The 288,358-nt window shown below is 47.9% G+C and overlaps 1 protein-coding gene across 2 annotated transcripts; it reads left to right on the top strand.

The window, feature by feature from the left end:
- The first annotated feature begins 64,934 nt into the window (after positions 1 to 64,934).
- On the top strand, positions 64,935 to 268,694 carry atp2a3 (ATPase sarcoplasmic/endoplasmic reticulum Ca2+ transporting 3). Of its 2 annotated transcripts, XM_072589319.1 has the most exons (21): positions 64,936 to 65,159; positions 97,606 to 97,623; positions 108,068 to 108,150; positions 128,169 to 128,270; positions 131,653 to 131,791; positions 147,060 to 147,140; positions 152,483 to 152,568; positions 156,919 to 157,383; positions 190,897 to 190,985; positions 200,666 to 200,768; positions 209,180 to 209,311; positions 219,452 to 219,574; positions 223,841 to 224,059; positions 228,821 to 229,156; positions 232,399 to 232,619; positions 235,020 to 235,222; positions 237,315 to 237,400; positions 240,614 to 240,747; positions 244,416 to 244,533; positions 246,400 to 246,517; positions 261,978 to 268,694. In XM_072589319.1, the coding sequence occupies exons 1-21, from the start codon at positions 65,042 to 65,044 to the stop codon at positions 262,022 to 262,024; spliced, it is 3,021 nt and encodes a 1,006-aa protein (XP_072445420.1). In that variant the 5' UTR covers positions 64,936 to 65,041; the 3' UTR covers positions 262,025 to 268,694. The 2 variants fall into 2 exon arrangements, with proteins under 2 accessions (XP_072445419.1, XP_072445420.1); XM_072589318.1 differs by lacking the exon at positions 261,978 to 268,694 and having other exon boundaries at positions 64,935 to 65,159; positions 246,400 to 251,524.
- The last annotated feature ends 19,664 nt before the right edge of the window (positions 268,695 to 288,358 follow it).

The raw sequence follows: 288,358 nt of genomic DNA, 5'->3' as shown, positions 1-288,358 counted from the left end.
AACACACTCTCAACTTCCTCCTCCAGGAACATTCTCCCACTCCCTCCTCCTCCAGGAACACACTCTCACCTCCCTCCTCCACCAGGAACACACTCTCACCTCCCTCCTCCTCCAGGAACACACTCTTACCTCCCTCCTCCTCCAGGAACACACTCTCAACTCCCTCCTCCTCCAGGAACACACTCTCTCTTCCGTCCACCTCCAGGAACACACTCCTACCTCCCTCCTCCTGCAGGAACACACTCTCCCCTCCCTCCTCCTCCAGGAACACACTCTTACCTCCCTCCTCCTGCAGGAACACACTCTCACCTCCCTCCTCCTCCAGGGACACACTCTCACTTCCCTCCTCCACCAGGAACACACTCTCACCTCCCTCCTCCTCCAGGAACACACTCTCACCTCCCTCCTCCTGCAGGAACACGCTGTTACCTCCCTCCTCCTCAAGGAACACACTCTCAACTCCCTCCTCCTCCAGGAACACACTCTCAACTCCCTCCTCCTCCTGGAACACACTCTCACCTCCCTCCTCCTCAAGGAACACACTCTCACCTCCCTCCTCCTCCAGGAACACACTCTCACTTCCCTCCTCCTCCAGGAACACACTCTCACTTCCCTCCGTCCTCCAGGAACACACTGTCACCTCCCTCCTCCTCCAGGAACACATTGTCACGTCCCTCCTCCTCCAGGAACACACTCTCACCTCCCTCCTCCTCCAGGAATACGCTCCCACCTCCCTCCACCAGGAACACACTCTCCCCTCCCTCCACTTCCAGGAACACACTCTCACCTCCCTCCCTCCTCCAGGAAAACACTCTCACTTCCCTCCTTCACCAGGAACACACTCTCAACACCTTCCTCCAGGAACACACTCTCAACTTCCTCCTCCAGGAACATTCTCCCACTCCCTCCTCCTCCAGGAACACACTCTCACCTCCCTCCTCCACCAGGAACACACTCTCACCTCCCTCCTCCTCCAGGAACACACTGTCACCTCCCTCCTCCTCCAGGAACACACTCCCACCTCCCTCGTCCTTCAGGAACACGCTGTTACCTCCCTCCTCCTCCAGTGACACACTCTCACCTCCCACCTCCTCCAGGAACACAATCTCACTCCCTCGTCCTCCAGGACCACACTCCCACCTCCCTCCTCCTCCAGGAACACACTCTCACCTCCCACCTCCTCCAGGAACACACTCTCCCCTCCCCCCTCCTTCAAGAACACACTGTCACCTCCCTCCTCCTCCAGGAACACACTCTCACCTCCCTCCTCCTCCAGGAACACACTCTCACCTCCCCCCTCCTTCAGGAACACAATGTCACCTCCCCCCTCCTCCAGGAACACACTGTCACCTCCCCCCTCCTCCAGGAACACACTGTCACCTCCCTCCTCCTCCAGGAAAACACTCTCACCTCCCTCCTCCACCAGGAACACACTGTCAACTCCCTCCTCCTCCACCAACACACTCTTACCTCCCTCCTCCTCCAGGAACACCTTCTCACCTCCGTCGTCCTCCAGGAACACACTCCCACCGCCCTCCTCCAGGAACACACTCTCAACTCCCTCCTCCTCAAGGAACACACTCTCACCTACCTCCTCCTCCAGGAACACACTCTCACTTCCCTCCTCCTCCAGGAACACACTCTCACTTCCCTCCATCCTCCAGGAACACACTGTCACCTCCCTCCTCCTCCAGGAACACACTGTCACGTCCCTCCTCCTCCAGGAACACACTCTCACCTCCCTCATCCTCCAGGAATACGCTCCCACCTCCCTCCACCAGGAACACACTCTCCCCTCCCTCCACTTCCAGGAACACACTCTCACCTCCCTCCCTCCTCCAGGAAAACACTCTCACTTCCCTCCTTCACCAGGAACACACTCTCAACACCTTCCTCCAGGAACACACTCTCAACTTCCTCCTCCAGGAACATTCTCCCACTCCCTCCTCCTCCAGGAACACACTCTCACCTCCCTCCTCCACCAGGAACACACTCTCTCCTCCCTCCTCCTCCAGGAACACACTCTTACCTCCCTCCTCCAGGAACACACTCTCACCTCCCTCCTCCTCCAGGAACACACTCTCAACTCCCTCCTCCTCCAGTGACACACTCTCAACCCCCCCCTCCTCCAGGAACACACTCTCAACCCCCTCCTCCTCCAGGAACACACTCTCTCTTCCGTCCACCTCCAGGAACACACTCCTACCTCCCTCCTCCTGCAGGAACACACTCTCCCCTCCCTCCTCCTCCAGGAACACACTCTCACCTCCCTCCTCCTCCAGGGACACACTCTCACTTCCCTCCTCCTGCAGGAACACACTCTCAACTCCCTCCTCCTCCAGGAACACACTCTCACCTCCCTCCTCCTGCAGGAACACACTCTCACCTCCCTCCTCCTCAAGGAACACACTCTCACCTCCCTCCTCCTCCAGGAACACACTCTTACCTCCTCCTCTAGGAACACACTCTCACCTCTGTCGTCCTCCAGGAACATACTCCCACCGCCCTCCTCCACCAAGAATACACTCTCACCTCCCTCCTCCTCCAGGAACACACTCTCACCTCCCTCCTCCTCAAGGAACACACTCTTACCTCCCTCCTCCTCCAGGAACACACTCTCACCTCCCTCCTCCAGGAACACACTCTCACCTCCCTCCTCCTCCAGGAACACACTCTCACCTCCCTCCTCCAGGAACACACTCTGACCTCCCTCCTCCTCCAGGAACACACTCTCACCTCCCTCCTCCAGGAACACACTCTCAACTCCCTCCTCCAGGAACACACTCTTACCTCCCTCCTCCTCAAGGAACACACTCTTACCTCCCTCCTCCAGGAACACACTCTTACCTCCCTCCTCCTGCAGGAACACACTCTCACCTCCCTCCTCCTCCAGGGACACACTCTCACCTCCCTCCTCCTGCAGGGACACACTCTCACTTCCCTCCTCCTGCAGGAACACACTCTCACCTCCCTCCTCCTCCAGGAACACACTCTCACCTCCTTCCTCCTGCAGGAACACGCTGTTACCTCCCTCCTCCTCAAGGAACACTCTCTCAACTCCCTCCTCCTCCTGGAACACACTCTTACCTCCCTCCTCCTCTAGGAACACACTCTCACCTCTGTCGTCCTCCAGGAACATTCTCCCACCTCCCTCCTCCTCCTGGAACACACTCTCACCTCCGTCGTCCTCCAGGAACACACTCTCACCTCCCTCCTCCAGGAACACACTCTTACATCCCTCCTCCTCCAGGAACACACTCTCACCTCCGTCGTCCTCCAGGAACACACTCCCACCGCCCTCCTCCAGGAACACACTCTTACCTCCCTCCTCCTCCAGGAACACACTCTCACCTCCCTCCTCCTCCAGGAACACACTCTCACCTCCCTCCTCCTCCAGGAACACACTCTCAACTCCCTCCTCCTCCAGGGACACACTCTCAACTCCTTCCTCCTCCAGGTACACACTCTTACCTCTATCCTCCAGGAACACACTCTTACCTCCCTCCTCCTCCAGGAACACACTCTCACCTCCCTCCTCCTGCAGGAACACACTCCCACCTCCCTCCTCCTCCAGGAACACACTCTCTCTTCCGTCCACCTCCAGGAACACACTCTTACCTCCCTCCTCCAGGAACACACTCTCACCTCCCTCCTCCTCCAGGAAAACACTCTCACCTCCCTCCTCCTCCAGGAACACACTCTCACCTCCCTCCTCCAGGAACACACTCTCAACTCCCTCCTCCTCCAGGAACACACTCTCACCTCCCACCTCTTCCAGGAACACACTCTCACCTCCCTCCTCCTCCTGGAACACACTCTCAACTCCCTCCTCCAGGAACATTCTCCCACCTCCCTCTTCCTCCAGGAACACACTCTCACCTCCCTCCTCCAGGAACACTCTCTAACCTCCCTCCTCCTCCAGGAACACACTCTCAACTCCCTCCTCCTCCAGGAACACACTCTCTCCTCCCACCTCTTCCAGGAACACACTCTCACCTCCCTCCTCCTCCTGGAACACACTCTCAACTCCCTCCTCCAGGAACATTCTCCCACCTCCCTCCTCCTCCAGGAACACACTCTCACCTCCCTCCTCCAGGAACACTCTCTAACCTCCCTCCTCCTCCAGGAACACACTCTCACCTCCCTCCTCCTCCAGGAACACACTCTCACCTCCCTCCTCCTGCAAGAACACGCTGTTACCTCCCTCCTCCTCCAGGAACACAATCTCAACTCCCTCCTCCTCCAGGAACACACTCTCACCTCCCTCCTCCTGCAGGAACACGCTGTTACCTCCCTCCTCCTCAAGGAACACACTCTCAACTCCCTCCTCCTCCTGGAACACACTCTTACCTCCCTCCTCCTCCAGGAACACACTTTCACCTCCGTCGTCCTCCAGGAACACACTCTCACAACCCTCCTCCAGGAACACACTCTCACCTCCTCCTCCAGGAACACACTCTCAACTCCCTCCTCCTCCAGGAACACACTCTTACCTGCCTCCTCCAGGAACACACTCTCAACTCCCACCTCCACCAGGAAATCTCTCACCTCCCTCCTTCACCAGGAACACACTCTCAACTCCGTCCTCCTCCAGGAACACACTCTCACCTCCCTCCTCCTCCAGGAACACACTCTCACCTCCCTCCTCCTCCAGGACCACACTCTCACCTCCCTCCTCCTCCAGGAACACACACTCCCCTCCGTCCTCCTCCAGGAACACACTCTGACCTCCCTCCTCCTCCAGGAACACACTCTCACCTCCCACCTCCACCAGGAACACACTCTCACCTCCCTCCTCCTCCTGGAACACACCCTCAACTCCCTCCTCCAGGAACATTCTCCCACCTCCCTCTTCCTCCAGGAACACACTCTCACCTCCCTCCTCCAGGAACACTCTCTAACCTCCCTCCTCCTCCAGGAACACACTCTCACTTCCTTCCTCCTCCAGGAACACACTCTCACCTCCCTCCTCCTGCAAGAACACGCTGTTACCTCCCTCCTCATCCAGGAACACACTCTCACCTCCGTCGTCCTCCAGGAACACACTCCCACCGCCCTCCTCCACCAAGAACACACTCTCACCTCCCTCCTCCTCCAGGAACACACTCTTACCTCCCTCCTCCAGGAACACACTCTTACCTCCCTCCTCCTCCAGGAACACACTCTCACCTCCCTCCTCCTCCAGGAACACACTCTCACCTCCCTCCTCCTCCAGGAACACACTCTCACCTCCCTCCTCCTCCAGGAACACACTCTCACCCTCCTCCTCGGGGAACACACTCTCACTTCCCTCCTCCAGGAACACACTCTCACCTCCCTCTTCCTCCAGGACCACACTCTCACCTCCCTCCTCCTCCCGGAACACACTCTCACCTCCCTCCTCCTCCAGGAACACACACTCTCACCTCACTCCTCCTCCCGGAACACACTCTCAACTCCCTCCTTCACCAGGAACACACTCCCAACTCCCTCCACCAGGAACACACTCTCCCCTCCCTCCACTTCCTGCAACACACTCCCACCTCCCTCGTCCTCCAGGAACACACTCTCACCTCCCCCCTCCTCAAGGAACACACTCTCACCTCCCTCCTTCACCAGGGACACACTCTCACTTCCCTCCATCCTCCAGGAACACACTCTCACCTCCCTCCTCCTCCAGGAACAGACTCTCACCTCCCTCCTCCTCCAGGAACACACTCTCACCTCCCTCCTCCAGTGACGCACTCTCACCTCCCTCCTCCTCCAGGAACACACTCTCACCTCCCTCCTCCTCCAGGAACACACTCTCACCTCCCTCCTCCAGGACCACACTCTAACCTCCCTCCTCCAGGAACACACTCCCACCGCCCTCCTCCACCAAGAACACACTCTCACCTCCCTCCTCCTCCAGGAACACACTCTTACCTCCCTCCTCCAGGAACACACTCTTACCTCCCTCCTCCTCCAGGAACACACTCTCACCTCCCTCCTCCTCCAGGAACACACTCTCAACTCCCTCCTCCTCCAGGAACACACTCTCACCTCCCTCCTCCTCCAGGAACACACACTCTCACCTCACTCCTCCTCCCGGAACACACTCTCAACTCCCTCCTTCACCAGGAACACACTCCCAACTCCCTCCACCAGGAACACACTCTCCCCTCCCTCCACTTCCTGCAACACACTCCCACCTCCCTCGTCCTCCAGGAACACACTCTCACCTCCCCCCTCCTCAAGGAACACACTCTCACCTCCCTCCTTCACCAGGGACACACTCTCACTTCCCTCCGTCCTCCAGGAACACACTGTCACCTCCCTCCTCCTCCAGGAACAGACTCTCACCTCCCTCCTCCTCCAGGAACACACTCTCACCTCCCTCCTCCAGTGACGCACTCTCACCTCCCTCCTCCTCCAGGAACACACTCTCACCTCCCTCCTCCTCCAGGAACACACTCTCACCTCCCTCCTCCAGGACCACACTCTAACCTCCCTCCTCCAGGAACACACTCTCACCTCCCTCCTCCTCCAGGAACACACTCTCACCTCCCTCCTCCTCCAGGAACACACTCTCACTTCCCTCTTCCTCCAGGACCACACTCTCACTACACTCCTCCTCCAGGAACACACTCTCCCTTCCCTCCTCCTCCAGGAACACACTCTCCCTTCCCTCCTCCTGCAGGAACACACTCTCAACTCCCACCTTCACCAGGAAAACTCTCACCACGCTCCTTCACCAGGAACACACTCTCACCTCCGTCCTCCAGGAACAGACTCACACCTCCCTCCTCCTCCAGGAACACACTCACCTCCCTCTTCCTCCAGGAATATGCTCCCACCTCCCTCCACCAGGAACACACTCTCCCCTCCCTCCACTTCCTGCAACACACTCCCACCTCCCTCGTCCTCCAGGAACACACTCTCACCTCCCCCCTCCTCAAGGAACACACTCTCACCTCCCTCCTTCACCAGGGACACACTCTCACTTCCCTCCATCCTCCAGGAACACACTCTCACCTCCCTCCTCCTCCAGGAACAGACTCTCACCTCCCTCCTCCTCCAGGAACACACTCTCACCTCCCTCCTCCAGTGACGCACTCTCACCTCCCTCCTCCTCCAGGAACACACTCTCACCTCCCTCCTCCTCCAGGAACACACTCTCACCTCCCTCCTCCAGGACCACACTCTAACCTCCCTCCTCCAGGAACACACTCCCACCGCCCTCCTCCACCAAGAACACACTCTCACCTCCCTCCTCCTCCAGGAACACACTCTTACCTCCCTCCTCCAGGAACACACTCTTACCTCCCTCCTCCTCCAGGAACACACTCTCACCTCCCTCCTCCTCCAGGAACACACTCTCAACTCCCTCCTCCTCCAGGAACACACTCTCACCTCCCTCCTCCTCCAGGAACACACACTCTCACCTCACTCCTCCTCCCGGAACACACTCTCAACTCCCTCCTTCACCAGGAACACACTCCCAACTCCCTCCACCAGGAACACACTCTCCCCTCCCTCCACTTCCTGCAACACACTCCCACCTCCCTCGTCCTCCAGGAACACACTCTCACCTCCCCCCTCCTCAAGGAACACACTCTCACCTCCCTCCTTCACCAGGGACACACTCTCACTTCCCTCCGTCCTCCAGGAACACACTGTCACCTCCCTCCTCCTCCAGGAACAGACTCTCACCTCCCTCCTCCTCCAGGAACACACTCTCACCTCCCTCCTCCAGTGACGCACTCTCACCTCCCTCCTCCTCCAGGAACACACTCTCACCTCCCTCCTCCTCCAGGAACACACTCTCACCTCCCTCCTCCAGGACCACACTCTAACCTCCCTCCTCCAGGAACACACTCTCACCTCCCTCCTCCTCCAGGAACACACTCTCACCTCCCTCCTCCTCCAGGAACACACTCTCACCTCCCTCCTCCAGGAACACACTCTAACCTCCCTCCTCCAGGAACACACTCTCACCTCCCTCCTCCTCCAGTAACACACTCTCACCATAATCCTCCAGGAACACACTCTCACCTCCCTCCTCCTCGGGGAACACACTCTCCCCTCCCTCCTCCTCCAGGAACACACTGTCACCTCCCCCCGCCTTCAGGAACACACTGTCACCTCCCTCCTCCTCCAGGAACACACTCTCACCACCCTCCTCCAGGAACACACTCTCACCTCCCCCCTCCTTCAGGAACACACTGTCACCTCCCTCCTCCTCCAGGAACACACTCTCACCTCCCTCCACCAGGAAAACACTCTCACCTCCCTCGTCCTCCAGGAACACACTCTCCCCTCCCTCCTCCTCCAGGAACACACTGTCACCTACCCCCTCCTTCAGGAACACACTGTCACCTCCCTCCTCCTCCAGGAACACACTGTCACCTCCCTCCTCCTCCAGGAACACACTCTCACCTCCCCCCTCCTTCAGGAACACACTGTCACCTCCCTCCTCCTCCAGGAACACACTCTCCCCTCCCTCCTCCTCCAGGAACACACTCTCACCTCCCTCCTCCTCGGGGAACACACTCTCACCTCCCTCCTCTTCCAGGAACACAGTCTCACCTCCCCCCTCCTTCAGGAACACACTGTCACCTCCCTCCTCCTCCAGGAACACACTCTCCCCTCCCTTCTCCTCCAGGAACACACTCTCACCTCCCTCCTCCTCGGGGAACACACTCTCACCTCCCTCCTCTTCCAGGAACACACTCTCACCTCCCTCCTCCTCCAGGAACACACTCTCACCTCCCTCCTCCAGGAACACACTCTCACCTCCCTCCTCCACCAGGAACACACTCTCATCTCCCCCCTCCTCCAGGAACACACTCTCACCTCCTCCTCCAGGAACACACTCTCAACTCCCTCCTCCTCCAGGAACACACTCTTACCTGCCTCCTCCAGGAACACACTCTCAACTCCCACCTCCACCAGGAAATCTCTCACCTCCCTCCTTCACCAGGAACACACTCTCAACTCCGTCCTCCTCCAGGAACACACTCTCACCTCCCTCCTCCTCCAGGAACACACTCTCACCTCCCTCCTCCTCCAGGACCACACTCTCACCTCCCTCCTCCTCCAGGAACACACACTCCCCTCCGTCCTCCTCCAGGAACACACTCTGACCTCCCTCCTCCTCCAGGAACACACTCTCACCTCCCACCTCCACCAGGAACACACTCTCACCTCCCTCCTCCTCCTGGAACACACCCTCAACTCCCTCCTCCAGGAACATTCTCCCACCTCCCTCTTCCTCCAGGAACACACTCTCACCTCCCTCCTCCAGGAACACTCTCTAACCTCCCTCCTCCTCCAGGAACACACTCTCACTTCCTTCCTCCTCCAGGAACACACTCTCACCTCCCTCCTCCTGCAAGAACACGCTGTTACCTCCCTCCTCATCCAGGAACACACTCTCACCTCCGTCGTCCTCCAGGAACACACTCCCACCGCCCTCCTCCACCAAGAACACACTCTCACCTCCCTCCTCCTCCAGGAACACACTCTTACCTCCCTCCTCCAGGAACACACTCTTACCTCCCTCCTCCTCCAGGAACACACTCTCACCTCCCTCCTCCTCCAGGAACACACTCTCACCTCCCTCCTCCTCCAGGAACACACTCTCACCCTCCTCCTCGGGGAACACACTCTCACTTCCCTCCTCCAGGAACACACTCTCACCTCCCTCTTCCTCCAGGACCACACTCTCACCTCCCTCCTCCTCCCGGAACACACTCTCACCTCCCTCCTCCTCCAGGAACACACACTCTCACCTCACTCCTCCTCCCGGAACACACTCTCAACTCCCTCCTTCACCAGGAACACACTCCCAACTCCCTCCACCAGGAACACACTCTCCCCTCCCTCCACTTCCTGCAACACACTCCCACCTCCCTCGTCCTCCAGGAACACACTCTCACCTCCCCCCTCCTCAAGGAACACACTCTCACCTCCCTCCTCCTCCAGGAACACACTCTCTCTTCCGTCCACCTCCAGGAACACACTCTTACCTCCCTCCTCCAGGAACACACTCTCACCTCCCTCCTCCTCCAGGAAAACACTCTCACCTCACTCCTCCTCCCGGAACACACTCTCAACTCCCTCCTTCACCAGGAACACACTCCCAACTCCCTCCACCAGGAACACACTCTCCCCTCCCTCCACTTCCTGCAACACACTCTTACCTCCCTCCTCCTCCAGGAACACACTCTCACCTCCCTCCTCCTGCAGGAACACACTCCCACCTCCCTCCTCCTCCAGGAACACACTCTCTCTTCCGTCCACCTCCAGGAACACACTCTTACCTCCCTCCTCCAGGAACACACTCTCACCTCCCTCCTCCTCCAGGAAAACACTCTCACCTCCCTCCTCCTCCAGGAACACACTCTCACCTCCCTCCTCCAGGAACACACTCTCAACTCCCTCCTCCTCCAGGAACACACTCTCACCTCCCACCTCTTCCAGGAACACACTCTCACCTCCCTCCTCCTCCTGGAACACACTCTCAACTCCCTCCTCCAGGAACATTCTCCCACCTCCCTCTTCCTCCAGGAACACACTCTCACCTCCCTCCTCCAGGAACACACTCTCACCTCCCTCCTCCTCCTGGAACACACTCTCAACTCCCTCCTCCAGGAACATTCTCCCACCTCCCTCCTCCTCCAGGAACACTCTCTAACCTCCCTCCTCCTCCAGGAACACACTCTCAACTCCCTCCTCCTCCAGGAACACACTCTCTCCTCCCACCTCTTCCAGGAACACACTCTCACCTCCCTCCTCCTCCTGGAACACACTCTCAACTCCCTCCTCCAGGAACATTCTCCCACCTCCCTCCTCCTCCAGGAACACACTCTCACCTCCCTCCTCCAGGAACACTCTCTAACCTCCCTCCTCCTCCAGGAACACACTCTCACCTCCCTCCTCCTCCAGGAACACACTCTCACCTCCCTCCTCCTGCAAGAACACGCTGTTACCTCCCTCCTCCTCCAGGAACACAATCTCAACTCCCTCCTCCTCCAGGAACACACTCTCACCTCCCTCCTCCTGCAGGAACACGCTGTTACCTCCCTCCTCCTCAAGGAACACACTCTCAACTCCCTCCTCCTCCTGGAACACACTCTTACCTCCCTCCTCCTCCAGGAACACACTTTCACCTCCGTCGTCCTCCAGGAACACACTCTCACAACCCTCCTCCAGGAACACACTCTCACCTCCTCCTCCAGGAACACACTCTCAACTCCCTCCTCCTCCAGGAACACACTCTTACCTGCCTCCTCCAGGAACACACTCTCAACTCCCACCTCCACCAGGAAATCTCTCACCTCCCTCCTTCACCAGGAACACACTCTCAACTCCGTCCTCCTCCAGGAACACACTCTCACCTCCCTCCTCCTCCAGGAACACACTCTCACCTCCCTCCTCCTCCAGGACCACACTCTCACCTCCCTCCTCCTCCAGGAACACACACTCCCCTCCGTCCTCCTCCAGGAACACACTCTGACCTCCCTCCTCCTCCAGGAACACACTCTCACCTCCCACCTCCACCAGGAACACACTCTCACCTCCCTCCTCCTCCTGGAACACACCCTCAACTCCCTCCTCCAGGAACATTCTCCCACCTCCCTCTTCCTCCAGGAACACACTCTCACCTCCCTCCTCCAGGAACACTCTCTAACCTCCCTCCTCCTCCAGGAACACACTCTCACTTCCTTCCTCCTCCAGGAACACACTCTCACCTCCCTCCTCCTGCAAGAACACGCTGTTACCTCCCTCCTCATCCAGGAACACACTCTCACCTCCGTCGTCCTCCAGGAACACACTCCCACCGCCCTCCTCCACCAAGAACACACTCTCACCTCCCTCCTCCTCCAGGAACACACTCTTACCTCCCTCCTCCAGGAACACACTCTTACCTCCCTCCTCCTCCAGGAACACACTCTCACCTCCCTCCTCCTCCAGGAACACACTCTCAACTCCCTCCTCCTCCAGGAACACACTCTCACCTCCCTCCTCCTCCAGGAACACACTCTCACCCTCCTCCTCGGGGAACACACTCTCACTTCCCTCCTCCAGGAACACACTCTCACCTCCCTCTTCCTCCAGGACCACACTCTCACCTCCCTCCTCCTCCCGGAACACACTCTCACCTCCCTCCTCCTCCAGGAACACACACTCTCACCTCACTCCTCCTCCCGGAACACACTCTCAACTCCCTCCTTCACCAGGAACACACTCCCAACTCCCTCCACCAGGAACACACTCTCCCCTCCCTCCACTTCCTGCAACACACTCCCACCTCCCTCGTCCTCCAGGAACACACTCTCACCTCCCCCCTCCTCAAGGAACACACTCTCACCTCCCTCCTTCACCAGGGACACACTCTCACTTCCCTCCATCCTCCAGGAACACACTCTCACCTCCCTCCTCCTCCAGGAACAGACTCTCACCTCCCTCCTCCTCCAGGAACACACTCTCACCTCCCTCCTCCAGTGACGCACTCTCACCTCCCTCCTCCTCCAGGAACACACTCTCACCTCCCTCCTCCTCCAGGAACACACTCTCACCTCCCTCCTCCAGGACCACACTCTAACCTCCCTCCTCCAGGAACACACTCCCACCGCCCTCCTCCACCAAGAACACACTCTCACCTCCCTCCTCCTCCAGGAACACACTCTTACCTCCCTCCTCCAGGAACACACTCTTACCTCCCTCCTCCTCCAGGAACACACTCTCACCTCCCTCCTCCTCCAGGAACACACTCTCAACTCCCTCCTCCTCCAGGAACACACTCTCACCTCCCTCCTCCTCCAGGAACACACACTCTCACCTCACTCCTCCTCCCGGAACACACTCTCAACTCCCTCCTTCACCAGGAACACACTCCCAACTCCCTCCACCAGGAACACACTCTCCCCTCCCTCCACTTCCTGCAACACACTCCCACCTCCCTCGTCCTCCAGGAACACACTCTCACCTCCCCCCTCCTCAAGGAACACACTCTCACCTCCCTCCTTCACCAGGGACACACTCTCACTTCCCTCCGTCCTCCAGGAACACACTGTCACCTCCCTCCTCCTCCAGGAACAGACTCTCACCTCCCTCCTCCTCCAGGAACACACTCTCACCTCCCTCCTCCAGTGACGCACTCTCACCTCCCTCCTCCTCCAGGAACACACTCTCACCTCCCTCCTCCTCCAGGAACACACTCTCACCTCCCTCCTCCAGGACCACACTCTAACCTCCCTCCTCCAGGAACACACTCTCACCTCCCTCCTCCTCCAGGAACACACTCTCACCTCCCTCCTCCTCCAGGAACACACTCTCACCTCCCTCCTCCAGGAACACACTCTAACCTCCCTCCTCCAGGAACACACTCTCACCTCCCTCCTCCTCCAGTAACACACTCTCACCATAATCCTCCAGGAACACACTCTCACCTCCCTCCTCCTCGGGGAACACACTCTCCCCTCCCTCCTCCTCCAGGAACACACTGTCACCTCCCCCCGCCTTCAGGAACACACTGTCACCTCCCTCCTCCTCCAGGAACACACTCTCACCACCCTCCTCCAGGAACACACTCTCACCTCCCCCCTCCTTCAGGAACACACTGTCACCTCCCTCCTCCTCCAGGAACACACTCTCACCTCCCTCCACCAGGAAAACACTCTCACCTCCCTCGTCCTCCAGGAACACACTCTCCCCTCCCTCCTCCTCCAGGAACACACTGTCACCTACCCCCTCCTTCAGGAACACACTGTCACCTCCCTCCTCCTCCAGGAACACACTGTCACCTCCCTCCTCCTCCAGGAACACACTCTCACCTCCCCCCTCCTTCAGGAACACACTGTCACCTCCCTCCTCCTCCAGGAACACACTCTCCCCTCCCTCCTCCTCCAGGAACACACTCTCACCTCCCTCCTCCTCGGGGAACACACTCTCACCTCCCTCCTCTTCCAGGAACACAGTCTCACCTCCCCCCTCCTTCAGGAACACACTGTCACCTCCCTCCTCCTCCAGGAACACACTCTCCCCTCCCTTCTCCTCCAGGAACACACTCTCACCTCCCTCCTCCTCGGGGAACACACTCTCACCTCCCTCCTCTTCCAGGAACACACTCTCACCTCCCTCCTCCTCCAGGAACACACTCTCACCTCCCTCCTCCAGGAACACACTCTCACCTCCCTCCTCCACCAGGAACACACTCTCATCTCCCCCCTCCTCCAGGAACACACTCTCACCTCCCTCCTCCTCCAGGAACACACTCTCACCTCCCTCCTCCTCCAGGACCACACTCTCACCTCCCTCCTCCTCCAGGAACACACACTCCCCTCCGTCCTCCTCCAGGAACACACTCTGACCTCCCTCCTCCTCCAGGAACACACTCTCACCTCCCACCTCCACCAGGAACACACTCTCACCTCCCTCCTCCTCCTGGAACACACCCTCAACTCCCTCCTCCAGGAACATTCTCCCACCTCCCTCTTCCTCCAGGAACACACTCTCACCTCCCTCCTCCAGGAACACTCTCTAACCTCCCTCCTCCTCCAGGAACACACTCTCACTTCCTTCCTCCTCCAGGAACACACTCTCACCTCCCTCCTCCTGCAAGAACACGCTGTTACCTCCCTCCTCATCCAGGAACACACTCTCACCTCCGTCGTCCTCCAGGAACACACTCCCACCGCCCTCCTCCACCAAGAACACACTCTCACCTCCCTCCTCCTCCAGGAACACACTCTTACCTCCCTCCTCCAGGAACACACTCTTACCTCCCTCCTCCTCCAGGAACACACTCTCACCTCCCTCCTCCTCCAGGAACACACTCTCACCTCCCTCCTCCTCCAGGAACACACTCTCACCCTCCTCCTCGGGGAACACACTCTCACTTCCCTCCTCCAGGAACACACTCTCACCTCCCTCTTCCTCCAGGACCACACTCTCACCTCCCTCCTCCTCCCGGAACACACTCTCACCTCCCTCCTCCTCCAGGAACACACACTCTCACCTCACTCCTCCTCCCGGAACACACTCTCAACTCCCTCCTTCACCAGGAACACACTCCCAACTCCCTCCACCAGGAACACACTCTCCCCTCCCTCCACTTCCTGCAACACACTCCCACCTCCCTCGTCCTCCAGGAACACACTCTCACCTCCCCCCTCCTCAAGGAACACACTCTCACCTCCCTCCTTCACCAGGGACACACTCTCACTTCCCTCCGTCCTCCAGGAACACACTGTCACCTCCCTCCTCCTCCAGGAACAGACTCTCACCTCCCTCCTCCTCCAGGAACACACTCTCACCTCCCTCCTCCAGTGACGCACTCTCACCTCCCTCCTCCTCCAGGAACACACTCTCACCTCCCTCCTCCTCCAGGAACACACTCTCACCTCCCTCCTCCAGGACCACACTCTAACCTCCCTCCTCCAGGAACACACTCTCACCTCCCTCCTCCTCCAGGAACACACTCTCACCTCCCTCCTCCTCCAGGAACACACTCTCACCTCCCTCCTCCAGGAACACACTCTAACCTCCCTCCTCCAGGAACACACTCTCACCTCCCTCCTCCTCCAGTAACACACTCTCACCATAATCCTCCAGGAACACACTCTCACCTCCCTCCTCCTCGGGGAACACACTCTCCCCTCCCTCCTCCTCCAGGAACACACTGTCACCTCCCCCCGCCTTTAGGAACACACTGTCACCTCCCTCCTCCTCCAGGAACACACTCTCACCACCCTCCTCCAGGAACACACTCTCACCTCCCCCCTCCTTCAGGAACACACTGTCACCTCCCTCCTCCTCCAGGAACACACTCTCACCTCCCTCCACCAGGAAAACACTCTCACCTCCCTCGTCCTCCAGGAACACACTCTCCCCTCCCTCCTCCTCCAGGAACACACTGTCACCTACCCCCTCCTTCAGGAACACACTGTCACCTCCCTCCTCCTCCAGGAACACACTGTCACCTCCCTCCTCCTCCAGGAACACACTCTCACCTCCCCCCTCCTTCAGGAACACACTGTCACCTCCCTCCTCCTCCAGGAACACACTCTCCCCTCCCTCCTCCTCCAGGAACACACTCTCACCTCCCTCCTCCTCGGGGAACACACTCTCACCTCCCTCCTCTTCCAGGAACACAGTCTCACCTCCCCCCTCCTTCAGGAACACACTGTCACCTCCCTCCTCCTCCAGGAACACACTCTCCCCTCCCTTCTCCTCCAGGAACACACTCTCACCTCCCTCCTCCTCGGGGAACACACTCTCACCTCCCTCCTCTTCCAGGAACACACTCTCACCTCCCTCCTCCTCCAGGAACACACTCTCACCTCCCTCCTCCAGGAACACACTCTCACCTCCCTCCTCCACCAGGAACACACTCTCATCTCCCCCCTCCTTCAGGAACACACTCTCACCTCCCTCTTCCTCCAGGAACACACTGTCACTTCACCCCTCCTCCAGGAACACACTCTCACCTCCCACCTCCACCAGGAACACACTCTCACCTCCGTCGTCCTCCAGGAACACACTCCCACCGCCCTCCTCCAGGAACACACTCTCATCTCCCGCTTCCTCCAGGAACACTCTCTAACCTCCCTCCTCCTCCAGGAACACACTCTCACTTCCCTCCTCCTGCAGGAACACACTCACACCTCCCTCCTCCTCCAGGGACACACTCTCACCTCCCTCCTCCAGGAACATTCTCCCACCTCCCTCTTCCTCCAGGAACACACTCTCACCTCCCTCCTCCTCCAGGAACACACTCTCACTTCCCTCCTCCTGCAGGAACACACTCTCACCTCCCTCCTCCTCCAGGGACACACTCTAACCTCCCTCCTCCAGGAACATTCTCCCACCTCCCTCTTCCTCCAGGAACACACTCTCACTTCCCTCCTCCTGCAGGAACTCACTCTTACCTCCCTCCTCCAGGAACACACTCTTACCTCCCTCCTCCTCCAGGAACACACTCTCAACCCCCCCCTCCTCCAGGAACACACTCTCACCTCCCTCCTCCAGTGACGCACTCTCACCTCCCCCCTCCTCCAGGAACACACTCTTACCTCCCTCCTCCTCCAGGAACACACTCTCAACTCCCTCCTCCTCCTGGAACACACTCTTACCTCCCTCCTCCTCCAGGAACACACTCTCAACTCCCTCCTCCTCCAGGAACACACTCTCACCTCCGTCTTCCTCCAGGAACACACTCCCACCGCCCTCCTCCAGGAACACACTCTCAACTCCCTCCTCCTCCAGGAACACACTCTCACCTCCCTCCTCCTCCAGGAACACACTCTCAACTCCCTCCTCCTCCAGGAACACACTCTCACCTCCCTCCTCCAGGAACACACTCTCACCTCCCTCCTCCTCAAGGAACACACTCTCACCTCCCTCCTCCAGGAACACACTCTCACCTCCCTCCTCCTCAAGGAACACACTCTCACCTCCCTCCTCCAGGAACACACTCTTACCTCCCTCCTCCTCCAGTAACACACTCTCACCTCCCTCCTCCTCCAGGAACACACTCTCACCTCCCTCCTCCTCCAGGAACACACTCTTACCTCCCTCCTCCTCCAGTAACACACTCTCACCTCCCTCCTCCTCCAGGAACACACGCTCACCTCCCTCCTCCTGCAGGAACACACTCCCACCTCCCTCCTCCTCCAGGAACCCACTCTCTCTTCCGTCCACCTCCAGGAACACACTCTTACTTCCCTCCTCCAGGAACACACTCTCACCTCCCTCGTCCTCCAGGAACACACTCTCACCTCCCTCCTCCTCCAGGAACACACTCTCACCTCCCTCCTCCTCCAGGAACACACTCTCACCTCCCTCCTCCAGGAACACACTCTCACCTCCCTCCTCCTCCAGGAACACACTCTCAACCCCCTCCTCCTCCAGGAACACACTCTCACCTCCCTCCTCCAGGAACACACTCTCACCTCCCTCGTCCTCCAGGAACACACTCTCACCTCCCTCCTCCTCCAGGAACACACTCTCACCTCCCTCCTCCTCCAGGAACACACTCTCACCTCCCTCCTCCAGGAACACACTCTCACCTCCCTCCTCCTCCAGGAACACACTCTCAACCCCCTCCTCCTCCAGGAACACACTCTCACCTCCCACCTCCAGGAACATTCTCCCACCTCCCTCTTCCTCCAGGAACACACTCTTACCTCCCTCCTCCAGGAACATTCTCCCACCTCCCTCTTCCTCCAGGAACACTCTCTAACCTCCCTCCTCCTCCAGGAACACACTCTCACCTCCCCCCTCCTTCAGGAACACACTGTCACCTCCCTCCTCCTCGAGGAACACACTCTCCCCTCCCTCCTCCTCCAGGAACACACTCTCACCTCCCTCCTCCTCGGGGAACACACTCTCACCTCCCTCCTATTCCAGGAACACACTCTCACCTCCCTCCTCCTCCAGGAACACACTCTCACCTCCCTCCTCCAGGAACACACTCTCACCTCCCACCACCACCAGGAACACACTCTCACCTCCGTCGTCCTCCAGGAACACACTCCCACCGCCCTCCTCCAGGAACACACTCTCATCTCCCTCCTCCTCCAGGAACACACTCTTACCTCCCTCCTCCAGGAACATTCTCCCACCTCCCTCTTCCTCCAGGAACACTCTCTAACCTCCCTCCTCCTCCAGGAACACACTCTCACTTCCCTCCTCCTGCAGGAACACACTCTCACCTCCCTCCTCCTCCAGGGACACACTCTTACCTCCCTCCTCCAGGAACATTCTCCCACCTCCCTCTTCCTCCAGGAACACTCTCTAACCTCCCTCCTCCTCCAGGAACACACTCTCACTTCCCTCCTCCTGCAGGAACACACTCTCACCTCCCTCCTCCTCCAGGGACACACTCTAACCTCCCTCCTCCAGGAACATTCTCCCACCTCCCTCTTCCTCCAGGAACACACTCTCACCTCCCTCCTCCTGCAGGAACACACTCTTACCTCCCTCCTTCTCCAGGAACACACTCTCACTTCCCTCCTCCTGCAGGAACACACTCTTACCTCCCTCCTCCAGGAACACACTCTTACCTCCCTCCTCCTCCAGGAACACACTCTCAACCCCCCCCTCCTCCAGGAACACACTCTCACCTCCCTCCTCCAGTGACGCACTCTCACCTCCCCCCTCCACCAGGAAAACACTCTCACCTCCCTCCTCCTCCAGGAACACACTCTCACCTCCCTCCTCCTCCAGGAACACACTCTCACCTCCCTCCTCCTCCAGGAACACACTCTCAACTCCCTCCTCCTCCTGGAACACACTCTTACCTCCCTCCTCCTCCAGGAACACACTCTCAACTCCCTCCTCCTCCAGGAACACACTCTCACCTCCGTCGTCCTCCAGGAACACACTCCCACCGCCCTCCTCCAGGAACACACTCTCAACTCCCTCCTCCTCCAGGAACACACTCTCACCTTCCTCCTCCTCCAGGAACACACTCTCAACTCCCTCCTCCTCCAGGAACACACTCTCACCTCCCTCCTCCAGGAACACACTCTCACCTCCCTCCTCCTCAAGGAACACACTCTCACCTCCCTCCTCCAGGAACACACTCTCACCTCCCTCCTCCTCAAGGAACACACTCTCACCTCCCTCCTCCAGGAACACACTCTTACCTCCCTCCTCCTCCAGTAACACACTCTCACCTCCCTCCTCCTCCAGGAACACACTCTCACCTCCCTCCTCCTCCAGGAACACACTCTTACCTCCCTCCTCCTCCAGTAACACACTCTCACCTCCCTCCTCCTCCAGGAACACACGCTCACCTCCCTCCTCCTGCAGGAACACACTCCCACCTCCCTCCTCCTCCAGGAACCCACTCTCTCTTCCGTCCACCTCCAGGAACACACTCTTACCTCCCTCCTCCAGGAACACACTCTCACCTCCCTCCTCCTCCAGGAACACACTCTCACCTCCCTCCTCCTCCAGGAACACACTCTCACCTCCCTCCTCCAGGAACACACTCTCACCTCCCTCCTCCTCCAGGAACACACTCTCACCTCCCTCCTCCTCGGGGAACACACTCTCACCTCCCTCCTCCAGGAACACACTCTAAACTCCCTCCTCCTCCAGGAACACACTCTCACCTCCCTCCTCCTCAAGGAACACACTCTCACCTCCCTCCTCCTCCTGGAACACACTCTCAACTCCCTCCTCCAGGAACATTCTCCCACCTCCCTCTTCCTCCAGGAACACACTCTCACCTCCCTCCTCCAGGAACATTCTCCCACCTCCCTCTTCCTCCAGGAACACACTCTCAACTCCCTCCTCCAGGAACATTCTCCCACCTCCCTCTTCCTCCAGGAACACACTCTCACCACCCTCCTCCAGGAACACACTCTCACTTCCCTCCTCCTCCAGGAATACATTCTCACCTCCCTCCTCCTGCAGGAACACGCTGTTACCTCCCTCCTCCTCAAGGAACACACTCTCAACTCCCTCCTCCTACTGGAACACACTCTCACCTCCGTCGTCCTCCAGGAACACTCTCCCACCGCCCTCCTCCACCAAGAACACACTCTTACCTCCCTCCTCCTCCAGGAACACACTCTCACCTCCCTCCTCCTCCAGGAACACACTCTTACCTCCCTCCTCCAGGAACACACTCTCACCTCCCTCCTCCACCAGGAACACACTCTCACCTCCCTCCTCCTCCAGGAACACACTCTTACCTCCCTCCTCCAGGAACACGCTCTCACCTCCCTCCTCCTCCAGGAACACACACTCTCACCTCACTCCTCCTCCCGGAACACACTCTCACCTCCCTCCTCCACCAGGAACACACTCTCACCTCCCTCCTCCTCCAGGAACACACTCTTACCTCCCTCCTCCAGGAACACACTCTCACCTCCCTCCTCCACCAGGAACACACTCTCACCTCCCTCCTCCTCCAGGAACACACTCTTACCTCCCTCCTCCAGGAACACGCTCTCACCTCCCTCCTCCTCCAGGAACACACTCTCACCTCCGTCGTCCTCCAGGAACACACTCTCACCTCCCTCCTTCACCAGGAACACACTCCCAACTCCCTCCACCAGGAACACACTCTCCCCTCCCTCCACTTCCTGCAACACACTCCCACCTCCCTCGTCCTCCAGGAACACACTCTCACCTCCCCCCTCCTCAAGGAACACACTCTCACCTCCCTCCTTCACCAGGGACACACTCTCACTTCCCTCCGTCCTCCAGGAACACACTGTCACCTCCCTCCTCCTCCAGGAACAGACTCTCACCTCCCTCCTCCTCCAGGAACACACTCTCACCTCCCTCCTCCAGTGACGCACTCTCACCTCCCTCCTCCTCCAGGAACACACTCTCACCTCCCTCCTCCTCCAGGAACACACTCTCACCTCCCTCCTCCAGGACCACACTCTAACCTCCCTCCTCCAGGAACACACTCTCACCTCCCTCCTCCTCCAGGAACACACTCTCACCTCCCTCCTCCTCCAGGAACACACTCTCACCTCCCTCCTCCAGGAACACACTCTAACCTCCCTCCTCCAGGAACACACTCTCACCTCCCTCCTCCTCCAGTAACACACTCTCACCATAATCCTCCAGGAACACACTCTCACCTCCCTCCTCCTCGGGGAACACACTCTCCCCTCCCTCCTCCTCCAGGAACACACTGTCACCTCCCCCCGCCTTCAGGAACACACTGTCACCTCCCTCCTCCTCCAGGAACACACTCTCACCACCCTCCTCCAGGAACACACTCTCACCTCCCCCCTCCTTCAGGAACACACTGTCACCTCCCTCCTCCTCCAGGAACACACTCTCACCTCCCTCCACCAGGAAAACACTCTCACCTCCCTCGTCCTCCAGGAACACACTCTCCCCTCCCTCCTCCTCCAGGAACACACTGTCACCTACCCCCTCCTTCAGGAACACACTGTCACCTCCCTCCTCCTCCAGGAACACACTGTCACCTCCCCCCTCTTCCAGGAACACAGTCTCACCTCCCCCCTCCTTCAGGAACACACTGTCACCTCCCTCCTCCTCCAGGAACACACTCTCCCCTCCCTTCTCCTCCAGGAACACACTCTCACCTCCCTCCTCCTCGGGGAACACACTCTCACCTCCCTCCTCTTCCAGGAACACACTCTCACCTCCCTCCTCCTCCAGGAACACACTCTCACCTCCCTCCTCCAGGAACACACTCTCACCTCCCTCCTCCACCAGGAACACACTCTCATCTCCCCCCTCCTTCAGGAACACACTCTCACCTCCCTCTTCCTCCAGGAACACACTGTCACTTCACCCCTCCTCCAGGAACACACTCTCACCTCCCACCTCCACCAGGAACACACTCTCACCTCCGTCGTCCTCCAGGAACACACTCCCACCGCCCTCCTCCAGGAACACACTCTCATCTCCCGCTTCCTCCAGGAACACTCTCTAACCTCCCTCCTCCTCCAGGAACACACTCTCACTTCCCTCCTCCTGCAGGAACACACTCACACCTCCCTCCTCCTCCAGGGACACACTCTCACCTCCCTCCTCCAGGAACATTCTCCCACCTCCCTCTTCCTCCAGGAACACACTCTCACTTCCCTCCTCCTGCAGGAACACACTCTCACCTCCCTCCTCCTCCAGGGACACACTCTAACCTCCCTCCTCCAGGAACATTCTCCCACCTCCCTCTTCCTCCAGGAACACACTCTCACCTCCCTCATCCTGCAGGAACACACTCTTACCTCCCTCCTCCTCCAGGAACACACTCTCACTTCCCTCCTCCTGCAGGAACTCATTCTTACCTCCCTCCTCCAGGAACACACTCTTACCTCCCTCCTCCTCCAGGAACACACTCTCAACCCCCCCCTCCTCCAGGAACACACTCTCACCTCCCTCCTCCAGTGACGCACTCTCACCTCCCCCCTCCTCCAGGAACACACTCTTACCTCCCTCCTCCTCCAGGAACACACTCTCAACTCCCTCCTCCTCCTGGAACACACTCTTACCTCCCTCCTCCTCCAGGAACACACTCTCAACTCCCTCCTCCTCCAGGAACACACTCTCACCTCCGTCTTCCTCCAGGAACACACTCCCACCGCCCTCCTCCAGGAACACACTCTCAACTCCCTCCTCCTCCAGGAACACACTCTCACCTCCCTCCTCCTCCAGGAACACACTCTCAACTCCCTCCTCCTCCAGGAACACACTCTCACCTCCCTCCTCCAGGAACACACTCTCACCTCCCTCCTCCTCAAGGAACACACTCTCACCTCCCTCCTCCAGGAACACACTCTCACCTCCCTCCTCCTCAAGGAACACACTCTCACCTCCCTCCTCCAGGAACACACTCTTACCTCCCTCCTCCTCCAGTAACACACTCTCACCTCCCTCCTCCTCCAGGAACACACTCTCACCTCCCTCCTCCTCCAGGAACACACTCTTACCTCCCTCCTCCTCCAGTAACACACTCTCACCTCCCTCCTCCTCCAGGAACACACGCTCACCTCCCTCCTCCTGCAGGAACACACTCCCACCTCCCTCCTCCTCCAGGAACCCACTCTCTCTTCCGTCCACCTCCAGGAACACACTCTTACTTCCCTCCTCCAGGAACACACTCTCACCTCCCTCGTCCTCCAGGAACACACTCTCACCTCCCTCCTCCTCCAGGAACACACTCTCACCTCCCTCCTCCTCCAGGAACACACTCTCACCTCCCTCCTCCAGGAACACACTCTCACCTCCCTCCTCCTCCAGGAACACACTCTCAACCCCCTCCTCCTCCAGGAACACACTCTCACCTCCCTCCTCCAGGAACACACTCTCACCTCCCTCCTCCTCCAGGAACACACTCTCAACCCCCTCCTCCTCCAGGAACACACTCTCACCTCCCTCCTCCAGGAACATTCTCCCACCTCCCTCTTCCTCCAGGAACACACTCTTACCTCCCTCCTCCAGGAACATTCTCCCACCTCCCTCTTCCTCCAGGAACACTCTCTAACCTCCCTCCTCCTCCAGGAACACACTCTCACCTCCCCCCTCCTTCAGGAACACACTGTCACCTCCCTCCTCCTCGAGGAACACACTCTCCCCTCCCTCCTCCTCCAGGAACACACTCTCACCTCCCTCCTCCTCGGGGAACACACTCTCACCTCCCTCCTATTCCAGGAACACACTCTCACCTCCCTCCTCCTCCAGGAACACACTCTCACCTCCCTCCTCCAGGAACACACTCTCACCTCCCACCACCACCAGGAACACACTCTCACCTCCGTCGTCCTCCAGGAACACACTCTCACCTCCCTCCTCCTCCAGGAACACACTCTCATCTCCCTCCTCCTCCAGGAACACACTCTTACCTCCCTCCTCCAGGAACATTCTCCCACCTCCCTCTTCCTCCAGGAACACTCTCTAACCTCCCTCCTCCTCCAGGAACACACTCTCACTTCCCTCCTCCTGCAGGAACACACTCTCACCTCCCTCCTCCTCCAGGGACACACTCTTACCTCCCTCCTCCAGGAACATTCTCCCACCTCCCTCTTCCTCCAGGAACACACTCTCACCTCCCTCTTCCTCCAGGAACACACTCTCACCTCCCTCCTCCTCCAGGAACACACTCTCACTTCCCTCCTCCTGCAGGAACACACTCTCACCTCCCTCCTCCTCCAGGGACACACTCTAACCTCCCTCCTCCAGGAACATTCTCCCACCTCCCTCTTCCTCCAGGAACACACTCTCACCTCCCTCCTCCACCAGGAACACACTCTTACCTCCCTCCTTCTCCAGGAACACACTCTCACTTCCCTCCTCCTGCAGGAACACACTCTTACCTCCCTCCTCCAGGAACACACTCTTACCTCCCTCCTCCTCCAGGAACACACTCTCAACCCCCCCCTCCTCCAGGAACACACTCTCACCTCCCTCCTCCAGTGACGCACTCTCACCTCCCTCCTCCTCCAGGAACACACTCTCACCTCCCTCCTCCTCCAGGAACACACTCTCACCTCCCTCCTCCTCCAGGAACACACTCTCAACTCCCTCCTCCTCCTGGAACACACTCTTACCTCCCTCCTCCTCCAGGAACACACTCTCAACTCCCTCCTCCTCCAGGAACACACTCTCACCTCCGTCGTCCTCCAGGAACACACTCCCACCGCCCTCCTCCAGGAACACACTCTCAACCCCCCCCTCCTCCAGGAACACACTCTCACCTCCCTCCTCCAGTGACGCACTCTCACCTCCCCCCTCCACCAGGAAAACACTCTCACCTCCCTCCTCCTCCAGGAACACACTCTCACCTCCCTCCTCCTCCAGGAACACACTCTCACCTCCCTCCTCCTCCAGGAACACACTCTCAACTCCCTCCTCCTCCTGGAACACACTCTTACCTCCCTCCTCCTCCAGGAACACACTCTCAACTCCCTCCTCCTCCAGGAACACACTCTCACCTCCGTCGTCCTCCAGGAACACACTCCCACCGCCCTCCTCCAGGAACACACTCTCAACTCCCTCCTCCTCCAGGAACACACTCTCAACTCCCTCCTCCTCCAGGAACACACTCTCACCTCCCTCCTCCAGGAACACACTCTCACCTCCCTCCTCCTCAAGGAACACACTCTCACCTCCCTCCTCCAGGAACACACTCTCACCTCCCTCCTCCTCAAGGAACACACTCTCACCTCCCTCCTCCAGGAACACACTCTTACCTCCCTCCTCCTCCAGTAACACACTCTCACCTCCCTCCTCCTCCAGGAACACACTCTCACCTCCCTCCTCCTCCAGGAACACACTCTTACCTCCCTCCTCCTCCAGTAACACACTCTCACCTCCCTCCTCCTCCAGGAACACACGCTCACCTCCCTCCTCCTGCAGGAACACACTCCCACCTCCCTCCTCCTCCAGGAACCCACTCTCTCTTCCGTCCACCTCCAGGAACACACTCTTACCTCCCTCCTCCAGGAACACACTCTCACCTCCCTCCTCCTCCAGGAACACACTCTCACCTCCCTCCTCCTCCAGGAACACACGCTCACCTCCCTCCTCCAGGAACACACTCTCACCTCCCTCCTCCTCCAGGAACACACTCTCACCTCCCTCCTCCTCGGGGAACACACTCTCACCTCCCTCCTCCAGGAACACACTCTCAACTCCCTCCTCCTCCAGGAACACACTCTCACCTCCCTCCTCCTCAAGGAACACACTCTCACCTCCCTCCTCCTCCTGGAACACACTCTCAACTCCCTCCTCCAGGAACATTCTCCCACCTCCCTCTTCCTCCAGGAACACACTCTCACCTCCCTCCTCCAGGAACATTCTCCCACCTCCCTCTTCCTCCAGGAACACACTCTCAACTCCCTCCTCCAGGAACATTCTCCCACCTCCCTCTTCCTCCAGGAACACACTCTCACCTCCCTCCTCCAGGAACACACTCTCACTTCCCTCCTCCTCCAGGAACACATTCTCACCTCCCTCCTCCTGCAGGAACACGCTGTTACCTCCCTCCTCCTCAAGGAACACACTCTCAACTCCCTCCTCCTACTGGAACACACTCTCACCTCCGTCGTCCTCCAGGAACACACTCCCACCGCCCTCCTCCACCAAGAACACACTCTTACCTCCCTCCTCCAGGAACACACTCTCACCTCCCTCCTCCACCAGGAACACACTCTCACCTCCCTCCTCCTCCAGGAACACACTCTTACCTCCCTCCTCCAGGAACACACTCTCACCTCCCTCCTCCACCAGGAACACACTCTCACCTCCCTCCTCCTCCAGGAACACACTCTTACCTCCCTCCTCCAGGAACACACTCTCACCTCCCTCCTCCTCCAGGAACACACTCTCACCTCCCTCCTCCTCCAGGAACACACTCTCACCTCCCTCCTCCACCAGGAACACACTCTCACCTCCCTCCTCCTCCAGGAACACACTCTTACCTCCCTCCTCCAGGAACACACTCTCACCTCCCTCCTCCTCCAGGAACACACTCTCACCTCCCTCCTCCAGGAACACACTCTCAACTCCCTCCTTCCCCCAGGAACACACTTTCACCTCCCTCCTCCTCCAGGAACACACTCTCACCTCCCTCCTCCTCCAGGAACAGACTCTCACCTCCCTCCTCCAGGAACACACTCTCACCTCCCTCCTCCTCCAGGAACACACTCTCAACTCCCTCCTCCCGGAACACACTCTCCCCTCCCTCCTTCACCAGGAAGACACTCCCAACTACCTCCACCAGGAACACACTCTCCCCTCCCTCCACTTCCAGAAACACACTCCCACCTCCCTCCTCCACCAGGAACACACTCCCGCCTCCCTCCTCCAGGAACATTCTCCCACCTCCCTCTTCCTCCAGGAACACACTCTCACCTCCCTCCTCCAGGAACATTCTCCCACCTCCCTCTTCCTCCAGGAACACACTCTCAACTCCCTCCTCCAGGAACATTCTCCCACCTCCCTCTTCCTCCAGGAACACACTCTCACCTCCCTCCTCCAGGAACACACTCTCACTTCCCTCCTCCTCCAGGAACACATTCTCACCTCCCTCCTCCTGCAGGAACACGCTGTTACCTCCCTCCTCCTCAAGGAACACACTCTCAACTCCCTCCTCCTCCAGGAACACACTCTCACCTCCGTCGTCCTCCAGGAACACACTCCCACCGCCCTCCTCCACCAAGAACACACTCTTGCCTCCCTCCTCCAGGAACACACTCTCACCTCCCTCCTCCACCAGGAACACACTCTCACCTCCCTCCTCCTCCAGGAACACACTCTTACCTCCCTCCTCCAGGAACACACTCTCACCTCCCTCCTCCACCAGGAACACACTCTCACCTCCCTCCTCCTCCAGGAACACACTCCCACCGCCCTCCTCCACCAAGAACACACTCTTACCTCCCTCCTCCAGGAACACACTCTCACCTCCCTCCTCCACCAGGAACACACTCTCACCTCCCTCCTCCAGGAACACACTCTCAACTCCCTCCTTCCCCCAGGAACACACTTTCACCTCCCTCCTCCTCCAGGAACACACTCTCACCTCCCTCCTCCTCCAGGAACAGACTCTCACCTCCCTCCTCCAGGAACACACTCTCACCTCCCTCCTCCTCCAGGAACACACTCTCAACTCCCTCCTCCAGGAACACACTCTCACCTCCCTCCTCCTCCAGGACCACACTCTCACCTCCGTCGTCCTCCAGGAACACACTCCCACCGCCCTCCTCCTCCAGGAACACACTCTCACCTCCCTCCTCCTCCAGGACCACACTCTCACCTCCCTCCTCCTCCAGGAACATGCTCTCACTTCCCTCCTCCTCCAGTAACACACTCTCACCCTCCTCCTCCTCGGGGAACACACTCTCACTTCCCTCCCCCAGGAACACACTCTCCCCTCCGTCCTCCTCCAGGAACACACTCCCACCGCCCTCCTCCACCAGGAACACACTCTCACCTCCCTCCTCCTCCCGGAACACACTCTCCCCTCCCTCCTTCACCAGGAACACACTCCCATCTCCCTCCACCAGGAACACACTCTCCCCTCCCTCCACTTCCTGCAACACACTCTCACCTCCCTCCCTCCTCCAGGAACACACTCTCACTTCCCTCCTTCACCAGGAACACACTCTCACTTCCCTCCGTCCTCCAGGAACACACTCTCACCTCCTCCTCCAGGAACACACTCTCACCTCCCTCCTTCACCAGGAACTCACTCTCACCTCCCTCCTCCTCCAGGAACACACTCTCACCTCCCTCCTCCTCCAGGAACACACTCTCACCTCCCTCCTCCTCAAGGAACACACTCTCACCTCCCTCCTCCTCCAGGAACACACTCTCACCTCCCTCCTTCACCAGGAACACACTCTCACCTCCCTCCTCCTCCAGGAACACACTCTCACCTCCCTCCTCCTCCAGGAGCACACTCTCACCTCCCTCCTCCAGTGACGCACTCTCACCTCCCTCCTCCTCCAGGAACACACTCTCACCTCCCTCCTCCTCCAGTAACACACTCTCACCTCAATCCTCCAGGAACACACTCTCAACTCCCTCCTCCTCGGGGAACACACTCTCACCTCCCTCCTCCTCGGGGAACACACTCTGCCCTCCCTCCTCCTCCAGGAACACACTGTCAACTCCCCCCTCCTTCAGGAACACACTGTCACCTCCCTCCTCCTTTAGAAACACACTCTCACCTCCCTCCTCCTCGGGGAACACACTCTCTCCTCCCTCCTCCTCCAGGAACACACTCTCACCTCCCTCCTCCTCCAGGAACACACTGTCACCTCCCTCCTCCTCCAGGAACACACTCTCCCCTCCCTCCTCCTCCAGGAACACACTCTCACCTCCCTCCTCCTCGGGGAACACACTCTCTCCTCCCTCCTCTTCCAGGAACACAGTCTCACCTCCCTCCTCCTCCAGGAACACACTCTCACCTCCCTCCTCCAGGAACACACTCTCACCTCCCTCCTCCACCAGGAACACACTGTCAACTCCCTCCTCCTCCACCAACAGACTCTCACCTCCCTCCGTCCTCCAGTAACACACTCCCACCTCCCTCCTCCTCCAGGAATATTCTCCCACCTCCCTCTTCCTCCAGGAACACACTGTCACTTCACCCCTCCTCCAGGAACACACTCTCCCCTCCCCCCTCCTCCAGGAACACACTCTCACCTCCCTCCTCCAGGAACATTCTCCCACCTCCCTCTTCCTCCAGGAACACACTCTCACCTCCCTCCTCCTCCAGGAACAGACTCTCTCCTCCCTCCTCCTCCACGAACACACTCTCACCTCCCTCCCTCCTCCACCAGGAACACACTCTCACCTCCCTCCTCCAGGAACACACTCTCTCCTCCCTCCTCCTCCAGGAACACACTCTCACCTCCGTCCTCCAGGAACACACTCTTACCTCCCTCCTCCTCCAGGAACACACTCTCACCTCCCTCCTCCAGGAACACACTCTCTCCTCCCTCCTCCTCCACGAACACACTCTCCCCTCCCTCCTCCAGGAACACACTCTCACCTCCCTCCTCCAGGAACACACTCTCACCTCCCTCCTCCAGGAACACACACTCTCAACTCCCTCCTCCTCCAGGAACACACTCTCAACTCCCTCCTCCTCCAGGAACACACTCTCACCTCCCTCCCTCATCAGGAACACACTCTCACATCCCTCCTCCAGGAATACGCTCTCACCTCCCTCCTCCTCCCGGAACACACTCTCACCTCCCTCCTCCTCCAGGAACACACTCTCACCTCCCTCCTCCAGGAACACACTCTCTCCTCCCTCCTCATCCACGAACACACTCTGACCTCCCTCCTCCAGGAACACACTCTCACCTCCCTCCTCCAGGAACACACTCTCACCTCCCTCCTCCTCCAGGAACACATTCTCACCTCCCTCCTCCTCCAGGAACACCCTCTCACCTCCCTCCTCCAGGAACACACTCCCACCTCCCTCCTCCTCCAGGATCACACTCTCACCTCCCTCCTCCTCCAGGATCACACTCTCACCTCCCTCCTCCTCCAGGATTACAATCTCACCACCCTCCTCCCGGAACACACTCCCACCTCCCTCCTCCTCCAGGAATACACTCTCACCTCCCTCCTCCACCAGGAACACACTCTCACCTCCCTCCTCCACCCGGAACACACCCTTGCATCTCTCCACCATTGCTGGGAACACCCCTATGCCTCCCTGTGTTGCTGCTGGGTGATAATCCTGCCATCGCCATGGTGAACATCTCGAAGCTGTCTGAGTGTCTCCACATGGCAAACCAGTGTAAAGGAAGGGATAAAGGCAGAAAGGAGGAAGTAAAAGTGTCATTGGATGGAGCGGGTGAGTTCCAGTCCGGAGCCTTCAGACTGCACTGCCGCGTCCTCCCCATTTCCCAGTTGTCTCCCTTGGCTTCCTTGTAGTTGGTTTGTTTCCCTCGTCAGGCCTCACTGACCTGAGGCCAATCAACGTTGGAACCCACAAGTCACCTCCATGCCAGCTTGGGGTTTTTGTGCTGGTCTCGGATGTCGATGGGATGAAAGCACATTTAGCAGATTTGCCTTTGAAGAGCACACAACCCGCCCTTTACAACTCACAAGATCCTTCTGAATTAAACCGAAATACCACGAGTGTGAGAAATCTGCAATAAACACAGGGAATGCTGGATCAACTCAGCAAGTCTGGCAGCATCAGTACAGAGAGAAAGAAAACCAGTCAGTGTTTTGATTTGCAGTGTGACTATTCTGCAGTGATCAGATATTCTGAGGTGAGGTATGGAGGCACTGCAGCAGCTGATTTGCTCCAGATCAGCTTGTGACTCTGACCAGAGAATGTATATTACAGAGCTGTTAGTGCTCGGCTAGCAGAGAGGAAACTCCTGTGTCATTCTTCAGGTAGCACTGTGAGATCTTCTTCAACTTAAGGGGCAGTCAGGGCTTTGGCTACAAATCTTATTCAGAAGACCCTACTCCCGGGAGAGGGGTTACCCCCCCCCACCACCACCCCCCCCCTCCCCCCCCCCCCCCCCCCCCCCCGCCGGCCCCTCCATCCCAGTCTGACCCCAATGCTCCTGCACTGCAATGTCAGCCAGGCCTCAGTGCTGGTCTCCCAGGAGGGGAGCTCAAACCGACAGCCTTCTGACAAGAGGGAATGGGAATTGTTTCGAAGAGTATTCTACAGGATGTAAACTTTCTACTTAGAAAATAGACAAGCTCAACTAGCTTCTCCAATTGGCAAGTTTGACATACAGGGAGAGGCTGGGGCTGTTTTCCCTGGAGCGTCAGGGGCTGAGGGGTGACCTTATAGAGGTTTACAAAATTGAGGGGCATGGATAGGGTAAATAGACAGAGTCTTTTCCCTTTGATCGGGGAGTCCAGAACTAGAGGGCATAGGTTTAGGGTGAGAGGGGAAAGATATAAAAGAGACCTAAGGGGCAACTTTTTCGCGCAGAGGGTGGTACGTGTATGGAATGAGCTGCCAGAGGAAGTGGTGGAGGCTGGTACAATTGCAACATTTAAGAGGCATTTGGATGGGTGTATGAATAGGAAGGGTTTGGAGGGATATGGGCCAGGTGCTGGCAGGTGGGACTAGATTGGGTTGGGATATCTGGTTGGGTTGGACCGAAGGGTCTGTTTCCAAGCTGTACCTCTCTGTGACTCTGTGGTTGGTGTGTTGTATTGTATAAGAAATACACTTCCCCTTTGTTATTATTGGAAACGTTCTCTTTGTGTTAGAAACAGGCTGGGTCCCTCCTGCTTTTGAATAAAGCACCATTTCCTTTAACCAGTGGAAGGTTACACACCCTGCTCATAGCTACCTTTGCTTTATGTCCACACCAGTGAGCTTTTTGTTTCTGGGATTTATTGCATCTTTTGCCATGATCCAGCATTAGTGAGGGCAGGTACAGAGTGCTACAAAGATGCAAGCAATTATTATTATAGCATAGGCCTTTGCCATTGAAAAACAGCTCAAGGCATTTCAACTCAAACAAACACAGAGCCACGTTCAGGAGGTAACAGGCCAGGCAGTGAAAACTTGTCAAATGGCCCTCACGGAGGACAGGGACAGTGAGGGAAATAGTTTTCCAGAAGGAATTCCAGGCTTGGAGTCAAGGTGGTCTCATCGAAGGAGGAAGTCATCAAAGGAAACTGAGGGTACAGAACCATTTGGGGGAGAGGGGGGGAACGTCTCAGGCATTGTTAGTATTTCAGGTTCAGATGTCTCTGGGGTTTTGGCAGCTTTTCCCCCGAAGATCTCCACGTAGAGTCCAGATGATTGCATTGTTCGTCAGGAAGAGGGAAGAGTAAGTCATGGACGGAAACTGTTTCAACTGTTTCTACTTCCAAATGCCAAAACTAACGATCCCAAGCATGTTTATAAATTCGAAACCCACTTTCTCTCCATTCATAAGGAGAACAAAGTCCCTGAAAACTTTGATTCATTTGGTGCCTTTAAATTAAGGCTGACTTATTATCTATTAAAGATAGACTTATTAACAATAAAATTAGATGCTATTTTCTGGGGGGGGGGGGGGGGGAATTAGGAAGGAAATAGGACAATGAGGCCCCCGCTGTGGCTCTGGACTCTCAAGGAGATGGTTCTACATTGAAGTCCCATTCTGTAAACTCATGGATCAGATTTTCAGCATCATGAACAGGAAATGACCGATCTCCTTTCTAAGGTCCACAACCCTGCATCATCACATCACAGGGAGACAAAAGGGGGGTGTAGGGATGGAGCTGAGAGCACCACCCTCCAGAGGCAATTTGGTAGTGACCATGGGGAACAGAGGTGACAGGGTGGCTCACCGGTTAGTGCTGCTGCCTCCAACACCAAGGGGTCAGGTTCGACTCCACCCTCGGGCGACTTGCCTGTGTGTGGAGTTCGGCACCTTCTTCCCCGTGTCCGCATCGGTTTTCTCCCACAGTCCAAAGACGCGCGGGTGAGGTGGGTTGTCCAGGGGAAATACAGGGACAGGGTTGGTTCTGGGCGGGAGGGTTGGTTCGGACTCAGTAGGCTGATTGGCCTGTTTCCACAACATCGGGATTCCGTGACTCGAGATAAATGGTGGGGTTCGTGGTGAGAAAACCAGCCTCAGTTCTTTGAGAATTTAGCCAGTTTGTTGAAAAAGCCAGGTGATCTCCCAACCAACATCAACTAGTGCACCCTCTTACTACCTGTCTTAGCTGTAGACCAATGTATCTCTGTTGTTCAGTAATCACTTTTACACATAGAATTTAATTTCTTTCCTAGTGATGAGCATCCACTGGTTCTGAAGGAGTCCTCTGGATGGAGACTTGGTTATTGTTACTGAATGGATGGAGCCACAAGGAAACCATTTTCAGTGGAAGACTCACTCCTCCCATCTCTTGGCAAAAGTGTTGTTGAGTTTCATTGTGGTTTTCTCTCGGTGAGACTGAGAGAGATTTCTTGTCTTGATTCATTAACTACCTATTCTGCCCACAAGAGACCCCCCCCTCTCATTGGCTGCGAGAATGTTCCACCCATTCCCCATGGGTGGAGATACTTGTCAATGCTGGGGCATTCTGGGATTCCTGGTACTGGCACCTGGATAAGCTTTGTCAATCTGGAACTGCCCCACACAATTGGAGACATTGGCCCTGGACATGACAAGTAAGGGGGAATTGGTGCTCATCCTGTGCAGTCAGGCATTTGGACATTCAGCTGGACAGGGTGGGGCTGAGAAGGCTCTTTGACCAGGCCTGGCAGAGAAGGCCAGACAACAGACTGGGCCAGCTGGTCCCAGGTTGTCACCAAAGTCAACTCTCTATGCTCCTTTACAATAGCTCACACTCAACTTATTTCTGCCGTGGGTGCTGGGGAGTAGGTGTTGTGAGGGTGTTGGGGAGTGGGTGCTGTGGGTGTTGGGAGTGGGTGCTAAGGGTGCTGGGGAATGGGTGCTGTGGGTGTTGGGGAGTGGGTGCTGAGGCTGTTGGGGAGTGGGCACTGAGGGGGTTGGGAAGTGGGTGTTGTGGATGCTGGGGAGTGGGTGCTGAGGAGTGGGTGCTGAGGGTGTTGGGGAGTTGGCACTGTGGGTGTTGGGGAGTGGGTGCTGTGGGTGCTGGGGAGTGGGCACTGAGGATGCTGAGGAGAGGGTACTGAGGGTGCTGGGCAGAGGATACTGAGGGTGTTAGGGAGTGGATACTGAAGATGCTGGGGAGAGGGTACTGAGGGTGCTGGGGAGTGGGTACTGAGGGTGTTAGGGAGTGGGTACTGAGGGTGTTGGGGAGTGGGCACTGTGGGTGTTGGGGAGATGGTACTGTGGGTGTTGGGGAGTGGGTACTGAGGGTGTTGGGGAGTTGGTACTGAGGGAGCTGGGGAGTGGGTACTGAGGGTGTTGGGGAGTGGGTACTGAGGGTGTTGGGGAGTGGGTACTGTGGGTGTTGGGGAGTGGGTACTGAGGGTGTTGGGGAGTTGGTACTGAGGGTGCTGGGGAGTGGGTACTGACGGTGGTGGGGAGTGGGTACTGAGGGTGTTGGGGAGTGGGTACTGAGGGTGTTGGGGAGTGGGTACTGAGGGTGTTGGGGAGTTGGTACTGAGGGTGTTAGGGAGTGGGTACGGAGGGTGTTGGGGAGTGGGTACTGAGGGTGTTGGGGAGTTGGTACTGAGGGTGTTAGGGAGTGGGTACTGAGGGTGTTGGGGAGTTGGTACTGAGGGTGTTGGGGAGTGGGTACTGAGGGTGTTAGGGAGTGGGTACTGAGGGTGTTGGGGAGTGGGTACTGAGGGTGTTGGGGAGTTGGTACTGAGGGTGTTAGGGAGTGGGTACTGAGGGTGTTGGGGAGTTGGTACTGAGGGTGTTGGGGAGTGGGTACTGAGGGTGTTAGGGAGTGGGTACTGAGGGTGTTGGGGAGTTGGTACTGAGGGTGTTAGGGAGTGGGTACTGAGGGTGTTAGGGAGTGGGTACGGAGGGTGTTGGGGAGTTGGTACTGAGGGTGTTCGGGAGTGGGTACTGAGGGTGTTAGGGAGTGGGTACTGAGGGTGTTGGGGAGTGGGTATGAAGGGTGTTGGGGAGTGGGCACTGAGGGTGTTGGGGAGTGGGTACTGAGGGTGTTGAGGAGTGGGTACTGAGGGTGTTGGGGAGATGGTACTGAGGGTGTTGGGGAGTGGGTACTGAGGGTGTTGGGGAGTGGGTACTGAGGGTGTTGGGGAGTGGGTACTGAGGGTGTTGGGGAGATGGTACTGAGGGTGTTGGGGAGTGGGTACAGAGGGTGTTGAGGAGTGGGCACTGAGGGTGTTGAGGAGTGGGTACTGAGGGTGTTGAGGAGTGGGTACTGAGGGTGTTGGGGAGATGGTACTGAGGGTGTTGGGGAGTGGGTACTGATGGTGTTGGGGAGTGGGTACTGAGGGTGTTAGGGAGTGGGTACTGAGGGTGTTGGGGAGTGGGCACTGTGGGTGTTGGGGAGATGGTACTGTGGGTGTTGGGGAGTGGGTACTGAGGGTGTTGGGGAGTTGGTACTGAGGGAGCTGGGGAGTGGGTACTGAGGGTGTTGGGGAGTGGGTACTGAGGGTGTTGGGGAGTGGGTACTGTGGGTGTTGGGGAGTGGGTACTGAGGGTGTTGGGGAGTTGGTACTGAGGGTGCTGGGGAGTGGGTACTGACGGTGTTGGGGAGTGGGTACTGAGGGTGTTGGGGAGTGGGTACTGAGGGTGTTGGGGAGTGGGTACTGAGGGTGTTGGGGAGTTGGTACTGAGGGTGTTAGGGAGTGGGTACGGAGGGTGTTGGGGAGTGGGTACTGAGGGTGTTGGGGAGTTGGTACTGAGGGTGTTAGGGAGTGGGTACTGAGGGTGTTGGGGAGTTGGTACTGAGGGTGTTGGGGAGTGGGTACTGAGGGTGTTAGGGAGTGGGTACTGAGGGTGTTGGGGAGTGGGTACTGAGGGTGTTGGGGAGTTGGTACTGAGGGTGTTAGGGAGTGGGTACTGAGGGTGTTGGGGAGTTGGTACTGAGGGTGTTGGGGAGTGGGTACTGAGGGTGTTAGGGAGTGGGTACTGAGGGTGTTGGGGAGTTGGTACTGAGGGTGTTAGGGAGTGGGTACTGAGGGTGTTAGGGAGTGGGTACGGAGGGTGTTGGGGAGTTGGTACTGAGGGTGTTCGGGAGTGGGTACTGAGGGTGTTAGGGAGTGGGTACTGAGGGTGTTGGGGAGTGGGTATGAAGGGTGTTGGGGAGTGGGCACTGAGGGTGTTGGGGAGTGGGTACTGAGGGTGTTGAGGAGTGGGTACTGAGGGTGTTGGGGAGATGGTACTGAGGGTGTTGGGGAGTGGGTACTGAGGGTGTTGGGGAGTGGGTACTGAGGGTGTTGGGGAGTGGGTACTGAGGGTGTTGGGGAGATGGTACTGAGGGTGTTGGGGAGTGGGTACAGAGGGTGTTGAGGAGTGGGCACTGAGGGTGTTGAGGAGTGGGTACTGAGGGTGTTGAGGAGTGGGTACTGAGGGTGTTGGGGAGATGGTACTGAGGGTGTTGGGGAGTGGGTACTGATGGTGTTGGGGAGTGGGTACTGAGGGTGTTGAGGAGTGGGTACTGATGGTGTTGGGGAGTGGGTACTGAGGGTGTTTGGGGAGTGGGTACTGAGGGTGTTGGGGAGTGGGTACTGAGGGTGTTTGGGGAGTGGGTACTGAGGGTGGTGGGGAGTGGGTACTGATGGTGTTGGGGAGTGGGTACTGAGGGTGTTGAGGAGTGGGTACTGATGGTGTTGGGGAGTGGGTACTGAGGGTGTTGGGGAGTGGGTACGGAGGGTGTTGGGGAGTGGGTACTGTGGGTGTTGGGGAGTGGGTACGGAGGGTGTTGGGGAGTGGGTACTGAGGGTGTTGGGGAGTGGGTACTGTGGGTGTTGGGGAGTGGGTACTGAGGGTGTTGGGGAGTGGGTACTGTGGGCGTTGGGGAGTGGGTACTGAGGGTGTTGGGGAGTGGGTACGGAGGGTGTTGGGGAGTGGGCACTGTGGGTGTTGGGGAGTGGGTACTGAGCGTGTTAGGGAGTGGGTACGAAGGGTGTTGGGGAGTGGGCACTGAGGGTGTTGGGGAGTGGGTACTGAGGGTGTTGGGGAGTTGGAACTGAGGGTGTTGGGGAGTTGGTACTGAGGGTGTTGGGGAGTGGGTACTGAGGGTGTTAGGGAGTGGGTACTGAGGGTGTTGGGGAGTTGGTACTGAGGGTGTTAGGGAGTGGGTACTGAGGGTGTTGGGGAGTGGGTACTGAGGGTGTTGGGGAGTGGGTACTGAGGGTGTTGGGGAGTGGGTACTGAGGGTGTTGGGCAGTGGGTACTGAGGGTGTTGGGGAGTTGGTACTGAGGGTGTTGGGGAGTGGGTACTGAGGGTGTTGGGCAGTGGGTACTGAGGGTGTTGGGGAGTGGGTACTGAGGGTGTTGAGGAGTTGGTACTGAGGGTGTTGGGCAGTGAGTACTGAGGGTGTTGGGGAGTGGGTACTGAGGGTGTTAGGGAGTGGGTACGGAGGGTGTTGGGGAGTGGGTACTGAGGGTGTTGGGGAGTGGGTACTGAGGGTGTTGGGGAGTGGGTACTGTGGGTGTTGGGCAGTGGGTACTGTGGGTGTTTGGGGAGTGGGCACTGTGGGTGTTGGGCAGTGGGTACTGTGGGTGTTTGGGGAGTTGGTACTGAGGGTGTTAGGGAGTGGGCACTGTGGGTGTTTGGGGAGTTGGTACTGAGGGTGTTGGGGAGTGGGTACTGTGGGTGTTGGGGAGTGGGTACTGAGGGTGTTGGGGAGTGGGTACTGAGGGTGTTGGGGAGTGGGTACTGTGGGTGTTGGGGAGTGGGTACTGAGGGTGTTGGGGAGTGGGTACTGAGGGTGTTGGGGAGTGGGTACTGTGGGTGTTGGGGAGTGGGTACTGAGGGTGTTGGGGAGTGGGTACTGAGGGTGTTGGGGAGTGGGTACTGAGGGTGTTGGGGAGTGGGTACTGTGGGTGTTGGGGAGTGGGTGCTATGGGTGTTGGGGAGTGGGTACTGAGGGTGTTGGGGAGTGGGTACTGAGGGTGTTGAGGATTGGGTACGGAGGGTGTTGAGGAGTGGGTACTGAGGGTGTTGAGGAGTGGGTACTGTGGGTGTTGGGGAGTGGGTACTGTGGGTGTTGGGGAGTGGGTACTGTGGGTGTTGGGGAGTTGGTACTGAGGGTGTTGGGGAGTGGGTACTGAGGGTGTTGGGGAGATGGTACTGAGGGTGTTGGGGAGTGGGTACTGAGGGTGTTGGGGAGTGGGTACTGAGGGTGTTGAGGAGTGGGTACTGAGGGTGTTGGGGAGATGGTACTGAGGGTGTTGGGGAGTGGGTACTGAGGGTGTTGGGGAGTGGGTACTGAGGGTGTTGGGGAGTGGGTACAGAGGGTGTTGAGGAGTGGGTACTGAGGGTGTTGAGGAGTGGGTACTGAGGGTGTTGAGGAGTGGGTACTGAGGGTGTTGGGGAGATGGTACTGAGGGTGTTGGGGAGTGGGTACTGAGGGTGTTGGGGAGTGGGTACTGAGGGTGTTGAGGAGTGGGTACTGAGGGTGTTGGGGAGTGGGTACTGAGGGTGTTTGGGGAGTGGGTACTGAGGGTGTTGGGGAGTGGGTACTGAGGGTGTTTGGGGAGTGGGTACGGAGGGTGTTGGGGAGTGGGTACTGTGGGTGTTGGGGAGTGGGTACGGTGGGTGTTGTGGAGTGGGTACTGAGGGTGTTGGGGAGTGGGTACTGTGGGTGTTGGGGAGTGGGTACTGTGGGTGTTGGGGAGTGGGCACTGTGGGTGTTGGGGAGTGGGTACTGTGGGTGTTGGGGAGTGGGCACTGTGGGTGTTGGGGAGTGGGCACTGTGGGTGTTGGGGAGTGGGCACTGTGGGTGTTGGGGAGTGGGTACTGAGGGTGTTGGGGAGTGGGTACTGAGGGTGTTGGGGAGTGGGTACTGAGGGTGTAGGGGAGTGGGTACTGTGGGTGTTGGGGAGTGGGTACTGTGGGTGTTGGGGAGTGGGCACTGTGGGTGTTGGGGAGTGGGTACTGTGGGTGTTGGGGAGTGGGCACTGTGGGTGCTGGAAACAGCTGCCACAGAAGAGTACAGCCTAACCCCATATAATCATAGGCCACTTAGCCCCTCTACACTGCTCCCCCTTTCAATCATGCGATTGATTTTAACCTCAACTCTCCATTCCTGTATATCCCTGATAAGCTTACATCCCCCTTGGTTATCAAAAATCTATCAACCCCTCCCTTAAAAATATTTGAAGATTCTGCATTTCGTCCATTTGGAGCAGGGGAGTTCTAAAGACTCACAACCTCCTGGGAGAAATTATTCTGCTTTGTTTCTGTCTAAAATGGGTGACCCCTTATGTTTAAACTATGACCCCTAGTTTGAGATTCGACCACAAGAGGAAACATCTTTTTGTCACTCATTCGGTCAACAGCACCTCGGATATTAACACTCCAGAAGATACAGGCCCGGGGCTGTCTAGTCTTTGCTGATAGGGCAAGTTGCTAATTCCAGGTATTAGTGTAGTCAGGCTTCCCTGAGCTGCTTCAAACATATTACTCGCCTTTCTTAAATACAGTGACCAGTACTGTCCACAGATACAGTTTCACCAGTGCACTGTATAACCAAAGCATAACCTCCTTGCTCTACGTTCAATTCCCCTCGCAATAAACCAGAACAGCTCTCCTGATTGCTTGCTTTGCCTGGAGACCAGCCTTTTATGGTTCATGCACTTGGACACCCAGATCGCTCTGTGTCTCAGAGTTCTGCAACCTCTCACCATTTAGTTACCATGCTTCTCCTTTAGTCATCCTGCCGAAATGGACAATTTCATGTTTCTCCACATTGTATTCCATTTACCAAAACTTTGCGCACTCACAATCTATTTTTTTTTAATTCCCTTGTGGAATGTGGGCATCAGTCTCATGGCCAATGGTTGTTACTTGTCCCTAATTGATCTTGAGAAGGTGGCATGAGCTGCCTTCTTGAACTGCTGTAGTCCACATCTCGGTCTCTTGTAGGCTCCTGTGTCCTCTTAACAACACGCTTTCCTATCTACCTTTTTGTCATTAGCAAATCTAGCTTGGTCCCTCCTTCTAGACCATTGAGATAAATTGTAAAGGGGTGGAGTAACCAGCACTGACCCCTAAGGCACACAATTTGTGACATGCTGCCAGCCTGAGAAATGACCCATTTGCTGTTAGCCAGCTAATCTTCTACCCACGTCGATATGTTACCACCTACATCATGAGCGTTTGTTTTCTACAATGACCTCTGAATGACCAAATCCTTTTCCTACATTCTCCCACGCACTCACAATAGGAACCATCAGGTAGCAATCAGACTTGAGAATTGGGTCGAAATTTTCCAACTGGCGGTTTGAGATGTTGAGACTCAGTCGTGGACAGTTGTCCACTGACTAAGAGATAAGGTATGTTTGCAGATGACGTGTGTATTCCACTCACTGCTCTTCCCTTCGGAAGAAGCTCACCAGATCAAGGTTGGCAAGAGCTGATTGGCGAGCATCTGGACCAATTGCAGGCTTTGAAGGTGGAGTCCTATTTTGCCAGACGTTTAGAAAATGGAAGCTTCTGGATCATTAGGAACAGCACCAGAAGCTTAATATTTGTGAAGGTTTAATGATAGGAAGGTGAATTTTCTGTTTCTCAGTTTGAGTAGTGCTGGGAAGGGCGTTCTGGTTGAGAGTATTGAGGGCCTGCAGGTAAGGGTAGGGGGTGCCTACCTATAGCCATACTCGTGCCCACTATCTCTGCTCCACAATGGGGGAAATGGAAGTGCCCTCCTAACCTGGCAGTCAACAAGTGTGGAGCTGGATAAAGCCCAGCAGGCCAGGCAGCATCGAGGAGCAGGAGAGATGACGTATTGGATATAAGCCCTTCATCAGGAATGTGGAGGGGAAAGGAGGCTGAGAGATAAACAGGAGCAGGGGATGGAGAGGGGCTGGGGCTGGTGGGAGGTAGGTGGCATGGCGATAGGTGGATGTAGATGGGAGATGATTGTGATAGGTGGGTAGGCAGGGGGGAGTGGCTCGGTGGGAAGGAGGATGGACAGGTAGGACAGGACAAGAGGATCAGTGCAATCAACAACAACATATCACCACTACACCAAAAACAAAGCTGATAACGTAAGTCTCATCTCCTCTTTTTAATTGTGCTTTGATCCAAAAATATTATGCCTTTTCTGCCTATGTTTGCTGTCCACCATATTCCGAAAAGATTGGTTATCTTCACACCATTTGCTGCACCTGTCTGTCTACTTTCATTAGCTGGTGTACAAGGACACCCTTTGTAAATCCACCGTTCCCAATATATCACCATTTAAATAATGCCCAGCCTTCCTATTTTTTCACTACAAAGTGAATAATTTCATATTTAGCCATGTGATATTGCATCTGTATGTGTTTGCCCACATACTCCCGTATCTAAATCACCTTGAAGTCTCCATGATGTGGAAGGGCACAATGGCTATCCTGGTATCAGAATCAGTTGTCCTGTGTCCATTGACTAGGAGTAAGATATGAATGGGTGATTGACAGCGTGATCTACCAGCCCTTAGAAATAGGATATATTGACAAGTTCTCAGAGAAAGAGGGTAGTCCTCATCATACAATCCCTACAGTGAGGGAGCAGGCCATTCAGCCCATTGGGTCCACACCAGCCCTCTGAAGAGCATCCCACCCAGACCACTCCCCCATCTTATACCTTTAACCCTGGATTTCCCATGGCCATTCCACCTGAACCCGCACATCGTTGGACTGTGGGGAGGAAAGCATAACGGGGAGGATGTGCAAACTCCACACAGACAGTTGCCTGAGGTTGGAATCGAACCGGGGTCCCTGGTGCTGAGAGGCAGTAGTGCTAACTATTGAGCCACCGTGTCACTCCCCAAACAAAGTAGTTCCTTCTTCAGATCGAAGAAAAACCAAATAGTCCACCAGCTGCTTTCGCCACTGAAATGTATTACAGCTCACATACTCTCCTCCCAAATCACCTCATGTATTATATATGAACTTCGAATTCTTAACAAATGTAATAAGCTATCTGAAGATATGTTGCGAATGACCAATTGTAAATATTGGGTAACTGTGGTTATAAATCTCCAAAACCTAACAATGTATAAAAGATGAGAAGCAGCAATAAGGTTCAGAGTGATCGGAAGCTGATGGATGGGTAAGGAGGAACAAAGAGGCAGGTAACAGGGAAAGATGTTTGGTTGATGCCGAAGGTAATGGCTTTAATATTCCCAACACAAGTTGTGACTCATCGAGCTCTTGATATGGACAAGTAGACTGATGACAAAGACCAGTCGAGAGTTTCCATTGACATCAGCACGTCTGTGAAAGTGGATGACTGAACATTGGCCGATGTGATCAAAATAAACTGCCAAAGAGCTTAAAATGCAATAGGCATGAACCCAGCCCGGGCTTCGCCTCGCAAATTTAAACCGACACGGTTTTCGTTTCCAATCTAAGGGAGAGGAAACTCTGAAACAAAACCAGAAAATGCTAAAAGTCTGGAGGTGGGGGTGAGCTGGGGTGTTAATCAGCATCTGAAGAAGGGAAGCGGTTCTGGTCATTCCAGCTGTGAGTATTTCATCAGATCCAAAGATCGAAGAATGGAAAAATTAACAAGAGAAAACTTAGTGCGGGAACGAATTACAAGAAGAGGATTAATGTGTGTAGGACATTCAAAAATTAGGCAAAATGATTAGCAACAATACATAGGCAAAGAAAAGGCAAAGTGGAACTAATGTACAATTTAGGAGAGACTAACAAAAATAAAATGTTGGTATGGAAGAAAATATCTCGTGATTAATCATTGGAACATGAAGGCAAGACATTGTGAAGAAAAACAATAGATCTTCAACCAGGACTAAGATCCTTTGAGTTACTGCAGTGACCAGTGTTGGGGAGGGCATGGGGTTCGGGATTAGGGAACATATATATTGGATTATGAGAATTGGAAAACTGAAGATTTGGGTTATTGCTGGGTTGCAAAGGATTTACCATGTAAGTTATTTTCACGTAAAAGTCAAAATGTCAAAATAACATGGTGGCTCAGTGGTTAGCACGGCTGCCTCACAGCGCCAGGATTCGATTCCAGCCTTGGGTAACTGTCTGTGTGGAGTTTGCACATTCTCTCTGTGTCTGCGTTGGTTTCCTCTCACATGTGCAGGTTAGGGTGAATTGGCTATGCTGAATTGCCCACAGTGTTAGGTGCATTAGTCAGGGTAGGGGAATGGGTCTGGGTGGGGTACTCCTTAGAGAGTCAGTGTGGACTTGTTGGGCAGAAGGGCCTGTTTCCACACTGTAGGGATTCTGTATTTTAAAAAAAACTTTGGGTTGTCCACTGTTTATGAAAGCCATGAGGCTTTTAAAAGAAAAATAAGAGAATATTTAATGGCCATGATTACTGGACAAACAGTCTGAAACTTTGGAAGGTGCCTAAAGCTGAGGGCTGCCTAGCAACAGCCTCTGATGGAACAGGCTCAAGGGGCTGACTGGCCTACTGCTCCTATGATCTGGACTTACAGTTTTCCACAGACTTGAGAGTTCTTCAGTTGTGGAGAGGCTTGCAAGGAAGCAATACTACCTCTCTCTCTCTCTCTCTCTCTCTCGCTTTCCTGTTCTCTCTCAGTGAGTAACAATGTAACGCTTAAAGAAAACCAGCTAAAGAATTATCTCAATGTTATACTTGCTGAGAATCAGAGAAAGCTCCGTGAATTGTTATCTCTGATCTCCTCATAAAACCACACTGTCAACTCAGTAGTGAGGCCTCTATCTCACTGATCTCCCGCCTGAACCGTGGTTGTTGCATTACTCTGAGGCTGACTGCATGGTCATCTCATTGACATGAAAGCAAAGGACTGTTAAGGTCATCTCATTCTACCCTTTCAGTCTGGGTCCTTGATCAGCAAGGTTTCCCTATTTTCCACTTATAATTGTTCCACAGTGTTATTTTACCTTACCATGTCTGTGTATGACTGTGGGTGCATGAGTGTTTGGGGGAGGGGCTGTTGGAGGATTTAGCAGATGCAAACAGAAGCATTAAAAATAACAGGAGCAGGATTAGGCCTCTCCACTCTTTGAGCCTGTTCTGCCCTTCAATATGATCATGCCTGATCATGACCCACCATAGAGTCATAGAGATGCACAGCACGGAAACAGCCCCTTCGGTCCACGCCGACCAGATATCCTAACCTAATCTAGTCCCATTTGCCAGCACTTGGCCCATATCAGGTCCACACCCCACCACCAGCCCACACCCCACTCCCGGCACCTTCCCCTGCCACCGTAGGAAGTGCAAAACCTGTGCCCACACCTCCCCCCCCACCTCCGTCCAAGGGCCCCAAAGGATCCTTCCACATCCCAACAGAAATTTACCTGCACTTTCACCAATGTCATTTACTGTACCCGTTGCACCTGATGTGGTCTCTTCTACACCGAGGAGACAGGACGCCTATTCGCTGATCGTTTCAGAGAACATCTCTGGGACACCCACACCAACCAGCCCCACCGCCCCGAGGCTGAACATTCAACTCCCCCTCCCACTCCACCAAGGATATGCAGGTCTTGGGCCTCCTCCATTGCCAAACCCTCACCACCCGATGACTGGAGGAAGAAAACGCCTCATATTCCATCTTGGGACCCTGCGACCTCACGGGATCAATGTGGACATCAATAGTTTCCTCAGTTCCCCTCTCCCCACCTTACCCCAAACCTCGAACTTGGCACCACCCTCCTGACCTGTCCATCTTTCCTCCCGCCTATTCACTCCACCCTCCTCTCCGACCTATCGCCTTCTCCCTCACCTTCATCTACCTATCGCACTCTCAGCTACGTCCTCCCCCAGCCCCACCCTCCTTCCATTTCTCTCTCAGACCCCCGGCCCACAACCCTCATTGCTGATGAAGGGCTTTATGCCTGAAACATCGATTCTCCTGCTTCTTAGATGCTGCCTGACCAGCTGGGCCTTTCCAGCACCACACTCTTGACTTGGCCCATATCCCTCTAACCTTTTCCTATTCATCAGTATTCTGTTCCCACTTGCTCCCCATACCCACTGATCCCTTTAGCCTTAAGAACTCATTGAAAACAGTCAATGTTTTAGCCTCAACTGCTTTCTGTGGCAGTGAATTCAATTGACTCACCGCTCTCCAGGTGAATAAATTTCTCCTCATCTCAGTTCTAAATGACCTACCCCGTACTGCTAGACACTGATCACTGATCTCTCTGGTCACTGGGGACATCCTTCCTGCATTTTATCTGTCTGTCCTTCTTTGAATTTTATAGGTTTTTATGATTTCCCTCAGTTCATTCATTTAAAGTCCAGTGAATATTCTTTCTCTTCATAAGTCAGTCCTGCCATCCCAGTCTGGAAAACTTTTGTGGCATTTCCTACGAAGTCAGAACATTCATCCTCAAATAAGGAGACCAAAACTGCGCACTATGGTGGGGTCTCACCAAGGCCCCGTATGAATGCAGCAACACATTCCTGTTTCTGTGTTCGAATCCTCTCACTATGATGGCCAACATGTCATTGCCTTCTTCACTACCTGAGTTGAAAGAGTGTGGCGCTGGAAAAGCACAGCAGGTCAGGCAGCATCCGAGGGGCAGGAGAATCGACGTTCGGCCCTTCATCAGGAATGAGGCTTGTGGGGCGGCGGGGCGGGCTGAGAGATAAATGGGAGGGGGGGTGGGGTGTTGGGGGGTGGGGGGGGGAAGATATTTGGGAATGCGATAGGTAGATGAACTTGGGGGATGAAGGTGATAGGTCGGAGGGGAGGGTGGAGCGGATAGATGGGAAGGAAGATGGATGGGTAGGAGCGAACTGTCCATCAGGTGGGACACAGCTGCCATCTTTTACCCACTCGGTCAAGAAAGCACAACAATGCCTCTACTTCCTCAAGAGGCTCCCAAAATTTGGCATGTCTGTAAAGGCTCTTACCAATTTTTACAGGCCCACCGTAGAGAGCATTCTATCTGGATGCATTACAGCTTGGTGTGGCAACAGCTCTGCCCAGGACCATAACGAAACTACAGAGAGTTGCGAACACAGCCTTTAAAAGCAGTCCATCATCCATTCACTTCATCTTTACTTCTCACTGACTTGGAAAGGCAGCCAACATCCTCAAAGACCCATCCCAACCCAACCCGGTTAAAATCTCTTCCAACCGCTTCCATTGGGCAGAAGATTCAAAAGGTTAAACACACATACCAACAGACTCAAGAACAGCTTCTTCCTTGCTGTTATTAGGATTCCAATTGGACCTCTCAAATTTTAAATTTAATGTTGATCTTGCTGTTTGTGCACTTTCTCTACTGCTGTAACATTGTATTCCTTGTTTGGTTATATTATCCTAATGCACTTTGTATGGTATGATCTGTCGCACCAAAAGAGAAAATGCTGGAAAATCTCAACAGGTCTGGCAGCATTTGTAAGGAGAGAAAAGAGTTCTTTGCTCTCCTTACAGATGCTGCCAGACCTGCTGAGATTTTCCTGCATTTTCTCTTTTGGTTTCAGCTTCCAGCATCCGCAGTAATTTGCTTTTATTTATTATTTATTTTATGATTTGTCGCACTGCTGCCTCACAGCGCCAGGGTCCCAGGTTCGATTCCAGCCTCGTGCGACTGTCTGTGTAGAGTTTGCACATCCTCCCCGTGTCTGTGTGGGTTTCCTCCGGGTGCTCCGGTTTCCTCCCACAGTCCAAAAATGCGCAGGTCAGGTGAACTGGCCACGCTAAATTGTGTTAGATGCATTAGTCAGAGGGGCGGTGGGTTACTCTTTGGAGGGTACTTGTGGGGCTGAAGGACCTGTTTCCACACTGTAGGGAATCTAATGTAATCTAAAACACAACTTTTCACGGTACCTAGGTACATGCGACAATAATAAATCAAATCAAATTAAATCATTCAGCTTGCACAAATCACACTGAGGCATCTTCTGGGTTCCCCTCACAGTTCACCTGCCCAGCCAGCTTTGTCTAGTAAAATTTACATCTGTGTAATAGGTTAGCTGATTACCAGCTTTGCCTCATGTTGAAAGCACATTTTTGTCTTATTTTTGAGTTAATTGAAGAAACCTGATGAAAGTCACTTATGTTCAAGACAGCAATGACAAAAAGAAGCAAATTGACCATTTTGGTGATTAAAGAACATTTTCGCAATGGCTTGTGGAGCAGTGAGGCTTGATGCTCAGTGCACTTCAATCAGAGACGGACTTCAGGTATGTCTGGGACTTCTTGGATGCAAAGAACACAAAATGGAGCTGAAATATTGGTAAATGGTGAAAGATAAATCGATAAATTTCTCATATTGTAAAAATAAGATGACATTGGATGTAGCAAAAAAATTTCTTCAAGGTGAAGGAGATAATCCCTAACTGGTTTCCAGGATTAAACTGAGGCTAAACTACAGAATTGGTGACTAGGTTAAAAGAGAAAATTCCTGCAAAAGCCCAGAAGGCAGAGATAATAGAAACACTCGGATAGCATTTAGGATTGGCGGACATACAACAGAGACCAGGTACTCCAAATAGTGAGTCATGAGAGGTAGTTTTGATTGAATTAAAGTTGAAGCGATTTGAACATGAAAAAAGAAATGAAGTAACTAGAAGTAAAATTCCAAAGAGCAGAGAAAGGAAAGAAGGCTAGAAGTGACGTGGATGGAAAAGGAATTAGAAACAAAGAAACTTGAACTTAAACAAAAAGAGAACATCAAAGCCAGGAGAAAGAAAAAGAGAGAGGACATAGGCAACTGGAACTGGAGTTTCAGGAGAAAGCAAAAGATAAAGAGAGGAAAGTGAAACAAGAATATGCAAACTAGTCCAAAGGTGTGCAGGCTAAGTGGATTAGCAATGGGAAATGCAGGGTAACAGAGATACAGTGGGGGACAGCTCTGGGTGGGATGCTCTTTGAAGGGTCAGTGTGGACTTGATGGGCTGAATGGCCTGCTTCCACGGTGTATGGATTCTATGATTTCTATATACATTGACTTAGAAGGCTGGAGATTTTTTAAAGAAAAGAAACCCCAGCACAAAGGAAGTTTCTGATGAAATCAAATTTAGATGTAACCTAAAGTCCAGTAAGGAAATATTTACATTTCTACAGTAGAATGCTGGTCGTGTAAGGGCCCACATATTTCTCCTTTGTACACAGCAATGGAAGTCAATATTGTTACAATACCAGGGGAGTTCTGCAGGATGGAAAAATCAAGCAGAGCACATTTTGAGCTACGCAAGACAAGATTGCTGTTTGAAAAGGGATACTTTGAGACAAAGTGGCACCAAAATACTTTGACTTCAGCAAAGACCCCCTGACGACAGCCCTCTGATTGACTGAGCTGCAATTTGCTACAAAACTGGAAGGGGAGACAAAAATATCCAGCGCTTCAGGACTGAACTGAACAACTCTCTCTCTGCCCATCTGGGTGAAAATGCATAGGTCCATGAGATCAACTATCCAAGTTAAGAAAAGCTATCTTTTTTCAGGCAACAAACAGCATTTCGTTATTGCTAAAAAACTAAAAGGAGATGTGAGAGACAACTTAACCTAGCCCTCTCATCTACATTTCTGATTTCAGAATTTTGTTCCCATCTACATATTTTTTCTATTATCCCAAACTGTTACTGTTTCATCTGACTGTTATAATCATGTAATAATGTGAGAATTTGGGGTTTGAAAGGGGTCTAGTTTACAGTTTATTTGCATAGTAGCAGATTGACAATCCTTTCTTTGGATTTCCGATGTAGAGAAGGTGTTTCCATGAATGTGAGAACGGTGAACTGGGGGAATATAGTTACAGAATAAGGGGACGGTCATTTAAAAGAGAGATGTGAAAGAATTTATTTTCCCAGGGGTAAGGAATATCTAGAAGTTTCTGAACCTAAGAGTTAGAGTTATAGAGATGTACAGCGTGGAAACAGACCCTTCGGTCCAACTCGTCCATGCCGACCAGATCTCCCAACCCAATCTAGTTGCAGAGGCTAGACCACTGACAGCGTAATAAAAAAGGCAAAAGAGACATTTTTTTTGAAATATTGAGCAGTTGAGAGCAATGAGGTGTGCACAATAGTAGAGCTGAGGTATAGAACAGACCATCCACGATCCTATAGAATGACAAGGAGATGAAGGGCTAAATGGCTGACTCCTGATACTGATTCTTGTTTGTTAAAGGTAAGTGTACTACAAAAGTAGATTTATTTTATGCCTCTGATGTGAGTTGCTTTTGTCAATCAGGCAAATTGGTCACTTTGAATTTTTGTAAAGACTTGTGGAACAGTGGGTCCTGATTGTCAATGCACTTTCCCAGTTAAATCATGACAGTACATTGTGTAAGAGTATGACTAAAAATGAAAGCAGACCACCCCAGGATATGTCCTTACAACAATAGATATGAAACTTGATTTCCATAAGTCATTTCTCTGAGCACAATTACAGCGAAAGTCATGGTGGAAAAAATTAACTTGTTCATTTATTTTATAGAAATAGAAATACAGTCAGACCAATGCTTCAACTACATGTCTAAATATTTTTCAAGACACAGTAAATAAATTGAGCGTAAAACAGTTGTTCTACTCTGTTCCTCTTCCTTACCATCTTGAGGAGAGACAAACAGCAGCATTCAAAATAGCACTGGACGATTTAAAACTTCACACGCAAAGTTGAAAAGATGGGTGGACAGGTATACTGAAACAAGAACATTTCAAACAGGAGCTGAAGGGCTAGTGTTAACATCTTTGCAAAGCTGCCATCTGAAAGCGTGGTTCAGTGACCCACACAAGGTCATTGTCGGGGTTAGTAAAGTGACTCATCTGATAGATACCCCAGATTGTAGGAAGGAAAAATAGTCATGCCACGTGAAAGTATCAGGATCATGGAGAGGAGGATAAAAAGGAGCAAGGATAGTGGAGGATGATGGAAACAGTCTGAGTGAGGTAGAAAGAGATTTAGCGAAATCATAAAGTGAACCTCTGATTAGCCAACACTGAAATAGTAGGATAATTAGACAAAATCCAGCATCTGCAGTCATTGTTTTTACCTCATTGATTTTAATCCTACTGCGAATCCTCTTGCAAGGATGTCTGCCTTGAAGAAGTTTTCCTCCCCTCTCTACAAGAATCTCAGGGAGTCCCTCTCCCACTGCAACTCCCAGGTCATTTCCTCTGCTCTGAAGCTCTTCAACCATGTCGTGAAACAAACTCGGTACCACAGCCACATTTGCTTCCTCAGTGCATGCCTCCGTAACCAACTCATCCCACACGGACTCCGGACCACCTTTAAACCAGCAGAGTTCGGACCCGAACAGGACAAACAGTACAGACTACAGATTCAAAAACACCAGCAACAGTTCTCCTTCAAGATCCTCTGCTCCACGCTTGCAGCAATGCGCCGGCACCTAACCTGACTCCTTTTGCCCGAAACGTCGATTTCGCTGCTCGTTGGATGCTGCCTGAACTGCTGTGCTCTTCCAGCACCACTAATCCGGTAATTAGACACCGTAATCTTGTGTTTAGAAGGACAAAAGAAAGATCTAACAAGGTTACTAGCAGAGCTTGAGGAAATCTATAGAGATACAGCAGAATATACAGCCTTGACCAGAAATGACATGGATGTAGGGAAATCAGTACCAAAGCACCCGAGAGAGCAAGACCGGGGAGGTAACGAGATTTCCACAACGGCATTGGTCTCCTCTTCGAGATATCTTTAAAATCAAGTTTTTGGGAGTTCCTTTTGTGCAGGGTTGGAATCCAGTGTCACTAATCGTGCGGGTGTGTTAGTTGTGATGAAATGTGTCACTGGAACTGTTTCCCAAGGTCCATGTAGACCATGGAGCAGAAACTACAAGAGTCAGCATTTAGAAACAAAATGATTTCGCTGCTGGGGGCTGTGCAGGCAACTAAAACAGTGTGTTCAGGTCCAGCTCTGTACACAGACTGTACCACACTCTCTGTCCTGTCTTGTGGGGTCACACTTGAATAGATCCAATTTTCTGAGAGGGTAGCCTATGTATGTTATATAAAGAAATGTTGCCTGATGGAACCTAGCCAAAGCAGTTGGAATATCAGGGGGACACTGCTGCCTCACAGCACCAGGACCCCAGGTTCAATCCCACCCTCGGGCAACTGTGGGGAGTTTGTACATTTTCCCCATGTCTGTGTGGGTTCCCTTCGGGTGCTCTGGTTCACTCCCACAATCCAAAGATGTGCAGGCTAGTTTGGTTGGCCATGCTAAATTGCCCATTGTGTTCAGGGACGTGTAGGTTAGATGTGTTAGCAAATATAGGAGAAGAGGGGGAAGGGGAACGGGTCTGAGTGGGTTACCCTTCGAAGGGTCGGTGTGGACTTGTTGGGCCAAACGGCCTGTTTCCAGACTGTAGGGATTCTATGGTATTCACATTGGTCTTAGTTCCCTAAACTAATGGGTCTTTTACATGATGTATAATTACCGAAAAAATAGTGATCAAAACTGATTGCACCTAATTCTGTGGTTAGAAGATTATATTGATTGGGTTGGCAGTAGATAATTCTTTTTTAAAGAGTGATTCACTGAAGGGCGATGGGCAAATACCAATGATGCCATGAGTTAAAGAGATATCGACTTCGGTCATATCAATGGGATTACTGTGTAACAATCTTAAATGGTGCTCCCACACTACATTCCAAAGATTTATAAACCCAGTCGTGATGGGCACGTACAATTGTGTGGCTTACTTAGATGACGTAATAATGTACAGTAACAACTGGGAAGAACAAGTAACCCGATTGGAAACCTTATTTAAAAGGTTACGCATAATTAGCCTTGTAGTAAGTGAGCGTAATTTCCCAAGGAAACATTGTCGGGTAAGGGTAAGTGTTGCCAAAAACAGTGAAATAAAGGCTTCGATAGAATTGTCCATTATTAAAGCTAAACAGAAATTGTTAGATATTTATGGATGTGCAGCTTTTAATAACAATCTGTGCCTCACTACAGCACAATAGCCTCACATCTAAGATTCATTCCAAAATCTGGCAAAGGTAATGTAATTGAAACAGTGCTTTTGGAAAACTGAAGATAAGCGTGGAATCATAGAATCCCTAGAGTGTGGAAAGAAGCCATCTGGCCCATTGAGCCAGCACCAAACCTGCAAACAGCATCCCACCCAGACCCAACCCCCCACTCTATCCTCATAACTTTGCGTTTAACATGGCTAATCCATGCAGTCTGCAGACTACAGGACAATTGGGCATGGTTTATTCACCTAATCTGCACATCTCTGGACTAATCCTAAAGAATGAACTGGTGTTGGCTGCTCCTGACTTCACCTTTGAAACTGAAACTGAATTTGAGGTGGCTGTGGTCAGATTGCAAGATAATGCATCCAGCAGTGGAGAGGTAATGGCCTACTGGTATTATCAGTGGACTGTTAACCCAGAGACCCAGGTAACGTTTTGGGGATATGGTTCGAATCCCAGCATGGCAGATGGTGGAATTTGAATTCAATAAATATCCAATGATAACTGCAAATCAGTTGTCAGGAAAACCCATCTAGTTCACCAATACCTTTTAGCGAAGAAAACTGCTATCTTTATCTGGTCTAGCCCACGTGTGAACAATGAAGAGTAACAGTAGGGGACTTTTCTAAAAGAAATACTATACAAGGGAATAGGGAGCTCCAAGATTGATCCTCTTCCTTCAATATTTTGTAACTTATGTCCTTCACAAACACTAAAAAACCACCAATTTATTCCAATCATTATCCCTGAGCTTTATATTGAAATTTAAAGATCAAAATACTAGATTACTTAATTGGAGATTGCTACTTCAACCTTGTTTTTATTAGTTTTAACACTGGAAAAGATAATAATTACAGAGGCACTATTAAGAATACATAGAACATGACACAATGACGCTAAAATACTTTGGAGATTACCAGATGGCAAGAAATTGTACAAATCCGATCTAAAGAGTGAATGAGGATAAATGAATGTAATTGTTTGCATGTGATTGTATCTGTGTTATGTTTACAATGTAGTGAAATACATTTTGAACTGATGTTTTATCCCCAAAGGTGGAGGCATTTTGAGAACATTTACAGGCACGGCCCCCCCCCCTCCCCCCGTATGCATGAGGGTTCCATTCCTGAGAACCCCTGCAAATGACGAAATTTGCGAGTGCAGAGCTCATTAAAAACAGGTTAAAAATCATGGCTAGGTGAGGTTGCTTGCGTACATTGAGTTTTGATGCTACCTGTACTTATTTCTTGGCACGATTAGGCGAACTCGTGAGTTGTGATTTTGCAGATACAGAGGGTTTACTGTAACTACATTCATGGATTATGAGAATATGGAAGATTTTGACCATTCATGAATTGCGAAGGATTTTATCATGTGACTATTTGGGATTGAAGAACTGGGGGTGGTCTGCTATTTACAAAAAGCCAAGTGACTTTGGATGAAAAATATTTTAAAGAGAAATCTCTACGAATCAGTGTCTCATGTACTGTAAAAGCTGAACTGTTCAATCATATGTGATATCTAGGTCAAACTGACCTTCCGCCTGAAGTGAATGCCTATCATCTTTCTATGGCCAACTACAAAGTGATCTCATTAACAAGGAACTGAAACAACTGTGAGACCTTTACTTTATTCTACACTTTTAATTCAGAATCTTCAACAACAGTGTCTCACCCTGTTAGTGTAGAAACACATGGGATTTAGGATATATAGTTTGGCTGTGAGTAGCACATAAGCAGTTTAGTCACATGCTTTAGGAATAAGGTAGTTACGAAGAAACAAGCTATTGATGAGATATTTGAAGAGAATTGTAGCCAGCACTTATTGTTCATGGCGGAAGAATCAAAGAGAAAAGCATTGACTATTTTGGCAATTAAATTAGATATTTAAACATCTAGGAGAGAGCAGGGAGCAGTGGGGCTGGGATTCCAGTGTACTCTTGCTCACAGAGTAGTAAGACCGTAAGACCGAAAGGCATAGGGAGCAGAAATTAGGCCATTCGGCCCATCAAGTCTGCTCCGCCATTCACCCATTCTCCCACTTTCTCCTATAATCCTTGATCCCTTTGACAATCAAGAACCTATCTGTCTCTGTCTTAAATTTACTCAATGACCTGGCTTCCACAGCCTTATATGGCAGTGAATTTCACAGATTTGCCACTCCCTGGCTGAAGAATTTTCTCCTTATCTCTGTTTTAAAAGGTCTTCTCTTTACTCTAATGCTGTGCCCCCAGCTCCTAGTCTCTGCTACCAACAGATACACCTTCCCAACATCCACTCCGTCCAGGCCACTCAGTATTCTGTAAGTTTTAATCAGATCCCCCCCTCGTCATTCTAAACTCTATCGAGTATAGTCCTAGAGTCCTCAGACATTCCTTATATGTTCAGTTTTTCATTTGTGGGAGCATTCTCGTGAACCTCCTCTGAACCTGCCCCAGGGCTAATACATCCTTCCAGAGATATGGGGCCCACAACGGCGCACAATACTCCAAATATAGACTGACCAGATCGTTATGGAGCCTCAGAAGTACATCACTGCTTTTATATTTAAGTCCTCTCAAAATAAATGCCAACGTTGCATTTGCTTTCCTAACTACTGACTCAACATACACGTTTACCTTGACAGAAGCCTGGATTAGAACTCCCCAGTGTCTTTGCACTTTAGATTCCTGAATTTTCTCTCCATTTAGAAAATAGTCCATGGTCTACTCTCCTTACCACAGTGGATGACCTCACACTGTCCCACAACTTGTCACTGAAGGACGGGTGGTTTGGGGAGATGGGGTGAGGCTAGTGTGTGGGGGACAGAGGAGTGATGAGACGGTGAATGGGGGGATGAAGGAGTGACGGGACAGTGAATGGAGGGATAAAGGAGTGACGGGACAGTGTATGGGGGATGAAGGAGTGATGAGACGGTGTATGGGGGATGAAGGAGTGACGGGACAGTGTATGGGGAATGAAGCAGTGACGGGACGGTGTATGGGGAATGAAGGAGTGACGGGACAGTGTATGGGGAATGAAGCAGTGACGGGACGGTGTATGGGGGGATGAAGGAGTGACGGGACAGTGTATGGGGGATGAAGGAGTGACGGGACAGTGTATGGGGGATGAAGGAGTGATGGGACAGTGTATGGGGGATGAAGGAGTGACGGGACAGTGTATGGGGGATGAAGGAGTGATGGGACAGTGTATGGGGGAATGAAGGAGTGATGAGACAGTGTATGGGGGGATGAAGGAGTGACGGGACAGTGTATGGGGGGATGAAGGAGTGATGAGACAGTGTATGGGGGGATGAAGGAGTGACGGGACAGTGTATGGGGGGATGAAGGAGTGACGGGACAGTGTATGGGGAATGAAGGAGTGACGGGACGGTGTATGGGGGGATGAAGGAGTGATGAGACAGTGTATGGGGGGATGAAGGAGTGATGAGACAGTGTATGGGGGAATGAAGGAGTGATGAGACAGTGTATGGGGGAATGAAGGAGTGACGGGACGGTGTATGGGGGGATGAAGGAGTGACGGGACGGTGTATGGGGGACAGTGGAGTGATGGGAGGGTGTATGGGGGACAGTGGAGTGATGGGACAGTGTATGGGGGACAGTGGAGTGATGGGACAGTGTATGGGGGATGAAGGAGTGACGGGACGGTGTATGGGGGATGAAGGAGTGACGGGACAGTGTATGGGGAATGCAGGAGTGATGGGACGGTGTATGGGGGATGAAGGAGTGACGGGACGGTGTATGGGGGATGAAGGAGTGACGGGACGGTGTATGGGGGGATGAAGGAGTGACGGGACGGTGTATGGGGAATGAAGGAGTGATGGGACAGTGTATGGGGGATGAAGGAGTGACTGGACGGTGTATGGGGAATGAAGGAGTGATGAGACAGTGTATGGGGGAATGAAGGAGTGACGGGACGGTGTATGGGGGGCAGTGGAGTGATGGGACAGTGTATGGGGGAATGAAGGAGTGACGGGACGGTGTATGGGGGACAGTGGAGTGATGGGAGGGTGTATGGGGGACAGTGGAGTGATGGGACAGTGTATGGGGGACAGTGAAGTGATGGGACAGTGTATGGGGGATGAAGGAGTGACGGGACGGTGTATGGGGGATGAAGGAGTGACGGGACAGTGTATGGGGGGATGAAGGAGTGACTGGACGGTGTATGGGGAATGAAGGAGTGACGGGACGGTGTATGGGGAATGAAGGAGTGATGGGACGGTGTATGGGGGATGAAGGAGTGACGGGACGGTGTATGGGGGATGAAGGAGTGACGGGACGGTGTATGGGGGGATGAAGGAGTGACGGGACGGTGTATGGGGAATGAAGGAGTGACGGGACGGTGTATGGGGGAATGAAGGAGTGACGGGACGGTGTATGGGGGGATGAAGGAGTGACGGGACGGTGTATAGGGGGATGAAGGAGTGACGGGACAGTGTATGGGGAATGAAGGAGTGACGGGACGGTGTATGGGGGGATGAAGGAGTGACGAGACAGTGTATGGGGGGGTGAAGGAGTGACGGGACAGTGTATGGGGGGATGAAGGAGTGACGGGACAGTGTATGGGGAATGAAGGAGTGACGGGACGGTGTATGGGGGATGAAGGAGTGACGGGACGGTGTATGGGGGATGAAGGAGTGACGGGACGGTGTATGGGGGGATGAAGGAGTGACGGGACAGTGTATGGGGAATGAAGGAGTGATGGGACAGTGTATGGGGGAATGAAGGAGTGACGGGACGGTGTATGGGGGGCAGTGGAGTGATGGGACAGTGTATGGGGGAATGAAGGAGTGACGGGACGGTGTATGGGGGACAGTGGAGTGATGGGAGGGTGTATGGGGGACAGTGGAGTGATGGGACAGTGTATGGGGGACAGTGGAGTGATGGGACAGTGTATGGGGGATGAAGGAGTGACGGGACGGTGTATGGGGGATGAAGGAGTGACGGGACAGTGTATGGGGGGATGAAGGAGTGACGGGACGGTGTATGGGGGGATGAAGGAGTGACGGGACGGTGTATGGGGAATGAAGGAGTGACGGGACGGTGTATGGGGAATGAAGGAGTGACGGGACGGTGTATGGGGGATGAAGGAGTGACGGGACGGTGTATGGGGGATGAAGGAGTGACGGGACGGTGTATGGGGGGATGAAGGAGTGACGGGACGGTGTATGGGGGGATCAAGGAGTGATGGGACGGTGTATGGGGGAATGAAGGAGTGACGGGATGGTGTATGGGGGAATGAAGGAGTGATGGGACAGTGTATGGGGGGATAAAGGAGTGATGGGACAGTGTATGGAGGGATAAAGGAATGACGGAACGGTGTATGGGGGACAGTGGAGTGATGGGACGGTGTATGGGGGACAGTGGAGTGATGGGACAGTGTATGGGGGACAGTGGAGTGATGGGATGGTGTATGGGGGGATGAAGGAGTGAGGGAGGTGGGTGGTGTGGAAGATGGGGTTTGGGGGAGTGGGAGATGCGGTTTGGGGGAGTGGGGGATGGGGTTTGGGGGAGTGGGGATGGGGTTTGGGGGAGTAGGAGATGGGGTTTGGGGGAATGGAGGATGGGTTTTGGTGGGGTGGGGGATAGGGTTTGGTGGAGTGGGGAATGGGGCTTGGTGGGGTGTGGGATGAGATTTGGTGGAGTGGGGGATGGAGATTGGTGGGGTGGGGTGATGGAGTTTGGTGGGGTGGGGGTGGGGTATGGGGTTTGGATGTGTGGGTGACTGTGTTTGGTGGAGTGGGGGATGGGGTTTGGTGAGGTGGGGGAGTGGGGGATAGGTTTTGGGGGGTGGGAGGAGTGGGAGATGGGGTTTGGGGGAGTTGGGGCTGGTGTTTGGGGGGTGGATGGAGAGGGGGTGGGGTTTGGGGAAGTGGGAGATGGGATTTGGTGGGGTGGGGGATGGGGTTTGGGGGGGTGGGTGGAGTGGGGAATGGGATTTGGGGGGTGGGGGATGGGGTTTTGGGGAGTGGGGGTGGGGTTTGAGGGAGTGGGGGATGGGTTTGGGGGTGGGTGGAGTGGGGGATGGGGTTAGGAGGTGGGTGGAGTGGGGGATGAGGTTTGGGTGTGTGGGGGATGGGGTTTGGGGGTGGGTGGAGAGGGGGATGGGGTATGGGGGTGTGTGGGTTTGGGGTGTGGGGGATGGGATTTGGGGGAGTCGGGGATGGGGTGTGGGGGTGGGTGGAGTGGGGGATGGAGTTTGAGGGTTTGGTGGAGTGGGTTTGGCGGAATGGGGGATGTGGTTTGGGGGGTGGGGGAGTGGGTTTGGTGGGGTGGGGAATGGGGTTTGTGGGGTGTGAGAGTGCGTTTGGTGGTGTGCGGGATGGGGTTTGGATGGTGGGAGATGGGTTTTGGTGGGGTTTGGGGAGGCGGGGGAGTAGGGGATCTGGTTTGGTGGGGGGGTGGGGGTTGGTGGGGTGGGGGAGTGGAGGATGGGGTTTGGTGAAGTGGAGGAAGGAATTTGGTGGGGTGGGGAATGGGGTTTGGTGGGGTGGGGAGATGGAGTTTGGTTGGGTGGGGGTGTGCGGTATGGGGTTTGGGTGAGTGGGTGATGGGGTTTGGTGGGAGTGGGGGATGGAGTTTGGGGGAGTGGGGGATGGGGTTTGGGGGGTGGGAGGAGTAGGAGATGGGGTTTGGTGTTTGGGGGGTGGCGGATGAGGTGTTTGGGGTGGGGATGGAGGTTGGGGGTGGGGGTGTTGGTTTGGTGGAGTGGGAGATGGGGTTTGGGGGAGTGGGAGATGGGATTTGGTGGGTTGGGGGAGTGAAGGATGGGGTTGGGGTTTGGGGGGTGGCGGATGAGGTGTTTGGGGTGGGGGATGGGGTTTGGGGGTGGTGGATGAGGTCTGGGGGGTGATGGATGGGGTTTGGTGGAGTGGGGGATGGGGTTTGGGGAGTGGGGTTTAAGGAGAGTGGGGGATGTGGTTTGATTTTGAGTGGGGGATGGGGTTTGAGGGAGTGGGGGTTGGGATTGAGGGGTGGGGATGAGGTTTGGGGAGTGTGGGGTGGTGTTTGGTGGGAGTGGGGGATGGGGTTTGGGGAGTGGGGGATGGGGTTTAGTGGGAGTGGGGGGATGGGATTTGGAGGAGTGGGGTTTGGTGGGAGTGGGGGATGGGGTTTGGGGAGTGGTGTTTGGTGGGAATGGGGAATGGGCTTTGGGGAGTGGGGGATGGGGTTTCGTTGGAGTGGGGGGTGGGGTTTGGGGGAGTGGGGGTTGGTGTTTGGGGGTGGATGGAGTGGGGGATGGGGTTTGGGGGAGTGGGGGATGGGGTTTGGGGGGGAGTTGGAGATGGGGTTTGGTGAGGTGGGGGAATGGGGAATAGGGTTTGGTGGAGTGGGGGATGGGGCTTGGTGGGGTGTGGGAGTGGGGGATGAGGTTTGGTGGAGTGGGGGGTGGAGGTTGGTGGGGTGGGGGGATGGACTTTAGTGGGGTGGGGGGTGAGGTATGGGGTTTGAGTGAGTGGTGGATGGGGTTTGGGGGAGTGGAGAATGGGGTTTGGTGGGGTGGGGGAGTGGGGGATGGGGTTTGGGAGGAGTGGGGGATGGGGTTTGGGGGAATGGGGGTTGGTATTTGGGGGGGATTGAGTGGCGGATGGGGTTTGGGGGAGTGGGAGATGGGGTTTGGGGGAGTAGGAGATAGGGTTTGGGGGTAGGAGGAATGGGGGTGGGGCTTGGTGGGTGGGGGATGGGGTGTGGTGGGGTGGGGGAGTGAGGGATGGGGTTGGGGGGAGTGGGGAATGGGGTTTGGGGGGTGGGGGATGAGGTTTGGGGGAGTGGGGGATGGGGTTTAGGAGAGTGGGGGTTGGTGTTTGAGGGTGTGGGTGGAGTGGGGGATGGGGTTTGGGGTAGTGGGAGATGGGGTTTGGGGGTGGGAGGAGTGGGGCATGGGGTTTGGTTGGTTGGGGGAGTGGGGGATGGGGTTTGGAGGAGTGGGAGATGGAGTTGGTTTGGGGGTGAGGGTGGGGGTGGGGTTTGGGGGTGGGGGTTGGTGTTTGGTGGAGTGGGGGATGGGGTTTGGTGTGTTTGGGGGTGGGGATGGGGTTTGGGGTGGTGGGGGAGTGGGTTTGGTGAGGTGGGGGATGGGGTTTGGGGGAGTGTGGGATGGGGTTTGGGGGAGTGGGGGATGGGGTTTTGGGGGGTGGGGTGTTGGTTTGGTGGAGTGGGGGATGGGGTTTGGGGTAGTGGGGAATGGGGTTTGGGAGAGTGGGAGATGGGATTTGGCGGGGTGGGGAAGTGGGAGATGGTGTTTGGGGGGGTGGGGGATGGGGTTTGGGGGTGGGTGTCGTGGCGGATGAGGTTTGGGGGGTGTGGATGGGGTTTGCGGGAGTGGGGGATGGGTTTTGGGGGTGGATGGAGTGGGGGATGGGGTTTGGGTGTGTGAGGGAGTGTGTTTGGTGGAGTGGGGGATGGGGTTTGGGGGAGTGGGGGATGGGGTTTGGGGGAGTGGGAGATGGGATTTGGTGGGGTGGGGGAGTGGGGGATGGTGTTTTGGGGGGTGGGGGGATGGGGTTTGGGGGTGGGTGTCGTGGCGGATGGGGTTTGGGGGATGTGGATGGGGTTTGGGGGAGTGGGAGATGGGGTTTGGGAGAGTGGGGGGTGGGTTTTGGGGGTGGGTGGAGTGGGGGATGTAGTTTGGGGGAGGGGGGATGGGGTTTCAAGTGGTGGGGGAGTGGGTTTGGTGGGGTAGGGGATGGGGTTTGGGGGAGTGGGGGGTTGGGTTTAGGGGTTGAGGATGGGGTTTGGGGGTGGGTGGAGTGGGGGGGTTTGGGGGGTGCGGGATGGGGTTGGGGGAGTGGGGTTTTGGGGAGTGGAGTGGGGGATGGGGCTTGGGTAAGTGGAGGATGGAGTTTTGTGGGGTGGGAGGATGGGGTTTGGTGGGGTGGGGGGTGTGGGGTATGGGGCATGGGGGAATGGGTGATGGGGTTTGGTGGGAGTGGGGAATGGAGTTTGGGGGAGTGGAGGATGGGGTTTGGGGGCTAGGTGGAGAAGGAGATGGGGTTTGGGGAGGGGGGGGTTGGTGTTTGGGGGGTGAGGTTTTTGGGGTGGGGGACGGGGTTTGGGGGTGGGTGGAGTGGGGGATGGGGTTTGGGGGTGGGGATGGGGTCTGGGGATGGGATATGGGGTTTGGGAAGTGGGGGGTGGGGTATCGGGGAATGGGGGATGGGGTTTGGGGGAGTGGTGGTTGGGACTGGGGAGTAGGGGATGGGAGAGTGGGCTTTGGGGAGAGTAGGGGATGGGGTTTGGTGGAATAGGGGATGGGGTTTGGTGGAATGGGGGATGGGGTTTGGGGGAGTGGGGGATAGGGTTTGGTGGGAGTGGGGTGTGTGGTTTGGGGGAGTGGGGTTTGGGGAGAGTAGGGGATGGGGTTTGGTGGAGTGGGGGATGGGGTTTGGGGTGAGTGGGGGAGTGTGGTTTGGGGGATGGAGTTTGGGGGAGTGGGGTATGGGGTTTGGTGGGAGTGGGGGATGGGGTTTGGTGGGAGTGGGGTATGGGGTTTGGTGGGAGTGGGGAATGGGGTTTGGGGAGTCGGGGAGGGTGTTTAGGGGAAGGGAGTTGGTGTTTGGGGAGTGGGGGGTGGGGTTTGGTGGTGGAGTGGGGGATGGGGTTTGGGGGAGTGGGGATTGGTGGGAGTGGGGGATGGGTTTTGGAGAGTAGGGGATGGGGTTTGGTGGGAGTGGGGGGTGGGGTTTGGAGAGTGGGTTTGCTGGGAGTGGGGAATGGGGTTTGGGGAGTGGGGGATGGGGTTTCATTGGAGTGGGGGATGGGGTTTGGTGGGAGTGGGGGATGTGGTTTGGGGAGTGGGGGATGAGGTTTGGGGGAGTGAGGGATGGGGTTTGGTGGGGGAGTGGGGAATGGGGGTTAGTGGGGGATGGGGTTGGTGGGAGAGTGGGGGATGGGGTTTGGGGGATAGAGTTTGGTGGGAATGGGGGATGGGATTTGGGGGAGTGGGGGATGGGGTTTGGGGAGTGGGGGATGTGGGGTAGTGGGGTGGGGGATGGGATTTGGGGAGTGGGGGTGGTGTTTGGGGGAGTGGGGATGGGGTTTGGGGGAGTGGGAGATGGGGTTTGGTGGGAATGGGGATGGGGTTTGGGGAGTGGGAGATGGGGTTTGGGGGGGAGTGGGGATGGTGCAGTGGGGTTTGAGGGATGGCGTTTGGTGGGGGAGTGGGTTTGGGGGATGGGGTTTGGGGGAGTGGTGTTTGGGGGAGTGGGGGATGTGGTTTGGTGGGGATGGGGTTTGGGGGATGGGGTTTGGGGAGTGGGGTTTGGTGGGGGATGAGGTTTGGGGGCGTGGAGGTTGGGGTGGGGGTTGGGCTTGGGTGTGTGGGAGATGGGGGAGTGGGCTTTGGGGGATGGGATTCGGTGGGGACTGGGGTTTGGGGGCATGGGGAATGGGGGAGTGGGTTTTGTGGGATGAGGTTTGGTGGGGGATGGGGTTTGGGGGAGTGGGGGATGGGGTTTGGTGGGGGATGGGGTTTGGAGGGGGATGGGGTTTGGTGGGGGATGGGGTTTGGGGATGGTGCTTGGGAGAGTGGGCGATGGGGTTTGGGGATGGGGTTGGGGGAATGGGATTTGGGGGAGTGGGGGATGGGGTTTGGGGGAGTGGGGTTTGGGGTTTGGTGGGGGACGGGCTTTGGGGGATGGGGTTTGGTGGATGGTGGGGTTTGGGGGGAGTGGGTTTAGGGGATGGGGATTGGGGGCGTGGGGTTTGGGGGATGGGGTTTAGGCGATGGGGTTTGGTGTGGGATGGGGTTTGGGGGGAGTGGGATTCGGGTGGGGTTTGGTGAAGGATGGGGTTTGGTGGGGGATGGGATTTGGGGGGATGGGGATTGGTGGGGGATGGGGTTTGGGGAGGATGGGGTTTGGGGGATGGGTTTTGGTGGGGTGTGGGGTTTGGAGGGGAGAGGTTTTGGGGAAGGGTTTTGGGGTTGGGATCTGGTGGAGGATGGGGTTTGGTTGGGGATGGGCTTTGGTGGGGGATGGGGTTTGGGCGGGAGTGGGTTTGGGGATGGGGTTTGTGGGATAGGGTTTGGTGGGGGATCGGGTTGGGGGAATGGGTTTGGGGAATGGGGTTTATTGGTGATGGGGTTTGGGGGGAAGTGGGTTTGGGGGAGTGGGGTTTAGGGGATGGGGTTTGGGGGATGGGATTTGGTGGGAGATGGGATTTGGTGAGGGATGGGGTTGGGGGGAGTGGGTTTGGGAGGAGTGGGTTGGGGGGATGGGGTTTGGAGGGGGATGGAGTTTGGGGGGATGGGGATTAGTGGGGGATGGGGTTTAGGGGGATGGGTTTTGGTGGGGTGTGGGGTTTGGAGGGGAGAGGTTTTGGGGAAGGGTTTTGGGGTTGGGATCTGGTGGGGGATGGGGTTTGGTTGGGGATGGGCTTTGGTGAGGAATGGGGTTTGGTGGGGATGGGGTTTGGGGGGAAGTAGGTTTGGGGGAGTGGGGTTTAGGGGATGGAGTGTGGTGGGGGATGGGGTTTGGGGGATGGGGTTTGGGGGGAGATGGGATTTGGTGAGGGATGGGGTTGGGGGGAGTGGGTTTGGGAGGGGTGGGTTGGGGGGATGGGGTTTAGTGGGGGATGGGGTTTGGGGATGGGGTTTGGGGGGATGGGGTGTGGAGGGGATGGGGTTTGGGGGGATGGGGTTTGGAGGGGATGGGGTTTGGGGATGGGGTTTGGTGGGGGATGGGGTTTGGGGGATGAGGTTTGGTGGGGGATGGAGTTTGGGGGAGTGGGGTTTGGTGGGGGGTGGGGTTTGGGGGAGTGGGGTTTGGGGGGATGGGGTTTGGGGGGGGATGGGGTTTGGGGGGATGGGGTTTGATGGGGGGTGGGGTTTAGGGGGCAGAGGTTGTGGGTTGTCTCATGTGGGGGAGGGTACTGCAGTGAGAGCCCCTGAGAATGAGGCGGGGGGGTTGCCCATGGCAACAGGGGAGCCAATCAGTAACTCCCTCTGAAACATCATGAGGGCGGAGCTTGTCCTGGAGAATGGGGCGGGGCGATGTGTGAGGAGGCGGGGCCAGTCGAATGAAGGTACGTGGGCGGGGCCTGAGTGTGTTGGGCGGGGCCTCTGTCCCGGGGTACATGTCCGTGCTGAGTGGGCGGTGCCAGTGCTCGGTGGGCGGTGCCTGTGTTCGGTGGGCGGTGCCTGTGCTCGGTGGGCGGTGCCTGTGTTCGGTGGGCGGTGCCTGTGTTCGGTGGGCGGTCCCATTGCTCAGTGGGCGGTACCAGTGTCTGGTGGGCGGTGCCTGTGCTCGGTGGGCGGTGCCTGTGTTCGGTGGGCGGTACCAGTGTCTGGTGGGCGGTGCCTGTGCTCGGTGGGCGGTACCAGTGTCTGGTGGGCGGTGCCTGTGCTCAGTGGGCGGTACCAGTGTCTGGTGGGCGGTGCCTGTGCTCGGTGGGCGGTGCCTGTGCTCGGTGGGCGGTCCCATTGCTCAGTGGGCGGTACCAGTGTCCGGTGGGCGGTGCCTGTGCTCGGTGGGCGGTACCAGTGCCCGGTGGGCGGTACCAGTGCTCAGTGGGCGGGGCCTGAGATACCTCCTCCGTCGAGGCAAACACACCTGCGGCTGAGAGCGGAGCAGCCGCCGGAGGAAGAGCAGCTGCAGCCGGAGATCCCCCGAGTCCCCCAGGAGCAGGCAGGCTGCCGGCAGCATGGAGAAGGCACACAGCAAAACGGTGGAGGAAGTTCTCGCTCACTTCGGGGTGAATGAGAACACAGGCCTCAGTCAGGAGCAAGTGAAGCTCAATCTCGAGCGATGGGGGCACAACGGTGAGTGTGTGAGGGGCACCCTTGGGTGTCTGAGGGAGACGGGGCACCCCTGGGTGTCTGAGGGAGATTGGGCACCCTTGGGTGTCTGAGAGAGATTGGGGCACCCCTGGGTATCTGAGAGAGATTGGGCACCCTTGGGTGTCTGAGAGAGATTGGGGCACCCCTGGGTGTCTGAGGGGTGGGAGCAGCTATGAGTGACTGAGGCGAGAGAGTGCACCCATAGGGGACACTGGGATGGGGGTACATCGAGAGGTGGTTGAAGGATTGAGTGCACCCATAGGTGACCAGAAGGGCACTGCTGGGTCATTGAAGAAGGGTGGGTGGGTGGGGGGGATCCGTATCTGAATGAGGGACAGTGTGCCCAACCCAGTGGATGGTTGGAGAGTGGAGATCTGCTCGGTCAGTGAGTATCTCCCAGTGAGGGTTAGAGCAACCAGTGAGGAGTGAGGGTGCACTCTATGATGAGGAAGGCTGCGTGGAGGGGGGGGGGTAGTTTTTTTCAGTGGGATCCTGAGGGGGGGACAGAAAGCAGACAAGATGTTGATAGGAGAAGCCAGTGAACAAGTGTGCTGTGAGGGGAGGATGGTTTGAGGGAATGGGGGGGGGGGGTGTTGAGTTCCCAACCCAGGCTGAGCCAGCAGCCCAATGGATCGTGCTCCTCACCCATTTGCCTGTCTCCAGGCGCACTCTCAGCTTGTTGGCTCACTCTATGCCAGCAACTTCAGTCAGAATCGGAATTCATCCTGATCGGGATCTTACAACACTGTGTGTTGAAGGGAGAGAGAGAGAGAGTTTCTGATTGTTTTGAACAGACAGTGTTTGTCACTCTGCACAGAAACATCTGTCTGGGTCAGTGGAATGTCTGTAGTTTAGACTGACCCCAGTGTTAATTCTCCTGCACGATGGATGATCATTTTTTTTCGATATATTTGCCTTTTTTCTGTCGACTCAAGGGCGAGTGACAGGACTCTGGGCGTGTGAGGTGCCTGTCATTTCTGTCTGCAGATCCTGGGAGATCCACTCAGGGTGTGAAGGAGATTGAGCAGGTCAGCTTTGGAGGTCTCGACATCCTGGGCCAGGGAGAGTTAATACAGGGCGTGGCTTTAACTGGGTCTTTTAGGATCGTTTAACCAGTCAGTTACCAGCATGAGACCAGCCCTAACCAAACCAAACATCTCAATGAATAATAATCTAGTTGAGTTGTAATGAATGCACCCAGAATCACCCTTTGCAGGATGTGACAGTTTTAGTCTTGGGTAAGATTTAAAATCTTGATTTCTGTGACTGAAATTTGCTCCACTGTCAGTTCATGTTAACTAGGAAAATAACTCGTCCATATGTTTATTGTGGGATGGGGGAAGGTGTGATGAGGGGTGAAGTTCAGTTCCCTGGGAATTGTGTTCACTGTCCTGCCTTCCCTCCCTAGCCCCCCGGGGATGGGGGGTTCCTTTTACAGCGTACGGACCGAGCCTAGTGCACCTTACCGAGGGGCTCACCCTGGCCCACATGTGGACAACCGCCCTATCATTCCAACTTTTCTCTTCACCGTGACAATACACAGACACCAGCGCCTTGTCTTTTTTTTCCCCTCAAACAAAATATTTTGTTTTTCTATTTTAAAAAAAAATCTTCAAAGTTAAAATGTAACACGCAGCTGACGATGCATTTGGTGCGAATTATTTTGTCCCCCTCTGGGCTGTGGGAACTGTAACGTTATAAAGTGCAGCCTTTGCTGGGGGATCCTCTTTAATAATGTATGTAGCGTTCTGGGTCTGGGACATCCGTCCAGGTAGCAGGGCTGAGGGGCAAGGGAGGCTATCACTTGCAGGCGAGATTAGATGTTGCTGAACACATGAGCCATGCACCTCTTTCCCCCCTCCCCCCGACCCCCTCCCTCCTGTACGCGGCTGACTGCACCTCCTTCTGTGTAACAGGATGTTAGGAGGGCTTCTGAAATGTTGATGTCGTTCATTTGAATTCGTGTTTACTGTCTTTAACTTGTCAGTGCCGCTGCACTGACATACTTTCCACTGAAGTTTTTTTAAAAAACTGGCCAGAAACTACAGAGCACCGGGTCTGGAAATGCAGCCATTTGTTTGATATTATTCCAGGCATACTGAAAAAAGGGTGTGTGTGTGTGTGTGTGAGAGAGAGGGGGGCGGAGGGTGAGGCAAGAGAGGAACAGAGTTTAGAACAAACACACAGCCCTCCCACTGCAGCCAAGTTAATGCTAAACAAAATTTACCCTTTAAGGAAGTGTTTACTAACACCAAGTCTACGCTGTCCTGTAACCATTCTGTAATAAAAACAAGGAAGTGCCGATCCTAGAAACCTGAACCAAAATTGCTGGATCAACTCAGCATCCGTGAGGAGAGAGAAACAGTTTCTTGTCCAGTGATCCTTTTCCAGGAACTGCAACATCCAGGAGGTGTATCTTAAAGTAGCAGCAACAATGGAGTGTGTCACCGTGCACTTTCCAATTACAGTTTGGTACATTAGAGATATTAAATCTGCTCCAGTCAATCTTGTAGCCATTTTGGCTTCTGTTGGACCTTGTTCCAACATTATCAACCGTCTTTGAAATGCAAGGTCTGGTTTCTTGGATCATGTATGATTTTTGCCACTGGCTGGACCTCCATACCTTCCCCTCTCCTTCCCTTGGCTGCTTCACCAGAAGCTGCAGCAGCAGCAGCAACATTAACCCCACCGAGACACGGGAGCGGGGAGCTAGTAATACTACAGCCTAAAGCTACATGTTGATCTGTTTGTGACCAGTCAAAGAAGCCACACAGCCAAATTTCTGCTCAGAATTTGCAGAGGTCTTCCAAATTGGAATTTTATGGAACAATTCCTTGGCTGGGTAATAGGCTGTAGAAGTTATGAAGCAAGACTGTTGTGGAATTGGACACTGAAATCAAGGATGTGACAGCAGTGTTAGAAACTGGAGTTAAGATAGAGTTGAGCTATGATATATTTGAACAGTTCTGAGGGACTGAATGTCCTTCTCTTCATATCTTTGATTTGCTTTTATTTAAACTACATAATTCTGTTTGCAGACATTAAACTTAATTGTTTAATCCGATCATTCAAACACTAATTTCCTCCTTTTTTTCCCTTAATTCAAATTATCAGGAAATTGTATTAAGTATAAGTTACCCTGGAAATATCAGGCTCATTTGTAACGTTAGGATTTTAGGATTAGAAAACTCTTTCTCTTCCCCCCCCTGCCCCCGTATGTGTGCTGAGAGCATGGTTTAGAAGCTGAAGTTATCATGTAATGGCAGATTGCCTCATTTCCTGTAGATTGTGGTGAATTTATATAGAAAAAACAAACTTCTCTAAGGCGACGATAGCATCTGGAGAGAGTCTCAGCGTTGGTATTAATCTGGGTTTTCAGAGTGGACTAATGGGGATGGACAGTGTCTGAATGAACTGGATTAATCACTTTAAAATAACCGATTTCTTGCCTGGTTTCTACTGATTTAAATGGCAGTGCCTGAAATCAGTGAGAAAAGCTCACAGAGCTGTACACTGGGACCTGTTGAGGCATCTCACAGCATGAGAGAAAAAAAAAATCTAAGAATAGAAGCAAATTGCTCATAATTCTGCTGCTTGGCAACAATTGAGAGCATAGAAAAGAGAGTTTTATCAACATTATATAATCCTACGAGGTGAACGATCTTTCTGAAAGTATATCATTCTGACCAGCTTGTCAGCTTCTATTGCCAGGAAGCTGCTGGTACCTTCTTGTTGTATTACTCCCTTCAATCATTTGTAATTACTTTGCACCTTTTTAATGTGGCAAAATGTCTAAGGGCACTTCAGAGAAAAGCTGACAAATAAACACCAAACCAAAGAGGGGGGATTTAGGACTGGCGATCAAAATCTTCTGAGGGATGTGACAAATTAGAGTTGGGCTTTTACCTCGAGTGTACAAGGTCCAGATATATAAATGCTGCCACTAATGAAAAGGCAAGGGAACTGGGGCATTTGCAACAGACTGAGCTAGACCTGTTAGGAGGGATGAGACGCTAGAGAGAGATTTGTGAGGACTGCAGAGTGGAAACAAAAGCCTCTCTGGTTTGGGAGTCTGATCAGTAAGACGATGAGTGAGTGGAACATGATGCATGTTGAGATGTGTGCGGCAGACTTTTGGATCATCTCACTGTTATGGAAGTTGTGAATTCACCCTAGAGAGCAAGACCGGGGAGGTAACGAGATTTCCACAACGGCATTGGTCTCCTCTTCGAGATATCTTTAAGATCAAGTTTTTGGGAGTTCCTTTTGTGCAGGGTTGGAATCCAGTGCCACTCATCGTGCGGGTGTGTTAGTTGTGATGAAATGTGTCACTGGAACTGTTTCCCAAGGTCCATGTAGACCATGGAGCAGAAACTGCAAGAGTCAGCATTTAGAAACAAAATGATTTCGCTGCTGGGGGCTCTGCAGACAACTAAAAGAGTGTGTTCAGGTCCTGCTCTGTACACAGACTGTACCACACTCTCTGTCCTGTCTTGGGGAGTCACACTTGAATAGATCCAATTTTCTGAGCGCATATGGATGGTAGGCTGCTTCAGCAATTTTCATTAAACAAATCTGACGCTCTATCAAAACTAAGAGGGGCAGAGTTTGAAAAGAGTAAATAAACATCAGGCAGTGATTCATTGTCATTTGGAAATGCTCACGATTCTCCAGCTGTAGATCTGGAACAACAGTCAATTTGACAGTGTGGGCCCATCTCTCTGGTTGATTCTGATACAAAGAGTGGATCAGTGTTACTCCCTAACCCACAAGTAACCGGAATGATGTTCAGTGTGGTCCATCACTCTGTCATTCACTATAACTGGAGACTCTCACATAACCTTTGTCCCTCGAGTAATTTGCATGCTTCCTCCTCTTGCTCCCTAGGTAACTGGAAACTCACTTTTGTTCCCATGCGCCAACAAAAACATTTGCTGCATTTTAAACCTTGTTCTTTTAGATTATAAATTGAGTGACATTCCCAGGAATGCGAATATTTTGCTCATCTGAGGAACTGCTTCTGTTTAAAGATAGTGCTGTGGACTGGCGCATTGGGCTTGGGGAGGGAGAGAGAAGGATGTTGTGATGGGAGAATGTCCATCTGTACCAGATTGTGAGGGTACTTGGAGGGTGCTGGGACTGCAGATCTTGAGAATATATCTGTTGGTATTTCACAAATTGGAGCAACCCTCAGGAAAGTGGGGAAGCCTGTACCTGTGACTGTATAGAGTTCCTGCAGTGCGGAAGGCTGTTCAGTTGATTGAGTCTGCACCGACCCTCTGAAGAGCATCTCACCCAGTCATAGACATGTAGCATGGAAACAGACCCTTCAGTTCAACTCATCCATGCCGACCAGCTATCCTAAATTAATCGAGTCCCATTTGGCCCCTATTTAGATTCTGATTAGATTACGTTCCCGACAGTATGGAAACAGGCCCTTTGGCCCAATGAGTCCACACTCACCTCCTTCACTGTCCCTAACACTGGCAGTTTTGGTGTCATCTGCACGTGTAGTTTGGAGGTAGGAAATGAACAGAGAGATAGCGATTAAAGATGGGAAGAGTGAAGAATTGGAGCTGATTGGAGAGATGGAAGCGTTGGTGTCAGAGAGAGAGAGAGAATACATTTCTCCTTCCTTGTGTTTTCATTCTGTGTCTGTGTGTCCCCTTTGCCAAACGTTTTCCAATCTATCCACGTGATTGAACTTTCTCGTCCTTAGAGCCACCCTTGTTTCACCATCTCTGCCTTCACATCCGTCAATATTATACCTAGAACATTACCTCATGTCCCTCTTAAGAGGGGTTGTTTTGAACAGAATGTAGAATGAGTGTCACTGCTGGAGAACTGAAACTTAGTAAGAGTTCAAGACGGAGGGAGCAACTAGCAGGCAAGTCTCCTAAATTGCTTTTTAATGCAGTGCTATAAAGGAACCATTAGAGTGAAATGCACATGAAATTTGAGCAAACAGATGGCCCAAAGACCAACAAGCATGAATTCTTTATCGCACAACATCGTGTCATCACAAATGAGAAATTAAGGTTGTGCAAGGAAGGTACCATATTTAAATGGTATTAAACATGTGGTTTACCTCTGGTTGAGAAAATCCTTTGTCTGCCTGATCTTTCTGCCTATGAGGTCTCCTTTCCCTATCAATACTCTTTTTGTCCAGAGCGGGGCAGTTTGACTGCTCCAGCTGCTCTCCTCAGGGCTTGGTCTCGCTATCGCCATGTGTTGTTGGGTATCCTCTTATGTTTACATAGCTGCGAATGTTAACCATGAACAAAAGCCTTTGTCACAGATATTGTTAATAGACCTCAATATCAGCCTGTTCAAAATGCTTGATGTGGAATATAGCAGCGCTATTTTCCCCACACAGGATTTTTCAACCAGCCATGCCTACAAGGTCTTTGAGGGTTTTCTATTTTTGCTATAGCATTATGCAAAGCAGACCTTATCCATCTGAGTTTCTTAAGAATTGGTAAGCCTGCAGGGATGTTTTTATCTACTGTTCAATCTTGGCAAATTGCTGAGGCGAGTTTGCCAAATAGCGTGGCGATTATAGTGGGATCAGGATTTCTATGAACTGGGATCAAGAGAAAACATTCCTAAATCCTACTGGTAAAGCCCGTTCAAACAACTCATTCACCAAGCAAGTGTCAGCCAATCCGGGGAAACTGAATGAAAGCTGATGCACGAGCTATTTACCAGCTTTGACGGACACAGCTTTGTGTGACTGAGTGGTCACCCACTGGGTATAAAATGGGAGAATGGACAGGAGTTGTTCTCTCAGCACGGCCGGGCAGATGGGATGAGTGCAGACAGTGAGTGCAGCTCCTCAGGAAGAAATGGATGAGATCCATCTCTCAAATCGCTCACCACCTGCTGACGATCTTTGTGGCCAGAAGTATTTTTTTTAACTGAATACTAACTGTGACTTGCAGTTCCTTGAAATATAATCTTGGGGTGTGTGACTGACTAAGATTAGCACTGCCTATCATTGATATGAAAATGGTCAGTTGTGCAGTTATGTAGTGCCTATCTGGGATATTCTGAAGTCGTGCACAAGCCATGAAGTATCATGGAGGTGTAGACACTGTATTAAGATTGGGAGACACTGCAACAGTAGATGTCCCTAACAATAAAGTGACAGTTCAGGTGATCTATTGGAGTGATATTGATTGAGGGATCAATATTGATCAGAACACTTGGAGAAACCTCCCTGTTCTTGTTCGCATAGTGCCCTTTGGATTGTTTCAGTGAGTCGGACAGTGCCTTGATTTAATGCTTGGTCTCGTGGTTTCTCTGACTGTGTGATACTAAAATGGTGTAAATCAAGTAGCTCTGAATCCAAAGGAGAGCAGGAGTGGTCTACTATTGATGCCATGATTTGGAGGTGCCGGTGTTGGACTGGGGTGTACAAAGTTAAAAATCACACAACACCAGGTTATAGTCCAACAGGTTTAATTGGAAGCACTAGCTTTCGGAGTGACGCTCCTTCAGGTGATAGTGGAGGGCTCAATCGTAACACTATCGAGCCCTCCACAACCACCTGATGGAGTGTCGCTCCGAAAGCTAGTGTGCTTCCAATTAAACCTGTTGGACTATAACCTGGTGTTGTGTGATTTTTAACTTTGCCCACACACATGCATCAATAGTACAATGAGAATTCCTCTCTCTTCGGTTTGGCAATCTTCTAAAGGAAGTGGAGCCTTGTCAGTCATGACCTTGCACTCTCATGGTTCCTTCATAGAATTGTAGCAATAACCAAAGGGAGAGAGGCCATTTGGCCCATGCTCCTGCTATTGTGAAGCTGGAGATGAAGACTGGTGCATTGTGTCTCAGATCCCCCCCGTGCAGAGCCAAGGGCTCCTGTCTATCCAACCCCAGCAGTCCTGTTCCTCGTTCTGAAGAAATCCTACTGAACCTGAGATGTCAACTCTGACAGGAAAAACAATCAGACCCGCTGAGTTTCTCCAGCAACTTCTGTTCTCTCCCTCATCCGCTGTCCCTGTCTCATTGGAAGATGAGTAAGGAAACTTGTATTTCTAGATAATTTTAATTAACCTGGTCAAACATGTAGACAGCCTGCCACTGTGCTACAAGAGCTCCAAGAACTGAATGTGACAAGCTTGCATTTCTATGGTGAACGGTGATTTAAAACGATTTTGATAAGTCACTTCATTGTGAATGCTGCTAATTTCCTAATAGCTGCTTCCAATGCATGAGTTGCTGCTTGGTGTAATTATTTTAATGGGCCAGTTCAGATGTGTTGTGACAAGGTGGGAGCTGAATCCAGACCTTGAGTCCAGAGGTAGGGACGCTACCACTGTGCCACACAGGCCTGAACTGATGTACCCCAGCCTGAACTCTTGAACAAAAGGCAGTCAGCAAAGAGGGGCATAGCGTCTCTGCAGCATCTTTCAGAGTTGCCCAAGGAAGTGCTGTTGGGAAGGTGGATGTCAACCAAGTGAAAGCAGCAGCCAAATCCCACAAACCGTAGAATGAACGGTTATAATTACCTGTAACTCCATGATGCTGACTGAAGGGCAAATGTTAGCTGGCGGCACTGGGGACACTCGACCTGTACCTCTCAATATTTCTGCCGAGTGTTTGTCCCCATCTTCTCACTGACCTTCACAGATAGGAAAAAGACCAATTCCCAACATCCCATCCGCTCGATTTCAATTTACTTTTAAAAGAATATCGATACTTTAGTGTGTCCTCTGGAGTTGACCTTTTAACTCTGCGAGTGGGAGGTGTACGGGAGAACAGGGAGGGGGAGAGAGCCTGCAGTTGAACAGCTGGTTCTGTAGATCAAGCCAGAGGGAGCTGATGTAATCTCTCTCACTCCTAGACTGACCTGCTGCATCCAGGAGTGTCGTGAATTTAAATGACCTCCCAGAAGCAGCAGATTGACAGGGACGCTGAAAGGTTTGAGGCAGAAGTTGAGAGTTGTTCAAAGAGCTGGGGGAGGGGTCTGGGATTACAAAACTTGATGATTGCCCCATTGCAATCAATAGCATCCCCTATGTCCCAGCCCTCTGCCCATACTCTCAGTACCAGGGTTTCCTTCTCTGCCGAGACTGGGGGCGGGGGGGGGGGGGGGTGGGGTGGTGAGGGGTCTGCAGTAAGGATGTGACAGTCGAGTCTGACTGAAACGATGAGAATCTGGCTGTCACTACTTGGAAGGTCCACGATGCAGGATATTAAACTGACAGTGCCTCCCAACCACTGACCAAAGGGCAGGGAGACAGATGTCTCCAGTTCGGAATGGACACTTCTCAGTGGGGAATGCTCACTCGTTTTCATTGTCACTGTCAGATTAACATTGACTACAGAGAAGGACTAATTGTTATCTCGTCTTTTAACGCTCCCCACCCCACCTTGGAAATGGGATAGTGGTGTTTTGATAAGTGTGCACTGTTCCAGTGTTACAGGTGGGAATGGATCTGCAGTAATGGTTTGAGTGGGGACAAAAGATAGCTGGAGCATTGGAATTATTCACAGAATTGGGGCGATTCATTCCTTTTCTATGTGTAGAGTTGCACAATTATGCGCAAATTGCTTTTAAAAGTACACTCCTTCCCCGAGTGTATAATTGTCAGCCTTGCATCAGTGCATTAGAGAAGTCACACCTGTAGGAGAAAGTGAGGACTGCAGATGCTGGCGATCAGAGCCCTGAAGAAGGGCTCGTGCCCGAAACGTCGATTCTCCTGCTCCTTGGATGCTGCCTGACCTGCTGCCCAAGTCACACCTGTAACCCAGCCTGTCCATTGCGCCAACATATTGTAATCGGGTCAATTAACCAAACCAGTCAAATATCCAGTTGATGAATGAACCAAAAAATGCCAACAAAGGATGAATATGCTGCAAAGTTCTTTTTTTAAAAGAAAATACTAAGCTGCCATCTTTTAAACCAGAAGGTTGTGATGCAGGAGTGGAAGTGTTTGAGAACTGGAACAGAGAAGCCAAGTTCCTATCCTAGCATGACAGAGAAACTTGGGGAAGGGGGAGGTTTCTGTTGGTTAAAATGATTGAAGGTGGCAGTGTTTAGCTTTAAAAGAGACAGCTACTATTTGACTCAGTTATGAGCAGAGACTGCTTAAAGAACTGTCAGAGCAGGCAGGATCTGTGGAGAGAGGGGAAACAGCAGTAATGTTGCAGTGAGATGAGCTTTTCATCTGCAAAGTTACTGCCAGGTCAGCTTTCATTGCAGATTTGCAGGATGGATGGTAGTTTGACTTTGTAATTGGGTAATTGATTTGCTGTAGGTAAGGAAGCCTGTCTTGTGTGCCCAGTGTGACCTATGTGATGCCAGCCCCCTCATCATTGACGCCCTCATTGTGTTAACCTGCTGTTCCTGGGGGCACAGAGTTCTACCAATGAGACAAAGTCAAAGTGACCGGTGAAAATGTTTAAAAGCTGACTTTGTTTTCAATACACTGTTTTGGTTTTTTCACCCCAGGTCACTGTGAACAGAAGGAAAGGTTTCCTTATCCCTGGCAGTTGTGGGGCCCATGCCTTAGGATTCTGTTCCTAAGCTTCTCTGCCTCATCCCATTTGTTATTGAGACTCCCAGCCTGACCGTGAGGCCAATATGCTTGGGAAGAACTTCATTATTTTGCTCGCACAGCTTTCTTCCTTCGTGTATTCCTTTTCCCATTATTTCAGGCTCTTGATATTGGTAAGTTGAATCAAACATTTGACACACACTTCCAATGTCAGGTAAGACTCTAACCCAGACCTTCTGGCACAGTGTTAGAGACACTGCCACTCTGCAGCAAGAACCTGTTATGAGTTGTCCCTTGTCCATCAAAACACTTTGACAACCGTGGGATCCAACCTTTTGCCTCCATTTAAGAAGGGAGTCTTAATCCAGTACCTTAGACTGCTCAGCCGCACCAACCAATCAGGCAACCAACCTGTGCAGAGATATGACATACCTCTGGAGGGATACTTAGAATTCATACAGTGTGAAAACAGGCCATTTGGCCCAACAAGTCCACACCAACCCTCCGAAGAGTAACCCACACAGAGCTGCTCCCCTACTAGTCTACATTTACCCCAACCTACACATCCCTGAACACTACAGGCAATTTAGCACGGCCAATTCACCTAACCTGCACATCTTTGGACTGTGGGAGGAAACCGGAGCTCCCAGAGGAAACCCACACAGACACAGGGAGAGTGTGCAAACAGTCACCCGAGGCTGGAATTGAACCCAGGTGTTGTGAGGCAGCGGTGCTAACCACTGAGCCACTGGTTGGTGTAGGGTTATGGAGAGAGCAGGTTGGATTGTTTCAGCACAGATTCAATGTGCCTATGGTGTAAAATTCTAATGTTGAACATATTTTAATAAAGCAAGTTTACAGCCGAGCCCCATGGAACTGATTTGAAACCAGTTACTCCTGGCACAAAGTCCTGTAAAAATGGGATATGTGTGACATCCACCTAGAATGAACACCTTGTAAATAAAGGTTGAACTACACAAATTTGTTTGCCGATGTTGGAATTAACATTTGACACTGCAAAGGGCAGATAATTTCTTCAATGGACCCCAGCATTTGTAATCTTTAAGAATCCAGGTTGGAAAAAACACGAGACAAATACCTACATGCTCAGTTGGAATATTAGGTAAAACCTGAAAGAACTACAGATGCTGTAAATCAGAAACAATTACAGACCTTGTTGGAAAAGCTCAGCAGGTCTGGCTGCATCTGTGAAGAGAAATCAGTTAACATTTTGGGTCCGGTGACCTGAAATGGCCTGAGGAAAGACCCGAAACATTATCTCTGATTTCTCTCCGTAGATGCTGCCAGACCTGCAGAGCTTTTCCAGCAATTTCTGGTTTTGTCAGTGGGAATACTGCTTTGAGTTCCAATGTTTGGCTGTAATGTTGGTGGACCATGATTCATTCAGTCACCCTGTGAATAATCAAGTCATATTCTGTGTTTGTGGAGCATTCGTTCTGAGCTGTCTCTAGAAGCACACTAATTATGGAATTTATACTGTACATATTATTTAAGAACTGTCTACATATACATTGGTTACAGGAATTGCACAGAGGTGAACAGAAATCCACTTCAGGAAATTTCTTCCTGATTTAAAATTGAAACATCACTGACCTGCTTATCTTAGTTAAAAATCACACAACACCAGGTTATAGTCCAACAGGTTTAATTGGAAGCACTAGCTTTTGGAGCGATGCTCCTTCATCAGGTGATTGTGGCTGAAAGCTAGTGCTTCCAATTAAACCTGTTGGACTCTAACCTGGTGTTGTGTGATTTTTAACTTTGTACACCCCAGTCCAACACCGGCATCTCCAAATCATGCTGATCTTAAGATGTGGTGTCACCTTTGTGTAGAAAACAGCAGCCACGAGAGTTGAGATGCAAAGTAGTTAACAGACTTGGCTAAAACAGCTTGGAACCTCCACCTTTCTCAGAGTGTTAACTCCTGCTGGGTTTCACAAGTGCCGTTGGATCTCCTGCATCTTCCCCCCCCAACCTCCAGGCACGTATTAACTAGGTCGGCAGGGTATTTGTCGCTCACAAAACATCCACATGGGCACCTCATCCAGCAGGGAATAACGATAGGATTTGTGTCCAGGAGCAGGGATGTCTTTCTGCAATAGTGCAGAGTGTTGGTGAGACCACACCTGTGTCTGACCAAGAGTGACCTAGCTATGGAAGGAGCACAGCAAAGGTTCGCCAACCTACTTCCTGGGATTGTGGAACGAATATGTGAACAAAGACTGTCTGTCTGTTAGGGCTCTATTCACCGGAGTTTAGAAGAATAAGGGATTTCTCTTAGAAACCAATAACACCCCAACAGGACTGGGTACGGTGTTCTCGATAACAGCTCGGCCATTTAGGACTGAGATAAAGGGAAATATCCTCACCCAGGAAATGGTGAGCCCATGTGGGATTTTCTGCTGCAGAAAGCAGTTGAGGCCAAATATTGAATGTTTTCAAGAAGGACACTGATATAGTTCTTGGGGTTAAAAAGAAATGGGATATGGGGGAGAAAGCGGGAACAGGGATTGGAGTTGGATGATCAGCCATGATCAAAATGAATGGTGGGTCAGACGCAATGGGCAGAATGGCCTACTACTATCTCTGTTTCTATAAGATGCAGAGCAGACTGGGCAGTCTAGCTTCAGTGTAATGGCACGAATTGTAGTGTTTCATCTATATGATGAATGTGGCTATGCTATGGCACCCAGAAACGCTGGGAGTACGATTCAGTTTATGAATAAAGATTTTGGTCAAGGGTGTCGATGAAGGATAGAGGCCCTGCAGGCTTGAGGGATAGTCTTTAGATGAGGGTCTTCACAATTGCACCTCACCTCCCCACCTCTCAGCCTCCAAAGTAAGATGACCGTGACTTGAGTGCGTAACTGGGATACATTGGAGTGCTGCGCTGTTATCTTTTCAGATAAAAAAACCTCTGCTGAACATGTAAAGTTCTACCCTACAGTGTGTAGAATGTGGAGTGAAGAGTTAACTGTATCAATGCACTGACTGCAACCGAACCTGTACATAAGGTTCCACGTGATTGATGTCAGATCATGTGGGATGGAGGCTGATGGAAAAGATTGACCAAGCTTCCCAATATAGTTCATAGGCAATAAATGCTAACAATTTGCACCAGTATTGTGTTCTGTACTCCTATGTCTTCTAGTACTAGAAGCTCTGAAAGACATTGCTAAATATTGGAGCAAGGAAGTTATTTCCACGTCTTGGCTAGTATTTATTGCTCAGCCAGCAGTAATTCAGACCCTATTTCATTGTTAATTGTAGCAGTATTTTTTGTGTATAATTTCATTGTCTCATTTCCTGTAGTGACTGCATCTGTGTGGCTAGTTCTGTTGCTGGTTGTTTTGAGATGTTCTGAGATTCTGAAATCCACATACAGTATTTTGTTCCTGGTCTGTGCTTAACCTTGTTTTTTTTTGTTTTTGAAGAAGAAATCTTTTGAGTACTTTCCTGTTCCAAGAAGCTCTTGATTTGTTCTTTGGCATTGTCCAGCAGACACAGGGCAGCCAGCAGTTGGAAAGGCAAGCTGCAAACAAATTCAAATGAAGGAGGGGGGGGGAAGGACAGATGGGTGGAGAAACATTCCTGAGCAAGGCTCGAGCATTCGTGTGTTCAAGTCCTGAACAGCACCAGCAATCATAACCCTGAGGGCTGCCGGCAACAGGGAAGGAAAACAAGCAACTGATGGAGATGGGATGGGATTCCCTGGCCCAGGCTTGTACGGAATCCCTGAGCCAGTTAACCAATGCATGCCATAACTTGCTCTGGGTTTCAACTCTGGCGTCTATTGAATTAGGTTACAAAAGGCCGTTTCTTTTGTATGAGTGAGTACCTAATTTGTTTTCTTTGTGACTGCATGTTCGCAGTACACAATGTAGTACACATGAAAGGTAGAAATTTGATCCCTTTTGGTTTTTAACATCGTGCTGACTTGTTATGGCGCACACGTGACCAGCCTGTAACTGAACCGTTCTGCACTTGCACTCCGACTGTGTTAATGATTAACGAATGCCTCTAGAATTCTGATTGGAATTAGAATCCCTACAGTGTGGAAACAAGCCCTTCGGCCCAACAAGTCCACACTGACCCCCACCCAGACCCATTCCCCGACACAGATTGTTCTAGACTTCCCCTGACTAATGCATCTAGCCTACATTTCCTTGAGCTCTCTGGGCAATTTAGCATGGCCAATTCACCTGACCTGCACTGCTTTGGATTGTGGGAGGAAACCCACACAGATACGGGGAGAATGTGCAAACTCCACACAGACAGTTGCGCGAAGTTTGGGAATTGAACCCAAATCCCTGGCGCTGTGAGGCAGCAGTGCTAACCACTGCTGCCCCATTAATGTTCCTCTTCCTTTCTCTCTCTCTTTGCATCAGTTGTCACTCTAGAGGATTCAAGTGGCAATCCTGCTGTTGCTTTAAATCGCAAGTTGGAAGAGAAAACAGGTCTCAAAGTTACAATCACCAAATTGGACAAGTTCCTAAGTTTTTAAGGGCATCATCCTCTCGTTTTTAAACAAAGTGATTAGTGAAACAATGGTTAGTGAGTTATGTGATGCTTGTAATTTTCCACAATTCCCTCGATGTGAGGAAAGTTCCACCAGAATGGAAATCAGCAAATGTAGCAGCTATTTTCAAAAGGTCGGGGTGGGGATGTGGGGCAGCGGGTGAGGAAGCAGGACACTACAGCCCAGTTAACTTGAGGTCCGTCAAAGATAGTGCAAATCCATATTATAGACATTATCAAAGGACATTTTGAAAAGGTCTGGGGTAACCAGACAGTCAACACCATCTTTGTGAAAAGAAAATGTACTGAAGGCATAATCAGTCCTAGAGATCTACAGCACAGAGAAAGACCCTTCAGCCCATCGATTCTGCGCCTGTCATAAACAACCACATCTAATCCCATCTTCCAGCACTTGGCCCAGAGCCTTGTATGCCTTTACATCGGCAAATGCACATCTAAATATGACTTAAATGTTATGAGGGTTTCTGCCTGTATCACCCTTATGGGTAGAGTTCTAGATCCTCCCCATTCTCTGGGTGAGAAAGATTTCCCTGACATTCCCTCTAAACCTTCTGTACCTTACCTTAAACCCATGCCCCCACGTCATCGATCCTTTTTTTTTCCCTGTCTACCCCATGCACGTCCCTCATAATTTTATACATCTGTCATGTCCCCCCTCAATTTCCCCCCTGCTCCACAGAAAACTACCCAGTCTGTCTATTCTCTCCATTACTGATACACTCTGCCCAAGCAACATTCTGTTAAATCTCCTTGGCCCCTTCTCCAGTAACATCACCCCTAAAATATGGAATCTTTCAAAGGAGGAGATCGATAGATTCTTGATGCTTCTCCAAGTGAAAGGTTACTGGGGTTTGGGCACAAACATGAAGTATCAGATCAATCATGATTTGTACTGAATGATCGAGTTGGCTTCATGGGCTGAATGGTCTCTTTCTGCTCCTAGCTCTCATAACCGTTTCTTGAGGATTCGTCTGAGCTTTCAGACTCTAAGTGGGTAAATATTGAGGGTGATGGGAGGGTTGGTTCCACCAAGAGGTATGAGAGGATAATCAAATGGACTCCCAGTGTGTAAGCTGAAAATGAGTTGCTGGAAAAGCGCAGCAGTCAGGCAGCATCCAAGGAACAGGAGAATCGATGTTTCGGGCAGGAACCCTTCTTCAGGAAAGTGTGTAAGCCAAGTACAGAGGGGATCAGGTGTGTGTGTCTCTCTCCATATATTTAATGTCAAAAGGACTGTTAATTTTTCTAGAATCTTCTACAAGGATCTATGACCCATTTAGTTTTTCAGTGCTGATGTTATTATGCATCACTGAACAAATTGGCTGAACTGAGCACCAATGAAGTCTCCTACTCTCTCCATGAACCCAGCGGGTAGTTAGGGTCTGGAGTGCACAGTCTGGAAATGTGGTGAAGGCAGGTTCAACTTTGGCATTCACGAGGACTTTGGATGGTGATTTGGATAGAATGGTGTGCGGGGATCTGGGGTAAGGGCAGATTAGGTACTCGAACCTGTGCAGGCACGATGGGCTGAATGATGTCTGGCTCAATTCGGTGAACTGTTTCTGGTGTGTGTGTGTGTTGGAACGATGTTGTAAAGTGCTCTCTCCAAACAGAGGAGAGCTGGTCCTGGGGAAAGTGAATTGTCCTTTGGATGTCCTGGATGATCCCTGGCTTTGGTGGGTTGAGGAAGGGGCAAAGGGGTGGCAAATGAATGGCAATTTATCTCCGATCCAAAGGATCCCTGTAAATAAAGTACCAGAGCCATTCATTGCTGAAAGGTTACAGCAGCCCGTGAGCAGAGCCTCAAACAGGAGGGAATGAAACTTTAAGTATTCATTTAGCGGTGGTCAAAATATCATTTCAATGTTTCAACCCACTGCCTTGTCCCTTGAACTGAATTTCTACACAAGTGAAGTGCGTGTTTGGGTTCTAATCAGTGTGTTTATAGGTACACAATCGAAGGTTAGGGTTGGGCTGCATATTGAAATTTCAAAGTTAGGTGGTAAGATGGCGATGGTTATTCTTAGAGAGTTAAACCAATTGTGATCCCTGTCTGATGGGCACTTCCCCTCTCAACCCCATCCGCACCACCACCTCTGCTCTCACTAAGGGGCGTGATAATATTCAAGTCTTGAAATAGGGTCATAGAGTCATAGAGATGTACAGCATGGAAACAGACCCTTCGGTCCAACCCGTCCACGCCGACCAGATATCCCAACCCAATCTAGTCCCATTTGCCAGCACCCGGCCCATATCCCTCTAAATCATCCTTTTAAACTTTGCGATTGTACCAGCCTCCACCACTTATTCCATACACGTACCACCCTCTGCGTGAAAAAGTTGCCCCTTAGGTCTGTTTTATATCTTTCCCCTCTCACCCTAAACCTATGCCCTCTAGTCCTGGACTCCCCCACCCCAGGGAAAAGACTCTATTTATCCTATCCATGCCCCTCATGATTTTATAAACCTCTATAAGGTCACTCCTCAGCCTCCGACACTCCAGGGAAAACAGCCTCAGCCTATTCAGCCTCTCCCTGTACCCCAAATCCTCCAAACTTGGCAATGTCCTTGTAAATCTTTTCTGAACCCTTTCAAGTTTCACAACCTCCTTCTGATAGGAGGGAGACCAGAACCGCACATAATATTCCAAAAGTGGGTTCCATAGCAGGAAAATGCTTTGGAAGTACTGGGCTATCCTCTCATAGTCTTTTATGAGCTGTCTGGTAATTGTTGTAAGAAATGTTTTGCCCCAATACTGTTCCTAACATTGGAGTTTCTCAATGGGGGGGGGGGGGGGGAAGGAAGAGTCCCATGTGATATTTTAGAGGGGGGAAACATGAGCCAATGAATGGACTTCAGACAGACCAGGTCTGAGGAGTTCAGTGGTTTGCTTCTATTTGAAAGCATTAGTTACTGAGTTAATATACTGTGGGTTAACAGGTAATGAGATTCACTCCCAAAGCATGCAAAGGAGGTTTGTTTACCCTGCTGGACTGATTCGACGAAGTGATATCAAGTGACCATCTGTTCAATTTACAATTTCCCTCCTCCTGCCTCATGATGGTAGCCACAGTATCCCCAATCCGTCATGCTTCAGAAACTCCTCTATCCACCTTGTCATCCGACCGGGACTTGTTCATCCTCAAATATTCATGGCACCAATATTTGTTGGCAACCTGGGATTTGAGGCCCAGACTTTGATCCTAAGAGGCAGTAGCCAAGCCCCTGACCTCTCTCTGTAAGTAACTGCACATTGCCAGCCCTCCTTCCTCCAAGACGAGTTCCCATGTAATCCTGGTTCTGCTGCCAGGATACTTTGACAAAATTCCTGCTTTAATCTCTGCTTCTCTCCAGTTCAAATATAGCTCATCACTCACCCAAGCTGCTAATGCCACCTCTATCATTGAGTGATACAGTAGTGAAGTGGTTTTGATAACGGATTATCCACATGCTGCAGCTGGGACTGAAGCTTGTGTCCATTTTGTTTTGGTGATGGGATTTGGGCATTGTTGAGAGGGCCAGCACTTATTGCTGATTTCTTGTTGAGATGGGTTAGGGTTAGCTCCAAGGTTAGGATTCAGCTTAAGCATTCTCCTTGAATCACCGCAGTCTTTGGGGTTTCAACGCACCCTGAGTTGTGTTAGGGAGTTCCAGGGCTTTGACCCAGTGGCATTGAATAAACGGTGGTACCATTCCTTGTCAGGGTGATGTGTAGCTCTGAGGAGAGCCTACAGGTACTGGTGCTCCCATGCCCCTGTGCATCCTTTCCCTCTGGGGAAATTCTGTTTGAGACTTTGGTGAACTGCAGCAGCACGTGGTGTAGGTGGTGCACACCTGATGGTAGAGAATCTCTCCTGGTCTTCTGAGGTACCCAGTCCCTCAATGCAAAGCTCTGCCTGTACCCTGGTGCAACCCTCTCTCTGGAACTTGTTCTGCGTTCAACTCCCCCCTTCTCCATGTCAAAGCTTTCTCAAACTTGATCTTACTAGCAAATTTATTTGCTTCCTCTTCGAAAGTCTGCTTTTATACTTCCTTGACACATTAAAACTACTGTGTAATTTCAAACTAGCTAAAGTTTCTCCATGTGCTATTTGTGGAGTGCTCATGTAATGTATTTTCGGTCATATTTCTGCATTCTAAAGTGGTTTAATGTATTTTGAATCCTGTAGCAGATCTATGGTGCCACTCCTTTTCAGTCAGAGCACGTGCTATTTGGTTTGAATGGAATGCGAATCTTGACAGTGTGCGAGGGTAAATGTCACAGGAAGCAAATGTGCAGAGCGTGCTGAAAAAAAAAGTCATGTTGTCGACATGTGCAGATGAGTGCAAGGCAAAGCAAGTCAGGAAGGTCAGCTTTCAGACGGTCACCATGGGAGAATAGGGGATTAATTTGTTGGCGAGTTGACTCCATTACTGTCCACAACCCAACAGGGAGCTACATACTGTTCGCGCACTCAGGTAATTCAGAAGCTGGGTACGGCTCAGGCGTTTTCCTTTCTTTGCAGAGATTTGTTCCGAGTGTGAAGGTGCACTGCTTCTGGCAATCATCAAACAAGCAGCACGGTGGCACAGTGGTTAGCACTGCTGCCCCACAGAGCCAGGGACCCGGGTTCAATTCCTGCCTCAGGTGACTGTCTACGTGGAGTTTGCACATTCTCCCCGTGTCTGCGTGGGTTTCCTCCCACAGTCCAAAGGTGTGCAGGTCAGGTGAATTGGCCATGCTAAATTGCCCGTAGTGTTAGGTAAGGGGTTAATGTAAGGGAATGGGTTTGGATGGGTTGCGCTTTGGAGGGTCGGTGTGGACTTGTTGGGCCGAAGGGCCTGTTTCCACACTAATCTGTTACCTGCTCAGCTGATTGTGAATTGGTTGTTTGTGTTGTGAGTGCACTCTGAATTGACCAAGTGCTCCACATCTCGGAATCCTATCCAACGGACATCTCATTTTGGATTTCTGATTGCAATCCGGTTGAGTTAGTAATCGACCGATTTATGGACAACTGATGAATGTGCTGTTTAACTCCAGCAGTCAATCGCTGTGATGTACCGCATCGAATAAATATTTAAATATCTGCTTCAAACCTGCACCGTAATGGATACAAGATTGTATGCAAGGCAGGGTGTGTTTTTTTGGTATGGACAACGGTGTCCTGTTAGTGAGGAATATACTTAGATAATCACTGCATAGTAGCAACGTGAAACAGTTGCTCAACTGTTACTCACAGTACCTTGGTCAATCTCATGGTACTCTGGAAAGAAAAGGTATCCCAAATCTGAACAATGGATTAAGTCAGTTATTTTATGTTTTGTCTTGGAATCATTGACTGGGCCAGAATGTATTGCCACCCCTTGTTGACCTTGATGGTGGGCTTCCATCTTGAACCATTGCAGTCCATGGGCTGTAGGTTGACCTACAATGCCCTTAGGGAGGGAATTCCAGCATTTTGATCCATCACACTGTTGTGTTGACTTGTGCCTTGTCAATGAAGGCCTTAGTGTATTTGGGGATGAGTTACTCACCCCAGAAGTGAAGGTGAGAAGGTGCTGCTGCAGTGGTAATGTCAACTGGACAAGTAATCCAGAGCCCTGAGATCAAATCCCACCATAACAGCTGGTGGAATCTAAACGAAATGAATAAATCCACAATATAAAGCTTGTCTCGCTGATGGTGATCATGACAATGATTGTTGTAATAACCTATCTAAATATCCTTTATAGGGCAGGAAATCCTCACCTGATCTGGCCTACATTTGACTCCAGACCCAGAACAATGTGGTTGAGTTTTAACTGTCCTCTAATATTGCTCAGCAAGTCACTCCGTCCAAGAGATGTTTGGGATGGGTAGTTGATACTGACATTGCCTGTGCCTCCCACATCCCACACAAGATGAAAGAAGCCCTGCTCTTTGTAGCCGCAATATTTATATCCTGTTGGCCTGACACTTTCTTTCATTCCTTTTTTGAATGACTCCTACCGCTCTGATGTGACATTTCTTGTAAGAAGCTGCTCCCAGTCCACTTTGGCCAGATCCTGTCTTGTCATATTAAAACTGGACCTCCTCCAATTCTGAACCTTTTACTTCTGCATTTTAGTCCGTTTCCATGATTACCTTTAAGTCTATCTCACGCTCTCAGTCCCTGCTCACCACCTCATTTATCCTTCAGTCATTTCAAGTAAAGATTCAAGACCTCAATCAGGTCCATCTATCAAATAGTGCCTGCCAGGAGCTTTTGAGGGGGGTGTGGGGTGTGGGGGGGGGGGGGGGGGGGGAGGAGGAGAAGAGGTGTGGGGTGGGGGGGGGAGGAGGAGAAGAGGTGTGGGGTGGGGGGGGGAGGAGGAGAAGAGGTGTGGGGTGGGGGGGGGAGGAGGAGAAGAGGTGTGGGGGGGGGGGGAGGAGGAGAAGAGGTGGGGGGGGGGAGGAGGAGAAGAGGTGTGGGGGGGGGGAGGAGGAGAAGAGGTGTGGGGGGGGGGAGGAGGAGAAGAGGTGTGGGGGGGGGAGGAGGAGAAGAGGTGTGGGGGGGGGGGAAGGAGGAGAAGAGGTGTGGGGGGGGGGAGGAGGAGAAGAGGTGTGGGGGGGGGAAGGAGGAGAAGAGGTGTGGGGGGGGGGGAAGGAGGAGAAGAGGTGTGGGGGGGGGGGAGGAGAAGAGGTGTGGGGGGGGGGAAGGAGGAGAAGAGGTGTGGGGGGGGGAAGGGAGGAGAAGAGGTGTGGGGGGGCGGGGAGGAGAAGAGGTGGTGGGGGGGGGGAAGGAGGAGAAGAGGTGTGGGGGGGGGAGGAGGAGAAGAGGTGTGGGGGGGGGGGGAAGGAGGAGAAGAGGTGTGGGGGGGGGAAGGAGGAGAGAGGTGTGGGGGGGGGGAGGAGGAGAAGAGGTGTGGGGGGGGGGAAGGAGGAGAAGAGGTGTGGGGGGGGGGGGAAGGAGGAGAAGAGGTGTGGGGGGGGGGAAGGAGGAGAAGAGGTGTGGGGGGGGGGGAAGGAGGAGAAGAGGTGTGGGGGGGGGAAAGGAGGAGAAGAGGTGTGGGGGGGGGGGAAGGAGGAGAAGAGGTGTGGGGGGGGGGGAAGGAGGAGAAGAGGTGTGGGGGGGGGAAGGAGGAGAAGAGGTGTGGGGGGGGGGAAGGAGGAGAAGAGGTGTGGGGGGGGGAAGGAGGAGAAGAGGTGTGGGGGGGGGAAGGAGGAGAAGAGGTGTGGGGGGGGGGAAGGAGGAGAAGAGGTGTGGGGGGGGAAGGGAAATGTTGGAATTCACATTCTCACTTTGAAATGATGGGTGCAGCTTTGAGAATTGGGGCATCTTAATATGAGGAGGTGGGGGAAGTTTCTTTCTGTATTCTTTTGAAAACCCCGACCCATCTGATCTGCCAAAGTTTTGGCCTTGCTTTGGTCATTTATTTTTTTCAGGAAGCAACTTGGAGTTTTCAGTGAGATTGCTACTCAACACCGAGACCTCAATCTCCAGACACAGCAATGAGTCTCCCTCAGGAACTGCTTTAACCATAACTTCCAGGAGTCAGTCTCTTAACTGCGTATCAGAAGTTATAATTATATCATACATCCTGCTAAATGAAATGACCCAAATGCTTGTACTAAATCGGCAAGAGCAATTGGAAGAGAGGAGCATCTGAAAATTATTTTGGATTTTAATGTTTCTGTTAACCTAATTTGGAGAGAGCTCATCAGGAATTTCTCAATAGATGGCCTCAGAATTGAGGTGTCAGGCTTTGACCATGTACTGCCTTGAGTGTTATCAATCAACTCCGTGACATCGATACTTGGTGCCAGGTTGTGTGGGTGGATCGATGACATTTGTCACCCTTTTTGTTTTGGAGTCATCAATAATCCAGTCTGGCTACAAGCAGCCAGACTCCTTGTACAAGGCCACAATGTTCCACTGGTAGATGGTTGATGCTGCATCACACCCACTGGGTACTGACACCGTCAAATCCAGAAACTGCTGGTTTAATGGAGTTGCTCAGAATTGAGGTGTCAAGTAAAATTAAGTCCGGTAGGGCCTTTGAAATGTCGGGGGAATCTAACCCTGATGGGACTTTCTCAAGGGAGACAGTGATCCAGCCTGTGTCCAGCAAGAGAGACACGGAGGGATGAGGAGTCATCTAGAGTCTGCTGAGGGAGACAACGAGGAGAGTGAATGTGGTGTGGGGTCTGACAAGGGACTGTGGGCTGATTGCAGATAATTTAAACTGACAAGAAACTTCCTGGTTGTTACCACTCTCAGGGAGGGCTGGAACCTGGTGAATTAGTTTTTTTTAGTACCTGCAGATTCTTGTCAGTCTGCTAGGTTTTGGGTTGTTGCACTTGGTAATGTCTGGTGTAAAACAATGAGCTTGGAGTTGCAGTTTGCACCTCGATGTTTCTGTCAGGGCATGCCACCAAATGGCTCCCTGTGGGAATGCTCCTGTACACGTTGATACCTCACCATGGACCGTTTGCCTGCTAATGGTTTCAAATGGCAGTGGTCTCTGTCTGATCTGGTTAAGTGTTCATCTGTTTGAAATGCTTTATTTGATTTTCCCATGAGTGAAGGAGCCATGAACAATGATGTTAACAAGACCGGCTTGTTTTTTTATTTTTTAAAAAAAGTGTTATCTTGGTCGGAGTGACAAATCATTTGTGTTTTATCTTGAAAGTCATAAACAAATGACAGTGTTGCATAAAGTGCAGAGGTAGCCAAAGAAGAATTGGTCATTGGAAAGTGAGGATGGAACATTCCTACTGACTTCAGCCCTTTGCTGATAGATTTCACTATTCGTCCCTCCCCACCTTCTCCACACCACCCACCTCCACCGTTAATATATTAGGTTGGGACTGCATGATATCTGCCTGTTTTCCACAGGCTGCCTGCAGATTCTGAGAAAAACATAGTCATACATTTTGTAGCTTTTTGTCCCAATTCTTTGCAAACTACGCAGCAGGGAGGGGGAGGGAAGACACGTTTGGTAGGCAGAGTGTACATCCGGGTGCAAATCTAGTCTGTTCCAGTGAAAAGTCAGCTCTGCAGATTTCCCAACTGGCGCTGGCCAGCATGGGGAGCAGGGAGGGGGTTGACGCTGGAGTTATTACACCGCTCCCAGCTAGCCAGCAATGAGATCATGGTCAGATTTCTTCTCGAGAATTCACTGCTGTGCTGATGCCAAAAGATGCTGGGAAAATGCTAAATTGGCTGTCCCAAGAAATCCAGAGCTGTTTTAATGTAATTTTGTTAACGATGTTCTTGGGTGACTGGTAATCTGTTTAAAGTGTACAGAGGAATGGAATGAAGCAGGTATCGATGGACTGGATTCAGTGATTGAGGATTATACATTGGAAACCTGGGACTGAAGCAGAAGAAAGGTCTGATTTAACACCGAGAGAGGTTCTCACATACACTTAGTGAGTGAGTGAATCAGGCTATCTGTTTTTGGTGGAATGACCAGGGGGGGAAATGGATTTTGGAAGGGTCTGAGTCCTTGGGCCAAGGATAATGTTTGTACTGGAGTCTATGATCGTTTAAATCACCTACTTCACTACTGTCATTTCTATGTTTGGAAAGGATTCCCCATCGCACCTTCAAGAAACTATGAATTAGCCACTTGTGACTGTTAAAAGGTCTCCCAAGACTGGTTCCCCTGAAGAGGATGGAGTGCAAGTTGTTGAGAAAATAAATGAAAGTAGTATCTGTCATGATTTCTGGACATTGTTAAGACATTACAGACAAGGAAAGAGTCAATATTTCTTTAAAATACTGTTACCCTTTTGTTCCAGCTGGAGAGTGAGAGGACGAGAAGCCATGTCAGAATATTAGTCGACTGTTTGCATTTGAATCTCTTAGCCACACCACATTAAAACAAAATGTCTGATTGCACCTATAACTGACAATTGTTGGAGCTTACTGTATCAATCTGGCAAGTTAGCAACAGTGCTAATAATTCAATAATTGGTCCTAAAGCAGTGTCGAACGCCCTTGTGTCTAAAGGGAACAGGAGGCCAACACAGCTCACCATTCTGGTCGTTTCTCCACGTGTATGGTTTGGACTTTGGTTTGGACAGCTCCACTTAATGAGGGTCTCTCACTCTCCATCAGCTGTTCCAGTGACTGGCCCTCCTGTGATCATGTCATCTGTGCCCTCCCTGATCAGGCAGGGAATACAGAGCTAGCTGGAAAATGGGCACGGTGCTCAAGGTCAGGAGCTCAATAGTCCCACTGTTCGATTCCCGCCTGCCCTCACTTGGGAGCAGGCTCAGTGGACTTAATGGTTAAGGAATGGTGAACGTGACGCAGAGACATGGCAAGGGGAAACCAAAATGGCAATGTTACTGATGGTGTAAAAGGCAGAAGTTACTGTTTGAGTGCGACGCAGGATGCTAGTTCAAGATAAAACTGGGGGTGGGAGCAGGATAATAACAGAAGCAAGGTCTGGAGGAGGTCTAAGAATGGTTAAAGCAGATAGCCAACCAGGCAGGAAACATCAGAAATCTTATACTGTGGCCTGGGAACATGGAGGAGAAAAGAGGGTTTAGTCTCTGGGATAGTCCATGATCTGAGTGACCATCACACAGCTGTTGTGGAAACAGAGTCCATCTTCATATTGACAATAAGCTCCATGTTGTGGAGCACTTTCACTAGACTCCAAACAGATGTAGTAACTTAAGTCTGGGCGTTCATATGGCATTGTGGGCCATCAACTGCAACAAAATTGTACTCCAGCACAATCTGTGACCTCAAGGCTCAGCATATCCCTCACTCAACCATTACCATCAAGCCAGGGGATCCATCCTGGCTCAATGGAGAGGGCAGGAGGGCATGCCAGGAGCTGCAGATGAGGTGTCAACCTGGTGAAGCTCCCAAACAGGGCTACTTGCATGCCAAACAGCATAAGCTACAAGCAATAGACAGAGCTAAGTGATCACACAAGTAATGGGTCAGATGTAAGCTCCGCAGTCCTGCCACATTAGGTCAGGAATAGTGGTGGACGAGTAAGCGACTTGCTGGGGGAGGAGGCTCCACAAATATCCCCACCCTCAATGATGGAAGAGCCCAACACCAGTTTAAAAGAGAAGGCTGAAGTATTAGTGACAATCTTCAGCCAGAAGTGCTGAATGGATGCACCATCTCGGCCTTCTACAGTGCTCTCCAGTATTACAGATACCAGACTTTAGTCAATTTGATTCGCTCTACGTGTTATCAGGAAACAGTAGGAGACACTGGATATTACAAAGACTATGGGTTCTGACAACACTCTGACAATAGGACTGAACACTTGTGGTCTGGAACTTGTCCAGCTCCCCCCTGCCCTGGCCAAGCTCTTCCAGGACAGTTACAGCACTGGCATCTACCGGCAATAAAGAAAATTGCCCAGGTATGTCCTGTTCACAGAAAGCAGGACAAATCCCATGCAATCTGACCAATTACCACCCCGTCAGCTGACTCTCGACCATTGGCAGTGTAGCTGATCAGTATTGAGTTCTTAGTGTTCGTCTATGTGAAGGCTTGTACAGAGGATTTCAAGGTGTCCTGAGCACTGCACTCTGCTGCGGCTGTTGTATACAAACTCTGAAGGTTCCTGGTTCAATAGCCTTTGTGCACTAGTTGGTCTGACAGTTGCTGGATTTGGACAGTATTCCTGGGAGAAATGGGATATGTTCTTACTCCTGACTTACTCTGAAGTGATCTGTAGGTGAGAACCACCCTGTTTGAGTTGTTGATAGGGTTGGGTCAAGATTCATTTGATTTCCTCCCTTTTTTTCCCTCTTTTCACCTCCACACCGCACCCCCCCCCCCCCCCAAAAAAAAATAGTTGGACTAGCCTATTCCAAGACATGGAGGGAGGCATCATCTGAAAGACGACAGTGAGACAATACTCAACACAACAGTGTTAGTGATTCAAAACTTGGTGAGAAGGGGAGCTGCTTAAAAGAGAGACGGAGAGGGAATTCTAGTCATGATTGTCAATGGTGAGGTGAAGGAAGAGAGCTGTTTGTGTCTCTACACCCCCTTTGTTGCTCAGAATCAGCAATAAACTTTTCTTTCATAAATTGAGCAAAGGAAAATGAACACTCAATGCTACAAACCCAGTTGATGGAAAATTAGCTGAGGTTTGCAGTTGCCAGAAGGGTTAAGTTTGTGTACACAACTGCACAAACATGCCACCACACCAGTACCAAGGTGCGTGGTGCAGGAGGGGATAGTTCAGTGATAACAGTGTAGGGAGTTCCTGTTACCAGACTGCTGCCCTCATGTCCTGCTTTTTAGTTCGACCATTCCATTGCTGATTGTGTCTGTCTTTAATTTGAAAATAAATCTTGCCCCCCCCCCCCCCTTGAATTAATTTGAACCATTAATATTGCTCACTAGATTTTAGTTGATAAAAGTGAACCATGTATATCTGAGTCTAATAACATTGTTGTATCAGCCTGTTAACCTAGAGGGAAGTGCTGGGAGTCAGCCATGCACTTGCCAGATGTTTGGTGTCTGGGTTCATGTTGAACATCTAAGGCCTGCTTTTGCATTTGTACAGCTATAACAAGCCTTGTTTATATTTTTCTTACAAACCTAAGAGGCATTTGGATGGGTATATGAATAGGAAGGGTTTGGAGGGATATGAACCAGGTGCTGGCAGGTGGGACTAGATTGGGTTGGGATATCGGGTCGGCATGGACGGGTTGGACCGAAGGGTCTGTTTCCGTGCTGTACGTCTCTGACTCTGATCACCGCTTATGGAGCTATAGAGTGTTTTTAACATGAAAACAGGCTGTTCAACCTACCAGGATTGGCTGGTGATTGTCCTTCAGACCGTCCCAGCTTAGTTCAGCTCAGTAAAATATCACAGCTTCTTGTTCACGTCCCCTTCACGTTTCTTTCTCCACTCTCCGTTTCGATGCATGTCTGCTGTCTGTCACTCCCTGGTCAGCAAATGTCATAGTCTCACCACTCTCTCCTGTTCAAGGTGCCTCTCCTTTAGCCTAGGATCCAGGGTTTTACACCTTTTTTTGTGTGTGTTTTAGATTGATGATCAGCTCACCTGCCCAGAGTTGCTGATATGGAAAGATGTTTAGTTTGTTCTGATAGCCGTGCAGGCAAATTTGGTGGTGTTCAGGTGACGTGAGCCTTTTTCTTTCTTGTCAGTGGGATGCGGGTATCATGGTCTGAATCAGCATTGCTTGTCCATCCCAAATTACCCTGGAGAAGGTAGGGATGAGCTACCACCTTGAACCACTGCAGTTCCAGAATTTTGACCCAGCGACACTGAAGGAAGGGTGATACCATTCCATGTCAGCGTGGCATAGACTTCCTTACACAAGGAATTCCATATCATTCTGACTCGGAAATGAATCACAAAGAATATATTGCACAAGGAAGTCTCTGTTAGTTCTGATTTACACATTGTAGGTGTTGGAAAGACTTTGGGAAATCAGAGGGTGAGTTACTTGCTGCAGAATTCCCAGTCTTTGTCTTGTGGCCACAATATTTATTTGGCTGATGCAACTGAGTCTTTTATTTGTCATCAGCAAAGTTGGTGATGGGGGATTTAGAGCCGAAGGCATTAATAGCAGTAATACTCGAGCAGGACTGTATTGGTGTTGTGTGTGATGCCACACTTCCTGGAACTAGGCTGAACTGAGGGGACAAATGTAATGTAGTCCTGCTGAACTGTACATACTTGAGAACTATTCATTTGTTTGCATTTGTCCAGAACCCAGTTGTGACATTTTGCCAGGATTTAGTGGTTGTGATGCCATTGAATGTGATTGGGAGAAGGTTAGATGCTCCCTTGTTGATGATGGTCATTGCCTGACCTCCTTGTTGTGGTATGGCTGTTAACGTAGCACCTATCAGCTACAGCCTGAATGCTGTGCTGGTCTTGCATGCAGCCATAGAGGGTGTGAGCATGTGAGATGTTGTGAATAGTGTGAAACATGGTGCATTCATCAGCGTACATCCTATTTTAGATTAGATTAGATTACTTAGTGTGGAAACAGGCCCTTCGGGCCAACAAGTCCACACCGACCCTCCGAAGTGCAACTCACCCAGACCCATTCCCCTACATTTATCCCTTCACCTAACACTACAGACAATTTAGCGTGGCCAATTCACCTGACCTGCACATTTTTGGACTGTGGGAGGAAACCGGAGCACCCGGAGGAAACCCACGCAGACACGGGGAGAACGTGCAAACTCTACACAGACAGTCGCCTGAGTCGGGAATTGAACCTAGGTCTCTGGCGCTGTGAGGCAGCAGTGCTAACCACTGTGCCACCGTGCCAATCATTCCTGACCTTGTGTTGGAGGGCAGGTCATTGAAACAGCTGAAGGTGGCGTGTGTAGACATCCTGTGAATGGGACAGCATGTGGGAATCACTTCAGAAGCTTCGTTCTTCTAACGATCAATTAATTTATAAAGAAGGCCAACATTAACACTCTCTAATAAAGTAGACCCATGCGAGAAGGACTTGCTCCCAATATTGAGGTGAACGTTTCCAGGGTGTCAAGGAAATGTTTCATTTACATTCTTGCACCTGGTGGTAATTCGGACGTGGAGAATTGACCAAACCAAACAGCCCTTCTTTGCAATTCACCCATTGTGTGCAAAAACTCTTTTTGCAGTCCCCTGATGAGCAGCCCTGTGGGATTGGAGGTCAGTGATGGCAGATATTAGCTTTAGTTCGGATGTATTTTGAAGATGTTTTGCATTTCCTACAAAACAGATTAAGCATTCATTTGTTAAATTGTGACTTCCTGACAGATAAACAACCGTTAGCTAACAATCTTCATGCTAAAGCAGAGCCCATATAAGTCTTAATCCACCAGCCCTGAGAGACAGTTCTGTCTATCGTTTGGTCTGAACTTTTTACTTGTTTATCTAGTTTCATAAATCAATTTGAAGCATGTTTACATTTTCCTTGAATGTTTAGTGAATTAGGAAGCATTTAAATGAATGAACATTGAAACAAATCTCCATCTTCAATGACTGTTATTCTCATCTTGGACAGATTCCTCAATCAGTCTTTGAAGAGCTGTACTGTGGAAGCAAGCACACTGTTAACTGGAAAAGCTCTGTCCCATTTCATACTTAAACACAAATACTCTCTCGGGTCTGTGCAGCTTAACTTTTTCCAAATAAGTTTGCGTTTGTGCACAATTATCCAAGTAACTGAGCTGCACACGTACAAGTGTATGTATGAGGTTCCAGAAAGCATGCAGGGAACATCCATCAGTTTCCCTGAGACCCATTTTCCCCCACATTCCTGATGCCTGGAGCATTGTGCTGGGCTCTCCTCAGGAGATAGACAAAGTGGATGGAAAACCTAAGGCTCATTAGGCAAAAATAAGTTTGTGAAAGTCTTCCCCAACTAACTTGGGTAGCTAGTTCACTGGCTCTGTTGTCCCTGTTCGCAATATCTTGTATTGCGGATCAATTTAATACAATCTGACCTTTTCCGGTTTATCCGGGCAGTGTTCCTGCTGTTTCTCAGGGCCTTCAGAAAGACTCCACAAAATAATATCCTACTCCAAAGGCACCCATCTTCTGGGCTAAGAGCTGTTTGAAACCTAACTCTGTCCTACAGAGCCTGAACATATAACTCCTGAATTTGTTTCAGCTCGATGCATTAAAATAGCCCAAGTTTATATTTCTGTTTGTGAATGCTTCAGTTCTTTTGTATTTATTCCTTTTTATATGTCATTTTTAAAATCCGGTTGAGTTTCAGCAATGAAACATACTTGCTGTGGGTTTTCATATCTTGTCTAACAATTCCATTACAGTACGAGGGGAGGTGCAGCACTGTTAGAGTGCCCCAAATGCTCTCTCTTTAGATGTACAGATTAGATTAGGTTCTCTGTCGTATGGCAACGGGCCCTTTGGCCCAACCCTCCGAAGAGTAACCCTTACCCTATATTTACCCCTGACTAATGCACCTTACAATGTGGGCAATTTAGCCTGGCCAATTCTCCTAATCTGCACATCTTTAGATTCTGGGAGCAAACCCACACAGACACAGGCTGAATGCGTAAACTTCACACAGACAGTCACCTGAGGTTGGAATCGAACCTGGGTCCCTGGTGCTGTGAGGCAGCAGTGCTAATCACTGAGCCACCATGCTGTACAGATCCTGTGCCACTGTATTGGAGGACAATTGTTACTGGAGTTTATGAAGGGTGTCCTGGCTGATATTTATCCCCAGTCAACATGAGGAAAACAGATTATTTGGTCTTTGTCATAGTATTTTGTGGGCGGCATGGTGGCACAGTGGTTAGCACTGCTGCCTCACAGCGTCAGAGACCCGGGTTCAATTCCCACCTCAGGCGACTGACTGTGTGGTGTTTGCACATTCTCCCCGTGTCTGCGTGGGTTTCCTCCGGGTGCTCCGGTTTTCTCCCACAGTCCAAAGATGTGCAGGTCAGGGTGGTTTGGCCATGCTAAATTGCCTGTAGTGTTGGGTGAAGGGGTAAATGTAGGGGAATGGGTGGGTTGTGCTTCGGCGGGGCGGTGTGGACTTGTTGGGCCAACGGGCCTGTTTCCACACTGTAAGTAATCTAATCTAATCTATTGTTTGGAAGACCTTGCTGTGTGTAAATTTACTTCCAACATAACAGTGGCTCCAATCCACAAAACACTTCAAGGTGCTGTGAAGTTGTGAAAATTGAGATGAAAATGCCAGCTTGTTCATTTGAATTCCCTTCCTGATCAGTTGGTCTTGGGTCAGGTTGCATTCTGTTTGGGGAGTGATGAATATAGAAACTCTGTGTGGCAATTCCATTTGCAGTTTTACAGTGCTCCAGTTAAGATAGTTCAAACAGAGGGAGATAGTGGAGAACTGTGTTCAAATGACCAACTTTGTTCCAAGGTAAAAATCACACAACACCAGGTTATAGTCTAACAGGTTTAATTGGAAACACGCTAGCTTTCGGAGGGACGCTCCTTCATCAGATGATTGTCTGATAAACACCTGATGAAGGAGCGACGCTCCGAAAGCTAGCGTGTTTCCAATTAAACCTGTTAGACTCTAACCTGGTATTGTGTGATTTTTAACTTTGTACACCCCAGTCCAACACCAGCATCTCCAAATCATAACTTTGTTCCACACAGTGTTAGTAGGATCAGTAAGTACTGATTGGCTCTTAAGATACCTTCACCACTTTTACATTTTAATATAACCAGATCATTAACTGATTTAACTTGCAGTGAGTATGGCAGTTACCTGTCTGTTATCGGATACAGTTGTCAAATCAATATTTGATAGATAAATGATTTGGAAGCTGCTAATAGGTCGAGAGCCTCCATTGTAAACTCTCTCTGTCCTCCGACACCAATTGTTTGTTGTTTGACTAACTTATTCTTTTTTCTTTTTCTCTTCCATGTTTCATCTGAACCAGAATTGCCAGCTGAAGAAGGTAAATATTAACTTTTCCATTTTGGAATTTTAAATGAACTGATTTTTGAATTGCTTTGGGTTTGCGATGGCCTGTTAATCTCCTTTTGGTGTTTTTGATTTTACTGTGAAGAAAAGATAAAATATGAACAAATTGTTTTAAACAAAAGGTGGATTTTCATACGAGTGTGATTGTTACCAAATAGAGGAGAGAATTGACAAGAAACATTCCCAGTTTCAAGGCTGTCTATACCCAAAACAAAATCCTGAGCTAGATTCCACATTCTGATCCAATGTCAGAATGTTCTCTTTTGACCAAACGTTTAATCATCCTGTCGTGTCTTTTCTATCCTCTGTCTAATCCAAACCCCAAATTGGACAAACTCCTCCATCACTACTTGAGTCAATGCTCCACTCCTCATACCCTCTTGGGGAGTCCAGAACTAGAGGGCATAGGTTTAGGGTGAGAGGGGAGAGAGATAAGAGACCTAAGGGGCAACTTTTTCACAGAGGGTGGTACGTGTATGGAATGAGCTGCCAGAGGATGTGGTGGAGGCTGGTACAATTGCAACATTTTAAGAGGCATTTGGATGGGTATATAAATAGGAAGGGTTTGGAGGGATATGGGCCGGATGCTGGCAGGTGGGACTAGATTGGGTTGGGATATCTGGTTGGCATGGACGGGTTGGACTGAAGGGTCTGTTTCCGTGCTGTACATCTCTGACTTTTATTTATTCTGCTTGCTGTATCTATACTCAACCACCCCATAATGCTCTTGCAGGTCCTCTGCACCTCAGTAAATTGGCCTCTAAAGCTTTAGTCCTCCCTTTTGTCTTTCCATGATTTTTACATCACTTTGCCAAGATCCCAGGGAGGTTGAGGATCATTTAAGACAGTTTGATATCACGGCATGTGATGTTCCTGAGTAAAAACCCCAGTGACAGTGCAATGGAGGCAGTAAACATCGAACATTCCAGCACAGTACAGGTCCTTCGGCCCTCGATGTTGCGCCAACCTTATGAAACCAATCTGAAGCCCATCTAATCTACATTATTCCATTACCATCCGTATGTTTATCCAATGACCATTTAAATGCCCTTAAAGTTGGCAAGTCTACTACTGTTGCGGGCAGGGTGTTCCACCCCCTACTTCTGAGTAAAGAAACTACCTCTGACATCCGTCCTATATCTATCACCCCTCAATTTAAAGCTATGTCCCCTCGTACTAGCCATCACCATCCGAGGAAAAAGGCTCTCGCTGTCCACCCAATCTAATCCTCTGATTATCTTATCTCGTAATTAAGTCACCTCTCAACCTTCTCTCTAATGAAAGCAGCCTTACGTCCCTCAGCCTTTCCTCATAATACCTTCCCTCCAGACCAGGCAACATCCTGGTAAATCTCCTCTGAACCCTTTCCAAAGCTTCCACACCCTTCCTATAATGGGGTGACCAGAACTGTACGCAAAGCTCCAAGTATGGCTGCACCAGAGTTTTGTACAGCTGCAGTATGGCCTCATGGCTTCGAAACTCGATCCCTCTACCAATAAAAGCTAACACACTGTATACCTTCTTAACAACCCTATCAACCTGGGTGGCAACTTTCAGGGATCTATGTACCTGGACACCGAGATCTCTTCGCTCATCTACACAACCAAGAATCTTACCATTAACCCAGTACTCTGCATTCCTGTTACTCCTTCCAAAGTGAATCACCTCACACTTTTCTGCATTAAACACCATTTGCCAACTCTCAGCCCAGCTCTGCAGCTTATCTATATCCCTCTGTAACCTACAACATCCTTCATCACTATTCACAACTCCACCGACCTTCGTGTCATCTGCAAATTTACTAACTCATCCTTCTGCGCCCTCATCCAGGTCATTTATAAAAATGACAAACAGCAGATCCTTGTGGTACCCCACTAGTAATTGAACTCCAGGATGAATACTTTCCATTAGCCACCATCCTGTCATCTTTCAGCTAGCCAATTTCTGATCCATAACACTAAATCGCCCTCTATCCCATACCTCCATATTTTGTGCAATAGTTTACCGTGGGGAATGTTATCAAACACCTTACTGAAATCCATATACACCACATCAACCACTTTACCCTCATCCACCTGTTTGGTCACCTTCTGAAAGAACTCAATAAGATTTACGAGGCATGACCTACCCTTCACAAAACCATGTTGAACATCCCTAATCAACTTATTCCTTTCTAGATGACAAGTCCTATCTCTTATAACCTTTCTCAACACTTTACTCACAACTGAAGTAAGGCTCACTGGTCTATAATTTCCAGAGTTGTCTCTCTACTCCCCTTTTGAACAAGGGGACAACATTTGCTATCATCCAGGCTTCTGGCACTAATCCTGCAGACAATGATGACATAAAGATCAAAGCCAAAGGCTTGCAATCTCCTCCCTGGCTTCCCAGAGAATCCTGGGATAAATTCCATCTGGTCCAGGGAACTTTACACTTTCCAGAGTTGCTAACAACACCTCTTTATGGACCTCAATCCCATCTAATCTAGTAGCCTGTATCTCGGTATTCTCCTTGACCACATTGTCTTTTTGTAGTGTGAATACTGACTAAAAGTATTAATTTAGCACTTCCCATATCATCTCCTCTGTCTCCATACACAACTTCCCATTACAATGCTTGATTGGCCCTAATTTTACTCTAGTCATTCATTTATTCCTGATATACCTATAGAAAGCCTTAGGGTTTTCCTTGATCCTATCTGCCAACGACTTCACTTCCTTAGTAAACCATGGCTCTCGTGCTCGACAGCTTCTCCCTGTCCAGCAGGTACATACTTATTTAGGATCCGCAGTAGCTGCTCCTTGAATAAGCTCCACATTTCGTTTGGACCATCTGCAGTTTCCTTTCCCATCCTATGTGTCCTAAATCTTGCCTAATCGCATCATAATTGTCCTTTCCCCTGCGGTATATACCTATCTCTTTTCATCGCTAAAGTGAATATAACCAAATTGTGGTCACTATCACCAAAGTGCTCACCTGCCTCCAACCTAACTCCGACCTGGTTTGTTACCAAATCCATTATGGCATCGCCCCTTGTTGGCTGATCTACATACTGTCAGGAAACCCTCCTGCACACTTTGGACAAAAACTGACCCATCTGAAGTACTTAAACTATAGTATTCTTTGTCAATACTTGGAAAGTTACAGTCCTCTATAACAAATACCCTGTCACTCTTGCTCCTATCGAGAATCATCTTTGCTATCCTTTCCACTACATCTCTGGAACTATTTGGAGGCCTATAGAAAACTCCCAACAGGGTGACCTCTCCTTTCCTGTCTCTAACCTCAGCCCATTCCACTTCAGTAGACGAGTCCTCATCAAACGTCCTTTCTGCCACCGTAATACTGTCCTTGACTAACAATGCTACACCACCTCCTCTTTTACCATCTTCCTTGTTCTTACGGCATGGTGGCACAGTGGTTAGCACTGCTGCCTCACAGCGCCAGAGACCCGGGTTCAATTCCCGCCTCAGGCGACTGACTGTGTGGAGTTTGCACGTTCTCCCCGTGTCTGCGTGGGTTTCCTCCGGGTGCTCCGGTTTCCTCCCACAGTCCAAAGATGTGCAGGTCAGGTGAATTGGCCATGCTAAATTGCCCGTAGTGTTAGGTAAGGAGTAGATGTAGGGGTATGGTGGGTGTGGGCTTGTTGGGCCGAAGGGCCTGTTTCCACACTAAGTAATCTAACCTAATCTACTGAAGCATCTAAATCCTGGAACCTACAACAACCATTCCTGTCCCTGCTCTATCCATGTCTCCGAAATGGCCACAACATCGAAGTCCCAAGTACCAACCCATGCTGCAGGTTTGCCCACCTTATTCCGGATGCTCCTGGCGTTGAAGTAGACACATTTCAAACCAACTTCTTGCTTGCTGCTGCCTTCTTGCAACTTTGAAATCTTATTCCTGATCTCACTACTATCAACCTCCTGTGTACTCAAACTGCAATTTAGGTTCCCATACTCCTGTTGAATTAGTTTAAACCCACCTGAAGAGCATTATCAAATTTTCACCCCCAGGATATTGGTACTCCTCTGGTTTAGGTGAAGCCCATCTTGTTTGTAGAGGTCCCACATACCGTGGAGCTCCAATGATCCAGGAATCCAAAACCCACCCTCCCTGCACCTTCCCTGAATTTCTGCCTTCGATGCCCATCTCTCTTCCTACCCATGTCATTAGTCCCTATGTGGACCACGACTTGGGGGTGCTCCCTCTCCCCCTCAAGCATCCCGAAAACTCGATCAGAGATATCACAAATCCTGGCACCTGGGAGGCAACACCCCAACTGTGAGTCTCTCTCATTCCCACAGAACCTCCTGTCTGTCCCCCTAACTATGGAGTCTCCAATGACTAATGCTGTGCTCCTCTTCCCCCTTTCCCTTCTGTAGTATGTAGTTAGTTAGTCAGCCTTATATGTGTTAGTCATGTAATGTATTTGTAACTGCAGTAAACATAGATTAAGATCCTATAGCAATGTAAATTGCAAGTGTTTTTAATAAACTTAAGACATCTGTCTTAATGTGAACTCAATCTTCGTGGTATATGTTACATGGGGACCAGTTGGTCTTGGCAGCAGTGTGTGACCCAAGGCCACACCTTCTACTGTAAGACTTCCCAGTTCTGATACTGACCTCTTACTCCCTCCAGCATTCGGAGTCACTCCTTCAGTCATCTGGCCTTCCAAGTTAAGGGCCTCGCTTTGCTGCTCCCTCAACTCCTTCAAAAACCTCCGAGGCATCTATTCTGATATTCTCTTTTTTTGTCCACGTCTCCTTTTTGTTCTTGTGCTTGGTGACCATAATCTTACTGAGCACTCTGGGATATACAACAGTACAGCACAGTACAGGCCCTTCAGCCCATCATGCTGTGCCAAGCATTTACCTTAATCTAAGTTCAACCAAGCCTACCTACCCCTCAATTTACTGCCGTCCACGTGCTTGTTCAGCAGTCACTTAAATGTCCCTAATGTCTCTGACTCTATACCACCGCTGGCAGTGCATTCCACACACCCACCACTCTGTGTAAAGAACCTACATCTGATATCTCTCCTATACCTTCATCCAATCACCTTAAAGTTATGACCCCTTGTGACAGCCATTTCTGCCTTGAGGAAAAGTCTCTGGATATCTACTCTATCTAGGCCTCTCATTACCCTGTACACCTCTATCAAGTCACCTCTCTTCCTCCTCTCCAGTGTGAAAAGTCCTAACTTACTCAACCTCTTCAAAACACAAGCCCTCCAATCCAGGTAGTATCCTGGTAAATATCTTCTGCACCCTCTCTACAACCTTCCTATAATGAGGTGACCAGAACTGGACACAATATTCCATGTGTGGTCTAACTAAGGTTTTATAGATCTGCAGCAAAACCTCACTGCTCTTAAACTCAATCCCCCTGTTAATGAAAGCTAAAACACCATAAGCTGCCTTAACAACCCTATTCACTTGGGTGGCAACTTTGAGGCATCTATGTACGGGAACCCCAAGATCCCACTGTTCTCCACACAGCCAAGAATCCCGTCTTTAACCCTGTATTCAAATGCAACCTTCCAAAATGAATCCCTTCACATTTATCCAGGTTAAACTCCATCTGCCACTTCTCAGCCCAGCTCTGTATCCTGTCAATGTCTTGTAGCCAGCAACATTGTCTACAACACCACTGACCTTCGTGTCATCGGCAAACTCACTAACCCACCCTTTACCTTCCGCACCCAAGTCCTTTATTAAAAACTACAAAGAGCAGAGGCCCAAGAACAGATCCCTGTGGAACACCACTGGTCACCGACCTCCAGGCGGAATACTTTCCATCCACAGACGCTCCCCATCATCTTTTGGCCAGCCAATCCCATATCCAGGCAACCAAATTTCCCCGGATCCCATACCTCCTAACTTTCTGAATGGGCCTACCATGGGGAACCTAATCAAATGCCTTACTGAAATCCATATACACCACATCCACTGCTCGACCTTCATCAACTTGTCTCGTCACATCTTCCAAGAACGTAATAAGGTTTGTGAGGCATGACCTGCCCTTCACAAATCCATGCTGATTATCTTTAATCAAACTAAGAATTTATGGTTATTTGGAAAAACTGTCTCTCAGAATCCTTTCCAGTACCTTACTTACCACTGACCTGAGACTAACTGGTCTGTAATTCCCAGGGATTTCCCTATTCCCTTTCTTGAACACAGGAGCAACATCCACCTCCTTCCAATCAGCCGGTACTACTCCCGTAGAGAGTGAGGATGCAAAGATCATTGCCAGAGGTGCAGCAAGCTCATTCCTTAATTTTTTTAGTAACTTTGGATATATCTGGTCTGGCCCTGGGGACTGATCTATCTTGATGCTTCCCAGAATTTCCAGCACATCCACTTTCATAACATCGAGCTATTTGGGCCTATTAACCTGGTCCACCGTGTTCTCACTCTCAACAATGATATATCGCTTGCTCTTTCTCTCGTGAATACTGAAGCCAAACACTTATTTAAGGCCTCCACCACCTCTTCAGGCTCCAGACACATGTTCCCTCCACTATCGCTGATTGGCCCTACCCTCTCTCTGATCATTTGCTTATTCCTCATGTAAGTGTGGAACGCCTTTGGGTTTTCCCTAATCCTTCCTCCCAAGCCTCGTTCGTGCCCCCTCCTAGCTCTCCTCAGTCCATTTTCTTTGAGTTCTTTCCTAGCTATCCTGTAATTCTCTAAAGCTGTGCCAGAGCCTTGTTTCCTCAATCTTAAGTAAGCTTCCTTCTTCCTCTTGATGAGAAGCTCCTCTCCTCTTGTCACCCAAAGCTCCTTCACATTACCAATCCTTGCCTGTCTCAGTGGGACAAAGTTATCCAACACTCACAAGTGCTCCTTATTCAGCCTCCACATTTCTGTTGTGCGTTTCCTGTAGATCAAATGTTCCCAATTTGTACTCCTCCGCTCCTGCCTAACAGCAGTATAATGGCCCCCCCCCTACCCCCGCCACATTAAATACCTTCCTATCCCTCTCCATGGCCGTGGTAAAGGTGAGACAGTCGGCGTCACTGTCACTGAAATGCCGTCCCACCAAGACATCTGACACCTGGCCTGGCTCGTTGCTGAGCACCAAACCTCTACCCAACTTCCCCCAGTCGCCCTATCTACATACTGAGTCTGGGATCCCTGATTCCTGGAGTCAGGAATATCTCACTGAGCAGAAAATAATTTGGAGTCACTTTTCCCAAATGACTGAACTATTTGCCTGGTTCTCATTGGACTGAGTACTAGCCAGTCAAATTGTGGTGAAGATTAGCCCCCCAGTCTTCTGCAGACTCTACTGGTGACAGACCAGGAGATAATTGTGGTAGCTGAGTCAAGGGAATGATATCAGCAGAATAGAATTCTCTTGACAAAGTAATCTCATCTGCTTCAGCAAGTTAAAACCAGTACTGAGGTGGAACTAGGCCTGTTTGCAATTGTGGAGTTGTTACAGAATTCCATCTCTCCACATCTTTGGGAAAACATGGAAACCAAGTAAATCTCCCATTGCAATTGTAAGTCAGATGATCTCTATAGTAGGAAGGCTGCCTCAGGAGAGTCAGAAATTACTGATTGCTAGTATTCAGTCTTGGTTCTGTTTTGGGGTGGTACGGCTGATGGTGCAATAAGCAAAATCGGTGTTTCGGGCAAAAGCCCTTCATCAGGAATAAAGGCAGAGAGCCTGAAGCGTGGAGAGATAAGCTAGAGGAGGGTGGGGGTGGGGAGAAAGTAGCATGGCTACTTTCTCCCCACCCCCACCCTCTTCTAGCTTATCTCTCCACGCTTCAGGCTCTCTGCCTTTATTCCTGATGAAGGGCTTTTGCCCGAAACACCGATTTTGCTGCTGCTCCTCGGATGCTGCCTGAACTGCTGTGCTCTTCCAGCACCACTAATCCAGAATCTGGTTTCCAGCATCTGCAGTCATTGTTTTTACCTTTTTTTTTAACCTGGTGCAATAAGCAAACCTAGTGTTTGAAAGTAGCACAGGCGTACCTGAGTGGGCCCCAACACTGCACCGACACCCTGGTTAGTTTGATACACTGTCTTTCACCATGCTGTAGCTAGGTGTCTGCTGTTCAGGAACTGGGAACCTGTAGGTGATTAAACTGTGGATGGAGCCAAGTTGTGACATGTACCAACAAGTTCTTTTGAATGTAATTGCATTGAGATCTACAGCATAATCAGGTGCTCCTGTTCACTTTAGATTTGTATGTCTCCCTCAGGATGTGGGTGTTGTAGGCAAGGCCCGCGTTTTATTGTCCGTTCCTAATTGCCTTTGCGAAGACGGGGATGAGTCTCCATCTTGTAACAAAGCGGTTTGTGTAATGACATTATTCCAGCAACACTGTTGGGAATTCCAAGAATTTAAAAAGGGAGAAGTGACTCAACTGCTCCTAATTCTCTGTCAGGGCTGCCATTTGGAAAGCAGCCACTGTGAAGGGAGCTGTGTGCTTCCAGATCCTGCCACTTGTTTCCACGGCAACTTGGGATGGAGTGAGACATGCTGCAGGTCCCAGCTCAGCCTGTTTGGCTGGACTGGAGTCAGGGCTTTGTGGAGCTGCCAAGTGCTGTCAGATAGGTGGGATGATGGGGGGGCACCTCTTTGCAGAGTGTCCTTTAGTGTCATAAAGACAATTAGCTGAGAAAGGTCCTGCACTGAATAATTTAAACGTAAAAGGGAGTAAAAACCAATTTGTCAACTTGTGCATTATACTTTCTTGCATATATTTAGCCACCAGCCTTAACCTGGAGATGAGCGTTTTAATAATGTAAGAGCCAGAATGTGTCTACGAAACCCTACCGCAGTTAATTCATCTCTCTCACACACACACACACACACACACACACACACACACACACACACACACACACACACACACACACACACACACACACACACACACACACCACAGTCAATCTGAGCGATCTGTTGCTGCTGTCAGGGTAACAGGCTCGACATTTATTTTCCACAAAGTGCTTCTTTTTCTTTCAAACCAACCTATTGTTTTACAGACTCTCAACCCGCCACACTGAAGCAGCCACCCACTCCTCTCCCAAGAGATTGACTGCGCAATATTTCATCCAAGTGGTACGATGCTTATGATGTGCATCGTGCCTGTAAATGATTGCTGACTATTGAACTATGGGAGGCATCATTTGTTCCAGTCATGACTTGATCTCCATCCTGCAATCCTTCCACTGGAGGTTGGGGGGGGGTGGGGTGCACTCTGGCTCATTGAAATGTTGCACTTTTATTTTTGTCAAGCTAATATAGGGTCTATGAGTTTGCTCGCTGAGCTGGTAGGTTTGTTCTCAGATGTTTCGTCACCATGCTAGGTAACACAATCAGTGAGCCTCTGGCAGAGCACTGGTCTTCTGTCTCACTTTCTATTTGTGTCTTGTCTTGGTGATATCATTGCTGGTTCTTTTTCTTAGAGGTTGGTAAATGGGGTCCAAATCGATGTGTTAATTAGAGTTCTGGTTTGAATGCCAGGCCTTGAGGAATTCCTCTGTGTGTGTGTGTGTGTGTGTCTGTCTGTCTGTCTGTCTCTGTTTAGTCTGTCCTAGGATGGGTGTGGTATCCTCCTTCATCTATGTGTAAGGATACTAGTGATAGTGGGTCATGTCTTTTGGTGGCTAGTTGGTGTTTGTGTGTCCTGGTGGCTACTTTCCTGTCTGTCTGTCCGATGTAGAGTCTCAAATGTCATATACAAAATACCCTGCAAGGACTGCAACAAACACTACAACAACAGACAGGCAGGAAACTAGCCACCCCAGGATACATTAACACCAACTAGCCACCAAAAGACATGACCCACTATCACTGGCATCCTTACACATAGATGAAGGGCACCACTTTGACTGGGACAACGCATCCATCCTAGGACCGGCTAAACAGAGACACGCATGAGAATTCCTAGAAGCATGGCATTCCAACCGGAACTCTGTCAATAAACACACCGATTTGGACCTCGCTTACCAACCTCTGAGAAAAAGAACCAGAAATTATATCACCCACTACAACCGACCAAGACACACAAATGGAAAGTGAGATAGAACACCAGTGCTTCACCAGAGGCTCACTGATGATGTTACCTAACATGGTGATGAAACATCTGAAAACAAACCTACCAGCTTAGCGAGCAAACTTACAACCTGAGCTACAAATCTTCTCAAAAATTGCAATTAGGTGTCTATGCATTTTCCAGACATCTTCCGGATAACGTTTTCCTCCTGTGTTCCTGAGCTGGAAGTTGATGCCAACATTTGGGCCCCTTGAATGATGCACCCTGCTTTTTTTTTAACCTGCCTGTTGTTCTCCTTCTTTTGAGACAAACTGCAGTTTTAATTATTAAATGTGCCTAATCTGTCAGCCTGTCCACCACTAATGAGTCTTGGTTTCTGTATATTTTCCAGGGAAGTCTCTGTGGCAGCTTGTGCTGGAGCAGTTTGAGGAGCTGCTGGTGCGAATTCTCCTGCTGGCTGCCTGCGTCTCGTTTGTAAGTAACCCCCGTCCCCATCTTAGTTGGGCTCTGTGGCCGAACCTGTGACCCTGTGCTCCCCACAAGTCTCTGAGATCCCAGGCATTTTCTCTTGCTTGCCTGCAGTTTGTTTTACAAGTGCCCTCTTTACTGAGGCTGACTGGGAACACAGGCTCTGAGGAGTGGGGGGGGGGGGAGAGGAAAGAGAGGCTGAACCGTCCTGTCCAACCCTATTTCTCCCCGTGGTCACCTCTGTTCCGCCTTTGCCAACAGGATTCAGCTGGGATTTCTGGAGTTGGAAAAGCTGCAATTGGCTTCTCACCTCCTCTTTTTTCCCCCCCCTCCCCACCTCCCGAACAGTCAGTCCTGAGTGAATCAGGGGTGCATTGCTTGAAAGAGCAGATTCAACTGGAACCTTAAATCCAGTATCAGACAAACATTTGAATGGGTAAAAAAAATTCACCAGGCTGTTAGGACACAGTGGGGGGCTGGGATTAACTACATGTCTCGTTCAAAGTGCCCAGCACAGCTACAATGGTCAGAAGACTCCCCATCAGTGCTATACATTTCAATGAACCTTTTCTAGCTGGCTTCTCACTGAGTAGCATTCAGCTTAGAATCTTCGATTCCCTATGGTGTGGAAACATGCCCTTCAGCCCAACAAGTCCACACTGACCCTGCAAAGAGTATCCCACACGAACCCATTCCTCCACATTTTTAACTGTGACTAGTACACCAAACCTACACATCCCTCGACACTAATGGGCAGTTTAGCAATGCCGATTCACTAACCTGCACATCTCTGGATAAACTTTCTAACCCCAATCTTGGTCAAGTTGTTAAAAGCGGCCCTCCCCAGATTATTACTGTTGCTAGTGGAAAATTGGGTTTGATTTCATGTGAAGCTTGTTCATTCTGCATCAGGATTGAATGTTTTCTGTGCAGGAATTCCTGACTTTGCCTGTCACACTTACGGGTGCATCTCTCTCCGCTATTGCCCAAGCTTTTTCTGTTCATTCATGAGAGGTTGGTGTGACCGGCCAGCACTTACTCCCCATTCCTCATGACCACTTGTAGGGGGTGGTCAGCTGCCACCTTGACCCACCGCAATCCATTTGGTGTGGGAACACCCACAGTGCTGTTTGAGAGGGAGTTCCAGGATTTTTGACTCCGCATCACTGAAGGGATGCTGATATATTTCCAAGTCAAGATTGCGTAACTTGGAGGGGAACTTGATGCCCTTGACCCTGTCCTTCAGGGTAGAAGAGGGTATTGAGTTCAGAAGATCCAGTGAAGGGGCTTTAGGCAAGATCCTGTAGTCAATCTTGTAGATGGTACACGTTGACGCCACTGTACATTAGTAGTGAAGGGAGTGAAAGTTGAGGGTGGATATGGTGCCAATCAAGTGAGCTACTTTGCCCTGGTTGATGTCAAACTTCGAGTGTTGTTGGAACTGCGACCATTTGGGGAAGTGGGGAGTATTCCTGCCTTGTGCCTTAAGGATAGTGGACAGGCTGTGAGGAGTCGGGAGGTGACTGACTTGCTGCAATATTCCCAGCTTCTGATATCCGAGCTATTCGTCGTCTTCCTGTTCTCAACGGAGTGGAAGTCCCGATCTTTTACCTGCATTTCAGATATCCCCAAGAATTCCCTGTACCCTGACTGAGTGACCATTCTCCCCAGTCAAAGTTGGAGGTTGAGAGCCTTGGCTCAAACAGACCTGGTTGGTGTTTGCTCTTCACATCAACAACCAGTAACCCATCATATTTACCCACCTGGCTCCAAATGGAGAAATCTGTAATGTTTGATCTTAATGTTAGTGACCGGTGGGAGATAGAGATGTATGTATTGAGGATCCATCAATGTAATAGCTGCCTCGCTGCAGTGGCCATCCAGGCAGGTAGGCTAGTGGTATGATCACCAGACTGTTAACCCAGAGACCCCGTTAATGTTCTGAGGACCCAGGTTCAAATCCTGCCAAGTCAGACAGTGGAATTTGAATTCAATAAAAATCTGGAAGTAAGAGTCTAATTTATGACCATGAGTCCATTGTTGATTGTCAGAAGAATCCATTTAGTTCACTAATGTCCTTTAGGGAGGGAAACAGCCATCTTCCCCTGGTCTGAATGACGTCTGACTCCAGACCCACAGCAATGTTGCTGACACTCCATTGCCTCTGGGTAATGCTGGCCTCGTCTGCAACACCCACATCCCATGAATCTTTCAAAAAAAGACTATAAGAAAAAGAAAGAGGACCACATGGTTCAGTCCCTCGAGTCTGCTTCATTATTCAGTAAGATCATGGCTAACCTGACATTCCTCATGCCCACTTCCCTGCCCTTCCCCGATCAGGAATCTATCTCCGCCTTAAATGTACACAAGGCTCCACGGCTCCATGGCAAGGAATTCCAATGACCCACAATACTCGGAAGAAATTCCTTCTTACCTTGGTCATAAATTGGCATCCTTTTCATTCTGAGACAATCTCTCATTCTTTTAAACTCCAGTCAGTAGAGTCCCAAACTGTTTAAACCTTGATCATATCAGGGATCATCGCCATGAACTGCTTCCAATGGCATGATATCTTTCCTTAAAGAGACCAAAACTGCTTGCAGTATTCCCAATATGGTCTTACTGGGACTTTGTACAATTGCAGCAGAATTCCTTACTCTTATACTGTCCAACCCCCTTGAAATAAGGCCTAACATTCCATTAACCTTCCTGATTACCTGCTCCTCCTGTATGTTAGCTTTCTGGTTTTTAGGCTTAGCCCAGAAACGATGCCTCTCCTGCTCCTGGGGGGGGGGGGGGGGGGGGGGCAAGGCTGACCTGCTGTGCTTTTCCAGCACCACACTCTCTCTGTCGATTCTGGTTTTTTGTGCACTAGGACCCCCAAGTCCCTTTACGTTGCAGCTTTCTGTTCTTCCGAAACTAACGAGGTCTGTGTTGTCGGAGGTGGTGTGTTTGAGTTGGCACATAAGGAAGGGGATAATGCAGCATAACAGGGGGAAGCCCCAGCACTGCTCAGGCAGATAAAAATCATCCTACTGCATTGTTTGAAGATTTTCTTTCAGGTGTCATGCTCTTTTACACACGAGTGCAATGATTGTTTGGTATTTATGTGGGAGTAAGCTATGGATAAATCAAATACCCTCACAGTAATGCGGATGGCATTTCAAAGTCTTTGTCATACAGATGTAAAGTACAGACCCTTTGGTCCAACTCGTCCGTGCTGACCAGATATCCTAAACTAATCGAGTCCCATATCCCTCCAAACCCTTCCTATTCATATATCCAGCCAGATGCCTTGTAAATGTTGCAATTGTACCAGTTTCCACCACTTCCTCTGGCAGCTCATTCCATACACATACCACCCTCTGTGAAAAAGTTGCCCCTTAGGTCTCTTTTATATCTTTCCCCTCTCACCCTAAACCTATGCCCTCTAGTTCTGGACTCCCCGACCCCAGGGAAAAGACCTTGTGTATTTACCCTATCCATGCCCCTCATGATTTTATGAATGTCTATAAGGTCACCCCTCAACCTCCAACCTCCCCTAAGGATTTGACCAGGCGATAATGGTTTCATGCAGAGGATGGTGCATGTAATGGAATGAGGCGCAAGTGGTAGTGGTGGAGGGAGGTGAAGTTACAACACTTTAAAAGGCATCTGGATGGTTATTTGAACAGCAATGGTTGAGGGGGATATGGGCCAAGTGCTAGCAAATGGGACTAGGTCAGATTGGGATTGCTGGTCGCCATGCGCAGGTTGGATTGAAGTGTCCGTTTCTGTGCAGTATGACTATAAATCTCCTTTTGTTTTCCAGCACATTGCTTGAAATGTAAGATGTGTGAGAAATGAAAGGATTTATCACTGCTCACTGATTTGACATAAGTTGGCTAAATTCTTGACTGGTCTCGTGCTATGGAAGGGTTAATACAGCAGTTCAACTTCAAGCTAAACAAAAGGGACATGATCCTGGAAAGGGCTCCTCTGGGGTTATGAGAAATACTTTGAGATTCATGAGAAAGAATGAGCCCTTGTATGACACACTGCCAATTGGATGAGAGTTGAATTGTTGGGGTTGTTGTGCTCGGTCCCTCCACCCTCATTTGCCTTTGATTTTTTTTTTGAATGACAGGACGATGGTCGTAAGCTGCGTTTGACGTCATTTGTGGAAGTGTATTTTATTATCTGGGTATAGGAGCTATGTCGAGAGCACTCCAAGGTTTTGAATGTGTGAATCTGACTTTGAAAGTCTGAACAATGGGCAGGGCAGAACAGAACGTGTCAGATAGATGGTCTCCGCTCACTCCAAACAAACAAATAAACATTGAGTTTAACTATATCCAAACAAACCCAAATATCTCTCACGTATACAAGACTATATTTACAGGCATCGAGCTCTGAGCTGAACTACACATACTGAGGGTTATTTGCTGGTTGGACAATAGGAAGCTGAGTCCTCCATCAACAACTTTGCAGTCTGGATTTCTTGAAGTTTATTTATTCTTTTGAAAGCCCATCCCGAATTGCCTTTCAGGAGATGAGCTATCTCTTGAACTGATGCAGTCCTTTGAGTGAGGATCACTCTCAGCACTGCTAGGAGGGCAGTCCCACGTTTTGACCCAGTGGTATTGTTGCCAATCAGGATGCTGTGTGACTCCCAAGAGGAACTTGCAAATTGCAGTGTCCTTGTGTTCTTGCTGATCTTGACCTTCAAGATAATAGAGGTCATGGGCTTAGAAGGTGCTATCAAAGGATCCTTGAAGGATTGTTGCAGTGCACCTTGGAGATGGTGCACACTGCTATCACAGTCGGTCAGTGCTGATAGGTGTGGATGTTGAAGGTAGTAGATGGGGTATCTATCAGGTGGGCTGCTTTCTCCTAGATGGTGTCAGGCTGTCTGTGTGGTGTTGGAGCTGCAACCATCCAGGCAAGTGGGCTGTGTTCCATGACCCTGCCTTTTAGATGGTGGACAGGCTTTAGGGAATTAGCAGAGAGTTATGTATCAGAGAATTTGCAACCTCTGACCTCAACTTATAACTATTGTATTTTTATGGCTATTCCACTTCAGATTCTGGTCAATCGGACCCCCAGGATGATGATTGTGGGGGAATTCTTTTGATGGTAATAATATTGAATGACGTGAGGTCCTAGTTTGATTCCCCCTGTTTGATATGTTTTGAATTTGTTAGTTCTCAGTTGTGCCATCCAACATCCCACTTCCCATCAAATTGAAATCAAACTCAAAACCAATTCTTTCCTTGATGCCCCCAGTTCAGATGCTGGTTAATTGAAGAAATGAGTTGATTTATCTGTGCTTCTGAATAAGAGCTCACGTTGTGCAAGGTGTTGTCGCTTGTCAAGCAGCTCTGCTTGTTTGCAAATCCATTCCTTGATCTTGTTCCACTGTATAAACCTGTACCTTCCACACACCAGGCCCCAGATCTCTGCACTCTTTCCCACCCCCCCCCCCCCCCCCCCAAAATTCTCACCTGGCTCTGATTTCTATTGCTTGGCATCTTCACCATTTCCTCCCTAAATCGCTTAAAGCCTATAATATGGCTACCTTCTTTTTTTGGTCATCGCTTGTAATGAACACTTTCCTCACACCAAAGCCAACACCAACCCCCACATCTTTCTCCCCTCTCTCCCTCCCTCTTTCCCCACCCTCCCCCAGCCCCAAACTGACCAAATTTGAAGTTTGTGAATTCCGTAGAGCCTCTATCGAATAGAATTGATGCTGCGATTCACAGTTTCAGCGTTCTGGAAATTTGGAAGTGGCCAGCCTTTCTGACGTTATTACACATGCAGTTTATCCCCTGCAGAAATCGGGAGGGGCGTATCACTGGGTTTCAGCAGTCTGCTTAAGCTGGGACTGTTGGCACTTTTCAGGTTCTTTTCCACAGAAATTACCAGATGAGTTAGAACCAACTTTGAGACATTGCTCAAGTGGGATTAAGTAGCATCCTATTGCTAACGTATCATTCCATTTACATTCTGAATGTTATCCAACTGCCTGGATTCATGAATTGCCATTTGTGACCATTTATAAATGATTGAGCAGTGTCTGGTGATGAGATTGATTGGGGAGCCGCACTGGATACCTGTTTGATGCCACTGAGTTTTAATGGGAAAGTCCAAACCTGGTGCTGATTATTACTGGTTAATCCCAGCTATTGCCTTCTGTCCTGGTGACCAACTGTTTTTTTTAAAAAAAAGCCTGAAATACAGTTTTCCCTAGTTCCAATGGACACCAATTTGCAACCCCTTTATTGCAATGTCGTTACCAATTTGTTCTTGCTCCAAATCTGTGTCTCTGTGCTTGGATTCAAAAGTCTTGTCGTTGAGAAACCTGAAAGTTAATTTTGCGATGAAGGCACCAGAAAATGTTCAATTTTTCAATTGTATTGCAAGCCACAGAAGAATAATGATCTTGAGCCCAGTTCCAGAGACTCATTGTTCAGCAGAATAGCTACTCCTTGTTCACTCCACTTCAATGATGACTTCAGTGTCAGTCTGCCTCACTTTGAAGGCCGTTTTGTTCCCTGTGTGTAATGTGCCCAGAGATGGACGAACAAGAAGGAGAAGAAAGAACTGTGTTCATGGAGTTGGATTGCGTTATTCCCTCCTCTAACTCTATCTTAATTTAGTTCCTTCCCTCATTCCCTGCCCTCTCCTCTACTGGTTAGGTACCTAACCCACCTGGTGGGTAGTGCCTGGTGATTGTTCCTTTTAAGTTGTAACATGGGTGGGGAAGAAAGTGTACCGTGGTTTACAAACGGAATTTGTAGAGTTGGGCTGGCTGTGAGAAATCAAGGATCCTGGTCAACTCACTTAACCCCCGAACCTCAACAGTGGAAGTGGCAAGGATAGTACAGACAAACACGAATGTGAATCTGTGTATTGGTTAGTGCCGTATCAAACCGTGCATTTACCAAGTTAGCTGTTGGGGGACTATGGTGATGACACTGACCGACAGTCTATGAATGTAGAGCCTTCTGTTCAAATATATTTGATTTTTCAATGCTAATGTTATCAGAATGGACTATTGAGAGGAATCTTTTGTTTTTCCTTCAATACCCGTTAACTTACACACCTCACTCTGCATTGTCTAAGTTAAAGTATGAAGATGACATTTATGTTATTGTCAAACGAGCCTGCCAAAACCAAACTTGAAAGCTCTCAAGGTTGGCTGATGATTCACTGTCACCTCACCTAGCCTTTTGTATTCCTATCCAAAATTGTCTCATCTACTCCCACTTCATCTTGGCTCATCCAGTCTCACCTTGGCTTACCCACCTCTTTCACCTTAACTCATTCGCCTCCTCTTATCTGCACAACCATATTTCATCTCAGTGCATTGGCTGTGCAACAATAAGCAACCAACGAGAGCTGCAGGTCAACATTTCAAAGCTTTTACGCGGCGTTCTGCAGAAATAGAAAAGTTACACTACAATAGGTCAGTCGCTTCAACGGGACAATGTTGGAGTTAAAACCCAACACGAGCCTTCCCCACTCTAATTCTCTTTCCTCACCCATAATGCCTCTCATTTTCTGTTGCATTCATGCCCATCCTTTTGGAAACCTAGACGCTCTCTGCATCGATTACTCTAGCTGACACCATGTTCCACATCCTGGCCCCTCATTTTGGAGTGAAGTTTTCTTGACTTGATCAGCTATTATTATGACCTTTGTTCCGGACTCTCTGACAGTAAGGGAACAGCTTCTCCATGTTTTGCTCCCACCCTGAAACTCTTACCTTTTCATGTCAGATGGCTGTCAGTTGTATTGGAAGCAATTGGAGAGGGTTTTAGGGATAGATTTAGAAAAACATGACCTAATTAGGGACAGTTAGCTTTGTACAAGGTAAGTCCTGTCTCGCTAACTTGTTTAAAGTTTGAGGTGATCGATGAGTCCAAAGCAATGGATGTTGTTCACACTGATTTTAGTAAGGCTTTCAACAAGGTCCTTCATGTTAGGCTCATCCAGAAGATTAAGATGCAGGAGATCCATGGTGACTTGGTCACATGGATTCTGAATTGGTTTGCCCATAGAAGATGGAGGGTAGCGGTGGACGGGTGTTTTTTCAGGCTGGAGGCCCATGACTAGTGATGTTCCCCAGGGATCCGTACTCTGATCTCTGCTGTTTGTGGTCTATCTAAATGACTTGGATGAAAAAAATAGATGGGTCGATTAGCAAATTTGCAAATGATGCAAAGATTGATGGAGTTGTGGGTAGTGTAGAAGGTTGTTAAAGGATACAGTGGAATATAGATCAGTTTCAGATATCTGCAGAGAAAGGGTAGGTGGACTTTAATCTGGGTAAGCTGCGTTGCTGCACTTCGGGAGATTGAATGTTAAGGCAAAGTGCACAGTTAATGACAGGACTCTGAACAGCACTGACGGACAGAGAGCGCTTGGGGTTCAGTCTGTAGCTCCCTGAAAGTAGGTAGGGTGGTAAAGAAGGTGTATGGCATGCTTGCCTTTATTGATCAGGGAATTGAGTACAAGAGTCAGGATGTCATATTGCAGCTTTGAGACTTTGGTTAGGCCGCACTAAGGGTATTGCGTTCAGTTCTGGTCACCACATTACAGGAAGGATGTGGAGTCTTTGGAGAGAGTGCAGAAGAGGATTGCTGGGATGCTGCCTGGATTAAAGGCTTATAACAAAAACTTGGGTTGTTTTCTCTGGAGCATCGGAGGCTGAAGGGAGACTTGATCGATGTCTATAAAATTGAGGTGCATCAATCAGGCTGGCGGTCAGAGTTGAAATACCTAACACTAAGGGCACGCATTTAAGGTGAGAGGAGAAAAACTGAAAGGAGATGGAGTTCACGTTTCCTACACTGAGAATGGTAGGAGGGTGGAGCACATTGTCAGCGGGTGCTGGTGGAGGCAGATACGATCGGGGCTTTTAGATAAGCACATGAATCTGGAGAAAGTGGAGGAATGTGGCCCAAGGGCAGGCAGAAGGGATTAGTTTAATTTGGGATCTTAATCTTCTGGAAGGTCTTACCATGAGGGTCTTTGATGAAAGCCTTACTAAAATCCAGGTAGATAACCTCCACTGCTCTACCCAGTCTTGTGGGTTGGAGAGCTCATTCCTGTGCTGTTCTCTGTTCTTTGTATGTTATTACACCCCCCCCCCCACCCCCCCACCCCCCCCCCCCCGCAACCCCACCCCAGCCGTTGATCTTGTTCGGAGTGTTGCTAGTGGTTAATGCACTGCCTCTCCAATAAGTGTACAGCGACCAGGCAGGATGGGTGAAAGGTTAACCCCCAGCTGCTGTTGTCCTTGATCATGTTCTGTGCTGTTTGACCCGTTAAGTGTTTCCAGCACTTTATTTCCATTCTCCGCATCGCCTCTAATCTTTTTATTCCGCAGTGTCGGATGTGGTCGTGGTTTGCGAATTGGGTCCTGAGGAGAATGAGGGGTGGGATGTGAGTGAGTTATTGTGGGAGGTCAAATAATTGGATCCAAGAGAGGTCGGATCGGAATATTTTCCAAATGACGTGACCAGGAAGATGGACCATCAAGCCAATTTTGTGTCCTGCAATAGGCATCAATAAACACAGTGCAAGATGATGAATGGCATACTAACTATTACCCAAAATAGCTAGAGTACAAAACAAGACTGTTACTTTGGTTGTATCGAGTCTCAGCCTGACCCCATCCAGAGCACAATGTTTAGGTTTGACTACCCCTGCTCGAAGGATTGTCAGTGATGGTGCTATGGGTTTTCCCTGGAGTGATACTGGATCTTCAAAGGTTAAATTGTAAATACAGATTGTGTAGATTTTGAGTCAAAATGGAAGGACTGTTTCTGCTTCCCCACAGCGCAGATTGAGTCATTTGTAATTTGATTTTTGAGGCTGTGTTTGAGGAGGAGTTAACATTGCATTTACACTCCAGCTCTGATAGTCTGAACATGTTCAATTGAGTTTAAAGGAACTCGTTTCCTGGAGTGTGTCTGTCTGTGTGTGTCTGTCTGTGTGTGTCTGTCTGTGTGTGTCTGTCTGTGTGTGTCTGTCTGTGTGTGTCTGTCTGTGTGTGTCTGTCTGTGTGTGTCTGTCTGTGTGTGTCTGTCTGTGTGTGTCTGTCTGTGTGTGTCTGTCTGTGTGTGTCTGTCTGTGTGTGTCTGTCTGTCTGTGATGAGCTTGGCCAATGCATGATGGGCAGAGTAAATAATCCATGTTATCACTGTCTAATTTAGTTGTTAACGTTCTCTCTCCCCTCTGGATCAGATGGTTGTGGGTCCATGTCCCACTTGAGAAACACAAAAATGTAAAATCCAGGTAAACTCTCCAGTGCCGCGCTGAGTGATTGCTGGCTGACGTACTGCCTTTCAAATGAGATTTTCACCCAACAGCCTGGCTGTCCCTTCAAGTGGACATAAGGCCCTATAACACTAGTTATTATACATTTTCTAATCCACTTGTTCTGAGCTGTTATTAAGGTGGCTCCGTGGTTAGCATTGCTGTCTCTCAGCATGAGGGACCTGCTTTAAATCCCAGCCTCAGGCGACTGTCTGTGTGGAGTTTGCACACGCTCCCCGTGTCTGCGTGGGTTTCCTCCGGGTGCTCTGATTTCCTCCCACAGTCCAAAGATGTGCAGGTCAGGTGAATTGACCATGCTAAATTGCCCATCGTATTAGGAGCATTAGTCAGGGATAAATGTAGGAGAATGGGTCAGGGTGAGTTACTCTTCGGAGGGTTGGTGTGGATTTGTTGGGCCAAATGGCCTGTTTTCACACTGTAGGGAAATTAATCTAGAATTACACACCTCTGGAGCAGGTGGGACTTGAACCTGGGCCCCTCTGTGCAGAGATAGGGACTGTACCACCGCACCATCTTCTATGGCACTATTTGAGGAACAGCAGGAGAGTCCTTGCCTGGCCAATATTGATACGCGACCTTAAAACAGACTCTGCTTGGTCGTGATCCCCCTGAGCTGTGGGAGATTGCTGTGTTTCCTACAGGGACCACGTTTTAAAAAACCTTCACTTGTAAAGGGTATGGAATAAGAGCAAGGCAGGTGTGAGACCACATCTGCAATATCGTTTAAACCTTTTGGACTCTTGCTTTGAGCAAGAATATAGTTGTTTTGGAATCAGTTCAGTCAAAGTTTACTTGATTCACCCAAGGATGAAACGCCTAATGCCTAGTTTGGGTCTATACCTGTCGAAGTTTAGAAGAATGAGGAATGATCTTTTGAAACTTTAGATCCTGAGGTGGGGGGTTGAAAAGGTTGGATACCAGGAAGGTGTTTCCTTTTGTGCAGGAGGCTCAAATTAGGGGACATTGTTTAAAAATGAGGGGTGTCCCTTTTCAGACTGAGAGGTCCATTTTTTTTTTCCCTGAGACCATCTTGAGTGAGGAATTCTCTTCCTGGGGAAAGCTAGTGGAGGCTGTACTTTGAAATCCAGTCACGGTTGAGTTAGAGTTTTGATGGCTAAAGGCAGCTGAGGGTTACGGTGATGGCAGACAGGGAAGTGGAGTTGAGCTCCCAATCCGATCAGCCATGACCACCTGAAGGCAGAGCAGGGTCAAAGGGCTGTGTGGCCGACTGCTGCTCCAATGGAGCATCCCGTGAAAGACGCCATCTGAACGAAAGACGCTATTTTAACCAAATGTCTCACCAGCGTGATAGAGTCCAGGGAATCTCACTGGTCCAACAGCATTGCTGATCTGAGATATCACTGAGAGGAATTGTGGCTACGCACACATTTAACAGGCTGGCCAGTTCCTTTCCTGGATTAGTGGTGCTGGAAGAGCACAGCAGTTCAGGCAGCATTCAACGAGCAGCGAAATCGACGTTTCGGGCAAAAGCCCTTGATGAAGGGCTTTTGCCCGAAACGTCGATTTCGCTGCTCGTTGGATGCTGCCTGAACTGCTGTGCTCTTCCAGCACCACTAATCCAGTATTTGCTTTCCAGCATCTGCAGTCATTGTTTTTACCTCCGTTCCTTTCCTGGCTTAGCAGATTGTTGCTCTATGCTAATAATACCACACCAGTATCCCACACTGAGAAACACCAGCAGCAGATAGAGAGACAGACTTGCTCATATCTTAGTTCAGTCAAGCTCCACGATCAGCTTCAGCAAGACAAGTTTCATTGTCCAAGACGTTGCCATACCACCACCCATCGGCAATGATAATGTTGCTGTTAGGTCACGTATTTAAACTCCTCGAACACCAGCAAGCTGTCCCTTGCTGCTGAAATTAACATGTATCTCACAACCTGCAGCTGGAATGTCTTGGCTGAACAAAGTGTGGAGGAACAGGAACCTGACTCGGGGATTTCACTTGAGAGTCTACAAAGCCTGTGTCCTCAGCACACACCTGTACAATGGTGAGACAAATGTTAAGCCAGAGAAAAAGCTGCACAGTTTCTGGCTTCCCTGTCTGTCTCCAATTATATCTGCAACATCTATTATGGTGACCATAGTCCCAGGAGACCATAGGACTGCTCTTTCATGAGATAGACATGATTTGTGATGAGTTTAACCTGAAAGTCATCGCACCTCAGGTGAGGTAGAGAACAGGGCCCTCTTCTGTGGGAATTGAATTTCAGCATCATTTGGCAGTACAAGGTCACTCCTTACAATCCTGAAGGATGCTAATTCCTTCAGCATACACTCATTGTAGAATTAGCAATGTCCAGGTGGATTACATTCATTGGATGGATGTTGGCTGAATACCTGAACTGACGAAAGGGTCACAATCTCCACACGAAGAGCACATCCAAGCAAGATGTAAAGATGGTGGATGCTGACAAGTGGTAGATGATCTCTGACCATCGTGGCTTTGGCTGGCTGACTGTTGGGAAGGCTGTTGGAAGAGCTGAGAGATCCTGAAAAGCTCAGACAGAAGAGAGTACAGAGAAAACAGGGTGTCAGCAAATTGTGCACCTTCTCTGCCCGCTGCCGTCCTCTACACCCAGTACAGCAGAGTCTGGCACATCAGACATTGAGGGTCCTGAGCCTCATTGGCCAAAGCTAAACAGAGTCTAGATTAGAGTGGTGCTGGAAAAGCGCAGCAGTTCAGGCAGCATCTGAGGAGTACTGCTCCTCGGATGCTGCCTGATCTGCTGTGCTTTTCCAGCACCACTCTAATCTAGACTCTGGTTTCCAGCATCTGCAGTCATTGTTTTTACCAAAGCTAAACAGAGTTGGCCAGTAAACCAAACTGATAGGAGGTGGACACTTAAATGACCTGATGAAAGTAGAATGCAAAGTGCTCCACTGCTGGTCTCAACAAACCAAAATTACCAAGTTGAGCTACTTTGCACTGAGGTCGCTTGCCCGAAACGTCAATTTTCCTGCTCCTTGGATGCTGCCTGACCACCTGTGCTCTTCCAGCACCACTTCTCCAATATCTGGTTTCCAGCATCTGCAGTCGTTGTTTTTACCTTTTACTGAGGTCTGAGAGCCTACTGTGTGAGGCCTTTTGCACGGTGTGTGCAATTGTTATCTTACACCATCACTGATTTGTAATTACTTGAGCCAGCTACTTCTCTCTGGAGGGAAAGCAGCCGATGGTCTGTCGTATATGTCTGCTCTGGCCACACCCAGGTCTTTCAGAGTCCAAGCTGTTTCTGAGTGCATCAAGTTTACCAATTCTTAAGTTTTGTTTTAGATTACTCAGTGTGGAAACAGGCCCTTCGGCCCAACAAGTCCACACCGCCCTGCCAAAGCGCAACGTACCCATGCCCCTACATTTACCCCTTACCTAACACTACGGGCAATTTAGCATGGCCAATTCACCTGACCTGCACATCTTTGGACTGTGGGAGGAAACCAGAGCACCTGGAGGAAACCCACGCAGACACGGGGAGAACATGCAAACTCCACACAGTCAGTCGCCTGAGGCGGGAATTGAACCCGGGTCTCTGGCGCTGTGAGGCAGCAGTGCTAACCACTGTGCCGTCCAAGGCAGTTATTGGCTGGAACCTTCAGTCCTGCTTTCCTTATTGAAGCAATAGCAAATAGTCTCTTCAGGGTGTTCTGTGTGTATAAATGGACAATGGTTTCCTGTCCAAACCCCCCTAAAAACAATAGGTAGTGTGTAATGGCAGACTGATGACAAAATCTGGTGGGTGGGCTAGGGGACTAGGACATGGGAGAGTTCAGACCCTAAAATTATTGAACTTGATTTGGAGTCCAGAGGGCTGCAGGGTCCCGAAGTAGCATATGAGGTGGTGTTCTTCCAGCTTCTGCTGATCTTGGCTGGAACATTGCAGTCAGCCTGAGACAGACACACTGGCCAGGGAAACAGGGTGGTGTGTTAAAGTGGCGGGCAACTGGAAGCTTGGGTCTCTTATGCAGGCAGAACATAGATGTCTGCAAAGTGGTCACTTGTAGTCTGGCAGCCCTCTGAACTCTATATAGAGTTTAATAATTTTAGGGCCTGAACTCTCCCATGTCCTAGTCTCCTACCTCACACACAAGGCCTTATTATCACATAGGCAAAAGTGAAGGTTGGAGATTAGAGTCTAGATTAGAGTGGTGCTGGAAAAGCACAGCAGGTCAGGCAGCATCCAAGGAGCAGGAAAATTGAAGGGCTTTAGCCCAAAATGTTGTTTTTTTTTCTTTTCCCCCCCTGCTCCTCGGATGCTGCCTCACCTGCTGTGCTTTTCCAGCACCACTCTCATCTAGACTCTTATTATCAATTGTTAGCCATTAACACCTATTCACCCTCCTAACCAGATTATTGTCCACTCCTTTGTGTGTCCAGGAGCTCTTCTCTCTCTTTGGGCTCTATGTCCACCTATCATTTACCCCTTACTTCTCCCCCCCACCTTCTCCCCACCCCCCGCCCCCCCGATCCAGTCTTCTGCATATAAACTGCCATTTTCCTCGCTAACATCAAATCTGAGGAAGCGTCACTGGACCTGAAACATTAACTCTGATTTCTCCTCGCAGACCTGCTGAGCTTTTCCAGCAATTCTTTTTTTGTTAGAACATTTGCTCTCTGGGAGATTCACAAGCATGGACATGGACACATAACAAAGACTTTAGTCCTTAATAACGTTAAGATCATAGCCTGGTCTACCTACAATTATCATTTAGCAGAATGTAGTATTAATGTATAATAAATGGTGTTACTGTGAAGACCAAGCTGGGAGGCAGTGTTTGACTTTGTCTTGTCTGTCTTTAAAGAACTCCAATTTAATGCAGCAGCAAATCACACAATGAAAGATGGGCTAGACGTTATCTCCTACATAAAATATGATTGTATGATTAAGCATCACTTAGTTTCCCTGGAGCCACTGATGAGGAAAACTGTTCCCCTGCAGAAAAGACAACCAGCTAATGTTGTTCGTGTCCTTTTGGTTGGATCTGGACTTGAGTCATTTTAAAAAATTCATGAATGAGATGTGGGTGTCACTGGCTCAGCCATCGTTTATTGCCAATCCCTAATTGTCCAGAGGAAAGCTAAAAGTCAACCACAATGCTGTGGGTTTGGAGTCACACGTAGGCCAGACCAGGTCAGGATGGCAGCTGGGAGACAGTGAGGATTGCAGATGCTGGAGATCAGATTCGAAAAGTGTGGTGCTGGAAAAGCACAGCCGGTCAGGCAGCGTCCGAGGAGCAGGAGCGTCGACATTTTGGGCAGAGGCCCTTAAGGTTGGCAGTTTTCTTTCCTCAAGGATGTTAGTGAGCCAGACGAGTATTAACAGCAATCAGTGGTCATTGCTGAAGCTATGGTCATCATTAGACTCTTACTTCCAGATTTATTTCATTGAATTCTAATTCCACTATCTACTTTCTGGTCATGTTTAGAACCTGGGTCCCAGAACTTTCCCTGGATCTCTGGTTAAATTGCCCAGTGGTAGTACCTCTAGGCCATTGCCTCCCCTGTGACATGATGACCCAATGGTAATCTATTTTAATTTATAGTCATTCAGAGATGGGAGATGGATACCTCATCAGTGACTGTGGTGCAGTGACTGGGTAAGGGCTAAGCAATAGCCTGATGTTAAGTTCAGTTTTAGCACCCAGACTGTTCTGCTGGGGCAGGGGAAGCTGAAGTTATTGCCATGCTTGTATTTTTCCCCCCAGTCATGGGACTGATCCCGCTTCAGACTGCAGTCTATCCTCTAGGCCTCTCCTAAACCCCTGCTCCCCCACAGCACAGGCTGCTGTAAATCCTGGTCACCTGCAGCTTCCTCCAGGCAGCTTGCGGAGCACCTGAACCCGTGTCTGGGATGGGTCAGGGAGGGGTTTCAGGAGGCCTCGTTTCAGTCAGGCTCTGATGTTGATGAACTTTGCCTGGTGACAAAAATTGGTCCCTGGTCCCTGGGCTCTGTGTGAAGCTTGTGTGCGGCTTGTTGTAGAATCCTTTCCTAGCAGGTCTGATTACTATTTACCTGATTCACTTCCGCCAGTCTATGTCTCGCTGTGCTGGCCCCAGGAGACTGGAGAAAGGAGGCGGTGAGTTGTGGAGAGAAGCTGGAGGCTCCACATTTGGATCTGTTACTTGTTTAGTGCATGGCCTGACCGTGCCTGAAATAAAATGTTTGGATTGTGATAGGATCCCTTTGGGATAGGGATTTGTTAAACAAATTAGTGAGCAAATTGATGAAAAATGAGGTGGATTCTGAAGTGCTTTTGATGGGAATTGGATAGATTCATTTGTTTGAGTTTTGTATTTGTTTCCTTGTTAACTTGGGGACTACTGAAGTGTGAAGGGGGGGAATTGGAAAACGTTTGACTAACTTTAGTCGTGTCACCACATGCAGCCTGTCACAATGAAACCCACAGGGGAGAGTCAGAGCTGGACAATTTATCTTTCAGTAAATACTGAAGAAGCCTGCAATCTTTGTGACAATGTGGATGACTTGTCAGCTGAGTGACTTTGCCTTTACGCAAATTTGAGCTTCTAAATGAAGCAACATGCAAATTCAAACCCCACAGTGTTGGTGGAGAGTGAGGCACATTGCACAAGGTCTCTCTCTCTCTCTCTCTCTCTCTCTAGATCACACCATGTGAGCTTGAGTTAACCATCTGTTGGCCGTATTGAAATAGTTAACCGTATTACTGAAGAACGCTCAGTCATCCGAGAGATGGGCACACTTGCTGAATATTCTTTTATTCTCAAGAGCAGATAAGAGATGGGCAACAAATGATGGCCTTAACAGCAACCATGCATCCCAGGAAAGAAGCTAGGGTTAGGTTTTGTTGGCCATTGGCCGCATGTTTCCCGCCCACTCCACTGGGTAGGAGTCTTGTCTCCAGGAGCATGCATGTGTCAGTTATGATCTAACACAACAGCCTGAACCTCCCCAAGTCTTCGGTGTTCAAACTTGTCAGGAAGTTGGTCCTCTGAATGTGTAGACCCTGTAGTATGGTATATCCTATCATTCCATCTGGATCTCTGTCCGTCCCCCTGCCCTGTGCAGGAGCCTTGGCAACACTCATGCCTTCGTGAAACCTTGCAGTAAGGATGTGTGGGTCAGATGTAGTGCCTTGGGGAATTGCTTGGGTATCCTCTTACTGCCCTCTGACTGGAACTCTCGTTGGTGTAACTGATGGAAGTGGACCTAGGCTCCTTGGTTTCTCTGAGGCCGTTCTTCCAGCTGCACGTTCTATCTGCCTGCCAACCTATCACATTTCCAACACCTGCATGGATCTCCTGGGAAAGAGGGCATCCGTGTGCAAGTGAGGCCCCAGTTCAGATCTGGCCTCCCTCTCTCTCTGCTCTAGGAAAGCCAGAGAGGGTTAGAATTGCAACCTGACAACATTGTCTGCAATTTCCTGCCCCCTCCCAGCCACCACCACCCACTGCCAGTGTAGGGGATATTCAACTAGTTATGCCTGCTCCCCCCCCCCCCCTCTCCCGTTACCCATTCTGACTCCCAGAATGATCCCATCCCTCCACACAGTATTGGAATGTCTAGAAGGGAGCTTACTTGTCACAAAACTCACAAAGAGGAAAATTGGCCAACTGTGTGACTGCCACCCGGGTGGCACAGATTGGACATATTAGCGAGAGACACGTTAATGTTAGTCAGAAATAGATAGTTCCTTCACAAGCTCTTTGTTTATTATTTATTAATTAATTTATTAAAATGTGTGTTTTATTATTTCGGCACATGGTGAAGCCAATCTGAGCACCACTAACCTACATGACTGACCATTTAGTGTCTCTCTTTGCTGAAGTTCCTTGAAGGGGTGTTGGGACTGTCAAACCAAGAGATCTCTCGTCTCTTCCTGAGGTGGCACTATAGGATCTTCTGCATCTGCCTTAGGACGGCACAATGATATACATGTCACACCTGACATGTATATGTGTCTGTCCACACGCAGGGCGTTTGATGACTGTACCATGAGCATTTGTGTCAGGGTAGATGTGGTGTTTTGTCTCCTCTCCAAATTACTCTCCATTCGAATCTTGGTGTTCACTCCATAACAGGGAGGTTTGTTTTTCTTTTTGGCTTCTTTGTACCTTGCAGACTGAAATGTTCTGTCAGTGGTACTTTTTCAAAGCCATGTTTACAGCTGGTGACACATCTGAATGAAATGAAACTCATTATAAAGAAAGAGCCTGAAGTGAAACAGTGTTTGACACTCCGTGTGCTCACTGAGAGCAGTGTACAACGAGCTGTGTAATTTATCATCAACCCTGTGTCGTTTTAATTGAGTTGAGTGTCCTTTTGAGCTCTCAGCTATTGTACTCCTGAAAATGATAGGGAGCCTCATCCCATTACTTTCCCTGCCCCCTCTCTCCTAAACCAGCAATATGACCTTGGTTACAAAACCGTGTGTGCTGATGCAGTTATTGTGTGTTATCTCAGTGACAACCCGGTTCAGTGTTGTACATAGATCGTGATTTCGTTTATTCTCTATTCTAATCAACAAGAAAATATCTGAGCTCTGTGCTGGTTAATCATCACAAAAGTACACTGGCTGCAATTTCAGCAAGTCAGAGGCTAGGAATCCTGATGTAAGTAACCCACCTCCTCACTATCCAAACCACATCCATTAGCTGAGCTGAAAGTGTGTTGCTGGAAAAGCGCAGCAGGTCAGGCAGCATCCAAGGAACAGGAGAGTCGATGTTTCAGGCATAAGCCCTTCTTCAGGAATGCCTGAAACGTCGATTCTCCTGCTCCTTGGATGCTGCCTGACCTGCTGCACTTTTCCAGCACCACACTTTCAGCTCTGATCTCCAGCATCTGCAGTCCTCACTTTCTCCACATCCATTATCTATAAGGCACAAGTCAGGAGAGTGTGATGGAATACTCCCCACTTGCCTGGATGGATGCAGCTCCAACAACATTCCGGAAGCTCGACACCATCCGGGACAAAGCAGTTCACTTGATTGGCACCACGTCCATCATCTTCAATGTTGATTCTCTTCCCCACTGATGTACAGCGCGCACCTCCTGCAGGATACATTGCTGCGACCTACCAAGTCTTCTCTGACAGCGTATTCCAAATACGTGACCTCCCACCATCCAGAAGGACAAGAGCAGCAGAGAAATGGGAACAAGTTCCTGTTCAAGTCACTCACCGTCCTGACCTGGAAGTATACCCTTCAGTGTTGCTGGGTCAGAATCACCAACTGTGGTGTTGTGTGACCTGTAATCCATGAATTGACAAAGAGTAGCCCCCCCCACCTTGAATGTGATTGGGGAAGGGACAGTCAGTGCTGCCTTAAGTGATGCCCGCATTCCATGATTGAATAGCAGGGGGTGGGGAGGGGGAATGGGAGCAGGAGGAGGAATGGGAAATGGGAGCAAGGGATGCTGGACAAGGGGAAAGGGAGCATGGTGTGCAGGGGGAATCCGGGTGCTGTGGTGGGGGGGGAAACAGTAGGCGTTTGTGAGAAATAGGGCTGGGGCTGCTGGTGAAACCAGAGCTTAACGTACACTGAGGGAGGGTTTGGTTTTGTGATTAAGAGTAGCTTCATCTGGAATCTCCACCTGATCAGAGAGGGTCCTCGGGTTTAATCTGCACCTGTACTGGTTACATGGCTAAGTTGATCGAGTTGAAATCCCAGTGCTCATCAGTCTTCTATCTTGTATTTCAGGTCCTGGCATGGTTTGAAGAAGCTGAAACCATCACGGCCTTTGTGGAACCCTTCGTGATCCTTCTGATCCTGATTGTGAATGCTCTGGTCGGTGTGTGGCAGGTAAGAACTTAACAGCACTACGTTAATCTACTCCTCGTCTCGGATATTCCCACATCCGATTTTAAATCCGACTTTCTCGGAGCAGTCGGCCTGGTGAACTTCCCGAGAGGAATCAAACACGGGTGAGCTATTGTGAGGACCATGATGGAGGGCAGGAGTCCTCCTGTATCCCAGCCTGACCCTGGCCAGGGGTAACAAATCGCTGCAACCTCCACACAGCGTTGGTCCGGACTGAGACCCGAGACTACTCTTGGCTCCAGTGGCTCACTCATACCCCCCACCCATCCACTCACCTCAACCAAAACCACCCAGTGGTTAGTGGTGCTGCCTCAAACTCGTGGGCAACTGTCTGTGTGGAGTTTGCACGTTCTCCCCGTGACTGCGTGGGTTTCCTCCCACAGTCCAAACCGCAGGCTAGGTGGATTGGCCATGGGGAAAATGAAGCATAACAGGAATAGTGTAGGGGGTGAGTCTGGGTGGGAGAGGGTCAGTGTGGATTCGATGGGCCGAATAGCCTGCTTTTCCACACTGTGTAGCAGTTCTACGATTCTAAAACAAAAATGTCTGATTCTGAAAAGACAGCCAACTCTACCTGCAAAAAGTGCTGAAGAACTCAGCAGGTCTAGCAGCGTCTGTGGTGAGAGAAATAGAGTTCACTTTTCGAGTTCAATAACCCTGTGTTAGATCACACTCGGCGTGGTTCTGGTCTCCATGTTCCAAAAGATTTGCATGCATTGCCAAAGATGTGAATAAAAAAAGATTTACGTGGATAGTAACAGAGTTGAGGTATTCTAACTGACAGGATAGGGGTCTCTCTAGCAAAAAGAACACCAGGTAAACTGAGCCCTTACAAACTATTGAACGGATTCACTGGGCTGGATGTCGAGTAAATGTTTCTAATGAGACAGTTCAATACTCAATATAATTAGTCTCTGATAAATCCTTTAATGAATTCAAGTGAAACGTTTTTTTAATCCCCAGAGTAGTCTGAATGTGGAACTCCCTGCTGTTGGAGTGATTGAATAAAGTAGCTTTTCAGAGAAAGCTGGATAATACATGAATGAGAGAGGACGTGAAGACAATGTGGGGAGAAGTGGAACATGAGTTATCAGTGTAGATCAATCAGGCTAAATGGCCTGGTCTGTTTGTGCTGTAAATTCCTTGTAAAAACAAGGAAATTAAAAGCACAATTTTGGGGATATGATGTGACTGGGAGGTAAGCGGTCTGGGTAATAGGATCTTTAGTAGGATATTGGAAAAGGAAGAGTAATGATGTAATCACATCAGAACATAAAAAATAGCAACAAGGATAGTCCATTCAGCCCCTCAAACCTGCCCTGCCATTCTAGAAGATCAAGCCTCAAGTTCTTAAGCTCAAATGGATGAAGGCCTAATCTGTTTAACAGTTCTTTGATAAATCAACACCTTTATCACAGAAATCAACTGAATGAATTATTTTGTACCGTCTCCAATGCCTGGACGACCTTCCTTAAATACAGCGACCAAAACTCTGCACAATATTCTAGGCATGGCCTCCTCAATATCCTTTACAGTTTCAACAATGCTTCCTTATTTTCAAATTTGAACCACTCCAGCAATAAAGGCCAAAGTTCTATTCACCTTCTCGGTTCCTTGCTGCTCACTGTTGTGATGTCGTGCACCAGAATACACTGATTCCTCTTTTTTTTTGGTGTCTCATTTCATTTTGATAATAGTGTGGAGATAGAATCAAAAGGTAAAGTGCATGATCTCCTGCTTTCCTAGATTTAAACCCCATCTGCCTTGTTTTGTCCAACCCATTTTCCAGCCACCTATATCCCCTTGCAGATTTCTTGTGTCCTCATCACAACCTACATTCCAATCTATTTTTATATCATCAGCAAAATTGGATAGGTTACACTCTGCAAGAGTTGATCAAAGGGGTTTAAATCCAAGTGAACTGGTTTGGAGAATTGATGTTTCGGGCGTAATCCCTTCATCAGGAATGGGGCTTGTAGGCTGAGGGGTTGAGAGATAAATGGGAGGGGGCTGGGAATGTGATAGGCAGATGAAGGTGGGGGCGAAGGTGATAGGTCAGAGGGGAGGGTGGAACAGACAGGTGGTGCACACCAACCAACCCCACTGCCCCAAGGCTGAACACTTCAACTCCCCCTCCCACTCCTCCAAGGACATGCAGGTCCTGGGCCGCCTCCACCACCAAACCCTCGCCACCACCTTCCACCGTGGGAGCCTGCAATCACATGGGATCAATGTGGTTTCTCATTTCCCTTTCTCCCCCCCCCCCCCCCCACTACCTTATCCCAGTCCCAAGCCTCCAACTCGGCACCGCCCTCCAGACCTGTCCATTGTCTTTCCCGTCTATCTCCTCCACCCTCCTCTCTGACCTATCACTCCCACCTTCATCTATCACATTCCCAGCTGTCTTCCCCCAGGCCGACAAGCCTCATTTCCTGATGAAGGGCTTTTGCTCAAAACATTGATTCTCCTGCTCCTTGGACGCTGCCTGTCCTATTGTGCTTTTCCAGCAACACACACACTCTCCTCTGATCTCTAATATCTGCAGTGCTCACTTCCTCCTTTGGGAGTTGTTCGCAGACCTCCTGATAGTAGTGATGTAGAGGGGATGGGGTTTGTGGAATTGGGATATTTAGATAGTGATTTTAGAGACATGTAATTTTAATTTTCACAAAATAAAGAGACATCAGCCTGTAAGATGAGTTAATTTCACGGTCAGCATTTAAACTTGTTTTTCTAGATTATTCTTGAATTTGAATTTCACCATCTGCTATGGTGATAGATCAGTTCCCTAGAACGTTACTTGGGTATCTGGATTAATTGTCTAGAGATCGTATCACCAGGCCATCACCAACCGCCCACTGAATTGTATTGTGTTCCAACTTGAGTGTGTTGATCCATCCATCCGTACTCGAGAAATGAACTTGACCACCTCGGAGACCACCCGCACAACAACCGAGCGAGTGCTCTTTGGAATGTCTGCCCCAAGCCCACATGCCTCATTCTTAACCTGGCTCACGAGTGGTTTAGCTACTCGTTCAGGTTTGTAAGACCTGTCTATATTCTGAGTGAGTAATGCAAGATGGGTTTGCTTCAATGACTCCATTTTAAAAGAAACTGAGTTGGGTAACAAATATCATGCTGTTGGATATTGTGGAACTGGATGCTGTCTTGGTCAGTGATGTCTTGCTTGCAAGGCATGTACTTTCAAACGGAAATTGCACCATTGACCTTCCATGGTCTGTGGTATACCACTGGCTGATAAATGCTTCCAATATATTATACCCCTGGGCACAATGCTGCTAAGTATAGTTAATGTCATGTTTAACTCTCTCAGGTAGTTTCATTGTTTGTATCCAATTTACAGGAAAGGAATGCGGAGAATGCAATCGAAGCACTGAAGGAGTATGAACCAGAGATGGGTAAGGTTCACCGAATGGACAGGAAGGCTGTACAGAGAATCAAAGCCCGGGATATTGTACCTGGAGACATTGTGGAGATTGCAGGTGAGTGAGCCCCTCGGTGGTCAACCTGGTGACTGGTGCCTTTGTGCTAATGATCTGTCTCGAGCATCAGTTGCCTATTGCAATCATCGGGCCCTGTGTCAGGATGAAACTAATGTGTGCATATTTAATGCAATTCCATTGTGGCTTGAAAGTTTAAAAGTTATTATTTCAGAACGCAATTTCTGTAGTATTTCACACAAATATATCAAACTGCCCACGTGGACTTAGAATGAGAGAAGCAGCACAGTGCAGAAAGAGGCAAAGGCCCTGATCTCTCCCAGTGACCCTGCATTTACCATGACTAATCCACCTGACCTGCACACCTTTGGACTCTGGGACAAAACTAGAGCACAAGGAGAACGTGCAGACTCTCCATAGAGAGTTGCCTGAAGCTGGATTTGAATCCAGGTCCCCTGGTGCTGTGAGGCAGCAGTGCTAACCACTGAGCCACAGTGCTGCCCTTGGTCAAAGTACTGTGTAAGGTGCTCCTTTCAAGATGCTTCCTCCTTGTCCTGTGATGTGCTGTCTAGCAACTCCTGCTGTCGTTCCAAGGCTGAGGTCATCTAGTTGGGGATCACTATGGGAGAGTGGAGGTGTGTGGAGGCTGGGATGTCAAGATGGGCTGGGGCATTGAGATTGGGTTTAGAGGGGCAAACGTGGCAGTTAATGTCATTCTACATCCTGTGGACCCCCACACTTGTCATCAACCAGGCTGCCGATTCACTGCCCAAAGAAGCTGGCAACTTTAAACATAGTCAGATAATCGGGATAATGCATGTAACTCCCAGGATACTGATCGCTTGCTCCTCTTCCTGATGTGTGGGAACTATTAAATCCATCCGAAGAGAGCACTGCCCAGTGCCTAAATGAGGAGAAGGCACGTGCAGCACTCTCTGGATTGTTAGTCTAGACGCAATCCTGTCCTGTCTCTGCAGTGCCACTTGAAGATACCACCTTCTGATTCACAGGTGAGAGTGCTATTACTGAGCTCCAGCTGGCTCAGTTAGGCAGGACTCTCCCCTCTGCCTCCTCCCTCATGGCACTTAGCAGTGTAACCCCCCACCTCTGCTGCCCCCAGCGCAGATTAGATGCTCTCCTTAGGGATCATCCACAGCAGATCACTTGGGGCTTCCTTGAGATTGATGTTATTTTGGATGCCAACCATTAGAAACCCTAACAGGAGTAGGCATTCAACTGTGTAACCTGTTCCAGCTTTGATCCCTTTAGTTCTGAGAACTATATTTAACTCCTTGAAAACATTCAATGTATTGGCCTCAACCACCTTCTCTGGTAGAGAATTCCACAAGCTTGCCACTCTCTGGGTGAAGGGATTTCTTTTCACTTCAGTCCTAAGTGACCTACCCAAATGATTGTGACCCCTGGTTCTGGACTCCCTGGTCATCAGGAACATCCTTCTTGCATTCACCTTGTCCAGTCCTGTTAGAATTTTCTAGGTTTCTATGAGATTTGTCCCCATTTTTCTAAGTTTCATTCTCCTAACTGAACCAAGGTTCCATTAAAACTACCAAGCTCACGTCTGTATTGTTGACCCGACTTCAGACTACTTATGTTTGCTCTGGAAATTCAAAACTGGCTTCTGTGCCCAAATATTGGGAGGTATTCAAAGGGTTGGGATTTTACTCCTGTAACTGTATTAGCGAGTTTTGAGAAGATTTATAGCTCAGGTTGAGGTTTTGGATGTAGGTTTGCTCGTTGAGCTGGAAGGTTCATTTCCAGACGTTTCTTTACCTTCATAGGTAACATCTTCAGTGGGCCTCAGGTGAAGCAATGCTGAAAATTCCTGCTTTCTATTTATGTGTTTGGGTGTCTTTGGGTTGATGATGTCATTTCCTGTGGTGAAGTCACTTCTGGTTCCTTTTCTCAGGGGGTGTAGAAGTACCATCGGCTCAGCGAGCAAACCTACATCCAATGCAACTGTATGTTTGTGAGTGATACTGGTCGAACCGATGCAGGATTGCATTAGTTTATCATTGGTGCTGCGACTGATATTGTAATTGGCATAGTTCAGGGGTGTGTTTTTATTGGAATGAAGCCTCCAGTGCAGCTGGTAGAGTTGGGGTTATTGAGGGGAACTTTGGACCCATTCTGACATGGCTGGGTTCAACTTGAACTTGAACCCAGCCTTGTGAGCCAGATGTAGGGACTCTACCACTGCACCACATGACCCCGTGTAGTAGGATAGGCTATGTGTAACTAGTGTAAGTTAAGCCTGTGATTGATGTGTATAGTTAGGGCTTTTCTCCTTCTGTTTTGTTGTTTTCTTGTTCATGGTAATTGTGTTATAATGTGGGAAAATTGACTGAATGGTAGATGTAATCAATCCCATAATTATATTGCCACAGATCACTAATTATAGAGAATGCTAAACTGTTGATTCACAGAATAGGTATTAAAGTTAATTGGAAATTTCACTAAAGGCTTATAAAATAACATCATGGTTTTGAAGTATGACATTGTCTTTGCAGTTTCAAAGTTGTGATTACAGGAATGTCTTCCCTATTTGTATTTATCATCCCAATGAGTCAGCACTGTGTGGCATTTGCGAAATGGTCCTGTCAGTTGGAGGGAACGTTGGAACAATGATGGCTCTGTGGATGGTCAAGGGCTTGAAAATGCCAAGGTTTTGTTTTCATTTCTTCAAAGGAGGAATCTTTGAATTAATTTGGGTGTGTGAAGGCATTGGTCATGCTTATTTGTCCCACATGGTCTGATCTGTACGAAACCCTGTTTGTTCAGACTGACTGGAGGTGACCATTGTTTGAGCTTTGCTCCACCGTTGTGCGTCCACCCTAATTTCAATCCTGTCCTCAATTTTTTGTGTTGTTCAACCAAGGATTGACACTGGCCTCCCTCATCTCCCCTCTTTCTCATTCCTCAGAGCAGCAGGAGCTTTCACCATAAGAATCCCTTCAGTGTGGAAACAGGCCATTCGGCCCATCGAGTCCACATTAACCCTCGGAACCACCCCACCACTATCACCCAACCTATCCCTGTATTTCCCATGGCTAACCCACCTAGTCTGCATATCCCTGGGCACTATGGGAAAGTTAGCATGCCCAACTCCCCTAACCTGCACACCTTTGGTCTGGGGGAGGGGACTCCCTCTCTGGGGGAAAAAGTGCACTCTCTACACAGACTGTCTCCCGAGGCTGGAATAGAACCCAGGCCCGTGGCACTGTGTTCAGTAGCAGTGCTAACCATTCAGCCATCGTGCTGCCTCTGTAGGGAATTTCCCTCCCTCCTGTTACCCAGAGACACTGACTGAAGATATGGGTCACGTTCAGTCCTGACATTGGCATTGACTCGCTGCTGAATAGAAGATCTCTTCATTAGTGTGAGGTTCCACTGCACCAACCCATTCCCACTGAACTGCAGCAAAACATGAAAAGCCAGCCTGATCATAAAGTCGCTGTTGAATGAGATGGCGTCTCAGTCCCCTGGGTAGCATGGAAAGACCTGTTCATCTTTTATATTTCCACTATACTGCTGGAGACAAAATATCTTCTGTGTACAATCCTCTATTTTTAGATCTGAGTTGCTAGATCTCTGAGGTCTGGAATGAGGGGGAGGGATGTGCTGAAATGCCGGCCTTGAAGGTTTCATTAGAAATACATTAAAAAGTTAGTGGATTTTTTTTTATAAAAAGGAAAACCAAACTCCATGGAGTAAACAAGTTAGTAACTTGGCAGGAGAGGAGACAGGAAGGAGCACGGGGATATTTACTGAAACCACCCCTCTTTATAAAGGATTTTTGTTTCACTGTTATGGCACCCTCTATGATCATTGTGCTTCTGAGACCATTCCAAGTGTTCATTCCTGCACTCTATCCTGTTTGTAGCTGTATAGACTTTGCTTTGTTTTGTAATGTGTATGCGTCTCCTAGAAGAACCCAGAACAGTGACTGTGAAGCAAAAGTGTTTTTTTTTTGTGTGATTGTGATTCTGACAGGGAGTTGCTCTGGAAAGGAGAGGTGTCTCTCAAATGCATTCTTTTGACCAATGGCCTAAGTGGGTGAAAGGTCATCGCCAAACCTTCCTGCGGCTTTCGGTGGGACAGGCTGCCAACCTCCAAGCCCACGTTTAAGTCCATTTGGTGCTGCTGTAAGGAATAAGGGTAGAGTTGCCATAGTCCTCCCTGATGATAGGGCAGCTCTCTCTCATTACAGAGAGATGGCTGGTGGTGGTTTAACCCGAGGGTCAGGCGAGGTGAGAGGATGAGGAAGACAGTCCTTCATGGTAACCTCGGGCAGTACGGGAATTGGTGTCACGCTGCATCGCAAATCCAGCCAACAGCACTAACTTGGCCCCCTGATAATAAGGAATACTGCAGAACAGAGTAAACTGTGCCCATCAGCCATTGCTGTATCCACAGGTCCTGGCCTAGGGCCCCTGCCACACTGCATCAAAACTCCATCCTTGATTCTCCTTGTTCTGTCTGTCATCGAGCCAGATAACAGCGTGGAAACAGTGCCTTCAATCCAACTCATCTTCAACCTTCAGCGTCAGGGTCATTCTTGCTATTGTCAGTTGTCCTTGGCTATTGGAAGGGAGGACTCTCAAACACAGGAAGGGGCTCTGGCCCACACCCACCTCTCCCCATGGCAATACAAATTCTCTCCCTCTGTCTCGGTAATTACCCAATCTCCTTTCACCGATGCCACACCACCCTGTCAAACAGCACATCCCAGATCCTAACTACTCACTGCTGTGTTTTAAAAAAAGAAGTGTTTTTGCACAGGAATGTGACAATGTGACAATGAACCTCGACGAACCTTCTGTTTATTGAATGTAGAGCAGCCATATGCTGAGAAAGCCAAACCCAAAAAAAGGCTAGCATTTAGTTCGATTGAGCCTCCTTTAATCACCAGGCATCTCATAGTACTTTGGAGCCAATGTGGTACTTCTAAATGTAGTTCGTGTTGTCTTGTAGGAAACACAGCAAGCTCCCACAAAATAGCCATGTGATGATGATCCAGATCATCTGTTTTCATGATATTTTGGGATAAATATTTTCCAGGACACCAGGGTGACTATCCTGCCCATCTTCAAAGCAGTGTGCCAGGATCGTTCCCAGCCTTCGAAGGGACAGGCAGGGCCTTAAGTTAACATCTCACCTGTTCAAGAGAGCACCTCCAACAATATAGCACACCAAGGTTGAGGTTTAGGCTGTAGGTTTGCTCACTGAGCTGTAGGTTTGATATCCAGACGTTTCATTACCTGGCTAGGTATCATCATCAGTGGGGACCTCCAAGTGAAGCGAAGCTGTTGTCTCCTGCTTTCTATTTATATCTTTCTCCTGGATGGGGTTCCTGGGGTTTGTGGTGATGTCATTTCCTGTTCGTTTTCTGAGGGGTTGATAGATGGCATCTAGATCTATGTTTGTTTATGGCGTTGTGGTTGGAGTGCCAGGCCTCTAGGAATTCTCTGGCATGTCTTTGCTTAGCCCGTCCCAGGATAGAGGTGTTGTCCCAGTAGAAATGGTGTTTTTTTTTTCATCCGTGTGTAGGGCTACGAGGGAGAGAGGGTCGTGTCTTTTTGTGTCTAGCTGGTGTGCGTGTATCCTGGTGGCTAACTTTCTTCCCGTTTGTCCTACGTAGTGTACAGCACACCCTCGTTACTGCACGGGAGTATTGTCTTGCGTTTTGCGCTCTGAGTGCGACTCGAAGCGTTAACATTCTGAGTTGGAGTGAGGTGCTGTCCATTGAATCATGGCTTGAGGTGTGCTCCCACTGTTAACCCTCAAACAAAACAAAACAAGTCCACAGCTTGAAGATACCATCCCGGGAGCAAGCCTGTTTTAAAGCTGCAAAAAGTCAGGACAATGTATTTACATTGAATATCTCTCTCAAAGTCTTGTGGATGGAATGCATTTTGTTTTTGTCCTTTGACATTCCAAACTGTTCAGTGAAATGTAGCAAAATTCCCAAGGGTATGGAAGCTGCTCAGACAAAAGTTTATGTTTGACAGTCGATGGGAACATTTCTCTTGCATTTTGAACGCCCCACCTTCAGGATGCCTCCAGTGCTTATGTAATCGTGAGTGACTGCACAGCTCAGATACAGCAGTATCAGGGAATAGCACTCTGCTGGGATGACAGTCAGCTCTTGGGACTGAGGTAGCTGTTACCCAATGAGGCTCTTCAAAGCAAAACCCCGATAGGGAATCCTTCGGAACACCGTTCGATGAAGTGACAGTGCATTCCCCCCCTAGGGTGTCCCATCATAATTAGAAGCTTCCAAGTCAGACAACCCACCGGTTTTGAGTTGGGCCCACATGCCTCAACTACACCCATTCTGCTCAGTTACATCGTGTCATGGGGACCAGGGCATTGTTGGTAGGTTTCTGTCAGAGTCATAGAGATGTACAGCACAGAAACAGACTCTTCGGTCCAACCCATCCATGTCGCTAGCACCTTTTTCAGATTGTGTTGATCGAAGATACAAAATCTCTCCAAGTGCAACAGTGTGTGCTGTTAACAAACATTACGTTTTTAAAAAAAAAAGACCAAATTTGCACTGATGTAGCATCTTCCAGTAACCCCAGGGGGTTACCAGACATTTCAGGGCCAACAGTGTACTTTCTTAAAGCGCAGTTGTGATTAAAATGTTAGAAAATGATGGCAGCCCATGTATGCACAGCAATATCCCACAATCCATGGGGAGAAAAACGGCCAGGCAACTTGTTTCCTTGATATAGACTGAAGGCTGGCAGAATGTAGAATACAGGGAGAACTGGCTCAAAGGGAGAAGACAGAGGGTGGTGGTGGAGGGTTGTTTTTCAGACTGGAGGCCTGTGACCAATGGAGTGTCACAAGGATCGGTGCTGGGTCCACTACTTTTCAACATTTTTATATAAATGATTTGGATGTGAGCATAAGAGGTACAGTTAGTAAGTTTGCAGATGATACCATAATTGGAGGTGTAGTGACAGCGAAGAGGATTACCTCAGATTACAACAGGATCTGGACCAGATGGGCCAATGGGCTGAGAAGTGGCAGATGGAGTTTAATTCAGATAAATGCGAGGTGCTGCATTTTGGCAAAGCAAATCTTAGCAGGACTTAAACACTTAATGGTAAGGTCCTAGGGAGTGTTGCTGAACAAAGAGACCTTGGAGTGCAGGCTCATAGCTCCTTGAAAGTGGAGTCACAGGTAGATAGGATAGTGAAGAAGGTGTTTTGGTATGCTTTCCTTTGTTGGTCAGAGGATTGAGTACAGGAGTTGGGAGGTCATGTTACGCCTGTACAGGACATTGGTTAGGCCACTTTTGGAATATTCTGTGCAATTCTGGTCTCCTTCCTATGGGAAGGATGTTGTGAAACTTGTAAATCTTTTCTGAACCCTTTCAAGGATGTCAGGGTTGGAGGATTTGAACTCAGGGAGAGGCTGAATAGGCTGGGGCCATTTTCCCTGGAGCGTCGGGGGGCTGAGGGGTGACCTTTCAAGATCTTAAAATCATGAGGGCCATGGATAGGGTAAGTAGGCAAAGTCTTTTCCCTGGGGTGAGGGAGTCCAGAACGAGAGGGCATAGGTTTAGGGTGAGGGGCGGGAAAGATTTAAAAGGGACCTAAGGGGCAACTTTTTCATGCAGAGGGTGGTATGTGTATGGAATGAGCTGCCAGAGGAAGTGGAGGTTGGTACAATTACAACATTTAAAAGGCATCTGGATGGGTATATGAATAGGAAGGGTTTAGAGGGATATGGGCCAAATGCTGGCAAATGAGACTGGATTAATTTAGGATATCTGGTTGGCATGAATGAGTTGGCCCACAGGATCTGTTTCCGTGCTGTACGTCTCGGTGACTCTGAGATTGCCACTGTGGTTCTTTGGGGAGTAGCACAAATGGATTGGTTAGATTTTGGCTTATCTTCACATCCAAAAGGGAGCTCTTTTACCAACGGAGCACTCCCTCAGTCTGGCACCGGGAGCATGATTTTGTGTCAATTGTGAAATTAAATATCAAGTGGGACTTGGAGCCTGCATCTTTCTGACTGAAGCAAGATGGAGCTGAAAGTGTGTTGCTGGAAAAGCGCAGCAGGTCAGGCAGCATCCAAGGAACAGGAGAATCGACGTTTCGGGCATGAGCCCTTCTTCAGGAATGAGGAGGATGTGCCAAGCAGGCTAAGATAAAAGGGAGGGAGGAGGGACTTGGGGGAGGGGTGTTGGAAATGCGATAGGTGGAAGGAGGTCAAGGTGAGGGTGATAGGCCGGAGTGGGGGGGGGGTGGTGGGGGGGGGGGGGGGGGGGGGGCGGAGAGGTCAGGAAGAAGATTGCAGGTTAGGAAGGTGGTGCTGAGTTCGAGGGTTGGGACTGAGGCAAGGTGGGGGGGAGGGGAAATGAGGAAACTGGAGAAATCTGCATTCATCCCTTGTGGTTGGAGGGTTTCTAGGCGGAAGATGAGGCGCTTTTCCTCCAACTGCCGTGTTGCTATGGTCTGGCGATGGAGGAGTCCAAGGACCTGCATGTCCTTGGTGGAGTGGGAGGGGGAGTTGAAGTGTTGAGCCACGGGGTGGTTGGGTTGGTTGGTGCGTGTGTCCCAGAGGTGTTCTCTGAAACGTTCCGCAAGTAGGCGGCCTGTCTCCCCAATATAGAGGAGGCCACATCGGGTGCAGCAGATGCAGTAAATGATGTGTGTGGAGGTGCAGGTGAATTTGTGGCTGGTATGGAAGGATCCATTGGGGCCTTGAAGGGAAGCAAGGCGGTGAGGTGTGGGCGCAAGTTTTGCATTTCTTGCAGTTGCAGGGGAAGGTGCCGGGCGTGGAGATTGGGTTGGTGGGGGTTGTGGACCTGACGAGGGAGTCACGGAGGGAGTGGTCTTTTCGGAACGCTGATCGGGGAGGGGAGGGAAATATATCCCTGGTGATGGGGTCCGTTTGGAGGTGGTGGAAATGACGAAGGATGATACGATGTATATGGAGGTTGGTGGGGTGGTAGGTGAGGACCAGTGGGGTTCTGTCCTGGTGGCAATTGGAGGGTCGGGATTCAAGGGCGGAGGAGCGGGAAGTGGAGGAAATGCGGTGGAGAGCATCGTCAACCACGTCTGGGGGGATATTGTGGTCCTTGAAGCAAGATGGAGACATGGTTGACAGCACCAGCCACTGTTGCCTGCCCTACCCAGATATTTCCGGGTTCTGGATTCAATCCAGTTTTAGTGAGCAGTGTGCTGATGCCACAGATCAGAAACCAACAGGACGTGGCAGTTTGGGTAACACCATAGCTGGGGTATTTGTAAATAAAATTGGCGTTTAATAATGGGGCTAGCAATGAAAGTAGGCTGTTTTTATCTCCGAGATGTGTGGAGGTGCTGGTGTTGGACTGGGCTGGACAAAGTTTAAAAATCAACTCGGCAAAAGTGAAAACTGTGGCTGCTGGAAACCAGAGTCTAGGTTAGAGTGGTGCTGGAAAAGCACAGCAGGTCAGGCAGCATCCGAGGAGCAGGAGAATCGACTTTTCGGGCAAAAGCCCTTCATCAGGAATAGAGGCAGGAAGCCTCAGGGTGGAGAGATACATGGGACGGGGGAGGGGTTGGGGAGAAGGTAGCAAAGAGTACAATAGGTGGATGGGGGTAGGGATGAAGGTGATAGGTCAGAGAGGAGGTTGGGGCAGATAGGTGGGAAGGAAGATAGGCAGGTAGGACAGGTCATGAGGGGGGTGCTGAGCTGGAAGGTTGGAGCTGGGGTGAGGTGGGGGTGGGTGGAGAGGAAATAAGGAAACTGGTGAAGTCCACGTTGATGCCCTGGGGTTGAAGTGTTCCGAGGCATAAAAATCCCACAACACCAGGTTATGGTCCAACAGGTTTATTTAGAAGCACTAGCTTTCAGAGCGCTGCTCCTTCAGCTAATGGAGTGGGGTCATGGGACACAACTTAAGCAAATCATCGTGGTGTCATACACTAAGGCAGTACGTTTTGCTATAAATTCTGTGTCCTATGATTCTGCTCCACTAGTTACCTGATGAAGGAGCAGCGCTCCGAAAGCTTGTATTTCTAAATAAACCTGTGAGACAATAACCTGGTGTTGTGTGATTGTTAACTTTGACTCTAACATCGACAGGTTACTGCAATAAGCAATTGTGTTTCTGTAACAGCAGGGAAAATGCTAAACAGTGTGGAGGCTTGGAGCAGGATCTCTGTGTCACACCCAAGCAATTATATTAATTCCCTGAACGAGTTTAGGAAGGAAAATTAGCCAGACTTTCCTGCTCCAGTGACCCCATTGTGGTTTTAATCACTTTGTGCACCTGTGGGCTCATTTCTAATGATTTTAATGTTGGACCTTTTAAAACTCCATCCACTTACTGTTTCCTCCAGGCTTCTCGATTTCCACTGTTAATCTGTCATTCTTACTCACTTTGCACCCTGACCTCCTTCTGGCTGTTGGTGTATTTTTGTCCTCCATGTTTGATTGTGACTGAGTGTATCTGATTGTCAGACCGTTTATAACCATGCAAGGTTCTCCTGCAAAGAAATCTGATTCCACCCAGCGGCTTCTGTGCACACCTTTGTGTGGTTTACCTCCGGGCAGTTCACCGGGGACGCCCAGTGCTGAAACACAAGCTGCTTGGTAAATTCCACTCGGCTGAATCACCAAGAATGAGTGGATTTCCGGGAGTGTCCTCGACAGGTAGAATGACTGCTATTTAATCTATAATCCCATGCCGTGCATGACTGGCTCGCTTACAATTTTGTACATTCATGAGGAACCTCAGTGAGTATCACTCTCACCCCCTGAATCACAGGTTGTGGATTCAGTCTCCCCCTGGTCTATAAGAGGGGAGCTGAGTCTAAGCTGTCACTGCAGTGCGGTACAAACAGAGCCTAACACTGTCAGAGGAGCTGCCTTTCTCAGGGGAGGGGGGGGGCTACAATTGAGGCCCCACCCCAATCCTATGTGGAAAAAAGTCAGTGTCAAAGAAAGGAATCTTTCCTGCTAGGAGGAGAAAGTGAGGACTGCAGATGCTGGAGATCGGAGCTGAAAATGTGTTGCTGGAAAAGCGCAGCAGGTCAGGCAGCATCCAAGGAGCAGGAGAGTCGACGTTTCGGGCATCAGCCCTTCTTCAGGAATCTTTTCTGCTACCCTAACTAATTATTATCTCCCACACACACACACACCCCCACCCCTCCACCAAATCACTGACACTGATTATCTGGTCATTGTGGGAGCTTGCTGTGCACACGTTAGTTCTATGTTTCCTTCATTACCTCAGGACCTACATTTCAGAAGCACTTTGCTACCTTTCTGCACTCTGGGATGTCTGGGATGTGTTGACCCAGGTTTGCCGGCCGCGCCTCGGGCCTGCCCCATGTTAATGTGTTGCTGCTACCCAAGCACGTTTACAGCAGCCAATAGCTCCGCTCTCTGGTTGCCCTCGGAGCTGCTACGCTGTACGTCGAAGGCCAGAAACCAGTTGGTGGTGTTAGGGCCCAAACAATGTCTACCCACCATTCCTGTCGGTGCTGTTGACATGGAACTATTGCAGAGTTGGACATATTCCAGCAGTCTGGTTAGGTTTTGGCAGGCTTTCCCCCCCCCCCCCCCCCCCAGTGACCGCAGGAATATTTGTAGGCCAGCAGCTGATCTGGAATGTGACTGCGAAACCACAGTGGCAGTGCGATTTTGTCCCTCTGCAGAGTAAATAGGTCAGCATTGATGTAGTATTAAAGCCAAGGGCAGCGTGGGGGTGGGGTAGCATTCCTGCTCAAACCGGCTGGTCGACTCCCTCTCGCTTGGTGTCCCCGCCCACTGCAGCCACCCAGTCTTCAGATCTGGGCAAACCCCAGCTTGAGACTTGCTTGGAAGCTGCACTGGTTTGTACGCCGTTCCCAAGGCAGCGCTGCAGTCAGTTCCCCTGTGGCTGTATACATTGCACAGACGTTCCACACATGTTTCCTACTGCCCTGCCAGTATCCTGGGCTGGACCACCACAGCTTGTCATGGGCTGCACCATGAAAAATGACTTATGGCCAGGCATCAGGAGGTTTGGGCTCCGAGCCTGCCCTGGGATTCACTGTACACTGTTCCACAAAAACAAATGGCATTCTCTCACAGCCACCATTTGTTTCCCCCATGTGGAAATTCCACCCCAGTGTGGTTACAGAACAAGGGAATAGGATGTTGGCATCAGTCAGGTTCTGATCGTTAGTGTGTGACGGAGTGGTCTGCTGACCAGCTTTAACAGAACAATGTCTGATTTAGAATTTGACAAACAAGTTTGAGGCCTTTAAGCTACCGTGATAGACAGCAGATGACTTGCATAAGGGATCCTTGTGGTGTTAGAACAAGTTTCCATTGAGGTAAACAGGGAAAATAAGTAGTCATGCCTTTGGCACAGGGATTGGGCATTATGGGTGGCATGGGGTTAAGCAAGTTGGCGAACAGTTCCTTTGCCTCAGGAGGCAATGATTTGATTGAGCCAAGACAGTTGGAATGCAAGTCTTGGCTTTTGCTGTAGCTTTTTTCGCCCCCCCGCCTCTCCCCTTCTCAATTCTCCCCCCACACTGTTGCTGTGAGGTATGTAGGTGTAACATGCCGGAGGTGGGGAGCTTGTAGTTAAGGCACGACTACTTCCATCAGGTCATGTTGTAGGTGATCTGTAAGAGGAACTGTCTTAGTGTTGCCTTTCACTGTGGAGGGTCTGGAGGCCACTTGATTAATCTGCTTCTATGAATTGGCTGTGTAGTCTTGGCATATTTCTGCTTTGCATTTACATAGCGTCTTTGAAGTCTTAAAACAGCAGGGCTTGTTGTTGGAAACCAGTTAGTTTGGCTGAAGGACAATTCTCAAAGACAGGCCTCGAACCCTCTGGGGATATCAGGCTTTCTGGTGAGTGTTATAATTCAGGAAGGCAGATAAAAGCGCAGGTTGAAAGGAACAATCTGAGAATATAACACTGGTGGTGGAGAATGGATGTTTGATTTGATCCTTTTTTAACCTCTGAGGATACCACATTGCTGCTTGTCTATGTGGACTAAGCATTTGTGGTCTTTGAGGGATAATAATCCCTCATGTTTATGGAAAATAAACTCTTGCCTCACATTCCTGGAAGCTAATTTCTTGAAATGAACAATGGACTCCTTTCAAACATGCCAGAGACTAAAATTCACACTTTTCTGATTGGGAATTCCACACTGAAGAACAAAAAAAAAATCTTCTTCCACACTGTCTCAGGTCAGCAATAATCAGCTGCTGAGTTTCCAAGGTAAAAACAATGACTGCAGATGCTGGAAACCAGATTCTGGATTAGTGGGGCTGGAATAGCACAGCAGTTCAGGTAGCATCCGAGAAGCAGCGAAATCTCCTTGGATGCTGCCTGAACTGCTGAGCTCTTCCAGAATGTTGAGTTTCCATCCCATCCCATCCCGGGGCTTGAAAGCTGCATTTTCACACCCTGATCAAACTGGTGAATCACCTGTGAACTGTTCCAAAAGATCAGCTGGTAACAGTGGCACTATCTCTTAGTCAGCCATGTCTGTTGCGCAGGGCTGCACGTCAGCCTGTAGGCTCCAATGTGCCCTGGCTGCCTCAGACACTACTTTGGATGGGCAGGGTACTAAGGGAAGATTAACACCGGCAGGTCAGGTGTGTTTTTTTTGTACAAAGTCTCGTTCCCGTTTCCTCTGCAATGCTTGCTAATCCTTGGAATTTGAAATAGATTTGATAGCATTCTTTGGAAGTGGACTTGCGCTAAAATGTTTTGCTCCCCACGTGTGTATTGTGGCAAAGGGGCAGAGATGTGGTTAATGGGTTACTTATGGCAATGCCAAAGTTTGAACTATAAGCGAAATGGCCACCTTTTATGTTTTGGTTTCTGTATGTCTAACTCCCTTTTCCTGTGGTTCCACAATAAGACCTATTTGAGGAAGCAGGGATGAATTCTTGAGTTTGTGGTTGCTATCAGATGCAGCGACTTTGACTCGATCTCTACAGTGTCATTTAACCTGGGCGATTTTTGAAAAACTTGTTTTGTTTGAAGGGAGTGCTCCTAGATATTGACCTTTTAACCCATTCTTCAGGTTAAAGCATTTTTTCCTTGTATTTTCCAGCTAGAAATCCTTGTGTGTTTTCCTTATTTTAATATGAAAACTGACAAACCAGGAATAGATACTTGAAGTAATATAGTTGCAAGGCCCTCTCCTGTGTGCTAAATTACTGGCCCACATTGCCATCTTATTGGTCGACTGGATCATTTGGCCTTGTCTAAAATATTGACTTGTGAAGTAATGAGATTGTAACAGCCCTACAGAAGTCTAACGTTTGCTTCCTGGTCAGGAAGGCCCTTTATTTTCAACAAATCGCTACCCTTATTTGAAACCGGTCTACATTGCAACAGTTCTTAGGCAATACGAGACCCCATTTGAAACTAAAAGCAGACTACATTGGTCAAGAAACACTCCAAACCTTTCTGTCCCTTGCACTAATCTATTGCCTTCCAAACCATTGGCTGAAACTCATTGTTGAACGAGTCCCAGTCTAAATTGAGCCTGATGAGGACCACAATGTACTCTACTCGGGAACCAGAGCCTACCTGGTGCAGTTACAAGGCTAGGTGCCATAACAGAATAACCGTAGAGTTTATCAGGGCCAGATTTACAAGAAACTAGAGTTGTGAACGCAGCCTAATCCATCTCACAAGCCAACCTTCCATCCCATGGCTCTGTCCATACTTCCCGCTTCAGGTATGTTCTTCCCCACTGGAAGATACAAAAGTGTGAAAACACATACCAGCAGATTCAAGAACAGCTTCTTCCCCACTATTATCAGACTTATGAACAGACCTCTCCTATATTAGCATTGGTCTTTGACTGCACCGTCTCTGGAGCTGTAACACTATATTTCTGCATTCTGTTACCCTGATGTACTTGTGTATGGGGTGATTTGCCTGAGTAACAGGCAAGACAATACTTCTCAGCCGCCTGAATAAAAAATTAAAAATGCTGTCTTGAGGTAATTTATTGATATCTCCAAGTTATTTCCTGGCATCTGCTGTGACTGATTGAGGGGCTGAAAGTATAAAAATAGGACACAGGCCCATGACCGATAGTTTAATGTTCGCAAAAGGAGATTCCATTTGTGAATTTTTGTTGTTATTGCGTTGTCTCAGTTTTCTCCGCGTGGACTAGAAAATAAACATTGACCGTGGGAGCCCTTGCTGAACAGGGGAACTATGTGACATTTAGGGAGAGGTAAATCTTCAATAATGTGCGTTTAATTGGCCTCCATTTTGTTTTCTCTCCTTTTGTCTTGTTCTCAGTTGGAGATAAAGTTCCTGCTGACATCCGGATTATCAGCATCAAGTCAACGACCCTCCGAGTTGATCAGTCCATCCTCACAGGTGAGACTTTCACAGGATGTGCGGCTCAGTCCAGAACCCATTCAGTTCATCAGATGTGAACAGTTCCACCTTTTTATGACTAATTTGTCAAGCTTCATCATTGGGGTCGGGGCACTGGTTTGGATCAGTTTCTTTATATTGACCCAATGAAGATTTGGTGCATAATGTTATTGGTGTCCTTGGGTAGTTCAACATTCAGTACCTCTGTTTCCTACACTAGCGGTACCCTGCTTTGTGTTTGGTGTCAAGTGAATTATATTATGTCAAAGATCATCAAGTGAAAAGGAATGCTTCTCAATACAAGTAGTGTTCCTGCTTATTCCAACATGCTCGGAGCTTGGTTATACAACCCTTTGACACTGGCATGAAGCTCCAAACTGCCTCTATTGTGTCCCCATGTCTCCTATATGGCGCACATTGATATCTGCAAATTATTTCTTGTCTGTTATGACTGATCAAGGTGGTGGAAGTATATATATAAAAAAAAGTCACAAGCTCATGCCCAATAGTTAAATGTTGACAGCAGGTGGCTGATGAAGAAGGGTGGTGTCTCCTCTGAGGGGCCCTTGTGTCTTTTGGTGTTCTGCTTTGAGCACAAGAGTAGCCTGAGAGCTGTGAAATGTTTGCAGGGAGAGCACGCTGAGGGAAGGGTTTGTCCCTCACTTCACCGTAGCAGCTACACCATTACAGACGATTACCATTTTCATCATCCACATGAGTTTGCAAGAAACAGATCATTCATGCCTGATCCAAATCCCAGTCCAGCTTTGGTGTCGATCCTTCAATGTGATTACTATTTTCCCCCCCACCCCATGCTGTTGTTACTGATTATCTCAGATGAGATCATCTTTGCTTTAAGAAAGCCTTTACTAGTATTAAAGTACCTCAAACTTCTCAATTTTTGCAGTTTCCACAAAGTCCTCCCACTGAGACAGTTGTAGATTCAGCTATGTGCACGCAAAAAAACCTGCATTTATCCAGCACCTGTCATGACCCCCAAGATGTCCCAGAGTGCTTTGCAGCATAGACAGTTCTGTAATGTAGGAAGTGCAGCAGCCAATCAGAGTGCAGCAGATTCTCAAACCACAGACGGGTCTGTTTTAGGTCATGGGAGGTTCGCAGCACTAGCAAAGTCAGCATTTATTATCCATTGCCTTTGAACTGAGTGCCTTAATGTGCTATTTCAGAGGACAATTAAGAGTCTCCCACATTGTAGACCTGGAGTCACATGTAGGTCAGACCAGCTAAAGATGGAAGATTTCCTTCACTAAAGGACTATAGTGAGCCAGATTGTTTGTTTTTTTTATATAGCAATTGATAGATGGTAATTCCCACTACCAAGATTAGTTTATATTCTGGATCTGTTAATTGAATTTAAATTCCATCAGCTGCTTTGGTGGGGTTTGAACCCACACTCTCAGACCATTGACCCCCTAGAATACCAACCCAGTGAATGAAGCAAAGTAACATCTACATGAGCTCCTTGTTATCTGCCAGTCTATTTACTTACGGGGTCATCCCCAGCTCCATTTTTGAATTTTGCCGATGTCTCATTCGGGGAAGTATATGGGAGTGGTATTGTGTGTTTTGTTCCCCGCGGAGGTCTATGCGTCTGTCCCTTAACAGGTAATCAATGAGGACTGAGCGGCCCATCTTCCATTCCATGTTGAACTGTTGACCTTACTATCCATGGAGTTCAATGAAGCCGCTCCTTTCTGCCAAAATGCTGGGTGTTAACTGGAGCTGGCATCATGACTTTCTGGCAAGACTTGGTGACTAAGCCTGTCGTGTTATATCCTACTGTTCAAGGAATGTGGAGCAGAATGTGAGGGTGGAATTCCACTATTTAATATCAGCCTTGCGACTCTGGTGATTAGTGAGCAGCTACATATCTTAAACGTTCCAGGGCATTTAATTAAATTGACATTTCTCCGAGTCCATATTTCTGCCTGGGGTATTGTTGATTTGTTACCCAGAGTGGTTGTGTCATAAAGAAGCCTTGATTTGTGGAGATCTGGAGGAAAATGTTAGGCCAGTGCTTTTGTTGTGGCAGCACCTGTGTTACTGCCCATTTCCTGAGACACCCTGCTTGATTAGCAACCGACATCTGATAGGTGGGGCAAGATTGTCCGAGCAAGGGAAATCACGTCCCAGGTATGCAAGGCCGGTTTGACCCATAGCAATCAACCTGTCCAGGTTTGGTTCCACATTCGAAAGACAGGGGTTCCATTTCTGTGTCCTTTTGTGCAGTCCCCTGATCCCCTCCCCTCTGGAAACCCTTGTATATTTTTTTTTGGACAGTGGGAAACCAGAGATAGCAGCAACATATTCCATTTGGAAAGGGGCTGCAAGAGATGTCACTTGCATAAATGAGCTCACCATTTGGCATGGTAGCAACATCAGTGTGAGCCCTGGGAGCTGCTTGTTTTCTTAGTGACAGGCGGAAAATAAATGGTGGCAGGTCTAATGGTTCAGAATAATTCACTGAGCGGGGAGTTGCATTATCCCTGCTCCAACTAGACAAAGTGCTTCTTTGCTCGTTCTTTATTGCTTTTCTCAAATGCCATGGTGAAAGAAACATGTCAGAAATCTGGCGGAGTGTTTTTGGAACCAATTGCAAGAGGGAAGGAAGGTCGTGTCGTTTAGGAGCTCGTTTCTCAGCTCTCCTCAACTTGGAGGCCTCCAGAATCCAACGGCTGCTTCCTGAGCATTTTTTTGATATTTGTTCATGGGATGTGGGTGACACACTGGCCAGCATTTATTACCCACCCCCCCCCCCAGAGGGCAGATAAATATCAACCAAATGGCCACCATTTGACTCCGAATTCTAAATCAATTATTGAATTGCAATTCCACTATCTGCACGATTCAAACTCTGGTCCCCAGAATGTTGCCAGGGTCTCTAGATTAATAGTCCAAAGATAATACCACTAGACCATCGGCTTCCCCATAATATGTGTCACCTTCAGGTTAAGGGAACCGATCTATTTGAGGAGGACAATTGGTCAGGCCTAGTTCTTCAGTCAGAGCCAGGCTGTGAGTGATTGATTGTCTAATTAAACTGACAAGGCTCCTTCAACCGTCCAAACGCATGACTGCTACCATCTAGAAGGATATGGGGGGACACAGCCCCCTGATCATCCTTCTCTGAGGTACACACCATCCAGCTTTTAGCCATGTTGCCGTACCTTCAGCGTCACTGGGTTAAAATCCTGGAAGTCCCTCCCTCTCAGGACTGTGGCTGCACCTTCAACCAAAACAGACTGCAGCGAATCAAAAGGGAAGTTCACTACCACCTTCTCCAGGACAGTTAGGGGATGGTCAATATACACTGGCCAAGGACAGAAGACCCATCAAGCAAGTAGATCAAAGACAGCCTACAGCCATACCTCACCGTACACTCAGGATGCAACGAACCTGTTACTTCAGTAGTGTAACAGCATTTGGGAGTGCAAAGAGCAAATCAGTCTGTGCACAGTACATTAATAAATAACCATGTTGTTAGTTTTTGGTGCTGTTGGAAGTTTTTTTGGAATTAGTCATGTCCATTTAATCCCTATTTTAATGTCTTATCTGAAAGACAGCTGTAATGATTTAGCACACACTCCGTACCATATTTGTGTCAGACTTGGTCACACACTCAAGTGGCATTTGATATAATGAGCATCTGACGTCATGGAGAGCTGGCTATAAAATTAAGCCAAACTGATGCAATGCAAGCAGGAAATTTCCTTCCCATAATCCTGAGACTGAACGTTGGCGATTCTTATTGTTCTTCTTCTTTTTCCCCCCCCCCCCCCCAAAAGTCAACCTGTTCTGCAATGATAGTGCCCCCTCTGGAGCAGGTCCAGGCCTCCTGGCTCACACTACCACTGCACCACAAGAGCTCTACACTCTAGGTTTTGCCTTATTCACTGGCCACAACATGTGTTACCATAAACCACTGATTCATAACTCCTTACCTTCACAGAATAATTGCACATTTCTTTTCAAAATACTGTTCAGCACACAATAAATAAAAACTGGAGGTAGAGGCAGAATGGGGAAATGTTTTAATCTTCAACAGAATTATTGTGCAAGCTGAGAGGGTTCGACGTGCCTCCAGTTTTGAACAGCCATGCGATAGAGGAGCATGTACAGTGCATGGAATAAAAGGGCAGAACTGAGAGATGGCAGAAATCCTACTGGAAGTGAGTTACATAATGGGCCAAAGGAATTCTCGATGTCGGGGTACGGCTCATTCAGTTTACACTGTTACCTGTTCAATCAGTGAAACCCTTGATGAAACGTTAAAAATCAAATTGGAGAGATTGGTACTTAAGGTTTGGTTAAGTGGAATAAGGAAAGGGAAAAATTCATTGGCTGAGCTTGATTGGATAAATGGTCTAGCTCAAAACCACCCTTTGGTTTGATCTCTGTCTATGTCTGTCATGTCTGCTGGTCGTTGAGTTGTTCCGGAAGTTTGTGTAGCTTTAGCAGGACTCTGGCCTTCAGTTCACATTCTCCCTCCAAGATAAACACCTGGATATGAGGTGTGGAGGGTGTCACACACTGAGTCTACCTGATCTCAATGCTGACATTCATGGGACCAGTATTTCATTCCCCAGAATGAATAACCTGTCTTGGAAGGCAAAACAAAATCATAAAATGTAGTTAGGTGAGTCAATGAAAAGAAACACAAATATGGGGTTGGTTACTCTAGGAAGCTCCCTACTGTCAATTGTTCGATTGGTGCCACGTTGTGAAATATTCCTGCGAAAGATTGCTTTGTGAAGTGGGAGGAGTGAATTATTACTTCAAAGAATGCTAACGATATTTAGTGCAAAGGTTCCAAGAAGTGAGAAGCTCTTTTATTTGGCAACTGCAAAGCCAAAGTTAAGGTTGTTAGTTAGGCAGAACTGGTTCCCCAACATTTCCAATTGGAAATTGTTGATCCACGCCTGGTTTGGCATTTACTCTGACTCATTGTTAGCATATCCCGATGGGCTGTTCTGGAATTAACATAAAGAAGTTGCTTATTAATTTCTCATTCTGGAATTTGTCTGTTAGCGTGTGAATTTACACATGCATTCTTCTGTTTAACACCGTGTCCATTCCGAGGTATTAAAGTGGTGAAAGCGTTGTCCTCCCTGTGCTGCTGTGGCTAGCTGTTGTTGTTAGTCATACCCTCATCTCCGTTGGTGATGCCATTAGTGCTTATCCTGGGTTTAATTCCCACGGAGTCTGCAGTGGTTGCACTTGTTCCCTGGATGGCCCTTCGAGATGGATGCTGTTCTCTTTCGTCTCTCTGCTGTCTACGTTTCATGCTTCCTCACGTTTAACTCTCTGATCTCTATGTCTAGGGGAATCTGTCTCTGTTATCAAGCACAGTGACCCTGTACCAGACCCTCGAGCTGTGAACCAGGATAAGAAGAACATGCTGTTTTCGGTAGGTGGTGACTGTGATGAATCCAGTTTTGTTCATGGACCAACAGGGAGAGCTCCCTTGTGCATTTCACACTGACCTTGTTTTCCAAGGTGGACTTTGTGCACTGGGCTCTGTTAATATTTGAGGTTTATCAATGAGGCAACCTATTGAAGGCTGTTGATTGTGTGCACAGCCAGATGTATGGTGCGTTTACAGTACTGCCAGAACGTCTGTACTCAGTGTGGAGGAATATGGAGGAGTCCGGCATCATCTGAATGCAGGTGCAGTCTATTCTGTCCAGTGGCCAAATCCATTTCTGTATATTTATTCTGTACCTATTATGGAGTATGGCTAGGCCAGAACTGGTTGCACATCCCTAATTGCCTTTGAACGGAGTGGCTCATTTTAGAGTGTGGATCAGAATCAACTGCATGTCAGTCAGACTGGGTCAACATGGCAAATTTCCTTCTCTGAATGACATTACTGACTCAGAAGTTTGGAAGCCATGTCAATAGACATGGTTATCACTGACACGACTTTATCATTCCAGGTTGATTAGTTAAGTTCAAGATCCCCCAGCTGCCGCAGTGAGAATTTAACCCATGTCTCCACAGCATTAGGTTAATAATGCCGTGATGGTGTGAATCACATTGCCATGTCCTTCGAAGAAATAACCAGGAAGTGGTGTCTAATGTTGCAGCTTCCATTAATATCGAAGTGTTGGTCAGGCATGGTCTTTGCTGGCAAGGCCAACATTTGCTGGCCACCCATGATGTCCTTGACGCTAAGTGACCCATGTGAGGGTCACTGGCTAGGCAGCTTTTATTGTTCATTCCTGATTATTGTCCATTAAAGGTCAACCACATTACTGTGGATCTGTAGGCCAGAGGAAGTGGTGGAGGCTGGTACAATTGCAACATTTCAAAGGCATCTGGATGGGTAAATGAATAGGAAGGGTTTGGAGGGATATGGGCTGGGTGCTGGCAGGTGGGACTGGATTGGGTTGGGATATCTGGTCGGCTTGGACATGTTAGACCGAGAGGGTCTGCGTGCAGCAGATTTCCTTTCCCATTAGCGATCCAAATGAGTTTTTCCAGCAGTGACTAGCCCATTCCAGCCACGCGACTAGACTATTCCAGATTTTCAATGCAGTCAGATTTCACCATCTGCCACAAGGGGGTTTCGAATCAATGTCCTGAGGCCTTTTGGAGGTGCAACAGTTAGTTAAGAGGGCAAATGGAATATTGTCCTCCAATGCTAGAGGGATGGAATTTAAAAACCGAGGTTCTGCTGCAGCTGTACAGGGTGCTGGTGAGGCCATGCCTGGAGTACTGTGTACAGATTTGGTCTCCTTACTTGAGAGAGGATGTACTGACACTGGAGGGGGTGCAGAGGTTGGTTCCAGAGTTCAGAGGGTTGGCTGATGAGGAGAGATTGAATAGATTGGATGTATACTCATTGTAATTTAGAACAATGAGGGAGGGGATCTTGTAGAATCATATAAAGTGATGAAGGGGAGAGATAAGATAGAAGCAGGGAGGTTGTTTTCACTTTGGGGTGGGGTGGGGGGGGGGTGAAACTAGAACTAGGACAAATAGCCTCAAAATAAGGGGTAACAGGTTCAGGATGGAGTTGAGGAAGGGTTGTGAATCTGTGGCGTTCCCTGCCCAGGGAAGCAGTTGAGGCTTCCTCATTGAATGGTTTTAAGGCAAAGACCGAGTTTTGGACAGTAAAGCAACTAAGGATTAGGGTGAGAGGGCGGGTCAGTGGAGCTGAGTCTACAAAACGATCAGCCATGATCCTATTGAACGGTGGAGCGGGCTCGACGGGCAAGACGGCCTACTCCTGTTCCTATTCCTTACCTCCTTTATGGTAGCTGAGGTTCTGGATTTACTAGACCAGTCACATGTATGGCCACTGCCTTCCCATATGTAACAGAAACTTGGGCAGCCAATATCATTGCTGCAAACCACTACGCACACAGTAATGTGCAGCCATCTGTCAATCTATCTGCTTCACAATACATCACATCCCTCACTCATGGGCTGTCTCTGCCCCTTGCACCCCTAATTGCCCAGATAGCTGTTAAGAGTTGACCATGTTGTATAGGTCTGAAGTCCCATTTGGGGCCAGACCAGTTAAGGATGGCAGTTTCCTTCCCTCAAGGATATTGGTGAAACAGGAAGGTTTTAATGTCAATCAACATTGCTTGCCGTTAGATGAAGTTTTAATTCCAGATATTCTTTTTCAAATTTTGCCATCTGCCCTGGTGAGATTCAACCCCTGTCCCTAGAACATTAGCCTGAGGTTCTGATCTACAAAGTGAATGACATTGCCACTGTATCAGTTCCTCCCCACCAGAGCATGACTGAAAATTCATCCTTAAAAAGAAGAAGCAAGAATTATTCTCCAGTTCCAAAGGAAGTGTTTTCAAAAGGACAGAAACCAAACCCTGCAAATAGGGATGGCAGAGGTGGGGGAGTGCTGGTGATCATAAAGAGTCATTGCACTAAAAACAAGGAGAATTGGGTCATGGGGGTACTGAGGCATTTTGTTCAGCAAATTATAGATGTAGAATTCATTTTATTTTTGTCTGTTTAGGTTTTGATTTGATTGATTTACTGTCTCATGTACCAAGAAACAGCAAAAAGTATTATTTTGCATGCTAGCCCGACAAATCATACCTAATGTAAGTATATTAGAGTCATAGAACAGAATGCAGAATATAACTACAGAGAAGGTGCAGAGAAAGATTAGAGTTCAGTGAAGGATTGAGGCATTGCAGGAGTATGGGAAGGCAATGTAGAGCTGTCTCAGATTACAATCCTAGCTTGAAAGGTTCAATAGGTAGGTGCCTTATGATGGTGGAAGCTGGAATTTATAATGTAGAAGATGGCAAGCTGAAGAATGGCTGATGCCCGAAGCGTCGATTCCCCTGCTCCTTGGATGCTGCCTGACCTGCTGCGCTTTTCCAGCACCATTTTTCAGCTCTGATCTCTAGCATCTGCAGTCCTCACTTTCTGCTCGCTATTACTTTATAATATTCTTGACATCTGTAGAGAAATGGAAGGTTAAAGAATTACTAAAGTGCAGACTGTGGCATTGAAGCTCAGTTAATCTGAGAGAGAGATGTCAGATTGCCAGTTGTCTGATAGATTGCAAGCTATCTTGGTTATTGTGATGCGCATGAAAGGTTTTTTCGATTTGTGGTTCAAATAGGATAAATGGATGGGGAAAGCCTTTTGTGAGAGTGACCTCTGGCATTCAACACTAGCAAGTTATTTTTCTGGGCAAATTGAAATTGCTTTTTTGAAAGGAGTGCATTGAGCATCTTTGTAATTGGGATATACTGGAAACGATGACTGGTTTAAAGGGAAAGGACTGCCTTAGGGGACTGGTGTTGTACAAAACATGTCTCGTTTTACTGGAGTTGGCTCCTGTTGGAATGAAATGAAACTGTTTGGAGGATGCAGCTGGTTTCCCTAGAGTCCACACTGTACTACGATGATCTTGAGGAAGGAGATGGTGTCTATCATCATGGGGCTCGTTGGGAAATTTGAAACTTTCCTTTAAGCATTTCATGTTGCGGCTGTACAACATATTGGTTTGGCCACTTTTGGAATACTGCGTTCAATTCTGCTCTCCCTTCGAGAAGAGGTGTTGTTACCCTTGACAGGGTGCAGAAAAGATTTACAAGGATTTTACAGGGGTTGGAGAGTTCGAGCTATAGAGAGGCTGAATAGGCTGGGGCTCTTTCCCTTGGAGTGTCAGAGGTTGAGGGGTGACCTTATAGAGGTTCAGAAAATCATGAAGGGCATGGATAGGATAAATAGCTGAGGTCCTTTCCCCAGGGTAGGACAGTCCAAAACTAGAGTTCATAGGTTGTAAGGTGAGGGGAAAGATTTAAAAGGGATCGAAGAGGTAACTTTAATGCAGAGGGTGATGTGTGTGCGCGCGCGTGTGTGCGCGCGTGTGTGTGTGCACGCGCGTGTGTGTGCGTGTGTGTAGTATGAGATGTAAGAGGTGATGATGGAGGCTGGTACAATTGCAACATTTAAAAGACATTTGGATGGGTACCTGGGAAATGGAAGGGTTTAGAGGGATATGGGCCAAGTGCTGGCAAATGGGACTAGATTAATTTAGGATATCTGGTTGCCATTGACAGAATGGTCTGTTTCCGTGCTGTACAAATCTGACTCAAAAGGGATCTAACACCAAATCTTTATGAAATATCCCATTGTTTATTGAAAGTTTACATAATACATTGAATGAGAAGTGCCATCCCGATTCCGTTCCCCCTGTGTGGTTTTTAAAAACAGTAGCCAGTCACCCAAATCTTCACCCTCACTTCATTTTGGCTATCCTTTTCAGGGCACCAATATCGCATCTGGGAAGGCGACTGGTATTGTTGTGGCTACAGGAGTCCACACGGAGATTGGCAAGATTCGAAACCAGATGGCTTCCACCGTGAATGAGAAGACCCCTCTCCAGCAGAAACTGGATGAGTTTGGGCAGCAGCTGTCAAAGGTGATATCCCTCATCTGTGTCGCCGTCTGGGTGATCAACATCGGGCACTTCAATGACCCGGTCCATGGCGGCTCCTGGGTCCGAGGAGCCATCTACTATTTCAAAATAGCGGTGGCACTGGCTGTGGCTGCCATTCCTGAGGGCCTACCTGCTGTGATCACCACCTGCCTAGCCCTGGGCACTCGGCGCATGGCGAAGAAGAACGCCATTGTGAGGAGCCTTCCCTCGGTGGAGACATTGGGCTGTACGTCAATCATCTGCTCCGACAAGACTGGAACACTCACCACCAATCAGATGTCCGTCTGTAAGGTAAGACAATGACCGATTGTGTCCTGCAGGCCGAGAGCTTATTGGATATTTACTCAAGATCAGGAGGCAGGTATTAGACCGTTATCTTGTCAGCACTGGTTCAACAATTATAGACAAATATCTGGGGGAGTTGAGGGAAACAAAATCTGTCGTGATCACATTCTACCACTCACTGCAGCTTTCTGGAGTTTGATTTCAGCTGTCCACCACAGCTCAGTTGGCACACACTCATCCCTAAGTCAGCACATTGTCAGTTCAAGCACCGCACTAGAGACTTCAGCACGTTATTCTACATTGCCACCTCCGTGTACTCTCACAGGTGGTATCTTGCAGGTAACATTTTAAACCAATGCCAACCCACCCTATCAGTGGCTGTAAAAAGATCCCCAATGGTGAACTCTGGATCCCATGCAGCTGTAAGGGAGTCCTCTCAGTTTATCCAGAAACCAGCATGCCCTGAACCAGACTGTCTGGTCACATATTTGACTCTGGTGAGATCTTGCTGTGCATGAATCTGCCTGCTGTGATATGATGGTGAATACGTTGTAAAAGTACCTCATCAACTGTGAATCGATTTGGGATATCCTGAGATTGTGAAGGACTCTGTCTAGTTGTGTTCTTTCACTGGGTCACTCTCAATGCCTGCCATACTGCTGTGTGCTCGAGTAATTTACTGCAGTAATTGATGTTTGACCATGAAGGCACCTTTCCCAGAGAAGGACATGAACTCAGTTTCTTGCTCCGGGGCAGGAACAGCACCCAATACCCTGCAAGATCTCTACAAAGACATTCGAACAAATTTGTATCTGTTAGTGTAATGTAAGGTATATCATACAGGACATTAGCAAAGCTGAGAATAGGGACATTGATGAGGTAAATTAACTTGGCCAGGATCAACTTTAAGGGGAAAGTGAGGACTTGCAGATGCTGGAGATTAGAGCTGAAAATGTGTTGCTGGAAAAGCGCAGCAGGTCGGGCAGCATCAAAGGAGCAGGAGAATCGATGTTTCGGGAATTCCTGAAGAAGGGCTTATGCCCGAAACGTCGATTCTTCTCCTGTTCCTTGGATGCTGCCTGACCTGCTGCGCTTTTCCAGCAACACATTTTCAGCAGGATCAACTTCAGTTTTAATACTTTTGAGTATTATTGGAAGATGTAAGCAAGATATTCCAAGGTTTTGAGTTCTAAGTTTGGGTTATGAGATCACATGAGCCTTAAACTGAAATGATGGAAATGCCGAAAAAGGAATATTTATGGAAGTTTGTTGGGTCTAAATTGTTGGCCAAGATTTGTAGTTGGAACCAAAGAGAAACAAGAGGGAGAATTTCTGAAGGTTGACTGGTTTGTTGCAGATCAATGCATGTTCTCATCGATTGGACCTTCTCACGTCTTGTGCTGGAGCACATTAAAAGTTTCAAAGCTGTTTTAAAAAAAAACATTGGTGTCAGTCAGTAAATAATTCCAGCAAAGGTTAAATCAGAGGGAGCAGCATTCATCTCAGCAATTCAGTAGCTGTTACCAAAGAAATATTTTATTTCCCTGAAGCTCCTTGTTCAGTCACAATCATAGTGAAGAGCGCCGATCGAATAAATAATAATCATAGCTGGTCCGTGGCTGGGTTCATACTCCAGGCGTTGAGATGAATAATAGAGAAAATGGTGTTCCACAAAGATTGCATTTTGGCAGACTGGACTGATCAGATATGGATAATACTGAGGCAAGAAGACATCAATAAACCGAGTATTGGTGTGCAAATGGATTTTGTCAGCTGGAATAAGAAAGCTGGAAATGTTTTTTTTAAAAAAAAAAGTGGTGCTGGTAATACTGAGTAGGTCTGGCAGTATCTGTGGAGAGTAACACGACCTGTTTCAAGTTGAAAATGACCCTCCTTGTCCAAAGAGAAGTAAAAACTCAATATGTGAATGTTGTTTCTCTCTCCAAAGATGCTGCTAGTGTTGCTTGGTTAGACCTCGCTGGGGAGATTGTATAAGGTTTTGATCTCCAGAATACAATCTGAACATAGAGATAAGAGAGGGAGATGTAGACGAATATCCAAGAACTCCGAGGTTATAAGAACTGAGAGATTATTCTTTCAAAAAGTTTTGAACAGCTGAGGAGGCTAGAGTCTAGAGAATCAAATGTTGAGGGATGGCCTAACAGAGGTCTTTAAAACATTAAGTTTAGCTTGAGAGAAGTGAGGCTCTGTCTGAGGCTGGCGTTGGATGTTTGGAGATTCCCTGGCATTGCTTTCCAGGAGTGCCTGTCCATGCTGTTTTCATGGTGGGCTGCTGAGGATGGGCTCGGTTGCATACTCCTCAGATGATAAAGTGGGCAGGTTGGAAGGCTTTCCTCCTCCTTCGTTTGGATGTTAAACAAGTTCCGGACCTGAGTGTTTGGCATCCTAGCCCACTTCCTCTCGACGACCCCTCCACCTCCAACACCCACCCACCCAATCCACTCAAATCCTCCATTAGTGCCTTCCACCAACAATCTCCCATGTCTCTCTGCCAACATCTGTTCTGGCCTTGAGCCCTGTAATAAGGTTGGAAAGTCTTTTACATGTTTATGAGTCTATCAAAGTAAGCAAACAGCCAATCAAATTTGACTGTTTAAAACATCCTCTTCAAAGCTTATGAAACTATCAATGGGACACAGAACCATTCAAGCTCCCCTTGAAATATCTTTAATATTTATTATGCTATTAAGTGATATAAAATAAACAAAGCACCATCTCTTTCTCTCTCTTTCTCTTGCGCACACACACACCTCCCCCGAAAGAATGATACTCTGAGGTTAAAAATAACACAACGCTAGGTCATAGTCCAATAGGTTTATTTGGAGGCACTAGCTTTCAGAGCTCTTTCAACAGCTGGTTGATGAAGGAACAGCGCTCCAAAAGCCAGTGCTTCCAAATTAACCTGTTGGACGATGAACTGGTGTTGTGTGATTTTTAACTTTGTCCACCCGAGTCCAACCCCGGCTTCTCCACATCATAATATCTCATCTGTGTGAGGGAATAAAATAAACCCCTCTGAACAAAACTGCTAAAATAAACAAACCCCACTTTATCAGGAATCCCTGCTGACCTGAATCACTCAGTAAGGATTCAAGCTTAGCCAATTGTCTACAAAGCCTATAGAGCATGTTAAAGCCTTTGAAGTAGTGGAATAAATGGGCTGGTTAGCCAGTCAATGAAAAGATCAAAACATATGATGCAACTGACCAAGTAAAATCTGAACTTCCATTCTGATTAATGCAGAAGAGCACTTTAACAATTGAGTAATTTAACCTATCGCATCTGAAGACTTCTGCACTTCCACAATGCTGGTCATTTTAATGGATCCTTTCCTTTTGTGATTGAAGCCCTGACATTATGCAGCATTACCTAACGGTCCATTTAGGGAAATTTTAAAAGTGCTGTTAACGAACAGCAGATTCCTGACTGCAGTACAGGCTTCCTCCTCACAAGGACTCCAGCCTCTGGAAAAAGAGCCATGTATCCTCCAGGAGCTGGCCGACTGTCTGGGAACGGCAAGAGATCTGATTTCACCACCGTCCCAATGGTGTGGTGACATCAAGTGCTTCCATAAGACCATAAGACATAGGAGTGGAAGTAAGGCCATTCGGCCCATCGAGTCCACTCTGCCATTCAATCCTGGCTGATGGGCATTTCAGCTCCACTTACCCGCATTCTCCCCGTAGCCCTTAATTCCTCAAGACATCAAGAATCTATCAATCTCTGCCTTGAAGACATTTATCGTCCCGGCCTCCACTGCACTCTGCGGCAATGAATTCCACAGGCCCACCACTCTCTGGCTGAAGAAATGTCTCCGCATTTCTGTTCTGAATTGACCCCCTCTAATTCTAAGGCTGTGTCCATGGGTCCTAGTCTCCTCACCTAACGGAAACAATTTCCTGGCGTCCACCCTTTCCAAGCCATGTATTATCTTGTACGTCTCTATTAATCTCCCCTTAATCTTCTAAACTCCAATGAATACAATCCCAAGATCCTCAGCCATTCCTCGTATGTTAGACCAACCATCCCAAGGATCATCCGTGTGAATCTCTGCTGGACACGCTCCAGTGCCAGTATGTCCTTCCTGAGGTGTGGGGACCAAAACTGGACACAGTACTCCAAATGGGGCCTAACCAGAGCTTTATAAAATCTCAGTAGCACAACGGTGCTTTTTATATTCCAACCCTCTTGAGATAAGAGACAACATTGCATTCGCTTTCTTAATCACGGACTCAACCTGCATGTTTACCTTTAGAGAATCCTCGACTAGCACTCCCAGATCCCTTTGTACTTTGGCTTTATTAATTTTCTCACCGTTTAGAAAGTAGTCCATGCTTTTATTCTTTTTTCCAAAGTGCAAGACCTCGCATTTGTTCATGTTGAATTCCATCAGCCATTTCCTGGACCACTCTCCCAAACTGTCTAGGTCCTTCTGCAGCCTCCCCACTTCCTCAGTACTACCTGCCTGTCCACCTAACTTCGTATCATCTGCCAACTTCGCTAGAATGCCCCCAGTCCCTTCATCCAGATCATTAATATATAATGTGAACAGCTGTGGCCCCAACACTGAACCCTGCAGGACACCACTCGTCACCGGCTGCCATTCCGAAAAAGAACCTTTTATCCCAACTCTCTGCCTTCTGTCAGACAGCCAATCCTCAATCCATCCCAGTAGTTCACCTCGAACACCATGGGCCCTCGCCTTGCTCAGCAGCCTCCCGTGTGGCACCTTATCAAAGGCCTTTTGGAAGTCTAGATAGACCACATCCACTGGGTTTCCCTGGTCTAACCTACTTGTCACCTCTTCAAAGAATTCCAACAGGTTTGTCAGGCACGACCTCCCCTTACTAAATCCATGTTGACTTGTTCTAATCAGACTCTGCTCTTCCAAGAATTTAGAAACCTCATCCTTAATGATGGATTCTAGAATTTTACCAACAACCGAGGTTAAGCTGATTGGCCTATAATTTTCCATCTTTTGTCTTGATCCTTTCTTGAACAAGGGGGTTACAACAGCGATCTTCCAATCATCCGGGATTTTCCCTGACTCCAGTGACTCTTGAAAGATCTCAACCAATGCCTCCATTATTTCCTCAGCCACCTCTCTCAGAACTCTAGGATGTATCCCATCGGGGCCAGGAGATTTATCAACTTTAAGACTTTTTAGCGTTTCTGGCATTATCTCTTTTGTAATGGCAACCATACTCAACTCAGCCCCCTGACTCCCTTTAATTGTTGGGATATTACTCCTGTCTTCCACTGTGAAAACTGACGCAAAGTACTTGTTAAGTTCTCCTGCTATTTCCTTATCTCCCATCACTAGGCTTCCAGCATCAGTTTGAAGTGGCCCAATGTCTACTTTTGCCTGTCGTTTGTTTCTTATGTATTGAAAGAAACTTTTACTATCATTTCTAATATTACTGGCTAGCCTACCTTCATATTTGATCCTCTCCTTCCTTATTTCTCTCTTTGTTATCCTCTGTTTGTTTTTGTAGCCTTCCCAATCTTCTGATTTCCCACTGCTCTTGGCCACTTTATAGGATCTCTCTTTTTCTTTAATACATTTCCTGACTTCCTTTGTCAGCCTTGGCTGTCTAATCCCTTCCCGATAATCTTTCTTTTCTTGGGAATGAACCTCTGTACAGTGTCCTCAATTATACCTACAAACTCCTGCCATTTTTGCTCTACTGTCTTCCCCGCTCGCCTCTGCTTCCAGTCGATTTTTGTCAGTTCCTCTCTCATGCCTTCATAATTACCTTTGTTTAACTGTAACACCATTACATCCGATTTTGCCTTCTCTCTTTCCAGACTGAACTCTACCATATTATGATCGCTGCTTCCTAAGTGTTCCCTTACTTTAAGATCTTTTATAAAGTCTGGTTCATTACATAGCACTAGGTCTAGAATAGCCTGCTCCCTTGTGGGCTCCATGACAAGCTGTTCCAAAAAGCCATCTTGTGAGCATTCCAAGAATTCCCTTTGTTTGGATCCACTGGCAACATTATTTACCCAGTCCACCTGCATATTGAAGTCTCCCATGATCACCGTGACCTTGCCTTTCTGACATGCCTTCTCTATTTCCCGGTACATGTTGCGTCCCTGGTCCTGACCACTGTTAGGAGGTCTGTACACAACTCCAATTATGGTTTTTTTGCCTTTGTGGTTTCTCAATTCCACCCACACAGACTCTACATCATCCGACGCTATGTCATTCAGTGCCATAGATTTAATTTTGTTCTTAACTAACAAGGCAACCCCATCCTCTCTTTTTATAATCCCATTTTTTTATAACCCCATTCAATCTGGGTATTCCCCACATTGGCATCGCAAGACCCCAAATGTTTCCATTTATGGGAGTGCTCAAAATTCAGGATCATAATAGTTACTTATAAATCCAATTACAATTCATGAGGAACCTCTTTACTCTGATAGAGATTAGAATGTGGAGTTTGCTACCAGATGAAAAAGTAAAGATTCAGGTATGTATAACAGGCCTTTGGGAGAAACTCCCTAAGTGCACGAGGGAAGAAGGAACAGAAGAATATTACTAGTGGGGTACAGGACGTTGAATATAAAGTATAAACTCAAGTTTGTCTCTCGTGCCTGTAATGGACATTCTACGGTCCATCAAATTCTAATTTAGCAGTTTGAAAATTTGAATTCAGTTGGCAAATCTGAATATTAAACAATGCCATTAGTAAAAATGATCTTCTATCTGTTAGTCATTCAAAACCCACTAGTATCCTGCAGGGAAGGGAACTTGCTCTGCTGTCTAGATTTAAGCTCTGTATATTTGATATCCCGGGCGATAGCTGATTTGGTTCCGAAATCTCACTTTGTGCGCCGCAGGAGGCCATTCAGCCTCTTTAGCTTGTTCCATTATTCAACGATGACATGCTTGATCTATGACCTCATTCCGTGTATCTGCCTTTGAGATTTATTCACTAATCATCTTGGTTGATTTTTTTAAAAAAAACCTATCAATTTAAGACTGTCCTTTCCTTTCTTTGTTCAATCCCGGAATGTGGGCATCCCTGACTGGGCCAGCATTTGTTGCTCGTCCTTAGTTGCTTTTGAGAGGATGGTGGTGCTCTGCTGTCTTGATCTAATGTTGATCGCTGTTTGCAGAGAAGAATTCTAAACTTCTGCTACTTTGTGTCACAGTGTTTTGTAACTCCCCTCCTGAAAGGCCTGGCTTTAATCTGTCGGATGTCCCAGGTTTTGAGATGGCCAAATCAACACATTACCCCTCTATTTACCTATAAATTTCTCTTCAGATCTTGAAGACTTTGATCAAATTTGCCCTTGACCCTGTAAATTTCAGAGAAAACAATAAGTTTCAGTCATATCCCCGAGCAGTTTGACACTTGAGTTCATTTCGGTAAGTCTACGCTGCTCAAGTTCCTACAAGGTCAATATCTCCTTCCTAAGGTGAGCTCAAGCCTCTAGGTGTGGTATAGCTAATGTGTACCATCAAGCTCCATATATTCCACTTGCCGAAATAAAAGCCAAATGTTTGATTTATTTTCAGGCTCTCCTTGTGACTTTTGTAAGTATCCGTACATTTGGAATCCTGCGTGGCCCCAGTCTCCCCTTTCGCCATTTTGATAATACTTTGTTTCATCCTTTCTCGGGCCAAAATGGATGACCCACCACCACCAAAACCCGGACCCCCCCCCAACCCCTGCCACCCCATTTTCCTATTCATTTAATCGATCGTTATTTGTTTTGTAACTTTATGCTTCCTTTCACAATCCTTAAAATCTGACCAACCTTTTGTACTATTGATAAATGTGGGGTTCTCAGTCTGTTACTCCTTCTTTCAAACCAGGTCAATGATTTGCCTTCAATTCGATAGTCTTGAACGTTAGCCAATGGTCTGTCATTACGCACTTTACTAAATGCCTTAGAAATGTAAATAAATAAATATCCCTATCCATTTCTATAGTTACCTTTTCCAAAAATAAATAGATCAGGTGTGATCTATCCTTGTTGTCCCTCCCTGATGAATACATTTTGAAATGTTCCATTCCCCTGCCTCAGCTATACACTCTGGAGCTTCTCAGCCAGTAGATAGGTATTTATCTCTAACTGGATTAGTGGTGCTGGAAGAGCACAGCAGTTCAGGCAGCATCCAAGGAGCTTCGGAATTGTAGACTGTCCTGCAGAGGGTGGGTAATCTGTGGTACTCATTACCACAGAAGGTTGTGGAGGCCAGGTCACTGAGTGTATTTAAGACAGGGATAGGTTCTTAATTAGGATCAAAGCTTCCAGGGAAAGGCAGGTGAATGGGGTTGAGAAATGTATCTGCCCTAATCGAATGGCGAGCAGATTCGATGGGCTGAATGGTCTGATTCTGCTCTAGTGTCTTAGGGTTACGATTAGGCCTTGAGTTAAGAAACAGCTGTGAAATGATCAGCTGTGCAAGTTGCTGTGTAAATGCCAGTCTTTCATTGTTTTCTTGCATAACATCAGAGCACTGCATCGTTAGATAGGGCAGGAGGCTCCGGTTCAAGCCCCACCTACTACAGAGTCGTCATAATATATCTGTTCGGGTTAATTCCAAGTGCCTACAGTGCTCATGCAGTGCTGCGGAGATTGGAGTTTGTGTGTTCTGGTCCCATAGCTGTTTGTTTACCTGACATTTTTTTATCCCAAAGATAACTGAGGCACGAAGCTGTTTAATGCTTACCTCATGTTTCAGAGCAGTTGCTGGCTGTGAGTGTAGTTTACCTCGGATGTGCTTTGGAATGTCTGAGATTTGGCTAAGTCAGCTTGAAGCTCTGTTTTAAGAGTGAGGGGACCCTCTTTCTTAGCTATTTACATTGTAGTAGTCAGCTCAAAATCTTTCTAAACTCTTTTCCCAAGAATTTGTACGTCAGAATCTGTACCTAGGTACCTTGTACCTCAGTGCCTAAGTTTTCACTACTTGTGAGTGCGTGTGAAACTAAAGCTAATTATTTAATATCCTATTGAAACTCCATTGCCATAATCATTTGAGCTTGGCCTGAAAGTTCCAATACCTCTAAATATTACCCACCTTCCTGAAAGCCTCCCACCTTCCCCCAGCTGGTGCTTGGCAACGATTGTCAAGTGTGAGGTGTGAGTAACAAAAGCAAAACCCACAGGGTCTCTGAAAGATCAAGAAAAGGGCTGCTGCCTGGTTCCGATCTGAGAGTGCAAGTGTGCAGCCATTTCTGATGCACTGTTGTTGAAGCTCATTTGATCCACATCCAGCCAGGCCATTGGCAGCATTCCCCACTCAAAACAAAAACCCCACCTGGTGACGAAGCTGACAGAGGAGGTTAAGATGGCGATGTGATCGGCATGATTTTAGATTAAACCCAAATATTGGGGGGGGCGATCGATTGACACAGGCAATAAAATTGCAAACACCAACTCGAGCAACGGTGAAGAATAAATTGTGTAGCTAGTACAGCGCCACAGTCTGAAGAGTTTTACATTAGTCTCTGGGGTTGCAGTTGCTCCTAGCACTGGCCTTTTAAAAGCTGCAGAACCTGGATTTTTTAAAAAAAAAGCAGTGTTCAGCCATCGGGTGTTCCCTGACCCAGGTCACTAACTCAATAATGGGTGATCTTCCCATCACTCAATCATTACCAATACAAATGACAAGCCACAAACACTCGGCTGTTTAATATTTGAAATGCACCAAAAATAGTCAGAGTTCATTGAACTGTGTGTCAGCATTTAATAAATGATACAATGAATTAATCAATCATGAATTGGGCACTTGAGTATAAGATACCATTCTGGATTAGTGCTGCTGGAAGAGCACAACAGTTCAGGCAGTTTCTGAGGAGCAGTAAAATCGATGTTTCATCAAAAGCCCTTCATCAGGAATACCTATAAGATACCATTACCATTTGTGGCAACTGATGGATTTGGAGCAAGTGTCATGGGCAACGCTGGCATTTGCTGTCCGTATTTAATTACTCCAATAGGATAGGGCTGTTGGGCTGCCTTAAATTGGTCCAATGCAAGCCATGGTTTGCTCTGAGCTGAACAGTATGAAGGTGGATCAAAGTGGCACTGTCAATAGACCAGACTGGGTAAGAATGGCAGCTCCCTTCCCTCAAGGGCACCCACCAACTTGGATTGAAATTCTCAAAATGCCATGATTTGTATACATCCCTGGAACTTATCCAGTGAGATAAGCCATAAACTGTTCCTATTGGTTGAAGTTATACCGGTGCAGTTCAAAATTGAGCTGTGACGGCGCAATGCCCAAATCCAGCTAATTAACAAACAAAGACTGCAGGAGAAACTCAGCAGATCAGGCAGCATCCTGTGGAGAGTGAAACAGAGTTAACATTCTGCGTTTGGTATGACTCTTCACAACTGGAAGGTGTTGGAAAATAGGTGCATTTTTAAATACTTGACACGGAAAGAGGCCCAGTACAGAGGGGGTTATTAATTAATACTGGAGAAAGGAAAAGATGTGAAAAGGGTCTCAATTTAGGTGTGAAAGGGAAAGAACTCGTCCTTTCTACCATTGCTAAGTAATGATGGAGAACAGACACAATGCAGTCGGTTTCTGAAGTTATTGAATTCAATACTGAGACCTAGAGGCTGTGAAGTGCCTAAGCAGAAAATGTGGTGTTTTTGAGCTTATGTTGTGCTTTGTTTGAACAACATAGCGGAAATGTTAGCACGAGAGCAAGGGGGTTTATTGAAATGGCAAGCAACTGGGCGGTCAATGTCATTCCTAGGTAATACTGGAAATGAACTCTTTCTCTGTCCACAGATACTGCTGAGTTTCTCCAGCATTGTGTGTGTGTGTTTCAGATTTCCAACATCTGCAGTATTTTGCTTTTAATTTACAAGTAATTAACACATGATGGAAAGTGAACACAGGAAAACCCTTGGTCAAATGTGAGCACAGAAATCTATCAGAGGGGGAGGGGCCAAGTCACTGCAGTAGATTTCATAATTAGTTCGACAAAGTCCTGATGCAGACAGGAAGTAACCAGAAGATTTTCACTTTAGGTGCATTGACTGGGAAATCGTGTGATGAATTGGGGGATTTGCCTCATGACGTGTAACTTGCTGTGCTATTTATTTCAGTACTTCTAGCCGGTTAGTTCATCACATGATTCTTGATGCCAATTTGATGCAATGTTTACCTCAAAGGGGCTTACAGGGGGAATGTACTGGGATTTATAAAGTCAATCTTGCTTTAGTGATAGTGCCTGCCAAGGTTAGGGTCATCTATAGTAAATACTTTGAAGACATTGATTGTTGGATCAATGCTGCTTTGGCTGTATTGCAGAAATTGTTCATTCTATTGGGTTTAACACTGCTTATTGCTTTTGTTGCTTCCTTCTGATTGGTTCTTTTAGCTCTCAAAAGCTGGAAGAAAGGAAATGAACTTCCTGCTCCCCTCCTGCTTTCTAATTCAGCATGAAAATTTGCAATACAAATGATCAAGATTAACCTACACTTAACAAACTTAGAGTAGTGAAAGTTTACTTTCATTCCTATGGTAATAAGGCAAGGAATATATAGCTGGAGCTTGACTTTAGCTGAAAGATTTGACTCGTCGTTGGTTTGTGATTTCAGTTCCATCACTCTGCATTCCATAATTTCCCTTGTTCTATTTCAGTGAGCTGGTTGTTGCAGGGCACAGATTTCAAACCACAGCCAGACCCCTTTGCTAATAATGAGGACTGCAGAGTTTCCTGATCCCATTTGTTGCTCATTTCAGAAATCCCAGTAATGGGGTTATCCCAGGGGGGGGATGGCAAAGCAGACTAGTAATCTCGGAAGCCAGGCTAATGCTGTGGGGGTACACCACAGCACCTGATACAGCTGGTTGTGTGCATGGTGTCTGTGACAGCTACCATAAAGTGTCATTTTAAAAAACCCCATCTGGTTCACCAATGGCATTTTAGGAAGGAAGTTCTTGCCCAATTTGGGCGACTTGTGACTCTAGACCTTCGCTTGACCCGTAATCACCCTCTGTTATGGAGTTGAAAATCACTGGAAAGAGAGATGTTTGTCTTTAGTACAAAGTTACAAAGGGGCTTTGTTTATTATCCCATTTGAACATACCTTTAGTACTGCACTGAGGGGCGTCAACCTGGATATGTACTTACATGTCTGCAAAGTGTGTTCCAGGACTGCTTAAGTGGCTATTTAAGGGCTTCAAATGACCTCGAGTTGAGAAGATTGTCAATGGATGTGGAGCAAAGGTGCTTGAGTCGAGTCAAGATCTCGATCAGCCATTATCGGTGGATTCCCATTTGTCCTTGGTCATGTCCATTCTGTGAGACCTCCTAAAGCTGTGAAGCATGTTGAAGACCTGGTGATGACTCCTTGGGGCCAGTATTCAGGTCTCCCTCACTGTGCCACTGGACAAAGAATAAAGTTGGCTTTTTCTGCACTTTTCACCCAGAGTAAACCTAAAACCCGGAACTTGGATGCTGGAAATCTGAACCAAAAGCAAGGAATTGCTGGAGAAACTGAGTAGGCCTGGCAGCATCTGTGGAGACAAAGCACAGTTAACGTTTTGGGTTCAGCGACTCTCCTTCTGAACCTGAAACGTTGATGCTGCTTTCATTCCACAGATGCTGCCAAACGTTAAACATATTGTCTTCAAATGCACTCCTAGCAGGGCAAGGTTTTATATCCAGGAGTTTGCGTATGTAGCAATTTACACTCTGGATGGGGCGGGGAAGGTGAGGTGAAGCGGCGACAGCAAGGACAACGTGGGCAGGGACTGGCATAGGACTTGCTGCTTGTCCCATTGGTTCGAGCATCCGCAGGGAATCTGGATGTGTAGTTGAGATGACCTGGAGGTCAATTTGGCCTCTGCAACATATTGTCGTTGCCATTAGATTGTACTGACTGCAATTAATACATTGCAACAGTGATTACTTCAAAAGTATTTCAAGGACTGTGGAACCTTTCCGAATGTTCTGAGGCCCCAGGGTTGTCATATGAATCCGAGGAGTGCTTGGGAGATGTTTTCACTATCCCTTATGATTTTTCTGAAATTCTTTGTATAAAAACCAGCCAGGAATTTACACTGTGAAAATGTAACAAAACGCTGTGTAAAGTTAATTGATCTCATTTGAAACACAAACTAAAACAGGGCAGCAAGCAAAGGTAAGCTCCCTTCCAATCTGCACAACATCCTGACTTGGAAATATTTCACCATTCCTTCACTGTCATGGTGTTAAAATGCTGGAATTCCCTCCCTAAGGGCATTGTGGGTCTACATGCAGCACATGGACTGCAGTGGTTCAAGAAGGCAGCTCACCCCCACCTTCTCAAGGGGCAACTCTGAGCGGACAATAAAGGCTGGCCTGTCAGTATAGGATGGGAGGGGAAAGGTATAAAAGAGACCTAAGGGACAACTTTTACGCGCAGAGGGTGGTACGTGTGTGGAATGAGCTGCCAGAGGAAGTGGTGGAGGCTGGTACAATTGTAACATTTAAGAGACATTTGGATGGGTATATGAATAGGAAGGGTTTGGAGGGATATGGGCCGGGTGCTGGCAGGTGGGACTAGATTGGGTTGGGATATCTGGTCGGCATGGACGGGTTGAACTGAAGGGTCTGTTTCCATGCTGTACATCTCTGACTCTGAGTATGCCCACATTCTACTCATGAATAAAGAGTACTGTAGTAATTCAGTGCGACTCAGGTTAAAGATATTTATTTGCTTTTCAACTCTTTTTTTTTTCCTTTTTATCCCCCCAAATGACTTCTCTTTGTCTCACTGAAGGCCCTTGAGCCACTACCTCCACTCAATATGAACACTGCACATCTTCAGCCTCAATTCAAACTCTTCTGCTTCTGCGTTGTCTTTTTAGTAAAGGAATGACCCTGCTTATTTGGTCTGGCCTACATGTGACTCCAGACACAGAGCAATGTGCTTGATTCTTAACTACCCTCTGAGATGGCCCAGCAAGCCGCTCAGTTCAGTGGAAATTGGCACGGATAAGTGCATGTTGGTAACACCCTTATCCCTGAAAAGAATGAGCTATACGAATTTCGTCTGCCTACATTATAATTGTATCCCTTGATTCCCTTTAGTGCCCAAATATCCATTGATTGTCAGACCACATTCGGAATATTATGTTCAATTAGATTAGATTCCCTACAGTGTGGAAACAGGCCCTTTGGCCCCACAAGTCCAAACCGACCCTCCGAAGAGTAACCCACCCAGACCCATTTCCCCCTGACTAATGCACCTAACACTACGGGCAATTTAGCATGGCCAATTCACCTAACCACATCTTTGGACTGTGGGATAAAATCGGGAGCACCCGGAGGAAACCCACACAGACACTGGGAGAATGTGCAAACTCCACTCAGACAGTTGCCCGAGGTTGGAATCGAACCCGGGTCCCTGGCGCTGTGAGGCAGCAGTGCCAACCACTGAGCCACCGTGTTGCCCCTTTTTAAAAAAAAAACAAAATGCAGCCCTGGGCACCGTACTTGAGGAAGGATGTTAAAGCTCTGGAAAGAGCATAAAGGAGATTTATTGACATGATACTGATTGAGAGATTTTTAGATACAAGGTAACATTGAGAGAGATTGGGCTCATTCCCCTTGGAGCAAAGACGTTGAGAAGACTAAGAGGTGATTTAATGGAAGTGTTCAAAACTATGTACAATGTTTTTTTACAGTGTAAAGGTGGATATTCTGTTTCCTCTAGGTAATATATCAGTAACTATCAGTAACTAGTGGTCACAATTTCAAGACTATCAGCAAGAGAGCTAGGAATGAGATGAGAAACTTCTTTCCAAATCCTAACAGCTCTGAGGAAAGCACTGTCTGGGAGAGAGGTGGAGGTGGATGCCATAGGAGGTTTCAAAGGGGAACTACAATTATATTTGAAAATGAACTTGGACAGTTAAGGAGATAGAATCCTTTTGAAGATCCAACATTCTATACCTTTCTGGATGAGATTTTCTCTTTTAGTTCTGCTGGTTACACTGTTGGAACCAAGAAACTCTGTGTTTGCCAAAACTACTTTGAGGTTGGTATTGACCCTGACTAACTGTATCAGATCTTCTCAAAGCACTTTTACAATGTCCCCAGCAATTGATTCCCCAAACAAACGCCAGGCTGCCTGTTCTCCTGTTCTCGCTTTCTCTCCTCCTCCCTTTGAACAATAAGGCTACATCAGTTTCCTGGGAGAAGGTGGGGACTGTAGATGCTGGAGATCAGAGTCAAAAGGTGTGTCACTGAGGAGCAGGAGAGTCAACATTTCGAGCATATGCCCTTCACTGGGAATGTCTTAATTCCTGACGAAGAGCTTATGTTCAACATTGACTCTCCTCCTCGGATGCTGCCTGACCAGCTGTGCTTTTCCAGCGCCACACTCCACCTCCACTTCCTTCCAAACCACGGGGCTTATTGTAGAATCGATGGACTTCCAGAAGAAAACCAAATCATGGAACACCCACCGGCTTCTCTTTCAAAATGTTCGGATGTAAGTCAGGCATTTGTAGGATTTTAGTGGCGGTGATTTAATGGCCAATGTTAATTACTTGAAGATCCTCACCATGTTATTTCCAGATCTGTGTAGATCTCGGGTCAACTACGTAATTCTTATGAGGATGGACACTAGTACTTTTTCTGTATTCTTTCACAGGACGTAGACATTATTATTGATGTCAGCTTTTGAGAGTGTGGTGCTGGAAAAGCAGAGCCAGTTAGGCAGCATCCGAGGAGCAGGAGAATTGACGTTTTGAGCATATGCCCTTCCTGATGAAGAGTTTATGCCCAAAATGTTGACTCTCCTGCTCCTCGGATGCTGCCTGACCTGCTGTGCTTTTCCAGCACCTCATTCTAGACTCTGATCTCCAGCATCTGCAGGCCTCACTTTCTCCTACTCCAAAGCACTTGCATGGGCTTCTAGATTACCAGTCCAGTGAATTTATCCTTACACCACCATCTCCCACAGAGAGATCATTCACTATAATGTTGTCATGTGGGATATTTTTGGATAATACATGTTTAATTGAATCCTGTCGTGTGATGACCCTGCCCCTCAGAGTTCACTCTGAACAGTGTGACACTGATGAACGCCCAAGTGTTAAGTGTAAGGAGATAACAGCCCTGCATTAAGTGTTTACAGCTGACTTTATTTCAAAGTGACTCATTTTAAAACAGATGCTTTACTCCAGACACCAAAGTAACTGCAGAGTTTTCAATTTCCCTCCTGGGTGATTGCTGCTCAGGAATGAAATACTCGCCCACTTTGGCATTAGGAATGGGGGCAAGGTGTTCCCAGTTTTAGTTACAATCGGGATTTGACATCGAATTGTATGAAACTGACCATTCGGCCCACCTGGAGATGTTGGTGGTCCATGCTTCAAACATGAGGCTTCAGCCCACCCTCTCAACAAGGTTTTTCTAGCACCTCTCCAGTTCCACCTTAACTAGGTCTATGCTATTCACCTCAGCCATCCCTTCGTGGTAGAGAGGTAAATTTCTAACTACCCTCGAGGTATAGGCGGTTTGTCTTGAATTCTTTCCTGAGTTTCTTTCTACCTGCAGGGAGTAGTGTGCAGCAGAAACCCCACTGGAAAAATGGTATTGGAACTCTGGAAATCTTTTCCCCCAAAAATGTTGAAGCTGGTGGGTCAATTGAAAACTTCCAAATTGTGACGGACTTTTGTTGGGCAAGAATAAATGATCTTGGAACTAACCCCACTGGATGGGCTCATTATCCCGATCTAGCTGAACAGGTTCAGGGGGGGTTGAATGGCCTCCTCCAGTTCAGAGTGGGACAATCATTGCCATTGTTGTAGACTGGTCGAGATGGATGGTTGTGAATTCTGGACAGCTTTCTGTGATGTATTCACGACTGGTTGCAATGTCAGAGCAGAAGGGTGAATTCTAGCTGAGAGAGGTGAAATGTCCGAATAAGTAGCAATGTACTGAGATTGTACTAATTCTGGACTTCTGTCTGGCTGAGACTGAGACTACCTTCCATATAATGGCGATCACAGACAATAGTGTGTTCTGGCCAGAGTGATTGAACTAAACTAGTTGAAATAGTCCAAGTGATTCGGAGATGAGTTCACCAGCTGTTTCTCCCAAATGGACCTGGTCCAGCATCCCTCCTGATTACATGGTTTCAGCTCGGATGCAATTTCTAGGTATCACCACAGGGACCGGGTTGAGTGAACCACGAGGTAAGTTCTGTCAACGTTTATGTGTATTCTCTTTAATTGGATACATTTCCAGTATCGCCATTGCTGATAATATCCCTGAAGAAATCTGTTCAAGGATTGCACCGTTGGCAAACCAGGGTCTCCACTCTCTTTATTGTATCACTTTGCTTTGAGAATCTCAGCTCGTCAGGCAGCGTCTGTGGAGAGAGGAAACGGAGTTAACATTTTGACTCTGGTGTGCCTCGTCAGATTTTCAGCATCTGCAGTATCTTACTTTCACCTCACTATTTCTGTCTGTGTGGTTCCGTGTACCCTCTTCTCTCACTTCAGTTCCCATTCAGAGTAAGTTTGCATTAATGTTAATAATCCAACAGTTAGAAAGCATCTGACCCATTATAACACAATACATTAACACCTTCCCTGTGGTTCATTATCAACTCCAACAAGACTGTCCTAATATCAGTCGGCTCTTGGTTTTGTAGTTGGTGATGCAGTAGGAAAGAATTTGAAGTCCCTAAATTTCAGATATTTTCTATCCATTTTCCTTAATCCATCAGAGCCACTGACTGAACCAGAGCTAGCAGTTATTTTATTCATATTGTTTCTGGGAATAATGCAGTTTTGCACCCTAGTCCATCATACATACAGGAAGGCTGACTCTAGTTGTCTATTTTCTACATGCTCGCCGTGCACTGAATTGAAGTATTTCTCCTTTCCCAAGAATGGAACGTGGATGTAACTGAAGAAACAAATCCAGTTCGAGGGAATTTGCTACGTGTCCCTTTCTTTCATTTTGATAGCTCGGCTGTGCTCCCCTATGAAGTGTGTCTCCAGGATGTGCAGGCTAGGTGGGTGAGCCATGAGAGGTGTAGTGTTACCGGGATAGGGTGGAGAGGTTGGGGGCTGGGTGAGAGATGGTGTGGACTCCATGGACTGAATTGCCTGCTTCCACACTGTAGGGATTCTATGATGAGAGGGCACCCAGGTGTGTTGTTGCTGTACTGGAGGATTCCAGTTTGTAAATAGCACCGATCCCTGACTGGCCCCAGATGGGTTTAAAGAACATTCTAACATCCTCTCCCTGAACCTAAAAGGAAATTAGATTAGATTACAGTGTGGAAACAGGCCCTTCGGCCCAACAAGTCCACACCGCCCCGCCGAAGCGCAACCCACCCATACCCCTACATTTACCCCTTACCTAACACTACGGGCAATTTAGCATGGCCAATTCACCTGGCCTGCACATCTTTGGACTGGGGGAGGAAACCAGAGCAGCCGGAGGAAACCCACGCAGACACTGGGAGAATGTGCAAACATCACACAGCCAGAACCCGGGTCTCTGGCGCTGTGAGGCAGCAGTGCTAACCACTGTGCCACCGTGCCACCCATTATGGAGGATCAGGTCCGATATTAACCTTACGTCAGTGCCCACCTCACTTGGGGCTGTGTGGTATAAATCCTGATCAGACCATCTGAGATAGTATTCAGGTGTGAGCCACCGTGCCTGGCTTCTGTCTTTACCATTTAAAATTCCAGGCAGCTTTGCTGTTTTCACTTTTTGTGATTTACTTTGTCTATTTCTTGCTCGACCTGAACCTGCAAACTCGGTCTTGCCCTGCATACGTACTCTCGTTTGCACCATTCCTTTTGGTTGTTGCTGTTTGGTTTCCTTGTGGCCCAGCTATTCCATGGTCAGGCCTGTGCCAGTACCTGCCAGTTGCATCCGGCTGAGCGTACGTCCCCTCGGGTGTAAGCAGGTGAGTACGCTGGTGGCTGGTGACATAGTGCTGAGTAACTCCCAGTGAGGATAACTAAGAGTCCTCGGATCCAGAGGACGTATGAAGCACTAAAAGCTTTATTCCTGCCCACGTGTGGTTTGCAAAGTGAAACATGGCTTGGTGCCAAGCATCCATTTTCCCATTAGAAATGTGAAGCAGTTTACTGAGTGGGCAGAGATACCATGACAGTACACATTGAGGGAAAGCATCCCTGCTCCCTTTCACCTGGCACTGATGGCTGACTCACCACACGCCAGTGTCCAGCTGCCAAACGTTTTGTACCGTAGACCACCTAAGTGCTGTGGCAGCCAAATTGAATGGATTGAAAAATCTCGATGGTGCACTTCAAGCTCAGAATCTCTATGTTAACCGGATTATCTCCCTTCCTGCCCCAGCTCCCAGCCTCTCATGGTGGATCAGCGCGATCAGGTGTGGTGCTGATGAGAGGCTGTATTGAGTCTGTGAATCAGATCTTGAACCCACGCAGCAGGGAACATCATGTTTTTGGGGATTTTTATAATGATTATTGGGTTCCCTTATACTTGGGGTTTGACTAGCCCTGGCAGCACCATGCCCGTGTCTGTAGAAGAGTAAGTGCCCATCGGGAAAGTGGCGCACTAACCAACATTGGTTTTTACGCTCCCAGCTCCGGCCCCATTCCTCCTCAATAATAACAAAACCATTCTATTTCCACAGTCAGGCAAAAAGCCAAGGCGATCAATATGGAGAAACACCAAAGCTACAAAGGATCAAAGGGAAGGTCTCTCCTAGTTGCCAGGCTAAAATATAGCAGGACGGGCAGAAGCCTCATGTAGGTGTGGAGTTCCAGCGAGTGCCATGTATGGTCCCTATCAGTATCTGGTCTCTCACTCCAGAACTTTCAGAGGGAGCTTGCAATGCGTCAATTTGAATGTTGCATTTCCCACAATATAATGCATTTTGAAAATACTCCATTGGCTGTTGAATGTTTAGTTGAGCCATTATGAAAGGCAGCACTGCTATCATCATTTTGCAACTAGAGTCAATGACAAAAGGTGACTGTTAAGCGACTCTCCCACATCAATTTGTTTTGCACAATGGAATCGGGTGTTGTGCACTTGGGACTGGAATCCATTGTAAATGAGCTTTCCAGGCTGTGTTTGCACATCCTGTGTAAACATTGTTTTTAGTAAATAGTTGGAAAGGAAATGTGAGCTCATGTCTGTGGTACTCCAAGCCTCTGCTGCTAATCACTCTCGGAGCACTCGGAGTGTGATCCAGCTTTGCTGTGCCTCTGGTTTCCTGGTTTCAGTGCGTGCAAATGAAGCCTTTGCACTCCAGTGAGGAGTTTCTTGTGAAGCCTCTCACTGCCTTTTGGTGCAGCTCTCCTCGAGTCTGTAGGACCTGGTCATATGGTCACAGCCCAGCTCACCACTCGGCTCAATGTGGGGATGTGACACAGTATCAGTCCCACCCCCCCCCACTTAAAACCAGCAAACAAAGCAAAGCCACAAGCTGTTGCTTCTAAACTGAGGCCCTCTCAGCATATGCAATCTCACGGTATTCTCTGAGGGAGAGTGACCTGGTTCCTGCTCAGTGTTTATCCCTTGGTTAAGGTGAGTGAACCAAATGAACACCTCTCTCTTTGTGGGAGCTTGCTGTGCACAGTTCAGCTGCTGTGATTCCTACAAATGGTTGCTCTGTTGGCAGCCAACCCCTGAGAGATGTCCTGAGGTAGTAAGACCTGCTTTAAAGATGAATATCTTTCATTTTGTATCTTTATCAGTAACTGTTCCTGGAGCAGATGCCCAACAATGCTTTGTCACATACTCCTCTGGTGCACTGGAGACAGGCGACACTTTGGGCTGAGGAGATGGGGGCAGTAGGGCCTGGGTCTGGATGGAATTTGTTTGAGCTCTCCAGTAGCTGCACGAAAGAGTGAAAAACCTACCAACCATAATTAATGTTTAAAGTGCTAATCACTCCATTAGAGCTGCCAGCTCCTGGTTTATTCCTGCATGGTCCATCTCCAATAATTCTGTAAGTCATGTATGAAAAAGTGTTCAAAAGAAATAAACAGAAAACAATTATTTAAATTGTCCCATGATTGTTCCCTTGTTTGCTTGTTTTTTTTTTAAATTATTTAATCTATTTTTCTAACCAATCTGTTCAGAGATGTACTTACACATCTCTGGAAGGGAGGGGTTGGGGGGGAGAAACTTGAACCCAGACCTCTCTGGTCCATGGCAGGGACTCTACTCCTGTGGCACAAGAGGCCCCTGCATCATCTGCAAACTTTGAAATTCTTTCCCACACACCAAGATCCAAATCCTTAAAATAAATCAGGAAAAGCAAGGGTTCTAAAACTGTTATGGACCAGACCAAACCCCCTTCAAATACATCAAGGAGACAGCAACATACTTAAAGGCAACTGTAAGGTGCTGTGTTCCAGATGTTGGTTACACCACTTGGCTCTAAGCAAAATGCACTTTATTCTTACCCTATGCTTAAAATACAAGCAAAAGAAAGAAAAATTAATAATGAATTCTATTGGAAAACCTAACAGGACAATAGTTTATTTAACTGTAAAACAGCAACTGTTCCAGTGTGGTAGCATCCCAGAAAGATGGCAAAGAGAAATTCAGTAAAATAGACTGTCTCACATGCCATGTTTCTCTGGTCCAGCAGGAAAGAATATCAAGAGAAGTTTCTGACACACAAACACAGACACACCCCCACACAAATTTTTTTCCACAGTCAGTTTCAAATCCCCAACAACGACTGAAAGCTAATGTTAAACCCTGGTTCAGTGGGAACCTGACTCCACCCATTCACGCTGCTTCTATTGTTCCAACATTTAAAAAGAGCCCTCAGTGCCTCACAAACTGTTTATTTTATTGGCTTGGAGCAGGTCACCTGGCACCTCTGTGTCAACCTCCCTTCATTTTTAAAAAAACAAGACAAAATATGCCTCTTAAAGCCATAGTGTCATCACATTACTGACTCCAGCGAACTCTTGTACAAACCTTCCTTCTACCTGAAAAATATGCGTTGACCATTACACTGTTTCCTCTCATTCAACCAATTTTGTATCCACACTGTAACCGTCCCTTTTATACCATGACCTATAACTTTCCACACAAGTCTGTCATATGGCAATGTGTCAAACAGCATCTGGAAATCCGTGTACACCCACATCAACAGTATTACTGCCATTAATCCTTTCTGTTACCTCTTCAAAAGCTCCAGCAAGCTCATTAACCACAATTTCCCATTTATAAATCTGATCTGACTGTTCCTAATCTCCCACCCTTTTCCATGTGTTTACTAATTCTATCCCAAACAATCATTTCTAGGCATTTCCCCACCGTTGAAGTTGATCTGACTGGACCGTAAATGCAGGATTAGCCTTATAACCTTGCTAGAACAAAGCTGTATTGTTTGTAATTCTCCTGTCTTCTGGTACTTCCCCTCAGTCCAGGGTGGCCTGTGCCCCCTCCCTTTCCATCCTCATTTCCAAAATATCTATTTGGTCCTAGTGCCTCATCAACTTTAAGTGTCAACAAGTCTATCCAAGAATTTGTCCTCAGTAATTTTGAATCCTTTCATATCCAGCCTCAGCAACATCCTCCTGATTTGTAAAGACAGATGCAAAGTATTCATTTAACACCTCAGCCATACCCCCTGTTGCCGTCACCATTTTGGTCTCTAACTGGGCCTACACCTCATTTTATCTCCCCCTCACACTCTCTCTCCCTCATACTCTCTCTCCCTCACTCACTCTCTCTCCCTCACTCACTCTCCCTCCCTCACTCACTCACTCACTCTCCCTCGCTCTCTCTCACGCTCTCCCTCTCACGCTCTCTCTATTTATATGCCTGTCGGAGACTTTGGACACCCCTGTATTTTGGCTCACTAGTCTTTTCTCATTCGTTCCCTTTGCTTTTCTGATTTGCTTTTTCACCTTCCCCTTAAACCTTCAAGCATTTTTTTTTGTTGGACTGGATAGGCACTGCTGTAGAAAACATTCCCTAGGACCAACCAGGAACACTTGCCTCTCGCACTACTAGCATCCCATTCTATATTTGGGGCATCGAAACATGGGGCATTCTAACCCCATTGGAGGAACAGTTGCATCAAAAGCACATTTTTTTTTGAGGTCAAGAGCAGCAGATATGTGGAAGTACCATCATCTGCCAGCTCTCCCCAAGTTACACACCATCCTGACTTGGAAATAGATCACTGTTTCTTCAATGGCTGTAGGGATTACAGAGGGCAACTTCTCAAGGGCAGTTAGGGATGGGCAGTGAATGCTGGCCCAGCCAACGTTACCCTGAACACATATAAAGAAAATCTTTTCATTTGGAGCTATGTAATTACCCTCTGCCTTGATTTAATGTTCTGCTGATGGTTGACACCAGCTTGTTGGATTGATCAATAGCATTTACAGTGACAGCTCACCCTTATTGATTATGCATCTACCCTGTTACTCATTCTTGTAATTATGTTAATAATCACATCATTTCAGGTTAGTAATTTAAACTACTGTTTCCATGACTACAGAAGCTGCTCCACCTCCAGACTGATTTAAAAGTGATTTGCAAAGTCACCATCACTGCTCTTATTTATTCGATCAGTTTGAAGAGAGTGGCGTGGGGGTGGCTGAGCTGTTAAGGTGGGCCACACTGGGCTGAAAGTTTCGGGGCTGAATGAAGCGGTGGCCGCAAGGTTGGAAACACGTCTGGTCCTCCTCGGTGCGAGTGTCTAGTTTCAGGTTTACACCAGTAACCATGGTAACTGATAGATCTCGTTGCCAGGAAAGCCTGCTGACTTTCACCCCAGTGCTGCTGAATCCACCGAGTGGAATGCATTAGGAAACTTCTCAAGGGCAGTTAGGGATGGGCGGTGAACGCTGGCCCAGCCAACGTTACCCTGAACGAATATAAAGAATTGTCCCTCAACCAGGTTGTTACTTTGGTTTTTTAAAAGTGGCGTTCCTGCCGAAGGAGTGATCATTCTGTGAACCCCTTTATTTCTCTGGAGAGTTTTGGTCACTTTGTGACATGCCCCCTTTGTTTTGAGGGTAACTGAGCAGCTGAGGAAATTATCTCCTGGTTCTTCCTATTTTAAGGGCTGTGCCCCTGCGGTCGTCTGTACTGCTGGGAGGTTTGGATTCCGTAGAAAGAATTAGTTTGCATTTATTGAGCGCCTTTTACCGCTTCCGAGCATTTAAAAAAATTATTACAGTCGACAAGTGATTAAAAATGCATGCCATTCTTAATGAAGGGGTAAATGCAGCAAATGTTTCCGTGCTGTCCATCTCTGTGACTCTAATTAGTCCAGAGTTAATCATCTGTGAAAGAGGAATGGTGTCTGGAAGCTCAAGAAAATTCTCCCCTTCCTGGAATGGTGCCCTGGGTCTTTAATGTCCAACTTGCTAGCAGAGAGAGAGGCGAAGGACTGTACTCCTTCAGTATTGTACTGGAGTTTCTTCTTTCTTTTATGGAGTGCAATCTAGCCAAGGCTGTGACTACCTTGGGAGAACTGTAAAGGATCACAAAAAATATCCTTCAAATTTGCCATTTTAGTTGTTTTTTTTTTTGAAAATTTAGGAATTCTTTGGAATGGTCAAATGAAGGGTGATATGAAAGTGTTAAAAGGTTTGGCAGAGAAGATGGGTGCTGGTGAATGGGGAACTCCAGCTTTGTGGATGGGTCAGAGAAGGGGAGCTGTTTTTTTCTTGGAGACGGGAAGGTTGTGAGAGTCCTTTATCTGGTGGCCTGATGCCACACCAAGTTTGGGTTTGTTCCAGACTGATTGAAGAGAAAGCAAAGGCCCAATCTGTCTTCAAAATGAGATTTCAAAGTAACATGATTTATTATACATTAAAATTAAATACTGCTCTACATGGTAATTGTAGATATTACCAGGTGCTGACCTCTATTGGGTAATGACTAATGTTCCCTACAGGCTGTGTGTACAGTCACTTCAATATACATAGATGGGTGTCGGCCCATCAGCTGTGACATTAATTTCTGCTTCTGGAAGTTGCTGCTACACAGGCCTTGGAGGGCTCCCCTGCTAGAAACAAAATGCGAGGCTTCTATCTTCCTGTGTTTCATGAGCTCGCTGTTTCTCCCAGAGAGTAAGTTCTAGCATGTCGTGTTGCAGTATCCTTCAAGTTGCCTAACTCCACCTGCTCTGTGGTATTTATACTCTGTGATGTGCACCAATCTGACATCATTGTAACGTCGCTTCGGGATGATGCCCACATTCCGTGAGAGAATAAAATTCTGATCAGGTTCTTTGTTTCATTAAAGTCATTCTTTTAAAGGTCAATTATACATTTAAGCTGCTCAACCCTTTTTCATAAGACAACCTGTTCACTCTGGGCATTGACCTCGTCTTTTTCTGAGCTGCTTACAGCTGTCCTCCAATAAGGAGGCAAAAACTAAACACCGTCCTTTAGCTGTGGTCACACCAATGATCTGCACCGTTCCTATTTGCTTCATTATTTGGTATACTTCCGGGTTATCAGCTTGTGTTTCATCTACTAGGACACCCAGACCCCGCCTTCACTAGTCTCTCCATTTCAGTAATCCTCTGCTTTTCTTTCTATTTTTCATGCCAAAGTGGACAAGTTCACTTTTCCACACATCCTATGCCTTTTTTGTCCACTCACTTAACAATATTGCTTTGAGACTGTGTGCACCTCCTTGGCAGCACCTTCACTGCCGTGCCCAGTCTCTGCCTTCAGTCAAATTGTAGTCTGGCTCCTTTGTCCTTCTGAGCCCTTTGCCTGGTGCATTACCAGCAGCAGACACCAGTCCCTCTGGCATTGGTGGGGGATGCAGATTTGCTGGCCTTGGATTAGCCAATCATCATTGTGGTCCTAAATTCCAGGAAGGTCCAGCACTGGCGAGCAAGATGCCTGAAGGGTCAGATTTATTTTGTATGCCAGTGAGACTCTGAATTAGAGCACTTTGTTTTGGATCAGGTATGTCAGTTTTGAGCTGTGTCCAGTATTGCTCTAATAGTATGTCAATATTTAGCAGGGCAACTAATTTAACATACATATGATGACACAATATACAAGGTCCACATAACTTTGGCTTCTGCTGTGCTATCTTGAAATGATTTTTGTAGTGAGCTACTGTTCCTCAGTTATTTGCATTCTGAAACTTATTGCTTGCTGTATGTGTGAATCCAGTCGTGTTATCGTGCAATGACCTTTGACCTGTGCCCCTCATACCCAACAGTGCACTATTGGAGTGCACATCTTCAAATAGCTGTAATCTGCACTTGAGTCCATCGCAGTAACTGATGTACAGGATTTGAAAGCGTTATTTATGTTGTCCCTTCCTCACTTAACAGTCGTTTTTTTTTTAAGAAGGAGAGCTTAACTCTCGGCTGAATGTCAGTAAAAGTTAATTGATTCTGAAGATGAAATATTGATCAGACGCCTCTTTTGTAGTGCACCGAGCAGAGAATAAGGCAGGCTGTCAGGAGTAATGATGAATGGAGTGGAATAAACGGCTCCTTTAATTTACCTTTGTCCACTTCTTTCCGAATCAGCGGTCTCTGAGACTAAATCAAGCCAACTTTTCCCAGTTCGTGCATTAACAATGGAAGGACTCTTGGGGCCTGTAGGTAAAATAATTTGGATAATCAATTTTGTGTAATCCCAGTTGACAGCAATCAACGAAGGAGCTCAGTAGTCCTCTGTGCAAGAGCCAAGGTGAGGTAGTGAATTCGAAGAACAGAAGCACTGAAGTCATCACCAAGATAAACTGCAGCAGTGCTGGAAAAGCACAGCAGGTCAGGCAGCATCTGAGGAGCAGGAAAATCAGGAATTCCTGATGAAGGGCTTTCGCCTGAGACGTCGATTTTTTTTTTTCCCCTGCTCCTCTAATGCTGCCTGACCTGCTGTGCTTTTCCAGCACTACTCCAAACTTGACTCTGTTCTCCAGCATCTGCAGTCCTCACTTTCACCTACCAAGATAAAGTATGCCCACTTCCATTCAGATAATAGCTAACACCCACCATCCCTTGATAGGGAAGGGGGTCTAGCCCAAAACAGTGGTGAATTCCAAATATTTCACTGGCATTTGCCTATTATTGATTATATGGGGTTAAGCTGATTTGTTTTGTGGATTAAAATGATATCTCCTCATTTACGCTGCAGTAATTACTGAAGCTCAGTTGTTTAGTTTTACAATGGTAATATATTGGGTGCTAATAATTCATTACAGAAATCCATTTGCTGTATTACTTTAAAATGAGTTTCAGTCGATAGCCAATTAATCAAGTGTGAATAAATAATACTCACTTGAAACAGCCTGATGGATCACTCAGAAAAGCATAATGCTGGTAATTCTGAATATTAAACTCTTCACAAACTCCGTGCTCCCCTTATCGCGTAATCAAAATTTGGAACCGAGTCTTTGCTCTTCCTGTTCTTTGCGTAAGGGGAGGTTTTCTCGAATATTTGGGTCGAAATCTCTCCCCTCCTACTTTCTAGGCTGCTCCCTTGAGCCTCTGGGCACTACCTTACCCATTCGTCCAGTTGTGACCAATGGGGGGGGCGGGGGGACAATGGCCAAGTGGTATTATTGCTAGACTGTTGATCTAGAACCTCTCTCTGACTAAAACTGTCCAACTGAGCCCACCCCAGTTGCCCAGAGAACAGTTAATCTAGAACCCCAGGTAATGGTCTGGGGACCTGGATTCAAATCCTGCAATGACAGATGGTGGAATTTGGTGTTCAAGAAATATCTGGAATTAGTCTAATGTTGGAAAAATCCATTTGGTTCACTAAACTTCTCTTTAGGGGCATTCTTACCTGGCCTGGCCTATGTGTGACTCTAGTCTCTCAGCAATGTGTCAAGATTAGAGTTCCCGATGCAGAGCTTTTGCCCGAAACGTCGAATTTCCTGCTTGTTGGATGCTGCCTGCCCTGCTGTGCTTTTCCAGCACCACTCTAATCTCCAGCATCTGCAGTACCCGCTTCCACCCAGCTGATCTCAGCAATGTGGTTGACTCTTTGGCCTCACCCTCACAGCAGCCATTGAACAACAGGAAGACTGACAGACATTTCCCAGTGTAACGATCAGCCCTGAGTTAGGACTCCTTCTGAGCTGCTGGTTGAAGGATGAAGTTTGAGGTTCCAGAGGAAATTCCTGTGCTAAGGAATGGAGCAGGTTGTAGTTTAAATTTAAAGCAGTGTCGGGATAAAGGACATCGAATTGGAAAGCTGTCAACTGGAAACAACGGACATTCTTCTGCAGTTCATCACAGGATCGTTGCAGCACAGAAGGCACATTCGGCCCATTGTGTCTCCGACTGAGTATCTCACTTAGTACCATGGATGGCATGGTGGCTCAGTGGCCTCACAGCACCACGGACCCAGGTTCAATTCCATCCTCGGGGAGAAAGTGAGGACTTGCAGATGCTGGAGATCAGTGCTGAAAATGTGGTGCTGGAAAAGCGCAGCAGGTCAGGCAGCATCCAAGGAACAGGAGAGTCGACGTTTTGGGCATGAGCCCTTCAGGAATCTTTCCTGAAGAAGGGCTGATGCCCGAAACGTCGATTCTCCTGCTCCTTGGATGCTGCCTGACCTGCTGCGCTTTTCCAGCACCACATTTTCAGCTCAATTCCACCCTCTGGTGACTGTCTGTGTGGAGTTTGCACATTGTCTGAGTTGGCTACTCTTCGGAGGATCAGAATGGACTTGTTGGGCCAAATAGCCTGCTTCCACACTGTCGGGATTCTAAAACAAAACCCAGCACTTTGTTCCTTTTCAAACGACTGTCTAATTCTCTTTCAAATGCCTTGAATGAACCAGTGTCTTGTCAGTGGGCCTCTTATGGTTATACCTCACTTGAGAACAGTAGTATATCCCACTATAATGATGCCACATGGACTTGGTCAGAGGACAGCAGGACCTTTTGGGAGACTGATTGGGGGCCTGTGCTCCTCATAGAGTGTGATACTATAACTCATATTCATGTAACTTGCAAATAGTTGCAGTAATGCAATACCCTTCTCAGTGTTACTCAACCAAACTGCTCTTGTTAGACTGGAAAGGCTTGAAGGGCCATACACTACAATCTCAGAATATTGCCCTCTAGATCTTTACCACACTCTTATTTTTCTCTCATCGTCTTTGCTCCTTTTGCCAGTTATTCTAAATCTCTGCCTTCTCGTTCTCTACTCTTTCCCAAGTGGGAGTACGACCTCCCTATCGAATCTGAACAAATGCCCAAATGCCACACTTGAAATTTGTTTCAGCTTCCAAACTGAGTTGCACAACTTTAATTTCCAGTGAACAAAACAGCGTGATCGCACCCAACTCGACTCTCTGACCACTTCAGCCTGTCCCTTCAACTGGGACCAAATAGAACATAAAACATTGCAGCACAGTACAGGCCCTTGGGCCCTCGATGGTTCCACAGGTTGGCGCAACACTATGAAGACCATCTATCCTGCATTATTCCATTTTCATATGTTTATCCAGTGACCATTTAAATGCCCTTAAAGTTGGAGAGTCCCCTACTGTTGCAGGCAGGGCGTTCCCATGCCCCTACTACTGTTAGTAAAGAAACTACCTCTGACCTCTGACATCTGACATCTGTCCTATATCTACCACCTCTCAATTTGAAGCTATGTCTCCTCATGCTACCTCAGTCCAGAACGAATATCAGCACAGAAAATCTACAGTGTTGAAAATTCGATTAATTCCATCAAAATTATATCAATGACACAAACACTTGTCAGTGGAAGAAAGTTCTGGAGCAGAATGATGTTGGTGTAGTGATAGTTCCAGCCTTATCTGTCTGCCTCTGAGCAAATTGTCATTGAATATAGCTGCATGAAGCATCAGGGCCCCATGGCTTGGGTTCCCTTCACCGTTAGCTCTCCAGTTTTAGGTAAATTACATGGTGTGGTTCAGCTAGCAGTAGGTCAAGCAAAATCAATTTGGGGGCAGCAGGTAGTCTTCTGAATGTTTCAAACTGTGCGTTTACAGGCTGTATGTATCAGCTAATGCAGGAATGTGCATTAGAAATCATCAGCTTGAGATCAACTCTAGTCCTTGCTGGGAAAGTACAGCAGGTCAGGCAGTATCCGAGGAGCAGGAGAATCGACATTTCGGGCATAAATCCTTCATCAGGAATTGGACTTACTTCTTTCAGGAACTTTCTTTTGGGAACTTCTTTAAGTTCCCCTTGCAAATCTAAAAGTATAGGACTTTCTGCCTGTTGGTGATATTAGTGAGGTACTACTACACTCATTTATCTCTGTTATGGGCCAATCAGGAACCGGGCTAGCCATATAAACACTCTGGCTTGCAAGAACAGGTCAGGAGCTAGGAATCCTGTGGTGAGCAACTCTTCCTGACTTCCCAAAGCCTGTCTGTGATCCAGAAGGCAGAAGTCAGGAATGTGATGGAATAATCCCTGCTTGCCTGGATGGGTGCAGCTCCAGCAACATTCAAGAAGTTTGACACCATCCAGGACAGAGCAGCCCCACTTAATAGGTACCACATCCCCTACCTTCAACATTGACTCCATCAATGAGGTAGAGTAGCAGTGTGTACCATCTACAATATGCACGACAAGAATTCACCACGGCTCCTTCGACAGCACCTTCCAAACCCATCTGAAAGGATAGGAGCAGGCGATGCATGGGAAAACCAGTTCCCCGACAAGTGTTTCACCACCACCCTGACCTGGAAATCCATCGTCATTCCTTCAGTGTCCCTGATTGCCGAAATCCTGGAACTTGCTTCCGAAAAGCAGTCCAGGTGTCCCATACACGATATGGACTGCAGTGGTTCACGAAGGCAGCTCACCACTGCATTCCCAAGGTCCGTAACGGTGCTGCCGAATTATTGACGGCTCCCACCTGGTAATCGACATGAGATTTCTATATATAAACAGCGCCGAAGAGGCCCTTCAGCCCTCTATTTCCTGCCCATATTAGCCTGATCTGTACCTTAATGGAATCTGGAGTCAGTATTGTTCTCCCAGATTCTCCCTCCCGACTGTATACACAAAGGTGCTGTCACCTTTTGAGTCGGTCCTGCCAGTGGGACAGGACATATCCAGGGATGGTGATGGTGGTGCCTAGGGCATAAGGTCTGTAAGGTACAATTCCGTGAGTATGACAATGTTGCTTGACTGCTCTGTGAGACATCTCTGCTCGTTTTGGCATTAATCCCCAAATGCACAGGGTTGACAGGGTTATGGAGCTGTTGGCCTTTTTTTTTCCCCACTGCTTAGGGTTGATCCAGGCAGTGTGTCTCGACACCTTGAGATTGCGAGAAGATCAGATAAATTTTCCCTTCCTTGTTTTTGTCATTGTCATTTAGCAGTAACTTTGAAGCTGGAATCACCTGAACAAGTTTTGATATTGCTAGGCAGGCAACCAAACCTTTACACCGGGGCTTCTTGCCTCGACTATGCACACAGTGCTGTTCTTTGTCGGCGAGTCACATGGATTTTGTTAAAAGGATCTGAAGTGCGGTTGAAACAGTCACTCCAAGAGACTGTCGAGGTGTTTGAAAACCAGAGTGTACTATCGCTCCAAAGTTGACAAAGTCGTTTGAAAAGATTTGAAAGAGGAACTCCATGAGTTGATTGTGGACAGACGCCATCACCAGGAACCGCTTTAAATGATGCCGTGATGAAGGTTACCATGGTGGCTCTCTGACAGCAGTAGAGGTGCTATTAGTGGTGGTAATCCAGTAATATTGGAACAGGTCAGCTTGGGTGACATTGTAAATAGCTGAAAATGTGTTGCTGGAAAAGCGCAGCAGGTCAGGCAGCATCCAAGGAGCAGGAGAATCGACGTTTGGGCAGAAGCCCTTCTTTAGGAATAGTCATTGTAAATAGTCATTCACTTCAACTGCATTCTTATAGCTAGTCGTCCTCAACTGGGCCCTTGTGACTGACCTGACCTTGGTGGGCAGAGTTTAGATCTTGCAGGGAATTCGGGGATCTGGGGACTAAGCGGTAAAAGTCTTAACCAAAGCTCGGCCACGCTGTTACTGAAGGGCGGGGCAGACTCGACTCTGAGTGATCGCCTTCTGATGTTTCTTCCTTTTGTGTCTCTGGAAGTTCAGCGACAGGTTTCCTACATTACAGCAGTTGAGTGGACGAAGGTCTTGTCTTGTTTTAACCTGAGCGTATTTCCCTAGCCCCAGTGTTATCCATGTCAAGAATTAATCTGTGAAATCTATTTTGCAAAAGGAAGTGAGTTCCCACACCAAAGTCTCTACAAAGTACAAATCCCAGCAAGCAGGAAATCCGATCGAGCGGTTCCACACACCGTTCACAAGCCATTTCTTTATCCCTGATCATTTTAAGCTGAGGAATGAGATTCTTGCTCACATATCAGAAAATGTTGCCTTTATGCTTTGTATGTTCGTACATGGCATTCTGTACAACAGTAGAGAGAGAATACAAAGCCTACGATTGCCAGAACAAGTGAGCTAAATTCATGATTGCTCATCAGACTGTTGCTTTTAGCCATGAGGTATAAATCGCCCACAAAAACAAACCCTACTGCCTTTACAACAACAACATTCTTGAGGGAAAGGCAGAATTTTCTACTTTTCTGAAGTCCTGCCCAAAACACCCACACCAAGAACCTTTAAGTACTCCTTAGCAGCAGCAGCAGTGTGCCAACGCTTGGCTTTCAGTAGAACACCGCTGAAACCAGTGTTGTACTTGAAGGGACTGGTGGAAATTCTGAGCAGTGGTATTGTTCCTGGGTTTGGTCATCTGGGCAGCATATTGGGTTGCACCAGGGACCTGGGTTCGATTCCAGCCTTGGGTGACTGTGTGGAGTTTGCATATTCTCTCTGTGCCTGCGCGGATTTCCTCTGGGTGCTCCGGTTTCCTCCCACAGTCCAAAGGTGTGCAGGTCAGGTGGATTGAACGTGGTAAAATGCCCGTAGTGTCCAGGGGTGTGCAGGCTAGGTGGATTAACCATGCAAGCGAAAGGTTGGAGGGCTGGGTCTGCATGAGATACACTTTGGAGGACTGGTGCAGACTGGATGGGCTGAATGGCCTCATCCTACACTGAAATGTGAGTTTTGACATGCAGTTGAGGCACTGAGTGAGGACAATTGCGTGGGATGTTCTTTGGAGGGTTGGTATGGGCTCGATGGGCCTAATGGTCTGCTTCCACCCTGTAGGGATTCTAGGATTACAAACATCCACAGTGGGGGGGCAGGTCTGTGAGTCAGGCAGGGACAGCAGAGTTGAATGTGGGATAATTAGCAAATGGTTTTGTATTAATGTTTCATTGTGAATCAGAAATAATTTACAAAGTTTCTGGAGGAGGGTCTTGCTGATGGGCGGGATGGCCTTTACATCTTCCATAACACCTTGTGCACTTCACATTCTGGAGTCTGGATGATGACAGAACAAAGTGGGGACAGGGGGGGGGTTGCTGCAGGAAGAATATATGACGCAGGATATGTATCAAAATTTTAAATAGTGTCAGTGAGGATCGCTTAAGAATGGTGTTCTCTGGGAAACTTGCAATTTTTAACTTGAATTTAATCTCCCTCCCATGCAGATGTTCATCATTGATTCAGTGGTGGGAGATAACTGCAAACTCCATGAGTTCAACATCACTGGATCCACCTACACTCCAGAGGGACAAGTGTGAGTACTCTTTTTTTAAAAAATAGAAATCTACAGTTGCAGTGTTTTTAATGATAACCACTGGGAACTCTGTCTGGAAAAGTGCACTGTAGCCACCTAGTGGCAAATGCATCAGCTCATCTGAACACTCCATGCTATTGTCATTGGATGGGTGTTGGATTAGATCAGATTAGATTCCCTACAGTGTGGAAACAGGCCCTTCGGCCCAACAAGTCCACACTGACCCTCTGAAGAGTAACCCATCCAGACCCATTTTCCTCTGACGAATGCACCTAACACTATGGCCAATTCACCTGACCTGCACATCTTTGGACTGTGGGAGGAAACCGGAGCACCCGGAGGAAACCCACGCAGACACGGGGAGAACGTGCAAACTCCACACAGTCAGTCACCCGAGGCTGGAATCGAACCTGTGTCCCTGATGCTGTGAGGCAGCAGTGTTAAAGTGTCTTGGAGCAGTAATCTTTCCCAGAATGTTGAGTGCAGAGCATCGGATGGGCTGTGGGAGGAGGAATTGGGGGGGATGTGACCTATGGATAAGTGGTGGGAGTTGGTGAAATTGATTGATTGATTTGGTTATGTCTGCAGACTGTGGCTGGAGGGCAGTTTAATGAAGGATTTAGTTGATGACAAGGCCTTAACGCTGTCCCTAACCTGCTGCATGCACCAGTCTGGTAATCGACTGTGATGTGGGGCAGGGTCGCTTTTCCCCAGCTCCCAACACCAGGCAACACCCTGTTCCACCTGTTTTGATCATTTGCTGTGCACTCATTCGAAACTCAAAGGGTGGCCCTTGCTGGGAGTGTAACAATCCCCAATACTGAGGGAGCCAGAGCCTGTGTACATGGTAAAGGAGGAGGGATGAGGAATGGACAAGCTGCAGGAGTAGTTGGGATTCCAGTGGAAATTTTCAAACTTGGAAGAGCAGAGTTCACTGTCATCTCCACCGACTGTTCCTGAAAGTCTAGAACAAAGAAGAAATCCCTGCAGATCTCCAGAGTGTTGCCATTACCACTGTGTCTGCTTTCTTGAAGACAATGTGGACTGTGGCAACTACTGAGGGTAGGCAGCTGGGGCTGAGTGACTAGGAGTGGATGGGGAAGTGAGCTGAAAAGGGTTCCCTCCAATGTGCCTGGAGATCTGTTAAGGAGGTTCCTCCCCCCTCGATGCCCTCTCAGTGAGAGCCGTTGAGTTAACTATGTGCTGTGGGCCTCTCCCTGGACTGGTTTCGTCCCAACTTGCCCAGGGGCTTGCAGACCCCCTCCCTTGTAGCTGGTAGAATTCTGGCTGGGGAAGGTTTGAGCCGGTAGTGGGCTTTGTGCCAGCCATTTCTGTTTGTGAGCCTGGCACTGGGGCCTGGGGAAATTCAGACTGAGGCGAAGTGCTCTCAGACAGGTAGCAAATGCAACGTCGAATCATGCTTCCTATTTTGCTTCAGGATGAAGAGGGACCTGTTCACGGTGTGTGTCAGGAATTCGACTGCTGCCATTGAGACTTGCCACGCAAAGCAAGAGGTGGCTGTGAGGGCGTGTTAAAGTCAGAAAGAAAATTGATCTAAAAATATGACGCGTGTCCGATTTCCGCGCAATCACTCTGGCAGCTCCAATGTTAAAAGAAAATATACTTTAGAACAATTTATATCTTCTCTTGCTTCCCCTTCAACTTCATGAACTCAAATAGAGAAGTAGTTTAAAGACTTTGTGGTTTGTTTTCCCCCAGACTAGGTGTTTGCTCACTATGGATCTGATGTGTTGCTAAACTCTATATCCAAATTACGCGCTTCTCACTCTGCAATGATGATGGGTTATCCATCGGGTCAATCTGCTTGCCTCCATTCTGACACCTGGTATCGGGCTCTGGGGTCAGGGTCTGCGCAGCGTCTTCAGTCTCACTTACAAATGTTGCAGTCTTTGTTTGATTGAACAGAGAAACCTCAGAAGATAAAATGTTACAACCATCTTTATGCAATGCTGCATACTCTGAATCCTCAGGAGGTGTTCAGATGCTGTCTAACAGGCATGTTTAATACAGCTGTCATCAACTCGACTCCTTTGATGCTGAGACTTTTTACCCATTGATTTATGGAATTCTTGGGGGGGGGGGGGGGGCGAGAATAAATTTGAGTCTGAGAGATGTACAGCACAGAAACAGACCCTTCGGTCCAATCCGTCCAGATATCCCAACCCAATCTAGTCCCACCTGCCAGCACCTGGCCCATATCCCTCCAAACCCTTCCTATTCATATACCCATCCAAATGCCTTTTAATTGTTACAATTGTACCAGCCTCCACCAGGTCCTCTGGCAGCTCATTCCATACACATGCCACCCTCTGTGTGAAAAAGTTGCCCCTTAGGTCTCTTTTATATCTTTCCCCTCTCACCCTAAACCTATGCCCTCTAGTTCTGGACTCCCCAACCCCCGGGAAAAGACTTTGTCTATTTATCCTATTCATGCCTCTCAATTTTATAAACCTCTATAAGGTCACCCCTCAGCCTCCGACGCTCCAGGGAAAACAGCCCCAGCCTATTCAGCCTCTCCTGATAGCTTAAACCCTCCAACCCTGGCAGCATCCTTGTAAATCTTTTCTGAACCCTTTCAAGTTTCACAACAACCTTCTGATAGGGGGCAGACCAGAATTGTACGCAATATTCCAACAGTGGCCTAACCAATGTCCTGTACAGTCGCAACATGACCTCCCAACTCCTGTATTCAATACTCTGACCAATAAAGGAGAGCATACCAAATGCCGCCTTGACAACCCATCTACCTGCGACTCCACTTTCAAGGAGCTATGAACCTGCACTCCAAGGTCTCTTTGTTCAGCAACACTCCCTAGGACCTTACCATGAAGTGTATAAATCCTGCTAAGGTTTGCTTTCCCAAAATGCAGCACCTCACATTTATCTGAATTAAACTCTATCTGCCTGTATTCCATGCTACTTCAAAAAACTCAATCAAGTTTGAGAGATGTGATTTCACACAAACAAAGCTATGTTGACTATCCCTAATCAATCCTTCCCTCCAACAACTTGCCCACCACCGAGGGCAGGCTCACTGGTCTGTAGTTCCCTGGCTTGTCCTTACCACCCTTCTTTAAACAGTGATACCACATTTGTCGACCTCCAGTCTTCCAGCACCTCACCTGTGACTATCGATGACACAAATATCTCAGCAAGAGGCCCAGCAATCACTTCTCTAGCTTCCCACAGAGTTCTCGGGTACACCTGATCAGCTCCTGGGGATTTATCCACCTTTAACCGTTTCAAGACATCCAGCACTTCCTCCTCTGTAAAATGGACATTTTGCAAGATGTCACCATCTATTTCCCGATCTTCTACACCTTCCATATCCTTTTCCACAGTAAATACTGATGCACAATACTCGTTTAGTATCTGCCCCATCTCCTGCTGCTCCACACAAAGGCTGCCTTGCTGATCTTTGAGGGGCCCTATTCTCTCCCTAGTTACCCTTTTGTCATTAATGTATTTGTAAAAACCCTTTGGATTCTCATTAACTCTAATTGCCAAAGCTGTCTCATGTCCCCGTTTTGCCTTCCTGATTTCCCTCTTCAGTAAACTCCTCCTGCCTTTTATACTCTTCTAAGGATTCACTCAATCTATCCTGTCTATACCTGACATATGCTTCCTTCTTTTTCTTAACCCAACCCTCAATTTCTTTAGTCATCCAGCAGTCCCTACACCTACCAGCCTTCCCTTTCACCCTGACAGGTATATACTTTCCCTGGACTCTCGTTATCTCATTTCTGAAGGCTTCCCATTTTCCAGCCGTCCCTTTACCTGCTTCTCTACCTCTTGCCCTTTCACATCCTTAATTCCTCTTTCCTCCTTTCAGTCTTGTTATTATCCTGCCTTTACTCATTCCTGACCTGTCTGCTTTTTCATTCTCACTTGTGCTTTCTCTAGTACATGTTATTTCTTTCTCTCTCATTTCTGATTGCACTCTCATTCTATATCCCTTCTTCTCTTCCTATGCTGTTTCTTGCCCTGTTCTGCCCCCTCTCCCATTACTGTTCTCTCCTTTTTCTATTTCTCTTCTTCAATCACTTTCCTTCTCCTCACCTCCATTTTTCTCTCTCTCTCTCTCTCTCTCTCTCATTCTAAATTGTTTCATCCTTTTCTTTCCTTATAACCAGATTAAAAAACCCCACATCTGATTAACTTTCCAACCCACTTCTCCTCTTGGTGTTGCTGTTCTGACATCTCCTGACTCACCAACATTACTTCTGATGCTGTTTATGTAAGATTCTTGCATCATTTGACAGTACAGGTGGGAAAAAAAAAATAAGCAAAGTGCCACACATACTGGAACTCTGCAGTTACAAAGTAAATTGTTGACAGCACTCAGCAGATGAGGCAGCATCTCTGGAGAGAGCAGGGGAGTTAACGTTTGATGTATGGACTGTTCAGTCCTGGGCCGAGTCTACTCTCTCTTTTCGAAAGACAACCTTTTCTATCTTTTCAACGACCTGCTGTGAGCTGCCCCCCCCTTTTTTTTCAGTCACTGCTTGAAACAAAGTGGTATGTTGTGATTATACATGCTACAGCCCAGTTAGGTTAATGTGTGCGCAGTGCCTTACCATAAACACTCTCTAGCACCAATGTTAATATATCAGCACTTGTTTTAAGCCTCACTACCTAATAAAGAGCCTATATTAGATCTGCTATCCATAACATTGACTGTCTGTCTGTAATGTCTTCAGTGCTGGGAAACCATCAGATGCACTAGCGCTCAGTAAGTGGACAGAGTTTGATACTTAGCTGAGTTTTATTGGCTTGTTTTCTGTTGTTGCTCTATACTAACCATGCAAGAATGAACACACCACACACCTACCCACAATTATACAGAAATCATGTTCCCTCTCCAGCCTTTCATACAAACTAACATATCGTGGGGAGTTGCGACAGTCCCCCCCCAGTAGAGGTGTGTTGAATTTTGTACAATCGTGTATTGAGAGATCCATTTTCATACCAAAAACAATAGTGTTCCCGTTTTCAAACAGTGGTTTGTGGAAAATTTTAGTACAAAATGTACAGAAATTGTGTGAAACCCAAGAGGGATTAGCTTCCTCCCTATAATTGATGCCAACCTGGCTGAAGTCAGTACTGTGAACACAGTCTTGCAATGAAGTGCTGACATTGCAACCACAAACTGGACAGGATTGATGCAGCAATAGTCAATAAGGGTGGTGCTGGAAAAGCACAGCAGGTCAGGCAGTATCTGAGGAGCAGGGGAGTTGATGGTTCGGGCCACACTTTTTGTCTCTGATCTCCAGCATCTGCAATCCTCACTTTCTCCTTGGTGTAGCAATAGACCAGACAATTCACAGGAAGGCCCAGAAGAGATCGCTTTTGCAGAAACATATGTTTCACAAGGAGGAGCTTCACATTGTAATTTCTATCTGGCATTGGGCAAAGATCTAGAGATACCAGTCTCAAAGACCTACAGCATTGGTTTATCTGATTGCAACAGGTCATGTCAATGGTACTGTATGCAGCCATCATTACAATGCGAGTGTTCAAGTTCACAATGTTGCGTGTAAAACTCAGCTTACACCAGTGCTTCCGGACGATGAGCAGGGCTTGGCTTACAATCCAACCTGGTCAGACTGTCTGCTTCAATGAGGATTTTGATGGCCCCAACTCCAAGAGATTCCAGACACTTGTTATAAATAAAGTTGCTGCAGTGACTAATGACGACTATTCAGTTCTTCAGCCATCGCACCGCCATTGTGGTAAAATAGTGGCTGCTTCTCCTTTGCCAGGATGGCCAACTGGGATCTTCAAGTGTTCGCCCCACACTGTAATGTTCTTTCCCTCATATTTTTGAGTCAGCTGTGCCAGGTATTTTTCAGCTGTGTGAAAGAAAGTTATCCCGATATTTATGTAAAATTGCAGGCAGAGCACCCAGACACAGCAGAGCATGGCCTCTCTCAGGTTGTGAATTCCCAAGGTTTTGAACAGATGACCAAGTATAACTCCAAGTCAAAGGGACGTGTTTGGTCTCGATAAGAGAGTTGCACAAAGATGAGCCTTGTGACAGGGTTAGAAGGCCTCTAAGCAGGAACTATCAGGGGATTGTTGGTCACAATGTCACTGAGATCTCACCTTTGTTGGAAAGGACTAGAGAGGTTCTGATGGAAAGGGTGTGAGGAATGCCCTGGGCACTCTTCAAAGCTCTGTTAATCCTTTTTGACCTTTCCTTGGAGACAAATCAATTGTATCGCTTCACATCAGACCAAGTTGCTCCAGCATGTCATAGAGTCCTAGAGATGTGCAGTCCAGAAACAGACCTTTTGGTCCAACCCGTCCATGCCAACCAGATATCCTAACTCAATCTAGTCCCATTTGTCAGCACTTGGCCCATATCCCTCCAAACCATTCCTATTCATGTACCCATCCAGATGCCTTTTAAATGTTGCAATGGTACCAGCCTCCACCACTTCCTCTGGCAGCTCATTCCACCCTCTGTGTGAAAAAGTTGCCCCTTAGGTCACTTTTATATCTTTTCCCCCCCTCACTCTAAATCTATGCCCTCTAATTCTGGATTCCCCCACCCCAGGGAAAAGACCTTGTCTATTTACCCTATCCACGTCCCTCATGTAGTCAAGGGCCTTAGAGGCCAAGAGAAAGGGAGAAGAAAGCATTTATAACTCTTGACAGCTTGTTCTCACAGTCACTTCTGACAAGAAGCTGAAGACATCAAGGAAAATCGATGGTCAAGAAGTCGATGTCGGACAGGTAGTTGTAACAGCAGATTAACCAGACTGAGAGATTTTGGGGCATTGACAAAAGTGAACACCAATGAGATGCTGATTCATAGGCTGGGAATGTTACTCCTGCCTGAGATCATAGTGGATTCCTCATCAAGACAATAAAACCAAGCTCTTGTAAGTTTTGTTTTGAGTGGTGAGTACATTGATCTCCTTTCATTGATGTGACCTCCATAGTAGGACATGACTATGGCATGTGCTGGCATTCCGTGTGGAATCGTAGTTAACATTTGGACAGGAACGATCCACTTTGTCCTGGACAGGTACAAGACTTAACAGTATCAAGAGTGGGAAAAGATGGAGACCCAGTTTGACAAGTATAAATGTCAAATTTCCTTTCTTGGAAATCCCCAGGACAGCGAACATGAGTTCAACCTCGCAGCGTCAACATCAATCAACACCAACCCTCCATGAAAGACGAGGCAAGCTTGCAAAAAGATCATTGATGACCATGATTGGATCAGAAGGGAGGCTCCTGCAGTCCATCAGAATGACCATACAGCAGATCTGGAGGTGGTACCAATCCCAATACTGTTCTCAAATCAAGGAGCAGTTTAAACGGGGGGTCACAGCTTCTGTGGGATTGCAGCTAGTTCCAACAATCATATGGTCATAAACCGCTTGGATGCTGCAGTCTGGGTAATGCATCAGCAGTCAGCAAGGATAGTGCTCTACTTTCAAAGGGCAAGAGGAAACAGCGTGCACACATTGTATCTTGGATTATTTTGGTCACTATGCTCTCCCATTGGGTTTCACTGATTTCAGGATGTGATTTTGTAAGTGCTCTGTCTGGGACATGAAAGTGAAGTCAGTCAGCAAAGAGCATAAAGAAACATTGGAGTTGTTGGCACCATCTCTTGCTGTTTGTCACTCTGTCTGAAGAACTAGAGACCAGTGGGTGGATGGTATCGGCGCTTGGATGTGAACCAGATGAGATGTCAAATGTTCATGTTTGGGTGTTGTGTAGAGAAGGGCTGGCCACCACACAATGGTTCATTGTCAAGTTGTCATAGTCTTACCAGGCAAAAGTGAGGACTGCAGATGCTAGAAACCAGAGTTTAGATTAGAGTGGCGCTGGAAAAGCACAGCAGGTCAGGCAGCATCCGAGGAGCAGGAAAATTGATGTTTCGGGCAAAAGCCCTTCATCAGGAATGGTTTTACCAGACCATAGGGCTGCTCTCCCTTTAGAGAAAATGGCTGGTGGTGATTTTAAGCTGAGGGCCACCACACCTCAGGAAAGGGCAGAGTCTGAAAATGAGAATCCTTCATGGTTACCTCACCTAGTGTGGGGATTGACCCCACGCTATTGGTATCACACTGCTTCACAAACCAACTGTCCAGCCAACTGAGCTAAACTGACCCCCAAAGTCTCATTGTTCATGCTGATGCAGCTTGCCAATGACCAGTTCACGATCCACAAACAATGATTCCAGGACACACCAGAAATCACGTCTCCAAAGGGCTATGGGAGTAGAAAATGATGTACTTGTATTCGGCTGAATGATGTTTCCACCAAAGCCAGCAAGTGTATTTGGAGCTTGCACATTGTTTGTGTAAAAAGGCACACAATGTGCACAAGAATTGTTCTTGCCCCGTGTGACTTTCAGTGCTCCGATGGTATTCAAATGCTCGCCCAAATAACTCAGTGATTGATAATGAATGAGAAAGTAGTAGTATGGGGAAAGATATCACCCTACAACCTCGGTCACCAATCTCTACTCCCTCCCATTTATGACTGGAGGACTATATACAGCTAAATGGGTGAATCTGGGCATCCTCAATAACAAGGAAGTGCATGTCTCTGACATTTACGTAATCTTGCATTGGATATATGGTTGCTTTGCTAATTTCTTCCCTCGCAACAAATATGAAAAGCAATTTAGATTGATGTATAATGTACCATGAGTGACTTCCATGAGAGTCTCTCTCTCTCTCTCTCTCGCTCTTTCTCACTCTCCTGTGTTTGCGCTCTCACTCTAGCTTCTTGCAGTGAAAGTTCAGACTGTCCCACATCACAACTTTGTGCAATGGCTTTTTCCCAATTGAGACTTTTTACTACACCTACACTGGTCACACGCTTTCCCGACCACCGTCCCATTGGCTCTCGAGAACTCAAGTTTCTGCCTTTCTGTCTCTCCTGCCCTTTTTCTGCCCTTTTCTCGAAACCACTTGTGTCTCTATCCTTTTGCTGCTTCTGCTGAAGGTTCTCGTAGCTGAAACATTAACTCTGCTTCTCTATTTGGTAGGTTTCGCCAGACCATCTCCGAAGCAGTGGGATTGGTGCTTTTTGTTCTTCCCTGCAAACCCATCTCTTCTTGGTGGTTGATCTTTTGCCTGCTTCAACTATAATTGCTTTGACAAATCATACAGCCAGACCCCTCTTGCCTCCCTCTGATGTTCCCCTGAAAATCCTGGGACCAGGAAGGCTGCTTCTTGTCCTTCTTTAAGCCACGCTCCAGGCTGCTGTTATTTCCAGTGTTTTAGATTAGATTTGATGAGATTACTTAGTGTGGAAACAGGCCCTTCGGCCCAACATGTCCACACCGACCTTCCGAAGGGCAACCCACCCAGACCCATTCCCCTACATTTACCCCTTCATCTAACACTGCGGGCAATTTTAGCATGGACAGTTCACCTAACCTGCATGTCTTTGGACTGTGGGAGGAAACCAGAGCAAACCCACACAGACACACGGGGAGAATGTGTAAACTCCACACAGACAGTTGTCTGAGGCGGGAATTGAACCCAGGTCTCTGGCGTTGAGAGGCAGCAGTGCTAACCACTGAGCCACCATGACGCCCTAAAAATGAATCCAAATTTAAGCAATTTATTGTGTGAAACAGTTTGAGATGGTGCTGATTTGAATGAAAACATTTTTTTTCTTTGCAGATTAATGGGAGACAAACCTATCCAGCCCAGTAACTACAGTGGGCTGGTGGAGCTGGCTACCATCTGTGCACTGTGTAATGATTCTTCCTTGGACTTCAACGAGGTCAGTCATCTATATTTAGTGACAACCTTTTGATTCATTTCTGAAAAAGAAACACTTGCGAAGGGCTTCATCTGCATTGTTCACAAAAGCACTAAACTATCCTAGAACTGACTCAGTGCTCATAAGTGTCACTGTTTTGATAACCCCTCTAAAAGTCTGTTTTGTTGTATTTGAAGCCCGTTGTTAGGTGGGTACAGTGGAGTGTTTGTGGCTCTGAGTTTAGTGACTGTTAATGCATATGTGTGCGCGCATCAGTGAATGAGTCTTGGGATTGTGTGGGGTACAGTGTGTGTCATTGAGAGGATGTGAAGGTGTGTACATTATTGGGCTGTTAAAGAGGGTAAGAATGTGTGTTTAATGAGCAGGCTGTGTGTGAGACTGTGACAGGCCAAATGGAATATGTGTTTCACTGGGTGGGGGCTGTGTGTTTGTGGTTGTATGAATCAAAGAAAAATGCTCACTTTTTTTCTTTACAGTGCAGTGTCAAATGGCATCCATCACTCCAAGTGGACCATGACATGAACCTTAAATCCTGAGAACTCTATTATAGCTGTGACAAGTATTTCTCACACCCTGCAGTGAGTCCTTTGTTGAGATTTTGAGGACCTGTTGGCAGGTTATTAACCCACTATTGAACAGAGTTTCTTGACTTCTGCTTTTTGTTCTTTGCTGTCTTTCCCTTGATTTTGTCAGTGTTGTACCCAGGCTGTCAAAGGGCTTTTGCCCGAAACGTCGATTTCGAAGCTCTTTGGATGCTGCCTGAACTGCTGTGCTCTTCCAGCACCACTAATCCATGTCCTGCCTATCTACCTGCTGTGACACATGTGGAAGGTTTACAGCCCAAAGATCAGCCTGTTGCCGTACCTACTCTCTCTCACATCTCCACACTCCTCCTCCATATCTCTTAGATTTCCTTAATATTATTTCACTCCTCTTTTTGCCATACATATTATTGTGTATTTTTCATGCTGGTTACACTAACAAACAATGTAAAATATTCAGTTGAATTTGCAATGTACCCCATTTATAGTTTCATAGTAATAGAAGCAGGAGTAGACCATTTGGCCCATTGAGCTGATCTACCCATTACCCCAGCTCCTCCTACCTGCATTATCCCCATATCCCTTAATTCCTGTACCATGCAAAAACCCAACCAACCGTGTCTTGAATGTATTTAATGAAGCTGCTTCTACTGCCTCCCTGGGCAGAGAATCCCATAGATTCACTACCCTCTGGGAAAGTGGTTCCTCCTCATCTCTGTCCTAAATCTGCTCTCCCTAATCTTGAGGCCATGTCCCCTAATCCTTGTCTCACTCACCAGACAAACAACTTGCCCGCCTCTATCTTATCTATCCCTTTCATAATTTTACATGTTTCCATAAGATCTCCTCTCATTCTTCTAAATTCTAATGAGTACAGTCCTAGGTGACTCAACCTCTGCTCATAGGGTAACCCCCTCATCTCTGGAGTCAACCTGGTGAACCTCCTCTGCACTGCCTCCTACGCCAGTATATCCTTCCTCAAGTAAGGAGACCAGAACTGTGCACAATACTCCAGGTGCGGCCTCACTAACACCTTGTACAATTGCAGCAGAACCTCCCTGCTCTTAACTTCAATCCCTCTAACAATGAAAGCCAATATTCTGTTTGTCTTCCTGATCACACTGTTGCACCAATGACTTAGCGATTCATGTCTGAGCACTCCTAAGACCCTCTGCACCACAGCATGCTGCAATCATTCACCATTTGAATAATACTCTGACTTAATTTTTACTTCCAAAGTGGATAACCTCACATTTCCCAACATTGTACTCCAGCTGCCAGACCTTTGGCCACTCACTAAATCTCTCTGCAGTCCTTCTACATCCTCTGCACAGTTTGCATTTCCACTCAATTTAATGTCATCTGCAAACTTGGATATGTTACCCTCTGTTTCCTCTTCCAAATCATTTATATATCATGAACAGTGTGGACCAAACACTGACCCCTGCAGTACCCTGTTCACCACTGATCTCCAACCAGAGAAACACCCATTTATCTCAACTCTCTGCTTTCTATTGGCTAACCAGTCCTCTATCCATGCTTGTACATTCCCAGCAACTCCATGCATTCTTGTCTTATGGATGAGACTTTTATGCAGCACCTTATCTACTGTCTTCTGAAAATCCAATATATAACATCCACCTGCTCCCCTCCATCCACCATGCTTGTTGGGCGGCACGGTGGCACAGTGGTTAGCACTGCTGCCTCACAGCGCCAGAGACCCGGGTTCAATTCCCGCCTCAGGCGACTGACTGTGTGGAGTTTGCACATTCTCCCCGTGTCTGTGTGGGTTTCCTCCGGGTGCTCCGGTTTCCTCCCACAGTCCAAAGATGTGCAGGTCAGGTGAATTGGTCATGCTAAATTGCCCGTAGTGTTAGGTAAGGGGTAGATGTAGGGGTATGGGTGGGTTACACTTCGGCGGGGCGGTGTGGACTTGTTGGGCTGAAGGGCCTGTTTCCACACTGTAAGTAATCTAATCTAATCTTGTTATATCCTCCATGGACTCCAGTGAATTTGTCAAACATGACCTTCCTGAATCCATACTGCACCTGCCTCATGGAACCCTTTCCATCCTGATCTCTCTCTCTTTCTTCTTTAATGATAGCCTCCAGCATTTAGACTCATTAGTAGTGACCCACATTCAGACACCAGGACCATGTTCTGTAAAGTAAGGCAATATGCTGATACCTAGTGCCAGTTTTGAATTGCCCGGGAGTGTGGGGAGCCTGGGTTTCCCCATTGTCCATGGCAACACCTCAGCAGGAGCTGTCTTGCCAACCAATCGGTCTCTCTTTTTAACAGCGCTCACAAATCTACCATGTCATAAAAGTCTCTTCCAGGTAGTTCCTTCCTGTCCAAAATATTATTTTGTGATTGACACCCTTTAGAGCTTTTCTTCCATTAGAAAGTTTCCAGTAATTAGTGAGGCCACTTTCGAAATACTGTGTACAATTCAGGTTAGCCGGCTATAGGAAGGATGTTAAATGTGGAAGGGGGCAGGAAAGACTTACAAGGATGTTGCCAGGATTGGAGAGTTTGAGCTACAGGGAGAGGGTTTCTTTCCCTGAAGCATCAGAGACTCAGGGGTTACCTTATTGAAGCTTATAAAAACTTGAGGGGCATGGATGGGGTGAATAGTCAAGGCCTTTCTCCCAGAGTAGGGAAGTCCAAACTAGAGGGCATAATGTTCAGATCAGAGGGGAAAAATTTAAAAGGGGCTTGAGTAACTTTTTCACACAGAAGGTGATGTGTAGGTGGAACAAACTGCCAGAGGCAGTGGTAAATGCAGGTACAATTACAACATTTAAAAAGCATTTTGGACTGGTGTGCGAATAGGAAAGGTTTAGAGGGATATGGACTAAATGCAGGCAAATGGGACTAATTAAGTTTTGGGATACCTGGTTGGAATGGACCAATTAGACCGCAGTGTCTGTTTCCGTGCTGTTTTACTGTATGACTCCATGACACTCAATAAATGGAAGTTGTCAGATTTTAAAATATTAATTGCCTCTACTGACAATAACACCACAGCAGTTTATCCTTACCTGCACTGCAATGAAACATCTATTCTTCTCCACTTCCCAAATTGCAGTCATTGTTTTTGTTAAAATAAATGAAATCAAAGCACCAGTTAAAAATGACTTTAAAATTGAGTTACTTGTGCATGTTCTAACCTCCTGCACTATCTGATATGGGACATTTACCTGTGTAGTATCTTTGTGAAACAGATTAGATTCCCTACAGTGTGGAAACAGGCCCTTTGGCCCAACTAGTCTACACAGACCCTCCAAAGAGTAACCCACCCAGACCCATTCCCCCTAACTAATGCACCTAACACTACGGGCAATTTAGCATGGCCAATTCACCTAACCTGCACATCTTTGGACTGTGGGAGGAAACCGGAGCACCCGGAGGAAACCCATGGGGTAGGCATGGGGAGAATGTGCAAACTCCCTTGCGCTGTGAGGCAGCAGTGCTAACCACTGAACCAGCGTTCTGCCCCAGTAGATCATGAGATTTGAATAAATACCAACCTGTTATGTTTAGTTCTACAATTTGATCGAAAGCATGTGAAGATTTGGCATTTCTAGGCTTTTTGTTCTGAGAAATAGCTTAGGTTCTCAAAGTCTAGACTTATTCTCGGGGTGACAAATAGGCTTTTAGAGTTTTGGGATGTCAGAAGGACCAAATGGAGTGTAGAGCCGGCAATATGTGCGATGTCATCAGCATACAAAGTGTCACCGGACCAGAATTGTCTCTGAACCAACACACCGACTGGAATTGGCTCCGGACCGGAATTGTCGCCAGCTCCATGAGCTTGTGCTTGGGACTTTGGACCTTACGTAGTGGCTGGTGTCACTATGGTACGTCCAAGAGGACAACAGCATGTGTAGGGAGGGGTGATTTTGCACACAGAAATAGAGGAAATGGGCGATCACCAGGCTGGTCAGTCAGAAGCCCCCTGCCTCTAATGTGCCATGGAGTAGCTGCAGAACATCCTTCCAGACGAGTGGGATCAGCAATGTAGGTAGGAAGAGGGATGCGGTCCTAAAGGCAGATTGCGGAGAGTTAATAAGGAAATGAAAAAGCATGACCTTGAACAGTGATTTCAAGACCATTCTCAGAGCTGTGTACCAGGGAACATAGAACAACAGGATCATTTGAATGTGGCTGGAGAACTGCTGGAGGATGGAGAGCATCACATTTCTGAAGAATTGGGTCTATTGTGGGGCAGGTGGGACCTACACAAGCTGCAGGACCAAGAAACTGAGCCAAGATAGGTACGTGAAAAGGAAACTTCTGGCTAAAATAAATGTGGGCCCATCACAGGCAGAGTAAGATGAATACATAAAAGGGAACAGAGAAATGGTAGAGATGCTGAATGATTACTTTGGGACTGTTTTCACTGAGAAAGGTAACGGAAATCTCCCAGTGGAGATTCAAGTGGCTAAGACAGACAAGGAAAAGAAGGTGGAGATTGGTGTTTAGTAAGAAGATTATACTGGAACAATTAATGGACTTGAAAGTCGAGAAATCTCTAGGACCTGATAGTTTTAATCTGAGAGCATTGGGATTAGCGACATCGATAATCAGTGATAGATTCTGGAATGATTACTGTAGGTTGGAAGGTAGCAATGGCACCCCACTATTTAGAAAGGGAATGAGAGAGAAATCGGGAACGACAGATCTGTTAGCTTTACATCAGTGTCCTCACACCAACCAGAGGAGGAAAGCTCCGTTCCTGATAAAACAATATCATTGGCAAGACAGAGAAGAACTGATCAAACAGCAAAGGCAGACTCACAAAGAAGGGTGAGAGAAATCAAGGACCAGTGTGGACTGAGACAGCTAAGGATCTGTAACTCCTGACTGATGAGCACAACAATGTGAGGTTTTTTCACTGACACCGAGGAAAAAGAAGGACCCCAACACCCTTGGTCTCAAACTGATGAGTAAAGATGATACTCTTTTGAGAGAGAGAGAGAGAGAGAGAGAGAGAGAGAGAGAGAGAGAGAGAACATCAGCCTCTGATGGGGCGAACACTTCAAAGAACTGCTAACCCACAATACAATCATTGATGAGGGTGAGTGTAAGGAATTCCCCAACTCCTATCCATGACGATCTTGGACTCCCACCTGGAGTGGCAGAAGTTGGGAACCTCCACTAGACATGAGGAATGGACAAGCTGCAGGAGTAGTTGGGATTCCAGTGGAAATTTTCAAACTTGGAAGAGCTGTCATCTCCACCGACTGTTCCTGAAAGTCTAGAACAAAGAAGAAATCCCTGCAGATCTCCAGAGTGTTGCCATTACCACTGTGTCTGCTTTCTTGAGGACTATGTGGACTGTGGCAACTACTGAGGAATCCCCCTACTGTCCATTGTTGGGCGGATTATCACCCAAATCCCTATGAGGCACCTTCTTTCAGTCTGAGGAAATCCTCCTTGAAAACCAGTGTGGCTTCCAACCAAACTGTAGATCTGTGGACCTACTGAGCAGTGAAAAATCAAGACATAAGCCAGGAATGATACTTATCACTGTACATGACTTCATCGACCTGACAAAGGCGTTTTGACTCAGTGAAGTGTTATGGAAGCTCCTGTTGAAGGCTTGCTGCCCATTAACCTCCTCTGTCTCCTCCATAACAAGATGCTGGCAATAGCCCTCACTGATTGTAATATGACCGAATCCTTTGGGGTTAAGATTGGGGCCAAGTAGGGATGTTTCACCCCTCTCCCCCCTTTTTTTTTCTCCATCTTCCTCACCGCCATTTTTCTTGTCAAGATGAAATTTCCCAGTGATGCGGACGTTGTCTACAGAATGGATGGAAATCATTTCAAACTCGACCGGTGAAAATCCACGAAGTAAACAACACTGACCTTGTGGAACGTCTGTGTGTGGACAGCCATGTCATCCCTGCTCCCTCAGGGGAAAAAAAATCTTCTAGCCTCGCTTTAATACCTTGGCAGAGCCATACCAAAGAACCTCCGGAAGACGTGAATCTTTTATCAACCCTACCCCATGTCAAGATCCAGTCCATGCCCACCATTAAGATCAATGGAGAGATCCACCCAGACGTGGAACATTCTCTGTTCCACGCCCCCCCCCCCCCTTTGGGGAACCATCTCTCCTTTAAGGCTGAAATTGCTGTCAACATTTAACATCAGATCCAATCAGTGAGCACCACCTTCAGATGTCTAAGGATGAGAGTCTTTGGCTCTAACGTCCGTGTAGACACTAAGACCCTTGTGTATAAAGGCAGACATCCTTTCGGCGACTCTGTATAGCTCTGAAAGTTGGACTATCTACTGACAGCACCTCATGACTCTGGAGAAATCCCATCAATGCTTTTGTGATGGATTCTGTGCATCGGTTAGGAGTCAGGTGTACTAATATCAAAGACCCTGAAGGAGCCAACAGCACCAGCATCAAGGCGATGAGCATCCGAAGCTAACTCTGCTGGGCCGGTCATACCTGTGTTCCCGCTGCCAAAGCAAATCATCTTCACCCAGCGCCAGGAAGACTTTGGGATGAGCAGAGGACAAATGAAGCCGTTTAAAGACTCCCTGAAGTCTTCCCTTAAGAAATGCAACATTGATCTCAATATGTGGGAGACCCATGGTCAGAAGAAGCTGACTTGCAGGTGCCTCCTTTGTGAAGGGACGCAATTCTTTGAGAACTTGGCAGAGGGAATCTGGAAAAGGAGGCAGAGAGAGGAATGAGAACCCCCTCAAGGCTAAGGACCAATTCCACCTCCAGGAAATACCTGTTGTATGTACAGTTGGAGATTGGGCTTATTAACCACACAAGGACCTCCAGAATCCACGGCCAGTGACAAGAGATTTCCTCGGTTGGGAGTGGGGTCAATCAGACTCATTAGTGAGTGATGGGCAACGCCATCGATAATAGGGAAAACGCTAGAATCTATTATAAAGGATGGGACAAGTTACATTACATTTTTACATTACATTACATTACAGCGTGGAAACAGGCCCTTCGGCCCAACAAGTCCATACCGACCCACCACCCACCCATACCCCTACATTTACCCCTTCACCTAATACTATGGGCAATTTAGCATGGCCAATTCACCTGACCTGCACATCTTTGGGAGGAAACCGGAGAACCCGGAGGAAACCCACGCAGACACAGGGAGAACGTGCAAACTCCACACAGTCAGTCACCTGAGGCGGGAATTGAACCCAGGTCTCTGGCGCTGTGAGGCAGCAGTGTTAACCGCTGTGCCACCGTGCCGCTCAAGTTACTGAACACTAATTGCAGAAAGCGATTCGGAAGGCTAATGGAATGTTAGTGGTGCAAGAGGCTTTGAGTTCAGGGCTGGTGAAGTCTGGCTCCAATTGTAAAGAGGCTTGGTTAGACTGTGCCTGGAATGAAGTAGACAGGCTTACTCTCCTTATCTCCGATAATGTCGCAGAGGGAATGCAGCAAAGGGTCACCAGCCGTGTTCCCAGGATGGCAGCACGGTCTTGTGAAGAAAACTTGAACAAACTGGGCCCGAATTCTCTGGAGTTTTGAACGAAGATTGAAACAAATTACAAATTTGTTCATAATTACAAATAGTTCTGAGATGAGGATTTTTTGTTTTTACACAGGGTTGTGAACCTTTTTAGATTCTTTGCACAGAGGACTGTGGAAACGCCACCTTTTTTGAGTCTGTTTGAGGTAGAGGTCGATGGATTTCTGATGAACAGTAGTATCCAAAGTCCTAAGGACAGGGATCTAAATGACAATGAAGTGTTTGATCAGTCACGATCATATTGAATGATGGGCTGAATGGCCTGCTATTACTCCTGTGTTTGTATCTGCTTAGAGACATACTGTTAATCCTGTCTTTTTCTTAATCCTCCCAGGCAAAAGGGGTTTATGAGAAGGTTGGTGAAGCTACAGAAACTGCTCTCACCTGTTTAGTTGAAAAGATGAACGTTTTCAACACTGATCTCCACGGTCTCACCAAAGTGGAAAGAGCCACTTATTGTAACACTGTGAGTATTCATTACAGTAAACTCCATGATTTGTTTCACAGTTTTATAATGTAGACAAACAATTCGGTTGCCTTTATATTTTCAGTTATGAGGTGCTGGGAGGTGTAGCTCATGGATTCAGAACTTTTCTCACTCTTCCATGTGATCTGCGTGTCATTGGTAATTCCAGTTTTGCCCTACATACCCTTATACCGGATGACTTGCTTGACCATTTCAGAGAGCAGTCAACTGCATTGCTGTTGGTCTGGAGTCCTATATAAACCAGACTAGGTACAAATAGAGGATTTCCTTCTCTCTCGGATATTAATGATCAAGATTGGTTTTTATTAACGATCTGTAATGATTTCATGGTCAACGTCCCAGAGACTAGCTTTGAATTCCAGATTTCCGAAATGAGTTTTGAATTCGATCAGCTACAGTGGTGGGACTTGATTTCGCTGCTCGTTGGATGCTGCCTGAACTGCTGTGCTCTTCCAGCACCACTAATCCAGCATTTGATTTTCAGCATCTGCAGTCATTGTTTTTACCTTGAACAATAGTCCAGCCTTCTGGATTGCTAGTCCAGTAATATTACTGCTGTTCCGCTGTCTCTCCACCTTTTACTAAATCTCAGGAGGGTGGCTAATGGCCACCAATTATAAAAGGGCAAGCCATCAGTCGACCAATGGAGTGGATTTTCATAGCCACCAGCTCATTTGTAGCTTCAGCAGACAGAGCTGAAAAAACCCCAGGTTAAGAGCTGACTCGTGGAAGAGCCCCTTTACTCCCCCCTCCTGACTTGGTCTGCTTCCATTGTGCCGTTTCTATCCATAGGGAGGCCCAAGGGGCTTCACAACCAGCACAATACTTGGCAAATGCTTCCACTCATCTATCTTTCTGAGCAAACAAAATCTAATAAGTACCAATGAGGGAAACAACCCAAAAAATCTTGTTTTGGTGATGCTGGGTTTTTAAAAAAAAAATATTTTTATTGAGAACAATTTTCTTTACAAAATTATAAAATTACAGGAATATGAAATTATAACCACATCAAAAACACCAACAATAAACCAATTACTATACTACTGTACAAAAGAACTCTCAACTACACTCAGTACACATCAACCAATAAATAAATAGTGCCACTCGGCATAACATGACCTCAGCTCTCAACCTTAGAGATCATCGATCATTTAACCCGCACTTGCTTGAGATTTTCCCCCTCAGGTCATTAAACCAAGCCACCAAGGCTAGACAAAAGCCCTAATTAAAATGGCGGACAGATCTACTTTCAAATAATTCAAAAAGGGCTGTTGCATCTTATAAAAATTGTCCGTTTTCTGGTGCACCACGTTTGTAAGAAAGTCCAAAGGAATGCGTTCCATCATTAAGTCATGCAACCCCGACAGACCCGGGGGTTCTCAAATACTCGGCACATCAGAATATTCTTCCTCACACAAGTGAGGATGCTAAAACACTTTTTCCCGTGTACATCTAAGGGAGATAAATTCAACAAACCCAGGAGCAAAGAGAAACCAGCTCCACCTTGACTTTGGTCCCCAAGACCCCCTTTATTACTCTGGTCACAGCGCTCCAGTATGTAGGGAGCCTGTCACTGGACCGCAAATAACGAGTGAGGGTATCTGGATTTATTTTACATTTGGGGCACCTTGAAGGCACACCCTGCTTAAATTTCACAAGACGATCTGGGGCCAGATGACCCTAATGAAGAGTCTTTAAATGCATAGTGTGAGTCCTATTACATATTGAAATTTTCCTCGCAGTCTCAAAAATGTCTTGCTGAGTTTCCGGAGAGATCTCCACCCCCTGACTCTCTCTCCCAGACCTCCTGTAATTGCTCGATGTCACCCGAGGAACGCCCATCATCTCCCCCCCCCAACAAATGATAGAGGGTACTCATTGAAAGAGTGCTCTGAGCCTGAAGCTTAGCCTTTTCTGTATTAGATCTATAATCCTCAGAGAGAAGCATAGTCTCTTTTCAGATAAAATCTCTGATCTGAAAAAAAAGGTGAGGTCCCTGCACGATACTCCATATGTACGAGTAATTTGATCAAATTGTATTGACATTTTCCTCTTCAAACAGGTCACCCAAACAAGAGACTCCCCTACCCTCCCAGGACTTAAACCCAGGATCCAGTGTCCCTGGCCAGAAACCTGGTAGACCAACTATGGGAGTATGGAGAGATGTTTTAGACATATTACCTTCCATCTGTCTCATTGCCCTCCATGCTTTGACAGTGTTAATAACTATTAGTTGTGGAACATTGCCGCAATCTATCCTCATTTTGTCTAGAAATAACAGGTTAAGAAGAGCACACTTTGCTTGGGAGGCCCCAACGCCCAACCACTTTGACGCCGAGTCCCCACAGGCCCAGTCACTCTCAAAAGATGGAAGGGAGCTCAGTTGATATCTTCTGACATCCAGGAGATCCACTCTTCCCAACCCCTGGGGCATTGCAATTTTATAAGCTTGATAAGGGGCCGCTTATAATGCCAAATAAAAGAATTAAACCAACCATTTAAGTTCCGAAATGTTTGTCAAGGAAAAAGCCAGGGAAATATCCGCAGATAAGTGAGGAAGAACATTCATTTTAATAAGAGCAATTAGAAGGGCCCCTCCTATCTTTGAAGGTCCTGTTTAATCTTGTCAAACAAATGAACAAAATTAGCCTTAAGTAACTGATCAAAACTATGGGTAACAGGCCCAAATAAAGTGAGCCTCCCTGTGCCCACTAAAGGGGAACCCACCTTCAACGTCTGGTATTCCCCTCATACCTCCCCCCCCACCCCCCCACCCATAGACCTAACCTCTGATTTTGAAAAATTGATCTTGTAACCAGAGAAAAAGCCAAATTAATTAATACATTGTATCAAACAGGGCACAGAAACTGTCCGGTTCGAAAGAGAAATGAGAACATCATCTGCATATCATGTGATCGCCTGCACCTTTGACCCCACCTTTGGGGCAGCTATATTCGGGTCCCCACGAATGGCCTCTGCCAGTGACTCAATCACCAGGGTGGGAGGGGACAGCCTTGCCCACTGCCCCTACCGATGTTAAAATGATGAGACCGTATACCATTAGTGAGAATCACTGTCAGAGGATCAGTGTAAAGGACCCTTACCCATCTAGTAAACACTGCTCCCAGGACAAACCGCTCCCGGATATGAAAAAGGTACGACCATTCCACCCGGCCAAATGCCTTCTCCGCGTCCAGGGAAACCACCGACCCTTGAACGGACTGTTGGCACAGTTCAATCATGCTAAATGGCCTCCTAACATTATTAGAGGATCTGTGACCCTTTATAAAGCCCGTCTGACCCTCCTTAACAATAGAGGGTAACACTTCTTCGACCTCATTGCCAGAGACTTCAATAAAATTTCAGAATCGGAGTTTAAAAGCGAGATGGGTCTGTAAGAAGCGCAGTCCTCCGGGGCCTTCCCTTGAGGGTAAGAGAAATATTAGTCCCCCTCAAGGATGGTGGGAGGCAATCCCGACGATATGAATAGTTATACATGTCTGACAGTATGTTTACAAATTCTTCATAAAACTCACTGGGCAAGCCATCCCGGCTGGTCACCTGCCCACTTTGAAGTTGCCTCACTGCCATCTCTGTGTCTTGTGCTGTGAACAGAGCACTAAGAGAGACACCTGTTTAGCAGACACCCCAGGAAGATCCAAATTCCTTAAAAAAAAAACTTCATCTTATCCCATCTGTCTTCACCGCATTCAGACTGGTAAAGTTCAGAGTAAAACCGCCAAAATGGCTCGTTAATCTTTTTAGCATCATAAGTAAGATTCCATTCTCTAATAGAAGCAGTAGACTTCTTCCTGACCAAATATGCCAGGTAATTATCCGGCCTATCCCCATGCTCAAACAGCTTCTGCTTTGCAAAGGCAAGTTCTTTCCTTGCTGTATGCGTGAGCATGGAGTTTGAGATAGATCAAAGGGTTGTGATCCACTGCAGCTTAGTCACTGACAGTCTACTGTGATATGCCATCTCTGCTGTCTTCAATCGTGTCTCAAGTAGACGCTGCTGCTCTCCCTCTAGTCACTTCTGACTGGCCACGTATGAGATAATTATCCCTCTAACATAGGCCTTAGCAGTCTCCCACAGAACGGATGGATTACTAGCTATACCCGAGTATAGCTTCAAATGCCCTGGAGAAGTGTCCTACAAACTTGCTGCCCTCTAGGATGAAGGGATCCATCTACCAGTACCGTGAGCCCATTGCATCACCCTTAATCTTAACCATTAAATACACCGCTGCATGGTCAGAGATGGCAGTACTCCCAATCGAACAGATACCACCAAATCTAAAAATGCTGTGGGAGTTAGGAAATAATCAATCCTTGTGTGGCATTTAGGAGCATTGGAAAAGAATGTAAAATCTCTGCCCGTAGGGTGTAAACATCTCCAAAGGTCTACCAACCTCCGTTCCCCACATAGATCACCCAACTGCTTAGCTTGTGGAGAAAGCTTTGGGAGGCCTTTGGGCATTCTATCCAACATAGGATTCATAAGGTGGTTAAAGCCCCCCACCCCCAACCCATAATAACATGCCGCAACACCAAGGCCATCAGCTTAGTGCATTCGTCACAAAGCTAAGAGGGTGGGCCGGAGGACAGTAGGCATTCAAAATACCATATTCCTCACCGTGTATAATGGCCTTAAAAATAACAAACTGACCATACTTATGTTTAACACAGTCTATTAAATTAAATGGGAGACCCTTCCAGATGAGTATTGCCACTCCTCTACTCTTGGTACTAAAAGACGAGAAAAACACCCAATCAAACCCACCCTGCTGTAACTTCGTGTTCCTTGTCATTTAAGATGAGTCTCCAATAACAAAGCAACGTTCACCCTCGCCTTTCTAAGGTTCAACGACGCCCTTTCTCTTTTACCTGGTGAATGAATCCCTCTGATGTTCCAGGTGCACCATTTAAGAATGCTGCTAACCATGATCCTTTACAATCACCTTTGACCTGCCGAGAGGAAGAGTTTATCTTACAACACACTGAGCCTACTCAAAAGGAGACTCCGAGTCTACTTATATATAAAAAAAACAAAACAAAGCTAACTACAAAATACAAAAGGCACTTATTGAGGGACTCTACCCCTGTCCACAGAGGGAGCTTACATTTCCCACACACCCCTCCATTGCCCCCTTCCAGCTCAAACCGCACCCCAAACCCAAGCAAAGGAAGAAACCAAAGAAAGGACATTGTAAACATAAAGGTATAATTAAAACAGCGAGCATGCTGCCTACCCCCCCCCCCCCACAATATATCAATGGCTGTCCAGCACGGACAGGAAAAACCCACCATGAACAGCTTCTTTGGGAAGACAGTGAAAGTACAAGAAAATAAAAGCAAGACAAAAAAACCCCAGCCACTATTGTCCATGTCCATAAATACATCTACAATATTTTAATGTATCCAAGAAGTTTTTGGCTTGCTTCAAGGAATCAAACAACCACACAGTCTCCTCGTTAGTAACATGAAGCACTGCGGGGTATTTCATCGAATATTGAATACCGAGGTCCTTTAACCTTCTCTTAACCTCATCAAGTGATTTCCTCTTATGGATCACTGCCACAGAAAAGTCCTGGGAAAACATTATCTTAGTTCCCTGATAGGTCAGGGCCCGCGGAAGTCTCCCGAACTTTCTAGAAGTTTCCATGACTCTCTGCTTGTCCCTGTAACATTGAAATCTTATCAGAACCAGGTGGGTGTGCCGACCCTGACCAGATCTGCGCACCGGTAATCCGGTGAGCTCGGTCACCCTTCACCCGGTCTGCCTTGGCATCCCACCAAGAAATTGTGGCAGCCAGTCTTCAAAACAAACTTTGCTGGCTGCCCACCTTCTTCTCCCTCCGGCAGTCCGACGACCCGGATATCTTTCCTCTTCCCTCGATTTTCCAGGTCTTTGACTTGCCCAGTCAAGGCCCGAACCTGTTTCTCAAAGGCTGGGATCTGCCCCACCGAGGGCTCGACCTCTGACCCCGACACCGCGGTCCACCGCTTAACCTCTACGACTCGCTTCCCAAGCCCTTCCAAATCCTCCCCATGCTTTTGCAGCATGGCTGAGATGGGCTGCAGCTGGTTACGAGTCTCTTCCCCCCCCCCCCATCTCCTGGATCAGCTGTCTGTTCGCTCCGCGTTCCTCCACGATGTTCTGCTGGACAGACATTTCTTTCACAGCTGCTGAGGGAGCTGCAGCTGCTTCCCCAGTGACCGCCTCGGGCCTGCCCTATGGTTTTGAGTGTCCCGAGTACTTGAGACTTGGCCATTTGCTTCCCCTTAGTCATTCTCGCATGCTCGATAGAGGATTTAAATGGTTGTATTACCAATTAACAATTATCTTTTTCCAAAAAAACTAAGATGAGGGGTGGAAAAAAATGACTACTCTGGGTTGGGGTGCAGAGCTCAACAAAGCTGATCTATTCAGATCGCTGCCATCTTGAATCCTCTGGTGGTGCTGGTTGACGGGAGGATTGTTAGCCAAGCCTTTGTGACTGCCATCACCTCTTCCAACATGAGACCGTTTATACGCACCTTGTTTAACACCACATCCAAAAGACAGGACCGTCTGCCAGCAATGCTGCAGACGTTGCTGTCCTGGATTTTGGATGGTGCTCAAGTCTCTGGGTAATTCTTGGACCTTCCAAGTGAGAGGCTAATGTGCTATCACTAAACTCGAGAAAAGTGAGGCCTGCAGATGCTGGAGATCAGGGTCGAGAGTGTGGTGCTGGAAAAGCACAGCAGCTCAGGCAGCATCTGAGGAGCAGGAAAATTGACGTTTCAGGACTAAGCTCTTCATTAGGATGAAGGGCTTATGCCCAAAACATCGACTCTCCTGCTCCTCACATGCTGCCTGACCTGCTGTGCTTTTCCAGCACCACACTCTCGACCCTGATCTCCAGCATCTGCAGGCCTCACTTTTCTCGAGTTGATTATTTCGTGTCACGGGCCAACAGACAGATTTGGGATAAGGGATTCTTTTCAGGCTGGCAAATTATAACCGCTAAGATTCCACAGGGATCAGTGCTGGGACACCAACTGTTCCCAATATAAACTATTGACGAGGAGGAAAGAATGTACTGTCGCCCGATTAACAGACAACGTGAAAATGGGAGGAAAGGCAAGTTGTGGAGGGAGGTACAAACAGTTCATAGAGATGGTTCGGAGATACCGGTGTTGGACTGAGGTGTACAAAGTTAAAAATCACACAACACCAGGTTATAGTCCAATAGGTTTAATTGGAAGCCCTAACTTTCGGAGCGCTGCTCCTTAATGTAGCCCTAACCCTACCACCTGATGAAGGAGCGTCGCTCCGAAAGCTGTTGTACTTCCAATTAAACCTGTTGGCCTATAACCTGGTGTTGTGTGATTTTTAAGTTCGCAGAGAGCTACCGATAAGTAAAGTGGTCAAAAAGTTGGCAAACTGAGTATGACGTAGAGAAAATGTAAGGTTGTTCAGTATGGAAGGAGAACAAAAGAATGAAGCCTTAATTAAATGGAGAAAAGCTGCAGGAAGCTACAACTCAAAGGGACGTTGGCGGGGACTTGAGTGAAACACAGAAAGCTAGTACGCAAGGGCAGCAGCTGATTGGAGGATTAATGAAATGTTGGCAATTCCATCAAGGCAGTTGGAATATGAGTAGAAATCTTAGAAGGGTAGGCGATGGCCTAGTGGTATTATCCAAACCCATGACCACTACCATTTGGAATGGCAAAGGCAGCAGATACATGATCTTCAAGTTCCCTGCTTTGGGAATATCGTTCTGTTCCTTCAGAGTCACTGGGTCACAATCCTGGAACTCTGTCGTTAGCAGCACTGTGATGTCGGATTTGGGAGCGAGGGAGGTAGGATTTGTTCCAACAGTTAGCCAATATAGGCAGTTGACGATTTGTAAGGAATTTTCAGAAAGTTTATTGAGGAGGAGGAGTTGAAATACAATGCAGTGTTCAATGAGACAAAGGAAAGACCTGTGACAGATGAGAACACTTTACTGATTCCAAAGTCTTCCTGAGCAATGGAGAATTCAGGGCACCAGCTTTTCAGTCTTTGTACCTGACTTCTTGCCCTCTTTGGTGGTAAACGTCTCCGCCCTTCCCTTGGGCTGATGTAGGGGACTCCTAGTTTCCTCCCCAGATGGACAGTGGCTCAGTCCCACAGACAACCTGCCCTTGGATATTCTTATGGCCTCTCCTTTGTTTTCTTATACAGAGACCTGATCGTATTTGTTAGAAAGCTAGCTCCTGTTGTAATACTGAGGATATACAGAAAACATGAAATGCTAACAATTCCGTTTTCAAGCAAACCCAAATTCCCAACAGTGGGTCTACCTGCGACCCAAGGACTGCAGTGGCACAATAAATGCTCACCACCATGTTCTCACCAGCAACTCGGGATCCCATGAATGAAATAAATAAACCCCATTCTTTTCAGTATTCACTGTGGAAATATCCAAACAAAGGCAAGCCTTTGAAATGCCTATGAAACCAACAATGGGGTAAAAACAATGACTGGATTAGTGGTGCTGGAAGAGCACAGCAGTTCAGGCAGCATCCAACGAGCAGCAAAATCGACGTTTCGGGCAAAGGCCCTTCATCAGGAATGGCTTTTGCCCAAAACGTCGATTTCGCTGCTCGTTGGATGCTGCCTGAACTGCTGTGCTCTTCCAGCACCACTAATCCAGTATTTGGTTTCCAGCATCTGCAGTCATTGTTTTTACCTCATTGATAAAAACAATGACTGCAGATGCTGGAAACCAGATTCTGGATTAGTGGTGCTGGAAGAGCACAGCAGTTCAGGCAGCATCCAATGAGCAGCGAAATCGACATTTGACAAGAAGCTTTGACAATCCATTATGAAGAAACTGCTCAGCTTACAACGGTCTTTTTAAAAAAAGTGTCAATCAATGACAGCCATTTGTGTTATCAATGACAATATGCTATTTTACACCTCACTTTTTTGTAAATGTATAGACAACAGGGGAACATGTAGCAGGCTGTGAAGGGGGAAGGAGCGCGAGGGACAATGAAGGGGGAAGGAGCGCGAGGGACAATGAAGGGGGAAGGAGCGCGAGGGACAATGAAGGGGGAAGGAGCGCGAGGGACAATGAAGGGGGAAGGAGCGCGAGGGACAATGAAGGGGGAAGGAGAGCGAGGGACAATGAAGGGGGAAGGAGAGCGAGGGACAATGAAGGGGAAGGGCAGGGGGGACTGCCAAGGGAGGAGGAGGACTGAGCTGAGTGAGGCTGCGGATGGGGAAAGAGGATGGAGTCTGTGAAATGGGAGATGGGGGGGGTGGACTGCGAAGGGAAGGGGGTCTGCAAAGTGGGAGCGCTAGGGGCAAAAAAGGCGGAAGAGAGAATGGCGTCTGCAAAGAGGGAAGAGAAGCTTTAGAGGGGAAAATGTGATTTTAAGTCTTCCAGCAGAGAACTACTCAGCTAACTGGGAACCAGGAAATCGTAAAGTCATTGAAGTACTTAATTCCTTGAAAATGAACATGGAGTATCTTGCTTAAAGCTGCAGACATTCAGCAGCAACGATAAGTTGGAGAAAAATCTACTGGCCCCCATTATAATGAGCTCTGTCAACTGGATATTCAGTTTTATTTTGTAAGGATTTGTCTTTATGTATTATCACACCTCAATGCAAATCTCTCAAGGTGAAATGACTGTATTTAGGATGTGGACTTTTGTGTATAGAAGTGTGCAACAGTTATTTTGAAAATACTTTTGCGAACGTGTGCCTGTTGTTCTGTGATAACTGAAAGACTGTTTCTAGGAAATTAATGCTTTCCTTGTGTGTGTAAGTTTAATGAATTGATAATTGGGGTTATTGATGAATTCTTCAAATTCTGCTTCTGAGAGAATCTAAATACCTGCTATGTCAAATCAAATATTGTTACTGTGTGACCAGATCTCCTCATTTATTAGCTATTAAGAATGAAACTGTAGAACTCAAGAAAATCTCAAATGAAGTCCTCAAAAATATTAGTTTCACCTCTGCTTGAATATTTAGTTGACTCTCTTGGTGCTTCTAGTTGACTGCTAATTATACAATGTTCCTTGGTTGATTCCACCTGTGTTTAAATCTTGACATCCATGTTCTTTTCTGTAGACCATCAAACAACTCATGAGGAAGGAAGTGACCCTTGAATTCTCCCGCGATCGCAAATCCATGTCTGTTTATTGCTCTCCGACCAAGACCGTGGGGGATTCAGGAAGCAAAATGTTTGTGAAGGTAAGAAGCCATCAGAACGCGATGGAGAAGTCACCTGACCTCATGGTTTAGTTTGAGCATCTGTTGCTGAAGATGTGAGGACGACAGCACGTAAGGTCAAATCACAGGAAGGAAAGGAACATTATAACAGTCCAAAGGTACCTTGAAGGCAGCAATGATGGAGCCACACTCCCAACGACAACATTTGTACCCATTAGGAAGAACCCATTCTGTGCAATCTCCAATCTATTCCTGACCAATGGACTGGTGTTTGCACCAGTTAGCTGCTTGGTGTGCTATTAATCTTTCTTACCTTACAATTATAACACAAGAATGATACTGAGGGCCTGAGTACTTTATCACTTGTTTTACCCATGAGCTGCAGACTGGATATGGTCACTATGTTTCAGTAAGGCAAATATTGGGTGTTGTTTTTAAAAACTGTGACCTTGTGAATTGTTGCTGCAATTGGAGAGGGGGTGGTGCCAGAGCATAGACGAGTGATTGAGAAGTACGGATAATGCTCTGGGGACATCCTGTCTTGGCAGCTGGTGCAGTTTGAATTTGGTTCATAATCCTGGAAGGTAAAGCTACTCTCAATCCTGATCATGTCCACTATTCAGCATCTGTTTGTAATGCCCAGCAATTTCACTAATGGGAAGGGAATCTGCTATCCTTACCCAGTCTGGCCTAAATGTGGCTCCAGACCCACAGCAATGTGGTTCAGCCTGAATGGCTTTGTTTAGCCGCTCAGGTCAAGGGCGAAATGTTGGCCTTGCTGACAATGTCTGACTTAAAAACTGAAAAAGGATCAGGATCAGGAGTTGGAATCTGGGAAACCTGCAGTTTTTACCATTTGTTGTGAAGCCAGGCGAATCCAATTGGGAACACAGTATAACCAGTATTTACACCGAGTGCACAGTGTGCGGGCATGTTCCCCTGACAGTGCGTGGGCACATTCACATGTGCAGCAGGTTTTATTAAGCAATAACACAGTATTGAAATTTTTAAAAAATGGTGCCCCTGGTATTATTTGTCCATTCTGTTCGTGGTCTCTCCCACAGGAATCCTTATGATGAAGTGCATCTTGGCAGATGCTCCGATAGATCGTGTATGTTGGTGTGCAGCCTGGGATCACTGTCAGATTTTGTGGGTCTGTACTGGGATCTCTTCTCAGCCACATACTGGCAGGAGCTCAGACCAGGAGCAGCATCTCATTTTTTTCAACAGGGTTTGCACATTAGTCAAGGTTTTAAGGCCTCACTTTGGCAAAGACTAAATCTGCCTCCCACTGACTCACTCACTTGGGGAATAAATGCTGACCCAGCCAGCAACGCCCACATCCACAAGTGAATGACAATTTTTAAAAAAAAATTATGGGAGCTAGTGTTTCTGAACTGAAAGATGTTTGCTGTCTTTCTGCAGTGATGCAGTTTCTGTTTAAAGGCCTCTTGTCCCACTTGCAAAAAAAAAACAGTCTAAATTCAAGAGCTGTTTGATGTGTCCTGTGAATGTCGGTGTGACTCCAGCTGAGGGAGGCTTGGTTCAGACATGAGCCCATGGCTACAGGACACCGGGAACGTGCAAAGTAACTGCCCTGAGCTGACAGTGAACGCTTCAATCCTCAGGCATAACATAGCACCTGTAGCTTTCCTGCCTGATAACTAGCTTACAAAGGGTAGAATCACCTCTCATTGACCACTTCCCAGGAAGAATAGATCAAACCTTCACCTCCTTCACCTCAGTGGTTCACAGCGTTCTTTCCAAGCAATAACGCCACGTGTGCGCACAGGAAGATTCCACATGACAGTGTTGCGGCGAATGAGTCACTTGAGTGCTGGCAATTCAGATTGAGGGATGAGCATTGGCTGGGGACCTGAGAGAGTTTCCCTGCTGTTCTTTGAAGCAGTACCACAGAATGGTTTACATCTACCTGAACAGGTGAAAGGAAGCTCATCGGAAAGACCCCCTGACACCTCCAAAGAATACAGCTCTCTCTTCTATAGTCTGCAGTGAGACCTGAACCAACGTTGACAACTTGAATTTATAGGGCAGCTGTAATGCCTCCGGACACTGTTATGGTGTGACACCTAACAATAAGCCACATGGAAACCCAACACCTTGGTCAGAGAGATATATACCTGCTTAAGAAATATTAGGAAGAAGCAGTATTGGAAGGCCTGAGTGCTTTAGGGAGAGAATCCCAGAGGGTTGGGGCTTGGGTAATTGAAGCCAAGACCACCCACAAAGGATTAATTAAAATCAATAATGCGTAAAGAGTCCAGAATTAGCTGAGTACAGAGGTAGAACATTACAGCGCAGTACAGGCCCTTCGGTCCTCCATGTTGTGCCGTGCCAACCTGTGGAACCAATCTGACGCCTATCTATCCTACACTATTCCATTTTCATCGATATGTTTATCATCTGGGCATGGGGGGCAGTGATGTGAGGTTGGAGGAGATTACAGAAATTGTGAAGGGTAAAAGCCTGGAGCTGTTTGAAAGCTTTGGCACCTGGTCAACACTTTGATTTTCATGTAAATTGACGATCCCTACAATCCTGCCAAGATTTCTGTATTACTCTAACTGTGGCCTTGAGTGTCCCTAATTTTAATCATTCCAACATCGATGGCCATGTGCTGTCACTTGTCTGAGGTCGAACTAAGCTCCTCCCTAAATCTCTCCACCTCTCTGTAAAACTTGCCTTTGACTGAGCCCTGAGTCATCTGACCTCCTGGCTCCTTATGTCATTGTTTTGTACCATTCCTTCAGGCATTTTATAACATTAAGGGCACTATGTGAATCAATGTTGTTATTATGAAATGAGTGAACAGGATTTGATGTGATTTAGGACACCAGCAACAAAGGTTTGAATAACCTTTTGATTAATCAAGTGTAACACGTGTGACCAATATCTTGCAGGAAACATTCTGGAATCCATAGAATTCTGGAGGCTGACCAAAAACACACCTATTAGCTCAATAATCACGTCGTTCAGAACGTTGGAGCATAGGTCATCATTGTTTAAAAGCAAAGCATTCCAGATGCTGGAAATCTTGAATGAAAACAGAGTGCTGTAGAAATTCATTAGGTCTAGGAGCATCTGTGGAGAGAACACTGGAATTCGTAATATTGAAGCAGGCCATTCAGCCCGTTGAGTCCACACTGACCCCCCAATGAGCATCTGACCCAGATGCTCCCCTCTCCCCTGTTCCTCTAACCCTGCATTTCCCATGGTTAGTCCACCTAACCTGCGTGACCTTGGACACTATTTAGCATGGCCAATCCACCTAAGCTGCACATCTTTAGAAAGAAACAATTAATGTTTAGAGTCCAGTATTTTTGTTTCTGTTTTTATTTTAGTTTGTCTGCTATTTCCTTACCCCATCCCCCTTCCCCTCCCTCCTATTATGGCTTCTTCTGTCTGTGCCTGTAATAGACTCATATTTAGTATTGCTAACACTATTTTTTTACATGTTATATAGAAGTTTTCACAACGTGTTCTTACATTTCTTGCTGCGTAACTTTCATATTTTATTTTCCTTCTTTACAAGTGTTTTGGTGCTCCTTTTGCTAATTTCTAAAATGCTGTCTCTTTCTTTTACTACAATATGACCATCCCTCTGCCAATTATTTCCCTCAGTCCCTGCGAATCTGTCACTGTCATACTTTGAATCTGCTGCCCATCTGAGCATCCACAGCTCTTGCTAAAGAATCCTGAAGATATTTTCTTTGAAGTTCAGGAATTATGGTCAGGTTTTAAGTTCTCTTTTACACTCTGGGTACAGTAGCCAGCATGTTGTTCTTGCAGAGCCATTGCAATCTGTAGTTTGATGATGTAACAGGAAGAGGGGAAGGACAGTGGCTCAGTGCTGCCTCACAGCGCCAGGGGACCCCAGTGTGATTCCAGCCTCGGGCCACTGTCTTGTGTGGAGTTTGCACGTTCTCTCCGTGTCTGCGTGGGTTTCCTCTGCATCCTCTGGTTTCAGTTCACAGTCCAGAGATGTGCAGGTTAGGTGGGTTGGCCGTGCTAAATTGCCTCATAGTGTTCAGGGATGTGTACGTTCGGTGGTTTAGCCATGGAGGATGTGGGATTATGGGGATAGGGGCAACAGGCTGGGTCCGGGTGGGGGAGGGAAGCAGACCCGATGGGCCAAATGGCCTCTCCCACAGTGTAGGGATGCTATGATTCTGATTTTTTTTTTTGCACCTTGCAGGTCACTAAATCTTTTACTTGAGGGTAAGCCGAATGCTCCTGATCTCACGCAAGCTCTTGTTTTCATTTCAGGGAGCCCCAGAGGGGATCATTGAACGCTGCAACTACATTCGCTGTGGTACATTGAAGGTGGCCCTGAACCCTCGCTTGAAGGAAAAGATCATGGGTGTAATCAAGGAATGGGGAACAGGACGGGACACCCTCCGCTGCCTCGCGCTGGCAACGCGGGACCACCCACCCCGGAAGGAGGACATGGACTTGGAGGACCCGACAAAATTCGTCAAGTACGAGGTGAGAGGTACTTAAATCTACCGCAGACGTTGGCCGTGGAGGAAAGGGGGGGACGGGCTGTGAGGGATTGAGCATCGAGCTACCGTATTCTGTTCTTATGCTGGATCTTCACTGAGAGCCCACTGCACGCACGTTTCCCAACGGTGTTCAAGTAGCTGAGCCTCCAGTACCACGCTGAGGATATCGGGCAGGACGATGGGCTCGAGTCTCTGGAGTGGCACTTGAAGTGGCAACTCTCTGACTCGGAGGTGGGGAACGCTGCTACTGAACTAACTTTGACCCCCTGAAGATGAAGGGGCATGAGTGTTGCTGGGAACTCGACGGAGATGTGGTGGTACAGCTTCTCGATTTGCACACACCCGGCCAGAATCACAAGAATGCCAAATCAAGATGGGAACGAGAATTTATCTTGTTGGAGGAAGAGGTCATAATCGAGCAGTTTGAATTGCTGTGACCTTTGGGTAGTCTTGCAACTGCACTGATGAGTGCCAGACTAAAAGCACTGTTCGATTATCTCTTTTCCTAGTAATACCCATGTTCTAAACTGCCAACTGACTGTGATGGGAGTTAAATGATTCCTGAGACAAAATAAGATTTCCATTGCAGATTACTTTTAAATGAATCTCTTCCGCACAAGAAGAAGATATCCTATATTGTTTGTTTCAGTTAAGTATTCTAACCTGGTGGGTATCCGTGCTGAGAGTCAGAATTTGCTAATTTTCATTTGGCTGGAAAACTCTCCTGTTAAGTATATAATAACAGAGTCAATTCAATGCCCAACCCAAAACATTAAACCACTTCCCATTCACTCATCCCACTGTGTGCAATTCCTGATCCAAGTGTAACATTTAAATGTAAAGCACTTTTCCAGGCATAAAACGTTCCATAATTTATCTGATTCTTAAGACTTGTCTCACTAAATTTAGCCCATTGATTTACAGATGCAGGAAACAAACGTATGTGGCAACAATTCGCCTGGAGTGAGGCAGATCCAGGGCCAGACTCCAGTCTATCTTAACAGAAAGGAGGGCACTGTGATTCGGAGGGCACTGAATCGTAGAATCCCCACAATGTGGAAGCAGGCCATTCGGCCCATTAGGTGCACACTGCCCCTCCAAAGAGCATCTCACCTAGACTCACCCCCACTACCCTATCCCTGTAAACCTGCATTTTCCATGGTTAATCCATCTAACCTGCGCATCCTAGGCACTAGGGGTCAATTTAGCATGGCCAATCGATCTAATCTTTGGACTGAGAGGAAACCAGAGCACCCGGAGGAAACCCACGCAGACACGGGGACAATGTGCAAATTCTACACAGACAGTCACCCAAGGCTGGAACTGAACCTGGGACCCTGGCACTGTGAGGCAGCAGCGCTAACCACTGAGCCACTATGCTGCACATCATTCTATTACTGTGGCGAGTCTCCATCCAGCCAAGAACTGTGCACACGCTGGGGCTCAGTGGGTGCCACTGTCAGCTCCCAGTCAGAAATATTTAGGGGGTTTGTGAGAGATCTGAGCACCAAGTGTGGGCCAACGTTTCTGTGCACAGCTGGGAGTTGGCTGCACTGCTGCGGGTGCCATCTTTCGGATGTGATGTGAAAACAGGCCTCCACCTGCTTCCTCAGGCCCACTCACAGATAAAGTGCAGGCGAGATCCTTCAGAGTTATCCAGTACTTAACTCTCAGCTTAAAAAAAGTCCTTTATCTGGTCACTTATCTCATTGCTGATGTTGGCAACTTCCTGAGTGCAATTGACTGCTACACTACAACAGTGTCCACACTTATAGCTGGCTGTAAAGCACTTTGCGATGTCCTGTTTTACAAGGTATCAGTGCATGTTTGTCTTATTTCTGGCTGACAAAATGATGGCAACAACTTGATGCCGTTTTCCGGTCTGTCTGGATGACAGTTGTTAATGTGGTGAGTGTTCTTTGAGCAATGATGTTCTGATAACGCTGCTGGATGGTCTTTTCATGCTCTGTGTCACACTCACTGAGCAGCCTTCCTGCAGAGTGACGGACGTTACAAGGAGCAGAAACATCACTGGGGGGGGTTTGTCTCCACCCCCCCCCCCAGTGAATGTTCAGCCTCATGGTGTCCTGTCTGCTCCCCACCCCCACACATTTCCCCCCCCACCCCCCAGCAAAAGTGCCAACATAGGAAGCTGGCAAAAAGGCACAAGCTTTTTCTGTACAAGGAAGCAGTGCCCGGGAAATGGGCTTATGGAGCAGGTTAATGTCGGATCCATTGCTTCCACGAGGAACACAAACTGCCCAGTGTGTGAACACATGGGGCTGTGGGCTAATGTTCTCTGGTTAACATCCAGGTACAGTCATTAATCGGAATAATGTGAGAGTATTTTCAGTAAACCTTAAACAAGTAATCATCGTCTGCTCCAGTTGAACTTCACCTTATGCCCATGGCACTCAGATTCTCTGATTTCTCGGTGAAATTCAAACCCTGCCAATCCCATTGTAGTCTGTCGAAATCCCATCCATTGGAATTCTCCTGATTTTTTGTTTTGGTTCGGTTAAAGGAGGATGTCGTATTGGCTGTGATGTCACTGTGTGGCAATGCCTCAAGATGATCCCATTTTCTTTCCCTTGATCTCTGCTGGCCAATAACAGCCAGGTTTCAGTTTTGCTTCCAAATCCGGCCATCCTGCATTAAAAAGAAATGCCTAGCTTGCCTAAGGGTTGCACTGGCCCTGCTCTGGAGCCAGTGGTAGTTCCCATCATCCAACTGGGAGGAAGTGAAGACTGCAGATGTTGGAGATCCGAGTCGAGAGTGTGGTGCTGGAAAAGCACAGCAGGTCAGGCAGCATCCGAAGAGCGGGAGAATTGACGTTTTTGGCATAAGCCCTTGATCAGGATCCTGATGAAGGGTTTATGCCCTGAAACGTCGATTCTCCTGCTCCTCTGATGCTGCCTGACCTGCTGTGCTTTTCCAGCACCAGTCTCAACCCATCATCCAGCAGTCCGGTTGAAGGATGGGTGTTTCAGGTCTGTCTGTTCAATGTGCCGATGAGGTGTAAGGGAGGGAAGCAGGATATTGACAAACATAGAAACGTAAGAATTCAGAGCAGGCTGCTTGGCCTGCTAACCCCGATCTGCTATTCAGTAACCTACCACGGGAAACTTTCACCATTTGCTTATCAACAATCTACATATCCCACTTTAAAATGATTCATAGACTCTGTTTCCGCCACCCTTTTGAGGATGCGAGATAAGATTCTCCTCATCTCAGTCTTCAATGGATGACCCATAATTTTTCAGCAGTGACCCTTATTTCAAGACACTCCCACAAGAGGAAACATTCCTTCCACAGCCACCTGTCGAGCCCCCTCAGGACCTTATTGGTTTCAGTCATGTTGGTGTGGTGCCTGACTGGCTCAGTAGTTAGCAACTGCTGCTTCACAGGGTCAGGGATCTGGGTTCAATTCCAGCCTCGGGTGACTGTCTGTTTGAAGCTAGCACGTTCTCCCCGTGTCAATGTGGGCTTCCTCTGGGTGCTCCCGGTTTCCTTCCATAGTGCAAGGATGTGCAGGTTAGGTGGATTGGCCATGCTAGATTGTCCCCAGGACTGTGCAGGCTAGATGGGTATGCCATGGGAAATACAGGGGAGGGGAAGTGGGTCTAAGGTAGGATGCTGTTCGGAAGGTCAATGCAGACACAATGGGCTGAATGGCCTGCTTCCACACTATTCTATGACAAGTCACCTCTTACTCTTTGAATCTCCAGTGAATACAAGTCTGGCCTGTGCAACCTTCCCTCAAGGTAACCCATCCATTATAGGTCTTAGGCCCTGAACTCCTTCCAACTCGTTTACATCCTAAATAAGGAGATGACCAATACTGTCCATACAAATGAATAGCAAGCTGGATATAACACCAGCGCTTCACTGGAGGCTCACTGATGATGTATGGTGACGAAACATCTGAAGACAAGCCTTCCAGCTCCGCAAACAAACTTGCATCCCGAACCTCAACCTGAGCTACAAATCTTCTCAAATCTCGCTAACATACTACATCTCCAGATCTGGGTCTTGCCAATACCCTATATAACTGAAGTATCATGCCCCTACTTTAGTATTGATTTCCCCTACAATACACAGTAATGTTCTTGGCTTTCCTGGTTACTTGCTGCACCTGTATACTAATCCGTTGCAATTCATGCACGAGGACCCCAAGGTTCCTCTGAATATTGGAACACTGCAATCCCTCATCTTTTAGCTAATATGCTTCTTTCTCATTCTCTGCAGTGTTTTCAGATTCAAATCCTCTGGACACCACATCCGTAATGAATGAAATAACTTGCACAGTGTGAGTGTGTCCTGGAGCTGTTAACAATCCGATAATTACATCTGAACTCCTGTCTCTCTTACTGGCAGTCATTCTGTACCCAGCAAGGTCCCATATGGGCAGATGCTGGCGTACGAATAAATATTGATCAGGACATCAGGGAAAACATTTCTGTTTCACTTCAAAGGGGACATTTTATATCCACCTGAGAGACACAACAGACCTCGGCTTAACAGCTTTTCGAAAATATAAGCTTTTCTGACACCTGCAAATTGCACTGGAGAGCTAGTTAGATTTTGTGCTCAAGTTTTCAGTAATGTAGATAAATTGTTATTCATGACCTGTGAGAAATATGTCAACCGTGAAAGTTTGAATTAATGCCTGTTTCTGTTGTGTTGTGCTGCTTTCTGATCTCCCCACTGCTGAGACATTAATTTCTTTCCTCTCTCCCTTCAGACTGACCTTACATTTGTTGGCTGTGTCGGGATGCTGGACCCACCAAGAAAGGAAGTTGTCAATTCCATAAAGATGTGTGAGAAGGCAGGCATCCGTGTCATCATGATCACCGGTGACAACAAAGGCACTGCCGTCGCCATTTGCCGGCGGATCGGAATCTTCCAGGAGGATGAAGACGTGACTGAGAGAGCCTACACTGGCCGGGAGTTTGACGATCTGACACCAGAAGAGCAGCGAGAGGCCTGTCGCTCTACATGCTGCTTTGCTCGTGTTGAACCTGCACACAAGTCCAAAATCATTGAGTACCTTCAGTCCTTCGACGAGATCACAGCTATGGTGAGTCTGGAGTTTCATTACCACTTCCCCCAACAACTGGATTCCCTCCTCACATTAATAACCTACCTCTTGCTATTGGTCACTTCTCCTAAAGCAACCTTATGTGCCTCAATGACTGATTACGCTCCAAATTTGCTTCAAGGCTATTGACAAAGTGAAAGGCACCATAGAAGTAGCAAGTTATGATTGTTCTATTCCTGAAGCTAAGACTCAACAACTTATTAAACAAAAGGTGTCAATTAGTGGAGAGGGTAGATACTTTGATGAGCCAATATGTTTGCTATGCCATTGATTGAGAATATATTTGCCCCCTCACCTTGTCGCGGAGCACTGAGGAGCCCCAAAAATATCTTCTGACCCCAATTTCTGATTCAAAGGTTTTTGCCAAAGGCTATCACTTTTTTTCCTCTGTAAAATCTATCACCATTTCAGATGGAAATCCAATGGATACACATGGCTTTCTGATATTACTGCTGTTTGAAGGAGACCTCAAGAGAGAGAGAGAGAGAGAGAGAGAGAGTGGGCCATGTTGTGAGATTAGAGTTCCTGCAACTATTAGTACAGCTTGTTTTCTGTCATATGTAATATGGTCAGTTCAGGTTATTTAAGCTAATTTAAGCCCCTCATGTTCCAACTCAATAATTTACAAAGTGTCCTTAATGCAGTAAATGTGTTACGTCCCTCTGTAGGAACTACCAAACATTTAGATAGACACCAAGGGAAAGAGAGAGGTGAGATGTGAGGAGAGGTTCCAAACATTTGATCCAGCTTTTGGATCAAAATCCTTCTCAGGGCTGCAAAGGTGGGGAAATATAGAAAAGGAATGTGTGGGCTTAGCACACACCCCAGGAAAGGTGTGGTAGGACTAAGGGCTTAGGGAAGTATAGGTTGTGGCCCAAGAGGCTCAAATATTGAGCACAAAGGGATGTTCTAAGCTGCAGACACAAATCTTCAACTTGCTGTAAAGGAAAGAGTCAGCATGGATACACAAAAGGGAAATCACACTTGACAAATTTGCTGGAAGTTTTTATGAGGATGTAACCAGCAGAGTTAAGGGACAGTCAGTGGATGTGGTTTAATTTGGATTTTCAGAAGGTTGAATATCCGAGATTAGAATTTAAAATTAAAGCACATGAGCTTGGGGTAGTTACTTTGTTTAGAGAAGTGGTTGGCAAACAGGAAACTAGTCGGGTACTGAAAGGATCAGTGCTAGGACCCCAGCTATTCCCAATATATTTACTTGTTTGTGGGACCTGGCCGTCCTTGGCTGAATCAGCATTTATTGCCCATTCCCTAGTTGCCCTTGGGAAGGTGGTGATGAGCTGCCTGCTTGTGCTGTAGGTAGACCCATATGCTGTTAGCAAAGAGTTCCCTAGGAGTTTAACCTGGTTATAGTGAAGAAACGGTAATATATTTCCAAGTCAGGATGGTGAGTGGTTTTGAGGAGAACTTACAGGAGGTGGTGTTCACATGTATCCACTGCCTTTGCCCTTGAAGTTGTGGGTTTGGAAGGTGCTGACTAAGGAGTCTCAGTGAATTTCTGCACTGCATCTTGTAGATAGTACATACTGCTGCTACTGAGCGTCGGTAGTGAAGTGACTGAATGGCACTGCATCCACAAGAAGTGAAACAGGCTGCTTTGTCCTGGATGGTGTCAAACTTGTGTATTATTGGAGCTGCACCCATCCAGGCAAGTGGGGAGTATTCCATCACACTCCCGACCTGTGCCTTGCAGATTTGGGGAGTCAGGAGGTGAGTATTCCTAGCCTCTGACCTGCTTTTGTAGCCATTGTTTACGTGGACAGTCCTCTTCAGTTTCTGGACAATGGTAACCCCAGGATGATAGTTAGGGATTTAATTGGGGTAAAGCCATTGAATGTTCAGGGCCAGTGGTTAGATTATCTCTTACAGGAAATGGTCATTTCCTGGCATTTCTGTGGCGTGAATGCTACTTAATTATATTAATGAATTAGATGAGGAAACTAAATGTAATACCTCAAAGTTTGCAGACAACACAACATAGTCAGGGAGGGTGAGCTGTAAGGAGGGTGTGGAAATGCTTCAGTGTAATTTGGGCAAGTTGATGAGTGAGTGGGTAAATGCATGGCAGATACAGTGTAATGGGGATAACTGAGGTTTTAAACCTTGGGAGCCAAAGCAGGAAGGCAGGTTATTATCTGAATGTGATAGATTGAGGAAAAAAGAGGTGTGAGAGACCTGGGTATCCTGGTACACAGGTCGCTGAAGGTGAGCATGCAGGTGCAGCAGGCAGTGAAGAAGGCAAATGGTATGTTGGCCTTGGTAGCGCAAGAGCAGAGATGTTTTGTAGCAGGGCCTTGGTGAGACCATACCTGGAGCATTGTGCGCGGTTTTGCCTCCTTATCTGAGGAAGAATGTTTTATCTGTGGAGGGAGTGCAGCGATTGATTCCTGGGATGGCACAATTGATATGTGAACAGACTGGATCAGTTGTCACTATTAGCACTGGAGTTAGAACAGTCGGGGGGGGTGGCTTCACATAGAAACCTATAACGTTCTAACAGGACAGACTAAATGCAGGAAGGATATTAGATGTTAGAGCAAACTGACTCTCAGTCAATGAAGCATGGCAATTGTCGATAATTAAAACATACCAGCCAGGACTTATGCCCGAAACGTCGATTCTCCTTCTCCTTTGATGCTGCCTGACCTGCTGCACTTTTCCAGCAACACATTTTTAAGCTCTGATCCCCAGCATCTGCAGTCCTCACTTTCTCCCAGCCAGGAATTATCCCATGTACAGCGGTGAGATGGATTAACAGGAAACTAAGTGTAATACCTCAAAGTTTGCAGCCAACACAAAGCAGTCAGGGAGGGTGAGCTGTAAGGAGGGTGTGGAAATGCTTACAGGTGATCTGTTTTGATCATAATGTAAAGGTGCAAGTTGGCCAGGATATAGATACAGCTTTCCAACTTTTCTCAATATCATCTTGAGATTGTTGGTGTTCACTTGAACCAAACAGCCTTGGTTTGGCCCAGTTCCTCCAACTGCCCCCATATCAGCCTGGATTACCAATTTGAATCCTTTAGTTGGTTGTAACAATGCCTCTAGATAACTGAGCTGACTTTTAATTTGTGGAATGTTGACCACTTGTATTCACTTTTCTGAGAAGGTTAGATGATAACAAGTGGTTGTCTTCTGGGAGTCATAGAGACAGTGAGAGAGAAATGTAGATTATGTTCTAATGACTTGTCTCTCATTAGACCGGTGATGGTGTTAATGATGCTCCTGCTCTAAAGAAGGCAGAAATTGGGATTGCGATGGGCTCAGGCACTGCCGTAGCTAAGACAGCTGCGGAAATGGTGCTGTCCGACGACAATTTTTCCACCATAGTCTCCGCAGTTGAGGAAGGCCGAGCCATCTACAACAACATGAAGCAGTTTATCCGCTACCTCATCTCCTCCAACGTGGGTGAAGTTGTCTGGTAAGAAGCTATTTGCATCATGCCTGCTCTCGATGGGCACCTATCTGCGACTCTTCAGCTGCTACTAATGCACCACCGCACCTTGGCAGGCTTACAGTCCTCCTACAGGCGGTGCTGGGTGGGCCCCTTCTCTGGAATTCCAGCAACGTAAAAGGAAATGTTTGGAAAGGTCCTGCCAGTTAGAGAGAGGGCTAGCAGACGAGAGCAGTTTAGCAGTGAGGTGGCCCAGATTCCAACGATAAATCCTCTAGACACATTCTTCAGACCAAAGTGAATGTCTATGCGTTAGGCCCCTTGAATATGTTAATGACTGAGTGCAAGTTGTCTTTTTTTCCCCCCCCCCCCCAATTTGAGCTTCCAGTGGGAGGTTGATGTTTAAATATTTGTTCACTCAGTGCCAAATCCGGAAAGTGAAACAATGTATTTGTACAATATAAGAGCTAGGGGCTAACATTAATAGCAAGGATAAAGAATTGGTTAGCTCCTGGGAAGGAGACCGTGGGGATAAATGGGTCGTTTCGGGTTAGCATTGCTGTAACTAATAAAGTGCACTGCAACCATTGCAGGGGCTTCAATCACTTACAATTTATGTCGGTGTGCAGGTTAGCCATGCTAAATTGTTCAGGGATGTGTAGGCTAGGGACATTAGTCAGGGGTAATGTAGAGTAACAGGGGAGGGGAATGGGTCTGGGTGGGATACTTGTCAGAGGGTCGGTATGGACTTGTTGGGCTAAATGGCCTGTTTCCACACTGTAGGGATTCTATGAACTGACTTGGATAAAGTGGGAACTTGTTGACAGAAGAAGTAGAGAGATCACAGGAAGGGGTACATCAGAGGGACATGGAGGTTCGTTGAGCATATTCAAATCAGAGCCTGATAAATCTCCACATGTTAACGATGCCAAATGAATGGGGATAGTGCGGGGAAATGGCATTGAGGTGGAAGATCAGCCATGATCCTGTTAAATGGCTGGGGAAGCTGAAAGGACTTGAATGGCCTATTCCTGTTTCCATGTTGCTCTCGGGGTGGGGGGGGGAGGTGTAGGTGAGTGGGTAAATAATTGGCAGGTGGAGTTTAATGAGGGGAACTGAACTTGTCCATTTTGGCAGCAGGAGTATAAAAGCAGGAAACTCCAGAAATGGAGAGAGATTGCTGCAGTGTGAGGTGTCCTAAGGCATCAATCACATCGAGTTAATCTGCAGGTACAGCAAGAGATGAGGAAGGCAAGTGGAATTCGTTGTACCTTACAAAGCAAATGGAATATAAAAAGTAAGGAAGTGTTTTACTGCAACAATATCGGGCCTTGGTAAGGCCACACCTGGAAGACAGTACCTAGTTTTGGTCTCCGTGTTTGAAAAAGGTTGTAATTGCTTTAGGAACAGTTCAGAGCAGATTCGCAGTTGATGATGGAGCTTATTTATGGAAGAAACGTTGACTAGACTGGGCCTGTACCTGTCCGAGTTTAGACAAACGAGAGGCAATCTAATTGAAATATGTAAAATCAGAAGGAGACTGGTTAGGGTGAATATTTCCTCTTGTAAGGGAGCCCCAGACAGGGGGATGCAGTTTAACAATAAGAGACCTTAAGGAGGAGGTGAGAATGTTTGTTTGCTGTTAGAAGAATTCTCTTCCCTCATAAACAGAGGCTGGATTATTTCATGCATTCAGTGCGTAGTCATGTCGATACTTGGTAGATAAAGCAGACAATGGTCAAGGTAAACAGGAAAGTGGAGTTGAGACCACAGCCAGTGCAGCTTTGATCTTGTTGAGTGATGGAGCAGGGTTAAAGAGCTGAAAGGCCTGCTGCTTTTTCAGAGCCCAATGGTCCTACCCCAGAAATGGACAACTTTCAATCCGGTGAGCATTCTCCAAAATAATTCAACACATTCAGTATTGGTTATACGGGGGAAATATTGCCCCAATTTCTGTCCCCTGACCTGTGTCTCTCTCATCCATTATGCATGTTCTGCAAACAAAGATTAATATCAATCCCAGTAAAGAGGCTCCACAAAGAACCTACGTCAATGTGAATAGTCAGGTTAAAAAAAGCTTGATGGTCAGGCTGAGAGCTTATTATTGGTGTTCACCTGGGGTCATCTGCCACCCACTTGCAATGAATTTTAACAAGTGGGTGCTGATCCAAGATGTGCCGCCCAGAATCTGCCCTTCACACCATGTGTTGACATGTCTGGTCAGGCTGCTATGGAAATGCAGAGCTGAGGGGAAGAGTTGAGTTAGGCCACTTGAGGGAACCGCTGCCTATGGTAACAGGCTGTTTGGGAAGGGGCTGGACACATCTCTGTGAACCAGCTTGTACACCTATTACAAACCTATTTGATTTAAATTAATGTGTTCCCTTGAGTTTAACATCTAATTGCTTCTGTTTCCTTTGCACTTAGCATTTTCCTGACTGCTATCCTGGGCTTGCCCGAAGCTTTGATTCCTGTCCAGCTACTCTGGGTTAACCTGGTAACTGATGGCCTGCCAGCCACAGCACTGGGCTTCAATCCTCCTGACCTGGAGATCATGAACAAACCACCGCGTAATCCCAAAGAGTCCCTCATCAGTGGCTGGTTATTCTTCCGCTACATTGCCATTGGAGGTGAGGATGTTCCACTGAAACAGCACCCAGTGTTCTTGTCTCTGAGATCGAATTCATAACATTGCTCGAGGCTCTTTCAGTCCTGACAGTAATCTCCTGTGATATCTCTTGATCAGGTTCTGTGTCAAAGTTTCCATAGTTACCAGGACTCAAACTAATTTCTTCGTAACTCTAACATCAGCAAGATATTCAGTCATCAAACCTGTTGGACTCAACCTTTTTCACTTCTTTTAAGAAAAACGTTCTGAGGCCGGGCCACTTGACCTGATACATCGACTATTTCTCTCCACAGATGCTACCAGACCTGCTGAGATTTTCCAAGAATTTCTGTGTTTATGTTTCTGATTTCTAGCATCCTTAGTCCTTTTGGGTTTTTACTTCTAACTTCTCATCAGGAAATTGTTGTCTGCCCTTCTGGGGGAGGGAAGAAAAGCTCAGTTGTGCAGGAGAGGACAGTCGGAGAGTGACTACTTGAGCTGATCTTGGACAACTGTTTATAAGAAAGATCTCCTGCAGGCCTCACTCCTCTAGAGAAGCCTCTGTGGTTGGGCTGGTTTCTGGAATGGATTCCTAACTCTCTAGGTTTGGGAAGAGGGTTAGAAACTGGCTAACCAAACGAGGTTGGGGGTGGTGGGGGGGAGGGGAGAGCACTGTGTCTCTCCCCCAAGAGGGATCTCCCCCTATGTAACAAGTCCTCCCACACCCCGCCTCACTGCTCTTACAGTTGGCCGAGCTTCTTGCCTTTATTGGGCTGCATACTTACTGAGGATCCCGAGAACATCTGCATACAATTCCCATCTCGTCGATAATTTGCATGTGACACAATGCTGCCGCTGAGAGATTCCCATGCTCCATTCTGGCTGAGCGTTTGGTGTGACAATGAGATAATGAGGATAAAATCAGCTGCTTGCAAACCTCCAGGTCCATGAATGATGTAATTTGGTTGGAATGAGGAGACATTGTTGTAAAAATAAAAGGTGCCATTTCGAAAGGGGTGCAGAAGTAAAAGCTGAGAGTGCTGGAGAAACTCAGCAGGTCTGGCAGCAACTGTGAAGAGAGAAACAGTTAACATTCTGAGTCCAATATGACTCCTGAGAAACTGTGGTACCCCGGAGGTGAAGGTGCACATATCTTTGAAGTTGGCAAAACTGTTTGTAAAAGGTATTGGAATTTATTTTTTAAAAAATAGCAGAGAACAAAAGCAGGGAAGGTATTTCATATCTATATAAGTCCTGGCCGGTCTTAAGCTCGAATATTGTGTCGAAATCTGGACAGCACGTGTGAGAAAGAATGTTAAAGCCTTGGAAAAGACACTAAAGGAAAGTTACTGGAACAGTAAGAGGTGTCAGAGGCCTCGATCAGATAGGAAACTAAAGCTGCAACTTTTCTACTGAGAGTGGAAACGCAGGGGGAGATTTAATAAAAGGATTCAAATTTCAGGGGGGTCTGATAAAGTGAATAAGAAGAATCTGTATCAATGGGAGGATTAAGAAGCAGAAATTTCAAAATAATTGCCAAAGGAACCAGGAGGGGGGAATGAGAATAATTTTTAACATGAATTCTGATGATCTGGAAGTAATTGCCAGAGAGTAGAAGCAGCAAATTCAGTTGTAGCTGTTCGAAGAAAATTGTTGAAATTCATTAAAAAAAAGTGAGGAAGATGGGAATGAGTAGAGGAGGGGTCTTAATTGGATAGGTTTGTCAAAAAGCCAGCTCGGGAACAAAATGCTGACCAGTGTTCAATGACGTGAATTTGATATTTCAACAGAAGAAACTAGTGACTGGGAAATGGGTCAGCAACAACAGCCCCACAGTAAGGAGAGAAAAGAGCTGACACTTCGAGCCTAACTCAGCTTTGACAAAGGGTCAGTTAGACTCGAAACGTCAGCTCTTTTCTCCCCTTAAAGATGCCGCCAGACCTGCTGAGATTTTCCAGCATTTTCTCTTCTGGTTTCACAGTGTTTGGTTCAGCGATTCAGGGGTCAGCCACTCCTGTTTGACAGGAACAAAACACCTCACGGGCATTTGCTCGATCTGGCTTGTGCTTCGTTTGCTTAATCTCCCACCCTGCTCTCTCGCTGGTCTCTTTCAGTTTATGTCGGCTTGGCAACAGTTGGAGCGGCCACCTGGTGGTTCATGTACGATGAAGATGGTCCACAGGTCACCTTCAATCAGCTGGTAACAGAACTTCAATAAAACCCTTTGCGGAAGGAGGGAAGGAGTGGGAGGGTGGTAAAAATCCAGTCATAGATCATTTGGAGGGGAACACCTTATGACAGTAACAATTCTATTAAGGTTGAAGTGTTAATCATTAGGATGTTACTGGTTTATGTTAGAAAGTCTGATTGATTTTCATCACATTCGCGGTGTTGAGCCAGCAACTGAGTCCGAACCAGAAAAGAACAAACTATTAGAAGTGTGTTTGATACGAATCCTGGTCAGGGCTCTGGTTATTTGTGAAAAAAAAGTTGCAGTGTTTTTTTTTTAACAAGAAAGTACTTTATTGTGTAGAGTACTCCATATTGTGACAATGTGCTGTGAAAATGCAACTATTTTTCCCATTAAGAGTCTGAGCTAATTATCACACTGACCTGAGCACTGATAAGATTCAGCATTTCTTATTTTCTGCATCATAAGTAACCATACGCCTTGCAACACTCAGCGAATGCCATGAAAATGCTTTGTAATTTGGAAGGACTGATCTATATCTCAAACCCAGTCACTTACCAATCTATATCCCTTTCCTTAAACCCCTCAGTCTAAAGATTAACAATATTTCAGGCCCATGATGGTTTATTCCTCACTATCCGTTTATCTGTATTCAGTTAGAGTCAGTGGTGCATAGGTTGAATCCTGAGGGACAGGATTTACATGCATTTGGAAAGGCAAGAATTGATTAGGGATAGTCAACATGGTTTGTCTCTCAAACTTGATTTAGTTTTTTGAAGAAGTGACAAAGGAGACTGAAAAGCAGAGCAATAGACATTGTCTCTATGGACTGCAGCAAAGCGGTTGATGAGGTTCGGCATGGTAGACTAATTAGCAAGGTTAGATCGCAGTAGATCCAGGGAGGGCTAGCCAATCGGAAACAAAATTGGCTTTATGTTAGGAGACAGAGGGTGGTGGTAGAGGGTTGTTTTTCTGACTGGAGGCCTGTGACCAGTGGTATGCTGCAAGGACAGATGATGGGTCCACTGTTGTTCATTATTTATATAAACAATTTGGATGTGAATATAGGAGGTATAGTTAGTAAGTTTACAGATGACACCAAAATTGGTGGTGTAGTGGACAGGAAAGAAGGATTATCTCAATGGGACCTTGATCAGCTGGGCCAGTGGGCTGAGGAGTGGCAGATTGAGTTTAATTCCGATCAATGTGAAGTGTTGCATTTTAGTAAGACAAACCCGGGCAGGACATATACAGCTGATAGTAGTGCCCTGGGGAGTGTTGCCAAACTGAGACTGAGGAATGCAGATATATTGTTCCTCGAAGGTGGAGTGGCAGGTAGACTGGGTGGTAACGAAGGCATTTAACATGTCTTTATTGATCAGTGTTTTGAGTATAGGAGTTGGGATATCATGTTGTGGCTCTATAGGACATTGGTAAGGTCACTTTTAGATTACTGCTTTCAATTTTGGTCTCTCTGCTATAGGAAAATATTGTTACCCCTTGAAAGGGTTGAGAAAAGATTTACAAGGATGTTGCTGGGTTTGGAGGGTCTTAGCTACAGGGAGAGGCTGAATAGACTGGGCCTTTTTTCCATGGAGCATCAGAGGCTGAGGGGGGAACTTTATTGGAGATTTATAAAAGCATGAGGGGCATGGATAGGGTAAATAGACACGGTTGTCTCCCCAGGGTGGGGGAGTCCAAAACTAGAGGGCATAGGTTTAACGGGCAAGGTTTAAGAGACCTGAGGGGCAACTTGTTCATGTGGAGAGTGGTGCATGTATGGAGCAAGCTGCCAGAGGAAGTGGTGGAGGCTGGTACAATTAAAAGGCATCCAGGTGGGTACATGAATAGGGAAGGTTTAGTGATGTTGGCCAAGTGCTGGCAACTGCAACTAGGTCAGCTTGGCATGGTCAGGTTGGACCAAAGGGTCTGTTTCTGTGCTGTATAACTGTATGATTCTATCTGGCTGAATCTTCATTTCAACTTCAATCATCCACATCTCCTGATGACCTTATTGGACAGAAATCTATCTGCTTCCACTTCAAAGTTTTCAACTGATTCCTGTCTTCCATCTTGGTATCTTCTGTTTTGACAAAGTCACCTGTTTCTAAAGTCCAACGGATACAAACCTATCTTGTCCAACCTTTTCCATATAAGGCAACCTGCCACATTTCCCGTTAGTCAGGTAAACTTGCTCTGAAACAGGAATTACTGGAGAAATTCAGCAGGTCTGGCAGCATCTGTGGAGAGCAAACAGAGTTAACCTTTTGAGTCCAGTTCTGAAGGACAGTCATCAGACTCTAAACACTAACTCTCTGTCCTGGATGCTCCCAGTCTTGCCGAGTTTCTCCAGCAGTTTCAGACTTTGACATGAGGGTTTTCAAGAGGGTTGGAGTGTAAGAGTGAGGAAGTCTGACTGCAACTATATGATTTACTGCAAGGGAATAAAGCAGAAAGGGAGCGGCAGGTACCAGGAGTAGTACTTGGGGGACAAAGAACCACTCAGCTGGCAAAAGGGGCACACATCAACTGTGGTCTGATTGTTAGCATACCCGCCTCAGAGTCAGAAGTTGTAGGTTCAAGTGCCACTCCAGAGCGCTGAGTGCAGAGGCTGGGCTGAGAAGGCAGTGCTCTGAGTGAGTTGTTGCACTGTCCCTGGGGGTCATCTTGCAGCTAAGGCATTAAACCCTCTGCTACTCAGGTGGATGCAGGACACTGTTGAAAGGAAATTATACCGTGTCCCGCCAATGTTTATCCCTCGACCAACACCAACAGAAAAGATGATTTGGTCATGTGGAAGTTTGCTACATGATTACAGTGACTACACTTTAAATGTGCTTCAAAAGCACTATATAAACGTAAGACTTTCCCTCCCTTTGTTGGGTCTGTGGCTTCCTGTACGGTGTACTTGGTTCCTTTATCTGCCTCCTCCATCCACAATATGGTCCTTTGCATCCACCTGAAGAAGCAGATGGACCTTTGATTTAATCCAAAGGCAGTAAATGTAACCAAGCTGCAGTCAGAGTATTTATTGTACTAACTATAACCTCCTTACGCTGAGGTAAGAGTGCTACCCACTAAACCAAATATTAAAATAATGTGAGCTGCAATCAGCGTGGCTACTGAGAGTTGATGAAGATGTGTGTGATTTTAATCCACATCACATTTATCGCCCATTGTTGAACTCTCTCTCACTCTTTTTCTCTCTCTGTCCTCTCCCAGCGGCACTTCATGCAGTGCACACCAGACCACCCACTCTACCAAGACTTGGAATGTAAAATCTTTGAGTCTCGCTACCCTACAACCATGGCATTGTCTGTCCTGGTGACCATTGAAATGTGCAACGCATTAAACAGGTGAGTGCACCCCCCCACAACCCCGCAAGGCACCCTGATGACTACAGCCCATCTTCATCATCCACAACAGCTCCTTTTATTTAACAATGTTGGAGTTTGAACCGTTAGGTGCCAGGCTGCAGGACAAACTCTGGTTACAGGAAGAACTTTTACCTGTGTGCCCCTCCCTTTGCAACATTCTGTTAGCTCCATTGTTGGTGAAGATGGAAATCCAGAAAGGCAAGACTGGTCTGGATTACAACATCCTCCATTATCCAGCAGGATACCTGTAGTCAGACTCCATTCTTGTCGTATCCTTCTCAGTCCAATTCTGACTCTAATTTATATTTTGCTCTGAAGTATTTGAATTGAATCACTAGTGAGTCGTTTCACAGAATCCTTATTTAAAGATGCAGAGTGTATTATTCAGTTCCTTTTCCAACACAGTTTCACAACTTACTTTTTGTATCAGGCAACAGTAGCAGCCAAAACGATCTGGAATTAAGTATCTAATGATGACCACGGATCATAAGACCATAAGACATAGGAGTGGGAGTAAGGCCATTCGGCCCATCGAGTCCACTCCGCCATTCAATCATGGCTGATGGGCATTTCAACTCCACTTACCCGCATTCTCCCCGTAGCCCACGGGGGATCCATTGCTGATTGAGAGAAAAACCCATCTGGTTCACTAATGTCCTTTAGGGAAGGAAACTGCTATCCTTACCTGGTCCGGCCTACATGTGACTCCAGACCTGTAGTTGACTCTTAATTGCCCTCTGGGATTGGGCAATAAATGCTGTACTAACCAGCATGCCCTCATCCTGTGAATGAATAAAAAAAACCACTATGCAATAGTTTGTAAATATGGTGAAAGGTTATTCATTTTGTGGGTTGGCTTGGTCTGTGGTGCGGATAGACCGCACCTGTCTGCGGCTGGAGGTATACCGTGTGTCTACAGTCATGAGGCCAGCAACAACAGGCTCCGAGTTTGACAGCGAGAGATGCTCCCTGCAATCTGTGTTATCCTTACCATCCCGCTCTGTCACCCCTCTTCCTGCCAGCTCTATCTGGAACCCGTCCTCCACTCCATCTGATACCTGCCCATCACTCCTCCTGCTATATTGACCCTGCCCCCACACTGTAACCCCTCCCCTATCAGTGAGACCACCTCCACCTCCCTGCTGTTCAGACGGTGATACTAATAGGTTTAGTTATTGTGGTCAGGAGCAATTGAGCTACTGGTTTGTGGTAATCTTTTCTCCTGACTCCCTACCTTTTAAATGATCGTCACCTTCATTCAACTTCACGGAAACCTGAAACCAGGCCGAGAGAAAGGACCCATTCACTTTCCTGCACCTAGTTCCATGTACGCACTAACAACATTGAAATCTACTTCACTGCCTGTCTATAACTGCCTGCTCGCCAGGTAAAAACCTCTTCCAAATGAACTTTAGGGTGACATGGTCTGCCATCTGTGCCCTACCCCTCTTTGTGACCTGCGTGTACACAAACACAAACCCAACACCATAATCTTCAATGTAGAAACTGTTGAACCATACCATCTGCAATATCAGTGTCATGATCTGCGCCACCCCCCCCCCCCCCCCCCCCCCCCCAAGTTGAGTTTGCAGTCACAATCCATGCCATCATGAAGACCACCTGTTTCCATTACTAGAAAGTAGCTCAACTCCATCTCTACCTGAGCTGATCTGCTAACATCCTTGTCTGTCTTTGTTACCCACGGGTTTGGTTATCCCAATGTGTTTCTCTAGCATTTATCTACTGAACTCTGGCCATGTTTGAACTTGCACCGAATTCTCTTCACTCATCACCCGTGCGCTCACTCACCTACATTGGCACTTACTGCAACAAGACCTCGCTTTTAGAATGGTCATCCTGGTTTAAAAGCTGTCTAGGTCTCACTCCTCCCTATGTCTGTCATCTCCTCCAGCCCCTAAACCCTTTCCAATACCTGTGCACCTCTAAACCTAGCTCCTTATCCATCTCCGATTATAATCACTATTGGTACAGTTACTGAGGCCCCATGCTCCGGAGTGCCCCCCCTTTACCTCCTGAGGTCACTTTTCTCCTTTAAGACATTTCCTGATCCGGTGTTTCCTCGTGTGGCTTGGTGTCATGGTTTGTTTGGTTGTGCCCCTGTGATGTACCTTGTGGTTTTACCATGTAAGTGCAAATTGATGTTCTTCACCTTCATCGATAGTTGCTCTATATAGAGGCCCTGAATTCACCAAGCACCTCTTTCCTATTGGTGGTCAAACAGCAGATCCAATTCTTGGTATTTGAATTGATCGATTAATTATAGACAATCATTAAAGGGTAATATAATGCGTTATGAAGTGGACCTGTAGGCTGACGGGCTGCCTTATTAAAAACATAATTGGAAAGCAATTATCTACTTGAATGATTCGTATGTTTTAGGTTGAGAGTTGAAGTGTTACATGTGACATAACTGGGGATTGGAAGATGTTTGAGAGGTCAGTAAGTAAGCCTGAAGCTTTTGGAGGTTAAAGGGTGGCCAGCGTTTAGACCATAAGACATAGGAGTGGAAGTAAGGCCATTCGGCCCATCGAGTCCACTCTGACTCTCTCCGTTTAAGGAGAGAGTTAACAGTGAGAAAACTCATTTCTGAGTTCCTTGCTGGAAATGAGACGTATGCAGTCATTTTCCTCTGGGCCTTAAATTATTGTTGTGATTGTCCATACCCGAGGAAAAATTGTAAAGGAACTGATCAGAGAAATTTGTACAGTAGGGCAGATTTTGGAATTCTACATATTGGGTTTAAATCTTTATCCGATACGTGTGATCATGCCAAGGGTGTGTGTGTGTGTGTGTGTGTGTGTGTGTGTGTGTGTGTATGTATACAGTTTCACAGAATACTGTCAGTTCATTCCTGGAGCTGAAATAGCTTAGAAACAGGCAGAGAGAGAGAGAGCGAGAGAGAGAAAGCTGCTGGGAGCTGGAGACCACTAAGCGAGAAGGCAGAGAGAGCCAGTGCTTCAGCTGGTGTGTGCCCACATGAGATACCTAAAGCGAATTGGAGGGTAAGCTGGCCAAATAGGAGTGAAAGGATCCTGAGGGGTCTCAATTCATAATAACAGGAGAACTGGAGAGAATCAAAGTGAATTCCTGAGAGCTGAAGCACACCTTGGTTGGTCTTAGTAGACAGGAAGGAGCCTTCAGGATCCTCGCAAGTGTACAGGCACGTTGGGAGGAAATTTTTTTTAAAAAGCATAATGAGTGTGTTTTGACAAAACCTAGTGATAAGTTGTTTTGTTTAATTCCTGTAAGTAAAAATATTTTGATTAACACCTTGAGGTATAATTCCTTTAGTTAGTCATGGGCAATAGCAAAGGTGTGTCAAGTTGGTGGATTGGATATTAAATGGCCACGCAAAGTTCATCCTTGTTTCTGTCACAACAGCTTGTATTCATAATAGAACCTTTAACATAAACAAAATCCCAAAGGTATGAGTGTGGCCAAGCATATTGGTTATGTGATGAACATAACAGGCTGGAAGTTAGCATTAAGTGTCAAGACAGCACAGGGTCTTATTGAATTGACAGTACTGCTTGACTTGGCCGTAGCCAGTTTGCGGTTAAGCCCGTCCATTTTATTCTCTTTGGGGTTTGAAGCTGCTTCATTTGATTTGTTGTTTCTTTCTGCAGCCTGTCTGAAAACCAATCCCTGTTGAGAATGCCTCCGTGGGTGAACATCTGGCTTTTGGGAACCATCTGCATCTCCATGTCACTGCATTTCCTGATTCTGTATGTGGAGCCGTTGCCTGTGAGTATGGATACGGATATGGTTAGGCATTGGGATATGGGATTGGGTGTAAAGACTTAACAGAGGGGAGGGAACTGGCCAGAATGTTCTGGTTGACTGTGGTCTACAACCCAGTGCCATGTTATCTTTCTCTGTGCATGCCATCTTGGTGCCAGTCTCTATATTTTAACTGGAAGGCCCACCTGGGGTTGAAATGCATCTCTGTGGATCAGAGTATGTCTCTCCCAGAATGGTGATTCTCCAGTAAGAGATATTCCACACCCACGGTCAGGTTGCACATCCCCAGGAATTGGCATATGGAAATCAAAGAACCAATTAGATTTTGGGTGGACCAGGGTTAGAAGTCAGGCATTTTTTGCTTCAGATTGTAATAGACCTGATTTAGGACCATTTTAAAGCTGTATATTCAATCTTAGGGGAGGTGATGGCCTGGTGGCATTATCTGCTAATCCACAGACCTGGGTAATGTTCTAGGGACCCAGCTTAGAATCCCACCACAGGAGATGGTGGGTTTTGGTTTAAATAAAGATCTGGAATTGGGAGTCTAGCATTGGTTATGAGTCTACTCTCGATTGTTGGAAAATCCCACCTGGTTCACTTAACATCCTTTAGGGAACTACCTTTCCTGGTCTGGCCTACAGACGTATGTGGAATAGTGTAGGTTAGATGAGCTTCAGATTGGTATGACTGGTTGGCGCAACATCGAGGGCCGAAGGGCCTGTACTGCACTGTTATGTTCTATGTACATATGACTCCAGACTCGTAGCAATGTGGTTGATTCTTAACTGCCTTCTGGGCAATAAATGCCATCCTAGCCAGTGACGCTGTGATATCCCATGAATGAATTTTAAAAATTATGTAAATCCCCTGTGTCTATGGTTAGGATGGAAACTGTCCCTGTAATCTTATCATGTTGTATACACACTTCTGCCAGTGAAGGGACTGTACCATCTTCACTAGCGAAAGGGGATAACAACAATATGAAACATTTATACAAACCGTTCCCGTTAGGAATTGGGCATGAGAATTTATAATGGAAACAGGTGACAGAAAGTCTATGCAGCCATTAGACCTTTTAATATATTCTGGGTCAGCATTGTCCAATAGAAATAATTGAACACTACAAATGTTGCTCTAGTGACACTTTTAACCGCATGTCCTGATGTCTGTAGAAAACCTCTTGCAGACATTGCAGGTAAATGTACCTTTACACATGGTTGTTTACTAAACAAAATCTCCATTCACTCGGAGAAAGTGAGGACTGCAGATGCTGGAGATCAGAGCTGAAAATGTGTTGCTGGAAAAGCGCAGCAGGTCAGGCAGCATCCAAGGAGCAGGAGAATCGACGTTTCGGGCATCAGCCCTTCTTCAGGAAATCCTGAAACGTCGATTCTCCTGCTCCTTGGATGCTGTCCGACCTGCTGCGTTTTTCCAGTATCTCCATTCAGTAACCAAGAAAGCAAAATATTCCAAACTATTCACATGCGTAAACACTTCCATTTCGACATATTACTGACAAGCACTGAAAGGGTTACAATCACCTGTATGCAAGGTGTAAATGTGTACTGAGATCACATGACTAATGACTGTGCTTATCAGCAATTTTGATTACATTTTTGATTAGTTGAGATATCTGGATTCACAATGAGTTACATTAGGCTGTTTTCTCATTAATTTATAGGATGTAGGCATCACTGCAAGGCAAACATTTGCTTATCCCTAGCTGTCCTTAGCTGCTTGGCTTATTGGCCACTTCACCAAGCTGTGGATAAATGAACAAAGCTTGAGTCTAGAAGTTGTCACGAGTGTTTGCTGGTTGTGTTTCCACGGTAACTTTGTGACATTGTCCTCTTTCTCACCCAACAGCTGATTTTCCAGGTGACTGCTCTGAACTGGCCTCAGTGGGTCGTGGTCCTGAAGATTTCGCTGCCTGTCATCTTGCTGGACGAGTCGCTCAAATACATATCCCGCAACTACATTGAGGGTAAAGACCCTGTTGTAGTTTGTCAGACCAATAGTGGGCTTCCAGCATGCTTTGGGGACATTTCTTGGCTCTTCGTCCTAGTCTCTGCTCCTCTCATTTGCTGGCTTTACTGTCTGCTCTAACCTCGAGGACTGCTGCTGTGCTGACCAGAAGGAACTGGTTTCTTGATGCCAGCTTGCTTTTTTCTCTCGTGGGACTTGGTTATATTCTATGTCTGTCCTAAGAGGATGCCTTGGGTCCTATTGAATGCGCTTATGTCTGTGGGACTGTACGGCCAGGAGGACAGGGCATTCATGGCGATTTCCAGACCCCAAATTAGCTGCAGGGCTTATTGGAATGCTACTTTGTTATTGTGTCCATTCGTTCATAGAGATACTGAATAGTTCATTGCAATTAGTCAATGCAATCCTTTTCCTTCCCAAAGCTGACTCAACAAGCCCAAAAATTAGCCAATTGGAGAGCAATGACTCTGGTGATGCTTTGGGAACTGAAACAGAATGCCGGTAGGCCTCTGAGGTTTGGAATAAGATGTTAAATTGGTTGCCTCGTCACTAGCTATTCTATTAATCTAACCCTGCGATTCCTGACTCTGGCGTGGAGCTTGGTTCCTGAGGGAACTGTGTCCGTCTGACTAATTCTTCACTGGCATCGTGGCAAACTCCACTGCCAGTGCAAATTAAGGGGTTTATTTTTTTTGGGGGGGGGTTCAGTATCATTCGCAATCTTTTTTGTTTTTAGTTGGGAGGGGAAAAAAATTGCAAAAGAACAATCAATGGAGCTAGCAATAAAAATGCAACTAAATTCACAGTCATGATAGCCATGTGGTGAGCAACTCTTTGAAGAACATCAATACAAGGCCACTGGTGAACAGTTTAATCCTATGGGTCAAATCTGATAGCCGAAGCCCTTATTTTTTGTGATGACTAAATTCTCTTTATGTTTGAACCGCTGTGTGCATATTGTGTGACACCTCAAGTGTGGTGACCTGCTTGGTCCAGGCTGCAGCTCCAGCCATCGCTCCAGAGATATTGTCTCAGAGTGTGGGCTCCCCAATGGAGGGGTGGGGGGGTGGGAGGGGAGAGGAAGGAAGCCCCATAATAAATAATAGCAGCTGTCTGTCCTCGATCTGACTGCACTGTAGACGCCTGTCAAAGACAAACACTGGTAACTTGATCCCCTAGACACGGCTTGCAAATTCTGCAGCACCTAGGCAATATTTATCTGGTGGGGAGGTGGTTGCCCTACTTCATCCCTCCCCTGAGTTCACTCCCAAACCTTCCAGCACTAACGCAGCTGTCCTTGCCTTGCTCCTTTTGCCAGAAAGCATGTGTATGATTTTGTCTGGCAGCAACACGCGCGTGAATGGATTACCAGGAGCTGGCCCGTTGTCAGCTACAGAGTGGATCTGCCTTGCCAGGACTGCTCTCTATGATCAAGGAATTCTTCTGAAGGGATCAGCGTTCAACCCTAACGTTTTGATATTTCCAGCGACTCTGCTTTCTGGTGTATATTGTTTTTGCCCTATTAACTGTCAGGCTGCTGTCAGGTGAAATCCAGCCTTTTGCTCCAGGCCACAGGCAGAATTTGAAGCCCTTACCCCCACCACTGCACCCCCCCCCCCCCCCCCCCCCCCCCAACCCTGGGGTTGGTGAAGCCTGGAGGAGGCAATGCCAAGTGACGGGGGCAATCAAAGGCCCTGGGAGGAGCTGTCCTGTGCATTGACCCAGGGGCCCATATATTCAACCCAACTCTGATTAAAGGCACCGCTTTCAGTCAGTAAATTGAGGGCAGCTGATCTGACGAGATCTTCTCTCCATGAAGAATACTCTGCAAGCACTGTGTGAGCCCTGTTACGGTTTATTTAGTTCTGAATTCTAAGCTCCGATGTTAGCCATTTGCTGCAGCTTCCTGTTTGATCACAATCTTCTTGTCAGTGCCGTCGAGGGCAGGCACTCCCAAGCAGCACCTCTGCAATCCGAGTGTAGTGAGAGCCCAGGCTCCTGTTCCTCCACTCTTCACCCATCCGCTCAACCCAGCATCTGATCCATGGGAAGCCACGACCCTCGAGCAGCAGAACTGTCTGAAGCCAGCCGTCCTGCGATGGACCAGAGAATTTTGCCACCCGTATGTGTCACAAGGCAAATCTGCTGTCAATGGCCAGATTAGATCATTAGTTGTTCCTCGTTTTAAATAACCAGTTAACAGACACCACACACAGTGTGTCCATTGAGATCGTCAAATAGCCATCAAGCAATCAGCGCCTCTTCAAATGACATTCATTACATTGCCAAGCTGAGGAGGGCTGTAGTTGACTGTCCCGAAAGACCCTGGCCGTTGGGGTGGGTGGGGAGAGATTGTATCTTGAGGAACCTCAGCCTAAGCCATAAAAGAATAAAAATATCCAAATGACATTTGCCCAGTGCTCATAACTCAGCCCATGGAGACTTGAAGCTGCAGAATCCAAATGATGGCACGGGAGTCAAGTAATAGGTGTCTAGTGTGGGGATCAGTGAGAGAATGAAATGCTAAAGTACCTTGGGGGGTGAATGAATGATGGTCTCGAGCCGTTCCTATTTTCACAGTAGAGGAAAGGACGAGTGTGTTTAGAGTGAAGCCATGGTTACTTTCATGTGGAAATTGTGGTCAGATTTAGAATTTTCTATGGTGCCAGTGGCAGGATACACAATGGCCTCTGTGCTGGAGACGTACTTATTTTAATTTTCTGACTGATGACTGATTAACAAATAATTGTCTAACCCTGAAGTGAACGAGTAGTGAACTGTGAAACTGTACTAACAGGGCAGCTGCTGGTTCATTCAAAATCTTACTTAGAAATTGTGAAAATGGAAACAAAAATCCAGTTGAAGATGTTGGAGCTGTATGAATAGTGAGAGATTTTTTAAAAAAAATATTTAACTTCATGTGTGAGCATGTTCTCTGGTCTTGCGACAAGAGGCTGTTTTCTGTTCCCTCGGACATCGCCTGACCTTTATAGATAGAAGGTGTCATTATAGATAGGTGTTTTCAATACAAGTACTTGCTGCACTTTGCTGTTTTCTCTGGTGTTCCAGACCCAATGCCTCAGATGTTTCCAAAAACCTATACTCAAGCCCTAACTACACAGTCCAGGAAGTAGGGGTTGAAGAGAAACTTTGTTATGTTATTAATTGTCACCCTGAATGTTTTGAAAACACAAATCTGCATATTTTTAAGTCATGTGGCAAGTCATGTATGGTACACTGCAAAGCCTTCGGACAGAACTTTTGATCAAATCCTTAGCAAGGGAGAGGATGTGTGAAGGGCAAGATTAAATGGAGGCTGTTCCCATTTAGCGTTTGGGATTTAGTCTTTCATTGGGGATTTCTGCCTTGGAAGTTAGATTATGTAAGAGTGTAGATTATCGGTAAAGACTTCGGGCTAATAGTGTTGTGGGTAAATGTGCTAGTGTGATTTAATTGCAGCGTGTGTATAGGCTTTGTCCAAACAGTAAGACAGGGTGAAAGCCATCTTTGTAGGACAGAGGGACAAAGCAAAGATTAGCATTTGTTTGGCAAGTTAAAAATACCAGATGGTAATGTCCCTTGGAGAGCCCCAGGAACGTTTCCAGCGATCATAGTTACTAGACTTGCAGTTTGTCTTTAACATCCCGGCAAATTAAGATGCAGCAGCATAACGTTGTAACTAGAAACAGAGTAAAGCAGGGAGATGTGCCAGGCCCAGCATGTGAGGGAGCTGCCTCATTGTGGGGTATGGCTGCAGTTAGACAGGATGTGGAATGTGTATATATTGTCCTCCCAGGCAGCAGGAAGGCAGCCCAGTCCAAACTGGATATCCAGGTCAGTACAACCAGACCTCAGTCCTAGTTTGGATGAATCCTTATACTGGATGTCCCTTGCCAAACTGAGTCCCAGCAAATTCTGCCTGATCTATTGTGCAGATTTGCTACTGTTTGTGGAATTTGAGGCTGAAAGCATCCCCAGGGATGACTTTGTTTCCAATCCCCAGTGCTCCCTGATTATGTCACTTTTCAGTGGCAGATTAGCCCCCGTCAGGAGAGGTCAACAACATGTGGCTTTTGCTCTGACTTTGGAAGAATCCAGCTAACACCAGTGTGACTGCTGAGGGCCAGGCCTTTTACCAAACCACTCTTTCATTTTCTCAAATGTATTCATTCACTGGATGTGGGCATCGATGACTAAGTCCGTATTTATTGCACATTCAGTATCGCCCTTTGACTATTGGGAAGGGAGAGGCCCAGGGATGGGGATGAATTCAGCTCCGTGCTGTGTGGGGAAGAAAGGACAGCCTTCCTCCTCTCCATCTGCTCAGCCACACTCCTAAATAAATCAGCAATAGAGGCACTTGCAGGTTTCTGGAAATGTTTGTGGCCTGGACCCTTCTATTGTACTCAACTCGGAGAAATACTCTGAATAACTTGGAGAGAATGTAAACCATTCTGTGCCATGGTTTTTACACAGTGAACCTGTTTAATTTCTCCTCTGTGAATGTCAAACGAGATTTAAGATGAGATTATGCTTGGAAGCACATCACTTGATACAAATACAGTATTTTCTGTTTTGTTTTTAAGTCCAAATAGATTTGCCGTCTGCTAAAAATAGAGGATGTCACCCTCTCTATATCTGCCATGATTTCTCCCCTCCGCCCTTTTTATCTTTTCATCTCTATTCCCCTTCCTCTGACCTTTTTCTGTCAACCTCCTTTCCCAGTTACCCATTTCTGTTTGCCCCCACCTTCCCTCGCCCTCTGAATCTTCTCTGTATCATGTGTGGGTTCTGGGCTCCGCTGCTGATGTGTATGTGAAACATTACGGAGTGTTGCCAATGATGTCTTCTCATAGCAGTGCTATTTTTCTAACAAAACTTAAATTAAACAAAAAAGTTTTTTTTTAAAAAAAGAAAGATATTTATTGAAACTTCTGCTGTAACCTTTGTTATCACTTTGCATGTGTGCTTACCTAACAATAAAAGTATTTCCCCCTCAAATGTACTCAAGCTTGGTTTAAAATTCTGTATAATATTAACTTCGGCTTCTATTATTGAGATTCAAAGCTGCAACATCTCTCTATAGTTGCCCCCCTGCCTCCCAAAAATTGGATGTGAAAGATATATTGGCTACAATGAAGACTTTGATTTCCGACTAATGTTCCCCAAAGATAAGAGCAGACAGGAGCTATTCATTTCATTAAATTGAATCATTGTTGATGTCCTTTGCTAGTTCAGGGGCTCACCGTGTTGGGTGTGGTCTCTGGGGACACTTTTTTTGCTCAAATAGCCACCCATGATCAGCACCAGAAAGTGAAGGCCAACTCCCAAGTTGACCCTGACCGTACCTCCATACTATGTGCCTATACCACTTTCTCTAACTGAGATCCACTCACCGCCAGGTGGACAAGTATCAAAAGCAGAACACTCTTATTCGTAATCACCCACTGAGATTACAATTCTTTTAACACTATTGACCAGAGAATGACATCACAAAATTGACCACAAAAATTGGAACTTAGCTAATGGTTGAGCCCAATTTTTAAAAAATCCAAAATTGTCCTGGCAATATTAAAAAGCACAAATCTTTTGTTTAAACATTTCAACAATATATTACAATGTTCTTTGACCCTGCATTTCACTGGTCAACACTGTAACATTAATTTTAAAATGTGAGGGATTAATTTGTAGCCTGGCAGATCATATTGCTGGAGTACAGCCCCTTGTTCCAACTGAGCATTCTCGATGAGGCAGCCCTTTTGTTTCACAATGAATTGGTGAAGAGAGATATTGTAAGCTTTGTAAATCTGGGTTGCTTCCTTCCTTTCACTACTTGGGGTTCTGTAACACTTTCTTTGATCAATGGTTTCATTAAATCTGGCTCTTTGTGTATCTTACACACCATACTGTTGTGATTTTAAAAAGTACGTTAGTTTACTGCTTGCAGATATGTACATTGTAAGTTATTGGTCACAACAGAATCACTCATTCAAGATGAAGACCACTGTGTCCATTGAACATCATTCAACAAACCTGTTCGACTATCCCCAATTCCAGATCCTCATAGCTCTGCCAACCTTTCCTTTCGAGGTTTATTTTCTGTTCACTTTGAAAATTTCCCTTAAATCTGCTTCATTTCAGACTGTACCAACCGGCCATCTGAAAGGAATGTCTTACCTCCCTTTTTAATTCTTTGAGCCGCGAAATTTTATTTCTTTGCCAGTTGGGACACAGGGCACCATTTGCTCCAAGGAGTTCTCCCCTTACTTTCCCGCAGAGTTCATTCCTGCTTAGGTGATGAGAGTTTAATGGTTAGTTAAGCTTGAGATGCATATTAGACCATATCTTCAACTGATGGACACCTTGCAGCAGTAATCAGGCAGATTGTTTTATTTGATCTCCATAACCCAGGTAGTTATAAGTCAAAACTATCTTTGTCCGCACATTGTCCAGACTATACTGATGTCCATTAATAGCAGTGCTGTGAGTAATTGAGTGTCTGAACTGGAGGTGTGCACACATTCGAAACATCAATGTTTTCTCCTAAAACCCAGATACACAGCCTGTAGCTTATTGTAACCACTGTGTAAAAATACCAGCCTGTTTAACTTTGCATTTGACCGTGCAGCTCTCTGTAAGTACTGCACGAAAGCATCACACTGCCTTTGAAGAGGCAAGTGCTACCACTGAGACAGGCCTGACAGGTGCTACATTAAACGTTTATTTAAATACTGTGGCATTTTCCAAACCACATCCAGACGTCATCATGTGCATTATGAATACAATGTTCATTGTGATAAACAGCTGCGTCCGAAGAAAAGTGGACGCGGATTCCTCTGAAGAAACCTTCTTAATTTGATCAGTTTTAGCAGATAGATGCATCAGAAACAGCATCCTGTCGTTAAGAATGCTGGTCTCTGAACCTTCTCTTTGAGCCAGGAATTCAAGACAAGCAGATGATTTTAGTTCTCAAATCAAAAAGTCGGTGGAGTTCTGTCTTTTCTCGCCATGTTTAGCATGAGTGCTCAGGACGTTCTGACGGGGATGTCAAGGAAGTGACAGATTCAAGAGATAGGGGAAATACAGCGCACGTGGTGTACATGGACTTTCAGATACCTCCTCTCAGACTATCACACAGGAGACTACTGGATTGAATTAGGGTCAGGAGAGCAGACTAGGTTTCAAACCAGCTGGGAGGGAGCAGGATTTTAAAGGCAATTTCTTAGATTGGGAAAAATATTGGTACCCCTCTGGATCCTGCACTGGGACCACATCTGATAATTGAATACGTCAATGAGTTAAATGCAGGTCAAGGGGGAGTTGTGTCCACATGATCTGAGAAGTGAACCCTGCAGAACAATGCAGTTGGAAGGGTAGATTGATATGATGGCAGAATGAATAGAGTGTTTTTTATAATGTCATGTTAGTAAACATGAAGCAACTAAATTGTGTGGGAAAAAAAATGGAGCTTTGAATTAGAAGAGCTTGGTGATTTGGAAGAGGAGAATAATTTGAGAATTCGGCTTTATAAGATGTTAGAATCAGTAATTCAAATAGAAAAAATGATTTAAAGGAAGATAACAAGGGATTGTTGTGCAAGATTAAAGTGCACGGGATTGGGGGAAATGTATTGAGGTGGATTGAAAACCAGTTGTCAGAGAGGAATTAATGGGTCCTTTTCAAACTGCCAGGCAGGAACTAGTGGGGTGACACGGGGGTCAGTGCTGGTACCCCAGCTATTCACAATATATATCAGTGATTTGGATGAGGGAACAAAATGTAACATGTCAAAGTTTGCAGAGTTACCAAGTTGGGTGGGAGGGTGAGCTGTGATGAGGATGGAGGGATCCTTCGGCATGATCTGGACAGGTTGGGTGAGTGGGCAATTCGATGGCAGATGCAGTTTAATTTGGATAAATGTGAGGTTATTAACTTTGGAAGCAAAAACAAGGTGGCAGATATCTACCTGGATGGCTGGACATTGGGAGTGGGGAGTGTGCAGTGGGACCTGGGTGTCCTTGTGCACCAGTCACTGAAGGGAAGCATGCAGGTGCAACAGGTGGGAAAGAAGGCAAGTGGGATATTGGCTTTCATTGTGAGAGGTTTCGAATATGGAGCAGGGATGTGTTGTTGCAGTTATACAGGGCCTTGGTAAGGCCACACCTAGAATATTGTGCACAGTTTTGGTCTCCTCTTCTGAGGAAGGATGCTCTTGCTCTCTCTCGAGAGAGTGTAGGGAAGGTTTCCCAGGCTGATCCTGGGGATGGCAGGACTGAGGTATGAGGAGACATTGACTGGGTTAGGATTGTTTTCACTGGAGTTCAGTGAGGGGATCTCGTAGAGACTTAGAAAATTCTTAACAGGACTGGAGGGGGTAGATGCAGGGAGGATGTTCCTGATGGTGGGTGTGTCCAGAACCAGGGGGTGACAGTCTGAGGATTCGGGGTGGACCATTTAGGATGGAGATGGGCAGACCTTTCTTCACCCAAAGAGTGGTGAGCCTGTGGAATTTATTACCACAGGAAGGAGTTGATGCCAAAACATTGAAGGCATTCAAGGGGTGGCTGGATATAATACTTGGGGCGAATGGGATCAATGGTTATGTGGAGAAAGTAGGATTAGGCTGTTGGACAATAGGCCATCATTGTGCTGAATGGTGGAGCAGGAGGTGACCATTCGGTCCTATCAGGTGACTGAGTTTTAAGGAAGCAAGTGTAGGATATAACCGTGGTGATGAATGTTTGTAAAACACGACTAATATCACATTTGAAGTACCACATACAAATTTGGACTCCATATTAAAGCAGATTTACCAGAAAATGTAATAACGAAACTTTCAAAAATTGAAGCTTCCTTCCCCCCCCCCCCCCCAACCCATTACCACAGTAATGACCTGGGATGTTTAAAATGAAGACATTTGGGAGACAGACTGAAACAAACAATTTCCAGTGACAGCGTAGTTTAAAATAGAGTGAAGAGACTGAAAATTAAATGAGACACCTAGTTCACTGCAGGGATGATGGCTGACTTAAATGTGCAACTCTAAATTAGTCACTTCATTGTTTTATCTTGTGCAGTGGTGACAATTCTATTTGAAGTCTCTCCTCAAATGGTAATTAGAATACATTTAAGTTGTATTTTTACAAGGACAATTCCTTATTAATTTGTATTTATCATTTTTATTCCCAGCATGTAGGCATCACTAGCAAAGCCAACAATAATTGCCCATCCCTATTGTCCTGGAGAATGTGACAGTGAGTTACTTCTTGAACCACCTCATTCCTTGGGGTGTAGGGACACTCTCCGTGTTATTAGGTCAGGAGCTCCCAGGACTTTGCTGTAGTGAAAGTGAAGGGTCAGTTACATATTTCCAAGGCAGTGTGGTGTGTTGCATGGAAGGATCCTTGCAGATCATGGTGTTCCCAAGTATCTTGGAGGGTCTTGAATACTCTTTGGAGGGTCAGTGTGGACTCGATGGGTTGAATGACCTGCTTCCATGCTGTTGGGATTCTATGGTGTGCCCTTGTCCTTCTAGATGATAGAGGTCACAGGTTTGGAAAATGCCATCTTGAGAGTGTTAGTGAGTTACTGTAGTGCATCTTATAGATGATGCCCCTGTGTAATGGTGCTGGAGGGAATGAATGTCAGGAGCTGACAGTTTGCTTTACCCAGAAAGGAATTCAACTTTGAGTGATTGGAGCCATCCAGGATTGTAAAATCCTATGTTAGTGTAGCTTTTTAAAAAAAAATTAGTTTATGCTCAAACAATGGGAGAGTACTACCTTATCAAAGAGCACAAAGACAGGGATAAGTTGGAGGAGGTGAATAAAGATAATGTTGAGAATGTGTGTTCACAACCATGACATCTTTTGACCTGGGGGGCGGGCGGAAAGTTGAATCTAAAATTGCATTTTTTAAAAAGGTTCTCACTTTGTAATATTGGCAAATAAAAAAAAAGGTAGTTTTTGTTTTGTCTGTTGTGGCACGTGAGAAAGGAACAGCTCATAGATGGAGTCCTCAGTGTACATCACGCTGTGTAAACAGAAGCCAGTACATTTAGCTGCCACAATCCCCTCATGTCCTGACAGCTTTGAGCAAACCTTCATGTCAGATTTTAATAAAATCTCAAGTTTAGCTGAATCAAAATTTTTGACTCCCGGGCATTGTACAGAATTCTAAACACTGGAAGGCTTTTCAAAATGCAAGCAACTGGGCATTTTTTCCACCCATACCTTAACCTGAGAATTATTTCAAATAATTATGTTGCCAAGTGATAAACCCTCTCACTTCCCCAGTTCTGTTAAAGCCCCTCTTGGCAGTGTGTATCCTCACTCCTGGCTTCAGCTATTGCTCGCAATTTGACTGAAAGTGATATTTCTGCCGAGTTTACGTAGGCGGGAACTGTTGGTTTGTAAGCTGCTCGGCACTAAATGGGGTTGCCAATGGTTACTACAGTGCACTTCCCCCAGTTGGAGAATTGTGGCTGAATAGTGGATCTTGTCAGTTTGTAACCACATTTCCACACATCGTATCATTGACCTTTAAACCTTCCTCTGTTATGGAATGGGTTAGGGCCTGGTCTTAAAAGGAGAACCCTACTGAGAATCCTATTATAACGCAACATTCTGGCATCATTGGCCCTGCCCCACTGGAGTCCATCTGCCCTGGGTTTCTCTATCCCCCAACACCACCTTTTGCTTTTTCCACCATGTTCAATTCACTTTTTTAAAAAAAAAATATAAGTGGAAGATAAATTTGGGACAGCTATCATGGAGTTATTCACACAAAGTGACTAAACCAGATTGAATAGAATAGTGAAGGACAAAGGTACATTTCTGTAAACACCAATCAAATGCGACACGGTCTCAGGGGAGGGGGTCGGGGAGGTCGGGTGGTGAGATATCAGATTTTCCAAATTATTGAATGAAACTGAGCCGAATGGCCTTCCTAGTCTGTCAAGTTTTCAGTTTTATGTCTGTATTTTAATTCACAATATCCCTCTTGTCTTTTTTTAAAATCAAATTGCAGCCTGTTCTACATTTTTAAAGAATGCAGAAACAGTGTGCTCTCAAAATAGGCTGCCTCTGAAATCTCATTAGCAATTCTTTAATTCTGGTGAACAGTTGTTTTTGCTATCTCACAGTGCTTTCTCAAGATGTGCTTTGCAGTCGCATCATTTCCTGTTGATTTCCTCCCGGGCCTCTTATCAGTGTACGGTTAACTGTCCATCTGCAGACAACACTTGGCATTCGATAGGCCCCTGTGTGTGCCTGGTCATCTGCCACTCCTGACCCCTTCTGGATCTCCTGATAGCAACCCTTAACACCAGCCTCCCTGAAACAAATGTCTATTTTTTTTAACCAGAAGACCCACTCACTTACAGCAACGCTGCTCTTGCAAACAAAAGCCTGTGTGCTCCTCCTTAGCTTTTGGTAAATACGCTCGCATTTACATCATGTGACATAAAACCTGAAGCTTAAAAACCAATAGGTTTGTACATGAATGAACAGGGCACAAAGACAAAAAACTTTCCAACACCATTTCCTGCCGATCGACATAAGTGCACACACAGCTGTATTGTGCCCAACATGTTTGTACACTCCTAGTAATTGCCAAACTGCCATTCAACCCCCACTGTCTTTGTGTTAGCTCTTTGGGAGAGCCATCCGATTAACAGTACAGTCCTCGTTGTTCCCAAGAGCCCTGCATTTTTCTTTTGGTTACAAGTATTTATCCAGTTCCTTTTTTGAAGGACATTATTAAATTTTCTTCCAAGCTATTTTTTGATCATTACACCAATAACGTAGACGAGAAGATCAGGTTCACTTGTGAATGTCAATGCATGTTTAAAATGCGATAATTCTAATACCAGTTTGCCTTTTGCTGTTAATTGCTTTCTCCCTGCTGCCATATCTCTCTGGGAGTGTGTTTGGACTGTGCTCAGGTAAGAGTGCTGTGACTGTGTCCTTTAAAGCTGTGACTGTAAACTCATGGTGCTGCTTGTTGAAAGATTGCTTTTCTGAGTTTGTCTGGGGAAAAATTGAAGTTCTTCATTTTGCACTCATCAGAATTCGGTAGTAGAAACCGAACTTTGAAACGTCAATTTAGACCCCACGGCATCTCAAATATCAACCAGGGTCTCAACAATTCGGACCCCCTTCTCTTTCAGCATAAAATGGTGTGTCTGGTCACAGTTTAGTTTTTTTTTTGCATTGCAGTCCTGATTAGTGCAAAAACAAATTGCTGGAGAAACTCAGCAGGTCTGACAGCCTCTGTGGAGAGAGAAGCTGAGTTAATGTTTCGAGTCCAGCGACCCTCCTTCAGCACACTCAGTTCTTTGACATATTTCAGCTTTAACTTTTGTGTTTCTTTTTAGTTTAAGTTCTTAAGCAATGATTTTGTATGATGGTAACCCTCTGTGGCTTCAGAGATAAGAGGAATGTTTCATTTTGGTGCTGTGATGTCAACATAGAGTCATACAGCACAGAAACAGGCCCTTCGGCCCAACTCCACCATGCCAACCAAGTCTCCTAAACTAAATTAGTCCCATTCGGCCCATACCCTTCTAAATCTTTCCTCTTCTCATACCTGTCCAAATGTCTTTTAAATGTTGTAACAGGATTAAAGTACCTTTTGTCAATCCAGCCTGTCCCATACAACCATGATTATCTTCACATTTCACACAGCCTCAACCTCATCCTCTCCCAGGAGATGCAAAACAAGGGATAAAAATCCAGACTCTTAGAAACTCTTCTCTGACCGATCCGATAAATGAAAGTTGGTCCAGAGCATGTCCTTGTCCCTGACCATTTCTGTGCAGTCCCGCCCTTTTGTACAAGATGTCCGCCACTCCAGCTAGAAATTGGTCTGCTTCTCATTGGAAGGAATTCTGGGAATTCCAAGTCTTCCAGCGCCAGCAATCGCTGTCACACTTGGCACCTCCTTTCTGTTACACCGAGCTCTGCAATTCAGATTAGAACTTCTGAAACTGGTGTCTTCAGAAGGGCAGAGCCTATCCCAGGCCATTTTTCATCATGCAGGGTCTCTGGGCAATGCTAGGCCAGTCCCAGTATTTGCAGGGGGGTTGGTCAGAAGTTTTGCAGTCACTGGTGGTGGGGAGCCAGACTGAGTGGGAAATCGGGTGTGGCTAATAGTTGCAAGGATGGGGTGTGGGTCTGGGGGAGTTATCCAAAGAATTTGAGGTGGTTTTAATCTAATATCGCCCAGATAACCATCCTGTTAAGTATGTCTGTTCTCTTCTAACTCTCACATTCCATCTCCAAGTCGGAGACCTTCACCTAGGCTTCCAGGGAGCTTTGGAAATGGCTTAGCAGAAATTCAAACTTCCAAGTAATTTCCACAGAGTCAATCTGGTGGAACGTCCAATGTGTATCCAAAAGGGAATTCGGGAGAAACCTCTTTACCCAGAAGATGGCTAGACTATAGAATTTGCATAGGTGCCTTTAAACATCTCGGGGTCAAAAGGATGGAAGGATATGTTGAGGGTAGGAGGAATTGGGTGGAGAATGAACACCCTCTTAGACCAGATGGACCAAATGGCCTGTTCTGCCTTAGAAGTCAGTGTCAACTAACAGAAACTTCAAAATGAGAAGGTTGCACTGTTAGATCTACCATCTTTTGAGCACCAAACCTATCAGCAGATTCCCCATTTATTGAAGAATATTTTGAAATACTTTCTTGTTTCGAATGCCTTATTAACCTTTGGAACCTGCTTGTTAATGCTTTTAAACATTATCATAAAAGTTTTATTGCTGCAACATTCATCTTTTTTTTTCCCTCAACTGAGATGGAATGGCACTCCTTGACGTTTCTATGGTAACTGGGGCATTAGCAGGATATATTGCTGCAGATTAACAGGCTGTGTGTTTGACATTCACTAGTCATCGCTGAGCACTGTAGACATAGCGCAGGTGCTTTTTGTGAGATTTTCTCTTTCAAAGTAACGCGATTTAAATTGCTAAGCAATGCTTAGACTTTTTATAAGAAGATTTTTTTTTGTCAGGCTTGATCCTCATTGCTCTGGGACCTGGGATTAAGTAGTTTTTGGGAGATGATGAGATATAAGCCTGTTGGTTGTGAAGGTGATCGTGCAATGGTTGCTGAGTCTCAGTTGAGCTGCTTGTAGGAATAAGGTCACAGTAAAAAAATCACGCACAAATTTGTAATCTCTGTCTGAGAAGCCAGAAAATTGAAGTTTTTTGTTTTCCTACTTATACTCTCACGGCTGCCACTTGCTAAGACCGCACTTATTGCTTATACCCAATTGCTCAAGAAAAGGTAGCACATGGAGGGATAAGAGGTTATTCTGTTGGGATGCTTGAGGCTGGGAGGGAGCATGTCTCACGCCTGACCTCAAAACATTGAAACAAAAGTGCCAGAAATAGCGAGTCTTTTTCCCAATGTGTCACTCAACCTGACGAGCACAGAGTTGACAAGAAAAGGACTTCAGAGTTTGGGTAGAGTCTGGCTTATGTAGCCTTAGAATCTGCCCGTTTTAATCGGGAGATGTTTTTGGAGATTGCAGCTCTGAAAGAGAGTGGCTGTGTAGTGATGCACTAATCTAATTGAGAGAGTATCAATGTCCAGCTTGTCCACAGAGCAATGTAAAAGAGAGATTGTTTCTAGTCAGGTTTTCCCTAGTCATTAGCCTAACTACAGATGGGGAGCACAATGGGATTAGGAATGGAAACTCTTTGTAAATTGGGTTTAAGGCCATAAGACTAATAAAAAGGGAATAATAGGTGACACAAAACATTGAAGATTTACGGATAGGCTTAAACCATTATTGCAATGTGAAATGTTAAAGAAAAGGCCCAAAAGAAATAAAGGATGTCTGAGGTTCGTGCATAGAATCTAGTGAAGAAAAAGGAAATGGCGAAAGCTTCCTAGATGTACTTATCTTTATAATATTACGCCTTTACTTTAAACCTAACGCGTCATCCCCTGTCAATCTGAGAATTGCAACTGAGGGACGATCACAGAAATATTACTGAGGGGTAATTGAGAGAGATATATTACTGGGTGACTAATTGAGTGGAATATTACTGGAGGACATCATTGATCGGGAGAGGAATATGACTGCATCATAATCCAAAGAGCAGGAATATTTCAGTGAGATAATCATGCAGTTAGGAAATAATACAAGTATGATGCCCCCATTTGCTAATTTGCTAAGACTTTTAAAAATTTTTCAAATCACTTTTGTCTCAACACTGAGAAACAAGACTGGTCCAATCTTGGCCTCAAAAGTATTAACGAGGTAAAATTACATCATCTTCTCTCAACTCACTAAAATTACGTAAGCTAAAGCCATATTGAAGTAAAGGTCAATTGGTGCAGGAGGTGGTCCTGCTACAGATCCACTTCTTGAATAATGTGCTGAGTAAGATTAATGACACAGTCGATGGGTCCTTCTAATCTCTCGTTCTCTCCTCCAGATGAAGAAGAGAATAAGTACCGGAAGCGAAGACAGCTGAAGTTCTAGGAGAATGCCTGGGATTCTCACTCCTGGAGTGTCATGTGCATGACTGTCACATGATCAGACACACATGGAGTGTGCGGGTGAACAACTTGCAATCTCCAGTTTTGTAGCTGTCTCAGTGTATACGTGTGCAATAACTGGACTCCTGGTTTTGGATGGATGTGTGAGTGCCTGTGACAGTAAAACAGTCAACTGGAATGAAGGCTAAAAACAGAACAAGGGGATTCTTGAGCATTCTGCAGAATAGTGTGGTAATTAGCTGAGTATTTCCTGCTAACAGTGTCTTTGCTTGTGTTTGTGATGTGCTTCATTGCTGTTGAAGCTGCTCCCTATGCAACTGCCCACAAATTCGGGGGAAGACACAAAGGGCATTGGTTAATTGTTTTCTTTTGGCTTCTCTCCCTTGGAAACCAGGCTCATCTCCTCCTCTGCTGTAGTAAGGAAGTCATGTTTACATCGTTCCTCATTGCAGTTTGCACTCTGTTGTATCTAGGCAAGAGCAAACTGCTACAAGTTGGAGCATCCATGTGTTCAGGTCTCTCAAACAGCCGAACTGAGGACTAAAGATCAGAAAAGTTAGATTCCAATTTGAGTGCAGACCTATTGCGCAGCGTCAAGGAGGAGTTCCATATGCCCACTCTTGTCTGTCTTCTCATTTACTCTTCTGCATAAGCCTGTGCAAATCTGAAGCATAAAGACAGTGGCAGCAAGTTTGAAAAGGCCATAAAGTGATGGCATTTGACTAAAATGTAAAATTGGGATTTTGTTGCAAACCCCCACCCCACCTCCCATTTCGGATTTGGTCCCAATATAGGGAAAAGCCAGCAAGTTAACCGAAAGCAGGTTACCATGCTATTTAACTGTTCCTTTTTAATTTGTAGCACATCTCAAATGTACCCATCCAGGGGGAGAAACCAGTGATACTTGGAATGGCCCTCTGCTTGGAGTGTATGTCTCTCACTTTTTCTCCTGACACTGGCTCCATTGCTCACCTGTCTTTAGATTCAACACCTCGAGCATGGAGGTCGTTTCTAATGCTCATTCTGCAGAATTCTTATCCGCTAAGTTGGATGTGAGGTCTAGATTTTGTGTTTTTTTTTTGCACCATATTTTGAATCAAAGATCACCCATAGTCACTTACCTATCCACAGACAGATATATACGTCCCCATCAGTCCTGTCTGTCTCTGTCTCTCACATCCACACGCACACACCTTTCCAATTTTACCAGGTGAATAATTCCAGTGGTTTGTTTACTAATAGAATTGCTGCCCTGAGAGAAACCTCTTATTTTTTTTTTAAATGTGTAGAAACACTCTGGCTTACATCTTCAGAGCAGCAGCATTACCACCTCTCACACTGCAGAATGTATGACTGTACTAAGTAACAGGAGAGGAAACATTGCACAAATTGTTTTCACTGTAATGGCCACGTCCTGGATTTAAAGAGTTTTTATTCCCATATTTTTCTCCGGCATTTTACAGATGATAATTGGGTTGACCAAGTGTGGATCTTGGAGATTGCTTTCTTTTAACGCAATTGTTCCTATGGTGTGGTCTATTAGCTGTTTTGAATGTGGGATGGGTGTGTGGGTAATTCAGGGAGACCGAGTTTGTGTAGCATAATCTTGTCAGTCAAAGCACAGTAATAGGTACATGATCAGGTTTCTTATTTTCACACTGTGTTCAGGAATTTCAAACAGCATTGGAGGAGCTGGTTTGCTAATTCGATTCTTTCCGCGACGTTTGCCTATTCCTGATGCCAGTAGCATCAGTGTACAATTCAATATGCTCTATTTAACCGAGTCAAATGGAGGTAGCTTTATTAGAAGGTGGTATTCAAGCAGGCTATCAGCTAGAAATGCTGCCAGGACCTTTACCCCTTGTTGCTACGCAGAGCAATATCGTTAGCTCATTCCATGAGAATTTCCTCCTGCACCAGTCTCCAGGGTCGAAAGGGGATGCTTTCACCCCTACAGCCTAACGTTCGGCTTGCTGCAAGAGAGCACTCGCTTTAACCACTCTGCACCTCCATCCGCAGAGTGGGAACCAGAGAGAGAAATCGTTCCTCGACACCAGGGAATCACTTTCTCGCTCTGTTTCCTGTTGAGAATCGTTGGGCAGAATGGTTTCGGAGTTGGGCTGGGTGGTGGGTTAGCTGTTGTAGGGCATGGAGAAGGGGGAGCAGTAAGACATGCAGCCACCATGGCACTTTACCAACTGCAGGAGCCTGAGCATCATGCTCACACAGTTCAGGTACATCGGTGGCCACGTTAAGGGCTACCCCCCCCCCGCGTATTTTTCTCATGTCAGGAGAACCTGGCACTGCTAGCAGATTGCTGACCTGCCAATGGCTTGCACCATACTCACCAAACCTTTTATTGGTCGCCATGTGCCAATGGTGCACCATCCTCTGATTGGACATCAACCCCCCATTGGGGTTCTGCTCCCATCCTTAACCAGGCAACAGCCCCGGCAAAGATCTGATAATTGGACTCGCCAAATGGATTTGTCCCTCCGTTTGAGTCACCGAAACAAGCTGAGTCGTGAGCATTATCTTGCCTGAGTTGGTCAACTGTGTAAGATTCATGTGAAAATCTTCCTCACCTTTAGATTTTGGCTCCCTGAGCCAATCAAGCTGTGTAGAATACATGGAGGAAGTGAGATCTGCAGATTCTGGAGATCAAAGAGTGTGGTGCTGGAAAAGCGCAGCAGGTCAGGCAGCATCCGAGGAGCAGGAGAATCGACGTTTTGGGCAAAAGCCCTTCCTGATGAAGTGGTTATGCCCGAAATGTCGATTCTCCTGCTCCTCGGATGCTGCCTGACCTGCTGTGCTTTTCCAGCACCACACTCTTCGACTGTGTAGAATACATACCCATTTTTCTCTTTGGTGAAAATATTTCTGATTCGATGCACTTGTACACTATATAGACACAATAGCCAAGAGTGAACACCGAGCTAATTACAACTGGACACTATTATACCCCGTCCCTGCCTCTGTGTCATACCATTTTCTTACATTTTTAGTTTTAATATTTTGTTCCTGACACACATGTTTTGTATTTGTTTTGAAGTTGAGTTTCGTTAGTATTGCATCGCCTTCCTGGAACGTGGATTGGACTGCTAAGCTGCTAGCCGATTATGAGTGACCTTCTGCTGGGGTTAGGGGCAGATCAGTCCATATCACATCCTCTGAAGTGAGTTGTAGCACTTTCAAAACGAGCAAGGGTGCACCACCCCGGTCCCTGGTAAAAACAACAGGTGCGGGCCTTCAACACAGGAGAGCATCAAATCAGGTTTTAATCTGTGGATCAGTGCTGCTGGAACCCAGAAATAGTTTAACAAAGGCTGTTAAGGGATGTGAGCCAAATGCAGGTATTTGGGGTTAGGCGACTAATCAGCCATGAGGGGAACAGGCGTGAGGGGCAGAATGGCCTACTCCTTTCCCTATTGTATTTTGTTTGTTCTTTTTACACCAGGAGGTGGTGGAGTCTGGTACAATTACAAAATCTAAAAGGTGCCTTGATGGGCCTATGAATAGGAAGGGTTTAGAGGGATATGGGCCAAGTGCTGGCAAATGGGACTAGATTTGTTTAGGATATCTGGTCGGTATGGATGAGTTGGACTAAAGGGTCTGTTTCCGTGCTGTGCGTATCTATGACTTTATGACTATTTTTGTGAAAAGTCATTCTGGCACAATGCATCCTAAACACTGTTACCTTTGAGTAGCTTGTTATCAAAGCCGCCCTCCCCTTGTATCTTTGCAGGACTGTCCAGCCTTAATCTTCCCAAGTTCCTTTGCCTCTAATTCTGGCCGTAAGCACTTCCTTTCTCTCATGGTCGGTTGTCATGACAACAGCTGTACAGGCCCCTAGCTCTGGAGTTCCCTGTTTGAAATGCAGCCTCAAACCTGCGTGTTGCCCCATGTTGCTGAGGGAGGCCTACCCTAAACTCTAACTAGGTGTTCAGCTCTGCAACAGTACGATGTTGTGTGATAATGTGGTTCGCTACATTAAAGGTGCTTTATATTCGCAAGTTGTTGCCATTATGACTGTGATTGTGAGCATTAGGATGAAGGAAGCCTTCTGTTAGACGTGGGTTCCTGTAGAAGGAACTGCAATACTATGCTGGCCTTGTTCAGGTTATATACCTCACTATGCTGGGATCTTGTTTGCCATTTAGCTACAGGAGAAGCAGGAACCATTTCCAGGTTGGACTAAGCCAATAGAGATTATACAAGTGAGTATGGAGCCCACAGAATGTATCTGTAAAGCTTTCAAGTGGAGATATTTCTGGTGGCCCTTGACTGCTGTGTTGTATGGAATGGACCCAATAGGCCGTGTTAAAAAGGAAATGGGACGAGATATAAAGAGAGAGATTTGCAGTACCAGCTCTGATCTTAAAAAAAAACTCAACTAAGTCTGGCCACTCTATTCTCATTGTGCTGTTTTCTCTGTATTTTTTTTAATGTCCTCCCAGACGGCACAGAATGGTACAGTCTTTTCTCCTACGTGGCTGTATTAGACTATCTTTTTGATGTGGTGAAGGCCCAGTGCGGATCACTGTGAATTCCCCTCTGTGTGTTCACGTTGGACTGAAACCTCCATTTCTGGGTAGGTGTGAAGGGCCAGGTCCTTATCCACAGGGAACCAGGGCTAGTTACATGAAGTTATGGAAGGTACCACCCACTGGGTTATGAATGGAGATTGTGATAATTGTGTTCCTGGGCACAGGAATGGGATCTGATGTCACACCCCCTGGTCTCCATGGCCTGAACTGATTCTGAACAGAAGTTGTTCCCTTCCCTTGTTAGTGACTATTAGAGTCAAATTCACTCATGAGGTTTTAGATGTTTCCCCGAGTAGTAGAATATAACATTAGGCCGTGTAACACAAACAAATGCTCGCCTTTGATAATCCTGTTCACTAAAAAGTCATTTCTGTCAAATTTAATGGGCATATAAATTTTCATTTGTGTTTGGAAACCCCTTTGATAACTCCCTGAAGTGGTCTGGAGACAGGGAGACCGTCTGAAGATCAGAGTTGAAGAGTGTGGTGTTGGAAACGCACAGCCAGTCAGGCAGAATCAGAGGAGCAGGAATATTTCTGATGAAGAGCTTGCGCTCAAAACGTCGACTCTCCTGCTCCTCGGATGCTGCCTGACTGGCTGTGCTTTTCCAGCACCACACCTTTTGACTCTGTGTTTGTCAGTACTGCTGACAATTCTGGTTGCCCCGCTATAGGAGGGCTGGTGTTTAAACTGGAAAGTGTGCCCCAAAAAAATATGTCACCAGGAGTGGAGGGTTTGAGCTATAAGGATAGGCCGGGACTTTTATCCGTGGAGCATATAGGAGGCTGAGGGGTTTATAAGATCACAAAGAGCACAGATAAGCCAAGGTCATTTCCCCAGGGCAGGGGTGTCCAAGTTGTAAGATGAGAGGGGAAAGGTTTAAAAGGGACAACTTTTGGGGCAACTTTTTCACACAGCATGTGGTGCGTATATGGAACGAGCTGCCAGAGGAAATGGTCGAGGCAAGTACAGTGACAATATCTAAATGACATTTGTCCAGGAGCGTGAATAGGAAAGGTTTAGAGGGGTGCGGGCCAAATGCAGGCAAATGGGAGTAGTTCAGTTGAGGAAACCTGGTTGGCATGGACGTGTAGGGCCGAAGGGCCTATTTCCATGCTATGTGACTCTATAATTGTACGAGAGGATATTCTGTTGGTGGTGCGGAATGGTTTTTATTCCCCGTGCAGATGTAGCAATCTGAAAAATGGACCGAATTACGCTGGTACTTCAGGGAAGAGAGAAACTGGCTCTGAGTGGTCATCCCAGTGTCACTGGGCATGTCCAGCTTCATACCTTGGCAATGTTTCCTTCACCTGCTGGCCACAAGAGGCTGCGTTTATGTTTCCACAGGGGTGAGGGATGCCATGGCGGGCTGTCCACTGCCAGCTGGCCTGCTACCCTGCTCCTGGTTTCGGAGGGTGGTGGATACCCAGCTGCCATTGGAGAGTTGGCATTAAGGGAAGTGGAAGTGCCAATCAGAGAGAACTCCCACGGGCTGAGTGCAGTCTAACCCCCGAAGCTTGTAACTAGCCCCTGACGGCAGGGCATTGTGTATACCCTTCCCAAGATGGGGGTATCTTGGTCATTGGGCACATGATTTATTATGTTGAATGCTTGATCCTTCAGAGGATGACTCCGTGTTGAGGCACCCTCACAATTACCGACTTGTTCCTGCGTTGACCTCACTCCACACGGTCTTATCATAACTCTACAGTTGCAGACCTCTTATTAATGAATTAATGAAATAAGTGTGCCTGTCCTCCTTAATTGGACATTAAGCTTGAGGGCTGCACCCAGGGCTGAACTAATCTAACTGTCACTATGTGAGGAATCAGGAACTCCATTTAATCCCGATGAAACCAGGGGAATATCCAGTTTATTATAAGGCTGCTCCAAATAATCAAGGGGAAAAAAATTCAACTTTAAGATAAGTGACTCTTTTTATCATTTCTGCTACAGGGTATTCTGTGCTTAAACTACTGTAAATAGCTTGAGGAGTGTGGGGACAATAATGAGTTATATTTATTGTACTGTTCCACTTTGCTTGCTGAATTTTGAAGTGAAATTTTCTACACCTAACTAAGGCAATAAAGTAACAATCCAGGACTTTCCCACCCCTCTGTGTCTGTTTTTTTTTAAAAGCAGGGTTCCTTTGTCTTTTCCAACGTTGACTTCTTTTCTGGAGATGCAACAATGTAGAAACTGAGGGGGAAGGACAAGCTGGAACTGTGACCTTCCTGAACTCGTTTACCATCCTGAAACAACTGGCCCTGTGAAATGTGTCAGACAGGTCTTTTAGGAAAAAGCTCACCCAGAGTTTCTTGAAACAGTAACTGAAAAGGTCCTTTAACCTTAGCGTCGCATGGTTTAGATTCAATTAGATTACCCTTCGGCCCAACAAGTCCACACCGACCCGCCACCCACCCATACCCCTACACCTAACACTACGGGCAATTTAGCATGGCCAATTCACCTAACCTGCACATCTTTGGACTGTGGGAGGAAACCGGAGCACCCGGAGGAAACCCACACAGACACAGGGAGAATGTGCAAACTCCACACAGTTGGTCGCCTGAGGCGGGAATTGAACCTGGGACCCTGGTGCTGTGAGGCAGCAGTGCTAACCACCATGCCGCCCACACTGTGTTTCCTAGTAAAACACAAGAATGTATCCAAGACCAATGGAAATGAATGTAAATATTGGGCACTGAGGGAACGACATGGAACAGACACTAGATAAATGAGCAATGAAATGGTGACCAGTATTCCCACCCAAGTTTCTCCATCTACTGCACTAAAGGTCAACATAACACTGCACGCAATTTATTATTTTGGAAAGTTCTGGGTCCTAGCTGTTCATCTTTGTAGAAACATTCAATCGTGCCAATGGGGACTCCACACAGATTGGAAACGGTGGTGATCTTGTAGGTTTCTCTCTGGCATTGATTGCACTGGACTATGTGCCTGGCTGTAAATCCCAAGTGTCTGGCTGCAGCTGACCCAATGACTCAGGCAATTCTCACCTCCAACCATCTCCTGTCCTCTCATGGTCTGAGAGATTAACTCTGTTGACTTGTTGATTTCCAATGTTCTATTTTAATTTGATTCATGTCAGAGACACACCGGTGTTTAGAACTGAAACCACAGGGGCTTATAACATCCGGGTTTACCAGAGAACGATGTGTCAGGGAATGTCTTAAAACATGATCACTCGAAGCAGTTGAGCTTTTATGCCCCAAGGCCATAATCATTGAGGGTCAGTGATGCACCTTCCACCATAACAGCCAATGTTCTGTTTCATGTGAGAATCCCACCTCTGCATTGGAAGCTACGATGGACAACTCCTTGATAAACCTAATAAGTGGATATCACAACTCTAGATATCCATTGGGATATTGGCACATCCAATGAATGATGGTGTTCATCCTGCCTGGTTATCCTAAAGCATCCACCTGCTTTCCCCCCCATAGCATGTGTGCACGTACCCCTCTCTCCGACCGTCACTCACGGGTTGTATAAATATGCACAGTGGCTCACTGGTTAGCATTGCTGCCTCTCAGTATCAGAGACCGTGGTTCGATTCCAGCCTCAGCCAACTGTCTGTGTGGAGTTTGTACATTCTCCCCGTATCTGCGTGGGTTTCCTCCCACAGTCCAAAGATGTACAGGTTAGGTAGACTAGCCGTGTTGAATTGCCCATAGTGTCCAGGGATGTGTAGGTTAGGTGCATTAGTCAGGGAAAACGTAGGGTAGGGGAATGGCTCTGGGTTGCTCTTCGAAGGGTCAGTGTGCACTTGTTGGGCCCAATGGCCTGTTTTCCACACTGTAGGGATTCCATGAAATTCTACGCCCACTAAATGTATTAATCCATCAGTCTTCCACCCAGGACAGCATGAAAGCCATAAACAAAAACATAATGTCCTGGAAAAACTCAGCAGGACTGGCAGCATTTAGAGTCATAGAGATGTACAGCATGGAAACAGACCCTTCGGTCCAACCTGTCCATGCTGACCAGATATCCCAACCCAATCTAGTCCCCCCTGTCAGCACCCGGCCCATATCCCTCCAAACCCTTCCTATTCATATACCCATCCAAATGCCTCTTAAATATTGCAATTGTACCAGCCTCCACCACTTCCTCTGGCAGCTCATTCCACACACGTACCACCCTCTGCATGAAAAGGTTGCCCCTTAGGTCTCTTTTACATCTTTCCCCTCTCATCCTAAACCTATGCCCCTCTAGTTCTGGACTCCCAACCCCAGGGAAAAGACTTTGCCTATTTATCCTATCCATGCCCCTCATAAATTTATCAACCTCTATAAGGTCACCCCTCAGCCTCCGACACTCCAAGGAAAACAGCCCCAGCCTGTTGAGCCTCTCCCTGTAGCTCAGATCCTCCAAACCTGGCAACATCCTTGTAAATCTTTTCTGAACCCTTTCAAGTTTCACAACATCTTTCCGATAGGAAGGAGACCAGAATTGCATGCAATATTCCAACAGTGGCCTAACCAATGTCCTGTACAGTCGCAACATGACCTCCCAACTCCTGTACTCAATACTCTGACCAATAAAGGAAAGCATACCAAACACCTTCTTCACTATCCTATCTACCTACGACTCAATTTTCAAGGAACTATGAACCTGTACTCCAAGGTCTCTTTGTCCAGCAACACTCCCTAGGACCTTACCATTAAGTGTAGAAGTCCTGCTAAGATGTGCTTTCCCAAAATGCAGCATCTCACATTTATCTGAATTAAACTCCATCTGCCACTTCTCAGCCCATTGGCCCATCTGGTCCAGATCCTGTTGTAATCTGAGGTGTAGAGAAATCGGAGTTAACGTTTCAGATCCAATGACCCTTCTTCAGAACTGACGGTAGCTCGGAAATGTTTGGTGTACGTGCCGAAGATGGGGTGCGGGGAGGAGTCAATAATAGTTTGAGATAAAGCCCAGGGAGAGCTGAAAAACAGTCGGGCAGACAAATGAACAGGTGAATGCCAGCCTGGGCGAATCAATAGTTGACAAGGGGTTGTGTGTGGTAGCAGCCCATATGATGACAGGGTCTGGTGTGATAGGGGTTGGGGGAAGGTGGTCAGGCACTAAAACTATTGAACTCAATATTGAGCCCTCAAGGCTGCAGGGTCCCCAAAGCTTTGCAGAACGCTTTTGTCCTGGGCAAGAAAGTGACCCTGAGCCTTCCAGTTGCCTGCTATTTCAATCCACCACTGTGGTCCCTGGCCTATATCTCTCTCTCGGGTTTGCTGCAGTGTTCTGATGGAACACCGTGCCAACCGGTATAACAGCACGCCATTTTCTGCTTTGGGAACTCTCATCCTTCTGGACTCAACATTGAGTTTGATCATTTTAAGGCCTGAACATCTTCTCCCATGTCCTCACCCCAATCGTCACACACCAGCCCTTGTCATCACCTGAACTGCTACCAAACACAGTGGGTTCGTTGTCAGCAACTAGCAGTCCCCAGTTGTGGCTACTGATGCCCTCAGGCTGACCTCTATTCATTCCTTTATGTCTGAAAATGTGTTGCTGGAAAAGCGCAGCAGGTCAGGCAGCATCCAAGGAGCAGGAGAATCGACGTTTCGGGCATCAGCCCTTCTTCAGGAATGAGGACGGTGTGCCAAGCGGGCTAAGATAAAAGGTAGGGAGGAGGGACTTGGGGGAGGGGCGTTGGAAATGCGATAGGTGGAAGGAGGTTAAGGTGAGGGTGATAGGCCGGGGTGGGGGTGGGGGGGGAGAGGTCAGGAAGAAGATTGCAGGTTAGGAAGGTGATGCTGAGTTCGAGGGTTGGGACTGAGACAAGGTGGGGGGGAGGGGAAATGAGGAAACTGGAGAAATCTGAGTTCATCCCTTGTGGTTGGAGGGTTCCTATGCGGAAGATGAGGTGCTCTTCCTCCAGGCGTCGTGTTGCTATGGTCTGGCGATGGAGGCAGCCAAGGACCTGCATGTCTTTGGTGGAGTGGGAGGGGGAGTTGAAGTGTTGAGCCACGGGGCGGTTGGGTTGGTTGGTCAGGGTGTTCCAGAGGTGTTCTCTGAAACGTTCCGCAAGTAGACGGCCTGTCTCCCCAATATAGAGGAGGCCACATCGGGTGCAGCGGATGCAATAAATGATGTGTGTGGAGGTGCAGGTGAATTTGTGGCGGATATGGAAGGATCCCTTGGGGCCTTGGAGGGAAGTGAGGGGGGAGGTGTGGGGCGCAGGTTTGCCCAACCATGTTTCTCTCTCTGGGCTTTATCTCCACCTATCATTTACTCCTTTCCCCCTCCCCCAACCCATCTTCAGTATATATACCAACCTTTTCCCATCTACCATTAGTTCTGAAGAAGGGTGCTGTGTGAGAGGTGGGGGAACTGGGTGGGGTTATTGATCAGGGGAATGGGGTGTTGGGTGACAGGTGGTTGATTTGGGGGTGTTGGGTATGGGGTTCTAGCCATCAGTGTGCTCTGGATAGAGTGTGCTGCGTCATAGAATAGAGTCCCTAAAGTGTGGAAACAGGCCCTTCACCCCAACCCTCCGAAAAGTAACCCACCCAACCCATTTCCCTCCCTTATATTTAACACATTGAATACTAGGGGCAATTTAGCATGGCCAATTCACCTATCCTGCACATCTTTGGACTGTGGGAGGAAACCCACACAGACATGGGGAGAACGTGCAAACTCCACACAGACAGTCACCTGAGGCTGGAATCGAACCCATGTCCCTAGCGCTGTGAGGCAGCAGTGCTAACCACTGTGCTGTGGGCTGGTGGGCTATGCACAACTGGAGCAGACAGTGAGACAAACGTGTTAGATGTTGAGGAACTAGAGGGATGGGGGCAGTCCCCTGACAAGGAATGTGGGGAGGAAGAAGCTTTCCTTGTCTATGACGGAGCCCAGCAGCATCGGATGCTACAGGCCAGACAGGAGCTGACTGGCATCCCATTCCAGTCGATGGACATCATCTCTCTGATGTAATCGCCCCTTTTTGGGTAGAAGTTAGATGTTAGAGTTAGAGGCGTCGATGGTGCAGCTGATGGATTTGCTACCTTGTGGAGCCTGGAATCGAACCTGGGTCCCTGGCGCTGTGAGGCAGCAGTGCTCACCACTGAACCACCGTGCTCTTCCTGCATCCCAGCAGAATGTTCTATTTCTCTGAGATTGCCCCTTGTGCTTCTAAACTCCAGTGAGCACAAGGCCAGTTGATCCAATCCTTCCTCATCTGTCAGCTCTGCTATCCCAGGGGTCAGTCTGGTGAACCCTCAGTGGACTCCCTCAGTCGTAAGAAGGCCAGTCTTCAGATTAAGTTCCAGATGTGGTTTTGTAACAAATAATGAGTGTTACCATGGTCACCAAGTTTAGATTTGCATTCCATTAATTAATAAATTAATTGAATTTAAATTCCATCTGTTGAAATATGCATTTGAAACCACGCTGATCAGCCTTGGTCTCTGGATGACTAATCTAGGTGTATTTCCACTGTACTGTACTCAATCGCACGCCTCAAAACAGCACCCTTTGCAGCCCCAGACACTCCTCCCTTTTCAGGGACTAGCCAAATCACGACAACAACTGCTGTGTTCTGGGAGACACTCTCCCATCAGTGTCCCCTCACCCCGATCCCTCTCAGCTATCTCCACGAATGTTGTCCCTTCTACCTATCCACCCAAATCTTCGCTCTCTCCTTGTCAGAGAGAAGGAGAGAACGTGACCCAGGGTGTGGCCCTGGCAGAGACAGGCACCTTGGCTGTCGCTGGCGACGTGTGCCCACCTTGGCAACTGGGACTGGAGCCACCCGGTGTCAGCAAGAATCAGGAGAGCGCTAGCCTGCTGAGGCATGTTGAAGAGGCTGAGTGTCTGCTGGGAAACTCGGGCCTGGCCTTCCTCCAGCTGGATTGCTGCCCCTATCCTTTCAATCATAGAATCTGTACAGTTCGGAATGACGCCATTTGGGCTCATTGAGTCTGCACAGACTGTCTGAAGAACATGGCGCCCAGGCACGCCCCAGCATTGCCCACGGCTAATCCACCAACACCGGCCCATCCCTGGACATGATGGGGAATTTTGCCGATCCACCTCACGTGCACATCTTGGGACTGCGGAAGGAAACTGGAATACCTGAGGAAGCACAGACACAGGGAGAAGGTGCAAACACCACAGAGACAGTGGTCCAAGGCAGCAATGTGAGCCCAGGGACAATGAGGTAGCAGTGCCAACCAATGAGCCCCAAGGGCAGTGTCTTCATTTCACTGTGAAGCAGCAAGAGACAGTGGGACATGTGCACCCTCCTGCTGGTGTTACTGTCTCTCCTGTTCCTCAGTACCTGCTGCTGGTGTTACTGTCTCTCCTGTTCCACAGCACCTGCTGCTGGTGTTACTGTCTCTCCTGTTCCTCAGTACCTGCTGCTGGTGTTACTGTCCCTCCTGTTCCTCAGTACCTGCTGCTGGTGTTACTGTCTCTCCTGTTCCTCAGCACCTGCTGCTGGTGTTACTGTCTCTCCTGTTCCTCAGCACCTGCTGCTGGTGTTACTGTCTCTCCTGTTCCTCAGTACCTGCTGCTGGTGTTACTATCTCTCCTGTTCCTCAGTACCTGCTGCTGGTGTTACTGTCTCTCCTGTACCTCAGTACCAGCTGCTGGTGTTACTGTCCCTCCTGTACCTCAGTACCTGCTGCTGGTGTTACTGTCTCTCCTGTTCCTCAGTACCTGCTGCTGGTGTTACTGTCTCTCCTGTTCCTCAGTACCTGCTGCTGCTGGTGTTACTGTCTCACCTGTTCCTCAGTACCAGCTGCTGGTGTTACTGTCTCTCCTGTACCTCAGTACCAGCTGCTGGTGTTAGTCTCTCCTGTACCTCAGTACCTGCTGCTGGTGTTACTGTCTCTCCTGTTCCTCAGTACCTGCTGCTGGTGTTACTGTCTCTCCTGTTCCTCAGTACCTGCTGCTGCTGGTGTTACTGTCTCTCCTGTTCCTCAGTACCAGCTGCTGGTGTTACTGTCTCTCCTGTACCTCCGTACCTGCTGCTGCTGGTGTTACTGTCCCTCCTGTTCCACCGTCCCTGGTGCTGCTGGTGTTACTGTCTCTCCTGTTCCTCAGTACCAGCTGCTGGAGTTACTGTCTCTCCTGTACCTCGGTACCTGCTGCTGCTGGTGTTACTGTCCCTCGAGTTCCACCGTCCCTGGTGCTGCTGGTGTTACTGTCTCTCCTGTTCCTCAGTACCTGCTGCAGCTGGTGTTACTGTCCCTCCTGTTCCACCGTCCCTGGTGCTGCTGGTGTTACTGTCTCTCCTGTTCCTCAGTACCTGCTACTGCTGGTGTTTTTGTCTCTCCTGTTCCTCAGTACCTGCTGCTGGAGTTACTGTCTCTCCTGTTCCTCAGTACCTGCTGCTGCTGGTGTTACTGTCTCTCCGGTCCCTCAGTACCTGCTGCTGCTGGTGTTACTGTCTCTCCTGTTTCTCAGTACCTGCTGCTGGTGGTGTTACTGTCTCTCCTGTTCCTCAGTACCTGCTGCTGCTGGAGTTACTGTCTCTCCTGTTCCTCAGTACCTGCTGCTGCTGGTGTTACTGTCTCTCCTGTTTCTCAGTACCTGCTGCTGGTGATACTGTCTCTCCTGTTCCTCAGTACCTGCGGCTGCTGGTGTTACTCTCTCTCCGGTCCCTCAGTACCTTCTGCTGGTGTTACTGTCTGTCCTGTTGCTCGGTACCTGCTGCTGGTGTTACTGTCTCTCCTGTTTCTGAGTACCTCTGCTGCTGGTGTTACTGTCTCTCCTGTTCCTCAGAACCTGCGGCCGCTGGTGTTACTGTCTCTCCTGTTCCTCAGTACCTGCTGCTGCTGGTGTTACTGTCTCTCCTGTTTCTGAGGGCCTGCGGCTGCTGGTATTACTGTCCCTCCTGTTCCGCAGTTCCTGCTGCTGCTGGTGTTACTGTCTCTCCTGTTCCTCAGTACCTGCTGCTGCTTGTGTTACTGTCTCTCCTGTTCCTCATTACCTGCGGCTGCTGGTGTTACTGTCTCTCCTGTTTCTCAGTACCTACTGCTGCGGGTGTTACTGTCACTCCTGTTCATCAGTACCTGCTGCTGCTGGTGTTACTGTCTCTCCTGTTTCTCAGTACCTGCTGCTGCTGGTGTTACTGTCTCTCCTGTTCCTCAGTACCTACTGCTGCTGGTGTTACTGTCACTCCTGTTACTCAGTACCTACTGCTGCGGGTGTTACTGTATCTCCTGTTTCTCAGTACCTGCGGCTGCTGGTATTACTGTCTCTCCTGTTCCTCAGTACCTGCTGCTGGTGTTTCTGTCTCTCTTGTTCCTCAGCGCCTGCTGCTGGTGTTACTGTCTCTCCTGTTCCTCAGTACCTGCTGCTGGTGTTACTGTTCCTCCTGTTCCTCAGTACCTGCTGCTGGTGTTACTGTCACTCTTGTCCCTCAGTGTCTGCTGCTGGTGTTTCTGTCTCTCCTGTTCCTCAGTACCTGCTGCGACTTGTTTTACTGTCTCTCCTGTTCCTCAGTACCTGCTGCTGCTGGTGTTCCTGTCTCTCCTGTTCCTCAGTACCTGCTGCTGCTGGTGTTACTGTCTCTCCTGTTCCTCAGTACCTGCTGCTGCTGGTGTTACTGTTCCTCCTGTTCCTCAGTACCTGCTGCTGGTGTTACTTCCTTACCTGTTCCTCAGTACCTGCTGCTGATGTTACTGTCTCTCCTGTTCCTCAGTACCTGTTGCTGGTGTTACTGTTCCTCCTGTTCCTTAGTACCTGCTGCTGGTGTTACTGTTCCTCCTGTTCCTCAGTACCTGCTGCTGCTGGTGTTACTTCCTTACCTGTTCCTCAGTACCTGCTGCTGATGTTACTGTCTCTCCTGTACCTCAGTACCTGTTGCTGGTGTTACTCTCTCTACTGTTCCACAGTACCTGCTGCTGGTGTTACTGTCTCTCCTGTCCCTCAGTACCTGCTGCTAATTGTTTTACTGTCACTCCTGTTACTCTGTACCTGCTGCTGCTGGTGTTACTGTCTCTCCTGTTCGTCACTACCTGGTGCTCCTGGTGTTACTGTTCCTCCTGTTCCTCAGTACCGGCTGCTGCTGGTGTTACTGTCTCTCGTGTTCCTTAGTACCTGCTGCTGCTGGTGTTACTGTCTCTCCTGTTCCTCAGTACCTGCTGCTGCTGGTGTTACTGTCTCTCCTGTTCCTCAGTACCTGCTGCTGGTGTTACTGTCTCTCCTGTTCCTCGGTACCTGCTGCTGCTGGTGTTGCTGTCTCTACTGTTCCTCAGTACGTGCTGCTGCTGTTACTCTCTCTCCTGTTCCACAGAACCTGCTGCTGGTGTTACTGTCTCTCCTGTTCCACAGTACCTTCTGCTGGTGTTACTGTCTCTCGTGTTCCTCAGTACCTGCTGCTGATGTTACTGTCTCTCCTGTTCCTCAGTACCTGCTGCTGGTGTTACTCTCTCTCCTGTTCCACAGTACCTGCTGCTGGTGTTACTGTCTCTCCTGTTCTTCAGTACCTGCTGCTGCAGGTGTTACTGTCTCTCCTGTTCGTCACTACCTGATGCTGCTGGTGTTACTGTCTCTCCTGTTCCTCAGTATCTGCTGCTGCTTGTGTTATTGTCCCTCCTGTTCCTCAGTACCTGCAGCTGGTGTTACTGTCTCTCCAGTTCCTCAGTACCTGCTGCTGCTGGTGTTACTGTTTCTCCTGTTCCTCAGTACCTGCTGCTGGGGTTACTGTCTCTCCTGTTCCCCAGTACCTGCTGCTGGTGTTACTGCCCCTCATGTTCCTCAGTACCTGCTGCTGCTGGTGTTACTTTCTTACCTGTTCCTTAGTACCTGCTGCTGCTGGTGTTACTGTCCATCCTGTTCCTCAGTACCTGCTGCTGCTGGTGTTACTATCTCTCCTGTTCCTCAGTACCTGCTGCTGCTGGTGTTACTGTCTCTCCTGTTCCTCAGTACCTGCTGCTGGTGTTACTGTCACTCCTGTCCCTCAGTACCTGCTGCTACTTGTTTTACTGTCTCTCCTGTTCCTCTGTACCTGCTGCTGCTGGTGTTACTGTCTCTCCTGTTCCTCAGTACCTGCTGCTGGTGTTACTGTCTCTCGTGTTTCTCAGTACCTGCTACTGGGGTTTCTGTCTCTCCTGTTCCTCAGTACCTGCTGCTGGTGTTACTGTCTCTCCTGTTCCTCAGTACCTGCTGCTGGTGTTTCTGTCTCTCCTGTTCCTCAGTACCTGCTGCTGCTGGTGTTCCTGTCTCACCTGTTCCTAAGTACCTGCTGCTAGTGATACTGTCTCACCTGTTCCTCCGTACCTGCTGCTGGTGTTACTGTCTCTCCTGTTCCTCAGTACCTGCTGCTGGTGTTACTGTCTCTCCTGTTCCTCAGTACCTGCTGCTGGTGTTACTGCCTCTCCTGTTCCTCAGTACCTGCTGCTGGTGTTTCTGTCACTCCTGTTCCTCAGTACCTGCTGCTGCTGGTGTTACTGTCTCTCCTGTTCCTCAGTACCTGCTGCTACTTGTTTTACTGTCTCTCCTGTTCCTCAGTACCTGCTGCTAGTGTTACTGTCTCTTCTGTTCCTTAGTACCTGCTGCTACTGGTGTTACTGTTCCTCCGGTTCCTCAGTACCTGCTGCTGGTGTTAATGTCACTCTTGTCCCTCAGTGTCTGCCGCTGGTGTTACTGTCTCTCCTGTTCCTCAGTACCTGCTGCTGCTTGTGTTACTGTCTCTCCTGTTCCTCATTACCTGCGGCTGCTGGTGTTACTGTCTCTCCTGTTTCTCAGTACCTACTGCTGCGGGTGTTACTGTCACTCCTGTTCATCAGTACCTGCTGCTGCTGGTGTTACTGTCTCTCCTGTTTCTCAGTACCTGCTGCTGCTGGTGTTACTGTCTCTCCTGTTCCTCAGTACCTACTGCTGCTGGTGTTACTGTCACTCCTGTTACTCAGTACCTACTGCTGCGGGTGTTACTGTATCTCCTGTTTCTCAGTACCTGCGGCTGCTGGTATTACTGTCTCTCCTGTTCCTCAGTACCTGCTGCTGGTGTTTCTGTCTCTCTTGTTCCTCAGCGCCTGCTGCTGGTGTTACTGTCTCTCCTGTTCCTCAGTACCTGCTGCTGGTGTTACTGTTCCTCCTGTTCCTCAGTACCTGCTGCTGGTGTTACTGTCACTCTTGTCCCTCAGTGTCTGCTGCTGGTGTTTCTGTCTCTCCTGTTCCTCAGTACCTGCTGCGACTTGTTTTACTGTCTCTCCTGTTCCTCAGTACCTGCTGCTGCTGGTGTTCCTGTCTCTCCTGTTCCTCAGTACCTGCTGCTGCTGGTGTTACTGTCTCTCCTGTTCCTCAGTACCTGCTGCTGCTGGTGTTACTGTTCCTCCTGTTCCTCAGTACCTGCTGCTGGTGTTACTGTTCCTCCTGTTCCTCAGTACCTGCTGCTGCTGGTGTTACTTCCTTACCTGTTCCTCAGTACCTGCTGCTGATGTTACTGTCTCTCCTGTTCCTCAGTACCTGTTGCTGGTGATACTGTTCCTCCTGTTCCTCAGTACCTGCTGCTGGTGTTACTGTTCCTCCTGTTCCTCAGTACCTGCTGCTGCTGGTGTTACTTCCTTACCTGTTCCTCAGTACCTGCTGCTGATGTTACTGTCTCTCCTGTACCTCAGTACCTGTTGCTGGTGTTACTCTCTCTACTGTTCCACAGTACCTGCTGCTGGTGTTACTGTCTCTCCTGTCCCTCAGTACCTGCTGCTAATTGTTTTACTGTCACTCCTGTTCCTCTGTACCTGCTGCTGCTGGTGTTACTGTCTCTCCTGTTCGTCACTACCTGGTGCTCCTGGTGTTACTGTTCCTCCTGTTCCTCAGTACTTGCTGCTGCTGGTGTTACTGTCTCTCGTGTTCCTTAGTACCTGCTGCTGCTGGTGTTACTGTCTCTCCTGTTCCTCAGTACCTGCTGCTGCTGGTGTTACTGTCTCTCCTGTTCCTCAGTACCTGCTGCTGGTGTTACTGTCTCTCCTGTTCCTCGGTACCTGCTGCTGCTGGTGTTGCTGTCTCTACTGTTCCTCAGTACGTGCTGCTGCTGTTACTCTCTCTCCTGTTCCACAGAACCTGCTGCTGGTGTTACTGTCTCTCCTGTTCCACAGTACCTTCTGCTGGTGTTACTGTCTCTCGTGTTCCTCAGTACCTGCTGCTGATGTTACTGTCTCTCCTGTTCCTCAGTACCTGCTGCTGGTGTTACTCTCTCTCCTGTTCCACAGTACCTGCTGCTGGTGTTACTGTCTCTCCTGTTCTTCAGTACCTGCTGCTGCAGGTGTTACTGTCTCTCCTGTTCGTCACTACCTGATGCTGCTGGTGTTACTGTCTCTCCTGTTCCTCAGTATCTGCTGCTGCTTGTGTTATTGTCTCTCCTGTTCCTCAGTACCTGCAGCTGGTGTTACTGTCTCTCCAGTTCCTCAGTACCTGCTGCTGCTGGTGTTACTGTTTCTCCTGTTCCTCAGTACCTGCTGCTGGGGTTACTGTCTCTCCTGTTCCCCAGTACCTGCTGCTGGTGTTACTGCCCCTCATGTTCCTCAGTACCTGCTGCTGCTGGTGTTACTTTCTTACCTGTTCCTTAGTACCTGCTGCTGCTGGTGTTACTGTCCATCCTGTTCCTCAGTACCTGCTGCTGCTGGTGTTACTATCTCTCCTGTTCCTCAGTACCTGCTGCTGCTGGTGTTAATGTCTCTCCTGTTCCTCAGTACCTGCTGCTGGTGTTACTGTCACTCCTGTCCCTCAGTACCTGGTGCTACTTGTTTTACTGTCTCTCCTGTTCCTCTGTACCTGCTGCTGCTGGTGTTACTGTCTCTCCTGTTCCTCAGTACCAGCTGCTGGTGTTACTGTCTCTCGTGTTTCTCAGTACCTGCTACTGGGGTTTCTGTCTCTCCTGTTCCTCAGTACCTGCTGCTGGTGTTACTGTCTCTCCTGTTCCTCAGTACCTGCTGCTGGTGTTTCTGTCTCTCCTGTTCCTCAGTACCTGCTGCTGCTGGTGTTCCTGTCTCACCTGTTCCTAAGTACCTGCTGCTAGTGATACTGTCTCACCTGTTCCTCCGTACCTGCTGCTGGTGTTACTGTCTCTCCTGTTCCTCAGTACCTGCTGCTGGTGTTACTGTCTCTCCTGTTCCTCAGTACCTGCTGCTGGTGTTACTGCCTCTCCTGTTCCTCAGTACCTGCTGCTGGTGTTTCTGTCACTCCTGTTCCTCAGTACCTGCTGCTGCTGGTGTTACTGTCTCTCCTGTTCCTCAGTACCTGCTGCTACTTGTTTTACTGTCTCTCCTGTTCCTCAGTACCTGCTGCTAGTGTTACTGTCTCTTCTGTTCCTTAGTACCTGCTGCTACTGGTGTTACTGTTCCTCCGGTTCCTCAGTACCTGCTGCTGGTGTTAATGTCACTCTTGTCCCTCAGTGTCTGCCGCTGGTGTTACTGTCTCTCCTGTTCCTCTGTACCTGCTGCTACTTGTTTTACTGTCTCTCCTGTTCCTCAGTACCTGCTGCTGCTGGTGTTACTGTCTCTCCTGTTCCTCACTACCTGATGCTGCTGGTGTTACTGTCTCTCCTGTTTCTCAGTACCTGCTGCTGCTGGTGTTACTGTCTCTCCTGTTCCTCAGTACCTGCTGCTGGTGTTACTGTCTCTCCTGTTCCTCGGTACCTCCTGCTACTGGTGTTGCTGTCTCTACTGTTCCTCAGTACGTGCTGCTGGTGTTACTCTCTCTACTGTTACACAGTACCTGCTGCTGGTGTTACTGTCTCTCCTGTTCCTCAGTACCTGCTGCTGATGTTACTGTCTCTCCTGTTCCTCAGTACCTGCTGCTGGTGTTACTATCTCTCCTGTTCCACAGTACCTGCTGCTGGTGTTACTGTCTCTCCTGTTCCTCAGTACCTGCTGCTACTTGTTTTACTCTCTCCTGTTCCTCAGTACCTGCTGCTGCTGGTGTTACTGACTCTCCTGTTCCTCAGTACCTGCTGCTGCTGGTGTTACTGTCTCTCCTGTTCGTCAGTATCTGCTGCTGCTTGTGTTTTTGTCCCTCCTGTTCCTCAGTACCTGCTGCTGCTGGTGTTACTGTCTCTCCTGTTCGTCACTACCTGATGCTGCTGGTGTTACTGTCTCTCCTGTTCCTCAGTATCTGCTGCTGCTTGTGTTTTTGTCCCTCCTGTTCCTCAGTACCTGCAGCTGGTGTTACTGTCTCTCCTGTTCCTCAGTACCTGCTGCTGGTGTTTCTGTCTCTCCTGTTCCTCAGTACCTGTTGCTGCTGGTGTTACTGTCTCTCCTGTTCCTCAGTACCTGCTGCTGGTGTTACTGTCCCTCCTGTTCCTCAGTACTTGCTGCTGCTGGTGTTACTGTCTTTCCTCTTCCTTAGTACCTGCTGCTGGTGTTACTGTCCCTCCTGTTCCTCAGTACCTTCTGCTGCTGGTGTTACTGTCTCTCCTGTACCTCAGTACCTGCTGCTGGTGTTACTGTCCCTCCTGTTTCTCAGTACCTGCTGCTGCTGGTGTTACTGTCTCACCTGTTCCTCAGTACCCTCTGCTGGTGTTACTGACTCTCCTGTTCCTCAGTATCTACCGCTGCTGGTGTTTCAGTCTCTCCAGTTCCTCAGTACCTGCTCCTGGTGTTACTGTCACTCCTGTTCCTCAGTACCTGCTGCTGGTGTTACTGTCTCTCCTGTTCCTCAGTACATGCTGCTGGTGTTACTATCTCGCCTGTTCCTCAGTATCTGCTGCTGGTGTTACTGTCTCTCCTGTTCCTCACTACCTGCTGCTGCTGGTGTTACTGTCTCTCCTGTTCATCAGTACCTGCTGCTGCTGGTGTTACTGTCTCTCCTGTTCCTCAGTACCTGCTGCGGGTGTTACTGTCTCTCCTGTTCCTCACTACCTGCTGCTGCTGGTGTTACTGTCTCTCCTATTCCTCAGTACCTGCTGCTGCTCGTGTTACTGTCTCTCCTGTTCCTCAGTACCTGCTGCTGGTGTTACTGCCTCTCCTGTTCCTCAGTACCTGCTGCTGGTGTTACTGTCTCTCCTGTTCCTCAGTACCTACTGCTGCTGGTGTTACTGTCTCTCCTGTTCCTCAGTACCTGCACCTGATGTTACTGTCTCTCCTGTTCCTCAGTACCTGCTGCTGCTGGTGTTACTGTCTCTCCTGTTCCTCAGTACCTGCTGCTGCTGGTGTTACTGTCTCTCCTGTTTCTCAGTACCTGCTGCTGCTGGTCTTACTGTCTCTCCTGTTCCTCAGGACCTGCTGCTGGTGTAACTGTCCGTCCTGTTCCTCAGTGCCTGATGCAGCTGGTGTTACTATCTCTCCTGGTCCTTAGTACCTGCTGCTGCTGGTGTTACTGTCTCTCCTGGTCCTTAGTACCTGCTGCTGCTGGTGTTACTGTCTCTCCTGTTCCTCCGTACCTGCTGCTGGTGTTACTGTCTCTCCTGTTCCTCTGTGTCTGCTGCTACTTGTTTTACTGTCTCTCCTGTTCCTCAGTACCTGCTGCTGCTGGTGTTACTGTCTCTCCTGTTCCTCAGTACGTGCTGCTGCTGGTGTTACTGTCTCTCCTGTTCCTCAGTAAGTGCTGCTGCTGGTGTTACTGTCTCTCCTGTTCCTCAGTACCTGCTGCTGGTGTTACTGTCTCTCCTGTTCCTCAGTACCTGCTGCTGATGTTACTGTCTCTCCTGTTCCTCAGTACCTGCTGCTGGTGTTACTGTCTCTCCTGTTCGTCACTACCTGGTGCTGCTGGTGTTACTGTTCCTCCTGTTCCTCAGTACCTGCTGCTGCTGGTGTTACTTCCTTACCTGTTCCTCAGTACCTGCTGCTGATGTTACTGTCTCTCATGTTCCTCAGTACCTGCTGCTGGTGTTACTCTCTCTACTGTTCCACAGTACCTGCTGCTGGTGTTACTGTCTCTCCTGTTCCTCAGTACCTGCTGCTGGTGGTGTTACTGTCTCTCCTGTTCCTCAGTACCTGCTGCTGGTGTTACTGTCTCTCCTGTTTCTCAGTACCTGCTGCTGCTGGTGTTACTGTCTCTCCTGTTCCTCAGTGCCTGCTGCTGGTGTTACTGTCTCTCCTGTTCCTCGGTACCTCCTGCTACTGGTGTTGCTGTCTCTATTGTTCCTCAGTACGTGCTGCTGGTGTTACTCTCTCTCCTGTTCCACAGTACCTGCTGCTGGTGTTACTGTCTCTCCTGTTCCTCAGTACCTGCTGCTGATGTTACTGTCTCTCCTGTTCCTCAGTACCTGCTGCTGGTGTTACTATCTCTCCTGTTCCTCAGTACCTGCTGCTACTTGTTTTACTCTCTCCTGTTCCTCAGTACCTGCTGCTGCTGGTGTTACTGTCTCTCCTGTTCCTCAGTACCTGCTGCTGCTGGTGTTACTGTCTCTCCTGTTCGTCAGTATCTGCTGCTGCTTGTGTTTTTGTCCCTCCTGTTCCTCAGTACCTGCTGCTGCTGGTGTTACTGTCTCTCCTGTTCATCACTACCTGATGCTGCTGGTGTTACTGTCTCTCCTGTTCCTCAGTATCTGCTGCTGCTTGTGTTTTTGTCCCTCCTGTTCCTCAGTACCTGCAGCTGGTGTTACTGTCTCTCCTGTTCCTCAGTACCTGCTGCTGGTGTTTCTGTCTCTCCTGTTCCTCAGTACCTGTTGCTGCTGGTGTTACTGTCTCTCCTGTTCCTCAGTACCTGCTGCTGGTGTTACTGTCCCTCCTGTTCCTCAGTACCTGCTGCTGCTGGTGTTACTGTCTTTCCTCTTCCTTAGTACCTGCTGCTGGTGTTACTGTCCCTCCTGTTCCTCAGTACCTTCTGCTGCTGGTGTTACTGTCTCTCCTGTACCTCAGTACCTGCTGCTGGTGTTACTGTCCCTCCTGTTCCTAAGTACCTGCTGCTGCTGGTGTTACTGTCTCACCTGTTCCTCAGTACCCTCTGCTGGTGTTACTGACTCTCCTGTTCCTCAGTATCTACTGCTGCTGGTGTTTCAGTCTCTCCAGTTCCTCAGTACCTGCTCCTGGTGTTACTTTCAGTCCTGTTCCTCAGTACCTGCTGCTGGTGTTACTGTCTCTCCTGTTCCTCAGTACATGCTGCTGGTGTTACTATCTCGCCTGTTCCTCAGTATCTGCTGCTGGTGTTACTGTCTCTCCTGTTCATCAGTACCTGCTGCTGCTGGTGTTACTGTCTCTCCTGTTCATCAGTACCTGCTGCTGCTGGTGTTACTGTCTCTCCTGTTCCTCAGTACCTGCTGCTGGTGTTACTGTCTCTCCTGTTCCTCACTACCTGCTGCTGCTGGTGTTACTGTCTCTCCTATTCCTCAGTACCTGCTGCTGCTCGTGTTACTGTCTCTCCTGTTCCTCAGTACCTGCTGCTGGTGTTACTGCCTCTCCTGTTCCTCAGTGCCTGCTGCTGGTGTTACTGTCTCTCCTGTTCCTCGGTACCTCCTGCTACTGGTGTTGCTGTCTCTATTGTTCCTCAGTACGTGCTGCTGGTGTTACTCTCTCTCCTGTTCCACAGTACCTGCTGCTGGTGTTACTGTCTCTCCTGTTCCTCAGTACCTGCTGCTGATGTTACTGTCTCTCCTGTTCCTCAGTACCTGCTGCTGGTGTTACTATCTCTCCTGTTCCTCAGTACCTGCTGCTACTTGTTTTACTCTCTCCTGTTCCTCAGTACCTGCTGCTGCTGGTGTTACTGTCTCTCCTGTTCCTCAGTACCTGCTGCTGCTGGTGTTACTGTCTCTCCTGTTCGTCAGTATCTGCTGCTGCTTGTGTTTTTGTCCCTCCTGTTCCTCAGTACCTGCTGCTGCTGGTGTTACTGTCTCTCCTGTTCATCACTACCTGATGCTGCTGGTGTTACTGTCTCTCCTGTTCCTCAGTATCTGCTGCTGCTTGTGTTTTTGTCCCTCCTGTTCCTCAGTACCTGCAGCTGGTGTTACTGTCTCTCCTGTTCCTCAGTACCTGCTGCTGGTGTTTCTGTCTCTCCTGTTCCTCAGTACCTGTTGCTGCTGGTGTTACTGTCTCTCCTGTTCCTCAGTACCTGCTGCTGGTGTTACTGTCCCTCCTGTTCCTCAGTACCTGCTGCTGCTGGTGTTACTGTCTTTCCTCTTCCTTAGTACCTGCTGCTGGTGTTACTGTCCCTCCTGTTCCTCAGTACCTTCTGCTGCTGGTGTTACTGTCTCTCCTGTACCTCAGTACCTGCTGCTGGTGTTACTGTCCCTCCTGTTCCTAAGTACCTGCTGCTGCTGGTGTTACTGTCTCACCTGTTCCTCAGTACCCTCTGCTGGTGTTACTGACTCTCCTGTTCCTCAGTATCTACTGCTGCTGGTGTTTCAGTCTCTCCAGTTCCTCAGTACCTGCTCCTGGTGTTACTTTCAGTCCTGTTCCTCAGTACCTGCTGCTGGTGTTACTGTCTCTCCTGTTCCTCAGTACATGCTGCTGGTGTTACTATCTCGCCTGTTCCTCAGTATCTGCTGCTGGTGTTACTGTCTCTCCTGTTCATCAGTACCTGCTGCTGCTGGTGTTACTGTCTCTCCTGTTCATCAGTACCTGCTGCTGCTGGTGTTACTGTCTCTCCTGTTCCTCAGTACCTGCTGCTGGTGTTACTGTCTCTCCTGTTCCTCACTACCTGCTGCTGCTGGTGTTACTGTCTCTCCTATTCCTCAGTACCTGCTGCTGCTCGTGTTACTGTCTCTCCTGTTCCTCAGTACCTGCTGCTGGTGTTACTGCCTCTCCTGTTCCTCAGTACCTGCTGCTGGTGTTACTGTCTCTCCTGTTCCTCAGTACCTACTGCTGCTGGTGTTACTGTCTCTCCTGTTCCTCAGTACCTGCTCCTGATGTTACTGTCTCTCCTGTTCCTCAGTACCTGCTGCTGCTGGTGTTACTGTCTCTCCTGTTCCTCAGTACCTGCTGCTGCTGGTGTTACTGTCTCTCCTGTTTCTCAGTACCTGCTGCTGCTGGTCTTACTGTCTCTCCTGTTCCTCAGGACCTGCTGCTGGTGTAACTGTCCGTCCTGTTCCTCAGTGCCTGATGCAGCTGGTGTTACTATCTCTCCTGGTCCTTAGTACCTGCTGCTGCTGGTGTTACTGTCTCTCCTGGTCCTTAGTACCTGCTGCTGCTGGTGTTACTGTCTCTCCTGTTCCTCCGTACCTGCTGCTGGTGTTACTGTCTCTCCTGTTCCTCTGTGTCTGCTGCTACTTGTTTTACTGTCTCTCCTGTTCCTCAGTACCTGCTGCTGCTGGTGTTACTGTCTCTCCTGTTCCTCAGTAAGTGCTGCTGCTGGTGTTACTGTCTCTCCTGTTCCTCAGTACCTGCTGCTGGTGTTACTGTCTCTCCTGTTCCTCAGTACCTGCTGCTGATGTTACTGTCTCTCCTGTTCCTCAGTACCTGCTGCTGGTGTTACTGTCTCTCCTGTTCGTCACTACCTGGTGCTGCTGGTGTTACTGTTCCTCCTGTTCCTCAGTACCTGCTGCTGCTGGTGTTACTTCCTTACCTGTTCCTCAGTACCTGCTGCTGATGTTACTGTCTCTCCTGTTCCTCAGTACCTGCTGCTGGTGTTACTCTCTCTACTGTTCCACAGTACCTGCTGCTGGTGTTACTGTCTCTCCTGTTCCTCAGTACCTGCTGCTGCTGGTGTTACTGTCTCTCCTGTTCCTCAGTACCTGCTGCTGGTGTTACTGTCTCTCCTGTTCCTCGGTACCTGCTGCTGCTGGTGTTGCTGTCTCTACTGTTCCTCAGTACGTGCTGCTGGTGTTACTGTCTCTCCTGTTCCTCCGTACCTGCTGCTGGTGTTACTGTCTCTCCTGTTCCTCAGTACCTGCTGCTGGTGTTACTCTCTCT

This window comes from Chiloscyllium punctatum, chromosome 19, assembly GCF_047496795.1.
Source record: "Chiloscyllium punctatum isolate Juve2018m chromosome 19, sChiPun1.3, whole genome shotgun sequence".
Classification (NCBI taxonomy): domain Eukaryota; kingdom Metazoa; phylum Chordata; class Chondrichthyes; order Orectolobiformes; family Hemiscylliidae; genus Chiloscyllium; species Chiloscyllium punctatum.
Note: the sequence above shows the minus strand (reverse complement) of the source record. Positions and strands in the feature narration are given on the sequence as shown.

Excerpts from the sequence above, each read along its gene's own strand:
- atp2a3 (XM_072589318.1), top strand. The coding sequence starts at position 65,042 with ATGGAGAAGGCACACAGCAAAACGGTGGAGGAAGTTCTCGCTCACTTC. Across the intron at positions 157,384-190,896 it reads ATCAGATGTCCGTCTGTAAG|ATGTTCATCATTGATTCAGT; the intron begins GTAAGACAATGA and ends CCTCCCATGCAG. Across the intron at positions 200,769-209,179 it reads CTTCCTTGGACTTCAACGAG|GCAAAAGGGGTTTATGAGAA; the intron begins GTCAGTCATCTA and ends TAATCCTCCCAG.